Genomic DNA, 238096 nt, shown 5'->3' with positions numbered 1-238096 from the left:
AAAGTTGCTGTTGCTGATGCTGATGCTGTTGATGTTGCTGGCAGAGCTGTGCGACTGATGAATCGACAATCAAAAGAGTGAGCTTTTATAGTGCCTTGTCTTCCATCAGTACAGCGCTCCAAGCTCCAAGCAATGCTGATAACCCGCAGTCGGGGATTTTGTCTGGGGAAAAAGTTCAGGAGTGGGCCCGACTCAGATAAGAATCCCCTTAGACATCTGGAAGCTGGTAAGCTAAACTACTTTAGGTAAGCGGACATTCCATTTGTATTTCCATTGAGAATGGTTTAGGGGGAACAACATGTCTTCATGCATATTAATCATGTATATTAAGGTCTTTAAGCGTTTTATTTGACATACAAAACTCGTGGATTGAAAGGGTTTTATTATTTGGATGTAGAGTTAATTATTTTGATGTCCGAATATTCCAGGACGATCTCGTCCTTCTCGCATTTCTACAGCAGCTAAACACTGATTTTAAGTTAAGTACATCTACAAGCGGGCGATAATGTTTCTTTTTTAATATCGAAGACTAATATATGTACGTCTTTATGACGCCGAAAGGGACTGTCGTACGCATTGCAAGTGGTAGAAAGTTCAAAATAAGACGGATTTTTAAAATGTTCCATTGAGGAGTACCTAATGATTAGCCATATATGTTGTACCATGCGACTGGTACATAAATGTGTGCAGAATATTTTTTCATAACTATAATTAAAAACTATAGTTTAAATGGTTATGGGTTTACGCAATATGTTTATTAGTTTTAAGTAAATTTAATTCAAACCTCTGTCACACCGGGAAAAAAATTCCCTTTTTAATAACACTTCACTTGTATTTGTTTGATAGTTTAAATTGTTAGACGGACTTTGCGAAGGAACTTTTCTGATGAATCATCGCCCTTCTAGAATATGGAANGAGTACCTAATGATTAGCCATATATGTTGTACCATGCGACTGGTACATAAATGTGTGCAGAATATTTTTTCATAACTATAATTAAAAACTATAGTTTAAATGGTTATGGGTTTACGCAATATGTTTATTAGTTTTAACATTTAAATTAAGTTTGGAGACAGTGTGGCCCTTTTTTTAAGGGAAAAATTATTGTGAAGTGAACATAAACAAACTATCAAATTTAACAATCTGCCTGAAACGCTTCCTTGAAAAGACTACTTAGTAGCGGGAAGATCTTATACCTTTTGAATTGTCATTTGCTCTTCCCTGCACACTCTGCGAAGAATGAAAATATGGTGGCACTCAGTTATACATCTGCACCTTAGCGGTTACTTGTCAAATTTATATTTTTTCTTCATCTATCATCTACATCAACAACACTCACGCCAACACGCTCCTTTAGCTCGCCACCCTCCCTTAGAGCCACACACTGCAGAGTCAGGGCAGAGACGCGGCAGAGACAGAGACGTGTCTGCGCGAAGCAGAGTGTGAATGAGAGAATGTGCAAAAAACAAATATAAGCTGCGGGACGGGGTGGGTTTAGCCACTGCAAATTAATTTCTTCATTGTGGCTATAATATAGATCCCAATTTGGTGATCTGATAGATGTGGGCATTCCTTACGNCGCCAACACGCTCCTTTAGCTCGCCACCCTCCCTTAGAGCTACACACTGCAGAGTCAGGGCAGAGACGCGGCAGAGACAGAGACGTGTCTGCGCGAAGCAGAGTGTGAATGAGAGAATGTGCAAAAAACAAATATAAGCTGCGGGACGGGGTGGGTTTAGCCACTGCAAATTAATTTCTTCATTGTGGCTATAATATAGTTCCCAATTTGGTGATCTGATAGATGTGGGCATTCCTTACGAAATGGAGTTTTTAGTTTTCTTTTATCTTCAAAATTGTAGACGGGGCGAGGCGTGTGATCATATAACAGTCTGGATGCAACATTTGGTGGCTCCAGCTCCTATAGTCTCTGAGAACTAGCCGACAAACAAGACGGACAGACAGACATGGCTCTATCGACTCGTCTATTGATGCTGATTAAGAATATATATACTTTATGGGGTCGGAAACGTCTCCTTCTGTGCGTTACATACAACCGTTATTCCCCACAAATACAATATACCCTATTTACTCTTCGAGTACACCGGGTATAAAAACAAAGAGTACCATAAAACTTAAATTTTGCTGAATTGAGATGGCGTTCACTGCAAAGTTCATGAAACGATATGTCAAAAAAGTNAGACATGGCTCTATCGACTCGTCTATTGATGCTGATCAAGAATATATATACTTTATGGGGTCGGAAACGTCTCCTTCTGTGCGTTACATACAACCGTTATTCCCCACAAATACAATATACCCTATTTACTCTTCGAGTACACCGGGTATAAAAACAAAGAGTACCATAAAACTTAAATTTTGTTGAATTGAGATGGCGTTCACTGCAAAGTTCATGAAACGATATGTCAAAAAAGTACATTTTATGTTTACTTGTATTTTATTGAGTTTATTGACATTTAATTTAGTTTGTCTACGCCCATATGTTCATAGATGAATTAAATTTAAAATCGATCGAAATCATGCGAGTATGTATGTATACTTAGACGCTGCTTAGTGGCTATATACGTACATATGTATGTAAGTACATATACTAGATCAGTATCTGTAGTTGTGTCGATAGGCCATGTCTGTCTTTCTGTCCGCCCGTCTGCTTAAACCCCAATTAAGTAATTAATTAATTAGGCAAGATACTTCATTTAACGTTTTTTTAATTCTAGTAAATACAAAATTAAAATTAAAATAAATAAGTTTAAAAGTTAGGTGTCGGGTGTAAAATTAATATCATGTTCATCCTCTGGCTGTCGCTGCCACATTGGCGGCCTGTTGAGCAATTCCCACAACCTGAATTGTGGCATCTCTGGTGTGCTGGCCAACGCGTTCCTATAATAGAGAATTATATATTTTAGCTTCTATATNTTTTCATAACTCGCAGACGAAGCATTACTCGCTTAAGTGCCTGAAAATATTGAAATTTTTTAAGCAAAGCGACTTGAATAGTTATTTGTAACTAAAAACACTTACCTCAATGGTTCTATCTTCAATTGGCTTTATATCCGAATCCAAAGATTTCAGTGTGTCCACATTTAATTGCAACCGGAACCTAATCAAATGATCCACAATTTTTTTGGGATTGGGCACCTTTAAGTGGCCTAGTTAAGTATTACAAACAGGACTGGACAAAGGACTGGAAATACATATGTATTCCGGTACCTCGAGCTGGCTGCTAGCCACCCAATAGCAATAATCTTAAGTCTTATAATCACGTTCACATCCATCTCCGAAGTACGGTGAACCCAATACAATATAAGACATATTTTATTAATAATAAAGAAGACATCGACAATGTAATAGAGTATTATAATAATTATATAAACTATTACATTGTCTTTGTCTGTGTGTGTCTTGCCCGTAATAAATTCTGATCTCTCTTAGCTTACTCTCCAGCCACTCACATTCCTCACATACTCCCAAGTAGATGGAACGCTGATGACGCGTCGCGAATAAGTATGATGGATCATCCGGTCTGAATGGGGGGAACCTGCACTTCATGAAAGTGATTCCAGCTGTGGATTTCTTTATCAGCACGTTTCTTCTCTATCAATTTCAGTTCTGGTTGCCTGGACCTGCTCTGGTGATTCCCAGTCGAGAATTGGGAGCTGATTGAGGCAAAAAGTTCCCCTGGCTGCTATCAGTTAAGCAACGGCAAGATGTTCAAACATTGTCACAGCTACCCATTGTCTCCCGGTAGACTGACAAACATCTTTATGACGAATAAGTGGGGGATAAGGGCTTCTTCAACGACGTAGTTGTTAATGATATGCATAAGCTTGACCAATGATGTATATATCCTGCCGTAACTGTTTCAAAAGTCAAGTGGCACAAAATTTATAAAAAATTGTTTGATACATGATTTTTGATAGTTATTTTGGGAAAAATATTAGGCTAATAAATAAAAAAGAGTATATAACCCCAGACAAATATGTTACTCAAATATACTATATATATACAAATATATATATTACTATATATATAACCTATATATATATACCTATATAAGTAGGTTCAAATTAATCGACTGCAATTGAGATAACCTTGAATGAACTATTTTATATTAATAAGTGCTGCTGGTTTAATTCCTGAATACCAATAAATTCGGAATAAAAATCAAATTTATTATTATTTTATTATTATTATTTTATATATTATTTTTGATTCCCAATGCATCACTTAGGCTACCTACCGATAATTGTTTAAAATATATTTTATTGATATTTGATCAGCTGTGTACATTTATAAGGCAACATTTGCTTTCTTCGGCGCACAATACATTTTTCCGCTTTAACCGAATGGCTTGTCTTTTTGGTTTTAATTCACTTTAAGGAATTGGAAAATAGTGGGATAAGATTGCAACCGCACCTAAACCAGACTGAAACGATTTAAATCTACCTAAATTCCACTCCATTCGATTTATTTTTGCTAGTGAAGTTAACTGACTATGTAATATTACAGTTTAGACCACAACACCAGGGAACTTTTAACAATATACCGTTTTAGAAATTTAGTCCGAGATCAGAATAATTTGAAACATTTTTCTGAGTTTTTCCCATTTTACATTCGACTAAATTTTAATATTATTACTATAATCAAAGATTATTCAATGCATCAACATATGTACATATATCTGTTTCTTCTTAATGTATGTAAACGAAGAGAATAATTGGGATTCCAGCTCCTTCAACTAATTATTACTTTTAACTAAACATCACTTGACACTTCAATTTATTCTTGTTTTAATTTTTACCATCTATTGTCGGCACGTCTGCTGTTGTTCGCTGCTGAACTGAAACGCTTCAGACATTTAATAATTACTTCTACTTAAGAATAAACACTATGCATTTTCCCTCTTTCCCGCTATAATTTCGAATCTCTCTTAGCTTGCCACGGTACAGCCACCTAGGGGGATTCCGATCTGATCCAATTCCTCTCTTGTACGTTTTTGCCGGAAAAATCCCCGACTGCGGGTTATCAGCATTGCTTGGAGCTTGGAGCGCTGTACTGATGGAAGACAAGGCACTATAAAAGCTCACTCTTTTGATTGTCGATTCATCAGTCGCACAGCTCTGCCAGCAACATCAACAGCATCAGCATCAGCAACTTTTGCTTTAATAAAAGGAATACTCAAAGAATCTCATCATGAACTTCTACAAGATCTTCGTCTTTGTTGCTCTGATCCTGGCCATCAGTGTGGGACAGTCGGAGGCCGGTTGGCTGAGAAAGCTTGGAAAGAGACTTGTAAGTCTAAAACAAAGTCAATAATTAATATAGAAGCTAAAATATATAATTCTCTATTATAGGAACGCGTTGGCCAGCACACCAGAGATGCCACAATTCAGGTTGTGGGAATTGCTCAACAGGCCGCCAATGTGGCAGCGACAGCCAGAGGATGAAGAGAGACAACAGTCTAACCTTAACATATTTAATTTATTTTCGTAGACCTAATTCCTTGAACTAAGTAAATAAAAAACCTTTAACTGAAACTCACTAAAATGTTTAATGATACACCTACATCAAGTCAATGACAAGAGTTCCGTTTGACTAAGATCCTTTAAACAACTATAGAAATATTTCTTCTAGGCGCTTTTTGTCTGTTTGGTCAACCCAAAAGGGTTACACACTTAAATCCATGCTAACCGTTTCAGGTGCAGGTAAAGACAATATAATAGCACATTTAATTGCAAATATGCGAATTTGTTTGCCCCAAGCGGCTCCCAATTCACTGGGAACCACCAAAGCAAGACCAGGGAACCACAACTGAAATTGATAGGGGGAGACGCCCTGATAAAGAAATCCACAGCTGGAATCACCTTCATGAAGTGCAGGTTCCCCCCATTCAGATCGGATGATCCATCATACTTATTCGCGACGCGTCATCAGCGTTCCATCTACTTGGGAGTATGTGAGGAATGTAAGATCGACTCTTTGTGCTTTTTGTTGGAATAAGATTCCCCCGTGAGCAGTTTCATTCATTAATGGAATCATAGTACTATGATTCAATTACGTTGCCACTCATTATATTCCGATATAAATATGATAGGAATAAAGTAATTGAAATATAACTTATATAAAATTTGTAATATTCGTGTTAGAATTAGAGTTTCAGAACCTATTGACAAACGTTCTACTATAAAGAATGTTGGCCTCATTAACCTAACGCTAGTTCGGGGTATCGCTTATGCGTCAGTCAATCGTTCCTGCTTGCCTGCGCTCACACTCATTGAGAAATCCGCGCTTTTTGTTGTACTTTTCGCGGCCAGGGGCCAGAGGCCTGGCCAAACGTGTTTGCTGATTAATCCGTTTCGCTTGTTTCTCAAATGTTTGACGGTTTAACAGAACGCGTTATTTCCCGTACTTTTAATTTTCCTTCTTTGTCTCATTTGGTTGTGGTTTTTGGTTTGACCAAACATACAAAAAGCGGCTGGAAAAAAATGAATTAGATATTTGTAAAGAGCTTCTTTTTTAAGTCAACAGCCCCAGCCTATTTAGCTGGCTGCAAGAACTTGATTTTTTTTTACAAATTGTTGCAGTTTGGCCAAGGATGTCGAATAAGGAACCGTTTCTCGATCCATATACTGGAACTAGGCCAACTTATGATATTAAAGTTTTTTCCTACCGGAATCAAATTGTGGACCAGGGGTGATAGGCCGACACTCCGCAGTCTAAGAGCAGTGGGTTGAAACCCCAGCTGGAACTTTCATAAAATGTATTTTTCGTTTTTTTTTTCATTATTTCAAAACTATTTTTGTCACTATAAAAATCTTTATTTTACGCCCACTAACACATTGCTTTGCCACCCACTCACCAGATGCCCGTAAAACTTGCATTTTATATATCTAGACTTTATATGAACTTATTTTAAAACCAATTAAGGAAAGATTGCAGTCGATTTCCGTCGAAGGGACATCAACTTAACCTCCACGGTAGTTTGGAAGAGTTACAAAGAAACAAAATTATTTTACACATCTCCGTTCCTAAATATGCCAGTATTTCTATAGTTTTGAAAGGAATCTTAGTCAAACCGAACACTTTTCATAGTTTCAGTTAAAGGTTTTTTATTTACTTAGTTCAAGGAATTAGGTCTACGAAAATAAATTAAATATGTTAAGGTTAGACTGTTGTCTCTCTTCATCCTCTGGCTGTCGCTGCCACATTGGCGGCCTGTTGAGCAATTCCCACAACCTGAATTGTGGCATCTCTGGTGTGCTGGCCAACGCGTTCCTATAATAGAGAATTATATATTTTAGCTTCTATATTAATTATTGACTTTGTTTTAGACTTACAAGTCTCTTTCCAAGCTTTCTCAGCCAACCGGCCTCCGACTGTCCCACACTGATGGCCAGGATCAGAGCAACAAAGACGAAGATCTTGTAGAAGTTCATGATGAGATTCTTTGAGTATTCCTTTTATTAAAGCAAAACTTGCTGATGCTGATGCTGTTGATGTTGCTGGCAGAGCTGTGCGACTGATGAATCGACAATCAAAAGAGGGAGCTTTTATAGTGCCTTGTCTTCCATCAGTACAGCGCTCCAAGCTCCAAGCAATGCTGATAACGTGCAGTCGGGGATTTTGTCTGGGGAAAAAGTTCAGGAGTGGGCCCGACTCAGATAAGAATCCCCTTAGACATCTGGAAGCTGGTAAGCTAAACTAATTTAGGTAAGCGGACATTCCATTTGTATTTCCATTGAGAATGGTTTAGGGGGAACAACATGTCTTCATGCATATTAATCATGTATATTAAGGTCTTTAGGCATTTTATTTGACATACAAAACTCGTGGATTGAAAGGGTATTATTTTTTGGATATAGAGTTTATTATTTTGATGTCCGAATATTCCAGGACGATCTCGTCCTTCTCGCATTTCTACAGCAGCTAAACACTGATTTTAAGTTAAGTACATCTACAAGCGGGCGAAAGGGACTGTCGTACGCATTGCAAGTGGTAGAAAGTTCAAAATAAGACGGATTGTTGTACCATGCGAGTGGTACATAAATGTGTGTAGAATATTTTTTCATAACTATAATTAAAAACTATAGTTTAAATGGTTATGGGTTTACGCAATATGTTTATTAGTTTTAAGTAAATTGAATTCAAACCTCTGTCAAAAAATTCCCTTTTTAATAACACTTCACTTGTATTTGTTTGATAGTTTAAATTGTTAGACGGACTTTGCGAAGGAACTTTTCTGATGAATCATCGCCCTTCTAGAATATGGAAAACTTAACAGTAAACGAGAAGGGACGTGTGAGACGCTTCTTACTTTTATACCCGGCACTCAGTTATACATCTGCACCTTAGCGGTTATTTGTCAAATTTATATTTTTTCTTCATCTGTCATCTACATCAACAACACTCACGCCAACACGCTCCTTTAGCTCGCCACCCTCCCTTAGAGCTACACACTGCAGAGTCAGGGCAGAGACGCGGCAGAGACAGAGACGTGTCTGCGCGAAGCAGAGTGTGAATGAGAGAATGTGCAAAAAACAAATATAAGCTGCGGGACGGGGTGGGTTTAGCCACTGCAAATTAATTTCTTCATTGTGGCTATAATAATTAATGATCCCAATTTGGTGATCTGATAGATGTGGGCATTCCCTACGAAATGGAGTTTTTAGTTTTCTTTTATCTTCAAAATTGTAGACGGGGCGGTGCGTGTGCTCATATGGCAGTCTGGATGCAACATTTGGGTGCTCCAGCTCCTATAGGCGCTGAGAACTAGACGACAAACAAGACGGACAGACGGACGGACGGACGGACGGACAGACGGACAGACAGACATGGCTCTATCGACTCGTCTATTGATGCTGATCAAGAATATATATACTTTATGGGGTCGGAAACGTCTCCTTCTGTGCGTTACATACAACCGTTATTCCCCACAAATACAATATACCCTATTTACTTTTCGAGTACCGGGTATAAAAACAAAGAGTACCATAAAACTTAAATTTTGCTGAATTGAGATGGCGTTCACTGCAAAGTTCATGAAACGATATGTCAAAAAAGTACATTTTATGTTTACTTGTATTTTATTGAGTTTATTGACATTTAATTTAGTTTGTCTACGCCCATATGTTCATAGATGAATTAAATTTAAAATCGATCAAAATCATGCGAGTACGTATGTATACTTAGACGCTGCTTAGTGGCTATATACGTACATATGTATGTAAGTACATATACTAGATCAGTATCTGTAGTTGTGTCGATAGGCCATGTCTGTCTTTCTGTCCGCCCGTCTGCTTAAACCCCAATTAAGTAATTAATTAATTAGGCAAGATACTTCATTTAACGTTTTTTTAATTCTCGTAAATACAAAATTAAAATTAAAATAAATAAGTTTAAAAGTTAGGTGTCGGGTGTAAAATTAATATCATGTTCATCCTCTGGCTGTCGCTGCCACATTGGCGGCCTGTTGAGCAATTCCCACAACCTGAATTGTGGCATCTCTGGTGTGCTGGCCAACGCGTTCCTATAATAGAGAATTATATATTTTAGCTTCTATATTAATTATTGACTTTGTTTTAGACTTACAAGTCTCTTTCCAAGCTTTCTCAGCCAACCGGCCTCCGACTGTCCCACACTGATGGCCAGGATCAGAGCAACAAAGACGAAGATCTTGTAGAAGTTCATGATGAGATTCTTTGAGTATTCCTTTTATTAAAGCAAAAGTTGCTGATGCTGATGCTGTTGACGTTGCTGGCAGAGCTGTGCGACTGATGAATCGACAATCAAAAGAGGGAGCTTTTATAGTGCCTTGTCTTCCATCAGTACAGCGCTCCAAGCTCCAAGCAATGCTGATAACCCGCAGTCGGGGATTTTTCCGGCAAAAACGTACAAGAGAGGAATTGGATCAGATCGGAATCCCCCTAGGTGGCTGTACCGTGGCAAGCTAAGAGAGATTCGAAATTATAGCGGGCAAGAGGGAAAATGCATAGTGTTTATTCTTAAGTAGAAGTAATTATTAAATGTCTGAAGCGTTTCAGTTCAACAGCGAACAACAGCAGACGTGCCGACAATAGATGGTAAAAATTAAAACAAGAATAAATTGAAGTGTCAAGTGATGTTTAGTTAAAAGTAATAATTAGTTGAAGGAGCTGGAATCCCAATTATTCTCTTCGTTTACATACATTAAGAAGAAACAGATATATGTACATATGTTGATGCATAGAATAATCTTTGATTATAGTAATAATATTAAAATTTAGTCGAATGTAAAATGGGAAAAACTCAGAAAAATGTTTCAAATTATTCTGATCTCGGACTAAATTTCTAAAACGGTATATTGTTAAAAGTTCCCTGGTGTTGTGGTCTAAACTGTAATATTACATAGTCAGTTAACTTCACTAGCAAAAATAAATCGAATGGANCTATGTCTGTCTTTCTGTCCGCCCGTCTTCTTAAACCCCAATTAAGTAACTAATTAATTAGGCAAGATACTTCATTTAACGTTTTTTTAATTCTCGTAAATACAAAATTAAAATTAAAATAAATAAGTTTAAAAGTTAGGTGTCGGGTGTAAAATTAATATCATGTTCATCCTCTGGCTGTCGCTGCCACATTGGCGGCCTGTTGAGCAATTCCCACAACCTGAATTGTGGCATCTCTGGTGTGCTGGCCAACGCGTTCCTATAATAGAGAATTATATATTTTAGCTTCTATATTAATTATTGACTTTGTTTTAGACTTACAAGTCTCTTTCCAAGCTTTCTCAGCCAACCGGCCTCCGACTGTCCCACACTGATGGCCAGGATCAGAGCAACAAAGACGAAGATCTTGTAGAAGTTCATGATGAGATTCTTTGAGTATTCCTTTTATTAAAGCAAAAGTTGCTGTTGCTGATGCTGATGCTGTTGATGTTGCTGGCAGAGCTGTGCGACTGATGAATCGACAATCAAAAGAGGGAGCTTTTATAGTGCCTTGTCTTCCATCAGTACAGCGCTCCAAGCTCCAAGCGATGCTGATAACGTGCAGTCGGGGATTTTGTCTGGGGAAAAAGTTCAGGAGTGGGCCCGACTCAGATAAGAATCCCCTTAGACATCTGGAAGCTGGTAAGCTAAAAGATGTCATATGTATTTTCATTCAGTTGATAATAGTTTAGGCGGAATAACATGTCTACATTATATACAAATATTAACCCGTAAGGAATTTTATTTGAGGTCAAAGACGCGTTGATTGAATGAAGAGTTTATTATTTTTATGTCCATTCCAGTTCAGAAAGAAAATTTAATTTAAACCTCTGTCACACGAAAAAAAAGAATTTTTTAATGGCACTTCGCAAGTTTTTTCTTGTTATTAGACCTGGTACTTATTTATTCATATCATTGTATTTAATATTCTGCAATTAAATTTCAGAATCTAGCTTTTTCTGTCCACCCCGTGGACTAAACACCTCCACTAAAAATGTATGAACAAAATTAGGTCAATAAGTCAAAGAGTCCTGTACAAAATAAAGCCAAGGAAACAACACTATTTTTTCAATGCTTCCTCTACTGAAAACTTTTGAATGGTACTTAAGCGATTTTCAAAAACCTCAGCAAAAAATTGGGAGAAGATTTTAAGAGCCTAAAAATAGCACTACTCAACACTAGTTTGCCACTTCGAACCAAACAAACTTATTTGATAGCTAGAACAGCCATATCTTTGCAGCACTAGCTAGTAACTGAACACGTTTTAGTTGCATTCATTTCATTTTAAGCTTTCAATTTCCAAATTGATACTTGTTTAGGTATTTTTATCAATATGTACTCTTAAAAAACTAATGAAGTATCTTAAAATAAATCATTTTTGTCTTTATTTATTGTCTTTATCTATTTAAAAAAAGAGAAGCCACATTTTGGTATATATTTGAGTGACAGCCGGTATATTTTGTTGATAAATCCACGGTCACACTATATACAACACTCAATTTGTGCCCGTCATTTTCAACAATTTTTTTGCTTTCAAACAAATATTGTTATAAAAAACAAGTAAATTAAAATGTTGAACAACTACAACAGCATTGCCCAGCCTATGTGGCAGAATGGACCGACACCCGGCGCGTTCTACAACTTTACCGGTGGCCAGCAGCAGACCCAGAAGTTGCCAAAAGAGCTGACCACAGCAGGCCCTTTCGGAACAAAGCGCAGCACGTAAGGCGGCATTAGCTAAAGGAAATCCACTTAATATTTACCTATCTTATGCCAACTTCCCACTTGCTAGCTCTTCTATTACCACAGGCTCCTCTGTTCTGGGTATACGCTACGATGGCGGCGTCATGATTGCCGCCGACACACTGGTCTCGTACGGCTCTCTGGCACGCTACCAGAACATTAATCGTGTTTTTGCAATCAACGATAGCATCATTTTGGGTGGCGGTGGCGACTTTGCCGATATACAGTCGATCAAGCGCACCATTGACCAGAAGATGATCGAGGATCAGTGCTACGCGGATGGCATTTCCATGAAGCCCAAGGCTCTGTCCAGCTGGCTGACGCGTGTTCTCTACAACCGTCGCTCGCGCATGAACCCCTTGTACATTGATGTGGTTGTGGGTGGCATTGAGCAGGATGGCACCCCTTTCCTGTCTAATGTCGATTTGCGTGGACGTGCTCATGAGGACTATGTGGTGGCCACCGGATTCGCTCGCCATTTGGCTCTGCCCTTAGTGCGCGAGCGCAAGCCAAAGGACCGTGACTTTACAGCCGAAGAGGCCTTCGAATTGGTACGTCTAAGACTGTTATATTCTCGAGAACTGCATGATTGCAATGCTTTTGATTCTAGATACGCAAATGCATGGAGGTACTCTACTATCGTGATACCCGCAACATGGCCCAGTACACTGTCGGCGTCTGCAATGCCACCGGCACCACCATAGACGGGCCCTGCACAGTCAGCGAGAACTGGTCCTTTGCTGCCACCATTAAGGGATACTAGGAGTGAAACTCCTTCAGCCTATAGGATGTATAATTTAAGCTTGTGGCGGATTTTCGATGAATAAAAATTACTTTTCCAATCAACAGTTTGATTTGATTACTGTAATATATTTAAATAAATTGGGGCTAAATACATGATAATTTTGATCAAACTAATGAGTGGCCAATATGGTTTACTGCTTGGAATACATGTCTTAAGTCGCCTTCGCTGCTAATCCAAACACTTGCTAATTTGTTCAATTTAGCATGGTGTGCCTGTCGTAGATGTGTCGTCGTTGCTCTCGCACTTGTCGCTTCCATTTGTCCTGTTGGTGACCGACGCGATTCAGGACATTGGCTCTGGCGCTCAGCTCTTGGTTAGTGGCGGCGGGCAGGGGCGGTGTCGGCTCATCCTGGGGGACAGAAGAGGTTAAAGATTTTAGCATTAGTTGTGGATGGATTGGTGTGGAGTTAAGGAAACTCAATCTGTTGGTTAGTTGTGTCGCTAAGCAAAATGTCGCTAAGTAAAAATGAAACAAAAAAGGTTCGCAATTAAAATCTATTCAAATGTGTGGTGCTTCTTTATTGTCAACTAGCTCAGCCTCATCATCATCATCATCGATGATCTCAGGGGCTGTGACTAGTAGACTATACTGTATGCCTGCATATTTTTTAGAACGTTTGCTATGTACATCTTCATTGGTGTGCTCCTGGTAGTTGGCCTTTACGCGCTTATTCAGCAGTGGGTCCAGGCACATCAGGAAGAGCATATATATCACTAAAATGGATATAATCCAAATCACAATGATGACAACGACCTGTGGATGGGAAACGCAGTCAATTAGAGGGTTGTGGGTGTTGGTTGGTTGAGGGAGATGTTTCACCATGCTACCTTTATAAGTGTCGTGTTTCGCGCCACATGGGCGCACTTGCACTCGGCGCAGATGGGCATCTCCTTGCCATTGGCATCCAGACGGGGAAGCAAAGCCCCAGCACAGACACTTAATAAAAGAATTGAGATTAGAGATCAAAGCATATTGAGTCAAGAATGGTATTGCATTACCATTCTGCTGCTGGGGTCGCTGTGCTGCTGGCGTTGGAAGAACTATGGCCAGGAGCAGGCGTTATAAGAACTTTTGGTGGCGCCGAGGCCGTGGGAGCAGGAGTAACAACAATTTGTTTGGGTGATGGACCACTTGCTGCTCCTACTGCTCCAGCTATCGCTGCTGCGCCCGCTGGTGGCAGTGCACCTCCTTGGCCGGCGTTGGTGCTGCTGCTGCCACCACCCAATGGTAGGGTTTGTGATGCACTCTCAGCCTTTGTTGACGAAACATATAAGTGGAAAGTCATGTGATTCTCGCATTACAAACTGGTTTTAGACACTCACCCATGTCACGCCAACTAAATAACATATCGCCAGTAACACAGCGTAGATTAACAAGCGCTTGTGTGCCATTAATTTTTGTTTAAATTCAATTTTCAATTTTCGCTTTTATTCAGTTTTTTTGGTGAAAATTGCGTTTAGGGATGATTTGATTTTGTATAGCGATATCTATTTTTGTATATTATATTTGTAGTCTATCGATATTTTTGTGATAGATATTTGAATATGCCGCGCCACTAACCGATGCAGTGTACTGTATAATTGTGCAATTCAACCTTTCCCAAAAAAAGTATTAATGGCTTATTATGGACTCATCTAGAAAACAAAGTCTGAAGACTATTTCATATAGCGTTTTTGAATATATTTCCTTCAGGTATCGATTTAATCTATTCGATAGCAATGCTCGAGAAGCATCGGCAAAGATTTTAGCCAATACATGTGCACCATCTCTAAATGTTTCTAGTCGATATATTCACACATCGATAAATATCTTACATCCCTAACTTTGTTTGCGTGTTCAACGCAAAAAATTGAAAATTTGTACAAAACAATTGTTACTTTAGATATATATAACCTCAGAAAGAGAGGAAAGACAAGGAAGGAGGATGCTTCACACGTTATTGTTACCCGTACTGGCCCTGATTAGCTGCCTGAGCAGCAGCACCGGTAAGTTTTGAGAAGAAGCCGCAGAGTCGGCGTTTATGTGGTCTTCTGTGATTGGCCACGCCGCCCCTTTACAATGCAGAACTTATTGATCTATTATCTTTGCTTCATCTGCGACTATAGCTACTCAAAGCAATGTGGTGACGTGTGGCTCCATACTAAAGCTTCTTAACTCCGATTACTCCTTCCGGCTACACTCACACGACGTTAAATATGGCTCTGGATCTGGACAGCAGTCAGTGACGGGCGTGGAGCAAAAGGAGGATGTCAACAGCCATTGGATGATCAAAGCGCAGTCGAACGAACTGTGCGAACGGGGAGAGCCCATCGCCTGTGGGTACACCATTCGTTTAGAGCATTTGACCACAAAAAAGAACCTGCATTCGCATCACTTCTCGTCGCCACTCTCTGGCGAACAGGAGGTGTCCGCCTACGGCACGGACGGTGTGGGCGACACCGGCGATCACTGGGAGGTGGTCTGCACGAACGACAAGTGGATGCGCGATGCACATATCCGGCTGCGGCACATTGACACGGGCATGTACCTTGGCATGTCGGGACGTTCCTACGGGCGACCCATCTCCGGCCAAATGGAGATCGTAGGCCTGCACAGGCCGCAGCATGGCACGCGCTGGACCACGGCGGAGGGTCTGTTTATTGTGCCGAAGGATAAGGATCACGAGCACGAGGAATACGCTCACACCGAGCTGTAGTCTCATCCCATGACTGTGACTGCCCCATTGCCGCCGCATCCTACTATTAGTTCATTAATTTATAATTTAGTGGAATTTGTATGTGAAGCGAACGCGAACGAGAAAACGAAACGAGTTCAATTTGTATTAGACCATCAAATCAAGAAACAAAACCAACAAATTAAATTTACTTAAATGCTATCACGGGAATTTCATATTTAAATGTTTGAACATTTATTAAAGGAATAAATTAAGGGGCGTAAAATGGCTTGGAGTGCTTGTGGAATTGTGTTTGTTTTGGTGCAAGTGTAGACCGATTCGAAGTAGCCTTCACACTCAACACAAAATTCCATTGTGTCTTGGCCAAAGAATGCAAATGCACACCTAGTTAGCGGTAAGCTTTGAGTGTCCAACGAATGCCCTAAAACTGACACGAAACTCTGTCGCTGCACACCTCCGGAGACTACAATCTGAATGCGGAGCATCTCTGAATGTCTCGTTCCATCGTCCCTTCGTCTCGGCATTGTTTCTATTTGCATGCATAAAACAATGGAGCTTATTCCGACCATACATTGTGTAAGCTATGTAAATACATTTTACCATTGGTCTCCGTTCCGCCCCACTATCGCCACGTCCATTATCTGCTTGTCTGTTTTCTGTTTCTTTTGTTTGGGCCATTGTCAACGCTTTCTCTGCTCATCCTGCCACAGCGCTCTACCGCCAGCCCTCGCGCTAAGTGAGCTAAGTAAGGTCAAATGTTAAGAGAACCCAACCCAAAAGAACCCAACCCACACATTCATTTATAGATTCTCATAATCGGGTTGTCCTTGTAACCATTTTGGCATAAACAAGAAGCAGCAGCAAGGATACCTTCTGGAAAGCATGAGAAATCGAAAGAAATATTCCTGAATTTTGCCACGATTCCCTCATCAATTAAAGGGATATGTTTTACGGGTAAAGTTATACTGGGCATAGGTTAAGTACGCGCCAATATGTCGGCAATTTCCAGCTATTTCTCAGAATAACTCTTGGCAGAGTTTCATTAGAATTATCATTTTGACACACACGAGTAAGTATGTATAGATGTTCCATTCATTCAACTGTGTAACGCACTGTCAAAGACAGGTACTAGCGGCATCGAGTGGGTTTTGGTGAGGACGGGGGTATGCAAGGTTTGTGTTTTAATGGAATCATCATTATTGCCACATGCTGCGGCAACATATAATTTAATTTCGCGTCAATTATCTTTTACAGGTGTTGATAATTTCCGTTCTGTGCGTTTATTGATTTACGTTTACCGCGTTAAATGCTCATACACACGCGTGTTGTATAACACATATATTTATACATATATCTGTACATCCTGCCCTACCCATTGCTATCCTTTGTTGAGCCGGGAGACATCCTCCTCCTTCGCATTGTATCCCTTTTTGTATTGTATTTCCTATGTGCCCGTTGATAAGCAGAACTCAGCGTTGAAGGGGAACTGGGGCGGTAGGTGTGTACAACACGTACGCCCTCTTTATCGATTCCTGTTTATCAGCGGGCCCGACATTGGGCATTGTGGCTCCGAAAGGGAGGGGGTCTTTGAGTGAGTGAATGACTGACAGATTGACACAAAATGTTTGAATGTTTCCCTGTTTTTTGTTTGTTTGTTTGTTTTCTTGCATGCTTGCTTGATGGTGTGTGTAATGCTTGCTTCTTCTTGCCCCTTCCGCTCCTCCGCATCCTCCTCTTCCTATGGAGTGTACGTTGCGTATACGCACGAGTGGCTGGCAGAAGCAGGGTGAAATAAATGTGATGCATACTTTCAGGAAGGCGGTGGAAATTTGTTTCTTAAAGTACGTTTCGTACATATGTACATTAGTTTATTAAAAATTCACTTTAAAATACTCATGAAAATATAAATACAAAATGTATTCCACGAAATTTGAGCCATAAAATAGCATCTAATTTATTATTCATATCGTCAAAAATTCTAGGAAATGGCAGACGGCCATTGTCAGAAGCTTTTTTATATTTTCTAGTTAGTTTCTATTTGCTAAATGGTTGATTTAAATCTATGGACACTTTTAATACATTCGGCTAAGAGTTGAAAATCTTCTATTGATTGTGGTTTTAATTACTTTACATAAATTCTTGTATTAAAATATTCCTTGGAAACATGTTTTCCGTTCAATACATACATTTTAATACATAAAATGTCCTACCCCAATTAAAATCCGCTCGAAAAAAGGCATACTTCAATATCTTCGGAGGCCCTTATCCTTACCACAATATGGCAACAAGGCTATGCCCTTGCTTATGCTATGCTGCCTGAAGAGGCAAACAGGAACAACAGCAATAGAAATTTTCAATTAACGTGGCCGCAATGCTATGCCACGCGCCCCGCTAACAATGCGCAAGAAGGATGGCAGCCACAAAAATTAATGGCCAAAACGAAGCGAAAAATTCAATCATAAACAGTTACAGTTACATAACACACACGTACACACGCACTCCCCATCCGAACGTGTACAGGATTCAGTTCTGAATGTGAGTGTTGTATCAGGCAGCCTGCCTGTCAGACAGTCACTCAACCTGCGGCCCACGCAGTCGAGTGAAATCGAGAGGGTACGCACGGGTACTATGCCTGCGTAGTCGAAGGATGAGTGCAAAAGGGAAGGAGGGGGAAAGAGAGAGCAGCAACAAACAGCTGTTTGCAATTTACAAAGACTTCAACGAAGCCTAACGCAAATGGCAACAAGAAGAAGGGGCAGGAGAAGAACAACAGCCACAGCTGAAGCATGATAAGAAAAGTGAAAATATATTACAGCAATACGAGCATTAGATGCCCTATAATTGATTTGAAGCGAGTATGTACTTTATGAAACTGCATTATTAAATTGTGTATGATATTTCTTTGACAGAAGAAAGTAAATCGTTTTAATAATCTTTACAGAGTTGTAATTAAAATGTTCTGCACTCATGGTCCTTCGTTCCTGTCATTGACCTAACGTCCCAAAAAGTCACCACACCCCATAAATACGCTTTAAGAGTATCATTTAAACAGAAAGAAATATAAACTAAATTAATTGTATTGTGAGCGTTGTAAGGCGCAGTGCACAAAATCGTATGGTATAATTAATAAATAATTGCGTGGCGCTGATTGTCTTTGTATAAATATGTTCATGCTTATGTAGGTGTGACTGTGTGTCATTGCCTCTTGCTACAGCATAGCAGCATACTCGTGTGTGTCTGTGTGTGTGGGCGGAACCATGGAGAATTTTGCATTGCCAGCGCCCTACGCCAGGGGAATACTCCACGCGCATTTCATGACGCTCCCCTCTATCTCTTCTGTCTGTCTGTCTGTCTGTTCTTCTGTTGTCGCCTCCACTTGTCGTTATCGCTATCGTTGCGCTTTCTCACTCTCTATGGGTGTCTCCCTCTCTCTTTTGCATACAGTTTCTTCTACGCACTTAACATTGAAAACCGAAAACAAGCCCCCAAGTGGAAAAAGGCAACAACCAGCCAGCAACAACTACAACATCAGCTCTCTCTCTCTCTCGCGCGCTGAGAGCCTGCGCACTCTCCAACAACAACAGCAAGTTCACAGGGAGAAGGAGAGAGAGCAGGAGGACAGGGAGCATCGGACGGCAGGCATACCAAGGTGCCTTTTATTTAAGGTGATCCAACTAATTTCCAATAGTGTATTATTCATTTACAGCATATGTAAGTCTCAACTTAAAGGGGCTTGGAATGCAGAAGAAGCACGCAGGCAAATTATATTTCTTGGGTGCAATCGTTGACAAAGGCCTTACCTTATACGAATGCACCTTGAAGCAGGCATTCCAACTGTTAACAAGACAGAGAGCGTGATATGTCCCTACATATAGAATTGTGATAGTGAAAGTTTGATGCCAAATAGCAACAAAGAGCCAACAACAATAGAGTGAAATTTTTGAAGTTTACAGAACGCTGTTAGATAACAGCAACGCCGAACAGTAGGCAACGGTTCTGGTGGCAAGGAAGCTTAGAACCCAACAAAACTGTTAAAACAGCCACAAAACGGTCATTATAATGTCTAAGCAGCATTCTTAAACGATCCCGTTTAAAAAGAATATCCAGGAATATCCAAACAGATAAAGTTTTAGTGGGAAAACGGACGAAAATATAACGTTCAAAGCTAAATATTGCAGCCGCTTTATGCCTCTACATTAGCGCATACTGATAAAATCTAAGAATTTTGTCACTGTAAAAATGTAACATTACGATAAATGGATTCCGCTCTGCTAAACTGTTAAAATCAAAGCCACGGGCGTGACAGAGGCCGCAGGACAGCGAGAGAGAGAGAGAGAGAGATAGGGAGCGTGGCTACTCTCCATAAATGGTCTCCTTCAGTTTTACTCTCTTTGTTTGCTCACTCTGCTCTCTGGTATGGGACTGTGTGCGGACTTTTGGGTTCTCCGACGTAAATACCGTTAGCGCAGTACATCGTGGACCGTGGAGCGTGCAAGTTTGTGCAAGCAGAACAAAAGCCGTGCAATTCGAACCGAACAAGAGACCAACAAACATCTAGCAAAACAGAGAAAAATAGACAACAAAAAATAGAAGACAAAACAGCAACTAAACAAACAAAAGACCCATAAACCCCTTTATCCCCTTCGCCCGCCGCCACCCACCTCGAAAACCCGATAAAAACAAAATGGCTGCCTTAAGGGCATAAAAAAGTAGCAAAAACAAAACAAAAAAACCAAAACGTGAACAAGCAAACGGTCTTAATATTTTTGTTCAGGAAATTTGTAAAAGTTTTTCTTCGGCTCAGCTGTGTGTTACATAAATCTCGTTGAATGTGTGCGTGAGTGTGTGAGTGGTGCCCCTCCATGCGTGTGCGTGTACGTGTGTGTGCGCGACTAACGGTACAAAACAACAGCAGCAGCAAAAGCAACCAATTTTTAGAATAGCAACTCCCCGAACTTCTTGATTTGCGTGCAAAATCAGTACGGTTTAGTCCATTTTCGGTTCCATTACAAAAGGAAAATCAGTTTTGGGTGTCAATTAAGTAATAGTTTGTACTCAATATTATAACGCATACGCAGCGGTTGACAGAAAGCAGTACGATAATAAAGATAAACAGCAACAGATCGTACATCCACACTCGAAGCAATGTAAGTGTGTAAATCAAATAAAATGCCCAACAGTGTGTGCCTTCGATGTATCCATGATTCAGGCAGAAAAAGTTCAGTCACTGCTGTATCTGCATAGCAATGTATTATTTATTATTATTATTATAATCCATATTTAAGATGCCTGACCTCGCCCATTCAATTTCACGAGTAACTGACATTGAAAGCCGGTCAACACTTTTGCTTGTCTGGGGAGGCGAGTCTGCTCCATTTAAAGTTTCAGTTTCAGTTTTGGTTTCAATTTCATTTCATTTTGCCCCATTAGCTGGAACATGTGTAGCAATTTCCCACCGTGCTATATTTTCCACCACATTTATTGATTATTGGCGGGGGCTTGGTCTGGGCCAGGGCTGGACGGCACCCTACCCCCCCCCCCCCCCCCCCCCCCCCCCCCCCAGCCTTCTGGTCAAGTCAATTGCTTGCAAAATTTAATAACCGCACACTTGGCATTTTGTGTTTTGTTTTGTGCCTCACGTTTGTTAATTTCTCTTTCTTCGCTCTCTTTTTCCTTCCTTCTCTCTCTCTCTCTCTCTCTCTCTCTCTCTTCCTGTTCCTAATGTTCCATCTACTTCTCTCTGCCGTACTCCCTCTTTTGCTGTCTCTTTATTGCTCTTTCCTTTGAGCCGTCACCCACGCAGTTGACTCGTTATTTTATTTTTTGTCCTGTCTTTCCCACTTTTTTCTCCATACTTTTTAGGCTTTCTCCTTTCTTGCTCTACTGCTGTCTCCAATTTCCACCTTTTTTGTGCCCTGGCCTCTGACCCGAAATGGGCAATATCATGGTGAATCGTGAATAGAGGGGATCCGGCTTGAATATCTTATGTCTGAAAGGCAAGAAACTGTATCCCCAAAGAGTTTGATTGATTTGTGGCAGAGTCCAAGGGTCTCTCTGGCCTTGGGACAAATTTATGTGCGGCATGGTCCAGCAGTGCCCGCAGACATCTCTAATGATTATCATCTGTCACTGCAACGAATTGACTTTGGGATCAGGTTGGATGAATATTTCAAGAGATTGATTTGCGACAAAAATTAAATGGAATAACGAGTTTATACGGAGGTTAAGAGGGGGTGAAGTTAATAAGACTGGAAGACGATGAAATGCACAAATATATTCTAATCATGTATACTCTTTAGCTCGACCAAATCTTGACCTCTCCCATGGGTTTTCGATTAGAAAAGCAAATGGGTTTTATTTTTATTTATGCTACACTTCTTGGATGCTCCTTTGCTGCTGCTTTCCCCCTATTCTCAATTTCATTCTCCTTACTACTCTTTCTGTCTCCCCTTTATAAATTTTGCCACTTCTGTCACATTCCCCTGTTTATATTTCTGTTCGAAAACGCATGTACTTCTGGTCCGCTTTTCCTGCTGCACGCTTCCTTTTTGTCGGTTTCCATTGTTGTTACGTATACGTCCACGAGCATTGTATCCTGCTGATGCTTCCTCTCTGCATTTGTGTGTGTGTCTATCGGTGTGTCTAAGTGTTATTACTTGTATATTGGGTTGTGTGTGTCTGTGTCTGACCACCCACGAAGAAGACAAAGTCCCCGTCATTTCCAGGACACATTTTCGCTGCCTGAGTTTGCCCGCCATTTCATTTGTTTTCCTGTTTATTGCCTTTGGTTTTTGCTCCTCTTCCCATGGCTCCCCTCCACTGCACTGCAGTGCTTTCCCTTCAGCAGGATTTCTACTTGAAGTATTTTAGCCATTTGCTGGTCAGCCATCATCAGTCAGCAGCAGGGAATGAGAAATGAGCAGGGGTTTGTATGGCGATGCTGGAAGCAATTTCCTTCGAGTGTCGAGAGAGACTTGCATTGCCATCGCATTACTTTGTAGCTCTTTGTGGCACAAAACTGAGACTTATAGTTCGTAAAGATGCTGGGTTGATGCTCCCAAATATGTTGATAGCTTAGAGGAGGGATAGTTTAAGGGATCATTGGCTCACACCACAGAGATTTCCATTACAGAAACCAGTTTGGGATGTTATGTACTTACATATGTACATGTGTATGTATGTACATATATCTTATGCATGTGCATATGACTTTTGCAATTAAACTATCCGAAACACCTTCAACTGAAACTGTCCTCAGTTATCGATATAATATAAAAGTGATTATTATATTACTATTTTTTTAGACAATTTTCTGACAAGATATCTACAAGTTAAGTTATATGTATATGTCTGCACTTATATCATTGGACATTGACAGACATTTTCTATGCCAACAGATCTAAGACAAGATGTCTTGGAGACGTCAATTAAAATAAATAGTTGCAGCCTCCCATCATACTATACAAATCAGTTTAGGGACAATAGATTTGATGCTCATTCCTGGCCAAACTTTTAATGAAGAATTTGGCTTAAAGGCTCTGCATTTTGCATTTTTATGGCCAGTGAGCAAATAAAACAATAGTTGCCCCAAATGAGGACCCAGCCCAAGGCGCCGTTTGACTTGATTTGATTCGCTTTCCTGGGGCTGTTCTAACGCTGACATTCTGACATTCGCTTGAGGTTTGATACATCCTCGAATCCGTCGAACCCAAAAGTTGGCGGCACACACACACACACACACACACACTCGTAAAACGTGAAAACCCAGCAGCAAAAGTGCGAGTATACACAGAAAAATTTGCCTTGGCGTGTGCACCGGGGCCAGAGCCATGGCTAAGGATGGATGGTATGGCAGGATGAGGGTCAGGCGCTTGGCCATTAAACTTGGCCAAAATGTCAAAGCTAATAAAAAGTTTGTTGACATTATGTGTAGAGAAAATATGTTCCGGCTCTGTATAGGGATTCCTTTTTCATGGCAGTGCTTCCTCTAAACTTCAACTCAATTATAATGCGTAACTTTGTTTGCTTGGCGGAGAGAAAGTACAGCCAAAATAGGTTAAAAGAGATGAGTTGTTTTGTTTATTTTGGAGTAACTTAAAAAGGTTATAGGCAGGAAAAAACAATCCAAACAATCCTAAACTCTTTTATTTCAAAGAAAATAACCAGATAGCATGGAATTTTGCAAGTTTTATTGGATAAAAAAATATATTTTTAGATCTACAAGAATGCAGCGCCAATTCGCATGTGTTGCTTGATTCATAGCTCATAGCAGTCTGGAGATCTTAAACATCAGCTGTTCATTTATGTATTCAGAGGCTCCACTGTACTTATTTGGCAATGAGCGAGGCAATAATCAATGCTTCGGTTAACAGCAGCACCAGACACATTAACAGACTACCTAATGTTAACAGCTGCTAAGCTAACAGCATGCGCATTGCCTAACAGAGCGGCAGAGAGTGCTTGAGCGAGAGAGAGGCTCTCCATACGAGGCAACAACACAACAGCCGCACAGCTGTTTTCTGGCTGCGTTGCGTGCTTTTGTCCTTGACAAGGTTTTGTTTTTTCCAAACATGTTTCATATTCTACACAAAAGTGCAAAAGAGATGGAGAAAGAGAGCAAGTGGAGGGAGAACCATGGAGCTAAAGAGACAGCGAGAGAGACCGAAAGCGTGGGAGAGCACACAGCTTTACCGTTAGCTCTGCCTGCGTCCGTGTGTTCATTCACTAAAAAAGAAGAAGAACGAAGCAGAAAAAAACACACAAAAACTTTTTCCAAGGCGGAAACGCTTTGCGTGGGTGTGCTGTGCGGTCTGTCTGTCTGTGTGTGTGTGTGTTCTGTCTGAGTGTTTGAGAGTGTACATACGTGTGAGTGTGTGTGCTTTTGTATCTTCCATTTGCGTGCAAAATGCGCATAAGTTCTGTGAAATTCCAAAATTGCTTAATAGTTACGAAGAAGACAGTGAAGAAACCGCAAAACTTTCACTGCTTGGCCCATTCACCATTCTTCGGGGTCACTTTTCATACCCATTAGGTTTCTATAGGGTATATTATCAGGGTACAGGGTATCTAATTATGTACATACTATATCAAACTACATGAAATATAAATTTCGTTGTATCACCATCGGATCCATATCCATAAAGCCCTACTCGTATATGATTTGATTGCTGTACAAATATCGGACTGTATATCCTTTATCTACCCGTTCATACATTGCCCAGAATATATCTCTCTCTTTCCTAAAGTATCCCTTAGCCGTAATCCGCTCATACAGGATTATTCCTTGGATTTTGTTATGACTTTTGGGTGACTTTTGCCAAGACTCAAGTGTAATTGCGTTGACCCATTACTGAACCCATTCACAGATCGCGCTTTTAATTGTCATCATTTTCATTTTAATTGTATGGCACGTGCCGTGGCCTTGGCACCCACCCAACCCACTCCCCGCTGTCTCCTGGCTTTCACCCATTCAGACCCACTTTCGCAGACTTGCACCCATTGGATCTACATATCTGCCACCTTATGCCACCCACTTGTCGTAATATTTTATGGTCCCTGCAGGAAATTATTTTTATGCGTACGTTAATTAAAACGTTGATAAATTGGTGACTCCACGCAGACAGAGCCACGAACATGATATAGCACAGGGTGTGAGCCAGAGTGTAGGTAGAACGAATAATAAAAGCGAAATTGTGAGGCACTAATTGGGATTCGGATTCAACGATGATAAATATTCTTAGTGGTTTTCATCTACTATAAGATCTAAGATCTAAGATCTAAGAGAATATTTAAATAGTAGTACCTGCAACCTTATTTATTGGTTGATTTATTTCAAACACAATTCCTTTTATTATCTCTCCATTTTCTTCAAAGAATAACTTGTCAAATGGCTGAAACGCACTACTTGTGCTCGCATTTCAGCAGAATTTTATCATGAATAAGTTAGAAGTTTCCCCCTGGAACTCTTCACTGTGTCGTATCGTGTCGTACACTGTCCCTTGGCTTGACATCTCTTGGCAGCTTTTGCTAGCCATGGCTAATTTCTTGAACATTCAATGCATAACTAACTAACTAACGAACGAACCAACGAACCGAACCCATGCGCTGTCTAAGCAGATACTATGGTAAGCACTGCGTATGCCTGATGTGCAGGGGGCTGGAAGAGCTTCAGCCGTAAGCCTGCCATTAAAGCCACTTGTAATGCGCTTTTGTTATTGCCTAATACCTGTCCTCTCGCTTGTCTCTCCCTTTGGGGCGTACAAATTGCAATTACGGATGCAGCGGAATAATTGACAGAGAGAGCCCCCAAACATGCAGATGGCAGAAATGGAAATGCAAATGAAAATTGCGAAGCTCGTGGGGCGGGGATGAGAGCCATGTCAACATCGGGTCTAAGTCTCTCAATGTCAAAGCATTAGTTCTATTGTTCAGTTTTCTGAAGACACTCCGAGGACTGTCCTCTCATTAAGTGGTTGCCAAGAGAGAGGAGCAGGACAACCATTGTTGGTTGTCTCTTTGGCATTAGACGAGCTAGATCCCTAGGCATGGAGGTCCTTGTTGTAATGTTAAATAATGAGCCAAAGTGCTTGGCAGAACGAACAGAGGAAGGCTAAAGCCGTAGGGCAAGTAACACATACGCGACGGTGTACTGAAATTGCCTGCTCCCTGGCCTGCTAATCCCCTTAACATGACGGTATATCCTCTGGTTAGCTATTGACCCAGTTTACTGCCAAATATTTTGATCTCTCTCTCTCTCTCTCTCTCTCTCTCTCTCTGTTAGTCTAGTATTTTGACTTGCTCTTTCTATCGCGGTAACAACTTAATTGGTTTGATTTTGTTTCGTCGCTCTGTCTGCCGCCAGCCAATTGATTCTGTCATGAAAACCGAAAAAAACGAAACATTCCACGCTCGTGTCGATGTAATTTCTGCCATATCCCAGTCATAGACCGCACCTACACCTCCTCCTCTGTGGATTCTCTTTGCAAATAGTATCAGCCGGAAGCCGTACAAATATTTTGCTGCTTTCTGCAATGTTGTTCCTGTTCCACTTGAAATTTATGCGGATGCTTGTGCCGGATGGTAGTTATATTCGGGTGGCTAATGGGGGAAAGGGAGTGTGGAATCACCTCTTGGGGACTACTACATGTAGCCAACAAATTATTTTAAAATAGGCTCTTACAGTTAGTTTCGCATTAATAAAGTTTTTTCTTTATAGATCCCTTACTTCTACCACTCTGGCTCTAGAATAGCTTGAAAACCAATAGAAAATATACTGCCCATCCAAGTGGAATCCCCATTAAACTCTGAATTGAAAATGCAAACCCGACTACGCTGCGAGTAATCCCTAAAACGTATTCCGAATCCACTTTGGTCTGGGCTCATTCAAGCCAATCCCAGGGCATTAGCTGCTTGATCGCCCATATCCATGTGTCATTTCCATTCCCCTCTCTGCCCATAGAGGTCCTGCGAGAACAAAAGCCACATGACAGGAGAATGGGACTCGACTCTATTATAGGCATAAATTACATTTGCCTGAAACCAGAGCAGAGGAGAGAATAGTCCTGTCCTGTGCTGTCCTGCACATGGTTCAGTTTATGCAGCTGCTCGACCTCTCCCCTGCTCTCCTCTCCTCTCCGCTCCGCACCCATCACTCTTTTCATTTCTCTGCCTTTCCGGGCCGGGCTCTGTTTCTGGCTAGAATTTCCGATTTTCCGCGCTGTCAATTCCATTACGTATGCGCCCTGGTCGCCCCCGAAGGGCGTGTAAAATATGCGAATGCAATTTGCATTTGCTGGACACACACACACACACACACACACATCCTCCTCCACACGCAGAACAAAGAGCAACTAAATTTGTTTAAATGCCACGCCCCCCTCTCAACAATGGTGGGAACTCAATTAAGGCAAATAAGAGTTGAACATTTTTGTATGCGAGGGCAATGCCGTTAAAGCCAAAACGAGAAACGGAGAAAGGAAACCGCAGAAAAAAACTATGGAAACTAAGGCGAGGTGAATTGTTACGACTGTGGGATATGCAACTGATGTGTTTATTAAGTAAAACTACGTTTAAATAGGTACCATCTAGAGAGTCCATGATCACTTTCAGAGATCTAAGAGTTAAGGGACTGCAAGACGCTTCATTCTACCTGTTACTTAAGCGTAACAGTCGCCCGAAACACAATGAACCCTTAGACTCTGCGAGTACCCTGTATTTTAAAAGCGAACTGAGCAAAAGTCAAATATTTGTTCAGTGCCAACTCAAGGATATCCTTGATGTTTGCATAGCCACTGCGAAAGAGAATGAGAGAGCAGGAAAAAGGATGGTGGGAGGCGAAAAGGGTACAAAAGTCAGGCCAAAGGAGAGAGAGAGAGAAAAGAACTAAAACGAAATGCATCCTGCAATTATGAATGAATGCAGAAAGCCCGAACGAAAAGGAAGTCCAAACGGGGCGCCAAAGGATGCGTATGCGGAAGCTGTACGCGGTTCTCTATGCAAATGTCCTCTCCATGGGCACACGAGAGTGTGCATGTGTATGTGTGTGTTGGCCACAATTAAAGCCCACAAGGGGCTTTAAGTTTTACATAACATTTGAGTCGCATATTTATGACCTCGCCTAAGTGCATAGCCTTCAAAAACTGAAACGAAGCAGCGTAAGGACTGTCTGTGTAAGGACATTGGAACGCGTTTCCAATGCTCACGCCCTGTCGCCGTCTCTCCGCCTCTCTCTTCCTCTCTGTCTAAGTCTGAGGGCAGTCATTACTCAACCCACACCACCACACATACACCACATACAGTGGGCACGCATACAAGAAGAAGCGGGAACTTGTTATGCTCATGGCCGCTCTGGGCAGCATGGCAGGCACAGTGGTTCGAAAATACCGAAGAATACCAATTGTCAGAGCAGAAACTTCTGGAGGGAGAGGAGCGTATTCTGAAGCTTGAAGATCCATCTCAAGAAATCATTAATAAATAAATACATAAACGAAATAATTGTTTTCTTGCATCACAACCACTGTGCAGCCTTTACAGAGTGCGCTTCAAGTGCAAGTATTAAATGTGCCTCGTTGCTCATTTTATGCCATTGCTGGGCCCCTCCTCCCATCCCCTGCCCCAGCATCCAACAGAATGCACCAGCAGAAACAACAACATTGTGGGCACAAAGGCACACAGAGAGAACAGAAAAAGAAAGCTCAGTAAAGGGAAGAGTAGAAGAGCGGAGAGCAGAGTGAATGGTGGCCCATTACGTCGAAGGGTAAAGCAACAGACATTCCGCCGGCAGAAAGAAAACTACTCATAACGAAAAAGGAAGACAAAACATTCGTAGGATAAAGAGTCGCAGTATGTGATACCCTAACAGACATGGGGTTAGTTTAATAGAAGATCGATGGAATGCTCTTGGCAATTAATAAACTTGACCATAGGCTGATGAGCTTAGATGCTATGGCCTTTAAAATCATAAGTTTCATCCCATTTATATGGAAAATGTTAGTCCTATGACCTATGAAATCCATTGGACAGAAAGAGCGTGTGAGGGTCTGAGTGTGAGATTAAAGTGGAGACAGTTGAAATCCATTTATGTGCGGCTGCTCTTGCTGCTCAGCTCCGTACTTTCTTCATGTAAGCTCCTGCCCCGAAGCACTGCCATTCGATGCCGTAATTACATTGCAAAGGAGACACACATGGAGCAAGGGAGCCAAGGATCCAGTGATCCTTCACGCAGTAAATTAAATATTGAACGAGCACGCGAGTGCCGTATGCGAATGTAATTTGCAGTGACTGAGAGTAATTGCCGATAGGGTACGATACGATATGCGAGTAGTACGACGAGTGCTGTAATGGTTGTAATGGTCCCCCGACCATTAACTCATTGAACAGATTTCAAAATTTATGGCATACTTTCGCGCTGCCACTGGATATATGCACATCCAACCCATCAAAATGGGAAGGGGCTGATTGTGTGGGGTTAATGGTCGTATTATGGATGGACTGAAGGCTCATGCAAGAGATTGACTTTGAGAAAAGAATGTGTCGTTAAAGGGGTTAAAGATATTTAGTGGCTTTAGCAGGAAGATGGAATTTATTTTTCGAATACAAAGAGTGCTGTGCCTCTTACCTCACGATATGCACTCAAGAAGACACCATTTTTAGTGACTTTGAAAAACCAGAAACTATCATTATAACACCAAACTAAGCTCAAACTTTGCCCCTTCGAAATGTCAGCTATTTGGCCCGTGGCCCACTCCCATCGCCACCACCAGCAACATAATCAACATCATCATCACCATGAATCCGTTTAGCATTTGCCAATGCATAATTCGGATGGCATGCCCCCTTGAACCGTGCCACTATGTGGCATGCATAATTCATTTAGCGGCTTCTGAATATTTTGAGAGCCCAAACACTCTAATGCAACTTGACATTGAGCCTACTATGGGCCATGGCACACAGAGAGAGAGAAAGAGAGAGAGAGCGCTTCAAGGTTTCTTTCGCTTTCTTTTCGTTTTTGGCATTACATATCCTGTTACAATTCACTCGGAATGTAAGCGAAAAATGGGGGAAATCAACGGGCGGCTTTGGGTGCCTTTTGCATGAATATTTTCTGTATATTTCAATGGCATTGAGTGCGTTCAGTTTTGCAGAATTTGATGACTTCAAATGCATTCTGGCAATCGAGAAACAAGCTAACATTTAGTAGGACTAGGGTAATCCTTGTTGTTGATGGCTGTCATGTCCTTGGGCGGATTTGGATTTATTTTCATGCCGTTCTCTAGTCGCACGTGCGTCCATTTTGCAATCAACGCAGAGTGCCTGATGATGTAAAATTGTTTTGGCACAAAGTTCCTCACAAAGGGAATACCCTTTCGGAAGTCTAGACCAGGTCTAGAAATAGATAAAATGCCTAAAGAAAGGAGAGAAAATCTCATAACAAGCGGAATCCAACAATATCTCCACTTACTGAAACTATTTTTTCACCTTCGTTATTTGTTGCGTATCGAATGCCCTGCACTGGTAAACTGTTTATGGTAAGGGTAACATCTGCATTCATCTCTTGATTATTATAAATTCATGTCGCCCTACGGCAGTCCCCTGCCCCTCTTCGATCCCCTCTTCGTTCCACTGTACAGCAAGGACAAACGAAACCCGAAGTTTCATGCCATTTTGCACACTTTATAACAACAGCGACAACATGGCATAAATAGCATCCAAACATCCGAGGAAACAAGGAAAACGCCTGCAAATTGGCTTTGAATGTTGGCCAAAAAGTTGTTAAGGGACTTTTCCATTTTATTTTTTGACTAACTTCTTGTCATCCAGTTTATGCAGGCAGTTAAGTTCCCTGTCGAAAGTTTTTTAGTTGAGTTTCAGTTTGTTAATCCAATTGTTTTTCTTCTTGTTTTTCGCCCGAAATGTGAATTTTGGGACGATTAAATTTGGCATGAACTTTGGGCTTATGAGCTTTTGAAAGAGGTTTTGGTTGTGGATGGGTTTAAAAGGCTAAACTAATTTGAAATTCATCCCTAAAATAGTATCAGTATAAATCTTTAATCACCAATAATAATAAAGCTTTTCAAATATTTTTTCATTGCAGGTTCGTTGCCCACTAGATAACCAATATCTAATCCACTTATAAAACTAACGATAAAGCTAATAATACTACTATCTAGCGCACACAATAACAAAAATCAAACCCTAACCCAAAACTCGAACACTACAGACACCAGACACCAGACCCTCCCCCAAATCCCAGACACTGGGGTACCGCTGGAGGCCCCTGAGTCCCAAGTACTCGAAACAAACAACAAATTGCAGCACTCAAAAGATACAGACACAAATACAATTACAGATATAGATACACAGAACAAATATCAAATAGAAAGAATATGCATATTGCTAATTAAATTATGAATAGCCTAAAGCTAATTAAGCGAAACAATGCTCGTATAACAGACACATAACCAGAATCGTTTACTATATATATATATTACTTAATCGTATAATCGTCTGCCTATAGCCACATACACACATATGTAGATGTATGTCAAATATTTGCGCAACAGTTTAGCAGCCAAAGGAAAACAAACACTGAAACAAAAACAGAATTAACAAAACAAAAAACATTAAACAAATACTGAAATATACAATAGATTGCCTTGCTCTCCCTAATCTCCCTGCTCCACACGATATATATATATATATATATAGATGTCTGCCTAAATGTACACACACAATTTGCTGTTTAATCGCTGTCCAACCCGTAATGATACTCGTAATAATGAACACCCAATCGTACTCTGAATGTGGCTTCGTGTGTGCAACTGCAACTGCAAGTGTGGCAACTGCTACTGCGGCTGATCCTGCTCTGCCCTGCTATGCCACCTATAGCTAACCTAACTCGACTCTATATCGTGTCTATATCCAGTCTTAAGCAACTCCCCAACAGCATACATACATACATATATGTAAATACAGTCGTGAGGCTACTACTATGCTTCGTATTACTCAATTTTCTGTTTGCAATTGGATTCTCTAAGGATATACTCTTATGCACACACTGTGTCCGTGAACAGATCCAGATCCGCCACGCGACACGAACTGAAATGTGCGTTTTTCCTTTTCCAACCTCAAGTTCAGCCTAAAAACACACGAATTTGCATACAAATTTGAACGATTTTTCCACATATTTCTTACATTTTCGAAAATATTTTCCAAATTTCTGACAAAAAACAATCTTGTACAAACAAAATACTTGGCATGCTGCTGCTTGTGAACGCTTAAAATTTTCAAATTACTTTTATAAATCTCTTATACACCTCGTACACCTCCCTTTACCGATTTTCTACAATCTAAACAATACTCTCTCTATACACACAACATCTCTTATATGCTTTCTATGCTTGCGTCTTGTACAAATAGTATATATCTATGTCAGTATAATCGGAACTAGATATATAAATAAAAACTCTACATCTACAGCGCTACATCAACACTAATACACTTTTCATCCATTTCTAAAACCACTATTCTACGACATACACAACATTCTCTTATACCTTTTATCATTTCCATTTCCATAAAACAAAGACCCAATAAACCTGATGACAAATTTTTGCCTCTAAGTGTCGCGTATGCCATGTTTCCATAGATTCTTTCTATATTTAAACTCTACTACTACAGATCTTATACGTTTTTCCATAACCGTTTTTTTTTATTTTTCTTTCTTTTTGTGACATGCCTTACCCCTCCGAATAGCCAACTTTTACACACCGTTTGATATTTTTGGCTCCATGTGCAATTTAATATCTAAATAAACTCCACCACCTATAAGCAAGAAACTTTAAACAGAAACCAAAGAAAATCAATTATCAAAAGCAACTTCAAATCGCTCGCTCGTTTTATTCATCTTTAAAATCTAAGTAAACCAAAACTAAAGAAAAGAAACAAAACTGCAAATAATTGGCTCCAATTGAACTAATTGTTTTATGCTTCTAATTGTTTTATGCCAAATTTCTACCAATCTATCAATCAATTAACCACGAAATACATCATCAAAATATAACCACAATCACGAAATAATTGCTAACAAAATGTCACGCGAAAATTCGCCCCGTCATGGCTCGTTCCGCCGACATCTGAACAACAGAGACTCGCCGGCCGCCGGGTCACCGGGATCGCCACATCATCAGCAATCGAACCATCAATACCACCACCAACAGCCACCGATCATGGAGCATGCCGGCGCGCCCATCTCCACCTCCGCCACGAACATAGCTACGGTCCTGGAGGATGGCGAGAATACCATTCTGCCGCCCTTGACCGGTTCGGGACCCAGTCGACAGCGATCTCTGAGGGATCGCCTCAAAGATGGCATCACCGGCAGCTTCTCCTGGCAGTAAGTCCTGATGTTTGAACCCCTCTTTTTGTTCTGTCAATGCTTCTTGAAACACCTTACGTTCTGTAATTTTTATATCACATTCTTACCACCCAACAAATTTTGTTAACAATCTTTTTCAGTAGAGTTCCATTTGTCAGTAGTTCAAGTTACACCTGTATGAGATCTTGGTCGAGATCTTAAAGTGCATTTTGAAGCTTTTTCTTCTTTGACTTGAACTCGAATTTAGTTAGAATCCACACGAATACCCTCTAAATGCACCAAGTAGAGCCAGTTAACACTTAAAAACACCCAGAAATCCCTTTGAGAGTCTGGTAAAATATTAAAGCACTTTGGAGCACAGCACCCTTTATAAAAAGTACAAAACAAACTTCTATCTCAAATTAAGGTACAAAAAATGTTGGTAAGTGGTGATACACAGTACAAACAGACCTGTTTTAATTATTATATGTGTACATAAATGGAAGGGAATTATATTATAATGGAAAATATCCATGAAGTGGGGACCTCTCACTTAAGAGAGCTTTAATCAAGGGAGTGAGGGAGTTGCTTTCCCTTCTTTGTAAATTTGTAAGGGTCCTGAACTATCAAACAATGAAATGTATTACATTTTCCGACTAAACCTGAAAGTGTACTGTAGACGACTTAAGTTCTAACACATTGCCATAGCAAATCTGCTTGATTCCTCATACAATGTTGAAATACTAAAAATATATATGTACATACATATGTATAATAAAACAATATAATAAAATATTACTCAGCTCGCTTAGGGGTGATTGACGCCTGAGGATGTTGGCGTATTAACAGATTCCGGAAAACATAAAGAATTTAATATGGGCAAATCATCAGAGAAAAGCGCACAAAAACAAGATCTACGTAAAAACAAAGCAATTGTACAATTAAAATGGTAACAGACAAAACGAACCACCAGGCCATAAATCAATCCCCAAGCCCAAACCCCTCCTTGCAAAGGGAAAGGGAACACGAGCACCCAGTCGTCAGTCGCCAAATAAACATTCAACCAAAAAAAAAAAGAGTTTCGAAACATTGCATAATAAAAATAAATAATAAGAAAACGCGTTGAGGGAACAGGTGTCTCAAAAAGGGAGCGATATAATGTGCAGTCAATGCACTTTCCCTCAGATTAAGTTAAGGAGGAACGAAAGGAAAATGAAAAGCAATATTGAAAGGGCGATTTCCATGAATTTTGAATAGCAATTTGTATACTTCTGGAAAATGCTTTGGCCACTTTTCTACTGAAAAGAAACATTTCCAGGAATGGAATATAATCTGGTTTGCAGAAATGGCTGAAAGCAAAATTGGAATCTGAAAACGGTAGATGATTCCGGGAGTACACTTTCATCCAATTACTTTAAGGGACCATCGTACAGCGTATCGTATTTTCTCTTAAAACAGTCTTCAATAAATTACAATGTCCTCCTGCATCCTATTAAAAGGTTAGAAACTTAGTCGTAACCAAGAGTAGATTAAAGAGAGAAAAAGTCCACGTGCCACCAAAAAAAATGATTCTCTTCCAAGAAGCTAAAGTGAACAGCAAGAAAACTTTGCTATTTATTTGCAAAACAATTGAAGCACGTGCGACAAGCCTTAAGGTCATCAAACATGCCTGTTTGCCACCCACCAACCTCCCCTCACGTTACCCTCTTCTTCTATACAACGTTAACCACTTTGTCCCTCTACGTCTTCCCCGCTAAAAAGTCCTCTAAAGTCCGTTGCAACAACAGCAATTTTTTGGCAAATGCTTGGCCAACTTTTGGACATTTCATTTAGCAGGCAGAATCACTGAGAGAAAAGCGGCTTAAAAGGTTAAACGGGAGTCTGATTGGATGGTTAAGGCATATTCTTTTGACTTGTAAGGGCTTCTGTTTTTATCTAAAAAAAATCCCAAAATGGTTACTCTTAGTTGTCATCTCGAAATTCTCCTTTTCTCCTTTTCTCTCCTATTTTTAAATTTCAGATATACATTAAGCTACTGCTACTGTTTTCTCCGCCAGTGTAGGGGCACCCATTGAGGTAGCTATTTTCCCCCATCAATGCAAGTAAAAGTAAAAGTTCACTCGAGTTGAGATATTTGCCACACGACGTATGCGTAATATTTCTTGTTCTACAAAACTTTCACTTCATGGTTTGACCTCCCCATCCACGTCCCAGTCGCCGTCCCCTTCCAGTTCGTCAACACATCGTTGTGTCATTTTCATTATATAGAATTTTTATATAGCAGACTCTCCTAGTTGGTGGGGGCTCGGTGCTCGGTGCTCGGTGCTCGGGGCTCGGAGCTCCGGGTAGTTATCGTTGTTGACCTTCAAAGTTTTTTATGCCCAGAAAACAGAGAGGCCAGAGAATGGTAGAGCAGAGAGGTTTGGGAGGGAGTTGATTGCACTTCTACTCAGTCGGCACTTCCCTCCTTTCCTATTCTCACTTGTCTCTCACTCTTTTTCCGCAGCTCTTCCTCCTTTGCACTGTTTCTCTTCGCTCAATCTCCCTGCCTTTTTCTCTTTGTATCCTTTGTCTCTGTCTTTAAACTTGTTCTGCAGCTACACTCGAAGAAATCCATAGTATTTCTTTGAATCCCCATTAAGGCACACACTTTATTGCTAAGCCACAGTGGAAGAGAGAGCGTATTTTCCATTATTTGTAGAATCATTTACGCTGCATCTTCTTGTGTGTTTATATGACAGCTTTATATGCATACATCTATAATTTTTTATAGTGTACCTGCCTGCATCTGTGTGTTGGGGACACTTCCTTAAAAACACTTTATGACGCAACTGTCGCCCTGCGGCTGGTAATTTATAACCTTGAAACCCTTTTCGTTGGCCTTGATCGCAGACTTCGTTGTGGCCTTTTGTCTACCTGATGTTTTAAGCCTTCTCCCTTGCAGCACTGCCCCTCCTTTTGCCACTTTCTAGGCCTTCTCCTTGGCAGTTGTTGTACAGCTCTGTATCTCTGTTTCTACAGTTCCTCCTGCTTCTTCTGTTTCCTTAGTCTCCCTAGCCCTCTTCCGCCTAAAAGGCCTTTTCAAGTTGTTGTTTGGCCAGTTTTGGTTGTGGTTTCATACCGAGAGTCAGTCTCAATCCCATTCCCAGACACAAACAGAGACAATCCCCACTCGCAGACCAGACCCCATGCCAGACACTTGAGTTACGAAATTCGTGGTGCACTTTTCGCATTATGAGGGATAAACGTGTTACATAAATGGGAATTGATGTCTGATGCGAGTGCCCTCCTTGATATTCGCTTAGGCTGGAAGCTCTACAAGAGCCCTTCAGTAACCTGTTTTTTTCCCATCTTTTTTTGTCATTTTTTTTGTTGGTCGAACTGAGGAGAAAAATAAGGAATAAAGGGAAGCAAAAATTGCTGCCTAAAAGCAAGACTCAGGAAGAGTTCTTGAGGCAGTTTCTCACTTTCGATTATATTTACCGAGAGTACACATAAGACTCAAAATAAACAATCAATCTCCTCATCTCAACCCTAATGATCTGGTACAAAAACCTATAATCAGCTCACCATTTAACAATTGCAATGAGAACATGTCTACAAAATTTCGACAAGCAACCTTGACCCCATCATGAGCGAGATCTTCCAATCTGCCAACGATTCACATGGCAAGTTATCGACATTGAGTGACGCCCAAACACAAAATCAATCTTTAAGTCGGCTTCGGAATGCTAATTGAAATTTCAGGAGCGATGTTGATTTTGTGGCTTTTGTTTCGCACCGACAATAAATCATAATAAAATGATATCATAAATAAGAACCCCCAGACCAGACAGTGCGAAGAGTCCAGCCTCTAAAAGATGGTCCCACTCATCGGGCACGACACAAGCTCTATTAAATTATTGTATGGTGGGAAGTGTGACGGCTTTTGCGGTTTAGTGAGAATGAAGGCATGGTAATGGATGTGTGAGGGAATGTGTGGGATTATGATGATGATGGTAATGGATGCGTGGGGGTTGGGGACTTCCTCTTGTCGTCGGTCCTGGCCTGTATAACTTATACTGACAGTGACTGTAAATAGCAGTTGACCCTGAAATGAGGCACATTCCTACCTCAACCTCTGCCTCCCTCTCTCTCTCTTCTAAATATCTGTTAAATTGTGTGCTCATGTGTGATAATGGTGGTGTGTCTCTGTGTGTGTGGCTGTCTAAAAGCGTTTCATGTTTGACTTTCACTTGCAGCTGTGACGAGAGCTGCAACGCTGTCATCGCCAGCACCATGACAACAGCAGCAGCAGCAAAGCAGCAACATAAACCGAAACAACAAGTAACATACAACAAATAACGCTAACATTCCACTTCCATTGGTTGTGCTGCCTCTCTGGCATTGTTTTTGGCCATCATTTGCATCGATTGCATAGTGGGTTGCAACTCAATGTTGAAAGCATTCTATAAATAACACTGCCAGAAACGATTTAGCGAGTAATGGCGAGCCTTCAAAAATAGTCTAGAAAATAAAAAATTGTATTGTAATATGCTTTTTTTCAAGCAAACATGATCGCTTTTCAACGGAAGGCTTACGTTTATTTTTCGCACAGAATGAATATTCTGCACCACAGTGCCTTCCCGTGCTCATCCGAGAGGCGTTCTCGGCTGGTCCATGTTTTTGGGGCCTTTGCTGCGGTCGTGTCTGCAGCCGAGGCTTAAATGCAATGTCAATGTTGACCACTGCAACTCCTCCTCCAGGCCAACCTGCTCCTGCACTCCGTGGGTGCTCTGTGTCCTGCTCTTTTCACAAATTTTCATTAGTGTTATGTTGCCGATGTCGTTGTCGTTGTCGTTGTCATTGATGTCGTGGCCTGTCGTTGCCAGCTGGCGCCTGCCACCTACCTCCTGTCTACGGATCTCGATTGTCCTGGGGCGTGGCCATTGTGCGTTGTGTCTTGGCCCGCACCTCACTGCCCCCCCCCCCATACAATCGTTTGCATAACGATTATGAAACTGCGTTTAATCGAAAACAGAAGCCAAATCAAACAGAAGCCAAATCGTTACACGGCCAGCTCTGTGGCTGGGTGTCCCACGCGGCGAATGGGCAATTCCACTTTTTAATAGGAATTAATTGCCACAATTAATTGGAAATTATTAGGCATGCAAATGGCGTTGCGTAAACACTGCTCGAGTGAGGGGCATTGGGGGAGAATATTAATAATAAATAAAATATTAAAGCGACATCCATTTCCTTGGTTATTTACATAGATTCCAATCGGGTTTTCACCTAATAAATGGATGGATTCTGCTCTAGTAATATTTTTCTCTATCTCTGCCACTATCATTCCAAGGCTTTGTATTGTAAATCAATACCATTCCATGGCTCTATCTGCCATTTGTAGTGTGGCTCTCGTGGCGCTCTAATCACACTTACCAGTGTTAATCCTACATAAATTTACAACCTTTTATCTACTATTTTCATCATTATTTACGAGCAGTGAACAATTTCCAACAATTATCACAAAACACACACGAGGCAGCTTATTTTAGTTCCTTCATTTATACATATGCCTAAGATATATATTACTAATTATGCACATTTGTATATAAGTATGTATAAAACATACAACAAGTACCAAAAACTACAGCTACATGAAGTATTTCGCAATTTAATTTCTTTCGCTTTCAGTTTTCTTAATAAATCAATGACCTGTGCAGTAGAATAACTTTTGGCACTTGAAAAACACTGACATATGTACATATCTTTATAATATATATCCCGATGTATGGTTATGGTTATGTGTTCCCTTTTCCCCCAAACACACAATGCCATTGTTTTGGATGGACGGACACTATGTAAACAATTTTTGCTTATTTCTTTTCATAAATTGCGACGAATTATAATTCGTTATCTAAGCAAAAGATACACATACAGATAATATATTTGTACGTATATTATTCATGAAAATGTGGCAGTAAACTTTTCTGCTTGCAAGTGGCCAATTTTTCGGGGACTTTACTGCGCTGTAATATTAAATTTAAATGTTTATGGGAAACAAAATGGTTTGAAAAGAGAGAGAGAGAGAGAGAGAGAGAGAGCAAGAGAGATTCTTCCGTCTCCCGGAATATTCATATTCTCTTCACATTTAATCGATTTTCACACCCTTTCCATTTGCGTACTTCAATGCCAGCTTATGCGACCCGCCATGCCAATCAATTTTGGCATTCAATCGACTCGAGACTGAGAACATATATCAATATAATTATCTGTCATTATTGTACATTACGCGAACATTGTTCAGCGCGCTATCGATAGACTCGGATCTTGTTTTGCTCGTTGTCCTTGCAACATAAAGATTTGCTTTACAAATTTATTGCTTTGGAAATTGGCCTAAACAGATAAAATTAAGCTTCGAAATGGGACGGGCTGGGGATCGATTGCCAGATGCTAGACAAGGATGTGAGTCGACCCAGGGGAGTGTTGACACGTGAACCCCAGATCAGAGGCCACCATAAATGGCTAAACAGCTCAATTACTTTAAGGCTCTGCTCTGGAATGATTTATTGACAGGCAGCTAAATTTCATAAAATATGAATAATTTGGCATTCAAAAACGCGTATTCGTGTTATCATTGATTTTGTGAGGGCTTTTCCCTGGCACACACCTGATCAAATTTCAGTTCCACTAATCTCTTTCCCCATATAAGCATTGTACGTATTTGCCTTTGACTTTGGGTTTATTTAATTATAAATACAGAAGACATTGCTTATCGCCATCAGCTACCTGATATTTGTCAGCAATTATTGGCCCAGGCCCCCGCCTCGACTCAAAGGCAAAGAAAGCCGCTCCGATCCGATAAGAGCAAAAAGAACGCAGTAGAATTTACATTTTCGCTAAATGGAAATTTTCCCAAAAACCTCAATATTCGAATGTCATAAAGTTTCCCCGCACATCCAAGATTTCAGCTGTGTTTGATCTTTGTTCGAGGGCTGCTGTAGGTACTCGAGTGCGTAGATGGTAGGTACAAATGCTCGTAAATATTTATTAGCTAATGGAAAAATAACGATTCGAGGAGAGTCTGTTTGTCACTTGTTTTGCACTATGTTCGCCATCTGTTGAGCCTTTTGGATTGGAAAGATTCCAGAAAAAGTGCCTGCAGATAGGGGAAAATCGTATAAATAAAATCATCAATGGAAAGTTTTCAAGACATGGCAGGAATATTGCCCATATTTTTTCTCTTATGACAGCTACCTTTTCCAACCAAATTCCTTTTCCATGATTCCACGCCATTGGTTTTTCCACCAGCAACCATTTCTATGCCTTCTACTTTAATCAATGCTTCCAAAAACAACCGACCTTATCGCATAATAAAATAAGATAAACTTTAACCAAAACGTAGCTGAGTCTCCACCCAGTCCACGAGAATCACCAAAATATCCACTTTGTAATTGAGTTTTAAAGGTATATTTCGGACAGCCTTTTCAGTAGTGGGTGATGCATCATCATCTTTTAAGTCTTGTGATTCCATTGATGGGCCATTTATAATAATTCGATTGCGTGCTCGCTGGAATCCCATTTATAATTGATGTTAGGTTCCCCTTTCCATACAATATATATAAAAACAAATGCAATGTTTACCTTTGAAGACTGACATTGACCCCAATTAATGGCGCCCCCATGCGGTGAGCAGAATGTTGATAAAATAACACAAAAAACAATAAATGTAAATATATTATAAATCAACAGATGTTTGGGTTTGCTCTGAATGGAAAGAACAAATTGATTGAATACATAATTGGAATTGAAATCGAAATAGAACTCGCAAAAATTAAATGAATATTTAAATGTGCGAATGACAAATGTTTTGGCACGCACCTTAGGCCACGTCCCCGTCCCCCCGTGGACAACTGTCAATGCGTTTGTCACTACCTTTTGACGTTTTGAATTCTAAAAACTAAAATTTATCTATCGGGCTGCAACCTTTGACAGTATTTTTCAAATACAGCAAATCCATTAATAAATTGAAAAATTGAACAACAAATGGAGCCCATACAGACAAATATATTTATATTTTGATTTGAATAACGATCTTGCTGACAGCAGAAGCAGAATCGATTAAAATTATATATTCTAAAATTAGATTTAACTTGTAATCGAATTGTAATACTCTGTAGGATGCGGAAGGTGAGACGTTGGTGTAAAATTATTGTGTGCTTAATTTGGGAACTGCTTATCAGAAGAATATATGAAAAAGTCCATTTATTAAAATCCAGAAAGTTAAAAATAGATTTCTGACATGATATATGGAAGTATCTTACATGTTGTATCTTATCTGTCAGATCAATTTATTAAAAGGCTCTTTAAAAGCCACATCAATTCCATGCGGAACCTCCCAGAAGCCTGCCATCAATTCCCTCTTCCACTTCGCAATTTAAATCCCATTAAAAAAACTCTATCCGTATCGCATTTGGGTGCAACATTCATTTCGGATTTCGGATACAGAGAGCATTCGAGAGTCCCGCCCGAAATTGTTGCACGTTTTTGCTATTTCTGTGCAAAAATTGATGGCAAATTTATTTACATGACAATTCAAATGACGCACCAAAAGGCGAGACTTTTGATTGAGAAAATAAAAAATAAAGCACAACTCAAAGACAACAAACAGATAAAAATCACATTCAAACGCGGCTACAGAGGGTCATTTAGTGCAGTCATAGGAATTCATTCATTTTTATGCATCAATTCGATTAAATGGCGCAAAATGAAAAGTAAACAAAAACAACAATTATCCATACAGATGCGCCGGCCATCCGAATGTGCTGGGTGTCCGGAGATCAATACAATATGAGCTCTGTGCAGGATGGATTTTCCTACAAGGTCAATTTTGTTCTTAAATACTAAAATACCACGGAAAATGTGGGAAGGACGCTGTAAACCTCCTACTAAATCCCCCCGACTTAAAAATAACCAAATACCTCTAACAACTTCCCAGCCAGCCTCCACATCGAAATCGTTTGAATTTTTTCCTCATTTTAAACGAAAATTCGTATTTTCCTGTCAAGCCGGTTTTACTTTTTTTTCTTCATCTCCGTTTTCATTATTGGACCACACTCTGTGGCACTACCACGGTGTTTGTCGTCGTCATTTGCCAAACCAAACAACTTGCAATCAATGCTGTTTCTGGCGCTGCTGCTGCCGCTGGCTCTGCTTGCTGCAGCGACTTTTGCTATTTTTAGCAGCTGCAACAAAAAGTTGCACTGTCGAAACACTGTTGTGTTGTACCTTCCGTCATATGCCGCAGGAAAGACAACAAAAAGCAAGTGGGGGGAAAAACGAACAAAAAATGTGGAAAAACTGGCGAAAAAGAAAAATTAAAAAGTAAATCTTTGTTGCATATTCAACAGCTCCAAAATTGGAGAGGCAGAGGGAGTCTGCCGGTGGAGTCCGAGAACTCTTGACAGGTCCCATTCCCAGAAAATGGGGAAAATTGTTCAAGCTGCAATCGGCTTGGGGGAGTAAAGAAAAATTGAATTTATTATTTAAATGAAGCTGCTTGAAAGGGCAGTTTGCTTTTAGTTTGACGAGAAAGGATAATATACATTTTTTATGGTAATTATTGCCATGGAATACCAAACAATAAGTATCTCATGGTCCTTAACGAGGGAAGAGAATTTTATATGCCTTTATTTAAGCTACAGATGTCTTGATTCCTACGTTATGCCACCATTAAAAATTCATCAAAAAGATTTATAATGTGAATGCCATGGGCATTGTCTAATTCATCGTGTTTCAACAGATCGTAGAGAAAAGAGTATAATTATCTTTATGTGACCAAGCCCCAAAATCTATACCTTAATTGATTTATTATGGCTTTATTTATGGCTTATAAAAAACTCAATTAACATTTGAAGTTCAGATACAAGACGGAAGCAATGAAGCAGGTGTATTGAGAGGGTTGATTAACCTTTGTTAAGCTTTAGTAAACCTTTTGTGAGCAATCCACGTAAATCCAAGCATGAACATAGCTTGGGCGACACTAGAGGCGTTCCCCATGACAATGTCTGCACGAGAGCAGCCAATAGACATATTAATAATTGGAATATAAAAATATATCATTATCCTTCGATAAATAAGTGTTTCCAGACAGCATTCCATTTTTATTTATAATATTTATGTTGAGTATTTCCCATTGAAACCTGAATGAGACCCTGAGAGACGGGTATAGGCAGTGTTCAAACATATTTCACTGACCATTGGTCATAGTCGTAGTAGCACTGTTAGAAATAGTCATAGCTACAGCTATAGACATAGGAATGGCATAGCAATAACTACACATGCGATTTGCTCATTTTTTATAGCCCCCCAAGGCATATCGTATTCGAAAAACATTTACATTTTCGCTCAGACAATTTATGATTGTGTAATAATATTGAAGGCTATTGAAATTATTGAAAATGTTCGAGTCCGAAAAACTGAAAATACACAAAAGAGGGAGATAGCAAGAGATACAGAGAGTAAGAGCGAGATGGGGAACAGTCGGCCACAAAATGATGTTGCAGTTTTTCTGATTTTTGCACAAAAGTTCGTTTGTGAAATTTGCATAATTTGCAATTTGAGCCAAGTCATGCATTTTAAATGAGCTGAAAAGTGAGGCGAAGAAAGAAAGGAACCCCAATAAGAATGCTCTAGTCTATGTTTTGACGTTGAAGATACCCACTAAGCGGATATCGACTAGGACTGAAAAAGAAAAGAGAACAAAACTTTTAAACTTTTAAAGTTGGAAAAGAATTACCACCACGGAAAGTGTGATCTCTTGGATCAGCGGTAACGGTTCCAGTGATCGTCTCCCTCCTTGACAAGTGTGTACAATGTACATCCATCTTGACAAGTACAATATACCCGATTGCTCTGACACTAGCAGGTATAACAAAATCAACCGTTACCAGCTAAATGAAAGAGAATTCCCATGAGCTGTCAAGGTCGCATAGGAAATTCACTCCCTCCCTATGAATCTCTCTCTCCATCTCTGTCTTTCGTTTAAGATACAGTGCAGTTCACCTTACGGTAAATTCTCTGGGCAAAAGCTTTTTGACCTTGGAAATAATTTCCTTATTGAGAGACGGTAAACGGACCGGTCGGTCGGTAGGGTGAGGGGGGGGGGGGGGGACATCTTTAATTGCAGCACTTTCACCCCCTTAACAATGACCTACATTAAAGTTGAGGAAATGAATTCCAGCTTCTGTTGATGTTGCTGTCCGTTAAGCAGAGAGTGCCGCATATCTCAAAAGCAAATATAAAATAATTACAGAGCGGTGCAATACGGCAGCGTCACATGTCGTATGAGTAATTTAAATGAAATTACAAAGTCGCAGCAACTGAATAACCTCCAAAAACAGAAAAAAAAAAAAAAGCAGCATTTGGCACACGAAGCTTTTGATACCCCTTAATCGGTCATTTCAATAATTTCATTACTCATACAGCTAAATGATATATGTAGTAATCTGCTCTTTTGGGGTCCGAGATTCTTCTGCAAACTTTTCTTACCGATATGAAGGTTATTCAATAAACAGCAACAATTGTATCGCAATTGCAATTCGAAACAAGTTCATTGCACATGCGCGCCCCGTCAGCCACGCCACGTTAGAAGAGAGCTTTGATCAAAACTTTGTTGCCAGCAACATGTGTCCAAGCACACACATGCACACACACATCAATGATAAAGCGGCGACGGAAATAAAGCCAAAGCCCCAACTTGGTGAACTGGCCCCAACTGCAACAACACAAACATGTTTATTGCAGCACATGTCGCCAAAGAGATTCAACCGAGAGAGAGATCGGTAGCGAGAGAGAGAGAGAGAGAGAGAGAGAGAGAGAGAGGCCAGTCCAAGTTGTATTGATGTAAGGTAAGGTGTGTGGTGGCTTATTACATATTTTTGATCAAATTTGTAAGGCGATCTTCTATGCTATTCTCATAGAAGGCATAAGTAGAAGGTAGTATTTATTTAAAAACTTAAAGGTTTTTGATTTCTGTCACACTCCATTGTGCCAATTACCGTGAGAGGGCTGTATCTTAACGTCTCACCTGTATTTATGCCTCACTTGAGCAGGCAAGCCGAAAACAAAGACGAAGAGAGAGAGAGAGAGCAATTAATAGCATAATTTACACAAGTCTCTGCGTCGTTGTCGCAGTCATCGTCGGCAGCGATCGCTTAATTCGTTTCGTTGTTGCGTTGCTGCTTTTTTCGGCCGTCGTCGCAGTCGTCGTCGTCGTCGCTGTCGCCGTCGCCGCTCTGCCTGACTCGACTTTCTGAGACACTCCTCACCGTAGAAATTTTCGTTCGATCATTTTAAGTTTTTCATTTGCAACGAACGGAACACCGTAGCTCCCGATCTCCCCTCCCAAAATAAAAAGCAACAAAACCCCAATTGAGAGTCGGCGCCAAACGAAATCGAAAGAGTAAACGAAACAGAAGCAGAGTCTTTTAAAGCTCTTCCGCTCCACGAAACAGTTCAATTGGAGAAAAAGTAAAAGAAATAAAAGAAGCCAAGACGACGAGAGACAAAAAACGCGCGCGCGCATCTGTGCTAAATAATACAAAAATAAAATTTATGAAAAGTGCAGCCAGTCAAAGCAGAAGTCACGAAGAAAAATTGTAAAAATTATTTTATTGTTGAAAAATGTATTACCGTTGTGTGAGTGTCTTCTCGGTGTGTGGGTCTCATGAAAAATATGACAATTGCAGTTTATGCCTGTGCTCATTTTCTTGGTTGCTTATGTCCGTTTTCCGCTGCCCGTTTACCGCTGGATACTGACCGCAATTGTGGTATTTCACTCCATGCTTTAGCATTTAGACGAAGGAAATAAAAAAATTGCATTGCATACCAAAATTGCATTTGAGCTGCAATCTTTTTCAAAGTTCTTTAACCCAGAGGCACATAAAAGAAAATGTTACTCAGGTAAAATTCAATTAAGTTTCTCTTAAAAGTGCAGTAAAATAGAATGAAAAGGAACTCTAGCAAATCTGCAGTGTCAGAATTGTGTGAATGTTTGAATGCAACTCCCAAAAACATAAAAACGTAATACTAACCCAATGAAAACCAAAAATCCACAGAATCCAGCAACTTGTATACTCCTTGTCAAATGTCCAAAGAGTCAAAAGAAAGAGCTAAACTAAAGCATAAATAAATACATGAAAAAATAATTCAAATCATTATTTGTGTTGCGGTGTAAAAATCAAAGAAAGTGCAAAGAAAGTGCAATTAATCTCGATGAGAAATGTGACTAACAAAATCAAAGAAAATCATTTGATACATCCCGTATAAATAAGAGGAGAGCGAAGCAGAAATACCCAAAGACAACGATCAAGGTAAACCAACGGTTAAATAATTGTGTGTGTGTGTGTGATGCAAGAAGTAAAATGAAGCTAATTACTGCGCTTGCAATTTTGAGAGCAGGCGTAGGTTAAATTAAACCCAAGACGACGAGCCTCTCTCTCTCTCTCTGTGCATGTTTCTCTCTCCCTTTGTCTAGTCGCTCTCTCTCCATCTCCCTGTTTTGTGATAGTGTAAGGTGCGACTTGCGGTTTCTTTGGCTTGTCTCCCTTCTTCTATGCTTTGAGTTGGGGCAGTTTGCTTTACCGTTGAAATTGTCCTCTCCTACAGCTAAGTGTTCCTCCGATTCTCTTGTTCTTTGGTTTCTGCATTTGGCTTACATTCACTTTTATAGGAATAAAAGAATAGGCAGACTTACAGTCAAACTTCTCTAACATATACCCCCGAAAGCTCAAGCTTTCCCACTCGTTTCATTTTGTGCCAACAACGTTATTTTTCATAACAAATTCAACCCCTGTGAAGTTTTACTGTGTTCTTAAGCACTTTTGCCTGCAGGTCATGACATTCAAAGCCAATCCTCGTCCATTCTTATACTGCTATTTCTTCTTTTATGAGCTTGTAATATAGGTTTTTTCTGTGGTAATTTATTACAATGTGAGGCCAAACAACGAAGCTCTAATAATAAGAAACAAAAAACAGCTGACCAGCACAAAAAACTTGGCCAACAATGACGAATACGAATACGATAAAAAAATCAACGACCAAAGACCTACGCCTAATTTAAGGTCATCAGCACAATAAAACAACAGCAAAAACAATGGCAACAGAGGAAAAAGAAGAAGTAGCAAAAGGCAGTTACTGTTACTAGAGATGGGCAGGGTCAAAGATTTTCAGCGAAACTACATTTCGTGACTGTTGGTGCAATAAATACAACACAGTACCTATGAAAACGTCCGTTCTGACAAATATGTAGCGAATATGAATTCTCTGCTTTTATCAAAGTGTTCACTTGCGTGAACAACGCTGCCATCTCTAATAATTACTTACCCTCGAAAAAAAGTTCAGCCAGCACAAGTTTCACTGTCAGTCGCTGACGTCTTCGCCTGCTTCTTCTGTCTTTGTCATTTCTGATTTTCTGATTTCGTCTATGGCCCTACGATGTCATTTGTGTGGAGAATTAAAAGGCAACCAACGGTGTTCCAAAAACAAAAAAAGTAATGAGCGCCCTTATAAATACAGTTGGTTTTTCCCCCCTTCCGAAATCTCATGTGGCTTTTCGGCTTGACCTGCTAAAATTTGCGTGGCCATAAAAAATGAAAGGAAAACAAACAATTTGATGTGGTTGGAGGCAGAGGCGGATAGGCTGCCAAAAGTTTCAAAATTTATAATTTTTCGCATAAAGAAAATCTAATATGTGTCGGCATTCAATTCCACTGAGAAAGGGGGTATAATCGTAAGAGATTCACGATCTTGCAGACTGTTTGGCGGCTGTTGCTCAGCTTTTTCGAGAAGGAGATGTGAGATTATCTCTTTGTTTTAGATCTCTTTCCCATATCTTTCTCTCTGCTCTATTTTTCTCTTTCGAATTGTATCGGTTGTTGTTTATGATTTTTATAAATAGCCACATAACAAATGCGTAAAATGATCAGCAGAAAAAACAAATTAAAATTAGATTTGTTAAAGTTAAAATTTGACATACTTGGAAAAATACTTTAAAATCTTTTAAAAAAATTAAAAACAATGTTTTACATATTTATAAATTGGGGTTAAACTAATATTAACTATTTTCACCGAAATTTGTTTATCTTCCTTTTGAATTCTCAAAATAATAATAAATGTTTGTAGTTTGAGGCACTCCATCAACCATTCTGATAAGCATAATTAATCCTGGATTAAGTTTTCAGTTTTTTTTTTGGCGTCGAACCGCACAAAATGTTGATATAATTTCCATTTGACAAATCCGTTTATCATGACGCCCGGCATAAATAAATGTGCATAAATTTAACGTCTCTCGTGATAGTACAAATTATCAACCAAATTCTATAGATTTTATTTTTTTATTATTTTGTATTCCTGAAGTGTGGGCCAAGCAAAAGTGCGATCAATCGACTATGCAAATGAATAAAAAAATAAAAAATAAAGGAAATACGGAAATGCAAAAATGTTAACAGCGTATCTACGCATAGCTGTTGCATCTGGTTTTGTATCGTATTGATTGTACAGTCATTTCCATATCCCCCTGCCACGATCTGAGCAGATGAGGAAGTACGTGGCTGAGTCTCTGTCACTGAATCATTCAGCGGATTGCTTCCCAAAAGGAGGCTTGTCCCAGGACAGGAGAATATTAACATATTTCTTGCTCAATAATTAAATTATATACATATACATGTATGTATATGTATATATATATACTTTTTATGATGTTTTTTCGTCTTTTATGCGTATAATTTATGGGATATCTCGCAGTGTACTGAATTTTTGCTTGTGGCCCAAACAAAGAGGGCTTACTGCCCGTTTTGTTTGCTTGAGTCGGCGTGAAAAAAATGTCGTAATTACACAAATAAATACACTAGTCTATACATATGTACATATGTTTAAGTACATCAACAATAAACAATATACATATTTATATGCCGAAAAACATCACAACACAAAAGCCACTTGAGATGTCTGTCTGAGTGTCTGAGTGTTGGGCATTGCCTGTACCCAAAAGTGCGCTTTATTCTGCATTTATTTATAAACATATTTGATTTATTGTCGCTGATCACTCAGCAATCGATGAAGCTTGAAGAGCAGCCATAAAAATGTTTGTTAAAGTGTGCCAAAATGAGAAATAATTCCTAATGCAGCTGCCAGAATCCTCAATGCTCAATAAATGTTCTGTATATATATTTTTTGGGGCTTAGGGCTGAGGTTGAGTAATTTTCCACCAATTAATAATATACGCCTTGGATTTTCGAAATATTTACAGAATAAGGTAAATGCTACTCACAATTTCCTCTAGCAAAAAGATAGCTGAAAACAAATTTATGAAAAGGCAGAAAATTAATTAACATGAACAGTATTAATGGAATTTATTGTTGATTAAAATAAAATAATGTTTAATCCAAATTTTCAATATTATTGTGCAAATGCAAAAAAGGCATGCCTGTCGTTCAGCTATTTGAACACCTGGCCCTCAAAGAACGTGCTTTTGAGTAAATTTCTCTAAGGAAAGGAGACAATTTCCATTCAAAATAAAATTAGTGAACCCGGCTCCAAATGCTCTCAATAATAATATCAATCATTAATCAATAAACTATAACTATGACTGATTTACATATCCGTATTAATCCCTAGAGACTTCCTCCATGGCAAACAAATTCAATCATACATATATCTATGTATGATCATATGTATTTCACAACTTATATGATCTCTAAAGCAGGTTCTAAAAGTAGATCGGGTGGAATGTTTCCTCCTGTAACTGCTGTCATTAATCAACGTTCATAACCGATTCAAATCATCGAATGCTCGTAAATGTGGCTTATTGGAAGTTCCTGCTGTTTCCGTTTTGCATATTGATTGCCATCCCAGCCACTTGCCACTTGTCGCTCGAAAGCGCCAGCAGAGGAGCCTCCCCGAGAATTCTATAGAGCGGCCCACCCATGTGATTTGGTTCCGTCTTTGGCTTTTGCTTTTCGAGGCACTAGTAATTTATATTTCTTTATTGTTTTTTCTAAAGCTATTCTCATTCACACATTGCGGAACCACAAAGTTGACGATTGATTGGGTTTGATTGAACGACAGAGTCAGAGGCAGGCGGCACATGTCCGAGTAGTTATATGAGAGAGTGTAGCCGGTAGATCGGAGGCGGTACATTCCGAACTGGTTTTCGATGCCAAACAAAAAATCATGGCAAAAAACCAACCAACTTCCGCCATTCCGTAGTCGTACTCGTAAGAAATGTTTGTTTCTAATTACAAATATGAGTATCCTCCACAAAGACCAGAGATCTGTGAGAACCGTAGAAACCACAGAACAACTTTAATTGTTCATTCGAGTGAGCGGACGCGAGAAATAGATACAAAGAAAAACAGGCAAACAATCTTCAATACACCGACTATTGAATGCTTATATTTTGGGCTTTATTTTCATTTTGAAGAATCAGTTCCTTCTGCCCCTAAACGTAGTCCTGAAGAGGAACAGCCAGACAGATCTTTATACATACATATATGTTAATGTATCTAATATACCCTTAAACAGGGGGTAACCACAATAAACAAATAGATGTGATATCGATATCCATATCCAGTCCCGCCCCACACCAACCCGACAGCATTCTTTTGAGGTTCACAGAAAAACATAATTCGACTCAAGTGTCACGGTTATGGATTATGTCATTGCGCTGTCCGTCCGCTCCCCGTTCACGATCCGTCACTTTGTCAATCCCTCCTCTCGTTTGTCGTTCAATCTGTCGTCAGCGGCTTTTGAGTATCATGTGTGTTTGATTCTAAGGCGGGATTTCCAACGCCTCGCCATTTGTTCGCTCTTTTATTAATACCCACAACTGTGTGTTACAAAAGTGTACGAGCATGACCTTCATAGGCGGATATTTTGGATGAAATTTGGAGCCAAAAGAACGATAGCATTTTTATTTTCTGAAATTCATTTATCGATATTCTCCTTCGCAAACTGTAATGGAAAAATATCTCTTGAAATATATCTGGAATTTCTGGAACTTTTATATATTTTATACGCGATTACACGTTTGGCATTGTCAAGCGGAAGATGCCTTCTGGATGATAGCCCAATGGATTCACTAATTTGTTACCCAAAAACTTGTTAGGCTTGCTTCTTGTGGGATTCCACAAATGTTTTTATTATTTTTTTGGGTGCGGAATGTAGTGTATACTTTACCAGTATTTCTGGGAACTCCTATCTCTAGGGGTGGTCTCTCTTTCGTATCTTATAAATACAAATTCGTTGGTGAAAGATTATATCGAATGTAAAAGTTGGTGTACAATTTCTAGGGATTTATTGTTGTAACAGAATTTAAATGCAGAATTTGCTTACCAATTCCTTAAAATTAAAGATCTATTGATATTTCTGGCAGGAATAATACGCCCCTTATTTGTGGAGTATTTTCAGGGAACCCCTGAGAACCGCACCTTCTATTTTTCTCACTTCTGAACACTCCCACGACCTGAGACCCAAAGCCCCACCCAAGCCTCGTGTGCAGCAGGCGCTGTCCGTTGAGGTGTAAACAGGTTAGTTAATGATCGAATGGGCAAACACGACCTGAGCAATGCGAGCACTCTAGACACAAAGTATCTGTCGGGTCTATTAATAAAGCTAAAGCCGTCATGTGGAACTTGGCCTAAACAGGCGACCGACCAGGCGGTGCCAGTCTGTAAGCTGATGCAATTGTTGATGCGGATACCGAAAAGGGAAATGCGAGCAGCTAGCCTGAACAAAACAGAAGTATCTGGTATCTTGCAGATACTGAACAGCACCAGCAGCAACAACAACAACAGTAGAAAATGTCAATTGGTTGTTGTGTTTCTGCTGGTATCTGTCTGTCTGCTGTCGACCACTTGACACTTTGGCTAATGACAACGCCCGCTGCAAAACGGTAGCACTGTACGGCACACATGTATTTTACACTTGTATTTTTACAGTTCAACGACTCCAAAAACGACCAGTTTTTTCGGTTTTCATTGCGGTTTGCTTTTGCTGCTTTAGCCAAAAAAAACGGAGCATAAATCCAATTAATTATTGGGTTAATTTCATGTGACAGTGGACCCTAGAGAGTTTCTACCTAAAGAGTTGTGACAACCCACGGCGCTGTGTCAGAGTTTTTGAGGGATATCGAAAATGTATGATGGCTATTCATTAGCCAACTGTTAGTTCAACCGGTTTGTGGGAGAATCAAGAGATGCAAAAGTATAAATTTGTATGAGGAGATGCATATGTACATTTTGGGATAATTTTGGCTGACCATTTGTCTCATTTCATCTATATGTAGTTCTTGCCACTTAATGTTGCAAATATCTTCAGCACAGCGACAGACACAGATCGTTTACAAATGCAGTGCACACACGCGATGTTTCCGATCCGCCAGTTGTCGGGTATCATGTCCCTTGTGTGTGTAGATACATTTGTATCTTTTTGCTGTATCCATTGTTGAGGCTGGCAGTCTGTCTTGTCTGAGTGGCTCCTCGTTTATTTATATCCATGTTGTCTGTTGCATGTTTGTCTCGGCTTTTCCTTCTCCTCTGCTTGTTCGCATTTCATTTCATTTGGCCCCATAACGTGTGCACCTACTGCACGCCTCTGGGTGTATGTGTGTGCTCGTTTGTGTTTCTGTGAGATACATGTGTATACTTTTGTTACCTTCTTTCGGAAAACGAAAGTGCAATTTAATGGCTAATCTGCTGCCGCCACTCTGCACGAAAGTTGGCTTAAATTGCATTTATGATTTGGGTTTATAGTCCACTTAAAATGGTTTATATTCGAGCGTGGGCTTTTTTTTTTTGGTAGAATCACTAAAACCATTCCCTATTTCCGATGAGCTTACAATCGATTATTGTGCTCTTCAGTCGATTTTTGTGAACTAATATCGATTGTAAAAAGAAATCGGAAACATTATGGTGTTTTATAATTGATACAAAAATCGAAAAATGATTGATTCTAATGTTCTACAATCGACTTCGCGCTGATTCGAGTGATTATTTGGCCCGATCCGCTAGTCTTATCAGCTATATATATTCTGTTTATAGGATTTACCCCGATATAATAAACCTAAAGCTGAAAGATTAAGCACTTAGAGTGGGCTATAAATCAAAAACCAACCGACAGTTTAACTGTCGCTTGCTTGAAGGCCACACATTGTTTCCTTCATTGATTCTTCGGTTTCCTTTCTTTGACTCTATTTCTGCTCTGCCTTTCCTTTTGCTTGTTTTTAATCGGAATGTGGAAAATTTTTCACATTTAATGAACGATGACCATCGTTGCCCCGTCCACACAGTCTACCCAGTTTATCAGCGTATTGTTTCAATGGACCTTGCAATACATTGCAAATTGTAGCTGCTACTGCAACACAAGTCTGAGAGTCTGTGGCTCCAGAGCCTCCACTCGATCATCATAATGAAGTTTTGACACCCATTAATTTTTCCACATGATTTACTATTAAAAATATCTCTTTATTTATGGTACCTTTATTCTTCAAAGCTACATACATATATATGTACATTACATTTAACTTTCATTTCATTCCATCTTTTCCCTATATATTTCTAGAAAGGGGGTATCTTCAAGTCGAAAACCTACGACTTCCTCTATCATTTGTGCTCTCGCTAGCTTCTGCTGCCATTTTGAGAATTGGAAACACAACAGATACGAGAACCGTACCCCCTTCAAAGATGTATTTATATACCACACATAAATCTCCTCCTCTCAATCCTCCGCCTCCTACATCTCCATAGAAAGAACACATCGAACGACAGCTCTCGTGCGGACTGCCACTGCGATTGCGACCTTATCAGGCCGACAATTGCTTATCACGTGCTGTAGTTTTCCATTCTTGTGAGTTTTGCATTGGAAAATTTTCCATTTTCCACACATTTTCCATGGGAATGGAACCGATTCGAATCGAGTTAGAGAAAGATGAATAACCTCCTGAATGCGCAGAAGTGCGTGAATAGTGGGCCAAAGCGTAGATTTTTTGGTTTTATTAGCTTGAAATGCCATGACATTGACACAGTGAGGAGCGAGGCTCCCCCTAAATTGAGAGTTTTATTCATTTATGCGGCGGGACATTGCCCAATTGATCGACTGACGACCCCATAACTATGCGGAGTCTTTGAATTGTGAAGATGGCAAAAAGTTGGACCCAGAGACAGAGTCGCCTCTGGATAACGTGAAGCGTGATCTTTTATCATTTTTACTGCACTTCATCAGCGTCCGTCCATCGTTTCGTTCCGGCTTACAGTGTAAACACCTTGGAGCGACCGGATCACGACCGGTTGTGGTCGCTACCTTTTTTGTTGTATGAATTTTGAATTTCAAGGTTACCTTTTTTATGGGATATCATAGCTATATTCAAATTGCTTGCTTCCTATATGGATTTTATGGTAGAATCTAATCCAGGGCCCCTCCCTGGAAGTGATTTTGTTATGAGTTTTGTCAAGTGTTTTGTCGCTTCTCTAAAGATAGTACCAGGGACATGCACATGTAAGACATGGGACATGCACATGTAAGACCTCCCCACTTATGAGCTCTTAAGTGCGGATCTAATCATTGGAGCTACGGGCAATACTTGAGGCACAGACAAGCCCCACAAACAAGTCTCACAAAACTTGACACTCGATTCACAGCTGTCAGCTGTCGGTTTTCGTGTGGGGTCTAATGACCTAAGCCGACAATTAGCCGCCTTTCTCCTCCACCGAGTACCTCGATTCCCCCGATTCCTTGGCAGCATTAACTATAATTTAGATGCGCTCACTAAGATCTCTGGTAAACGTGGGACTTGGCAACCAATTTAGATAAACGGAAAGTGTTGGACTCTGAAATTGTTGTGTTGGATACCCTAAAAGATGGTTCCATGCTGAAAAAGATGGGATTTGTATGATTTTAATGAAATCGAAGCAGAGATAGCTGAAGCTAAAGACTCTTCTAGTAAGTGAATATCTAACAATAAAAATATTCTTAATAGATCCTTTCTTTCGAATCTGTAAAAAGGGTAGATAAAGAAAGTTATAGCACTATTTGAATGTATTTAAGAACATGAAAGAGTTTCCAACAATAAGAAAGTACTCGTGTCCATACAGTACCTTAAGACCCAAACCTGTTAGCAAAGCTCTCTGCAAAGCCTCTAACACCCTCCCTCTTCAAGGGTATAATTGGCTCGAATCGCAATCTCATAAGATCTCCTGAGCAAAACGTGGGAATTGAAAATTTATACACACGACTTTGGCGTGGCGTTTGATCTGGCGTTAAATTGTGGCACCTAACGACTGTTTATAGATGTATCTGTATCTTTCTGTAGGTATGTGTAGGAGTACAAACATCTGTAGAGACGCCCCTTAAATCACTTGTCGCTTTCGTATCTATTGTTCTCTACTTTTCGTGCGAGATACATTTGTAAGCCAAGTTCTAGGGCTGGAAACACTTTCAGTTTCGCAGCCAAGTCCGCTACTCTCAGTCAGTCAGCGTCATCGTATAATCATCAATTGTTGTTCATTGAATCTTTCGTGCTGGTTTCTGTAATAAGCCATGGCTCTAACACCCTGCCCTGCCCTTCCCTGACTGCCTCTCTGCCTAAAGGCCCTGTATGTCGCGTCGATTGTTGTCGTAGGTTGGGTTTTATATCTCTGTGTCTCCCATTGTTATAGACCCCGCAAAAGCGACGACTCATTCGAATACGAGTACGACTATATGATGTCATGAAGTTTTTCATTTAATTTGCATTATTAACTTTTTATCTTTTTTGCCGTGGCTGTGGCTCCCACTTACATTCCTCTGCTCCCCTGCTAATGGTGTGGCTAATATATCATTATTTTAAGCGTAATATTGTGCAATATTTAGTTGGGGGATAAAAGTGAGAGGATTATGGCAACAATGAGTATTGTTTTTCACAACGCTTTAACCCAAAGAACAAACAAATCTTGCGGAATTTGTCCAAATTGTTCTGTACACATATGTATGTACATACACACTTATGTTACTTTTGAAGAGCTCTTCAGAGTGTTTAGATTTCCCCACCTAACATTTTGCTTTCGCTTGTTGTTTCGTTTATGAGAGTTTCTCTATTTGGTTTCTTCTGAAGTTTTTGTTGTGCATAGGAAGATACGATCCCCTGATAAAGAAATTGTTTCCAAAGCATGTCTAAATATGCAAATTTTGATCCCAGAATGAACCCAAGGTTTGACGCCCGCCTTCTCCTATTCCCTCTTCTGTGGCCCGCCCTCTCTTTTGTGTGATGCCAGTAATAAGCCCGATTTGATGGATAGACTCTCGTGCGCCATCGTTGCACTTATGAGTAGATATTCCGAGGGAGATATAGCTTTTGTTGTCAACGCTCCGACAATGACAACAACAACGACAGTCGTTACAGTCGTTCCAGTCGTTCCAGTCGACCGACAACGGCCTGCTAATTACCACGCTAATGTTCGGTTCAATGGGGTTCATTGAAAGTAAAAGTTTTGCAATCACAGCAACAGAGAGAGAGAAACAGAAACACACAGAGAGAGTAAGAGACAACTATTGGAGCGCAGCAATTAGCAGAGAAATATATATCGATAATTATCGATAATTAATCGAAAATAAAATATTTGCAGCGCATAACGGTAAACTCTCACTCCCCCAAATTAAGCGAGTGAAACCAGAATCGATAGACGATACCCGATATCCGATAGCCACAACATGAGCATCATCGATAACGGAAAGTATCGCCTGCGCAAAGACTGGGCCAGCGCCTCTATACCATCGCTGGTGAACATCGACGAGCACGAAGGCGATGCCGCCGATGAGAGCAGCCTGAACATCACAGCCCCACTGCCGCCCCAAAAGCCGCCGCGACGCAGTTCCCTGGCGCTGGGCCTCTTCTCGGGCCTCAAATCGGACAAAAGCCAAAAGAGACGAAGCTCGATTGCAGTCTCTTTTCTACGTCGCGACAGCAGTAAGGTAAAAATCCTTAATCCAAAAATTTAAAATCTATAGTACCTATAGCACATGTATTTTCTTCTATCTTCGCCAGAACTCTACCAAAGACTCGTATGAATCGGCTGTACGCAGCGAAAAGAGCGATGGCAGTGGCACACCCACCAACAGTCCCGAGATCCCTGTCTACAGCTCGGAGGAGAATATACGCGCCAGTTCCCCTAATGACCCCGGCAAACAGACATATTTCGAGGATGGCAGCCAGACGCCCCGTCCTGTGCTCCAGGGTCTGAACTCCTCATATGATGCGGCTCCCCAGCGTCGTCGTCGCAGCTCCCTGCAGACAAAACTCGATCGCCATAGGCGCAAGAAGATGGAGTACATCAATCAGCGGAGTCTCGACTCTACGGCGGGCATGACCTACAGTGAGTCCAACAGCGACCTTACAAACGATAGTAGCGCTGCCCGGCATGCCGATGATGAGGACGAGAACGAGAATGAGGACGATGATATCATTGATCCCCGCGAGCATGGGGAGTACTTTCCGCGCGAGAAGCGTCACTCCTGGTGGAATATATTTGTGCCAGATAATTTCAAAAACAGGTTCGTCCGAGAATCTCTGAGAGAATCTCTCCCTCGTGTTTAACAAACGCCATTACTTGCCTTGCCACGTGACTAAACAATAATAAAAAGCTGCATCCGATTGAGGAGAAACCCTTCCCCTGCGAATTTCCCTTAAGAGTGCAAATGTTTAACTAACAAATGTCGAAACTTGTGATTAATTTGATGGCATGAAACACACCTTAAACACTCATTCCAAAGATGCATACCAATGAAATATTGATCAGATCCCCAAAAATGCGAACAGTTCCTGCTGTGAGGAGAATCGTTGAGGCTTATTTCTGGTTTATTCCCTTGCAAATGTCTTGGCATAAGTCCATTTATCTTATTAGGGCCGTTGAGGTTGGGTAGCCCAAGCGACGCCAAAGCTTATAACGGTTGAGGGGCGCTGCCGCACAACGCGCAATGTATGCTCGAATTATCAATCATTAATTTTTTTACGGTGGTCTTTAAATGTTCATTTTGGAAGGTTAACAATATAGAAATATGCAGATAAAAGTTTGATTGAATATAAGATTAAAAGTCTTTAGCTTAAGCTCTTTACATGTACCCTTTCTCTGGATGGTTTCAAAATGTATGTTTTGGAAATGAGTTTCGTTTAGGTTCATACCTTATCTACACACACTTTTCTATACTTTCGCTTAAGTTTGCTTTCATTGCAAATGAGTAATACATGAATTTCTTGTGATAAGAAAAGTCGGAAAGCAAAGAGGACAAATTTTAAACAAAAAAAAGCTTTTAAAACAAAGTTGATTTGAAAACAAGTTGGTTGATTTGTGTACTAAAAGAAAGGTGTTTCCTACGCAAATTGTTGGGGATTTTAGGGAGACAAATACAAAAAAAATCTACCGATTATAAGAATGAGCTTGCTTTCAGTAGCTAAAAAAACAAAAATCATGGCATTCCCAGTGCTAATTCCTCTCGTCTGCCAACGATTGACCTTCAGACGAGTATTGTACCTGACCCCGACCTCGACCTCCCGTTGCCAAGTCATTGGCTCAGACAACGCCCCCGACTCTGTGCTTCGATCTCTTTTTAGCCTTCGAGGGTACGCGGACGCCGCGGCGGCCATTAGCGGGGTGTCTATCATACGAGTATCGTACAAAATAAGCCTCATTAAACGAGTAGATATTATTAAAATAATAATTATACATAAATACCTAGCCCCCAGGGCCCCAAAAGTCAATTAACAAATCCCATCATAATATATAATATGAGACTCTCTCTCCTAACAATCTCAGATGTGATCATTCCCGCATCCTGCATGATATTTCTTTGTTTTGCCTTTGATTTATTTGTTTTTTTGTGTTTGATTGAGTTTTGTGCTTCCTTAAAAAACAAATACAACCTTTTATCTTACTTTTAATTACCATAATTTCTCCTTTTTTCGGAATACTCGTACATATCGTATTTCCATGTCACAGTTTGCTCTTGTCTCGATTTTTGATTTCAATTTCTCGATTAAGTATATCGTATTGTTTTGCATTTTTAATTATTTTCTTGTTTATTTGTTGATTGTTTTGTTTTCTGTGTGTTTCTGTTTTCTGGTCTCGCTTAATTAAAAACGAGAAACAATGGGGAAATTCTCTGCGCCTTTTTCCCCCCTCTCTGTGCCTCTCTCTCTCTCTCTCTCTCTCTCTCTCTGTCTCCCAGTGTGTCCTAACATCAAAGTGTGAGTTTCCTGAAAAGACGGAAAATATTTCATGAACTAATAATCAAAAGATTGGTTCTAATTGAAAACCCGCATTTCCCCAAAGGCAAATGGAAAATTGTTTCTTGAACTTTGGTCCATTTTTTAATTAAAAGAAACAGAAACGCAACGAAACCTCTGGCATTCCGACAGGCCCATGCAAATTAGTTATTGATGATAGTTCATTGATAAAGATTATCATCTGGACATCATACACACATACATATATCTCGATCAGGTTTCATTCCCTATCTTATGTAAAAGATCTGTGGACAACTCGTATGGTCGCATGCCGCACTTTACAATTTTCAATGTCAATTAAAGTTGTGGCAACGAATTAATGGATCGTTGTACACACAACTATCTGGGAATTGTCCAACGACAGCAATAACACTAATTGACGATACTATTTGATGATGCCCCCAAGTGTGCCCCAACCGCAGGTCTACGAGTACTAAGTACTGTATTGAATTGGAGACTCGTAGTTTGAGGTTTCTTTAACTGGGAAACCATCACGTTTTTCTGGCACGCGATATGGGAGTTACCAGTGGCAAGCATTTATGATGGTCAAAGCATCATTTCGCATTAGAAACGCAGGGAATAATAATATTGAACCAGGCCCTTTCCCAGTGTGGCTTAGTAGTAAACGGTTTAACCTACTCGCGAAATGTTTCTCCATAAAATATATAAAGATTTTTCCTTAACAAATTCACATCTCAAGGCTCTCTGTTTATTCTATTGATATAAACTTGGAAGCACCCCTAAATATTCATTGATGTCGAATTTGAAGCTTTAGAAAATAAATTCATATCATTCGATTCGATTGGATTAATAATAAAATACACACCAACCAATGCACTTGCAGCTGTTTTTGGTTCATTAATAGCTTGAATGCTAGGGTCGTGTTTAAATCGCCAGCACAAATAAAAACCCAAAATTAAGCTTTCATGGCCTCCAAACAAACGAGAGCCCCTCTCTGACCAAAGCCCCTGAGCATCGGCATCGGCTTCTCCATCGTCTGTGGATCTCACGTGAGTGTTTGCACAGCTTGGCGACGTCTCGTCTCCCCCGCATACGGCTTTGGGGGATACCAATTTACGAGTGGCTGTAGCTTCTGTTTCTGCCATTCGCCATTCGGAAGCACACTGTGCTTCTCTGGCGGTTCTATCTGTCTGTTCTCCTAATGAATGATGCTCAGTGACAGGGAAGGGGGCTGGGCTGGCTGCTTGCAGTGCTCGGTAGTTGCTTAAATACTAAAACAATTTGAGTAAATATTTAATCAGCTTATATGCAATGTGTGTGGTGCGTATGCAAATATCATAAATCGTCAGAGAAGTCAGAGTACTTTTAACTTTAATAGATACAGGTCTAGAACGTGGAGAGTACTTGGGTAAAACTCTTTAAGGCAATGCAATGAAAAGTGAGTGCCGTAGTACTTAGGAGAGACTGAAGGTCACAGATAGAAGATCAATGCAAGTCTTTGCACATTTCTTTTTGGTATTTAATATATATATACATTCACCAGCGAATGCTGACAAAATGTGAATATAAACTGGTGGCGTTAAGTGTAGCTGATACCCGTTTTCTCCCAAATGTACTTTTCCTTTGGGTAAATCTAAAAGAGCCTCTTCAGTGGAAAAAACATTTTGAAAGAACAAATCTTAAGTTTCCACACTCTCACACTTATTATGTTTGATAACAAAAAACAATTGAAAAGATAATATTGATAGGTTCAAGGCAAATCAAGTGTCTGGACAGAGAAATTATACTTGAGAGTATTAAGAAATCAATGAAGCAATCATGGCATAGATTATTATGAAAGATACAAGAGATTTAAACAATTAAAGAATGAGAGAGAATTAACCTATACGGGAATTGAAGACTGCAACATCTACGAGTATGATCGTTTTTGATTCATTCTACTGTAAAAATAACATTTCCTAATCTTTAAATCTCAGTTTCTGTGATTCACAGCCCCGTTTTAGGTACTTTAAATTTCAAGAATCCATGTGAAACATGACTAATTTCTTATAGAAGAAAATTATCTTTGGAAATCAAACAAATGTCATTTTCACACTTGAAGTTGCCTTAATATTAAACAAATTCCAAAAACACTTATACTTATCAAAAATTCGTACAAAAAAACACACCTACTATTTCTCTCTCTTTCTCTCTCTATCGCTCTTTTTTGGAACACAAAATTTGTGACAAGCACTTGGGAAATATTATGGCTGGAAAGTATTCTTTATTGTACGACGCCAATGGTCTATAATCGCAAGATTTATGAGGTGGGGTGACCAAAGAACTAGAGCTGGAGTTCATGGAAGCCCATGGAATACGAGTAGGTTCGCTTGCGTATCAGCATCTATCTCTCTTTATGGGCCATTCGAATCGAACAGCCAATCGAGCCGTAATTCACTTTTTAGAGCCACACACCTTTGGCCATATTTTAGGAATATTTATACCCAGTACTCAAAGAGTATAGAGTATATTAAAATGATTAAAATGATAGCAAGAACACTCTCCGACTGGATTTTCAATGTAACCAAAATGTAGACCGGCTCATTGTGCACCTGACTTTCAAACACTATACTCGTAAATGGTGGTTGTAACACAGATTTGATTACTGGGTACTTACATTTCGACTGATTTCCATATTTTATTTGTTTACAAATTTGAAAAATACAATGTGTTTGTTTTTCTGTGGTTAAATTTTCTAATGGGAATGGGAATTGGCAGGGGGAACAGGTTTTTCGGTTGATGTAATCCTATGGGTTCACTTGCCTGTGTTATTCAACGGTGTGCTTTTTTTTATTATGAACATATTGTATAGAAATGTATTATACTATAGAGAAATTGATTACCCCGCCAGTGCTTGACAAATTCTTCAACTTGGCAGCAGATCGATTAATATTCGCAACAATTATAATGGAATGTAATCCTACAGACAACTGACTGGTTCCCTGATTGGATGATTGATCATCAAATCATCGATTAGTTGTTGGCCATACAGATGTAAATATGTACATATATTTATGCAAATATATTTCGCAAGCTTTAGATGATATTATTATGGTGATCAAAAAAGAAAGTTTACAATCGAAATATAGTGATAAATTCAGGAAGGAGACCACATTCTTATGCAAATTAAATGCGAACTATAAAGAGTGCTGCATAGCCCTTGTTAAGGAATCAAATGGTTGAAATGATAGAAGTAGTTTGGCTTAGGCTAAGGCTATCCTTGAAATTAAAATTGGTGGAAAGCAAATCTTTACCAAATAAAAACAACTCAGTTTCCATCACAACTCCCGACCGTAATAAACCTTCCCAAATATTTCTACCCCCAATCCCATATCAAATCCTCTTTTATTTGCCCTTGTAAAACATTTTGCTACTGTTCTTTCACTCTTAAATTCATGCAAATATTTAAAGGAATATCTAAATGCGTCGCAGCACATAAGAAATCAGGAAAGAGTTAACCCAAAAACAGATATTATTGCAGTCTTTCGAAAGAGAATTAAAGAATATCAGGTTCCACAAGAAGACAAGAGCTTGGGTTCCAAATGGAAATTGAAGTGGAAATGGAAATGAAGTGAAGATCTGTGTGGATCGTTTGAGCTTCAGTCGCCGAGTCCGAATGATTACGTGCGTGTGTGCACAAAGTCCACAATGTCATTTTATTGCGCTTGGCTGATTTGATAAATAAATATATGTATAAATGTATAGTACGTACATACACAAACATGGGTCTGTATATAAGTTTATAAATTAATGTCACACGAACAGAACACTCTCTTTATAAGCAGAAGAGGCCGGAGCTCACACAAATACCACCATATCCAATATGATAACATCCCACATATGCCATTAACAAATGAACCCCAGCCCCAGAGAATTTCTGCTCCACAGAACCCATGGGATCATTTTAGTCAGTTGGAAATGGAACTGTCGCGTAGCGAGACATTTGATCTGTTCTCCGTTCTGTGATCCGTTCTCTCGTTCCCATTCGCTTACTCTCTGTCGATCGAAAAATTACAATTTTATGCAAATCGAAAGTGTTTTGAAACTGGATTCCATTCCAAAAAAAATAACGCTACTCCTGAGTGTGCCCATTTGTGTGTGTCTGTGTTAATTATAATTCATAATTTATTTAAAAAACAAATACAAATTGCTCAAATATTTATTACAAAATGTGGCAGGAGCCACTTAGAGCTTATTGAATTATATATTTATAATGTTTAAATGTTAAATGAAGTCTTTAAACAAATTAAATGATAATTTCTTGGATGAGGAAAAAGAAAGTGCGAGATTCGTGTTTTGGGAATCTAATACTATAATTATGAATTCCATTAAACTCTCTGAAATAAATAAGGTTGCTATTTCTATTTTGAAAATAAAAGATTTGGATTTAATAAGAACTTTCATATACATTTCCCTATTTATTCTCTTTCAAAGAACTCTATCAACTTCTATCATTATAAACCTTACTTATCTGCAATATACCTTCCAAATAATTCGATTTTCTAATGAAATTTGCATTCATTTCAATTAGTTTCTTCGCTGCTGTTGCTTTGTGTTCGGGTGCTTTCCACTGACTGATAAGGCGGACAGCCGGGCGCTTATCTTAATTTTACGTAAAGCAAGTTTCAATTTAAATGAAAGATAACACTCGTTGCCGCCTTTTCGCTGCCGCCCTCCTGTCCGTTTCAGTTTGTGTAAATATTTTGAAATTTAGGCAAAAAACGAACTGGTTTCCAAAATACGCAATGTTGTTTTTATTCCTTTTTCTGCTGGAATTTACAAACGTGAAGGTCAGAAGAGATACACAAAATCCAACACTTTGAAATGTTGAAAATCTTTTGTTCTATCGATGGAACCATCAAAGGGGCTCGTCTGTCGAGAAGATCTTCTAAATATCTCCTCTTTTGCCAGCAACAAGCTACTAAATTCTCAGATATCCCACAGATCGATCCCCCAAACACCATATTAGAGTCCATCTGCTAAATGCCATAGCAAACAGAGATATCCAAACTCAAACTCAAACTAGATTTTATGCAAATATCAGACACAAATGAAATATAAGTTGATCAAACAAGTTGTGGCATGCCGATGAGGAGAGGGCTGATGATATGTTCATTTGAGATCTCACGGCCTAAAGAGACATTACAAAAAGTCACATGAAAAATCGATTATTTGTTCCGAAAGATTGTTGTATTGTATTTATAATAAACGTGCGACAATTTCCATGACTAAGAGGACTGTTAGAGAGAATTTAAATATTTACCAAAGATATACACACGCACTTACGTGCATATGTATGCATGTATCAAGATAATATTAATGATAGCACCAGGTAGCAGCAGAGCAGGTAAAAGTAGTGCGAATGGATGGATGGGGGCTACCTCTTTCTTTCTCTAACCTTAACCCAAATTTGTGCTCCAAGCTGTTGATTTTTCTCGCTGCGGGTTTTGAGGTAGGATTAATTTCAAGTGTAGATTGAATAATGAATGACCTTGCCCCCGGGGGGGTTTAATGAATATTTTGAGTGAATGTTTGTTCAGTCAATGAGCATAAAAACAAAAGGAAGATGGAACGAACGATTAAAGACATTTCAAAAGAAGTTAAATTAATATGAAGGGAATGAATGAGTAATATGAAAATTATTTCAATAGATATAGGAATGGATGGGATGGTTAGGTAAATACGATAGATGGTCAAAGATATGTATGTACTTCAGATAGAATAACTCCTATGTGTAATGTGATCCACTAAAACATCACGTGCACTCCTCCGTTGACTGTGTGGCATGGCACACATTTCGCTCTCTAGCCAAAGCGTCCAAAAATCCAATTAACCTTTTTCTTTTGTCGTTAAGTTGGCAGCGGCAGCCAGAGTCACAGCGACGAGCAAATACAAACAACATTTTGCCCACATTTTGCCCAAGCGAAAGGCCACGCAAACAAAAGATAACACTGCGGTATAAAAATTCTAATTATGAGCTGGGAAAGAAGCACAGGAGAGAAGCGACCAAATTTAAATAATTTTATTATCAAAAAGCCAGGGAATCAAAGACGAAATGAATATCTTTACAGTACTAAAAGAAGACACGTGATGCCACGGGAGACAAGTGCTGCAGTCTTTATGTCTCTCTCTCTCTGTGTCTTTTGATAAGAAATTACTCTGAGGCTCGTTTTTTTTTTGTATTTCCCAGCTACTGGGGGAGGCGGCTCCTCCCGTGGGGCCTACTCTGACAAGTCAATTAATTTTGTCATCAATATTTCCCACACGAAAACTACCGCCAAATGACAGCCAAATTGAATCATTAAAAGTCAACAGAGTGTCGGCATCGAATGAGTTTATCTTTTTGCTTGTTTTACTTCGATTCCTCATCTGTCACCCCGTCCTCAGGGAAGGGGAGTGTGGGGGGGCTGATGATTGATCGGCCTAAACACGCATCAATTTCCTTCTCTTGGTGCTGTCTATAATAAGGATTTGTTATCCAAGAAATTGCATTTCATTTGAGTGTACCTTTCAGCGTGAAATGAGTCTAATAAAAGGTGTATCTTTCAGTTACAGTTTTGTGCAATGAAAGTAGCGAAAAAACAATTTATTTATTAAGATTTTGAACAAATACAACATGCAAAACGTTGTAATTACCTCGCAATATTATTGGTAAGCCAACTTCTGGAACAATTCACTTAAATTATAAACTCTCAAGACTTTATTTCGCATTGCTACACATACGTTCTGTTTTTTTATGGTCTTGGTAACACAAATTTTTGGCCATTTTCATTTGTATCTTTATGGGGGCGATCGTTAAAAATATACTCGAACAACGATTAGATGCTGAACGTTTTTGTCAGCCGACTTTTGGGAAATGTACTACAGTATGTACATACGTATATCGCGGACCTATAGAAACTTGGGTGCTTAGCTCTGGAATGGGGTCAAATGGGGTGTAAATTTAAGGTTTACTTCTGAACAATGGACGAATATAATAACTCTTTAAACTTTAAAGCTTAGTTCAAACATAAACCCAGAATAGAAGCTTAGCTTCCACATCTATAAAACACAATCATTTTGAGCATTACAGTCCATGAAGTATGATCACACCACGCATGATCCCACGCACGTAGGCAGCCGCGACCTCTGCTCCCTCTCCTTCCCTTCTCGTCTCTCCGTTTCTTTCTTCTTTTGTTTGTTCATTGACTTGCCGTTCCGGGCATTTTTGGGTCAATGTCAAACAAAAATCCAACAAAAATGCACAATAAAACTCAAAAGCAAAAGACAATAACTTTCACTGCAAGCAAAATACATAAAATCAAATAAATTATTGAAAATATTAATATTATAATAATATTAAATATTAAATTAAATTTATAACCAGCATAAAGGTGGAATGTCTATCATAAAAAATGCAGTTTTCTGACTGTTTACGAATTCTTTTTTTATTTAAAATATTTTCTATGCTGACAAGATAATTTTCACTATGTACATATGTATATTCGGTGGTTATTAACCAAAGTTATATTAACGAATACAAAAGAATGGAACTAACAAAATTAAATAATTAGAAAATATACTTCACGCATTGAAGCTCAGTTAAACCTCATAAAACTTATATATTTATGGGAAATATTTGAATACAATTTTGAGAAAAGTTTTTATTGAACTTTTAAAAGTTTTCCACTAATAATTCCACGAAATATTTTTCAATATCGGTCGCGCCATTCCCTTGACCCATATAGAGCGTCAAAACCTCTCCCATATATCATTCCATAAATTTCTTCGACAACTTCTACACATTCACACACTTCTCTACGAGTACGGTTATATGATAGTCTCGTGCGTGCGATATTCCGTAGATATTGGACGTATATATGACTCTTCCCGAAAATTGCCCCCAAATTAAGATAAACATATGGTTCTGGCTCCATGGATTGTATCTCAAATGTTTTGCTCTAGTACTATCCTGCGTTTTGCGTACACTTGAGGGGAATTTTTCTGTGCCACTTGAAACATATAAATGAGGGACCATAAAATGGCTTGGTGTTTGATAGGTTAAAGTATTTTGCAATCAAAATTGGTAAAGTGATTGCCAAATATGGTAGTTATCATTGGTTACAATTTGAATAAATATATCCTCCTAGTACACATTTAACAAACAAAACTATTTAAAGTGAAAGTGAGAGTTCCAGTAATGTTTTAGGTCTATATCGGATATTTTTAGATGCAAAATATTATTCCATTTGTTCCAAAGGCAGAAATAAATATTTTTAATTTATAGTTCCATTACGCTAATCTGCCATTTGCCTTCCGTTTTTCAAGGAACGTGACATTTCTATAGCAATTAGCACTCAAAGTCAGCATGACCCCATGTGCGAATACTAAATAGTAGTTATATCTTACACATATATAAAGAGATCCCCGATAGTGGATTTTCAGTGGGTTACGAAGGGATGGGTCCCGTCCCTCTACTACGTGTGCATTCCACAAATTGGCGTTTGTTAAACCCAGATAAACGATTATATTTCGATTTTTCCATTTCGTAATTAGCTTTTAATTTACTTTATGATTTTCTCCACCCCCCCGTTTTTCTTTTCTTATCTTTTCCATTATTTCCCGTATTGTTTTTTGGCACAATTTTCACATTTAATTGGCTCCTGATGTGCCAGGTCACGTAGGGCTAGTCAAGATGTTTCCAGTTTGTCACGCAGTGTTGACAATTTGGCGATACCCGTTCGCAGGTAAGTTCCAACTAACAATTCGACATGGAGACACACACATACACACCCACCCATACATATGCACACACATAAACCAATGCAAATGAGGCAGCGCCATAGAGGAAACCCCTTCAATTTTGAATGCAACTCTGCCTGACATATGTACAATAATTATAATTATCCTATATATATATATAATTAATATGTATCTCTGTTGATTGTTGCATGGCCTGACCTAATAGCACTCTTATTAATAGCATGCTCTCACACACATTTTATTCAATATACAAACATATATTTGATCAATAACTTTACAACATATTTTTGAAGCAAACTTTTCAGCCAATTGTGAGCCATAACCGTTGAACATTTAAACAACTTACGATCGAATGAATTACTACATACTAAATGCAGTATGCTCCAAATATTACCTTAATAAATAATCCAGTCGAAAGGAACGACAAATATTGATCATTTATAGAGTGGGAGAGTGAGGCTAGTGTTCAAATTACACTTGGACTCAGAGTCAGATAATTCATAGATAATCTTAATGTTCGCTGTCGTCTTATTAACGAATTTTGATAATTTACAATTCCCCGATGAAGGCGCCTATAAGTATAAATAAATTGCTGATATTTAATTGATGTTGAAAGATAGAACGGACACAGGTAGAACTTTGAAGTGTTTACGGGAGAAACGGTGATTCGATAAGGTATTTAATGATTTTGCAGGAAAAACCATTTCAATAGAAAGAAATTGAGAAGTGTTGCAAAGATTTATGGGGAAGCCACCAAGGGTTCAACGGACTCTTCAAGCAGAAGCGTGACGGAAGGGATATCCCTTATTCACTGAATGGACTTCATTTAAAAACCAGAAAGCACCAGCTTATATTTCAAACCTTTAACCTTTAATCCCACCAAAGAGATTATGCCATAATCTCTATAACAATTTCAGAAAGGTTCAGATATGATTAGAACACCAGTTTTGGACTGACCAGGCTTTGCTGGTCATTCCATTCGATCGAACATACTCGTACCCCACACTGGCGCTGACGCTGACTTTGAACCAAAGTCAATGCCAAATAAACAGATCAGAAACCTACCTCAAGGCGGAGGCGGCCAGAGTCTCGAGTCTCGAGTCTCGATTTGCCATGACTCATTTGGGTATTTATTACAAATCATTAACCGCAGCAGCTGTAAAAGAAGCACTTCCATTATCAATTTCACAATTGCACTCAGACTCAATAATTGATGTTTTTGTGCGTCTCGCATTGCGTACAAGTCCAAGTCCCACTGAGTCATGGGCTTAAGTTCAAACTCGAGCTGTCTATGAATCAATGAAAACAATAAATAAAGTTCGGAATTGGCTAGCAGAAGATACAGATACACTTGAAGAGCGACCGTTTCTAAAGAAGATTATTGTGAAAAAATGGCAGATAAATAAAATATGGAAGAATAATACGAACGGATACTTAATTATTGGAGTGGAATATTCAGGGTTCCCTCGCACTGTTGCAACCTTCTTCGCTTAATCGTAGTACCCTTCTTCAAGGGTATTCAACCATAACCGAAACAGCACCGAGTACTTGAGGCGAAGCCCTCATGGGTTGTTGACATTTGGCTCGGGGCGGAATGGTGTCAGTAAGGCAACAACTTTGGCGGCACGGCTCCTACTGTGGCTGCCACTGATCGCAGCCCAGGGCCAACTTATCGACAGCAAACACTACAGGAGTGATAAGATATATGTGTAACTAAAACTATGAGTGGTACAAGGGAGGGATCGTGCCCTGAATGACTTGTGCTTCTGCTTCATATCCGAAACTGTAGCTACTACCACTTACGATGCGGAACCCATTGGAGGGTAAAATACTATTGCACTCGGAGTGCTTTTTATGACTGAGATAGAGGTTCCCACAAGCGGGTTTTACATCTTTCAATCGAGTATATTTTGTAGTAAATATTTGGTGTGACCAACGGGTTTATGCGGAAGCGTGTCTAACTCGTAGTCGTTAGGAAAATAAGTTGTTTTGGGCTATCTACCGATTAGTTGTGGTTATTACTGCCGATAATTATTGCTGGGTGCATGAGTATTACAGTATAACATGAGGTCTAGGAAATGGCATTGGATGCCAAGATAATCCTCAAAAAAAGATGGCAAGATTAAGCGAGGTGGGAAAGCTTTTAGGAGCAACTAATTCCATCAAATATTCTCTGAATAAAATAGAATAGTGTCGCGACTTGTTGTTGACCTCCTCCTGCTGCTGCTTGTGCTCCCATGACAACCAAAGACAGAAATATGCGAAAAGTAAATACAACCTGCCACAGAAATAATATTTATGTCATATATCGTAGAATTATTCATGTTTACTTGAGGAACAACAGGCGAAATTCCATTCCATTTAAGCCAAAACCAACTGTGCAAACGAGATTCCGCTCCACTGCTGCCTGAACTCAATAAATTATAAATTAAATTCCATGAAAAGCAGAATAAATATTACTTGAGCTCCAGCAGGCATCGGCTCGTCTCGCGTTGCGTTGCGTCGTCAAATGTTGCCAACTTCAAAATCAAACACAGTTGTTTCTGCTAGACTTTGTTTTTGCCAAAGGTTCTTCACTGGAAATTTCACGGCAAGGTCCGATGGCCTGTCTCAGAGATGGGATGAATCAGGATTGGGTGTGTTGAAAGATCGTGAAAAAATATTCAAAACTGGACTGGGGTCAATTATGGACTCCATATACTCACCGCCACGATGGCCCCATGGAAAGTTATTTATGTTCTATCAAAGGATAAAACAAATACGAAAATTGTGCGGCAAATATTCGTTTAATAATTATTTATTATTTCCCCAATTATTTGTTGTTTATCTTTGAGACAAAAGAGCACTTTGCATGCGCCTCCTGATGCCAGTTGCCGTGGCATAAGCAATCCACGCACACATTCGTGTTTTTTATCTGTTTTTATCATTGATATTCAATAATGGTTATCGCAGTTTGCTCGCTAATTGGCAACGCACTGAACAGACACGCGCAAATATATCTGGTGGAAGAAAGCCGTCAAAGCATTTAAAGAAACACACAGGAATTTCTTTTAAATATTCCCACATGGTTGTCTGCCATTCAATGCTCCATCGTTGGAGCATCTGTCAATCAATTGATTCAATTTCTAGCAACCAACTTTGGCAGATGGAAAACTTGCACATGTGAGAGCATTTCCTTTGGGTGTGGCAACGGAAATTAGTTTTGTCAATCATCAAATGACACAAACGAACCAGAAAGTGTTGCAGAATATATTCCAGCAAAAGGAATCGAAGTACTTCCTTTGGCAGACATTTTTTTAAACATGGGCGATGCCAAAGCCCCACTGTACTTGCTTGAATCTCCGTCCAGGAATTGTATTAAAATAGCTGAGCAAATTGGCTTTGACTTTGGCTTTGGCTTTGGCTGTGCCATATACTCGTACACGTAAATCAAAGGCGGGCGGTAGTCAAATAATTCTCACTTTGCCAAGTTTGTAGATAACTGCTGTCGACGGGGGAGAGTCGGGGGGGTCGATCTAGGAAGGGGACTGGGGGAGTGTTCGGTTCGTTATGGAATTACAAGTATGGAAGCTAGGAAGCACACACGCGCCTCCGATATCGTCACTAGCCATCGTCTGTGGCCATATACATTTTTAGAGAAATATGTCTCTGAGCTGAGGCATGCGCGAAGCAAAAACAATACACAAACGAATAATATATTCAAGATTCTAAGACTTGCGATGCACGACAATTGAATTTTAATTGAAACTGAAACGAGCAATCAAAAGAATCTAAAACACAAATTTGTATGCAAGAATCGAACTATTGATCGAGGATCCGAGGGATCGACGGATGACGCAGAAGTGTATTTACATACATATTTTTAAACCGATGAAGGATTTCCCTGGAAGATAGTGGGAGGATATTATATAGAGATTATATTCAAGCGGAACCTACCTCTGTAAAACTAGTATACAAATCGGAAAAGGTTTTCTTCTGCTGCGGAATTTCATTTGTGCGATCCAGTGGCTTGGGCGTGGGCTGAAATTTGCCTGCCGAATGTTGACCCATAAGAATGTTAGTCCCCTCTATTAGACCCATGATAATGCCATAAACCAAAGCGCTGCCCATCATACCATTGAGACCTTGCGAAAAGGGGTATCAGAAAATTCCTAAAGCAGAAGAAGGGACAATCAAACCTTGTCTAGCCGCAAGTATCGCTCCAGTGGCCGCTCCACTAATGACCGAGTTCCAGGCATCCTCACGCTTACGGCAGTAGACCAGAGCGCAATCAATGCTACTAAAGGCGGCGGCATACAAAGCAAAGCGGCCACCCACCCGTCCGGAACGAGCGCGTACTGCGGCCATACTCCCTGCCAGACGATAGTCCAGGCCCGACGGGGCATCGCGAAAGCCCTTGATTGCCTGAAAGAACCCACTGGCCAAGGCTCCCATGGTGAAGGCACCGCCGCAGTCCTCCAGCAGGCGAAATGGGCACGGCTCACGTTCCATTTGAAGATTTACTCTCTCGTTTTTTGGCTGAGAGTGCGACAGATACTCGAATGATAGGTACTAGTATATTATGAATAACGAAAGATTGGAAGAGCATAACCTACTTTATGTGGGAGAAATAGTAGTAGAGTAGAGATTACCCTTAACTTTTGACTAAAGTTTGTAGCATCCAAGAGTTTATCAATGCAGCAATTATCCCATGGAAATCGTTTATCCCCCACCAACTCGTGTGTACCTTTCCATGAGAGATTCCTATCAACTAGCACACATTTAGAGAAACACTTTAAGGACAAACCACATCTCGTACTCGAATAGTTCTGTCGAGAGTCGTGACAGTCCCCGTCCCCAGGCATTTAAAGGCTGAATTTGAGTTGAAATCGTTTGTGGAAAAAACATTTAAAAATGCGTCGTTTGCCTTATTCGGGCACCTGGCTGATTGTCAAGATAAACTTTACAAAACGATAACAAAATACGTAATACGAACAGCGCAAAGCGCAAACAAACAAAAACAAGAGGGGGGAAAAAACTACAGCTAAAAACCAAACGAGAACCCAATAAATAAATTGTTATTAGCCGGTTATGGCCACAATTGCGAGCTGAAAAATTTGTAAGTGATAAAGATCGCAACAGATTGCCGCCAATCGGTTGCGATCGGACTATGATATGAATGTTCCCCAATTCATTCTACAACCATTATCTTCTTCCCCTCTCTCTCTCTCTATTCTCTCCGCACCTTGAACCTCGTGACGATTTACAGGAGCAAATCACGTAGCGTGGATCATGGCCTGGCGGCTCCATTTGACTTGGATTCGCTGCGCTCGAAGGTGGAGCAGCGTTTCGAGAGTGTGGACAAGCTATCAAGTGAGTATTTCCATATTTTAGCAATTTAATTTTGATTCTAAATAATTAGTTGAGCTGTTCTTATGTTGTTTATTTATTGTTGTGCATACTTATGTATATATGTACATATGTATATTGATATGACCAATTAGATTCCGATGGATCAAGGGTAGATACATTTGTGCATACTAGATAGATGGATATATAGTTGGCTGTAACAGGATAAGAAGTCAAGAATACGTATTCTTGTATATATATTTTTTAAAAGATTTTATTCCCATTTTGAAACAAATTAAATAAAAATAGAAAAAATGAAATGGTGTGTATGTCCAAGTGCAAACGTTATTGCTCCAAACAGGCTGCAAAGCACCCAGTTTCATGCCAGAAAGCTTTAGTCAGAATGACAATTTTACAGTTTTTTCGCACAGAGCTTTTGTCAGGCAGTATGTACAATGTTAATGTTAACTTGCCAGTTAATTCAATGTTAAAGATAGCGCGCAAAACTATAAATGTCTGCCAAACAACAAAACAATTTCAAAAGAAATAACTTGTAAAAGTTATAATTTATATTCAGAATAAATACATTCCTTCTGATTTTGAAATAAATATTTAAATTTTAAATATTCGCGAACAAGAAAATTAATTTTGCAACATTCCTTATCTGCTTATCAGCAAACGAAGTAGAGTTTGATATAAAAATACCACTTGGGAAATGGCAATACCATTGTTATCAAAATTATTGTTTGACAAATGCTTTCGGGGCAACAAAATCAATTGCTTCGCCTGTATGTGAGTCACTTGCAGGAAAATTTCATACGCATTGGACATGAGGGACATGGGGGAGTACCTACCCATAATTTTATAGCCTTATCAGCTTTGTTGTATCGCAGGGGAAAAGGTTTACGAAACTTGGTGGTAGTCCCTGGAAATGTGTTAGTTTTATTTTCGCACGGGTCGGGAAGGTCTGTTGTTTTTAATGGCCGATCACTAATAGTGCCCCAGAATCCGAGTTTCCGTCTTCCTCCGACAACTTCCAAGGATATAACTTTTCAAGTGAATTAAACACATCAAAAGAACAAAATTTCGTTTGAAAATGCCCAAAACGCAGCAACAGTTCGCGCAACTGTAGGTGTGACCAGTCAGGAACGTCAGAGATCCCATCACTAGCAAATTGATGCGCAAAAGTAGAAAAATAATTAACTGGCGATGCTGGAAATGGTTGAAATATATTGGCACCTGCCGAGCAATGAGTTTGTCGTTATCTACCTGTTCCGGCAACAAACGCCGCCCACCGGTGTCGTGTACTCGCACCTGCGTCCCGATAGCGCGGCATTTGAGGTGTTTGAGCAGCAGCCGAAGCCACCCATCGTCAGCATTCCACCAAGTAAACAACAACTGAAATTAAGCGCGAATGTGACTGTGCCTATTTGTATACAAGTTTTATTAATGATTTTCATTGTTTTTCTTTTTCGCAGGGCAAAAGTCTTCATTGCCCACCATACCCACCATTTCCTATACCGTGGGCAATCGCGATACATTGACCTCGGTGGCGGCCCGCTTTGATACGACCCCTTCGGAGCTGACGCACCTGAACCGATTGAACAGCTCCTTCATCTATCCGGGACAGCAGCTGCTGGTGCCCGACAAGAGTGCCAAAGATGATGCCTCCAGCAGCTCCACCAACGAGGGCGCCGACGGCGGTGGCAGCCTCTCGGGCAAGTCCAGTCCCATTGAGCGCAAGCTGTCCGGCGACGAGAGCCGGGAAAGAGGTAAGCGAGGTCGCGCTGGAAATGGTGCAATTGGTGCGATGAATAGTGAAGTCTGCATTTTGCCGCCTGCATTTTTAGTTTTGCTTTGCATGCATCAACAACAACACCAACATGTGTGTAACAAAATTTGAAAATAGCGACAAAGTGGCGCTGGCTGGGTAGCACTGTTCCGAGTCATATGTTCGGCAACGTGCGGTATTTTTTTTAAATAGGAAGGTATATTACGGTATATTTCCGAGGGGCAGATGATATTTTCTCGATAATACCGCGCTCAACGGACTTATTTTTTCGAATTTTTGCATTTTAGCATGAATTTTTATTGTAAACAATCCAGCAAAGGAAAGTCATGAAAACAGTCTATTGGAGATTTCAGTAAAGAATCGAATAAAATTATAGTTTTAGGGCTCAGAGGCTTAACCTGATGGTAATATTAAATGGAATAGAAAAATCTAGTAATATGATGGGACAAACGGTATATCTGATATCGAAACTTCCATACGATAGATAGCAGCATTATTCCCCAACATTTTTCATGGAATAAGCAACATTTAGTACCCTTGGAGGGAAGAATGTCCTCGAATAGAGAAAATGCTGGAAAACTTTGGCTCTAATCAATGAAAAAAACAATTAAATCTGCGTTGGAGAGATATCTCAACACATTTTGTATAATATAGAAACATTGAGACAATATTATGTGTAAGAGCAGCTTTGAAAAATAAATTTTAATATTAAATAATGGAAACAGGGTACACAAAGACTCATACTACACATACACAAAATATTCTAAAAACGTAACGTTTATTTATATCGTTTTTTTTCGAGACCTTTCAGCTAAATCGTTATTTTTGTAAACACTCCAATAAAAGAGTCAAGTAGAGTAAGCCAATCTTGTGGCGAATGTATTGTACAATCGTAGAAAATTGTAGTTCCACGGCTGAGAGTCTTAGTTTAATGGCAATATTAAACAGAATATTAAAACCGAGTAAATATGCCATGACCGAGACCGATTAACCTTCTGTTCACCAATGGGTGTTTAAGTGAAAACTAAGAACTGAATGAAACTTAAAGATTTTTAACGCAGTTTATCGGAATGAAACGGTTCCCATTCGAATTTATTCGTAAACAGGTCACAATAAACATTTACAAGCAGTTTTATTTCGCCAATTTGGACAAAGTGCTTAGCTATTTAAAAGGCGGGCGTTCAGCGGGTTAAATTTGAACAGTCACCTGGAAGCGTTTGAGCCATGAGCCATACAAAACAAAAAATTATATCTTATCAATAAACAATTGAACATCTGACCAACAAGGGCCACGCGAGGCGATCGGCAAAACAAACCACGTTGAAAAGTGCAACAGGACGGAGTAGCTAACCGAGCAAGCGGCGACAATCAGCATGCACACGGCTGTCTTCTGGCGGAATGGAGGTTCTTGTTGCTTTCATTGTTGATTTTTTTTATTGTTGTCATTTCAAATTGGTGGAAAAAGTGCTAATTATTGGTTTGACAATGGCCGCTGCTGCTGCGAAAGTGCATGTGAGCAGGCTCTTGCCCGGAGGTCACGTAACCCGGCGACCGACCGCTGGAACCTGGTCCCGCGTGGAATGCTAATTTTGTGGCGCAGTTCATCGAACATTTGGTGGTGTCGCAGTAGTAGAAATGGGCGTCACAAGGCGCTGGGGAGATTTACTTTAAACTAGGCAATATATCAACTGTTCGCCCCCCTGGCACAGGCACAACCAACAACCACAGGCCATCGCCCAACGCTATCTAATCGGACGACTGATAAAAATCACAGTAGTTGCGCTGCCACCGAAAATCACCTGTGCACCGAATCCCATCCAAGCAAGCAGCCCAACCTCTAACCACGAGTCTTTAATGTTCTTCCTTGCAGACATACTGGAGGGCCTGCGCCCCGGATCCCCCAAACCGGGACACATTGAGCGCGTGTCCGGCAACAGCCAGGCCGAGGAGGAGGCCAACAAGAGCGATGATCCAGTCATTACGCAACGCTTCCTCAAGATCAACGTTCGTCACATCACCGACGGCCAGGGCGTTGTGGGCGGCGTTCTTCTGGTCACCCCCAATGCCGTAATGTTCGATCCGAATGTCAGTGATCCGCTGGTGATCGAACACCAGGCGGAGAGCTACGGGGTGATTGCTCCCATGGATCTGGTGGTGAATGCGGCCATTTTCCATGACATTGCGCACATGCGTGTGGTGGGTGGTGCCGGGCCCAGTGTTGCTGCCGGCAGCTGCGAGGCGGAGAAGCCAGAGATCTATTATCCCAAACCAGTATTAGTCGAGGAGGACTCCAAGGAGTTGTCCGAGCAGCAGCCGCTGATAGGCGACGATGCCGATGCCAGCAAGGAGCGTCTAGAGGGTGAGTCTTGGCCGAAAGCCCCTTTCCTGTTGCTGTTTGCTAATTGGATGCACCTTCGATTTGTAGCTGAAATTGGTTCGTTGGAGATAACCGATGACCAGGAGTCACTATGCTCCAGCACTGGACGCGATGGCGATGCCTTCCCCAAGGCCTTCGAACGTGAACGTATTGAGGTGAGTCATTCTCCCCCGCCCTTATTCAAAATTCCTCTAAACAAGTCAAATTTCTAGGACTCGTCGTTGGAAGCCAAAGATAGCGCTAAGACTGACGCTGAGGATGAGGATAAGAAAACCGGCCTGGGCCTGACAGACACTCGCACCACCCTGGAGGAGAGACGCAAGAGTCTGTTGGATCATCATTGGGCTATTCCGAGCAAAGACCGGTTAGTGTTTACTCAGCTGTGGCTCTCCACCCACATCGTCCACTGTTCCACTCTCGCTGTGTGAACAACTGCACTGCACTGTGCACACAGCCTTTTTGTTATTTACATTAATATTTGTTATGCTTTCTGTGACTCCTCTTAGGCGTATCACATGCCCGAGATAGATTCATTGTTGCTGCAGATGTAATTTTCTTAGTCATTTGTCCGTTTAAATATTGTTTCGTGGCCTGAATTCGGTGGATATGATGTCCATAACAATTACACCATAACTTTTTCATTCTAAATGGGCCGCAGAAACTTTTACCACAATTGTAAAAAACATTTAAACTCAAAAGAAATGGCATTTATATATAGAGCGAATACGTTTGCAATTTACTGACAATAGTCCATCAGATATCTAAGCCTATCTCCCAAATATAATTTGCTTGCTATTATTTGATACCAAAACTCGATTAAATCAGTCAGTAATTAAATATTTAATCAAATGCCCCACATATTTTAGACTCCGCCTAATCTTTGGCCTGCCAAAGAAAACTTCTTCTTTTTGTTGCTGTTTTATATGCTTGTTAATAACTTTCTGTTTGTATTTTTGTGTTTTTATTTTCATATTATCGACCCACGCCACGCCTCAAACCTAATCATAAACGCAATTTTGTTATCAATTTAAATGCTTTACACAACAAATGAAAAACCGCACACATCACACACCCACATTTACACACGCGCAAACTCGAAACACACACAACACCAACCACATCTCTGTGTGTGTGTTTGCACGAACAAATTACTCAGCTATTGTTTGTCTAATTCCCGAAGATCATCGGAAGACGAGGCCGACAACGAGTCCAACATCACTGTGGATAGCGGTGCCCGCAGCCAGGATCCCCTCTCGGCCGCCAGCTCTGTAAGTGGTGTACCACACAGCAGAATAACCCTAGCGGGAGCTGCCCCTGGCACTGCTTCTGGAGCAGCAGCAGCAGCTATGTCTGGGGGACAGTTGCCGGGCACCGGCATGATGCCACCACCATCGGGCATTGATCTGGAGCACCTGGAGCAGCTGTCGAAGCAGTCATGCTATGACTCGGGCATCGACATTAGGGAGCCCGTGCCCAGCGTACAGCCGATACCAAAGAAAACCGTTTACAGCGACGCTGACATTGTCCTCAGCTCGGACTGGGTACCACCGAAAAATATTGTGCCGACGCACTTTAGCGAGTCGCCGCCACGCAGCACCATTCTGGGACAGAGCCTAGACGCTGGTGCCGGTGCTGGTGGGGCGCGCAAGAAGACCTCCAGCGTGAGCTTCAGTGTGGACGATGAGGCCGCACAGCAGGCCCAAGTGCAGGCACAGGTGGCGGCCACTCTAGCCAGTGACAAGCAGTCGGAGAAGAAGAACAAGGTAACGGTTGATCAGTCAATGGATCATTAATCCCTGATACTAATTCGAATTTATTACTTTATAGATGCTGAAACGCCTCTCGTACCCACTCACCTGGGTGGAGGGCCTCACCGGCGAAGGCGGAGCTGTGCCAGCCCCTGGCAGCGGCACCGGCAGCCTCAACAAGTCGGCGGACACTGATTCGGCGCCCAACACGGGTGACTCCAATCAGAGTGTCTTTTCGAAAGTATTCTCAAGGTGCGCATTCCCCAGCAAACATTTGCAAACCATCTATCGATCTCTTGACTATAATTGGTGCCAACAAATTTTGTTTATTTCGTTTCGAAAACTGAAAAAAAAAACTTTACATTCTCAAAAACCAAAATGCTTACCTTCGTTTTATGCGGATCGGCTGCTTTGCTATATAAACTGAAACACACAACATATCATAACATAACATAACCTGACACGCTCATGCAACACTGAACACGCAACAATTTTACACTTCCAATTCGACACACACCTGCACACGCTCACACACAACGTACAGCTCGCCCATAACTCTGGTCTCAGAGCTGGGCGGGAATCTGTTTTCGAAAACACCGTCCGAAGACTCTGGTGGCTCGCCAGTGCCGCCATTGACTCCGCATTCGACACATTCCGAGGGTCATATGACCTATGGGTAAGGAAGGATTTTGGATCCCCGATGTTGTCGTTGTCGTTGTTGCTGTTGCTATTGCTCTTGCTATTGTTGTTGAATCTTGATGTTGTAGTGGTTCACCTAAGAAAAAGAATAAGAAACCAAAGAAATTCTTCTTTGTTCCAATGAGCACATTCTCGTTTAATTTTTCTTTTTGTTGCTTTCGATTCATCATCCAAGAATCATCCAATGATGCATTTAATCAGTTCCAAGTGTACATTTGAATCATCTTATCATTACTCTCCGATTTTATGTACTTTATATTTAAACTAATGGTCATCTATCGCTACCGCCCGTAGACGTTCCTCAATTGGTACCTTTATACGTCCGCATTCGTCGGAGGGAACATCGTCCAGCACCAAACTGAAGGAGGCCAAGCAGGCGCCCAAGCTGGATTATCGTTCCATGGTCTCGATGGATGACAAACCCGAACTATTTATCAGTGTGGACAGTAAGCGAAATGCTTTTATCACAGTTGAATCTTCAACTTAAATTTGCTGTATTTTAACTTAGAACTTATCCCACGTCCGGCAAGAGCCTGTCTTGACCCACCTTTGTATTTGCGCCTGCGCATGGGCAAGCCCATTGGCAAGGCCATACCGCTGCCAACCTCTGTCATGTCCTACGGCAAGAACAAGTTGCGCGCCGAGTATTGGTTCAGTGTGCCCAAAAATCGGTATGTCAACAACAAATATAAAATGCACGCTCGATAATGTTTTAACATTTTATTTCATTGTATGTTTAGCGTTGATGAGCTCTATCGCTTCATAAACACCTGGGTGAAACACCTGTACGGTGAGCTGGACGAAGAGCAAATCAAGGCGCGTGGCTTTGAGCTGATCCAGGAGGACACCGAGTGGACAAAGAGCGGCACCACCAAGGCTGGCCAAGGCGGCGGCAGTCAGGATGGCGAGGAGATCAGCGACCTCACCCGCGAGTCCTGGGAGGTAAGTCCACCTTTTATCTATAGAAAATCCCCCAAGCCTCTGGCCAGGAACGACCCTCTCTTTCCTCTTGTATCTTACTCTATCGTTTAACTCTTTGCTCCTCTGAGTTCTTCCTCTCGAATCGTTCTATTTTTTCAAAGAGCTATCAAATCTCTGCTCCTTTAGGTTATGCCTCAGATCAAAATTAACGATTAATCATTGAAAATTTATGCAAAATATCTTCTAATATATAATATAATAGTATTTAAATCATACAATATAAATCTTGTAAATCTTGTTTACATTTTTTCCCCCACGTGCATTGTATGTACATGCGTTTTCTTCTACTTTTCTCTCATGTTTTTTTCTTCTTCCTTTTTCGTGTCTCTTTTTCCTTTATTGATTTGCCTTGCCTTTGATTTGATCGAAATGAAATCGAAACCATCGACCATGGGCTCCCAAAACTATAAAACTATAAACCAATATACTGCATTCTATTATTATGAAATGACAACTACTGTGATTTACTTTACATACATTTATATATATGACATGATATTATTTAACCTCTGTTGAACTACAAACAGCTTATAAAGGCACCGTTCGCCAAGACCTACAAGATCATTAAAACGGCTTCCCATGCCGCATCGCATGACTTGGAAATGTTGGGCGGCGAGGTTAGGAAAAATCAATCCTTTAATACGAACTCTTCACCTACAAAAAAAAACAAAAAACCTTACTGTGTTGTCCGCACCAAAAACTTAAACTTAAACTTAAAACCAAAACAAAAAAAAATACTACAAAAAATAACAAAAAGAAAAATCGTTTTTGGAACTTGTGTGAAAATGTTGAATTTTTGCATATTTTGCGATTTAGTTTATGTTTTTGTGTATATTTATATTTGTTGATTTTCCAATATGCTCGCTGGTCTTTTTAGTTTCTGTTAATTCGTAGTTTTCAAAGCACCATTTGCACTCGTATTTCTGGTTCTGTTTGTGTACCACCTACCCAACCCACCGAAAAACCACAGAAAACTAGAAAAGAAAAGGATTTACCCTTGGAGAAACGTTTTCTTTGGCACCACTCTTTTTTCCAGCACTTGTTTTGTGGCACTGTCGCACAAAAGTCTCAAATTTCCACACTCCCCAAGCATTGGTTCCATTATCCCACTCCAAGTATTATATATTATGTAAATCTGTATATCTTATAAGACATTGGCTCATCTATCCCTCTCTCAAGCGAGTATTTCAAATTCATTCTGTATCGATGCATTTGTTTTTTGTTTTATTTAAAAGATTGGCCTCGTACTTTATTCTCTTTGTTCTCGAAATTTCAAACATTTTCATTGCATTCAAAAATAGTATACAAATCAATTGATGAAAACGATTTAAGGACAACAATGTGTGGGTTTGAGAAAACATAAAATTAAGTTTGGGAGGAATAAAAGGACAGTTAGACTACGAGAAATGTTACTAATTGTTCAACTAGTTATTAGTCCAAGATCAATTAGTAAACTAGTTTGCAAACGCAACAGAATTTATTTAACAATTAAATTAAACAATTAGTTTAAACCCTTACCAGATAATAAAAGTGCTTAATTACCATCCTATTCACTGCGAATGAAATTCTCGTACCTCGTATCACTTGATACTGAAATTGAGTTCATGAACCTCCCCGACACTTTGATGGCTTCAAAACCCAGAGAGGTGTCACTTTGGTGCTTGATCATTACAGAAACAGAAACAGACACGCCGCATTACCTAACCTAGCCTAACAGCAAACGTAACCCATTTACATGCGTAATATATACGATACTATTGTGTCTATCTACAACCACAGGCAATAGTCCAACAGTCGTAGTGGAGCTCCAGTTCCAGTCGCCCTCCCCCCTGTTGATATTCTCTTAACCACATTCTTCGTTTAGCAATACAAAGACTCCAAATTGATATGCTAATTACGAGTAGATTTGGATTCAACTTCGATTCAAGTTCCATTTCGCAATGCTTTCGCACTTTAAGAGGCCAGGTCTCAAGCATTTATATTTATACACATTTTTACAACAATTAGCGCCTTTTGTGCATTATCATTCGTGGTAGGGGTCTGGCATGGCATTTATTTGCGCAATCTTTGTGGACACGTTTTCTCATCTCCATCCCATCCCATAAGCGTGCCATATCCAAACTGAAACATCACGATCAATGGATGAGTGAGTAATTTGTGTCTGGCAAAGCCATCAAAAGTTCAATAGAGATGGCAAAAGTAATAGATCGAAGCGATATTCCCTTGCGAGAGGGGAACCTTGAGTGCTGCCATTACTTTCCTGGTACTGATACGGTTTTCTGGTTTGTTCTTATCGGTTTGGGTTGAAGCTCAGGCTTTATTCTCCCACTCCTCTCCCCATTATCAGCTTCCCAGGCAATGTGGCGGCGCATCAGCAAATTGTTTCCTCATTAGCCGCCTGGCGCATCAAAACATCTATAATTATAACTATTAAAAAAAGAGGGATCAGTGTATTATATTATGGAAGCACAATGCTATCAATAGAATCTTGAAGGAGGTTATCTCTCTCGATAGTGGAATCTAACGAATCAACCATCAATAGACATCATTAGACGATGATTGCTTCCTTAGCCCCAAGCAGTGCAAAGATCTTCAAAATGGAGACCTCAAAGAGGCAACTCGAAAAGGCATAACGGAGCCAGCAATCGCTATTTAATTGATGTTCGACTAGGTGATCCGTAGATGACCAATAGCTCCGATAATGCACAGCAATTGCGTAATTTCTGGGCTTATCGTCGAAGAGTGCCGAAAATAAATGAGGTTTCTGGATTATCTATAGGTGAAACAATAAGTAATATGTAGCCAAAAAAAACACAGATTGGCGGCAATCTCAGCTGCATTTAAGCCCCACAAGTGTGCCAGATATTTATCTTATATTGATATGTTGGGCTTGATTTCATCATTAAATGTTATTCGATATTTGCATATCGCTTATTCATTTGACAAGCAAACTGTTGGCGGTTGATTAAACGAGCAGCTGCTAGATAATTGGTTTATTTATTTAGCTTTTAGTTAGATATGATGTATAGTCAGATCTTGTGTAGGTTCTCTGACGGCAAAAGGAATGCTGTATGCATAATAACTGTTGAGAATTCCCATAATTATACTTCCTAAACTAGTTCTTCACAAATCAGAACACGAAATGATTATTTGTCAGTCACTTAAGCGGACCATTGTTTGACTTAAATGAAATATGAATGAATAACTAAGGCAAAAGATGTTAAGAGATGTGCTCTCAACTTCATCGTCATTATAAAATTACACAAAACCTGTTTGGAATAGTTATTTTTACTGTGGACTACTTATGCCACAGAGAGAGCGCGTGCCGTGAGCATGAAATGTTTATATTTCTCGAGAGAGGCGAGTATTTTGTTTGTTTGTGCAGTTATTATTTGCATAGACTTAATTAACAAATTTAAGTACACTTTCCGTTCTAATTCAGTTCTAACTGAAATCGGATTGGGCTTTAATTAAGCCGCCCAGCTGCCTCTTTAGAGCCTAACTATATTCTAATTAAATACAAATTTAACTCCAGCTTATAGCGATTGTCATTTAGCCGGTTTCTGTTTTTTTGTTGCTGACTGCTCCGTTGATTGGGTAGCATCATCATCATCATAGCCTATCTTTCTTACTTTTAAGCAAAATCCGGTTTCGTTAGGTGTATAAAAATAGCAGAATAAACCGAAATAAAAGCAAAGTGATGCGCTTTATTTTAAAGCTTTGCCTCTATTTATTTTGTTCTGCTGTTGCCTAAATGCTCAATTAGCCGAGGAGGATCCAACGCCCCACTGTAGCCCCTGCCACAGCTGAGAAACGGTAGTCCCCAAGTCACACCCCCCACACCGATGAATCGGTTGATACTCAACTTTGCCTTCCAATTGTTCACATATGTATCTATATGTTTACTATATATAGAGCTGTATATTGTATTGGATATTGTACTTGTCCGATCAATTGGTTTCAATGAATTTTTGCAAACAAACAGAGACATCGATGCTGAGGAGACAGCCTTTTCAATTTGAATGCGAATATCACTCTCTATCTGACTCGAACGAGTGCTCTCTGCTCAATTTTAAATGCACTTCTTATATTAAATTGCGCATTTCGTTAATGGATCGCCCCATAAACACTTGTTTAGTGTCTCCATAATGTGGTAGGTACATACATTTGCGGAGACTTCAAGAAATGGGAGCGGTAAGAGCTTGTTTTTCATACTATAGCATTACTTGAAGACCCTCTCATATTCCTTACTCATGAGAAGTGGTGACGCCTGTTCGGGGTTGTGTGGGGTGCGGCCTTGTACGAGTATGCATAATTAACAGATGTTGAGGTGTTTTTCATAAGTTATTAGTCAAGGTATTTTCGGGGCAAGGGAATGTAAATTTAGTTGAATACTTAAAGAGTTACATACATGTTTCATATTATATTTAAATAATTTACTTATGGATACGAATTATATATAAATTATATACTCCTCAATGGCAGAGAATGATTCTTCAATCTAATTCAATCTGCTGTAGGGTTTTAATGACATTGATAAGGAGCTTTCTTCATTCATTTAGTACACCCACAGTTTTCTAAAAACTTGTTAAAATCCAATTCCCATTTCCTGGAATGCAAATATGTATACAAAAATGTGTACAGTATATACATATCTATATAAATTCGCTAAAAATGGTTCGTTTAAAAATGGACAAGATAAACAGTGGCGCTCATACACATAACGGCAATGAATATAGACGGTGTTTAATCAATTGATTACCATGGCATTTAATATGTTTGCATAGCTGTAAATCAAAACAGCAAAGACAAACAATCCACAAGCACTTACTAAAGAGAGAGCCGCACGTAAAGAAGTCCCTCTCATCAAGTGGAGTCACATTGAAGGGGCAGGGAAAGAGAGGGCCCAAACGCAGCCGCATATAAAATTCGTTTAAGACACACTGGTGGTCTGTAAAATAGTCAAAGTGCAGTGGAGTGCCGAAAGAGCAAAGAGCAGCGATAAAAAGACACTGGTGGTGGAAATATTAGCGGCATAGATCTACTCCTCCCCCATTATTGATCGAATTTCATGTCCATTCAACAGAATTATACTGTTACACTGGCAGCTAACATTTATTCTTGCAAAAAGCATGTGCATCAAACACAGACGTTCCAAAATATTAGCACACCCTTCCAATGGCACTGGTGGCAACAAAATTAAATTTTGGCTGCACAAGACAATGCATTGTTCGGACACTGTCAATCCAATTCTCCATGCACTGTGCTGGCACACCAATTGCCATTGCACCACACTGGCGGCATACAATATTCAATCAAGTCACGCAGCCTCTCCCACAGTCGTGTCGTCATAGACGAGCTATCAGACAGCAGCAGCAGCAGCAGCAGCAGCAGAGAAACAGCAACAACGTCGTACGCCGCAGTCGTAGCTGAGCCACGTTTTGCTGATGCTGATATGGTTTTTACTGTTGTTATTGGGACTGCTGTCGCTGCTGGTGGGGACGACGACGACGGCTCCAACGTATGTTTTGTGTTTTAGTTTTCGCAAAACGTTCAAGCCGCACAGTCACGTCTCACCCTCTCTGTTTCTCTCTGTCACTCTCTCCGCGTTAGATCCGCGATCTCCGCTTCAGATAGCGTTTTCCAAAAATGTGACTTTTGTGCCAATTATAGAAATTATTAGATCTGGCAGATCTTGCAGTTGTTCAAATATTATATTTTTGGGTTTTCCGACCCGTCTTCGGTCGTCGTTCTTCGGTCATCTGCATCAGTATTGCTCGAGAGCGAAAAGCGTGTCCAAAATTAGCAACGCCTGAGAGCAGAGGAGAAAAGAAAGGAAATAAACGAAGAGAAACTGAAAAATAAAAAACAAATCTTTGCGTCTGCAGTCGCTGCTGCCGCGGGCAGAGAACGTTGCCAAAATGAGCGCCAAAGCCATGAAAATCTCAAAAATAGCTAAATACATTAAGAAAAGGGTAAATATGAAAATGAGGAAAACATGTACAACCACAAACCACAAAACTATATTAGTCTCCTCCCTATTTCTGTTCGGGGTGAAAGTCTGATGAAAGTGCACAACAAAAATCAAGATTAAATATAATTTGAATTTCAAAATGCATCTCATTTCGTAAGCCGATCGTGTCTCAGACCGAATACCAAAATTATTCAATGCCTTGGCCATAAACAGTGGGACAGCGCGCACCTTATAAAGGGTCTCCACCCCACCAAGACAGAAATTGAAATTTTGGCAACTGCCCCAAAATGTCCAGCACGAATGATGATGATAATGATCGTGTAAATGTTTTTCAGATAAAAATGGTTTCCATAAAGATATATTTAGATTGCATTGTGATCCCTTTTGAAGAGGGTCTTTAAGATAAAGATCGAACTCTAATGTTTCATATAAAGATACTATATATAGAGATCCCATGCTGATCCTCTGCAGGGTGTTGATCCAACATTATGATAATAGACATTACCATTATCCATTATGATGAATGAAATGAAAATAATGAATAATGAAAAGTATTTAGTACTCATTATGATCCTTTCCCTTCTGTGCGTGCTTGTAATTTCCCTTATGAATAATATAATATATTGTAGTCCATTTAAATGCTTAGTAAAATTGCTTAAAATTGCTTTAAATGGCAAGTCGCCGAGCAATCATTTTAAGTACAAAACCTGGAAACGTTCTGTGACTCTTTTTGGCAAAGATTTCTTGGGCTCTGAATCATTTTCTTGAAGGGAACTCACGGGAGAAGAAACCCAAGGATATTGTAAGGAAAATACATAAAACTAAACACAAATCAAAGTAAAACTTTTTCGCTTTTTATATCTTATCGTTTGTGGCAAAAAATCTTGTAGAGAAAACATTCAACTGTTTTCTTTTGTTTGTTTTTCTCTGAAAGAGAGTTGTTCAAACTTCTGCCCTTGTGGAGAACATAACCCAGTTATCAGTCAGACCCTCTCTCAAATCTTTCCCATCAATTCAATCACTTATTTTGCGTCTCCTCTTATCTTTCACTCTCCATCAAGTCAAGTGTGTACCATCTTCTGGGAGAAATCTGATTGAAAATAAGAGAAATCATAGTCGCACAAGATACAAAAATTCCCTGGAAACCGTAATGACAGAAGTCATGGGTTTTATCAATAAAAATATACATTTTACTTTATTTGAAGATCTAGAAATTCCTTATTTTCCGTTCTATTAAATTTGCATTAACAATTCTTCCACTCTTAACCCTTTTTGGAGATCTTGAAAGCCCCACATTTGACATTTCGTTCACCTTTCGAGGGGCGGAGCGCCACCTCTCTTTAATTACTTTTGTTTTGACTGAAATTTAACTGTAATTAAATTGAAAATGCATTGCCCGGGCACAAAAGATCTAAAAAATAAAATAAAGTATATTCAATGGGATAATGAATGGGGGCGATTCGGGTTCGGGCAAGAAGTCAGCCAAATGTGAAGAGATTGTTGTGCTGTGTTGTATATGCGCTTTGTGGATCCGGCTTCATTTAGTATATCAAATGGTTGACTGCCATTATGTACATTTTGTACTATCTAGGTACTATATCGTATTTAATTTGTTCGAGGTGTGGCTTAAAAAGTGTGTTGCGAGAGATCAGGTGGAATCAATTAAAAAGGTGTTCTTTTAGATGAATACAAGTGTAATCAATAGAGGGCTATGCTAAATATGGCATGGTGTGAATAGGAACCTTTAAAATATAATATTCCTTAGCGAATATGAATTTGACATTTAAGCTCTAATCAAATTGTTCCACCAAGGCATACTGAAAGATAATGTTTTTCAGCCACTTACCTACTTTACTCACCCTACCCATTGCATTTCCAGCCAATTTTGACGCATTGCGAACATGTTTTCGGTAATACAATGCGCCCGTTTAATACTATACGTACGAGTACCTGGCGACTGTCCAGAGAAAAATACATAGATACATGTGTATGGTATTCATTTACAATTATGGACAAAAGACCGGCCACACATCGTGCACACATAAACAAAAACAAATGAAAAGTTAAACACACAATATCGTCGGTAGAACATATATGCGAATATGTACCTATAAAGACATCCCCAAGCCCAGACACGTGATCATTTCATCATTGGGAACGCCAAAAAAATAAAATTATAATTGTGTGCAGAGGCAATTGCATTGAATTATGTGCCTGCCTTCCGTTCGTTTGTGGAGGGGAGGTCCCAAGACCTGGCTTGGTGATTAAAGAGGTCAAACTAGAAGATGGAAGATGGAATACATATATAGCTTTCCAGTGAAGTTCTTGTATACAACGAATTCGAGATTGTAGATTCAGATTTCCTCCAACCCCATTAGCAATTCTTGTTGAGGTGATGTAACCCGCACTGATAGATGGGGTATTGGATTTGATTGAGATGATCTCGTATCTGGAGACAAAGAAACAAGTCAACTGACAGAGCTATCCGATTCATAACCGGTTCGCATTTGATTGATTTCTGAAATATACTCGTAAATGCATGCATTTAAAAGTAGAGCAGAGTTTTGAGGCCTGGTCTGATTCCGGTTCCAATTGCCACAAACAAGACTCATTTCTCAGATGTCATGTGTCCTACTCCAAATAATTCGATTTAGAGGCTTGTTTACTCGATGGAAAAAACATATTTTAACCAGTTTCAATGCGTATCTAATCGGAATACAAATTACAAGCGAAGTAGTTTTGTTTTTCTTACTTGTTGTTGTTTGGTCGCTGGAATTTAACACGCCCATAAGTGCGTCTCAGCTATGGTCATCGTCAGGTGGTGATGGTGGCGCCGTTATGTTAAATACTTGGGGTTTATTTTGGGTGCAGAAGAGCAGAGAAGCAGCAAAACCAGTTTTTGCGAAAATAACCCAAAAATGTCGGCGAAAACCTTGGCCCAACGCAGATGCAACCAAAAACAGACCCCGAAGTCTTCTTCTTTTTGTATGGCACGTGAGTGGTTTGTCGTTTGGGCTTCAATTGAAAATCAATTATCGCATAAAAATAGAAATTACGTATACGCAACATGCAGAACTTTTTAGCTGCTGCAACATTGTTGCGGTGCAACATGCTGCCAACAAACCTGTTGTCTGCAAAAAGGCGAAAGAAGTTGCCAGCTCGCTGGGGCTCCAAACCCAATCTTGATTCAAAGAGAGCGTCCAGTCCATTCCCACTAGAAAAGCTTAGCTGAGAGAGTGAGTGCCAAAGAGAGAGCGGGCGGCGACTCCCTCTCTCTCTCTCTCTCTCGGCAACTTCTTTTCGTGCTGTTCGGTTCTATGGTCTGTTTCGTCATGACAGTCGCTCGAGCGACTTGTTTGAAAATAGCAGCAGCAGTGGCATAAAGTTCGATAAACGTCAAAGCTTTTACAGCAAATATTTGAAAAGATTTGAAAGAAATAGAGAGTGTGACGGCTGCAGTGTAAACAATCGAAGTACTGTTTTCTGTTTACGTGTAACAAAGCGAAAGGAAAACCAATAGAAAAATCCATATAGTATTCGTATTGAAAAAGCGCACCAAAGCAGAGAGCGTGATAAAACGTGTGGCAACAACAGAAGCACAAAACGGCAAACACACACACAAAAGAACAGAGAAAAAAGCAAAGCACAAATCTCGTGGGTCACAAGACTGACCAGCTGTGGAGTGGAGCAGAGAGAGAGAGAGACAACGCCGAATAGTGCGAGGGCCAAAGCACACACAATGCCTTGAGCGGGAAAGCTCTCTCACTACACTGCTAGCCATAAAAGTTGGACAGTTCGAAGCTTTTGCTTAACCATCGTTGTTTGTTTCCTGTGTTGTTATCGCTTTTGGCTTTTGTATTTGTTTTTTTTTTGCTGCCTCTCAGCAACATGTGGTTTGTGGTCATACTTTTTGCTGTGGCCGCCGTTTGCGGCCTGGCCGGTCGAAAGTGGGGCCGCTACCTATACCTGCACTATGGGCGGCATCTGCTGCCTCGCTCTCTGCTGGCAAACAAGAACCGTTCGCCCACACCGCCCCTGTCGCCCACAAAAGATGATCAGAGTCTGGAGGCACTGCTCGATGAGAGCGGGGAAATGCATGAAACGGTGAGTGCGGAAAAGTTGAGATCTTCTCTGAGCATCTCTGCAACATGGGATATGAAAGTTCTTTTGTGTTAAATAGTGTACAAAAACTCGCCTGTTATTACTGCGGAGAACACGAGGCACTTCTAGAAATAGCAAGCATCGATTGTGGGGAATTATTATCGCACACGTTTCAACTATTACAAATGACTTGATTTTGCCTCTTCATTCACAAGTTAATTGCTTGAACTGATTTGCCACTACTCGTGGAACTAAACTCGTACCAGAAGGAGAATACCTCAGATCTGAGACCTGACACCTAAGGCCTGAGACGAACCCCATTCGTCTCAACGTGTCATCGTGTCTCGATCTCGAATTGCAGTGAGTGCCATGGGTCAATGCTCTGCCTGGGGTTAGTGGGTTTACACTCCAGTACTCGTATGATTCGTAAACCCCATTAGATAATTCTCTAGAAATATGGCCAAAGAAAACACTATTTAGCTCTGGCAAACAGTATGGCCTGACCTCCCCAACTAACCCAAGTTACCCTGGAGACGACAGACTTGCAACTAATTAAATATTTGCATAGACGTAGACAGATGAACAACAATAGAGGATACAAAGTGTGATGCAAGAAATATGTATGTACAATATGTACGAGTAAACAACAAATGTAAAGAAATTGCGCACCTCAACAAAAGGCGGCACGGCACTGCTTCACGCTCTCCATTCTCCTAATGCATTTGAACAACAATAGAAAGAAAAACAGCACTGGCAATCACAACAATAACTGATAAGTAAACTCAAACATGTAGAAAATATATAAATGAATATAAGATATGAAGTGATAAGAAATCGGTGAACAGAACAGGAAATATCTAAAGAACAGTAGCTCTACTTAGCGCCCAAATAGGTTCAACAACTTAACATTCAAAGAAGCTACTTAAGAGGTATTCTTGAACACTGTTAAGCCCATAAAATGATAAGATTGTAATATGAAAGACCTTTCTCAACAATTGTAAGCCCCACGATAACGCCTTACAAATAACGAGTTAGGGTCAGGCGCACTGGACTTTTAAAATATATATCATTATTCCAGGACAAGAATAGTTAGAACCCTGCCCAAGAAGAGTCTTTAAAGAATCACATTTAGCATACAAAAATGCTCTGTCTCGGAACTTTGCTTTGGCTTCACACCTTTCCCCATGCCTCCCATCCTCGTGCCCGTGCATAACTTAATTACGACTACCAAGCCCTCTTTCTGGCATCTTTTCTCATGGAAAAGTCGCCAAAGTAATGCTTAACCCGCATACAATGGAGCATTAATGTTTTCGCCTGACTCTTGTTTTTCTCCCTTCGTAGTCAACCCCAAAGAGGGAAGGGGTTTCGAGTTACAGCAAAAAGTTGCAGGTTTTAAGACTTGTTTTTGCGGGGCAAGCGGTTTAATCGCTTGCCGGTGCTTTGACTCTCTTTCGCTTCTTCTTTGGCTCTTTTTTGCCACTTCTCTGATTCTTCTTTGCCTGTCTGTATCCCATATTCGTGTAGAACTACAAAATGTTACAGAACAGACTTCTCGGATGCCCTGGTATCCATAGTTGTCAAAATAGTAGTTGATTAAAATTCGATTGAGCTGTGAATAGAGAACATAAATATCTACTTATTAACACAAAATTATTAAAATCTTATAAGTTTTACAACAATAATTATTTATTTAGCTGGGTATCCCACTGTCGGAATATCTTGAACCCTTTTTTTATAATTTTGTCGCTGCTCTTTCCAACGTATTGGGGCCGGTTCTTTCGGTTCGACTTGCTGCTGTTTACTTTAAAACTTTTTGGCCCGGAGCAGACCTCCGACACGATTTCGTTTGAGTCACAATCGGGAACCAGTTGATGCAGAACCGTTGCGGAACATGTTTACCGCGGCCGTGCCACAAACCACAAACAAAGTACGCGGCGCCCACTCAAGTGCAGCTTCAAAATAGTGTGTCTATCTATAGAGATATGAACACACAAATATCATCAATCAATCAAGGACAGTTCTCTCACCTTCGCAAGTTTCGATGGCCCCGTTTTAAATTCATTGCAAATCTCTCAATCAAAATCTATGATCTTCTGCCTGCCAGTCAATTATTAAGTGCTCTAAATTAATTATTAATTGATAAAGAGACGCAACTCGATTTCTACGGTATCTTATCAAAAGTTCGGTGAGAAGAAAAACAAATGCAGAATCTTGTGTGCAAAAATAATACCAATTCTATTCTTAAATTCAAATGGCATTTGTTTAATCGTGACGGAGTTGATTGGGAGGGGGGATTCCGTTTGAGATTTATGCATTTACCTTTTATCTTCTAATCGTACAAATCAAGACCCGAGCGAACACAGTTTATTGTTCTACGACTTCAAAATGTCGTAAAATATTTATTGGTTGCACTTAGTATATGGCCACCATATAGAACTTAACCGATTTTTGCTACCCTATCGGACAGAAATGAAGTAACTTCCATTTGAGTATACGAGTATGTGTGCTATCTAGGGAACATATATCTTCTGGCTAATAACGAGTAAAGATCTCTAGTTGATTTACATTTTAAATAAGTTTGATGGGCTCCTAATGTTAATTCCAATATATTCTGTCTTAATTTCTCCAATTATTATTTCTCTCTGTGCAACCGAACTCTATTACGATAAAATGATACAACAAAACATACATTTTCGATCAGTTCTATCCCAATCTATCTGTATTTTAACTCTATTTACATTGCTAGAAACTTTCACACACATCAAAACATAAATTTGAAAGGTTTCTCCCACCTTGAGCCCTTATATATCTCGCCCAATACATTTTGACACACTTTTTAGTTAATTTATCAGCTAGATAATTGTACACATGTATTAACAAAACGAGTAGGTAATAATGTATAGAAATGCACAATGGGGTTGCATTTTAGTTCAGAGAGAGACAGCGAATGGGGAATGGGAATTCTACATAAGCAATTTGTCACTTTTCAGCTTTATTATTACTTTATTTTATTCCACACAGAGACTAGAGCCCAGAGCCACTCCTCCTCTTGGCTTTGCTGTTCTCTCCATTGTCTTTCTCTCTCTTTGTCGCTGTGCTAACTCTCAACCTAGAGAGAAGTGAGTGGAAGCGAGTCGAGAGTGACGTTTTGAGTAGATTTTCGAGCGAGGAACGGGCCAATAAGAGCGACTGAAGTGATTCAACATTCATTTGGCATTTAAACGCGAAACGAGTTACTCCAGAGCGCGATTATTATCGGATCGAAAACGGTAGAGATCTCAGCCATCCACTCAAGATATCCCAGATTTGCATAGAAAAAAAGTTCAATAGACGATAAGCAGAGGATCTAGAACTGTGTCGAGCACGTGCTCGTATTCAGATATTGCTCATACGCCTCGTTTGCGTGTGTGAATCGAAAGGTTTCTGTGAAATATTCCGTTTTGACTGAAAGTGACAACAATCTCGAACAATCCCTACATGAAAATGTGCGAATTGATGGTCCCCGTCAATCATGGTCTCAGTCGTGAGGTAAAATATGGTTTAACACATGACTCATGTGATTTCCCAGCTGTGTTTTTTCAATAAATATAATATATCTGATGCTCATACAGTGGAAGCACAACTATTAACACAAACTCGAACACCAAATCGTGCTTTAAACATGCATATCATATGTGACACGACACTCGTACGATCTCTAAGCCAGACACCAGACCAACCAGATCTCTGGCCACAAAAAGCCAGAGGCCCCAACCAGACCAGACCAGACAAACAACTGTCATTGACGTTTGACTTTGGCTTTCATCGGATCTGTTCGGAATCCGAATCTGATTCTGTTTCAGATCTGATCTCGGGTTTTGTGGAGTGCGTTGAAATCTCGCTGATTATTTGTTGTTTACTTTTGTCCACTGATGAAATTGCGTTTTGTTTTTTAATTGTACTCCTCCCGACACACACTCCCTCCCTCCCACACTGCTCCGTCGAGTGGTTCGGTCACGCCTCAATTCTGTTAAGAATCTGCGCAATATTTGCACATATAAAGGGACATAATATATTCGTATAATTTGGAATGTCTGAATGATTTTCCAATGTTTTTGGAGTGACCTATTTTAGAAGGTCTTTCACTCTCTCTCTCTCTACCTGTCTGTCTGTCTGCCTAAAGAACTTTCGACCTTCTATAGAGCTTTACCAGAGCACGAAACGAATCATTCAGTATGTGACAGTATGTGATATTTGGCTAATTGCAACCGAGGTCACACGTTGCATGACTCTCATTTATGTATGCAACTCTGTGGCTCGTTCATAATTGATTTATGATGCCAAAAGCTGTACAATGGCACTGACTATAATCCTACCATAATCAAAGTCAAAGTCGAAACATTACCACTCAGGGCAGGGGTTCTTCAACTCGAGTGCCGCCTGCCCAATCAATCAATTTTGGGATCTTGGCTCTAATGAAACCATCCAAACTGCGATGCGCACTCCCATTCCCTCATAAATTTGTATATATAGTATTTGTGGGTTATATTAGGGATATGCTTTGTTTTTGGTGTGCTTTGAAGACTTGCTAATGCATAGATCACGTTTGGAGCATCGTAATTCCTACAAAAAATGACAAATAATTCCCAAATAAATCATTGCCGAGCGCCATATGGGGGCACACCGCAGATACAGGTGTTGTCTGCTCTTGGGATTAGTTTTTATTTAATCAAGTAACCTGTTTCTATGCCTTTTCTTTGATTAGCACTTGGATAATCTTATATTCATATCCATACCCATAGTGTGCGCAAAACCTATCCGAATCACAGTTTATTTTGGCAATTACAGCTCTGATCGTGCACAGGGAAGAAGTAAGGAATGACATTTTCGATTCATTGACGTCTCATGGCGAAATATTCACACGCTGTCAATGCCAGAATAAAACAACAACAATCAAATAAATACAATTAAATATATATGTATGTTGAAAGTGGGTGAACAGCGAACCCACTCGAATTAGTCAGAGAATTGAATTTCACAAATGCGAAGGAGCTTTTCCCTTGCTGATAGCCGATAGCTGTGATTGCGGGATAAGATTCGATTGAAATTGAAAGTTTTGAATGACACAAATAGCCAATGAAGAATGAAGATAATGTGCTTCGGGTTCAGTATATTACTGGACCCCCAATCGATTAGTTCTCACCTCCTCCACTATGGGATTACACGGAAAACTGCGTTCGCGTTGCCTCCACAGAGTGTTTAGGGTGAGAGATTTATTTGTTTTATGGGTGATAAAGCAAGACACGACTTTAATGTCAGAAAAATGGCTCGTATATTTCGCCAGTCAGTATTTTATTGCCTTCTGTTCAGAACATATCTCTCCCAAAATATTAGAAATTTCGTTTCAGTTTAGATTTATACGTTCTCATTCCGAATTTGTTCAACAACCAAATCCAAATCTATTCTAAAAGTACAAAATTTGTGTAAAAAAAAAGAACTCAGACTCACATTGCGATTGACTCAGTTTAAGAGCCATGAAGAGCCATCAGATCAATCTCTCGAGGCTGGCCATCCGAACGGTGAATGCCTCGAAGGCCACTGGCGGCATTGTTGCCACCATGCAGGGCATTTACAAGCGCAGCATGTCCACGGCTGCCCCCCCGCAAAACCGGATACGACCGTCTATGCCTATGCCTGGGTCTGTTCATGCCGAGATGAGGACGCCACATCTATCGGCAGCGCAGCGACAGAACCATGTCCAACCAATAAGCTACAGCGAGGGGCGGAGTGTGAGAATGGCCTTGGAGATCAGCAAGTCCATTTCGGATGAGCTGATGCCCATCAACGAGGCGGTACGTTCAAGGATCTGCGTCGTTCGTCGGGAAAACCAGAAGAGGGACCTGCTGCAGGGGTGGAAGCACCCGGCAAGGACCACAGCCACAGCCCAACAGTCGCCGAACATGGACCACACAGAGGATGTCTCGGAGGAAATTTTAGGGAGGAAGGTGAATCCGCTACGTCGCCAGATCAATATCGCGAAGCCGATGGAGCAGCTGCAAACCCATACGAACAGGGCGGTGTCCAAACCGTCCTCCAGTAGAAACAGCAGCAGCACCGACTTGAAGAGGCGCAAGGCCTTTGCCATGCAGCGCTACGTCTACACATCGACGCGTCGCAACTCCAGGGCCTTGCAACACGACCAACGCATGCGGTTGAGCGACTCACAGCCGAGTGCCTCCATTTCGCTGGAAGACTTCGAATTGATGGACGTGCCCATGGCCAGAGGAGCCCCCAAGCGACCCTCTGTTCGCCAAGCGACACAGGCACAGGAACCGTCGCTGCCTGTTTCAGCTCCAGCGCCTGCTGAGAAGCGCGAGGAACCCACACTGGTGACTTATCAGCGATACGACCAGCCCAAGAAGGAGCGCGACTTCCTGAGAAAACATTTCTTTGGAGGCATGGATCCGCCTCTGTTGCAGCTGAAGTCCAAGGCGGCCGTCTCGGCGAAGAAGCAGCCGCCTGTCAAGGCGGCACGCGACGGCGATGATTCCGAGTTGAAGGAGCCTGAAGATTCCTTCGTTTGGACGAACATGAAAAAAGGGTATGTCCAAGCGGAGGCAGACCGCGAGGCCTCCGAGCGGAACGTGCTGAGGGGCACCTTGAGCACAAGTCGCCATACCGTCCCGAAACGCCTCGATGACATCCACTATCCCTCCATGCTATTCGGGCGGCGTGACCAGTCCCAGCAGGTGGACTCTGACTCGACAGGGCACCCCAGCAACGACAACTCTAAGCGCAGTGTGTCCACGGGCAAGCCCAAGCCCTTGACAATTGGCCAGGGCAAAATGAGGCGGAAGCAGGTGCAGGACGAGAACCGACAAGTCTATGCCTCCTCCAGCGTTGTCCGCCTGAAGGTCCCCGAGGCGTCGCATATGTCAAGTGGTATATTCAGCCAGGACTCCTCTATCGTAAATTCATCATCAAAGTTTCCTAAAAATGAGGTGAAGCCATTCCCGAAGAAGGCCGACGACGACCAATACAAAGACGCCGAGTTGGACATCGCAATGCCTGAAAAATACGTAAAGGAGTCGGCATTTCAGCGCTTTGGTGGTCCCGTCATAAAGCTCCGTCACAGCCGTGTCAAAAAGTGGTAGAAACATAGCCAGAGGCAGTCTCTGAAGCAGTAACAGTACTCGTGCCAGTCGCAGTTCCAACAGAGTATTGTAGAAGAGCCGAAGCAGGAAAACGGCGTTACCTCAGCAACTGCCAACACAGTCGTAGCATTCGTTCAGTTTATATTTAGTAATTATCTGACAAAACTAATCCCCAAAATTTTGCAAGGATTTTTCATGGTGGATTAATTGAAATTAATGATAAAAAAAAACGCTTTCGAAGAAGTACTGTAGATATTTTGATCTCTTTTGGTATCTGTTTACTTGCCGCAGCGTTGCCAGATTATACAAAGCGAAGCTGTACTTTCAGAATTGATTTTTAGAATGGAAATGGATACTAATTATGGGAAATATTTTAGTTGAACTCTGTGCTATCTGCATTTGTCTCCATCAATGTCTTGGCCTTGTTGCCAGGCTTCACTACTCCGTTGCACCTTTGCCGTTTTTCACTACTGCATCCTTCTGCATTCAGCATTGTATTATAGACATCTTTCAGTCTCTCTAAGTGTACATTTTTCGTGTAATTTATGTTCACTCAGCTAGTGCCGATGCCGATGCCAAGCGAGCGATTTTCATTTGTAGTTGAATTCCAAACCAAAAACCCCCACCACAAGAGACACTCACAACACACACTACAGTACGCACTGCACACAGTGAACACGTTTAGCCACGAAACTCAACGAAATCCCCCTACCCAAAACAACAAGAGAAACTATATATTTTGTTGGATATGTATTTTGATTTAGATTTATGATTGATATATTTATCAATTAGCTTTTTTTATGATTAATTTTGCAATCTTGAAACATATTTTTTAATGCTAAACTCTTCTCCATCATCCATCGTTCCTCCAGGTGCTGTCCATGAGCACAGATGAATATCGCAAGACCTCACTGTTTGCGACTGGTTCCTTCGACCTGGACTTCCCCATTCCCGATCTAATTGGCAAGACAGAGATCCTCACAGAGGAGCATCGGTAAGTTGTTGATTAAAATATATTTACAAAGTATTTTAAGCATAAAGATGAAATATAAAAGTTCTTCAACTGCTGCGTTCCCCTTTTGACTGGAAAATGCGTTGACCTGCTCTGAGTGAACCCTATATTTATGTATTGCACCTTTACTTACAGCGAAAAGCTTTGCTCTCATCTGCCCGCTCGTGCCGAGGGCTACTCCTGGTCTTTGATCTTCAGCACATCGCAACATGGTTTCGCCCTCAACTCCCTGTACCGCAAGATGGCTCGCCTGGAGAGTCCCGTTTTAATTGTCATCGAGGACACAGATAATAATGTAAGCCAAGTTTAAACTAGATCTTAAATGAAGATTAACTATCACCTGTATATATTTATATAGGTATTTGGTGCCCTGACCTCCTGCTCGCTGCATGTGTCGGATCATTTCTATGGCACCGGTGAGTCCCTGCTCTACAAGTTCAATCCCAGCTTCAAGGTCTTCCATTGGACTGGCGAGAACATGTACTTTATCAAGGGCAACATGGAGAGCCTGTCGATTGGCGCTGGCGAGTAAGTACACCCCGTGCATGCCCATACCATTTGATATACTAACGCACTATCCATCCATTTTCAGTGGTCGCTTTGGTCTGTGGCTTGATGGAGATCTCAATCAGGGACGATCACAGCATTGCAGCACATACGGCAATGAGCCTCTGGCGCCACAAGAAGACTTTGTTATCAAAACACTCGAATGCTGGGCATTTGTTTAAGTGAATTTCTGTTGAGAGCAGCAACCAACAAACACACAACACACACACATATTTATGGCGCCATCCGCCTACCTACCTATTTAATTAATTATATGAACTAAACAAAAACGATAAAGATAAACCAACAACCTGAGAATGATGTCAAAAGCTAGTGTGCGTCTAAGAAAACCCTATGGAAAGTCCACACAGCCTCTCCTTCCCCCCCTCAAAACCCCAACCCACAAACTCCCTGGAAATGATCACAGGAAAAACATCTTGTGAGAATTTCTGTGAGTTTGGGCGGAAAGCGTTTTTCGTTGAGGAGATAGGTCTATGCGTTTGAACGTATTAATTATTTAGTTTTTATATTATATATATTATTAAACGAAAAGCAACTAAATTATGTGTTAGATTTAAACAAGGCATGAGAAAACCCAAAACCCCTTAGAAGGCAAAAAAACAAGCGACACGCAGCAGGAAAAAATTAGAAAAATTAAAGCAAAGTGAAATAAAAATGAAAAACAATTGAAAATCACATTCACTCCCCCACAATCATTCGTACACAGACACACCCTCCACACACAAAAACACATACACTCACATACACACACACTGATACATTTACGTTAAGTTCTTATTATGGAAAAAATTATTAACATTAAAACTTGTGAGAGGAAACACTACAGACCATAAGGCCGTGTCGTGTTTCTTCGGATTGATGTCATTTTGAATTTAATTTTATAATTCGTTTCGAGAAGAACATTTTGTGCAAAAAGAGAAGAGCTAAAGAAGAGAGTACGCGAGAGCAAGATAAATAAAAATAAAAAAAGAATGTCGATATAATTTTTAGTGCAAAATGCTGATTGCAAGTGAAAAAAATAAGAGAAGAGGTGAACAGAAATGAGGTTAACTTTTAAATGATTTGACTTTTATAATAAATGTAGAGAAGGGAGAAGAAACTGAATGCAGAGCGAAAATTTAATTTTTTAGTTTTATCCAATATACTATATATATTTAATTATGTTTATGTTTTAATGCTAATGATGTTGACTTTATGCAATTATATACTAAAAACAAACAAACAGAAACAACACCAGAATGAAATACACAATATTATACATAAAAAAAAACCAGAAACATGGCCAAAAGCGAGAAATTTTTAATTGTCAGTGCCCTACTCCCCCTCATCGTCAAAGATGTGTAATATCTTTTGTAAAGAGTGGCGTCCCACGCGTTGATTTTAAGCAGGATTTGTAGTTGTAAGTTTTTCTCCTCCCGCCTCCACAGGATATCGCAGAAGATCCTCCAACTCGTAGAATGACAAGGAGTAATTGTTGATGCCGTGCGGATATGGAATGGAAATGGTTTTTTGATGAAACAACTAAACAAACTTAAATGGCTTTATATCCCTTTTGAGATACAATTTCAGTATAGTTAAACAAAACAAACAAAAAAGGAAACAAGAATGAATATATATGTATACACAGCTGATAAAACATCCTGTATACATATATGTACATACATATGTATGTGTGTGTATAATGGTAGAAGCGAATCTAGACTAAATGTAAGTGTAATTTTTGTAGTGTTTTTGTCCCCCCCACTGTGTCCCCAGACACACCCTTATCGATGTGAATTGTAAATGTTGCAAGAACCCTTCTTACCCTGAACAAGAAAAATCTGAAAAAAAAAGAAAGAAAACATATTCTAAATATTCGAACACACGAAACGCTGCAAACACACATATTTGAGAGAAACAAAAAAAACGAAACAAAATTGCTGATATTTTACACTGAACAGAGTTCGAAAAACAAGCATGTATGAGATATACATAGAAAGAATATTTCATTTCATTAGAGTTGAAGTTTTTACTCACGAAACAACGCACACAACAAAGAGATGGAGAAACATTTGAGAAACGAGTAACTGTAAAGATAATCCCAGCAGAAAACCCTCTTTAGCATGCAAACAATTTAGAGAAATTTAGCTGAAACTTTTTGCACGCCCGCCCTACCCACAACCCACTAGTGCAGATATAGTACGATATGATATATGGTGAAACGAACTATGGAGACTCACGCCAAAGAAGATGTTTTTAGATGTTATATACTATTTAAACGATCTTGACAGATGGACAATTTTTATGTAACCTAACCGCAGATACGATAAACGTATGCTATATATGATACATGCATATATCCTCCTCAACACGCATGAGAATCCTGAAACCCCAATCAAGATGATGATGATGATGATGATATTCCTGTTGTATTGTGTAAACGGAAGACTTTTTTTTAGGACTACATATAGAGGACATTGGAAATTAGAGCAAATGCTTGTTTACAGAGCGTGTCAAAATAATAATGATAGTCCCATAAACACAACTGAGAGATTCAGAATTCACCCCGACTTTGCGCGAACTTCATTTGAGAAACACACAACAAAAATCTTGAGACCAAAATGCGTTTACTAACAGATATACTCGTATAAACTACAGATCCCAAAAAAATAAATGGAAGTGAGAGAGAGGCCTACCTACTATCATAAAATATTACTCGTATATGTATACCGAAGATTAGTTTCGTTGACCGAAAGTCAATTACATGTATTATATGTCTCTCTCACAAACACACAAACACACACCACACAGAGGCAGAAAGAATAGGGGATTACATAACTGAGAAATTTGCATATTCATATACTCGTATATAGGATTTCATTTTGGTAGCCTGCGGATAACTATGTTGTTGAATTCGTAGATATTTTTGTTGTGCGTTGAAAATTAAGCAAAATGTAAAACCAGAAAGCAAAAAGCAAAGCGTAAGAACAAAATATTTTTAAATTGTAACTTCTGTCAATTAAATTGTAGACTGGTGCATATACCAAATGAAAATGAAAGAGAAAACTGTAAAACCAAAAAACAAATTGTTAACATCATCGATGTGCAAGATGATAGATAGATGGAGGATAGGTTCTGTTCTGTCCCATTTGAGTTTTTCGTTGTGCGTTCCAATTAAGTGCTTAGTATTTGTGTAATATACTATACATATATCATAGCTAATTAGTGCGGCATTACCCCAGCCTAGTGTGCGAGTACTTTTCCCACTCAGTGTCCAGTGCTTGCCCCCCAACCAGTGTTGAGTAGATTGCAAAATAAAAAGAGTTTCTAGTTGTTGCGCACCGAACACAAAATTAAGGCAAAATGTAATTCGCACAATTCGATGAGGCAGATTATTCAGTACATATATTTGCCAGAGATGCCAGAGAGATATACATACTACATATAAACAGATACAAATATATATATATATATTTTGGGATCATTTGATTCCATTTTGCAATTGTTAGTTGGCTTGGCTGAAAGGAGCTGAAGGAAAGGACCTCCCATACTGATCTAGCCCCTCCGTTTCAGTATTCATTCTCAGCTTTATCGAATACAGAATATAGAACCGTACCCGAACTGTACCGAACCGAAATTGTATAAAAATCCACTTAGAGCAAAACTTTGTCAATGCCATGACGAACGGTACATAAAAAATAGCTATAGAAGGATTTGACAAGCAGAAAAGGGGCTATACACGAGTTAAGATGGAGATACAAAGAGTTGAGATGGTAGTGGTGTTTATTTTTCTACCAACAGATTTGCAGGCAAAGAAAATAGATGGAGTACTTACAGAGCAGACCAGTGACAAGAAGAGAAGCATCAGCAATTAGTAGATCAGTTAGTCGCCAGTCGTGTGTGTATATACGAGATACATATATATTATATCTACATACAACAATATATATATATATTTTTGGAGAGCAAATCAAGTATCTAGATGAATTTTGGCCACGGCCAAGTACTAAGCATATTCGCAGAAACGCAGATATTCATGGATGTAAAAGTTGAAAACAAAAAATGTGCTTTGGTTGTTTGTTTTTCGAATGGCATATGATACATTCGTCGTTGTTCTTCGGTTATTCTAAATATTATATAGACAACAAACAGATCAAATCATGTGTGCAACCTGTCTCGTATTATAATAATATGGGCATTCCAGCAAAAACCAAAAATTAAACACTCAAAACACATGAAGTGCAGTACGGCAGGAGAATATATATAAATATATATACTATACATATATGTAAATGTAAAGTCATTGCGAAAATGAACAACTTTTTCTGAAAAATAAAGTGTATATTCAAATATCAACAAAAATCGAATCATTTTTATGATTTGGGACATTTTAACACGCGAAAGAGCTTTTTATTATTTTGTCGCTCAGTTTGGCAGTATTTGAAACAGCTCTTCGAAGGGCCTACATACTTTATCAGGATCATGAGGATACTGATTTTCAAGTAACGCATCCTGATATTACCAACATCTTGACTTTATCTAAGTTGCTGCTGCCCCTTTCCCATCTTTACTCGCATTTGGGTACGTCTGAATCGCCTTACATAGCCCGAACATAGTCTTGAACTTTGTCTACCCATGTAAAAACCTCGAACCTTGCGCTATTTAAAGACTATGTAAACTAATCATAGCTCCTCTTATTAATTAAACATTTCGCAACAGCTTGTCAAGTTCACAGACGGTCGACCTATTTTAAGTAATCATAGAAAACACACAGTTCCCAAACATTTAATAGCCCAAACAACAAAAAATAACATACATTAATTAAGACACGTGTTGCATTTGCTCAGGCTTTCATTTAATAGAAAAATATACATACATATATGTACATACATACAAGTGTATGTAGATATGCCATAAATATGGATAATTAATCTTCTAGAATTTAACAAGAGAACAGATTTTGTTGTCGCCTAACGATATGAAAAAGATTTCTAACTACGAGTACTAGATGCATGAGAGTCGACAGATTGAGTGAGTGGGGTGTGGGATGCCAGAAGAAATCACATTTCATACAATCTACTGGCACAATTTTGAGATAGGATAGAATGAGCACGGCGATTGTTGTTATTGTTGATGCACTGCTCTTTAGATATAATACTTTGGCAGCAAGAAAACAATGAAATGAACCCAATTTCGCAATTGCGAAAGTTTGTAACGAATTAAAAAGATGCTAAAACAATCGACTCGATCACTGAAAAAGCAGTTAGCTAGGGGTTAATGTGTGAGACTAACTAAACGTACGACTTAGAGGCTACAACTAGAAGGCTTAACGACTAAAGGAGCTTTGATTCACGTTTACAAACTGGTCTTGACTCGATTGGGCCTGAGCCTGACCCGCTTCTAGACTTGTGTACATAAATAGTTTTTAACTAACTTTTTACAGAGTGTTTTGGAAATAATTTACACTTTTTGGTTGCCCTTTCTTTCTTCCGATTCCGCCACGATTATAGAGCTGTGTTACGTGCATATCTCGCTACTGGCTGCGCAGGAGTTGCTGGGAACATTCGCATTCAATGCCCCCGTCCCCGTGGACATGCTGGCGGGCAATACGGCTGCAGGTGCGGACAATGTGGGTGAGGATGCTCCTGTCGCTGTGGCTACTGTGGCGGGTGGCGGTAGTGTAGTTGTGGAATCGGGTTCGGCCTGCTGTGCTTGAGACTGTGCATGTCCCTGGGACGTACTGCTGATGATGGCATTATTTGTCCTGCTGTTCTCCAGTTTGGCCCGATTGAGCGCTTCCTCTCGCTCCTTGGCATCAAAGTACCAGACGGTGATGGCATAGCGGGTACGATGGGCTGGCTGCACTTCGTGGGGATTCCTTATGTCCGACCAGAAGAAGATCAGCCGATCGAACTTTGGCTCAATGTCCGCCACAGTGGTCCCAGGCGTGGGTCGAATCCTATAGCCAGTCAACGGATTACTAAATTGTCCGAATTTAATTGAGATTTCAGCTTACCGCAATATTCCACCACTTTCTCTCGCATCCCAGTTGATATTCAGGTAGTATATGGCTGTAATAACGCGACCGTCCTTGTTGGGATTATCTACATGCATGACGTAGTGTGTACCCGATCCGGGATAGCAGGCAACCATTGCCTAAGGAGAGGAAAAATTAATAGGATTAGCTAATCGCTTTTGAGGATTATCCATGGTATATGCTTACCCTCGTGCGCTCCCTGATGTGATAGTTGCCCAGGATGCCATTGTCCTTCATTGTATTCACGCGATATACCACAGAATCAATCTGTTGAATATAGATAAATATATTTATTAGTAACATATCCTTTGAAACCGGAGGAACACAAACTCTCACCTGATTGGTGAGATACCAAACGTTGCTGCAACCAGGCTCATTGCCGCCGACCCACTTGATCTTGTCTCCTCGAATCTTGTCACCTCGCACCGCCGAGGATGGAGCATCGGGCTTCTGGTTGTCCACCAGCTGTCCGTCGTGGAAAGCGCCCGCATTGTACATGCTCCGCACTTCGTTGAGGATCTTCAGGCCCGTCTCCATTCCCAGGAAGTCATCTACCACGGACAGGCCATACTGGTTCATGTCGTTGATGATGTTCCGGCACAAATCCTCATAGCGTCGTTCGCTATTTGGGGGAAAGAAAAAGAAAGAAAAATAACAAAGAATTTGGATGAGTATACAAAGTAAATTCAAAGATGCATATTTATTTAGCTGTATATGTATGGACAATTTCTTACAAAGGCACTCTTTCTATATATCGATAGATAGATCTATATATGCCTATCTGGGTGAGGTCACCTTGGGGGAAACCCCACCTTACGGCATTCTAAGTGTCCACTGTCTAGACCTGCCTCGGCTGCATTTCCAATCTATTTATAGACCAGATACTGGGAACGGTTCACGCTTCGATATGCAAAAGTTTGTTTGCATTTAAGCGTTATTTATTTGCTTTGGTACAACTATAATAATGATATGTGTACATTTATACACCATATTTTACGACTTTTTTACGACACCTCCATAAAACCAATGTTTGCTCTCTCTCTCTCTAAATCTCTCTGCCAGTCACCGTAGTCACGTAGGCCATCCCCACCATCCAGATCGCCCCCCAAAACGATTGCGAATTTCTGGATAAGCAAAACCTACATCACAAAACAACTCGAAAATATATAAAACAAAGATGAAACATTTTTCACAAGTTCAGAATGGCTATAAAAAGAAAATACAGTCTAAAACCCGAAATAAATTAAAATGACTGAAACGTGTTGCACCGATGATCGAGAGACGATCGCCCAATGCTACAAGCTTTTAAATATCAAGTTTTTTGATATAAATTCATAGATTAAGCAATGAGAGGAGAGAGATGCGGCATTGAAGATCTCAAACAGAAACCGTTAACCGGTTTCATTTTTGGCATTCATAATCGATTAAATCTGTTATTCAGTGCAAATACCTCAGGAAAGAAATCAGTAGGAGTGTGCATTGATTGTTACTATATTCTATCCACTTTTAACGAGGTTCGAGAACGTAAACTTCCTTATACTACTAAGAATCAACTAATTGCAGTTTTAGGTGTATTCATTCCATACTCAACTCTGATAATCTGCTAATCTATCACGAACCCTTCCTATCCTATGATCTTTACATCGTTTAACTTGGAGCCCGTAAAAAATGGTCATCACACATGATATCCATTATTATTACCGCTTATCCAAGAGTTCCCGAAAGAATTGTTCGGCATTGGCAGGATGCGCCGTGTGCTTGAAGAAGTTCTGATAGTCCGTTGTAGTGGAGGTTATCATTTTGCGTTTATCACTCAGCGTAGCGTAGCTTTCTTTTGATACTGTTCTAAATCACTTCTGTTAACACTACACCTATGAATATTTTCCAGTTCTTCACTAGGGTTCTTTGTACTTAGATCATTTATCTTGGCAGGAGTGAAGTTCTGTCTGAGCGACTGCTATAGCAACAATTTTCACGCACAAATGAAGAAAGTTTCAAACTGTTCGCGTGTTTTATGTGCTCCGAGAGAGTAGCGCGCGTGTGTGGTACAGAGAGAGGGAGAGCCGGTTTTATCGTATTGGTATAGGGCGACTAAGGCTAATGTTTTTTGTTGGCCTTGGGCTTGGTGTGAGTGCACAGGTATGAATAATTGCAGATTGCATTTGCTTCAGCCAGCTGTTGCGTTTATTGTTTTTGTGTTTCTGTATTTGCAGCTGTTTGTTTTCATTAACATTTGCTTCTGTCTTCCTTCCTTAGTCACGTTTGTGTATCGTTCTAGCTTCAGCATTCAATTAATGTACAAACGAGGCAGCTGCTCCGATAGCACGAACCGCTCTCGACGACGTTTGAACGAATACGGTGCGGCAGCGTTTACAGTTGCCCCCCGTTGGCTCACGCGTAGGCGAGAGTGAGACAGAGTTTATAGTGCAGGTTGCCAAAGTGTATTAATAGAGGGTAAGGCATTGGCAGAAGGATCTCTTGAGAGTGTTTCCTGAGTTTTGAAGGAAAGCCAAACTGGTGATCCGGCAATATACGGTATTCTCTTATATAATCTCCAAGACAATTGGCCATAAGTCTCTCCCAAACGTTGGATAAGTAAGACAGGAGACTTATTGGCTGATACGACTCCGGCTCTTCTTCAGATTTTCCAGGCTTGTGGATCATCAAGTATGCAGCCATCTTCCACTTATTCTCCATTTTGGGTCAGTTCTTACTATATGTTCAAAAAAACCAACCTTCAACAGAACTAAATTTGTTTGGCAAGCAAACAGTAGTGAGTGACTATGCCTCACCATACATTCATATACCTTGGCATGGGGGGAGAGTAAGAGAAGAATGAGAGAAGGAGTGCTTTCGGGGTATGGGAAACGCCACAAGAGTAAATTGATAAGCACGTCGGGTGTGAGTAAATAATTGAAAAATGAAAACGGCGACCGTAGCGGCAGCAGATAACAAACTTTGCGACTTGCACAGACAGACATGTATTTGGCAAAACGGGGAAAATTGCTGATGCAAAATATGACAGTTGCCGGTCACTGCGCCTCAGTTTTGTTTCGCTATCAAATCAGAATATCAAATACATATGTGATTGCTATGACTGGGGCTTCCTTCCGTTTGCCCTTCAAGCGCTTGCAACGCCCACACAGCAGAGACAGCAAACACACTCGAAGCAAATGCAAACAAACTCACACGGCAAAGCAAACGCAAAAGGCAAAGGCAAAGGCAGAAAAAGACAAGCGCAACAATCGTCACGTAGCCCAGCGCACACCAACACATGCACAATGGCACGCAAGCGGTCGCACACAGCACGAAAACGTACACGCACACGCGTTAGTTACCCGGCCGTTAGAGTGAGACGCCAAGCGAGCAAAAGGGAGTGCAAGAGCAACAGCAAGAAGGGGGAAGGAACGAGGGAGAGGTAGATATTTAAATACATGTTTCCCAAGCAAGTAAAACGAATCTGCCAAAAAATAATGCCTCGAGAATTGTACAACAAACAAATGGAGAATAGGAAGAGGATGGGGAAACATCATAAAACATGAGAAAAAATGCTCTCAGCTAAATTAGGTCAACGTCCCAGTTCAAAGTCAGAGAGAAGAGAGCGGACAGCGGAATGAGTATACACCCTCTCTATCTCGCTCTCTGGGTAAATAGTGGAATGATCGATTGTGAGCCCTTCGAACCCTTCATTCTCGCCTTTTAGATGTATTACGTGCGACAACTGGCGCGGTGGCACGTGTACCACACGCAGGTACACCTCCCACCACCCCCCAACCGGTTTCAGCTGGTGGCGGTGGGAAGAACAGCCGCCAGGGGTCGGGGTGCGGGCGGCGCACACGCACTGAGGAGGCGACCTTGATGACGTGCGTCTGGCTACGTTGTACACTACTATTTTTGTACCGTCTGGCTTTTGATTTGTTGTGGGAATGGAGATGATGGTTCGAGGTCCATGGAAACTGATCAATTCGTGTATCTACGGTCGGAATTAACGCCCGAGGCTTTTAAGAAGGGATAAGATGACACGTAAGGTGCATTCACATGGCAGAATATCATGGAAATCAACGAATCCATCTCAAGGCCTGGAATGGTATAATCTTTTAGGTTTAACATGAAGTTTTCCAACTTAAAACCTCTGTAATTCAAAAAGTGTTCTTAAGTTTGTTGGACAATTCCGATAATGATACATATAACCCGAAGTCAAATTTCGTGGAAATTAAATAACATGTTCTCTTATTTCGATTCCAAGTATAAAATGTACATCCAATACAATATGTAGATAAGTGTTCGAATTCCCGTATGTCATAATTTCAATTGAAAAAGCTTTTATATGGGATATATTTTATAATCAATAAGTAATTTGTATAAATTACGCATATTATGATTACGGCTTAGTTTGAGTAGTTCCATCTGTGCAGCGAGTTTCGAAAGCTGTTCAATAAGTAAATGAAAAGTCAGCTAAGCATTTCATGTATCTGTCAAAAGCATTGCTAAACCATAATCAATTAAAGAAAATCATGTGTTTACGATGGTTTTTTAAAGATTTTTTATTAATTTAAATCCTTAATCAATGACCGATGGTGATGGGAAATTGCAAAACAAAACTTTTTAAGAGAGGCCCTAATTAACTTTTCAAAATTAGAATTCTCCGCTCAACCGTCTATAATCTCCTTAAAATTATCAAACAGGCAAAAGGTGAAAGCCCTTAATACTAGATTCGACTTTGCGCTGGATATTGACCTTTCTTATCCGACCATCCGACAGAGACATTGATGCGGTTTTAGTAGATCGCTGTTTAGCACGTTTTGCGCAATGCTTTGTTTATCTTGGCCCCACCCCAATAAACACCGGCGAACCCGTTCCCGATCCCGGACCGGAATGTACCAGACACCGGCCGCTTGACAGGCGAACAGACGTGAGCAAAAGGCCCCCAGTCTCAGCTTTTTGTTAACACATTTATAAACAATGTAGAATTTTGTGCAAACCCCCAATGAGATCATGCCACTGCTAATTGTTTGATAAAGAACAACATAAGTTGCTCGTCCCGATCCCGATCTCGTTCCCGATACCGCCATCAGCTGTGGGGAGCAGCAGCAGCAGAAAGTCAACAAAAATAAAAGCAAATGAGTCGGAAATAGTACTACGATAAATGATAACAACATTTGAACGAAAGACTTGCGTATGCCCGGCACGTACGCAAAATCGGAGGCGACCACCCAAGTGAATGGGCGGACAGTACGAAACGGAGCGGACCACCCACTCGGTAAGCCCCGAACGATGGGAACAAAAGGAACAAACGCGCAATTGTGTCGATGATTCAGCAACAAGAAACGTTTGCTAAAGAATCTCCCACCTATGAATGTATAGACAGTGTGTGCAGAAACCATATTTATTGTGTCTCTTAATGCCGGTTGTATTCTGGTGTGTAAAATGAAAACAAATACACGCATGTATTCATTCATACATACATACATAAGTGTGTGAAGAGAAACAACAGAAAAAGTAGGGGACTACGGAGACCGCGCTGTAGATACCCTTAGAAAGAACCATCTATATAAACTGCATGGAGGTTAGATATATTTTTATGCAAAACATCTTAGGGATATTCTTCAAGCAGTAAATTATTCATCTCAAATATCGTGGGGGTATACTTTGGTGATGGTGTCTCTTCTCTTATGGGAAATTTGTGCAGCAAGCTAGCGTCATTTAATGATAGAACAGATAGAAGAGAAATATTACAGTCAGTCGTTGAGGATTTGGTAATATAATTCAGACTGTTCCGATGGCTCTTTCGCAGTTTTTCCATTCCAACTTAACCAAAAAGATAATGGCTCGACCAATGAGGGTATTTAAAAGTGATTATAAACAATATTTGGTACTGAAAAACTGCGCAACAGAATAATTACAATGAAAGCGCTGTCCGGGTGTTGGTGTCCGTGGAAATCCGACTGCAGTCAGCAGTCCGACCGCCATATGCATTCGATTCCCGGGCACGTACAGCCAAAGGTAAACACTCTCTCCGCATTCCTTTCCCAGGAGCCTCCCCTCTCTATCACTCTTAACACTGCAGCCCGGAGACAATCTAATCTCCCTCGAAGGGGCAAAAACACACTTGTACGGGGGCATGAGATTCATAAATTTCGAGTTCAAATAAAGAATTTTAAGTGGGGGAATGGAAATAAGGGGGAATGGGGTTGCAGGGCAGAACCACCCGTCAACAGTCATCGCACGTAACGCTTATCGATAATTGTCTTGATATGCAAGTGGGGAAAGGAATGCACATGCTAGGGTGCGAGGCACGGCGGCTACTAATCTGCTTTCGCCACACACTTTAGCTTGCGAAAAAGTATTTTAAACGGAACAATAGCTCGTTCCATCAGATGTTTCAGCTGATATTATAACAGATCGTACGTATAGCTGTACAAAAGATAAGTAGTGCAAAATAAAGTTTGGAAAAGAGATTCCGTTTCAAGGTCACAATAAACATTTATTTCCCCACTCTACTAAAAACTCTCAGTTCGATCCCATCCGATTTGAAACAAAAGTCACAAGCAGCAACACGAGCTTAAAATTCATGTAATCCCCAAAAGTCATTCGAAAAATACACGTTAGACGGTTAGGAACCAAAACAAAATACAATACAGACATCCTCGCAAAGGGATCGACAATAAAAAGACATCACGATAGTGAGAGATTTCGATTTGGGGGCAGCCCAGAGAGAGGATGGAGTATACTCGTCAGCCCTGTCCCATACGGATTGTGGAGGATTGCGGCTGTGCCTTCATGATGGGCACCTTTGGCGGTGCCTTGTTCCAGTCACTGAAGGGATTCAGGGATGCCCCGTCCGGACTACGTCGCGGGCTCTACGGCGCATTGGATTCCGTGAAATTGAAGACCCCTGGGATTGCCGGCAGCTTTGCCGTTTGGGGTGCCACCTTCAGCACGGTGGACTGTGTGCTAGTCCACTACAGACAGCGGGAGGACTCGTGGAACTCGATTGTGAGCGGCGCTGCCACGGGAGGCATTCTCGCTGCCCGTCAGGGTGTCCGCCAAATGGCAAACAGTGCAGTCATCGGGTGTCTGGTGCTGGCGCTGATCGAGGGAGCCAGCTCAGCAATGGCCACAATCTATGCAGCCGAAGATCAGTCCATCGCTCCAGCAGCGGCCCATGGCAAGCCGCTGCGTCCCCAGTGGGAAGTAGCCCAGGATCAGGACGGGTCCAAACAGGGCTTGCAGTTTGAACGAGTGATGGCCGGCCACATGGGTACTGCCCCCCAGTCGTTGTTGGATCTGGTCAAGATGGCCAACGTTGTCTAGTTATCAAGTGACTCAAGTATCTATAGAATCTCGTATCCCATTTCTGGCCCAGTTCCAAATTATGTTCATGTATTGGCGTTAGCCCTGTGCCGGATTCTCATTCTCTGTTGAATGTTTTTGGAGTGCATTAAATGGAGGTGTCATTTACATGTACTTCGTGACACAGTCACACACTCACCTGCCCGATCCCATGAAGCTGGCGTCTGCCAGTCCGATCTGATAGCTGGAGCTCTTCTCCCCACTGTGGTTGTGGTGGTGGTGATGACTCTGCCGCTGGCTGCCATCCCCTGATGGCTGTGTACCCCCCTGTCCCGGTTGCCCGAGGAGATTCAACAGATTGTCCACCTCTGCCGGCCAGCTCTGGGCCTGATGGGCCGGCGTCATCATCTGGGCCGTGGAGCAATTGGCGCCAGCGCCGCTGCCCTCCAGTGTGGTGGCTGCCACGGCCTGCTGCAGCTGTTGCATCTGCTGCATCTTGTTGTTGTTGTTCTTCTGGCGGGCCAACAAGCGGCAGTCCTGCCGATGATTGGGCCAGTCCATGTGCTGGTGAGCCGGCGAGCAGTAGTAGATGGCCTTGCACTTGGCGCAACGCAACAGCTGCTGGGTGGTGCCGCAGATGGAGCAGCGAGGCGTCTCCATGTCGCGGTCGCGATTGCGGTTCCTGTTCCCTGTGTCCTTGGCTCGTCCCCTGCTCATCATCACAGCATTGCGGCAGCAGCAAAGGGCGCCGACGACCGATTTTAACCTTGAGAGTGGTCTGGTAGTGCGGCTGTTCTTTGTTGGGTGGGTGTGTTTGTACCTTCGCCCCCCGACACACACACACTCAAACAAACACGCGCGGAGAAGCAAAAACACAGAGAAACACACACCCACACACTGAAACGGGGCTGCGTCTCAGATTATTGGCGATTTCAGCTGTTTCCGACGAACGCTATCAATTATTTTGCAAAAATACGGCCGCGGCTCTTGTTAGCCAACTGTGCCCTGCCCCATTTCACTCTTAGCCCTCTTTTCATGTGTATTTTAATCACGTAGGCCACCCGAATATATGCCAAATAAACTACAACAAAAAAACGCACACACAATGCAGCTGATGCTTTATTCTGCTTGCTATCGGAATTTATCTATACATTTGCGCTTTGCACCACTTCAACTTTAAGCGCCACGCTCTGGAAGGGTTAACCTTGACTTGTTTTGTTGGTTTTTAGAGCAGATTATGGTAGAAATAGCGCAAATTAACTATTTTTTTTTTTTCTAAAATCTTATTTTTATGAGCTAGTGATGAGAGAGGAGCGATCTCTTACGATAGTTAGTATATTCATCGAGGCCACGATACACGGGCACTTTGCAACACCATTAGCCGGCAACTAATCGATAACTATTGCATGAACAAACAAAACAGTATTCAAACTTTTAATTGCAAATCGCAATATAGACTTAATAGTTATTAACTTAAATATTTACTATGGCTTTTGTCTCTTCGGACCGCGAGTCACTGTCACACGCAATGAACAATCGCGGTCTTCCCAATCTCGAGTACTTGCTGCAAGGATCCATCTTGGAATCGGCCGCCGAACATCTAATGCACAGATTAAAAGGTCTTTGCGATAATGTGGACACATCACCGGAGGCATTCCATGACATGGAGGTGTGCATGAGTCTGCATCAACCGAACTCCAATCAGCCACTTTTGCTTCGTGTGCGTCGTGCCTTGGGCCGGGATGCCCCTTTTCAGATTCGTTATCTCGGCCAGCCAGAGGTGGACCAGCGTCGACCCACACTGGTGCGCAGTTGCATAGACTGTGCCTGCACGGACAGCATTATGGAGTTTCTCACCGAAATGGGATTTCGCATAGAATTCGAATACATTGCCAAGGGATATATGTTTCGCAAGGGACGCATGAAGATTACAGTGTCAAAACTCATCAAAATCGTACCCGGCAAGCAGCAGGACATGGCCAATGAGCCAATTTCCCAGAGCTACATTGTGGAACTGTCTGTGGTGGCGCCCACGGGGCAGGAGAATGTCGGCGAAGAGATGCGCCTATTTGCCGAACAATTAAAGCCGCTCGTGCAGCTCGAGAAGATCGACTACAAGCGTCTGGGTTCCATGCCCTAGGCTGGGCCCTAGGATTAGGATTAGTCCATAGAAAATACAACAATTGCATTTCTGATTCATACTTATCTCTGTACAAATTGTCATCACTAATAAATTATCGTTAACATCGTTAATGTTTAAAAGGAGCTGGTAAATGTCATTTTTAAATTGGTTTTAACAAATGGGGTACTCAAGTGGCCAAATAAATATATTAATATTGGAATATGGAAAATATATAGTATATATCATTTAATTATTTATGTATTTTCAATTAAGAATTAACTGCTTATTATGGAGTATGAAAGAGTAATAAATATAAATTAAATATCAGTACAGGAGAGGAAGGAAAGATAAAACTTACAAATTTGCTAAAGTAAGGTTTAAATAATTATAATTTATAATTTATATGATAAAATCTGGATATGCAAGTATATATCGGTATTCGGTAGTACCAGTACAGATTTCTTAGTATTACAAATTATTTTGGTTTGTTTTTGTAATTTGTGTCGCTGCTTGTATGGAGACTCCACACACAAGAACAATACTGCAAAATACAGTGTTTTATTTATGGAGGGGTTGATAAAGTAAAAGCTGGACGAACATATTTCAATGCATGAGCTTTTGCCGGTCAGATCCTACGCCTTCAGGTCGTGGCGTCCTGTCTTGACCTACAAAGGCCTTTGACTGCGTAGGAGTGGCACGCTAGAGCAGAAGATGAATGTCATGCAGTTCGACCCAAATCACACTGCCTGGATTGCCAGCCTCCTAAGCAGGCGTCTACTCATCAAGGGCAAGAGAGAGATTGAGGTGAACAGGGGAGTTAGTCAGGGCAGCTGCCTCAGTCCAACTCTGTCCAACTTGTACACCGCAGAGCTGCACGAGATAAACGATGGCAACTGTTTACTGTTTCAGTATGCGGACGATTTTTTTATTATTTGCTTCCATAAAGAGATTCCCATTGCTAAACGTATGCTCGTAGGAAAAATAGACAGCTTTGAGGCAAGATGCAACAGGCTTAACCTTGCTTTCAACCCAGCCAAACCCATGTGATTCCCGTCAGCATTCGAAGAACAGAGCTGAACATTGATCAAGGCTTAATCATTTGCACCCCAGTCCCGAATACAGAATACAGAATGAGATTCCTAGCGGCAAAAGAGTTAGCCAAGGCCTTTGCATACAGCCTCCTAAACAGGGAGTTCGGCGATATTCTGGAGAGAATCGAGGTCTTTGAGTGTACAACTTCGCATTGCACCAAAATTAGGTCAGACTTCGACTTTTTTAAGGGGGCTGCTGCATATTAGTTCTCCATAGGGAAAAAAGGGCACTCCTGACAAGGGGAGGCTTCGAGACCTACTACACTGATGGATCAGCAGCTAACAGACACTCTAGCGCAGCTTTCCTACACGACAGCACAGGTTTCATAGTTAGCTTTTATACGCACAAAACCTTGTCATTTCCGTCCGCCGAGTTGCTTGCAATTGATAAGGCCTTGGACAATGCTATTTCGCCATCCTAACGGACAGCAGAAACGAGGCTCTAAACCATGGTTCCTAAATACACTAAAAGCTTAGCGGCAGTGCTTTGATAGGCACACACGTAGTCGCAAGTAACATTTGTGATACTTCGACTGCGATACCATCGACCATCGAGATAACGCATCGCATATAAACTTTAATAGAAATAACAACACACCCACTACCCATCGCTAAATAAATATAATAACAAAAAGAACAAATTAGCTCGTGCCAAACATGAATCGAGCTGTAACATAAAACCTAAAATTTAAATTCTTGAAGATTCAATTAAAATTCATAACAAATAACAATTTTAGAATGCCGTCGACAGATCGTGTTGCCAATGTGGTGCTGGTGGATATTGAAGGCACCACCACATCCATCAGCTTTGTGCACGACGTTCTGTTTCCCTACGCAAAGAATAATGTTAAAAAGTTCCTCGCAGACGGATGGGAAAGCAGCTCCGAGATCAAACAGATTGTCCAAGAGCTGCAACAGGTGCCACAGTATGCGGAATACACCAGCACGTTGCGTGTTCCTCCAACGGAAGTGGATGTGCAGATCATCACAGGCTTTGTGCGTTATCTGATTGACAAAGATCTGAAGGTGACGCCACTGAAAACGCTCCAGGGCCTTATCTGGCAGCAGGGCTACGAAACCGGCGAACTCAGGGGCCAGTAAGTCTCATCTCTGATAAGCAGATGCCCAATAAACCAATTATGATTGTACCCCCTTCGCAGTGTCTTTGATGATGTGCCTGGTGCCTTTGCCGCTTGGCGGGGGGCTGGCCTTCGGATTGCCGTCTACTCCAGCGGCAGTGTGGCCGCCCAGAAGCTCATTTTCAAGTATAGCATTGCCGGAGACCTGCTGACCCATCTCAGTGCACACTTTGACACCCACGTGGGCCACAAACAGGAGACGCAATCGTACGTAAACATCGCCAAGTCCTTGGGCGAAGATCCACGCAACATTCTCTTCCTTACGGATATTCCTGGAGGTAAGTGGTAAGATGACTGATGGAAATATATTGATCTGATTGTGTTCTGTCCGTTGCAGAAGCTGCCGCTGCACGAGCCGCTGGTCTACAGGCAATTATGCTGCAGCGTCCAGGCAACGCTCCCCTCACCGATGACCAGAAGAGCGGACAAGAGCTGATTGCAGACTTCTCCTCGCTCCACAGCTTGCAACTGCCCGAATAAAGAGCTGACGTTGGGTTCATCCAAAAAATGTTTACATGTATTGTGACTAGGTGCTTCGGAATTAAGTGAGAGTCTCTAGAGGAAGGCGCGATCCACGCTGCACAAATCATCGCCGCTGTCGTGGCTGGGTGTCTCCTGGTTCCTGGGCCGACGGGCGGAGCGCTTGCTGCGCTGCGACTGGCGCGAGCACGACTTCTCAGATCCATAGATCTTTCGCAGCTGCTGCAACTTGGTGTCTGCCTCCCCAGCCGCTGGGCAGCTGGACTTCTTTCGCAGCTGCTTGCTGCTCTCGCACGCGTGTCGCCGACCCTCGCTGCGGCACGTGTGGCTCAGCTTGCCCACCTCCGGGCCCCAGAACGTGGGTCCCTCCAGCAGCAGCGGTGCCGACTTGACCCGCTGCCGCATCATGGTCATGTGCAGATCGTACTGGCGCTCCTGCAGCGCCTGCTCCGCCTTCCGCGTGGCCAATCGGATGGACAGCAAGGCTTTGTGTGATTCACTAAAGGACAAAGAAGGGAGTTTGATGAGTCTTCGGCTCCTCGAGGGACACAACACTCACTTGAGCGACAAGGACTTCCAGGCAGGCGTCTTGCGTACCTCCCAATCGAACTGGGGCCTGGGGTCGTGGTAGGTGCAGTTGTTCTTCAGCTCCTTCACCTTCTTCCGCGACACTTCGGCACGCAGAGTGGCTGCCAGATTGGGGCGCGCCACCGGATGTAGGGGCGAGACGCTGCTCGTTCGCTTTGGCAGATCCTCCACCAACTCAAAGATTCTCAAAGGCGGCCGGCACTTGTCCTCCGGATCGGATTGCATCGCTGTAATCTTTGGCTTGCGTCCCCTGCCACGACGGCTGCGCCCTCGCCCAGAGACGGAGGCACTGCTGCTGCGCTTGGAAGACACGGATGGCGACTCTATTTGAATCTTCGGCACCTCCTCCTCCACCTCCTGCTCATCCTTCTGTAGAAAGTAATTGCTCAGCTTTGGCTGGCCATACTTGGCAGACGGGAGACTCGCGTTCTGTGGAATCCCAGCCAAATCGTTGACGCTGAAACATCGCCGCAGCATCTCCCGGCGGCACTTGGCTCGCTCCGCCGTGTGCCCCCCAGGCGGACCCGTTGGATGGGGCTTGTGTGCCGTCTGTGTGAAACTGCTGCTGGTGGTTTTCGGGCGCTTGAATTCCTCCTCGAAGCTCTTTAGGGAACGCTTGAAGTCGGCCACCTCCACGGCATAGTCCTCCTTGAAGCTCTTCAAACGACTCAGATCCCTCAGGCACTTGTCGTACTCCTCGCTCAGGCAACTGGAGCTGGGAGTGAGGGCTATTGCGGGCGTGGAGCAGCGATTGGCATGGCCGCCTCTCAGTGCTGGCACTGCACCCGGAGCTGGATCCAGCACCTGCGGAGGTCTCTTCTTTTTCGCCTTTCCCGCGCGCTTCTTGGACTTTCCCACGGAACTGCTGCTGGCACTGGCACAACGCTCCGCCGGCGCCTGCACCGCTGTGGGTTGGGCTCTCAGCTCGCGGCTGGTGCTGCGCAGGCTCTCCAGCGTAGAGTAGAACTCCTCCTGGTGCATGTGCTTCACATCACAGTAGTCTGGAAGGGAACTCGCACAAGTCACTATAAATGGAATCATGTTGGGACCTTCACTCACCAGGTATACTGTCGTAGAACTTGGCCAGCGATCGGATACCCGTTTGGGTGGTCCATCCAGGTGTGTCCGCCTCCATGGAGGCAGTGCTTTTGGCGCGACCCGTCCTGCCCACCTGCTTCTTGCCCAGACAGAGCTTCGGACGATTGTAGACCGGAGCCGGACAGTTGTTGCATGGATCTATGGGCACTTTGAGGCAGGAATTCAGATACGCGCGACCCGAGTGCGTACTCATGCTGGAGGACGGAATGTGTGAAAAATAGCGAAAAAGGCGCTTTATCAATATTGTGGGACGACTGTTTGATGGCATTGTTGCCAGCGGTTACCTCCATGGTGTTTGTTTTTGTGCATTTCCGTTTTGGGCGATCCATTCGCCAGGTCACGCACAGTCTACGCAGTCGCCGGATTGGCTTCAAGTGTTCCACATAATGTTAAAGCTATATTTTAGATTAGTTTACTATTCTGCAGTTTTTAGTCACTGATTTAAATATTTAAAATTCCCATCCATAGTTGCTTTATGGGTTCTTCGGTACTATCGATAAATGAGGAACACTTCTGCAGCATTGGCACGAAGTGGGTTTGTTGGCTAAAAAAGGTTACAGGAATTCGAAGGATTTATGGAAAACCCAATAGTGGGGAGTGCTTAAAATTAGCCAAACTTGTAAAAAACTAAATCATCAATTGTATAAAATTAAAGTTTTAGCGCTGAGATCCCTAACTAGCTGCTAATATTAAGCAGAATATCAAAATCCAAGAAAAACGCGCCGTATACATTTTTGGAATTGAAAGCAAGGTGTATGTCAAGCAGGTGGGCGATCGTTTTTTAAGGCCCTCACACCAATTTCGTATACAAAAATGCATCCATATCGATATGTTATAAATTATAATTTCCCTGAAATTAACCTCTTGAAAGCTTTTTTTTGATGGCAAGGCATGTCAAGAAATCAAAAAGCTCGAAAGAAAGCTCGCTGGCATAAAAAATTGCATCCATACCTTATCATATAAACCATCCATGTTTTCAGCAAAGTTTCCCCACTGTTTCTCCAATTCGTTCGTTTGTTTAGACGCGTTGCTCCGTCGCTCGCGGAAAAAAAGAAACACAATTTGAAGCGGCGTATTTCCGCCAAGATACGTTTTTACCTGCGTTACGTGTGAAAGTTTTACGCAAACGTCAACGGTGCCAAGACGAATAAATCACAATTTTTCCATAAACAACAGTAAAAGCAGCACCAAGATGAGGCTGTACGCCGCAGCAACAGTTGCGCTCTTTTTGCTTTTGGGCCAAGCAGCTGGTGTGGAGCTTATGGAAGAGCAGGAGGCGGGGAATGCTGAGGTGAGTGTGTGTGCGTGTGTTTTGTTATGATTCAGCAGCGCGAAAATTGCGACATTAACGCTTTTCGTGAAGGCCAATAACGATTTAAGTCAATAACGAATTCCCGAGTGACTAAAGCTTCTAACGGGGAACACATTGGCGGGCATTACGGTTTAATATTAAGAAAAAATAGCTAATTTACAGTTAATATTCACTTTGCTTGCTTTGTTACCACACACACACACACATAAATGCAATACATACCCCCCACACAAAGACACGAACATGCATGTGCAAGGTGTACGAATATAAGGTGAAGCGTTCTACAAACCAGTTCTCACAATTGGTGACTGTCTTGTTCAAGTGCATGGAAAGAGTGGCGGAAGACAAAACAGATAACTAGACTGCTCACCTTGTAGACAGCATACCTTGTACATATATGCGCCATATTTACTTGCCTATTGTTTGCTGTAGTTTTTATTACTGTTGATTAGCGAGCACGACTCGCCTCTTTCTTTCTTGCATTTCAAGCCGGGAAGGGGCTCTCGAGCGTCTGCTTTTGACTCTGTTTACTGCATGTACGTTAAAATGGATCCATGGCAGTCAGCTGTTTGCTTATCAGTTTGACCGATAGAACCCATTTGATTCCCCCTCTGACGCTATTTTCGTATTTTTTTGTATTCCTGATCGGCGGGGTTCTTAATTACACTTTCGAGACTGATTAGAATTCCTTTGTGTGCGCTGAATTTGTCGATTCCGGGCAACTTGCGATTCTCAGAGGCCAAATTGCGACTTAATTTTTGCCTTGTCCCAAGGGAACTTTTGTTATTTTTATCAGAACTCAGATCTGGATGCATCTTGGAAACTATTTCTCTGACTGATTCAAATGCAACTGGGTATATTTTTGCACATTTATTCAGCAAGAGGCGTATAAAAGTGAATCTCAAGAGATTTCTGTAAGACCAACCCCGGAAAGAATAAATTTTTCTAAAGCGAGTATTCACCATAACTTGACATGAGCTTAGCTGTTTTATATTGTCTTTTGTTTAACATAAAACGTTCTATGTTTTATGTTTTATTAGCTCTCCAAGTCTATAATTCCCTCAGAGATAGCATTCTCCGATGTGACACAATAACTCAAAATGCTTGCCATAATTGATGATGTCAACTAAAACAAATATTTCCAAATTTAATTCTCAGAAATCGTTAGATACAATGCAATATACATACATATGTATATAGACAAACAAAAGCGGCTGAACGTGAACAGATTTTCAAACGATGATTAACTCCCCCATGAATCAGAGAAGGGAACAGATTTCAATTGAAATAAATTAAATTTCTGATCCGATACCCCCAAAGTAATGTCCTAGATTAATGACTAGGGGAATACGGTTGGATGGGCCTCCACTCTTACCCCGACTCCTGCTCCGGCTTCGCACTGGTGGTGCCGGCTGGACATCGGGCTCAGGCTGAGAGCAACGTCATCAATATCAATTAAATTTCCGGATGGCGGTAGCAGGGCAAAAAGCGGCTATTAAAAAAAATCTCACAGCATTCATCATGCGAAAATATTTGTATATGCAAATAATTAAATACAGCGCAAAAAGGGTTCAGCGTGCGGTTGATGCCACAAGGGGGTTGGCACCATCACTGGGGAGGTGGATATTGAGCATTTCCCGAGAACTTCGCATTATTTACCACGCGGATTCCAAATGTAGAATTTAAATTTGATGCAAGCCTCAATGGAAATTAAAATAAGTTTAAATAAATCTAGTTAAAATGCAGTAATGGATGGTTACGACTTGAAAGATATCCATTACCTCATTATCGTTTTTAAGAATATTAAAAGAAGCATCAAATGAATGAATTATTTATTTATCGGTGCTATTTAAACCAATTCAAATATCCTTATGCTAATGGGAATATTATTGTATTTTAAAACCCTTTATTTTGAGTTTAATGATAGTGATATAAATTAATGATAAACCAGTTACAAGCGGATAGTACCCACACACATATATTTCCCTCGAAAATGTAGAAAAATTGATTGATTTACATTTATGTTTTGTAGTAAAAATGTTGTACATAAATCCAGAAACACTTTATGCTTATCCAACCAACAAAGAAAATGATATGCCTAACCCTTTTTGGATTAAAGAGTACAAAAAGAAACGTTTGGAACGCACACTAAAAGCCCCCCAGAGACTAGGAAGAATGCATGGCAAAAAAAATTTGCATAAATGAATATTATTGCGGAACTACCACGAACAACGATGGCTACATAGTCAACATTTATTCATATGTATGTGTACGGGATACTTATACATAATATAATATTATATATGTACATATGTACGTATAAATATTCATTCAGTCAAGTCAGCGGCAAAGATTCGCACACAACTGGCTGCCAAATTACGAGCCACTATTGTCTCACAAATATCTCAAAGGAATGGATGGAAATGGTCATGGGAGTGGAGTGGCGTGGCGTGGCGTGGCGTGTGGAGATGAAGTCTTGGGGCGGTTTATGACTATCATTTAGGAAATCAAATGGGATGATTCAGAAAACCAACGAAAAGAAAACAAAGGAAAGAATCGATGGAGAAGCGGGAATCCATCGATATCTTTGCCAGCAAATTGTCGGCAATTGTCAAATGCCTCTTTCGGTCTCTTTTTGGATTTATGCAAATCAGTGACACGATTTTGCTGACTTCAACAGTCTATGTGGGAGTCCATCGTCCAGACGTATTCATCTTTACGTATCCGTGTAGATATCCTCATCCCATTTGACTGGCGGCCATATCCTTTGTATAATTTTGTGCATGATTTGCCGCCTAATAGAAATGCTAAAGGAAATTACGGCATTGCGTTTCCCACTAAATGGTCCAGTCAACCCAAGACACCCGGGTCCAATCAACCCCCAGCCCACCCCACGCAGTTCGAACCCCCCATAGAGCACAAATTAGCACCCAGGGGAGCAGTGGAGGTAAAGTTTATAATGAGCTTGGCCCGGACAATCGACAGAGAACAGAGAACAGACAGCCGAGAGGAGGAGACCTCATCTGGTTGTGAGTGCGTGTGTCTCCATGCTCTGATTGGAAATTTAAGCAGGCAGATGGGTAGAAACTAGTGTGGTGCGAGGACGAGGCTCTTTGGCTAATGCATAAGGTTAAAACTATGGAGAGGAGGTTATATGTACATATAGAGTACGAGTACAAGTGGTTTTTGGGGGTAAGGTTGTCATGGTAGCAGCAGGGTTTCCCGCAGCTGCAGGTACACATTACGATAACATCGAACGAGCGGGGAACAATGCCAATATCTATTCCAAAGATGTGGTCTTTGAGCGTGCGAGGAATTTCCAAGTTTAAACTCTGCAAAAGTATGGATACGAAATGCCATAAAACTGCAAATAAACTACAATTTGTCAATGAATCTGAAAGTGGGTGGGAAAAGATGCGTAAGGTGTGAGTTTTAATGGAATGAAGACCCAAAAAGTTATGAAATTTCTATGCAAATCAAATTGAGAACATGCCTGAGAGCTCCACCAAAACTTGGCCAGTTTCAGAAGAACCTAGAGAATGGAAATGAAGTTTAACTGAAATGGATGCTTTTGATAAGAGAGTCTTAAGCTGTTTTTTATGAAGAAATTCACATGATAAACCATAAGACCTGAAGCAAAACCCTTCTCAAAAAAAGTCACTTTAAAATGTGAACCCACCTGCACAGCAGGTGTCCAAAGAAAGCGGTCTGCCGCTGCCAGAGACCAAGGTTAATGTCTTTATTAACACAAAAAACACGCCCTAAACGTGCGCACCTCATCAAAGGCAAGGCCCAAGTAGGGAACCATCTTGACCTTGGAGGCCCCAAGCCTCGAGTGTGTGTGTGTGTGATGCAACAACAACTTAGCTCAGATTCAGATTGAGATTGAGACTCTGATGTGGAGATAGGCAGACACTAAAACTATCTCTGACAGAAATGATACCGGTTTTCCACTAATGAATAAATTTATATCTGAGGCCTGCGGCTGTGACTGTTGCTGTTGCTGGAGATGCGACTGGGTGCTGGGGGGGCAGGTCATGCGTAAGTGGATTTCAAAATGTTAATTAAGAGCTGCGTTAAAACGAAAAAAAAAAAAACATTAAGTCACCAAAGAGAGAATATTACCGCAGTCTCTTGATGATGCTGGTTGCAGAATGGTGTTGCATTTATTTGCACTATGAGGATGTCTGCCCTGACTGCCTGTCTGACTGCCTGCCTGCCAATCGCTTTAATTAAACTTTAATTAAAAACAACAGAAGCCAAATTGCCAATTTCGCAGTTTGGGGCCAGAGCAGCGGCAGAGGTGCAACGGCGACGCGACGCGACGCGACGCCTGCTCGTTGATGTTTGTGTTGATTCAATTAAAGTTTTCCAACACTGCAAGCTGCACAGCTTAATGCGCTCACTCACTCACACTAAAGTATTTTTTCGGGGTTTGGCGCATTTTTACCAGTGGCTGTGTGTGGGAAAAACAGCTCTTGGTGTTTACACTGCACATCTGAATGGGAGAGTGGATATATCCATTGTCCCATATGCATGCATGTACAAGTATGTAAGCGGGGATTATGGATATCAGGGGGATTACACTGTCGATTGGCGGGGAATAAGTGTTGAAAAGCGGCATAAACAAGGGGATTCACAAAGTAGACATGGGATGATGGGAAAAGCTCTCTGCTAGAGCACATGTCAAACCAGAAGAGCAGATTCTATCTGTCTAAAGGGAGTGGTCCCCGTATTTACAGATCTCTTAAAGTATTTATATGCCCCAAATTGAGTCAACTCAAACCCCCATTCATGGGGCTTCACCATTATTAAAATTTTTGTTGGCTTTCTTTCATTTAAACTTCCCTCAAATGCAAACAAGCGAGATCCCATATTACCCACAAAATTTAATAAATATTTTTGCAAACATTTTCGTTGTCTGGGCTGAAAATTGCAGAAATGTTTGACTAAGAGCTCAATCAACCAAGTGAACATGAAATATTATGATTAAAAACCAACAAAATTAAATTAAAATATTAACAATATGAAGAAGATTGGTTGAATTTAATTGGCTATTGTAATATGATAAATACATTTGGAATTCCTGTGCGCTAAGCATTCGATAACTCTCCTTGAACTGCAAAGAATCTCCGGAAATAAGCTGCTTAAATGATTACCACAGACAGGGCATGGCAAATTTTCCATTAAGAAGTTGGAATATAATCAACACGTTTCAGCCGCCGCAACGCAAACTCAAGTTACGGACTTAATAACCCGAAGGTTCTCAGAAGGAGTATCAATTTCTAATGGCGTGCTGCATGCCCTTCCCTGGCAGCAGCCTGAAAATGAAGGAATGGGGGTGGCATAGGATGGTTATTGCATCAAATTGGTTGCGCTTTTGCATTAAAGTTGCCAGGACAACAGAACGTGCGGTGGGGGGTGGGAAATGCACATCAACATGAGCAACATAAATGGATAACAGAGTGGAGCCTTAACCCGAACAGACTTTAGCCCAAGCCGAAGTGAAGCGAACAGACGGAAAGCAATCGAGTCTTGAAAGAACTTCAAATCCCATCATGGGCATGTCATGAGTTTGTGCAGTTGTTGCTGTTGCTGTTGCTTAAAATGCCATAAAGTTTAATTGAAAAATAAGGCAACGGCCTTACCGAACAGCCAAACAAACTTAATACCGAAACTCCGAATATGTACCACCCACCCACTAGACATAATCAGCTGCAGAGCATCAAGCAGAAGCATTCAACATCATCCAGTGGCAGCAACCATCAGCCATCAACGTCGACTGCAGGCAGTGACGCAACAACCGCTGTCAAAAAGTTTTTATGCATTTTTCGGCTTTTTGTCATCGCGTCAACGACAATGAGGATGAACGACCGAAACGTCAACAAGACGTTAAGGCCAGGCCCTCAACACTGCAGAGAATGACGCTGTCCCCACTGACTACTGTCTGATGTTGATGCTGATGCTGCTTCTACTTCAATTTGCCATATACCTAGTAAATGCGCTGTGAAGGGGTATATGGACGAGGTGTGGCTGTGTGTGATAGAACAGAAGGTTCCCTGTGTAAACCCACGCTGAACCCCACAGCTTATGAAAGCATTTGAAAATGCACAAAGTACTGTTCTATCTATAACATACAAGAAATCGAGCAATAAATATAAAACCAATACATACACATGTTGCCCATAGATAAACAATTCTGAATGGAAGAATTACCACAAGAAACTTGTAAATGTAAAAGTACTCATGGCAGTACTTCAGGAAGTACTTCTTTCTCATGGCATGTATATCCTTTTAGCGGGTATCCCTTCAGTCGAATATATCACATGTATATTCCCCCAACTAGCTGTTGCTGTCAGAGCTGGCAATGCATCAGAATTACCAGAAACACAAGCAGAAACAGCAGCACTGGCAGTTGCATCAGTGGCATCCACATCATCTCATCAGTTGCTGCAGCTGAAGTTGGTAGCCTGAAATCGAAGTCAGTTGGCAGCCTTTTTCTGATTTCGATATTTAAATTATTCAGCAAAATCTGTCTGCGGTCGCCCGCCCCATGTCAATCAATCTATCTGCGAGTATTTCTGTCAGTCATCGGCTTTTTGCATCATGTGCCCTCATCATTTATCGATGAATTTCTGGTTTGACATCATCCAGAAAGCCCAGAGAATCCCTTCGACTCGATTCGGTCTCTGCTATTGCTTCTGTTTCGGATTTGGTAGCGGCGGTTAATTAGTTTTTGTGGCTTAACCGAAGACCCATTGAAGCGTTGGGCCAGTGATTGAGTTGATTGGTCGCCGTCGCCAGATGTCGTCCCCCATTCCGTTGCCACAGCTTTGACCGCAATTGCAGCTGCAATTATGCCGAGTTCATTAGGCTTTAGGCCTCCGGGCACTTTAGCCTCTGGGCCACAGAAACAGAGCCCACAAACCAAAGAGAGAGAGAGAGAGATGGGGAAAGAGGTGGAGAACAGGTGTGTGGGGGACAGGCGATTAACAATGTTTCTGCAGTGCAGTCATTTATAATTAACCTTAAATCTGTCTACAATTGGGCGGGTGAGGGGGCTCTCCTTTGTGTGTGCTTTTCTGAATTTTAAATCAGTGAAGGAATGGGTTTATGGTGATGGCAATTACAGGGCTTTAGCAGGTTAAATGCGATTATTTAAAGATGGTTTTATAGGATTAAAATTGTGTGTTTTATGCGTATAAAGAATTATGCGTTGGTTTGGCAGCTTATAAATGGAACGAAATTGAATGAAAGTTGTTTCGCTGTATAATTTTCCCATAAGTGAAGGGATACTAAATCTTATTTTAGAGCCTTTCTGCACATACCATCACGCGGCTTGCCTCACCTTCACCCACATCCCCAAACACATCCAAACACACACATTTTAACCCACGAATGATCCATGCTTCTTGCCAAAAAGATCTCTCTTTCTCTCTCTCTCTCTGTTTTCTGTCTGTATCCTTATATGTGTTTTGCTTTCTGTTTTGTCTTTCCCTCCCCCACAAACCACCAAACATTCCACAAAAATTCCAAAACTCAGAACCAGAGTGCCGCCTCAGCAGAAGGAACAACCACAGAGGAGGCGGAGGGCGTGAGTGAGCCGCCGATCAAATTGGTGCATGTCCTGAATCCCGGAGAGCGGGAGTATCTGTCGCCCAATCTAATTGGCGTGCAGAATATTGCCATGAGCTTTCTGCCGCTCTCGATGAACTTTGTCAACATTGTCGATGCATTTCGGGAGATCACCAGCGGCGTGCGGTACGAGATTCTGCTGAATGCTGTGGACACAAAGGCGGAGAATGCGGACACCATCTGCCGATTGGTTATCCTCGAGAAGCCCTGGCTGCGCACCCAGTGGGGGGACAAGCATCGGGAGCTGGTCAACTCGAATTGCACGGATTCGGCAGAGAACTCGCTGTCCTCGGATCCGGCGGAGAAGGCGCGGCTGCTGAATGAGAAATATGTGAGTAACAGCATCTTCAATGGCGGGCAGAGGAACGAGCTGAGTGACTCCGAAATGGCCCATCTGGAGGCCCAAATACTCACCGGCATGGGGCCAATGAAGCGGAAAGTCAGCCTGAATAAATCTGGTGCCGCCCCTCCAGCTGCGGCTCCCACCTCTGCCTCTCCTCTGGCCGGTGATCCTGCACCTGCTGCTCCTGCTCTTTTGGTCACCATAACAGTCTCCGATTGGAAACCAACGCCACCTGGTCCTGAGTCTGGGCCCACTAATGAGGCCACAACGGCAATTAGCATTGATGAGGCAGCAGCAGCCACCGAGCAGACTCCTCCTGAGAGTGTGGCAAATGATGGAGTGGAGGCGCAGGAGGAGGAGCAGCAGCAGCAGCAAGTGGATGGCACAACGACGCCGCCTGCCACCAGCGAGCTCAACGATAATGAGAAACGTTGGCTCGACGATTTCCTATCGGTGGGTGCGTATAATTTTGAAAAGACCATTCAGAAGAAGCAGAACGAGGACAGCCAGCAGCAGGAACAGCAGGAGGAGGCGGCGGAGGAGGAGACCATTCAGGAGGAGGCTACCACTATTATACCATCTTCAGCATCATGAATATTATATTACCATCAACACAGACACACAGACACACTCATGCACCCTACCATCACACCCCCCTAAGCATCTAAACATCCCTCTGTCTGCCCCACACATAAATACTCTTTATACAAAACACTCAACCTAAATACGAACAATAAAAAAAGAAAATGTTATTTAATTGAATTTATTTAAGCTTTGCCTTTTGCTCACACCTGCCACACCTGTCCATGTTTATGTCCGTGTTGGGGGGGTGTGTGCGGGAATGCGTTGGGAGGATAGGGTAGGGTTGAGCAACCCCCCAGAACCCCCACACAACACTTATTTCACCTTAATAATCAAATGAGTTTCCGCTCTCAAATTACGGCCGCAATCTGTTTAAACCCGGCAGGGAGAGAGCCCCCCAGGGGGAGAGCGGGGAGAGAGCATCTTCCATTCACCTGTCTATATTTTGCTCGTGGCGGAAAGGGTGCGAGAGAGTGAGAAGCTTAGCAGAGGCAGGCCCTTGGCAAGTACCGTTATATATGAGAGGTTTACTGTATCTGTGTGTGTGTATGTGTTTGTGAGTGCAAGTGTTTGCCCCTGTGGTGTCGTGAGAAAGAGGGAGAGAAGAAGAACACACACAACACACACACATTCTGAGAATGTGAGTGCGAAGCAAGTGTTCTCATTATCCCTGTGCTCTACTTTTTACAGCGGTTGACTCTCAGCCGCAGAAGAATGCACAGTGGTATGAAGATCGTTGCAGAGTGGAGAGTGCAGAGAAAATACATGTATATAAATACTCCCAAGAGATCGAAGAAAAAGGGGTTGATCGTAGGATGTATGATGATGCGGTGTCACTCTTTGTAGCTATAGTTATTTAGTGACTTTTAAGTAATTGTTTTCGTTTAGAATATGTCTCAACAAAAAAGATCTCACCAATGAGATCATGAGAATAAAGAATATTATTAAGTAAGTCTTCAATATTTATCTATAAAAAATATGTTTCCCTTTCAGAACAGACTTCTAACAGAATGATGTCCATCTATTGCAATAATATTCATGATCGCAACGAATATAACCCGATTTAATAAATGAGTTTTCTAATAATTCTCACAAATTCCCACAAAAACCGTTGCACATATAAAAAAAATCAGCATAGTGAGGTGCCGCCACAGCCATACGAGTGGGGGAGATCTAAATACGATACCAAAATACCATAAAATAGAATAAATAAATGGAAAACGAAAACAATTCCCCCGTTGATTTTACTGATTTGCGGCAACTGTCGGAAACTGTATAATCGTTTCCACACTTGACAGTCGATATTTGTCCATATATGTATGTATGTTGTATATGTACATATTTATATGTATGTTTGCATGTATGCGTACGTACCAGAGTACTTTCAACGGAATGGATTTTACGGGTCATTGCACACACTCCCTATCTGTACACCCATATGGCCCCACTGTTCCTCCACCCTCGGGGCTCGTTGAAACATCATTTACGTTATAATTCTTATTGAAATACACATTTGAATTAACAGCTCAGCGCGCTGGGGTTGAGGCAGGAACTGCGACTGCTGGAGGGGGGAATGGGGACAGTTGTGGTAGGATCTATAGATGGGTTGGGGAGTGGAGTGGAGCGATGCTTAATGAATTCATGTTCGGACAGGCTGTACAGCCTCGTGCAGGCAATCCCATCGAAACATTGCTCCGCCGTTGCTCTTTCGCTTGCTTCCTCCCCCCAATTCTCCTGTATTTTTAATTATACACACGTCGGAGCCATTACATTTCACTCCCCGGCATTGTTGTCGCTAGCCCCAACTGCTTCCCATCTGTCCCCCCGCCACCCATTTGGGTCTGCATGGGTGGTGACCTGTCCTGGTCCAACGACTCCTCTGCTCAAGCCCTGCCATCGGTCCAACGACTATTGCCTGCCGCCTCCTCCTGCTCTGTCAGTTACCTGCCAACGGCAGCAGAGGCTGAGCAGTATCATCAGACATTTTTGGGGCTCCTCCTCGGCACAATGAGAATCAGCAGCAGCAGAAGTGAAACCCAAAATTCCTCACTCCAAACCCATCATCAGGCATCAGGGGCATCAGGAACATCAAAAGCAGGAGAGCGGTATCAGGAGCAGAAGCAGAACAGCATCGCCATCATCGATGCCAAGAGGCAAACGAATTTCCAGCCAAAATGTTTGGTTTAATTGGTTTTGTGTTCGTCATTGAATGGTTTATGTGTCGTGCCGCATGTGTCTTTCGCTGTGTTATTGTTGGGAACAGATCTGCCTTTAGGGTGGCGGTGCTCATGGAGGTTACCTCGTCAAAGGGTTTGCTTTGGTGCAAGTTTTTCGGCATGCGTGTGTGCCGTGTGTTTTGTGTGTGTCTTTCTGTCAATTTTGGTAATGTAGATTCCGACTTGTCTTTGTTTCATTTGCATTTATATGTAATTTATGTGCCAGGAGCAGGTTCCGCACCCACATTCCATCTTCATTCTCCATCATGTCATCTCCATCGCTCACCGGATTGATGTAGCGACAGCTGTGTGTCCTGTGTGTCTGGTCTGTCTCTTTGTAATGGATAAGTGTATCTATTTCGGTTAATTAGCCGGAGGATTAACGAGTACTGTGCCGAGCAAAGAGGGGGCATGTAGGCTGACTTGTGCCCCTGTGCTATTTAGCGACTTATACTTGTGTATCTGTTGGATACTTTTATATGTTTGGCCAGCCAATTCCGAATGATGGATGCCCCAGTGGGCAGCATAAAGCTATGCCTCATAGTCCTAAGATTGTTAACCACACTGGTTGCTTGTGCTTTAATTCTTAAGTGGTGCGTAGGCCGGGCAACGATAAGCTTTTTCGGTCATTGAGCTACTGATACCATGGAACAAGAGGCTAAATTACAGCAGAAACTGTTTCACGTCACGTCTTTAGGCCATCAGTCAAAAAGCTATGCCAAGTATAACAATCGTTCATTTCAGACATTAGATCTAGTAACAAAGTAAATCAAAATAATGCAAACAAGAGGAAAGAATCCGTTTAAGAATTTTAAGGAGAATCTCTAAGATTCAGTGATTCAATCGATGATGTTCAAAGAATCATAATTTATGCTGACTTTATGCTCTATAACCGATAAGAGTAAATTCTCCAAGCATACTCTTCACTTTCTATAACAAACTTCCCCGTAAAATCTGGTTCTAAAAACGAAAAAAACATCATTGTCAATGAAAAATCACTCCTCGCTCTACTCTATTCAAAATTCATTCACATTGATACGTTAGACACGGTTGGTAGTCTAGAAACAAGTAAATACTTTACACGAAAATATATCAACGGTGCGTATAGAAATTCCCCCACAGTAATAAAATAACCCCCTAGATAAAGATACTTAATCCATAACCAAGTAGAAACAAACAAAAAACTCAGAATGAAGCCTTCACCTTTGATGACACGCATTCGACAGATTTGGATTATGACCGGATGGTTGCGGCACGAGGCAGCGGCAGCCGCTGGCATGATGGTGGTGCGTCGCCAGGAGGGATTATCGCAGGAGGACAGTCAAGGCGATGAGCCTGAAGCTGCAGCTGAGGCAATGGTGGGCCAAGTGGGTGTCGATACGGAGGGAAAGCTGCGCAAAGTGCGCATTCTGGACGACTACATTGTGCCCTTTGAGTGCGGTTTGTGATCTAAAATATCTGGAGATCAGCACAGAACCAAGCCAATGTCCCTCCAAACCAAGATCTGATCTTCTTGTATTTGTTATAATTGAATGAAAATGTTTGCAAAAATTAATTGTTATTAAAAGACAGTTTTAAAATGGGATTTGGGCTGCGATTTGTGATACTTTGTCCACTGATTCATCCACTTTCCTGCAACGGCTTCTACTTTCAGTTCGTGCGCAGCAAACGCGGCCTTAATGATGTACCCTTAGGTCACAGCAAACCCTTCGACGCGAAGCAGGCCGAGGCGCAGCTTCAGCGCACCCTGGACAAGCTAACAGCCGGCGAGGGACCGCATTACAAGTAAGAGAAAGAGCAACCCAAGCCAAAGGAGCAACTAAATCAACTTTCGACTCTGTTACAGAATCGTCAAAGTTTACACGGCCTCGCGTCAGGTGGTGTCGGGCACTTTGACTCGCATTGATGCTGACCTCATTGATGGCAACACGGATGTGCAGCACCGCTGCATCGTTGAAATCTGGGCACAGCCGTGGCTGGAGCAGGGACACGACATTACATTCAAGTGCCGCAACCAGAAGGTGGTGCAGGCCCGTCACAGTCGCTCCGTGGAGTGGGCCGAGAAGAAGACGCACAAGAAGCACAGCCACAGCCACAGCCATCATGCGCTGGACAAGGTGGACCATTTGTTCCACAAGTTCCAGATCCGGTTCGAGCGCCGCTACGACACAACGGCAGAGCGACAGATGAGGATGCGCATCTTCAGGCAGAACCTGAAGACCATCGAGGAGCTGAACGCCAACGAGATGGGCAGCGCCAAGTACGGCATCACGGAGTTTGCGGACATGACCAGCACGGAGTACAAGGAGCGCACCGGTCTGTGGCAGCGGGACGAGCTGAAGCCCACTGGCGGTGCCCCAGCCGTTGTGCCGAAATACGAGGGAGAGTTTCCCAAGGAGTTCGACTGGAGGCAGAAGAATGCCGTCACACAGGTGAAAAATCAAGGCTCCTGCGGCTCTTGCTGGGCCTTCAGTGTGACCGGCAACATCGAGGGTCTGTATGCCGTGAAAACGGGCGAGCTGAAGGAGTTCTCCGAGCAGGAGCTCCTCGACTGTGATACCACAGACAGTGCCTGCAATGGCGGACTCATGGACAATGCCTACAAGTAAGTCAACACCAAGGAAGTGCAGATTGAGGCTCACTCTTTCATTCATTTTGATTCCTTTAGAGCGATTAAGGACATTGGTGGCTTGGAGTACGAGGCTGAGTACCCGTATGAGGCCAAGAAGAAGCAGTGCCACTTCAACAGGACACTCTCCCATGTCCAGGTCTCTGGATTTGTGGATCTGCCCAAGGGCAACGAAACGGCCATGCAGGAATGGCTGCTCACCCACGGACCCATCTCGATTGGTAAGACTGATGGAGATTTTCATGAAATAAAAGGCATTCTCATCGCTTTGCGTATCCTTTCTTACAGGCCTCAATGCCAATGCCATGCAGTTCTATCGCGGCGGCGTCTCTCATCCCTGGAAGACTTTGTGCTCCAAGAAGAACCTCGACCATGGCGTACTGATTGTGGGCTATGGCGTCTCTGACTATCCCAACTTCCACAAGACCCTGCCCTATTGGATCGTTAAGAACTCGTGGGGTCCGCGCTGGGGCGAGCAGGGCTACTACCGCGTCTATCGCGGCGACAACACCTGCGGCGTCAGCGAAATGGCCACCTCCGCCGTGTTGGCCTAAGCCAAAAGCCAACCTATCACCCCATCATATATGAAATATACACATGTATATCTAGGTTAATATTCGAGCCATTTCCAGCAAAGACATCAAGATAAATATCTTGAAGCTTCTTTCCTACTTTTTGTGTACTTTCCGTTTCAATCGATGCTCTGCGACAGACGCGACGAGCAGTTCGTTTAGTTTTTCTACGTTCATCTCGCAAGATATGTGTAAACATTATAATCATTTTTGAACATCTGTAATCTCACAAGAAAATTCAGCATCCGCCACACATAAATGCAGCTTATTAATTGAAATAAATTTAAACAACAAATTGTACGAGAAATCAGAGTCAGTTCTCAGTTCTTGGCTGGATAAATGGTATGATGATGGGCATAGCCCCCTTAATCGATGTCAGCCTTGGTGCATGCAACAGTTGGCTGTGGCACAGTGGTGCAAGCAGTGATGGAAAGTCGATGAAAAATCTGCTTGCAATTGTGCTCTCTAAAATGTCTTCACTTAATCAAAGTAAAGTAAGTTTTCGTTTGTGATCCTGCTCAATGGAGTTTCTGCTCTTTAAGTGCAGGTTGCTGCACGACTTCGTATCGTGCAGATCTATCGAGAATCTATCTTTTTATCAACCAAGGAGAAAAAGTAACACTGAAACAACAGTGGAGCAAGCGAAAGTTCTCATCCTGGCGAAGAAACAGCTCCAGAAATTACAACTGATAAAGATAAGACAGCTGAGGATTTTGTAATGTGGGCTATAAAATCTAACAGCAACTGTTTAAAGATTCAAATTATCATAGCAAAGAAGACTTCGTGCACTCAGCTACAGCTCCACAGATTATTTCGTGGGGTACTTTTCGGGCAGTAGCAAAAATTTCTCTCCTTGAATTAATTCTTAAATCGGTAGAGCACACCTTTTGTGCAAACTGCCATCCCACTGTGCAGCCGTGCAATATGCTAATTAGATTTAGAACACCAGGGCCAGCGCCCCAATGGAAGCCACACAAGGCTCTGGTTTCTGGTGCGGAACAAGCAAAGCTCAGTAGCAGCTTGGAGAGCATCACGAACAGTGGATAGTGGACAGTGGTAGAAGCAATGGCCATGGACGACTACGACGATGACAGTAAGTGAACGAAGGAAGCGACGTCTGCCACTGTGAATCAATCCCATTCGCCCTTCTAGTGAGCAGCGTGGGCGTGACCACGGCACGCATAGAGAACCAGCATCATCAGGGCCAGCACGGACACGGACATGGACATGGCCAGGGTCAGAGTCAATACAGTGCGGGCGCCGTAAAGGTGGGCGGCTGGCGGTACGAGGATGCCAGTCGATACATTGGGGAGTGGAATCAGCTTGGCCAGAAGCACGGCATTGGCCATCTGCAGTTTGCCGACGGCACACGCTACGATGGACAGTTCCAGGAGGGCCTCAGCCAGGGTGTGGGCTGCCTCTGGTTTCCCGATGGAGCCAAGTGAGTGCCGCAATCAAATCAGTTATCCAGTAATCCCAACGAGGCAGAACCTTAATCCTTGTGCACAGATATGAGGGCGAGTTCCATCAGGGCTGGTTCCATGGCAGTGGCATCTTCTGGCGCGCCGATGGAATGAAGTACGAGGGTGAGTTTCGTGGCGGCAAGATCTGGGGACTGGGACTGCTGACATTTCAGGACTTTACGCACGGATTTCCGCGTAACGAGGGCTTCTTCCAGGACTGCCGCTTCATGCGGCGACGACGCTGCCCCGAGGTGGTGCAGCGGGCCCAGAAATGCGCTCTCCTCGCCCGATCCCAGTGCGAGCATCCGTATTGAGCTTGACAGTTGGCAAATAAACTCGTGTAGATCCTATGGATTGTGCGTTCTCTTATTTCTGATTTCGTTTAAAATGTTAACAATAATTTGTTCGTTCCTTGGCTAATCTTCGTTGGCGGCTCCCACCAGGTACCACGCATTCCTGGCCTGCACCGCCGTGTTCCGCACCAGACGCTTCGGATCGTCCAGGGCTGCGGCGAGGGCCAGCGTCACGTCCACCTTGTGGGGCAGCAGAGCGAACGTTGGATACTTCGTTATGTCGTAGAGCAGCTGCAGAGCCGCAATTCGCACTTGCTGTTTGGTAAACAAATGAATCAGTCCCCGCCACAGTCTAGTCTCCAGAATCACTCACCATCGTGTGCTGCGCCTTGTATTTGGATAGCTCCAGGCAACTGGGTATGAGATGGCCCAAATGCGCCTGGAAATACGCATCCTGCTGCTGCACAAAGCTCTCGCAGATGCCCAGGGCAATGCACAAGGACTGCGCCTCATTGTGCTCCTCCAGACTGCGAAAGAGCAGCGGTCCCAGCTGCTCGATATTCAGCTTGATCACCGCCTGCGGCGTGGCCTTCAGCACGTAGACAAACGCCTTCAGATGATGCACACAATAGTCGGCCAGCTTGTTGCCCATCTTGCCCATGATGGTGTGGAAGAACTTTTGCTTGTACAGGAACTTGACGACCGGCAAATCCAGCTCGGGATATTCAGCCGCTATAATGTCAAAGCCCAAGGCAGCGGCAGTGCTCAGAGTCGGATGCTTGAGCAGATCCGATAGCTAGACAGCAAAGATTGGAAGAGATTTGATTACAATTTGTTGGCTGATTAAAGGTTTCTTTGGCACTCACATCTCCCACAATATCGGCGGCCTCGTCGAAACCTGCTACCACCAGACCCTTGCCCACCCAGGCAAGAATCTCCACAGCACGCACATCGCCCGCTTTGATGGCCTTCTTCAGTTGCTCGGTGATCTGCTTCACTTTACCTCGATTCTCCGTGGAGTTTTGCATTTTGTTTACCAAACTACAGAGCAAATGGTGGGCAATGACGCGCAGCTGCTCGTTTTCTGTGCTCAGGGAGAGCTGGGTGAGATCGCTTAGCAGCCGCTCGAAGTGATCGTCCAGACTGATGTCCTTGTGCAGGTAGCCCAGCAGACCCTTGGCAATGTACAGATCCGCCGACTTTTGTAGCTGCAAACCCGGCAGATACTCGCTGATGATGGCACTCTGCTCGGAGAGCGGCAGTTGCTGGATGATGCGGCTCAGGGCGCCGGCAATCTGCTCCAGAGACTGCAGCGTCAGATCCTCCGTCTGTTGCGCCAGCTCGATGAGCTTGTGCAGCAAGTTGGACTGCTGCTGGAGGTCCACAATGAATCGCTGATCCTCCTGTGTGAGTAGCGTGTTGAGCGCCTCCAGAGCCAGCAGGCGCACGGGCTCTGGGTTGCCTTCCTTAAACATCTGTGTCATGACCAGGTCCAAAATGCGTTGGGTAAATGCCATTTGGGGTAGCAGCGGCAGCAGGTTGCTGTAAATCTTTCGCTTGATAAAGTTTGAGAAGATCTCAAAGTTCCGAATGCTAATGTCTATGAAGTTCGCCTGCAGCTCCACCGGCTGCAGGGCGCCCAGGCCCACCGTGAGCACTGTGAAGTCCAGATCTATGGTGGGATGGCTGATCAGCTGCACCAGCGCCTTGTACACCAGCGCACGCTGTGCCTCACTCAGCACCGGGGCGCACTCGTTAAGTACAGACAGGGCCGCCTTCTGCAGCTCCAAGTCCTCCTGCTTGGCATCGAAATCCTCCCGCTCGCACAGTCGAAGCGCTGCTATAACATCGTCCTGCAGGGCAACACTTATCGTGGTGTCCAGTTTCTGGAGCGAGTCACGCAGGGCGGTCAATTTGTAAACCTGGGCGACAATCTGGTATATCTTGATGCGCTGGTCGGGTGGCGACGTCCCGAGATCCGTGGCCTGCAGCTTGAGCAGGAAGCTGTTCAGGATCTTGTCAGCGGCAAACGGCGCGTCTCCGGCGACACACACCAGCGCAATGGCCGTCGCCGGATGGAAGAGCCGCTGATTCACGTCGCTCAGTTGGGGCAACACCACGCCCAGTACAGACGTCTGATAGCTGTGGCTAATGCTGGGCACATGGGCCGCTCGCTCCAGCAGCGCGCCCAAAGCCTTGAGCGAGGCTTTAAGAATGTCTTCGTTGTCGGCGCCAGGAAAAGTTTCGGCCTTGAGCGCCTGCCAGATTTGGTCAAAGTGCGGCTCCAGCACTGAGGGAGGGAACTTGACGGCCGCTTGATGCTGGAATACAAATGAAAGCGAAAATTAGTGGCTGTGAAGGTTGCAGGAAGGTCGTTTGGTTTGCTTGCCAGCAGCTCAATGGAGTCCAACTTGGCCACCAGCAGCTCGCTCTCCAGCTTCTCCACGGCCAGGACGACCGTCCACTCGGCAAACTCATTGTTGGCCACCAGACAGTTGGTCAGCTTGGCGGCCAACTGGTCACGCGTGATGGCCGTGGGGTCCTGCTTGCTGGGGTTGAAGTCGATGGGGAAGTAGCAGGCGAAGATCTCAAACATCTCCTCGGCCAAGTGCAGCAGCGGATAGTTGGCCATGAAGTCGGGCATGAAGCTGAAGATGATCTCAAGATTGCGGGGATCGCGCTCCCCGTCAATGGAGTTAATCAAGCCGTACACAAAGTCACCGGCCATCGTCGTGAGCTCTATCAAAGAAGGGGATAAAAAGGGAATGTAAAAGGAGGGAATATTGATTGTAAATCAAATCTGTCACATACCCTCCTTGAAGGTGAGCGTCAGGTACTTGAAGATGTTGAACAACTTGGTGCGGTCTCCGCGCGTCTGCGACTGGCAGGTTGTGTGCTGGAAGAATGCCTGTAGGATCAGTGGAACATTACCGGCTGGCAGAGCCTTCATGTGAACCATTGCATCAATACCATCGATGATCGCTGGCATCACGTTGTGGTGATCCCGCAGTCGGTCCGTGTAGAACGTGGTGAGGAACTCCAGCTGCTCCGCACTGAGCAAATCCGTTGGCAGGGCACACAGGACCGCGGACAACAAATTGGTGCCGGCCACGCGCTGCTCCATGTCTGGCGAGGACAGGGCAAAGCCCAACTCCTCCGCCAGCAGCGATATGTCATATACGCCAGCGGTCAAATCTAAAAAAACAAAGAAACTCTCCAATGAGAACAGAAGCGTCCGGAGACCTCAATGCCATGCCCACTTGCCCTTGGCGACTTGTGTGGCTTCCTTCTGAAGTTTTGCATCGCTTTTCAGTGCCTTCTCGAGGGTGGCGCGCGTGGGCGTTGTCATTTTGGGCGCCGTCGCTTGCGTGATGGGCTAAATTTAATAAATGTCTAAGCACGTTAAGCCGAATTGTTAAGAACCGATAACCGATGAAGACCTTATCTATAGACGCAGGGTTGCCAGACCACACGCTGCTGTTGTTTTGATTTGGTAGGTGCATATAGATATAGTAGAATATTTTCTTATATTTGACATTTTTAACCTGAACCTGAATCCACACAAGCTATTATTGATTGGAGGAGCAAAGATACAAGCAGCTTTTTTCTTATGGTGATATTGGACATTAAGCCATTAAAAAGGTGTGCTCATTAGCACTGGCAGGTGTCAGTGGGTTAAATCCGTTTCATTCTTGAGTATATTTACGAAATATTTCAAAATGAAAGAGTATATTTCAGATGTTCAGCGGGTATAACCTCGAATTGTGGAAATGTTGGAAATCTCTGGCTCCAATCTATGCAAAAACAAGTCTGTCTGCATTGGTGAGCCATCCCAACGAAATTTTCATGATTATAGAATTGTAATATTAATTATAGCAAATAGGGTACACAGGTGCCCATACTTTACTATACTATCGTTTGGCGACTTTTAATCCTATTTTTTTGGTTGACCTTTTAAGTTTTAATTAAGATAATTCATGAAAATTAAACAATCTTGTGCAGAATTGAATGATAATTTGAGTAAAACTACATTTTTAAAGCTAAGACTCCTAACTAGCTGATAAAATAAAACAGAAGTTAAAATTCGGGGAAAATTATTAAGATTTACGGTATTTATACATTAATTTTGAAAATTTAAGAGTATATTTCGGTATGTTTCTGAGGGTCTGTCGGTATATTTGACCAATAAGTCCGCGGTCACACCTGCCTATAGTATTAACAAACACAAGCAGCACTTTTTTTAAATCGCCTTTTAATTATTAACTAAATAAGTTTCGTTTTAACTTTAAGCTTTCAACTCCGTGTAACAAATCCAGTTTACTAATGTCCATAACCGTAAGTTCATCGAGTGGCCGCCAAAATGTCGGTGTTGTGTGGAAGTTAAAGCCAGCGGCTGCCGAGAAATGTCAACGTCAGACGCCCGCCCCCACGTAGCTGGGAGCATAAATAGAGAATTGTATTCAAAAGCGCAGAAATGCAATCTTCAAAGCCCTGCAATTGACTTGAAATCTATTTAAATCGTATTTATTTACACATGTGTGTGTGTGGGAGCGCGCCGCTGAAACTTGAGCTTCGCTCTGGTTTTTTTCCTTCTTTTTTCGCTGCTTTGTGCATGTGTGTGTGCGAGCGTTGAATTTTTCTTGTGTTATTTTTTTTTGCATACGAAACGACATTTTGAACGTCGTTGAGTTGAAAGAATCATTCAAATGCGAGAGCCAACAAGGTCGAGCGCCTTATTCGGGCGCTGCTGCGGCCATGGCTATGGCTGCTTCCAATGCGGGTTTATAATTTTATTACATTTTTCCAATCGGCATTTCGGCAGGGGCCCACGTCCCGCCTTGGAAGTGGAAGTGGAAGAATGGGAATGTGAATTGAGAGCGTCTTTAAATATATTTACACATACGATACTTGCCCGTTGACAATTGCAGATTATGTGTGTTTGTGTGCTTTATAATTAGCAACGCACTTCGGTCGTTGGCATTGCCACTCGTGCCGAGTATCTTCCTTTTTATTTAGTTTGATTGTATTCTTTGGCTGCGCGGCTCACTTTCCATTTTTACCTGCATGGCAAAGGCGGCGGCGGGCGTTGGGGCGGACTCTCTCCATGTTTGATTGTGTGATTGTCAGGGCATTGGTGTGTGTGTGTGTGTGTGTGAGTGTGAGTGACGCAGTGCCGCCAAAGTCGCTTCCGTTCTATTGTTCGCACTCACTGACACCAGTTCCCCTTCCCGCACACTCCGAAGCAAGCAACATTAGAAGCAGAGAAACTCTTGCTACGCACTCGAATGCTTTAATTGGAACTAATCTTTATTTCGTTTTTGGTTACAACGACAACAACCTGTTCCGTACCGTACCGATCCGTTCCGTTCCGTTTGAATCTGAGCAGCTGCTGCGAGGTGGCAAGCAAAAGACAAGCAACTGTGTAGGAATGACCGTAATGGCCAAAACTACGTTTGAAGAAATATGCGATAATGCCAAATTAGCCAGGGACATGGCGCTGACGGGCAACTATGACTCGGCCTGCATCTACTATGAGGGATTGCAGGGCATGCTGGCACGCCAGCTCAAGGCCACAGCGGATCCCATGCGGAAGGGCAAGTGGAGCATGGTAAGCGGATAGAAGAATCCCCCAATTGCCACAGTCACATAACTCTTTTGTGCTTTCAGATCAATCAGCAGATCAGCCAGGAGCATGCTAAAGTCAAGGCCATACAACGCACACTGCAGGACATATCGCTGGATTTGCAGAGCACTAAATTTGCCCACAAGCTGCGACAACAGTTGAGCGAAGAGAGCAATGTGAGCCAAGATCCCTCCGCCTGGTTTAAGCCTGATCCAGATATTTGGACACCACCGCCCAAGGATCCAGATGTCTGGGGTCCGCCCAAGCCGCCACCCTCGACCTCGGCCAGCAGCACCACACAGGTTGTGGGCCGGCGAGCAGCAACCAACAATCGACGCAACGGCACCAACGCTACGCAGAGCAACCGCCCCAGCACAATCCCACAGATCACGAACCGAAACGGTCCGAAACGCAACTCGTCCTCCGCCGCCACCGCCTCCACCTCGAACAGTGCACGTGCCACTAATGGCCGGGCAGGGGGACGTAAACTTTCCACCTCAAACAACGATCGCAATGCCAACAACAACGACAGCAAGGATGAGGACGGCGTGGCAGGCAGCAATGGCGGAGGGGGCGACGGGGAAGCCGGTGACTCCCAGGCGGGCGAAGAGGAGCGCAAGTTCCAGCCAAATAATCACATCGAAGCCGAGCTGGTCGACATTCTGGGTTAGTTAAACTTCCCTACATAGCCCTTACCTTTCCTAACCATTGTCACTTGTCGGTTTCAGAGCGTGATATTCTGCAAAAGGATCCCAAGGTGCGGTGGAGCGACATTGCTGATCTGCAGGATGCCAAGCGGCTGCTGGAAGAGGCTGTGGTATTGCCCATGCTCATGCCGGACTACTTCAAGGTGCGTCATCACTTTTGCCTGTTTACTCTGAACTCTGAATCACTTCAGAGCAAGTTGATCTTATCTACGCTGCGGTGTTGGGTCAATAAACGCCAGCAGTGCTCCACAATATTTGTGTACAACGGATGAGACACAAACGTTTACGAGCTGATGGAGCATTTGATTTGAGTTCTGAAAGTTTTTAGCTCTCCCAGGGCTTATCTAGGGCAGTGTTAAACCCAAGGTTATTTTCAAGATTGATTTTGAAGAGGAATCCCCGACACTTGCTGTGAAAGTTGTATTTACTACGAATTCATTTCCTTGTTGGCACAATCTTATCTACAAATTGTGATACGCGTTGTCTGATATCTACAGACACATGTATCCAGTGGCACGAACAAGTAGTTTTTATTGATGTTTTTTTATTGATTATATTCATTTCATTTCTCTTCTTATAGGGCATTCGAAGGCCATGGAAGGGTGTGCTCATGGTCGGACCACCGGGCACGGGCAAAACTATGCTGGCCAAGGCCGTGGCCACCGAATGCGGCACAACCTTCTTCAATGTCAGCTCGGCCACGCTCACCTCCAAGTATCGTGGCGAATCGGAGAAGATGGTGCGGCTGCTGTTCGAAATGGCGCGCTTCTATGCGCCCAGCACGATCTTCATCGATGAGATTGACTCGCTGTGCTCGCGCAGAGGGTCGGAGTCGGAGCACGAGGCCTCGCGACGCGTCAAATCGGAGCTGCTGGTGCAGATGGATGGCGTGGGCGGTGGCGAGGAGCAGGCAAAAGTTGTTATGGTGCTGGCAGCCACCAATTTTCCCTGGGACATTGATGAGGCGCTACGCCGGCGGCTGGAGAAGCGCATTTACATACCACTGCCGTCGGATGAGGGTCGCGAGGCGCTGCTCAAGATCAACCTGCGTGAGGTCAAAGTGGACGACACTGTGGATCTCACCTACGTGGCCAATGAGCTGAAGGGCTACTCCGGAGCGGACATAACCAATGTTTGCAGGTGGGTTGACTGGGTTGATTGCTGCCTCAAGTCTTGGCTCTAACCTTTTGTTTCTTTTTGTTCTCGTAGAGAGGCGAGCATGATGTCCATGCGGCGAAAGATAGCTGGCCTTACGCCCGAGCAGATCAGGCAACTGGCCACCGAGGAGGTGGACCTGCCCGTGTCCAACAAGGACTTCAACGAGGCCATGAGTCGCTGCAACAAGAGCGTGTCCAGGGCGGATCTGGACAAGTACGAGAAATGGATGAAGGAATTTGGCTCGTCATGATGGCGTTACCGTCACCCACTACATTACCCTCCCTTGTTGCAATTTGTAGCAATTGTAGGAATATATTTTTGAATACCCTAACAATAGGCGCTTAAGTTATTAAGCTTTTAAAGTGAGATCCGAACCGATCCAAAGCGAACCGAACCGCCCGGATGAATAGTTGAACATATTTTATATAAAACATTTTACACACGATATGGAAACGGAAGCCGTTGGAATTATGAAAAAAAAAAACAAAAGACTAATCGTTCTCTAAGAGGAAACCCAATGAAGCGAAAATGCAAATCTGAAATTGAAACGACATTGAAATCGAAAGAAAGATAGGCAATAATATACACCCACAAAAACACACACACATATAATAGGTAGAGAGATCCAACCCACACACAAAATGCACCACACAATCCTTACTTCCTATACTAATAGTTAATCCAAACAGCAGCACTCTTCCACTCTATATATACACGTTAAGAAATCGCTTTAAACGCCGCCTAGCCTTGGGCACCCATCCATCACCTTGCTCCACCATGTATTGTTTTTATCCAAAATGTTGTATTTTTTAACAGGCAAAGCAAAGCAACGCAAACGTCTAACATTTAACATTAACTTTCGCTTAATTTATAAATTATACACTACATTACATACTATAAATATATATCATAGTTTTTAATGTTAATTTAAACAAAACGAAAATCCGTTCCCATTGTCCATTTGATTCGTCAGCGGAGGAGGAACCTGAAGCAATATGTACTTAAAGTGAAGATTGATTCTATTCAGAAAATTTTAAACAATAAACACAAGTTTTTAACTCGATGAGATGTGGTCGTTTATTAAATATTTCACACAATTTTATACTGTCGGTTGTTCAAAATTCCCCTACAATTGGATGTGTCATGCGTTGCCCCCCGCCTAACACTTCGTCTCCTCTTCTACTACTACTACTACTATGGCAGTAACCAGTATACGGGTGTAGCCCCCGTAGCCCCCTTCTAGTACGGTCTCGACGGCGGCGGCATGGGCATTAGTGGACCCATCATGGGATATGGCGCCGAGCCACCAGCCGACGGGTATGGCATACCACCGGTCGGGGGATAGGGCATCGCTGATCCACCGGCCGAGGGATAGAAGCCGCTGGCTGGCACATTACCGTACGATGGCAAGTGGCCGGGGCCTGTGCTGCGGCGCTGTTTGCGTATGAGATCCTGCATCTTCTCGGCCTTGAGGCGGCGCAGGTGCATGGTGCGGCGGCTGGCAAGAAACTCCTCCAGGAAGGCCTCCACATTGAGCTCGTTGTCGTTGAACTTCTTGACCATATCCTCGGTCTGCTCCTCGCTCTCCGAGGCGGCCGTCTGCAGCAGCGCCAGGGCCGTCTCCTGGCCTACGCCACCCGTCTTTTTGTTGAGCTCTGTGAGCTTCTCCTGCACGGCACTGCAGCAGTTGCGACCTTCTTCGGATAGCTCTGACAGCTTTCCGCGCAGTTCTATGATCTGTGGCTCCTTCTCGATGTTCTCCTCCGCTCGGCTGCGATTGTCTTCGAATATTTTGTTCTTTTGTTCCTTCAGCGCCAGCAGAACCTCGTCCACCTTCTCGTCCAGCTTGTCGTCATTGTTCAGCAGCTCCTTGAGCTGGTCCGAGCTGAGCGGCGCTATGGAGGTCTGCAGTTGGTTCATATATTCCTGGTACATGGCTTCAGTTTACGTGGTACAATTAAATTAAAATTTTTATTTTGCGACTCTATTTTGAACAGTGTGACCGTGAACCTATGAATTAAACATACCAGAAACATGCCAGTCTTAACCCACTGAACTAGTTCATTGAACGAACTTGTATTTCAACCAGCTGATGTTAAATGGATAAATAAATATATTTTGAATATGATTGAAATTAAGGCCAAATTGGTGCGTGCCGACTCGGCCATCTATGCCACAGGCGAACGCGTCGAGTGTTTGATTGAATTCACCCACAAAGTCTTTGCCGACGAGCAGCCGCCGTCCAATAGGAATGCCAACGATGCAGGGTACGGTTTTCAGCCAAAACATAAATTAACTAAATAAATAAAAGCAAATTCTATATTGAACAGGCTGGAGAACCTTGCCTGGGCCTCGGCACAGCTCCACTGTTACCGAAAGACCAGCTACTCCACACCCACAGCGGACAAGACGCAAGAGCTGACCGAGCTCATAGGAAGAACCGCCTTGGATGCAGTGACCCAGGCGCCCGGAGAGGTAATTGTGGCCACCAAACCGAAGATACTGTTCTGCGACCTAAAGCTGCAGCCCGGCGAGACCAAGATATGTGAGTACTTCACCGCCAGAACAGATTAAAACTCGCGAAGATTCCAACCCAATCGACAGATTTCTTCAATGAATTTGTGCCACGCGATGGTCCTCCCACATATCGTGGCCACGACATCAGATACTTCTACAAGATCACCATAGCCACGCAGCGGGTCAAGTCCAAGGTGCAGACACTTGCCGTGCCCATCCGTGTGCTACCCATTCCCATTATTGCCCGCCCGGATGAGCTCCCCGTGACGGTCGAAACCAACGAGGAGCTGGCGCCCACCAATCCCTTCCTGGAGAAGCGTGAGATCAGCGAATTGGAGATATCCTGGCATCATCTAAAGGTGCGTAAGGCACCCTTCCTGTAACCATTAGTGATGTCATATGCTTCCCCTTGCAGAATGTGACTGCCCGTCGTGCTCCAAAGTTCTATCGCATTTCGAACAAACGAGGATTCGTGGGCCGCTTTTGCCTTTTCAAGCCCGCCTACAAGTTGGGCGAGGACATAGTGGGGAGCCTGGACTTTGATGGCTGCCAGGTGCGCTGCGTTCAGTTCTCCGTGAAGCTGCAGCAGCAGGAGCTGCCCATCCGGCCACAGCCGCCACAGGCGCTGCAGTCGCAGTCGTCTGTCGGGGACGATGCCTCCTCCATCCAATCCTTCGACATGGCCAGCATAGCCAGCGGCGTGGCGGTGGACAGTTTGCACAGATCGGCCACTTCGGGCAGTGCCCGGGAAAAGGACACGCCCGAGCCCACAGGCAAGCTCTCGACCATCTCCAACACGCATCAGGTGTGCTACGCCACACAACAGTCGCAGGTGGTGGTGCCCATTCCCCTGCACGTGACGCCCACATTCAGCACGGATCTCGTCGATGTCAAGTGGCGTCTGCACTTCGAATTTGTGACCAGCACGATGATGGACTTCGGTGGCCCCAATCCAGAGTCCGGGGAGCTGAAGGCGCCCGCCGAAATGCCCGTGGAGACGATGGTGTGGAATCTGCCGGTGACGATCTATGCGGCCAACCCGCTGCAGATCTACAACCCAAATCAGACATTCAATCTATTAATTAAGTAAAGGCCAAGCCATCTGTGGCAATGCAATATCCATCATTGTTAAACTCTAAAACCGAAATATTAAAGTAATTTTTTTTATATTTTAAATGTTTTAACCCGCAACGAAATTAGGGTTGTCAAATAGATATCAATATATCGATATTTAAAAAAATATATATATATTTATATCGTGATTTTTTTTTGCTCAAAATATATATATAAGCGTAAGAGGCTTCTCACACGTCTCTTCTCATTTTGGAAACTAGCCAACCTACTGGAGAATTCATTAATGAATCGGATAAAAGTATAGTTTTTGCGCCAAGACCCCTAAATAGTTGGTAATATTAAACAGAAGATACAAATTAAAGGAAAAGTGCTTTGTATATTATTTTTGGTATATTTCTGTGGGATTCTGTGCTCATACTGCTCCGCAAAAATGAGGAGAGAGAAGAGAGGATCTTGCTGACCTAATCCTCTCTCTTGCTGACCTAATCCTCTCTTTTCTGGTAAAATAGGAAGAACGTTTTTAGTCCCCACCTTTATGGCACCTTTTGAAAGGATCCCTTATAGAGCCTGAGAGAGCGTCTGGCGGGAGAGGATTTCGCTGACCGGTTAGACACAGGAGAGAACTTTTAACCCCTATTTTACAAGGGAAATTTTACTTCGAAATCGTATATAGAAAAAAAAGTTTTAATACTTTTCCCGACTTTTTACGCGTTTTCAACTTACAACTGTGAGAAAATTAGAAAATTTTCGAGGTCCTTTAAAATATCGAGAAAATGATCGATATCGATATATATCGAAATCGATCACGGAGGATTAAATCGCAGGTGTCATATACCCTGCGTACTTGGAATTTTTGTGACGTATTTTCCCGTTGTCGACACCTTACAATTTCGCACCGAAGTGGCAGCGCAGTGGCAGCGCAGTCAAAATAAATTGTTTCACCGTGTCGGTCTGTGCGTCGGACGATATAAAAACAATCCAACTTCGAGCTAAAATTCACAATTTTCGCCGCGAACCATGCAATTTTTTCTGAATTCAGAAAATAAACAATAATATCAACTATTATTTTCGTCAAGAAGACGCAAGCGTCGTTCACCGATTGCTGTGAAAATTACGAGCGAGTTTTCCAGGAAATTGCATCAAACGTCGGCAACAAGTGAAAAAGTGATTCTATATAAATGCACAAGCTTTGCTTTGCATTTGTTAACATAAATTAAAAGGCAGTGCGGTGCGCGCCTGCCATTTATCGTTTGAATTTTTTGCGCAATTTCCATTTTACTTTTTTCGCATTCCTTTGCGCGTAGCGCTTGTTTGACGCCGTCGGACGTCTTGGTGGCCCGCTGTCGACGTAGACGCATATTGCGGACTGCGCAGCCGTCGATGCCGTTGCGTCGCGAAATGTGCAACAACAAAAATACCAATGCAAATACAAATACAACGAAAAAAGTGAACAAATCTTCAATTGTGGCCTTAATTTAATTAGGCGAGAAAAGTGTAGTGAAAAAAGTGCTCTTTTTACACCCCGTACTTCACTGGAATATTGGAATATAATACAATCAAGCGGCTAGACGCCAAAAAAAGGTATTGCCATTGAGTTAATTATGAGCTTTTGCTCTTAATTGCTTGCAAAATAAGTGCCCTCCCCCAACTCAATCCTCCCCCTCTCCGTCAACCAACAATTGCCATGTCCGGCTTAGCAACAAAAACAACAAAGGCAGCAGCAGCGACATTCCAACGGCGCGCCGTCTGCAGTTCTACACACACACACATACACGCGTGCTCCACCCGCGCTTCTTTCGTTTTTGTACTTTCTGCTTTTGAAGTTATTTTTCCCTCCCCGCAACAGAAGCGCCTTCCCTCTACACATTGAACACGTAACAGGATACGTGATTCTCTACGCTAATCTCCCCCGCTCCAATACGTAACCAGTGGCTTCTCTACGCGGGATGGTGGCTTAGAGAGCACATCTTCTGTTTAAGCCCTCGAAAAGGGTGCGACCAACAGTGTTACCGGACTCCCCACCTCCTTCATTGTCTTCTTCTTGCCTTTCGGTTATTTTTTATTTTGCTGCTCACCTTCATTTGTTATCAGAGTTTTACCTTTGTTTTTTGATCGTTTCTTTCGTAAAGATGTTGCTTCGCATCACAAGAAAAGTCTCCACTCTACTCCACACTCACTCAAGCGCGTTCTCTCTGCCTCTCACTCACTCACGCAGAAACAGCGCCATACAGTTATACCTGTTTTAGTGGAGGAGAACAGCTCTGCTTCACAGCGATGGTGTGTGTGAGAGAGAGAGAAATCGTGATGGATGGAGGAGAACAGAGCCTCTGCTTGCGAGAGCACTGGAAACCAGTGGATAAAAAGCAACAACATCATTGGAGAGCAGACTGGAAGATTGGAATTTTTAGTGCTGCTTGGCTGTTGCTGTTCCTCTTTGACCAACAGGTTTTTAGTAGCTGCAGCGCAGCAGAGGCGCTCTTTACATGATTATTTTTCTACTACGCTTTGTTTTTGCCGGAGTTCTGGCTTTAGCTTACCTCCCTCCCTCTTCTACTTCTATTTCTCCTCCTTCTTCTTTTACTTCTTTTGCATGGCAAAAGTTTCGGTCATTGTACTGTTGTCTTGCCTACCACAAAGCAACAACAAAACCAGCAACAACTACAATTACAAGCCTGTTTTGCGGTTCTTGCCAATTCTCAATTATCTTTTTTTTCGAGCTCTATTTTGGCGCTCCCTCCCCCCACACCCATTCTCTGTTTTGTCTCTCTCTTTTGTATGTTGCTACTGCATGGCTATGCATTTTTCATAGCTGAACTTTGTACTTTTGTTGCATGACTCATGAGATTGTTACAGGGCATTCGACGGCGAAGGAGGAAGAGAAACGGTATTATAATTCGGAGACAAAGTTTGGCCATGAATTGAAGCTGTTTTGATCATATTAAATGTGATAGAAATGTCTTCGTATGGAATCTCCGTCTGGTGTATTATTTTGGCAAATGTAACATAAAGATTCTCAAAAATCAAAGAAGATTCTTAAAAACTTCTCTCTTATAGTTCTCGTAAAAGTGAATGAGTAAAAGCAGTATGGTGTGGGGGGAGTACCAGGAGAGGGAGTGAGTACATATTACCTTTTGCCCCGTTATCAATGAGCACGTTCCACATTCCGTTCCATTTACCTTATCAATGTGTGTCCCAAAAAAAAGAAGGTCCGAGATAAACCAAAAACTAGCAATAAACACACAATGCACTTGCATTGACAGTAACAGCAGCAGAAGGAGGAGGAGGAGCAGGTGATAAGAAAATAGGGAAAGGGAAGGGGAGACAAACAAATCGAAAAACAAATATCAAAAGTTCAACAAATAAGGTGGAAAAATGAGCCAACGAGAAGACGAGAGCAACAGCAAGAGACGGACGGACGGACGGACGGACGGGCAAGTGCAGAGGCAAATGTAGGCCGAATCTGATCGGATCAGACGCCCATGTGCAGAGAGAAAGAGAGAAACTGGGACACACACTCAGCGACAGAGAAAGAGACAGAGACAGAAAGAGAGAGAGAGAGAGAGAGAGAGAGACACCACTTACACGTGTGTACAGGTGTGCGAGTGGGCCTACCACACAGGCAGGTGCCAGATAATCCAATTACGACACGATAGAGCTCATATTAGATTCCATTCAAACAATGGCCCAGGGGGGTCTATGGCTATGGAAAATCAAATATTTGCCCATTGATAAAAGACTAAACAAATTAAGGAACGGCATGGAGTGTAAACAATAGATTATGCATTGTCTTTTAAGGAGTGTCTTGAGGAAAACGGACTCCAAGGAAATTCGTCTTAAATCAGTTCCCAAACTAATTAATGTTTCAAAGTAAATATTAGTACAAGATTTCCAGACCCCAGACTATGGCTGTCAGGTTGCTTTGGTAACGCCTTTTAACTAAAACGCTACAAAGCGAATGATTGTCCACTTCCTCCTCAGCAAACTTGTTGAGCAATCGTAATGCCCAGCGATAGAATTGCTGAAACATCAGACGGGTTGTATGTAGTAGTATTCGTATGACTGGTGAATGGTGCTGGAGGGGGCAATGATGACATCCACCCAACTGGTTGACCAACTTATCGTCGCCTTTCCAGCTTATCAACAGTTCCCAATAGTTCCGACTTTTAACTAAAGGAATATTACGTAGTATTCGATTATGTTTTATGTGATTTCTGTTGAGTTCTGTTGGAGTAGTAGTGTACTAATTATCTACTGATAATACCTGATACTATATCAGCGTTGCTTTAAACTAAATATAAAAGTGAAGACAGGCGACCTTATTTTTGATTAAAGTTTCGTAAGGAAATTGAGCAAAGCTATTTACGATTCCATAATTTAAGTCTAACTTAAATAATAATAGTAGTGTGAACATTTTAAATCTAAGAGAAATCTTGCTCTAAATTTCTTGTTGGATTTTGAAAATCGTCTATTTTAATAAAACTTCAAGTCATCATTAATCAAATATCTGCAGATCTCTGGAACAACTCTTAGGCTCCTTAAACTCTTTGGAATTTTGAAAATCTTTTTCGCCTCGTAAGAAGTTCTTCTGGTCTCACAATCCATTCTCTTGCTGCGGCTCTTGTGGCACAGCTGCAATTTAACGCCACTGCAGAATGGAGCATTGGCACCCCTTCCACTTGTGGCAACGACTTTGGTGATTGCGCCTCTCTCTTCTGGATTTTTTCGCCTATTTTGCAATTCCCTTTTTCCCCCGAGTTTGGCGAGTAATTAGAGTCGCTTTCAGATTTTCAGATTCAAAGAGCTCAAGCTCCAGCACTCTCTTCTTTGGGTCTGTTCTGTTCTTGTGTTCTCAAATGAAAAATATGTTTATTTTGGGGTTTTGTTGTTTGTTCTGCCACTCCTCCGTCTGACTGCCCGCAGTTGCATGCCCCTTTCTCTCCACCACCTTTTGTTTACATTACTTTTGCTTTCGAACGATCCCGCAATAATCCCAATATCTGTGTGTGTTTCGCCTCTGCGTTTGCTTCGGTTTCCGATCTTGTTTTTTTTTTTTGCACAAATTATAGTTTATTATTCCACAGATTTTTCGGTAGAGAGGAATGGAGAGAGGAGAGTTTTATCTGGAAATCGGAGCTTTTGTTCGTGCAGCTGTTTGTCTCTGTCTCTGTCTGTCTGTCTGTCCATAAGGTGGGTGCTCTCATGAACAAAAGATCGTATGGATGCCGACGCGCGCATATCATAATTCACGGGAATCGTAAAAATCCTCTATAAAAAGCTAAAAATTAGCTTGAAACAAATGAAAAAATGTGTAAATAGTCGCACATGAGTTATGGATATCCGTTTTTATTGTTTTCAATTTGTTTCAAGTTGTATATTGTATTGTATTTCGTTGAAGATTAGATGATTTTTGCTAAATTAAATTTAAGTAACGGAAATTTATTTCTCAAAATATCAGAAATAATTTTAAAGCCACCGATATATTTCATATATTCCATTCTCCATGGAGAGATTCGTCTGGTTTTATGGTATATAGAAACCTTTTCCCATAAATAAACTCTCAAAAATTGCTGAAAATTCATTGCACATTCAGTGTGGATCGATCGGAGTGTGTGCGGTCAGTGCCACGCCCATCTGGCAGTGTGCAAAAGAGAGGTTGCCCCTTCAGACAGTGGAGTGTGGTGTTGTGTGTGTGTGGAGGAAACCCGTTTCGCAAATCCATTCGCTTGAAGAAATCAAACCCGTTTCCAACCGTCTCTCCAACGAGGCCTGACCGTGATTTTTCTGCTGTTGCTGCTGCTGTTGTTGTTTTTTATTTTGTTTGTTTTTTTGCGAGTGAGTGAGTGAGTTATTGTCGTAAACCGATGATCAGACTTGACTGAGGAGTGGAGGATATATCTAAGCATGTACTGTATACATATATATACATGTATATCCCATGGGTTATTGTGTGTCTTGCTTTTTGATCCACATTATTTGCATTTTTCAATAAATACGCTTCGTACTCCTCGTACTCTGTGTGTGAGAAAGTTGTAGATCTGTTGAGAGAGTTTCCCCTCCTATGAGCAAATGCCACGCCCTGGCTTACCCACAAGAGACTTCCCAAAGCCCTACATTCCCGAGATTCCTTACCGCACATTCCGCACACGGATCGCATTACATCGCAAGAGAATTAATCCATCGGTTAACCGACAGAATGAGAACAGGAATCAGGGGAACTCCGCTCGAGAAGGGACACTCGGAATCGTCTTTCATTGTTAGAAATTGTAAATAAACGTGTGTAGACTCAGATGTGTTGGAATGTGACACAGAAAAAGGGTAGGAATTCCACTGAAATTCATTGATTGATTGATTGAGTAAGTTATTAAAAAACAATTAAACGCTTAAATGTCATTTGACTAAAACTTTTAGCTAATTTTATGCTCATTCTCCATAATTCTATTACAAGTTGCGTATTTTGGTTTCAAAAATTGAATTCAAAGAATGTCTGACGAATTAGACATGGAACACATCCCATTCCAAATTGATTTGAGTATCAAATGGAGATCTGTCAGCGAGACAAATCGCTTTTTCTTAACAAAATTGTCTATAAACAAGAGGAAAAGGGTACACCCTTCACTTTAACCTAATCTCATGTTGATCGTCATAGGAATAGGGCCATCCTTCAGCGATGATCAATAAAATGGTGTAAAACATTTCCCTCCTCTATCCACCCATTACAAATCCATCGACAGTTCGATCTAATGGATATGTCTGCCACACAAAATCCGAAAGGGGTGACGGAATCTCTTTTACAATAAGGAAGATCTTTTGCCAGCAACAGACGCTCTTGACTCGAACAAAAAGATACAAAAACTTTGTTGACTTTTTCATCTATGGCCTGGAAATCGGGATTTTGAAATGAAAATGGGGCGGAACCCTGTCTGAGGAGGGTTTTCCTGATTGACATGCAGAGTAGCGGCCGTTGATGCACAATTGATGGACACTCAGGATGGAGAAAAGTGCGACAAGAATGAAGGTAAAAGGTGCCACAAAAGGAGCGAGTCTCTTCTACACAAAATGAATGAGAGGCACAGGCGCAAGGTCTAGGACGATGACTGTACCTTTTTTTTCTGAGAATCGAGAACCCCTCTCTGTAAAGAGATTGTGCCCTGGAATTGTCAATTGCTGGTATCATTTATAAGGGGGGGAAGGAAAAACTCGTGTGTGTGTTATTCCAACCACGTTATGCGCCAGTGCACACTACTGCTCTCCCTCTCTCACTCTCTATAGAGAGTCGCTCCCTCTTTCTCTGTGTCGTTGCATACCTTTACGATCCTTACTCTCTTCGTAACTTCGTATCGTGCCCTCTGCTAGCTACCTGCTTTGCATGCTCTTGATTTTAGGTTTTATTTTGGCCGCCGTTTATACCTGGGAACACAGGAGAACCCTCAGATCTGTGGATCTGTGGTCCTAAGCCCCGTACTTTTGTCTGCGGCTTCTATGGGAATGTGTCTGCCCGTTCGTGTTGCGTTCGTGTTTTCTGTTTTCTCTGGTTGTACTTTTTTCCACCCCTAACATAAACACTGGAATGCCAACCGAATCATAAAAGCGCGCTTGACAACAAGTTGGGATTTTGAATTGCATAGATACTTCATTTTTTATTTTTCAGAGGGTACTTGTGGTGCCATATGGTTTTTGGAAAGAGAAAAAAAAAAAAAAAAAATGGGTTGGAAAATTGACGATAATTGCTTTTAATGCGTTTCCTTGGCGATTGAAAATTACATACACAAATAAGTCTGAAAAATATGAATTTTTAATTCATATCAAGCCATATTTTAGAGGATTTTTCTAGACTGGAGGCAGTCCAGCGAAGATTGAATCAGAGCTGTTTAGCTAAACTTTGGTTTTGGTTAAAGAATTGAACATCTAGAATGGAGCTTGAAGGAATCAGAAGCGGCTTGAAGAGATTTTATTCTATAAAAATCGTTATCTAAAACTTTCCTAAAATAATTTTCTAGTGTACCATATTATGTCTTAATTTGCAGTTGACTTTTCCTTCCATTCTGACATTGTCTTTAAAACAAAAATTTTGTCATTATCAATGTCATGGGTATACCCTTGTCTAGACACTCGCCGTGCATATTTCTGGTTATTGTTCTTTTGTCTGCTGAAATTTCGTTGATGTTTCGCCTTTTGTTTTCATGGATTTGTCCAAGAAATCCTTCCGAGCAGACATCATTCAAATTCCACTCCGAAGACGGCGACTCAGTGAATGGTGCCTCATTGCGGCACACAAATGAATGCATAATAGATACTTAATGTCCTCCAGAGTCTCTATCTCTCTCTGTCGGGATCTGTCTGGACTGCCTGCCGCCTGCAATTTTATCTTCGTATTTTTTTGGTGGTTTCTTCAAGTGTTGCCGACTCGTTGAAACTAATTATTATGTACGAGTACATCAGATGTCCATGCTTACATACAAATGTATGTATCGGTGTGTCTCTTTCTGTCAGTTGAGTCTTCTATTTTTCTGTTGGTTTGTCTGTCGGATGATTACCTTTTTGGCTGTTTGTTTTGCTTGGTGTGTTAGTTTTGCACCTAACGCTCGGGGCGCAATCTTTTGGCCTTGTTTCTGGGTCTCGGGTCTCGTCTTGGCCCTGTTTTAACAGCTGCAAATTTAACGCTTTGGTGCGCCTCCAACTGCTGCTGTTGCTACCGCTGCTGCTCCTAAGAGTAATCTGCAGACACGTAATTACAGAAGATGTTAGATCTTATCCAGCAGCTGTTCAATTTATGCGGGCAGTTTCCCTTCCCTCACCCTCTTCCATGATAGTTAGAAAATTGCATCATTTCGGGGATAATGTTCGAAAGTTGACATGAATTTCAATGTTTTTCGGGGGCATTCCACTGGAACATTATGTGTGTATTCGTGTCTTAATAGATCACTAGATGATGCACCAGATTTGATCTACAATTGTGGAACGAGCTAAAGGTGCTTCAATTTACAACAACAAAAAATGCAAATTGTAAGATAATTTCACAAAGATATTCCAAGATACGTTGCTTCAAAATATAACTTAAATGTGTGTCGATTGTTGAAATTTATTTAAAAAATAACCATTAAATCTACTCTGAGTTGTGTGTTCAATAGATTCTTCCAATTGATTTCCTATTTATATTAAGTCGCATCATATAAGTAGATATATTTCCATTTCCCAATGCTTAAAATATCTTAAAATCCAATCGATGCCCCGTCAAAAACAAACATTTATCGGTGACTTAAGATGAAGATTATTTTTAGTTTTTTTGGACAACCATGGAACCAGCCAATCATGGCCGCATAGCGAAAGTATCTAAAAGTTTTGTGGCAAGAGAAGGTCAGCGAGGAGCCTGCCAGAGTGAAGGGGAGACGAAGACTCTATTAAAACTGAATTTAAATTGAAAGAAACCTTGAACCAGAGGCATGGGCAGAGTCGGGCATTAAATCAAATTGAAATGTTAATTGCTGTGCAACATTTTTGGGGAAACCCAAAGAAATCTTGCAACAAATCGAATGTCGAAAGGTCAAAGAAACTTTCATGAACTGCTTGAAACTCCCAAATAAACTTTATCATAATTGAATTTCAATTAAACGTTGGGGCATTGGAGACACACAAATGGGGAGGCAGCTCTATGCAACATTCCACAAGACACACAAACAGACATATCCAACCGGTTCCGTTTTGGAATCCAATCTATTGACTCTCCTTCCATCTTAAGTCGTGTATCTTCCGCCTTATGATGCGAGTGACATGACACGCCGCCGTGGTCTGTCTCCGTTTTTTGTTGTTGTGATTTGCCAAGAAACAAATTGCATGTGGCATGCAGCATGCGGCATTTCATTAACTTCATCAGACTGTTGGGAAATTTCCATATATCGTTGGATCGAGTAATCATAATTGCAGCTGCAACTGCAACGATTGCAACCTGCCACTGCAACAATCTGAGTGTCTCATAAAGTGTGTGGAGAAATGAATAATTGTATATATTCCCAACAAATTTGACACTTACTTCTGCACGAAAATCTATGAGGAATTTGTTAAAAATAAATTCGGGTGACTTTTAAGCGACCCTCTCAGGCAGCCTTTTCTGTAAGTTCTCTAAGAGAACCCCTTTATAACGAATTTCTCCTAACGAAAACTATTCAGAAATCAATCACCTATTCAGCAATCAATAAACAAAAGACCCTCCTCTCTAAAAACAGCGCTTTCTTTCATTTCAAATGCAATTCGATTATTTGCCATTCATATATATTCATAGCGGAATGCCAAGAAATTCGATTCGGAATCAGGAAATCTCTATGTGAAATAAGAACCGGCTTTTAGGTAGATCGCCAGCAAGTAATTTGAGATGGGTATTTCTTTGTATATTGATTAGAAGCAAATTTTAGACCAAGGAACGCACTTGCATAGCAATAAATGCTCTTTGCCAGCTCAAGTAACTTGACTTCTATCAAATTGCAATGAAATTGGAAAGCAATTGAGATTCAAACAGCAAGATCGAAATCTGACGAAATTCGAGTCACTAAAACATGATATTTATGGATACAAAACTTTTTCAAGGAATCTTTTAAAGAGTTTATAAAGAGTCGAATGCCACCGAAGACACATTCCATAATGCAGTTTCTCTTGGCTTTCCATTACCATTTCCACAACCACTTTTATGATTTCGAGTCGTTTTTTTTCACGTTAATTGAAACTTTATTGCCAATTGTCAATTGTGTCGTCGTGTTGCTTGTTTCTTTATCGTTTTGTACTCTCTTAATGTGTCTGCTGTCTCCCCTTTCGCCTCCCCATTCTCTTTGGCTCTCTATGTCTGTTTGTATCTTTTATGGGCGTTGTTTTCGGGCGCGCGAGTGAAAGTTTTTCGCATTTCCAAGAAGCACGCCCTGAGATCTGTTTCTCTGTTTTTGTATCTGTCAGATACATTAGAAGTAAGTACATGGCCATTTAGCAATTGCTGATGGCACTGCCACTGCCAACGGTGGGCATCCGCCTGCTTCTGCTGGTGGCAACATCAAAAGCCAGCAACAAGTTCCGCCTTGGCCATAATTTTTCCCACATTAAATATGCACCAAATGTTGGAATTCTTTTCTTGACATGGGGCTGGGTTTGTCTTTACAAATACAGTGCGTTTCGGTATGCTATGAAATGGCGAATATGTGGAAGAAATTTACGTTTAGTTGCAATGGTAAAGAGAATCACTTAGGGAAATACTACTAAGATCTTTCGGCATTATGTGTCCCGATCTACTCCTGTGATACTCCTGAGTGAGACTTGACTTTAAAAGTTTAGGATTTTGGGAGTGGGAATTTGTTTTAGGAGTCTTTTTTTATCGTTTCGCATAAAATTGATCTTTAATTGTGATCTAAGTCTTAAGGTGTTTATTGAATATACAAATAGAAGGACATGCAAATATTCATGTAATCAATGAATAATATGTAGTGTAGTGACATGTTCGGCTCCAGCTGTTGTTATAGTTTTGTAACGCACTGTATGTGTTTATCAAATGCATTAAGCAAAACGCAGGCAGAGGCAGACAGGCAGTTAGGTATATTAACCGGTTAATTGCTTCCTGGCCTAATTAGGGAGCAGCAGCCGCAGTACCAGCATCGTTTTAGCCACAACAATCTCTTGGAAATGGCTCAACAACATATGCAAAATCCACTCAACACAACAACCAACAACGCTTTGTTTAAGCCACGTTAACATTTAGTAACTGTTTCTGTTTGTCGCTGCCTGTTGTGTGCCTCTTGTTGCAATTATATTACGTCCCCTACTGCGGGTCTCTTTGTTCCTCATTAGAGTGGCCAGACTACACTGGAAAAACAGCCACACCGATCACGTTTGTATATGTGTGAATAGCGCTTCCCTAAGCTCTACCAACAATTTCACACTTTGCGTAATTAAACAGAAAACTCTGAGATTTCTCTTTGTTTTGCTTAAACAATTTTTGAATAATCATAAAATCTATATTACTGCACATTTATTTGGTTTTGTTGTATGTTTTGTTTGTTTTGGTTTGTGGCCAAAAGTTGCGTAAGCGATTTATGCCGAGAGAAAGCCACATTTATGGTGGGGCCTAATTATGTCATGAAAAGTCGCGGGAAATTCGTTGAAATTAAAAACATAATTTAATAACTTTTCGAGCACTAGAGATTAGAGATTAGAAGGAGAACTGGAGGGGTTCAAGAGGGAAAAACATATTTAGGGTTTTCAGTTAAAGAAATTTGATATGTATATAATCAATTTAATATACTTTCTTTCGCTTTACGGTTACAAAACGATGGATTTGAAAGATTTGATAAGGTTAAATTATATATGCATCCATCGAATACGGTTAAACGGTTAAAGTTAAATGTTATCATCACGATAGTTTATATCGACAAATACGACAGCAGAAAAAGAAGTTAAGGAACCGTAAAAGCTTTCATAGACTGCTGTGGACGTAACCACTTCATTTAATACGAATTTTATGAGACGATCACGAAAAAGTCTTAAAAATAAATCCAGAAAGAAACAGGCAGAGTAAGAAAAAGAGAGAGAGATAAGGCGACAGTCGAGATATGTACAAAGATATATCACTTAAATCTGAGCCATTGCCTTTGCGTTTGTTATTTTCTTCAATTAGAATATATTGAATCATAATTATGCATGCCTGAGCATCCCATGCCCCATGCCGCACCCCACACACGACGATGATCCATGCATACTTGATTAGCTAATTTGCCCATAAATCTAGAAGAAACCCTGCACCCCTGATGTCTGGTGCTGCTCTCTGCTACTCCCTGGGTGTGCCTCAGTCGTAGACTGTGAGAAAATGCACTCGACAGCAGCAGCACAAAACTACTACTTCAGTGTTTCGACTTGCAGATACCGAATATTTGTACAGAACATGTACGGATTTATTCTTGGAACACCTTTAACTGCAAAATATATTTATATATTGCTCCACCCATGACCTATATTTAGCGAAAATTAATGTACCCTGCCCTGTTCATGAGTACAGGGTATATGGATAAAAAAAAAAGTACTCATACAAATACGATTAAGAGTATATTCATGAATATTAAACAATGAATAATTTAATTATGCGCGCATGCAAAAATGCACAAATATGGCCCCCTTCTTCACCAAATATTTGCCATTTGCATGCATTACTCATACGATTCATAGGTTTTTCTTTCTTTTCTTTTTTATTGGGTTTTTTTTATTGTTGGGAGAGGTTTTGGGTTGCGTGCTAATTACGAGATGTGTAGATAATTGCCCAAGCTATTTGTATTTGGGGAGACAGAAAACAGAAAATGTAAAGAAACAGAAGCAGAAAAAAACGTTTGAAAGAAATCACTCGGCACCATAAACGGAAACTATTAATTAACTTTCACTTATTGGAGGTTTTTGTCCGTCCCATCTCGACTCTATTGATTATACGAGTATTGTATTTGTTGTATCTATTAGCTTTGGAATTGTGGCATTTTGTTAATTAAAGAGATGTTGGACATACACATACACACTCGTTTGTGCTGCTGTCCTACGCTTTTCTACGGCTGGCCAACTGAATGGCTTCCTCTTTTATCAGGCAACAGGTTATTGACTGATTATACATATTTATGGCTTTATCTGGCCATTTCCTTATCTGTATCTGTGTATGTATTTGTTTTCATTTTTAATTTTTCATTTGTATGCTCCAAGTCTTTGTCGTGCGTGATTATCTTAAACGATCTATAGGAATCCTCGATCTAATCTTTAAGATTGCGTTGCGTATTGCCATTTTAGTGGTGTTCTGTATGTTTGTGTGTGGTCGATCGTTGTTTGGATATTTATTATTGGAACTTTTTGCAGAAGTCGTAAATGTGAAATTCGAATGTTTAAGGGAATCGGCTAATAGAGTGACTTTGTGCTCGCCAGAGTACAGTGAAAATTCGAAAACCCTGTTAAAGCCTCAAAATTCTCCCTTAACCTGAGCTTTTCCTTTTCACTAGAAAACGGCCAGCGGCTAAGCTGCTCTGTGAGAGACTAACCGAGTGATGGGCTAAGGAAATACTGAAAAGCGTATCTTATTGAGAGATTTCTTATACATTTTTCCTTGTTCTTTTAATGATCTTTTCTTAACCTTTGAAAAGTTTTCCAAATAAGATTTTAACCGGATATTAAAGTATGGCTCGGCTGTAATTTCCTTTGAAGTTTTACTAGAAATTGTTCCGCAAATTAATTTCACAACATCCCAAAAATTAGTCACAGCTCCCCCATCAGCGAACTTCTAATTCCATCCGGAACTTCCTCCTCTTTAAATTTCTGTCTTCTGCTCTTTAATTTCACACACCTCGCTCTGACTCAGCTGGTCTCTGCATCCCCCACTCTTTCCTCGTCGCTGTTTACTCTTCCAGCCACCCACCTGCCTGCCTCTATGAACCTCCTATTCAGGGCTCATTAAAAATTACTCTCTCAACCCAATTCCAGTAACCAATTAAGCATGCCCGCCCGGCAGTGCCACAGCAGAAAATAGAAAACGGCAAAAATGACAAAAAACTTGACTCACTGTGCTCTGAGTAAACATTAACGGATATGTACAGTGTCCTCTATGAAAAGAGAACCATCTTATATTTCTTAGAAAATTCTTCCTAATGAGAGCTTATTTTTTCTACAATAAGAACAGACGTTTTTTATCTCTGAAAGTAGCAACAAAAGTTGTGATGCATTTTCGATTTCCGGGAAAATATAATTAAAGAGTTGTCCTTGCAGAGGTACCACTGTACATATGTATTTGTATATGTATTTCCCACTCCGTTGTTGTCTGTGGGACTGAAACTTCTTTGAGCTCTTCCTCGTCCGTTCATCTTGCCTCGCCTCCCTTATCGGCCATCCGTTGGCGGTCAACAAGCCCAAAGGCGAACGCAAAAAAAAGTGTTAAACAAATAATACTCGTAACAACAACAACAACAACAACAGAAACGGCAAAAGCAAAAAAGAGTCAACAACCACAGTGGTATGCCGCCGCCTTTTGCCGGTTTATTGTTTTTGGTTTTTGGTTTACGTTTTACCTCAAAGGGAAAATTGTTTTCATATATATTTTGCGAGCGACGGAAACAAAAACAACACCGCAAAAGCTCAGCAAAAGTGTTAACAATAAAACGCCAACAACAGTTACATGACTGAATAAGAGAAAAACAGCAACAAATAATAAAAAGAGAGAAATATCAAAGCACTTTTCATCCGAAGCGCTGAGAAATGTCGCCAGAAATAAAATACTGTAAAATTGGATTATGGTAGAAAAGAAATAAAGAAAAACTAAATGAGTGAAGGGATGAAAGGGTGCTAGGTAAATGTAAGGTATGTAAGTTAAGGCGTGGGGATGGAGAATCATATAATGAATTTAAGAATTTGGAAAGCATTTACATATTTTCTATGATAAATACATGAGCCTGCGATCGCCAATTCCCTTTTAGATGATATAAATAGTAGTCTAAGGCGTTTGCATATGTAAAACCTCATTAACTAAAAGGTATTTAAACTTTGTGTTGTCCATTAAAATATTTTAAAGTTCTTTCTTGTGATTTTGTGGGATTTGTTTTTGCATTTGGCTGACTGTGCATGAAAAGTGTCACAGGCTTGAAGACTAAGAAGAAGCCACAGAAGAGCAGATCAAAGCAGAAGAGAGGAGAAGCAGTGAACAAAGCAAACAGAAGAAAGACAAAAGAATGGGTATAGTGGCAAAGGGTGAAACGGAGAGAGACAGAGTGACAGTAAGGAGGGAGAGAACAATTCAATTAAGCAAAACCAAAGGTTCGTGTCATGGCTAAAGCTGGTCCCCAGTCTTTTCCAATAAGTATTTATTTTCGAACTCGTCATTTATTGAGGTCTTTGCTTTGCTGATCCGCTAATTTACCGTTGCTTCTCTCGAGACACTTGACTTACTGTCTTACCCACTGTCTATCTGTTTTTCCATTGACTTTCAATTAGGCGTGGCCCATGGATGGCAGTTCCCATTCAGGTAGTCGCTTCCTCCCTGGACTGGATGCTACTCGTAAAGAGGAACTGCAGATTAGTCATTTCCCCCCTTTTGAACACTATTTTGCCAGCCTCTGGCCGTTTCCGTTTGTTTTAAAAACCCACTGACCCCGAAACAAAATTCAAATAAGAGGAAAATAAGCACTTAAACACAGCAGCAACACCAGCAAACAAAAACAAAAACTGCAAGCAGCAACAAGTTTTGCCTGGTGTAGAGGGGAGGTGCTCAAGCGATGTAAGGTGAAGTCTATTGCCGCGTTGCAGGTGCCAAGCCGACAGCTGCTCACACACTCACACACAGACAGTGGAAGACGAAGTGGGGAGAGGGTGTGAGTTATGCCTAGGCCAGCAACAATTTTACATGTCCCAGACCCCATTGAGAGGTGAAGCTTCTGAGAAGCCACGCTGCTGCTGCTGCGACGACGCCCAATTGATGCAAAATGCAAGTTGTATCTAGACAAGGTGGGGCATAAACAGAGATATTTAGCTCTCACGTTGTTGACTGATTTGTTTCTTCAACTGTGCGTGTGACAAAAGCAGAAGAGACAACGAATGGGAGTGCCTTACCTTAAATAAATAAACCTTTCTTATAAGCTTTGCTGTGACTGCGCTGCTGCGACGCCCAATTGATGCGAAATGCTTGCTCTCCATCTCCATCTCCCTCGCCCTCTCCCTCTCTGTTGTCGTCTTCGTACATTCACCTCTCTTCCTCCTCAATAGACAGGGCATTGTTGTTGCTGCTTATGCACGCTGGCTTGCGGTACTTCTGTTACAGTCGCTCTCGTGATCACCCTGTGTCTTCCCCCTCCGCACTCCTCCCTAAAACAAGCGACATTTTTCTTTTGTTGCGGTTTTCCGGCTCGTTTTATTTCGTTTCATTATCTCTGCCTGCGATCTTTTGGGGGCACTGGCTGCCTGCAGACTGTGCGCAGTCGCAGACGCAGCAGCAGAGCAACACTTTTGTTGGTGTAAATGTCACCTTTATGTCTTTTTAACAATGTTGTCCGCAATTACAATCACAGGGGTTGTGCCTCTTTCTGTCACTGCTACTGTCATCCCCATCCCTGTTATTTTTTGGAAGTATAATTTACATAATTCTGTTTACTCCTCTCACGGAACTGAACCGGGGATTATTTGTCCATCATTTTGTATAATTTGTCACATTTTGGAGGCTCTGATTGCTCCTAATGACTATGGGAAAATACGATTTGGAATGGGATGACAAATGGTATATTTCGGGGAATCTAGATAAGGGATTAGATCTGGGAAGAAAGTAACTACGGTGAAACAGCTACTGCTATAAGTATTTCCACGCAACATTTCGACAACTTTTTTATCAACCCCTAATAAAGGAATACACCTGTCACCGTAGCAACCCATTAAAAATGGATTGTTGGAAACCCAAAAATACCCAAACATCAATATAAAAACTCCTTTTTGATGGTTACGCCTGAATGCAGCAAGGACTTAACCCTTGAACCATGAAAGAGAGAGAAAGCTAATATCAAAAGTTTATAATGCAATTTCCACTGGCAACAGAAATTCCCTCGCCATCGCATCGCCCTCGTCTCCTCGGACTCAATAAAGAGGAAATTGTGAAAATAGCTTTACTTAAATGGTTCTCCTCATCAACTATTGTACTCCCCCAACCTCAGGGCAGCGACGCGACTCTGCTGAACCCTCGAGAACGCACGAGCCCCTCCCTTCCTATATAGAGACGGCGACGGGTTCCCCCAAGCGGAACCGTTGACGGTTATTAAACTACATAAGAAACGAAACAAAAACATTACAGAAGAAACAACAAGAAGAGAACTGAGAAGAGGAAGAGGGAATACCAACACAGATAGAAGACCAAAAGTTTATAGAACTCAAAAGAGACAGACTGAGAGACGGACTCAGAGGAGAGGGTTGGAATAGTTTTCAGTTCAGGCATAGTTCCGCTTCTTGACAACACTTTTTTTTTTGCTGTGCTCTGAACTCTGTTACGAATAGGGGGACAGGGGAATACACGCCCCAAATAACATCTTGTGATGTTATTTGTACAAATGGAATGAAATTTTCTGCTTTGATGAAGTTATTTGTCGAGGGTCGCTGGGTTCCAAAGGGGTTTCCATACAGATATGATCATGTAATGGAACTTTTAATTGGTTTAGAGACATTCATGAAGCAATCATAAATTATATCTGAACTCGTGACATTTCCCTAGAAAGTTGAAGGCAGGAACAGAGTTACAATGTGCAAAAAATGCGCTTAAAAGCTATAAAAAGTAGAGGTATTTCTTATAAATACTCTAACTCTTCCTCATTCATAAAAAACGAGTCCCAAAAGTTCATTCATACTTTCTCCAGAGCCACAAGAACCTCCCCCCTTACGATCCATGCAGGTTCTGCATTTTCTGTTTACATTTTCCTATGGAAACTCAAATGTTTGCAACATCTGCGCCAACTTTTTCCATTTCCATTCCTGTTTACGATGCTCTTTTCCTTGGAAGAGTTGTAAACCTACAAAACGATCTAAATTTATCCGAATGTATGCTTTATTGTTTACAGATAGACGTCGGAGCTGGCACACAAAATCAAGAAACACAAGAACGGAGTCACACTGGAGTCACAATACAGTAAACGCTCCCAAAGCACTGAGACTAGGAGGAGAGGCCCACTCTTGTAATATCTGGAATCCCCGGAAAACACCTCACGACAGTCTTTGTACAGTATGTCACATGACAAGAAGATGTTGGATCGCGAGGCAGTTCGTTCAGTTATACAGCAATGGAATGCGAATCGATTGGATCTGTTTGCGCTCTCCGAGCCAGATGAGGTATGATATGGCATAATCATAAACCCCCCCCAGAACCATGAGATTATATCTTCTTTTTAGAACCTGCTCTTCCATGGCGTCATGCGGTTTTATTTCCAAGATGCCGGCCAGAAGGTGGCCACCAAATGCATACGCGTGGCATCCGATGCCACCGTCACAGATGTCATAGGTAAGAAATGGCTTACATATCCTCTTACTATCCTTTATTTAATGTTGAATATCTTTGTGATCCACAGACACTCTCATTGAGAAATTCCGTCCAGATATGCGAATGCTATCCGTGCCCAATTATGCCTTGTACGAGGTGCATGCCAATGGCGAAGAGAGGCGACTCAACGCAGATGAGAAGCCACTTTTGGTGCAACTTAATTGGCACATCGATGACCGGGAGGGTCGATTCCTGCTCAAGAACATTGACCAGAAGACCACAGTGAGTATTGTATGCCCAACTGCCTCAAGAAGAGCCCATTTTAATCGTCTGCATTCGTCCTTCTCCACAGCCCATCGAGCAAACAGATCTGAACTTCAAGAGGAAGCTCTCCAAACGGGAAAAGAAGGAGCAGAAAAAGAAAGAAAAGATGGCCAAACTCAGCTCCGATCCACCCACCGCAAATGGCAGTCAGTTGGGGTTGGGCAACGGCATTGGATCGGGTTCCAACTCCTCCCACATGAATGGCAATGCGGGTGGCAGTGGGCCCGATGGCAGCGATGCTGTCGCCGGAAAACTCTACACGGAACTGCCGGAAACCTCGTTCACGCGATCGATCTCAAATCCGGAGGCCGTAATGCGTCGAAGGCGACAGCAAAAGCTGGAAAAGAAACTCCAGCAATTCCGATCCAGAGACGGAGGTCCCGACACGGGCGGCACACTGAAAATCTATGGCGAGAGCCTGTGCCAGGATGTGCCCTACAAGACGCTGCTGCTGTCCATTCGGGACTGCGCCCAGGCAGTGGTCAGGGAAATGCTCACCAAATACGGACTGGAGAAGGCGGATCCACTGCATTATTGTTTGGTTCAGGTGGGGATTTGACATTAAGAAAAGTAGAGAGTGCATCTGCGTTATAGATGGGTAGTTTTGAGTGGCTGTGATATTGTTTATCGAATTTTCTAAAATGTTAAATGAGGAAATATGGAAGCCCATAAACATTTTAAGACAATGCTCAAGGCTGCCTTTTCGCTATCAGAATTCCCGCAGACCCACACGAAATTATATTAATATTATTATTAAATTATTTATTTGGATAAATTGTGTGTTGGCAGTTGAATTAGATTGGTTTTAGCCATTGAATATTAGCATTACTTTTTATAAACATTGCAATCGATGATTGTGGGTAAAGACAATTGACACTTGTTGTTATATTTTTGTATTTAATTTAAAATATTTCGAAAGTTACCCCAAAAATCTTTACAAAAGTATTTCCCATTCCAAACAAGTAATTTAGTGGTATGCGAACTTGATAATATTTGGAAATCCTTTTAATCTGAAAGATATACAAATGTACAACATGAGAGATGGCATTGTAGCATAATTTTATTTTTCAAGCAGAAATTCATAGAATATAAGTAATTATAGGAGTAGGTTAGCTTCGAGCATGTTCTACTTATCCAAAAGGCTCTGCAACTTTTCCTCTTTATAATCTTTGACGCATATTATAACATTCCCCTTTTCCATTTTACAGGTCAACAGCGATGGAACAGAGTACATACTCGACGATGATGAGTGCCCCCTATCGATACTGATGAACCATCCAACGTCACGTGGTAAGTGCACTAATTTTTGCCTGATTCGAAGCCATTTAAAATCAATTTTCTTCCACTTCATTCATAAATATCTTTCGAATATCCTTTGGCGTGTAATTAGAAACTTGTTTTATCAATAATTATGCTCCACTAAAGGCGGCGGCCACATGCCTATCAACAGGAACAGCCAAACCGACTGTTGCTATTTTGTTATTTCATATTTTTCCGAGTAGGAAGTTTTTCTAGGGTGAGGTTCAGACTGGGCGAAAGTCCTTTAGTTGCTTGCTGGCATTACAAAGCGGTGTATCGTGATTTTGGGTTTCGTTGAAGTGAAGAAGGAAAAGTGTTTCAGTGCATATTAAAGCAATTAAAGCGAATAAAAGGATTATTTTTACAATAATACTAATAATATTACCATAAAAATACTCATTCTAAATAAGGAAGGAAAGAAATTATTTCATTAGAATCAACCATGAAAGATGAGTTTTGTGATAAATTGCGTGAGTTCTAAATCAATTTAAAAGCAGTCCGCCTAATGCCAATCATCTTTAAATAGTTCAAGGTTTTCCATTGATTTAATTTACCCGCATTTTTGCACTCATATTATTTGACCTTTTCTTGAAAAAAAAGGCATTTAAAAGATATATAAAATGTTTTAACCATCTTAAGCATTAAGAGCTACAAAGATATACGAATTGTTCATACGAATTTACTCATTTTGAATCCACATATTCGACCTTTTTGTACTGCTTTCGGTATCGGAGACAGCAACCAATAGTTTTTAGAACTTCCGTCTTAGCACGTACAAAACCCTTGTTAGCCAGGACATAAATCTGCTTCTGCAAGGACTAAATTTCATATCAGTTAGCTTTCATTGCTGAACTGAAATTCTGATAAATTAAAGTACCATTTGTTTTGACTTTGCTTGATTTGATTTACATATGAATATGACGTATGAAGTAAATCTACAAATAAAAAAAATAATACTACAATTTTTGGTTCTAAGGTCCAAAAAAGTGTTATTTCAATATTTTGCTGAGCTAGGGGGTTCTTTTATATTTCTTATATATCTCTAAATATTTAATAGCTAGAAAGAAAATTTAAATTAATTTAAATAATTTGAAGCGCAAGCGCAGCAATAAAAGGTAATGTTTAGGAAATTGCGTATACAAAATATGGGCACAGATGTCTAGGGTTATGCATCAACAGGAAAAGGCAACCGAAATACCACGACAATGGCAGCCACAATGATTTCCGGGCCGAAAAGTCCCGGGAAAACACACAAAGACACAGGCACCGGCACACCAACAAGCACCTGGCGCACAGACATGAAATGAATTTGCCAAAATGACATACTTTACATATAAAAGTTCCATTGGGAATTGGAGAGAAGCGAAGAGAGGAGAGGAGAGAGAGAGTGAGAGAGAATAGGTGCCACAAAAACACCCACAAAACTCAAAGAAACAAGAAAGAAACAGAAATTGGAATGCTCTTATTCGCAAAGAAATATCATTTCAGATAGACCGCGATATACGATTTAAAATTAAGAAGACAAATCAACTTTAAATTCCCTCTTTCCCTACTTGTCACCCTCTCTCCCTGCTTTGGCAATCTCCTCTGTATCATCAAGATACACTCACTTTTATGGCCTGCTTTGCACCTTTACAGTAATAAACTAAAGCGATGATCATGAAGGACATTTAAATAAAGGAATAAAACACACACACACAAAAATATACCACACATATTTTATATGTAAGCTAAAGTTTGGGCGGAAATGTTGGGGTGCCATCTGACTCACAGGAAACCGCCCCGCTGCGTCGGACCACCCTCGAGCCGCTCATAATAATGACATTGGGGAAAGGTCCTTTTTTTCGTTTGTTTGGTTAAGAGGGTGATATGATGGCGAGGGTCTCCTCATTCACAACCACTTAGCAGCCACATGTTGCCTCTCTGTGTGGCTCTCTCGTTTGGAGCGCCTCTCCACAATCCCATCCCCTGACTTTACCATTCCCTTCTCATCGCGCTCCCCTGTCGGTGCCATCTCCCTGTGGCGCCCAAAGGGCATTCCAAAGGTGTAAAATGTAGATTACGGCCGTTTTCGGTTGTTGCTTCTTTGCACATAAACATAAGTACATACATACATATGTACTTGCAAAAGGTGTTATGTTTTTAGCATTATTTTGCCACAATAAAGTAAATATTTTCCTAATCTGAATCAACACTCGATCGACACTTTTTGTTATTCTCTTTTTCTGCCAAATACTGTTTTGGCAGAAACTTTACGTACAGCTTTCTTAATATCAGAACACTATCTTCTAAAGTTATCAAATAAGTAAATAAACATATCAGATCACCATCTTCTATACTTCCCATAGAAAACATCAATTCAACAACAAACTTTGTAGATAATCGTATAAAATATTTGCTTTCCTTTATCATATAACTTTTATATAAAAAGTAAATATTAAAGGGTATCGGAATGCTTCCTTACTCTAATGTTGGTTTTCCTTTGTTGTTGTCTGCAACGCTGGCGTTCTTCTGCTGCTAATTGCTTGACGTTTTTGTGTTGCCTACTTTTGTGTGTCTTTCGCTGGCACTCTCTTTCGGGGGATACAAAATGTTTACTTAAAAAATGATGATGTTGGTTTTTTACGCGTTTTATTAAGACATATTTTTGAGGGGGAACAAACACAGACAATCAATGTGGGTCAACATTTTTTTGAGGGTTCCATCTAAATGTGGGTCATATCTCAGTCATTTCTCTTATCGCAAGGAAGTTGTGTGTAATCTTTTAAAGAAATGGTGTTTCAGGTGTAGTGTTCCCAAGCTTAAGCTGTACATGACAATTAGGTATAGTGCGGGGCTTCATTCTGCGGAACATGAAATTCCTTCATAGAGTCCTAATTCAATTATAGTAAAAGCTTTGCCTTGAGCGGACTCCCTACATTGTCGGAGTTCATTGTCCACAATTTGGATGATACAGGGTTAATATGTCATAGAACTACAAACACGGCAATTACGTTTATACATAAATACAAAAAATCATCTCTATTTAATAATTAAGAAAGGTGGAAGCGGTACATCCACCTATGTTTGTATGTACATTCTCTACCACGTACTCATATCGCTCTTGCCTCCTCCTCTGTGGGAGACAAACCCCTCAGCCCTATAAACACTCTTGGCACACTTAAATTCTACGAAACACCTGCGAATGATTGCCAAACACAAAATACTCTTCGTGTGCGTCCCCCCGCAGTATCTATAAGCTGGTTACAGGGGGGTGGGATACCCTACAATGTTTGTTTATTTTTGTTCTCGTTTGTTCCCGTTTGATAATGTTGTTGCTGTCGCTCTCTTTCGGCGGCAAAGTCAGGCATTAGGTTGATTCTCTTAACATATTTTCAATATTTATTGCCTTGACTAAGAGAAAATGAGAGAGAGAGAGTCCATGCTCTCTCTCCGCGGACAGGCAGCGCTGTCTCGCTCTTTCTTTTGTGTTTCGGTAGCGTCGCTTTGGGCTTCGGTTTCGGTTTTATTTCATTTTGTTTTGGGTTTTTTAGTCGAGTTTCTATGCGGGAACAGTGGGACAGACCCCAATTTATTTGGATGGATGCAAATGGATATGTAAAATGGAAAATTCGTATGTTTTATACATATTTCTAGACAAATTATAGCGTATTAATCACCGAATGTTACATAAGATCAGACCTCTTTTAGATCATCTCTAGAAACGGATGTTAAGGATAAGCGCACCTTTACTGCCTTCTTTTAAGCTGTTAGCCATCAATAAGACATTTCGCTTAAGAGCTTCTCAAATGTTTAGTGCTGGCATGTCTTTATCTAAGAAGAAAATGCCTTGCTGAGTGCTCCTTCTCTCACCTCCCCACCCCACACCCCTTGTCACTATCTTTCTTGTGTCTTTCCTTGGGCACCCACTTCTGGGCTTTGCCATCTCTTTCGTTGTTGCTGTTGCTCTGTGCCTTTCGCCACTTGCTCTTACGTCGCCTGTTCGTACATGTGCGTCTTGGCGTGGGCTAATGGGCATTCTTTCGAATGCCTCACCTGGGTGGCAACTCCCACACGTTTATTTGGTCACTTGAACGTTTGAGCAATATCAAACAATTGTTTGCTGCATCCTTAGATGTTGATGTGCCCTGCCCGGCTCGAGTTTTCCAATGGAGGAGCAGCGGCAGGGCCACCAACGCCGTGCACTTCGTTGCCGTCACAGTCACACGCACACGAAGCGAAGCCTCGACACAAAGCTCCCGAAGCAGCAGCAGCACTGCCAGCAGACATGTCCAGACATGTTCAGTCATGAAGTAATGCTGCTCGGGAAAGCACCGACAGCGCGCATGTCGTCGTGGCCGTAGAGTAGCGGTAAAACACGAACATCGGGCACCGTGAGCATAACGAAACACTACGTTTACCGTTAACCGGCAGCGACGACGGCAGCGGCGGCTGCGACGGCAACAGTTTTATTTTACTTTTTGGAGGCACCTTTGCTGAACCTTTGCGGATGGATGTCTGTCGAGGGCTCCAGCTCCGTTACTCCTACTCATCTACCGCTAGGTGCTGCTCCGAGGGGACTCCCGGCGCTTGATGCATACACAAAATTGACAAAATTAGAAGTCGTTCCAATTCAATTCAATTTGTGACGTGCCGAGCCGTGCCACACCAGGCGTTTATCTCAAAGTGATTCTCGTCCGCGGGGTCATGTAGGGTGCGACGTCTCGACATCTGCATTTCGGAGGACGAGAGGAGGACGCGGAGCACCCAACATCAGGGAGCTCTCCAGCCGACTCGGCCGAGGGTCGGTCACAAATTGGTCCCTAATATCTCCCACCAGCAACAACATCCAGGAGGAAGGGCTGCAAAATGATGGATTGGGGCATAAGACGTAAGTGCCTATAAAGTGGGGGATGCCATAACCAGGGAACATTCCCTGGTGCTAATGAGTTATGGATCAAGAACTGCCATCCGCTTAAATACGAGAAATTCAATATTCTCTTGCATTCCCCGAAGTGCATCAACAAACTCTCTTTATCTGTGCAATAAGAGCTTAAACATTTAAAGTTGTTACCAAAAGATATTCCTAATAGAAACATCCCATTCAAAGTAAATATCTATGCATATCCCAGACATCACTGTACCCCGTCCATCGCTCTCCATTGACCACGAAAGTTCCATCGCATCCCAAAAAAGTATGCTATCGAAAAAAGTTAGCTGCTTGAAGTTTTTTTGTGTGTGTGTGGTGTTAAATTTTCGAAATATTTGTGTTTAAACTTTTACTGATTGTCATTGAAAGATATTAAGCGGCTGAGGTCACAGGTCAGTGGATGAAATATTTTGTCTAAATTGAGTTGGAAATCGGTTTTAATGCTTAGGGATAATAAATGTTGATAGTCGGATGGATTAATTGTGTGTGTGTTGGGACATTAACAGTAATTTATAGGTGGAAATACAAAGTCAAGATTGTTGTGTTGATATTCTTGGGGAAAGTGGTTAGTCTTTGTAGGGGAAGTGGTTCCATTGTGAGACCTAAGTGGTGTAATTATTTACTGAATAGCTACTATCTTATCTATACTTTAAGATGGCGTGTTAGAGGAGTAACTTATTTATGGGTTGATTGTTTTCTTTGTGGAGGGCTGGAAAGACGGGGTAATCTAATTAAAGAAGATATTAATATTGTATTATAGGGATATTAAAATAAATATGGAGAAGGTACTTAGAAAGTATAAGGACCTACAATGGAAACATAAGTATTATCTACCATCTTGTATGTAACATTGATTTCCACCTAAAAAATATATCTTTCCTTAAAATGTCCATATGTAAAAGTTTTCCATTTTCGGTATCGTTCAACCGTCTTTAATCTCTTAGTTTCCTTATTCTTAAATCAACCTTTATAGCTTTTAGTCGCATACAATCGAACATGCCCTGTAATTACATTACTAATCACATTTCGACAAGAACAACACACACACATTTGACCCCGAAACCAAAAAAGTCAACAATTATCGAACATCTGTTTGACATCTGAACCGCTTCCCAAATGACAAAAGCAAAAGAATAAAGGGAATAATCATGTGTAACCTGTCATTAGCGTGGGTTATACGATTTGTGTTCATTTGGAGACCATCAAATGGTTCGAATGGATCTAGGGACTGAATGTAATATTCAGAGAGGGACATCGGATACCCCCTAGGGCTGATGGCATTTCCTTCTCTTCGTTTTTTGTGCGGAACAAGCGAAAATTAACGCTACATTTGTTTTACCAATAAAAAGAATACGGAAAATAAAGAAATAAAAGGGAAAAAGAAATGCCAGGGAAGGACTTTCACTCCGCTGCCTCTCTCTCTCTCTCTCTCTCTCTCTTTCTCTTTTTCTCTGTAGAAAAGGTCAAGCCTAATGAAGCTCAAAAGGCTTCAGCGTAGACTTTGGCCCGGGGCACAGAACGTGGCAGCTCATAAATAATGTTGCCACGCCACGCCTCCCTGTCATCCCACGTTCCACGTCTACCAGCGACGACTGCTGCTGCCTCATAAACTTTTGTAAAATGCAGCGCATAATTTTCTGACTGTATTTTCTCTGCGAAAACTCTCGGAAAACTTGTAACTCTCGAGACTTGTCCATGTCACTCTCTGTCTCTCGATGGGAAGCTCGAGAAGTGCAGTTTATTTTGAACGCCTGAAGGCCATTCTTCGTCCTGGCCGTTGGCCTCCTCCATCCCCCTGATGGCAGCTGAAAATGCGCTCAGACTGGGCCAAAAGCGTCACACGAAATTGGGTTAAAAATTTGTTCGCTTATTCGTTCTTTGTTTTTATTTTATTGCTGCTTTTGAGCACAGTATTTTTCGGTGGAGTTTAAGTGGAAAATGTCATTTGAGTGAAATAATCTTTAAAGAATATTGCTGGAAGGTTCAATTAATTTACTCGCTAGTCTAAAGATTTGCAGTTTAGTTTGAAAATGATCATTTTGCACACCGAAATATTTTACTTAGCCTTCTCTTCCATTGATATTTATTGCATTTAAAAATCAAAATCGAAAAGAAATACCAAATCCGATTCCAAATCAACAGAATAAATCATTGACAGGCAATGAGACGGGCGCCCCTCCAGTAATCATCATCATTTACATGATGTGGCCCTGCCCCGAACCCCTTTAGACATTGAATACACTTGCCCCTCCAGACGTCGACGATGACGGCGACGACGACACACGCAAGTTGGCAGGTCCCAAAAGATGACGAAAACGAAACGAAATTGTTGGCCGAAATGTAAGCCATTTCCCAGAGAGATGCCAGAGACAAAGGCAGTCAGCAACCGACAGAGACACATGTCACATCACACACAGCAAACAACACATCAGCACACAGCAAACGAATGTGAGAAGTGAGAGGAGTTGAGAGAGAAACTATGTATGTCCTTGCAGAAGCATTTGATGAATAAATTTCCGTATTCCATATTCCACATTTCTATCCGAAATTGAATTATATTAGTTTCTCGCATTCTCGTCCTCCTCTTCTCCCAAGAAAATTGCCTATTTATTTATGAGTTGAAGCGGATTAGGATCCCTAAACCGAAGCCTAAACGGAAATTACAGGGATATTAATTTAAATGTGGCTCCCGGCCCGGTCTTTGGGTTTCTATCAATCACAATGTAGGCAGAGGTAGACAGAGGGTAGCCAGAGGTCAGCCACAGGGAACTTGCATGCATAAATGAATTGTTGCATATAAATCTCCTAAGAGATATGATATGATAGGGGTTGCAGCAGAACTCCCAACAGGTTTAGGAACGGAAAGCTCACGCCCAACCCCCGTTCCGTGCACTTCTCCGCTCGCTGAGGATCGGCAATGAGTTTTGCAAACTTCACGCACTTGGAATTCCCAATTGGTTCGCGCTGCAAACTCTTCAGGTTCCGCGAGCATTCCAACAATCGGTACTTCCTTGTCTTGGGGAGCAGAAATGTCCAATGAACGTATAGTGAGGGCATTGCTGCTGACACCAATTACTATATTCCCGTCTGCCACACCACTCGCTGTGGTTGGTTTTCGGAATTTTTGGCCAAAGGCTCCCTTACTTTATAGGGAGCCGCATATTGAATACATTTGAGAGTGGAAATACGAGTACTCGTGTGGTGGGGTTCTCTTCAAGTCTTAAGAGATGATTGAAGTTCATCTTAAATGTCCTTGGGGATAGTGCGCATCGCATTTAGCTTTTGATAGCTTTTCCCCCTTAAAACACTCACACACACATCCTGGTATCCTTCCCCCATGCCAGATGCCAGATGGCAGACAAACCGAAGCACATCCAGAGAAAAAACCCCAAATGTGTGGCAGGAGGAAAAAGAAAATGCAAGTTGGCTAACAATAAAGACGTTGTCTGTGCGATGCTCGTTAGCCGAAAAGTAGCTTCAAGTATATCTCATGTTTTTATGTGCTCTCCCCCACACACAAACAGATACACACAGAGACACATTTCACTTTTGTTTCTCCTCGGGTATGGGTAGGTCGGGCATATTGATTGCCTCAATAAGAAGAGAGCCAGATCCAAACACAACTAAGAGATGGAATGGGTTGGGATGAGATGATAGAGTGGATTTGTGGCATGAGAATGATTGACAGGCATTTGTGGTTTACCAGCTCATGGCTCATTATTACCATTTTGCATGAGTAATTCGATATATGTCGATCATCTATAGGTACTCGATAGGCTGTTTTTTATTTTATAAGTTCATTTTGGTGTTTTAACATTAATTTTGATTTCCATTGAAATATGTTTTGGGCACAAAATACTCATAAATAATTATTCATTTTGCCATAAAATGTAATACGTATTTTTCGATAAATTAAGTGCCTCCCTTAATGGCACTTGTACAACAAATAGCAGCTATACTCGTATCCTTTTAGTCCTGTGTGGCATGCAGAGCCTTTTGAAATAAAATTAAATTTCAATTACATTTGCAATTTACATTTTCCACGACTCAGTGCACTCGAATCGCATCGCCCCATTCCCGCCCACAAGCTTTTAAGCTCCAGCCATTCGAAGCGAAGCTTATCGCACGCAAAAACCGAAATGAAATCCAAACCAAAACCGAAACCCAAATGTAACCCTTCTGGCCCCCCCCTTGCCGCTTCTCAGCAGCGTACTCAATGGGTCGCCATGGCCGTCTCTTTATATTTTTTCGGTGAATATTTGAATGTGTGTGTGTGTGTCCCGGTTCCGACGGATGTCTGTGTGTCCCGTATCCTCTCTCTCTCTCTCTCTCTCTCTCGCAGCAAAAGTTACTGCTGCTGCTGCTGTTATGTGTCATGCAAAAGGGCCAAAAGCAAACGCACTTAAGCACACACACAGAGACCAATACTAGCACCCTATACACAAACACACACCCATGCACGGGTAGTGTAGGGCAGAGTGTATGGCGCACACCCATTGAAAACATTGTAAACTAAATGTTGTTTCATACACTACTCACCCACACACAGTCATAATTTACTCAGCTTGCTTTATGTGCAGAGCGCTCTGTATGGCATTCTGCTGGTCTGTCCCATACCCTGTACTTGTAGGACATGCTCAGTTATGTGGAGATTCAACAGAAGAGTAGAGAAAGCTCTCTAGAAAAAGAGAGTGTAACCAAATTGATCAAAATATCACCCTCAGAATATGGACAAGAAGTTCCTTCTTTGGGATCCCACATCCTTTATAATTCCCATTGGATCACTTTTCCCTGTGTGTGTTTTAGTGCCCTACAAATATATCTAATTTCCCGTGGTATCCTCCAGTCGAATTATATTACTCTCGTGATATTCATTTATTCTTTTTTTTTTTGTTCTATTCATTCATTCATTCACGCACTCAGTCTCAGTCGAAGAGCCAGCTAGTCGGCGAAGGACCCTGTCGCTGTCGCTGCCGCTTGGTGTTGCCTTTGCTGCTTATTGCTCATACGCTCCGCTGTGCGCTCCTCAGTCATCCTCGCGCGCTGTCAACGCATTGTTGTGGGCACTCGGCGCCCGGCGCCCAGGCAGAGCAACTGCCAGCCCCCGCACCCGCCAAAAGCACCCTCTCCGCGTGTCCCGTCCATACGGTTTGTTTGTTAGTTGGTTAAAAAATTATTATCAAAAATATATCCTCAATTCCCCGCCTCGATTTCCCCACCCCCCGGTTCTTGTGGCTTTTGCGTCGCGTTTGTGGTGGCTGAAAGTGTCGAAAAGTTTCTACAGCTCCCTGAAGTGAATTTCCCCTTTTTCGCATGGACAGCGAGTTATCGTTTTTCCGTTTTTACTTGCCACGGATAGTCAGCTTTTGCTTTTGTCACCAACCCAGCCCAGACCCGCAATTGATTGGAGTTCATTTTCCCATTTAATTTCAGTTTTTACGTTGTCTCTGCCATGTGCTGGGATTTCAATTTATTCGCGAACTTTGTTGCCGCATTCTCGGAGCGTAAATTGAATTTTCACACGTTACTGGCTTTCACCTCTTGCCCCATAATGCGGCAGATTCCGGTTGCAGAGTAGAGTACAGCTCCCAGGCTCGGAGCGATGATGGGCCATTAATTTACCAAGAAGAACTCATATAAAAAATGTAATTTTTTTAGAATCTCTCCACACGTCACACCACGCAACCGTCTGAGGGCTGCTCAATTCCTGTTTCGAAGGGTCTCCAGCGGCACAGAGCCCGTCCAAAACAAACAGACAAAAAATCGATAAATTTCAGGAGTTATTTACCAAAGCTAAATGGTATTTTTTGTTGTTTGTGAAGAGAGTGGCTGTGTGTGTGTTGTCCGTGTGTCTGTTGTGGCATTTGAATGGTTAGGACATGGACAAGGACATGCCTGCCTCGGACACAGTGTCCTGCTTTTGTATGGGCGTCATCAATGGCTGCACATGACAGCCAAGGCAACAAATCGTTGCGAACCAAAGCGCATAAACCCGAAAAATCAGCTAAAATTATTCAAACGCATGAGGAAGACTCTCTCCATTCAACAATTGAATGTGGAATGTGTCAGGAGATGGACAGGAGATGAGTTTTAGGTTTACGCAGGTTTGGAACTAATATCCGAAGAGGATTATAATCGGTTTCATTGATTTCACCTATCGAGAAGTACTCGTTTTCAATCATTTTTCTTTGATTTCAGTGTCTACGTAAATCAAAACAGAAATAAAAAAGCCCAGGGAAGCTTTATCTTTTTGCCAAATATTATCTAAATAAAGCCTCTCGTTCCACTTCAGCTCTCTTTATCTAACCTTTACGATCCTCTGTGTGATATGTTGAACAATATACACGAAATAAGACAAGACCTGGCTGTCAGTAGAAAAAATACTTTGCGAAAAATCTTAAGAGCCGAAATATTTAACACTTAAACACTTTAAACTTTATTGTCACACTTTACTTCCAAGTAAAGTTATAGGAGAAACCTTGTCAAACGAGTCAGTTTTCTTTAATAAAATCTTTTAATTGGATAAGTATTTCCTGGAATACCCCTTTTCTACAATAAGGGCATACCATCAACGGCAGCAAACATACATACAAGAGGCCGCTCACTCACTCACTCACAAAAGAAAATCCAATCATGCCAGGCCGCTCAAGGCTTTCCTCCACCCCCCAAATTTCCTTTATTCCACTTTAGCGATGTGATTTCATCCTTGTTCCTTTATCGTTTTGTTCTTGCTGGTATTTTATTTTGCTTCGGTTTTTGGTTCTAGCATCCAGCAGCCAGCAGCCAGCCTTCCATCTCGAGTTGAGTGTGGCAATTATATTTTTATTGTTCCTGTTGCCAAATTGTCTAGCAAAAACGTTGATGGCCGCCTCGGGGCAGCAGCACTTGACTTGAATGTTGGCTACCCAGGCTATCCTGCTGCTGTCCAGCTGTAGAAACGGATCCTTTGGTGCATAGGAGAGAGAGAGGGGGGGAAACGGTGCAAGGGATGGGGCAGCAGGCGCTGGTTAATTCGATTGATTGCGATTTATACGCTTCAGGGTTTAGGGCTAAGGGAATGGGGAGCAAAAGTTTAAACCTGAAAAGAGAGATGAAGGGAGTTTTTGTAGGAAATAATTTTCATCGGAATTGCAAAGAATTAGTTTTTAGAAGATTATTTTATAAGAATGGTAACAGATGCAACAGCAGTTAAAGGCCTCTGATGATGAGTACACAACCGCAAGACGGAGCATTCCATTTCAATTATCCATGATATAATGATATAAGCAGAAACCACTTAAGAGTGCATTAATAATTTTCATATTAATGACAATTTCCATCCACACAGATTCACACTTGTATTTAATTAATTTTGTGGTCAAATTTGGCAGTTGATTGAATATTCAATCTGCGCAATCGAACGACGACGAAAACTAAATCAAATTTCCTTCATGCCGGAATCCTTAATGGAGCAACCAAAGGGAAGTCAGGCAGGCAGGAATTTCCACAATTATATTTATCACTAAATGTGCAACGCTTGAGTGAAATTTACTCGTTTATATTAGCTATAATTTAATGTAATGTTTGCTGAGGCTTGCACGAGGATTCAACTTTTGCCTGTCCACGTCCCACGTCCAGTCCTTTGGGTCAAACGAAGAAAGGAAGCAAAACTTCTTCTGTGTGTGTGTGTGTGTGTGGGAAAAGGGAAAACTTGGCTCATTAAATTTTCATTGTTTTAATTTGCGCCACGTGAAAAGCTCACTTGCCAGCGAAAGCAGGAAAAGGAGTCTGTGTGTGTTGCCAAGAGTGTGGCTTCTGTGGCTAGAGGAGTTCCCTGCTTGGTGGCTAGATGTGGGGGTGCTGCAGAGTGGCAGCGGGCTTCAAGTCAAAGTGAAGCCCAGCCACGTTTTTACGACTAATTTGACTAATTTGAGAGCACAGGCTGCTATCGAGCTCCTGCTGCTGCTCGACTTTCCTCTGATGAAGCAAGCTGCTAAAATCAATCTCAGTCAATTATGCGTGCCTCGAACATTAGTTTTTTCGCAGCGAACTTTTCTAAAGTTTGTGATTCGCTTTTTATATATTTTTCATTTTGTTTGCTTTTGCCAACAAATTAAAATTACTTTTAATTAAATTCGTGGGTGGAGAGCAGCTCTCCTTTGGCATGCGCGGCTGCTGCGTCCCAAAGTTCCCTACGCTGCCAGTCCATCCGGTAATTAAAAGCAGGATAATGAAATTACACTCTCTGGATGGATGAATGGATGATGGGCTCCACATTGAATACTCTCGCCCTCTCTCACTCTCTCTGTGTCGAGAGATTCGAGAGGCATTAGCATGTAGATTGGAAGAGTCAGGCGCAGATGGACGGCTGGAATACAAAGCATATTTAGTACGGGCTCTGGAGGAGCCAAAGATGAGATCTTAACCTTTCCCAACCTTTGCTTTTTCGCATTCCCCGATCCCAATCTAAGACCGCTTCCGATTTATCTTTAACCTCCCCTCGCCCAGCCAAAAAGTTGTCATTGTGCTTGACCTTTCGTTGGTGTATGAGGACCGTTACCTTTTTCTGATTTATGTCATTGCAAATGCGATTCTAGCCAACATCCGGAGACTGGCCAAACTCTCGTCCTCCCCCCCACTCGTTTACTCTTTTGGCCCTCCTTTCAAATGGGTCTGCACATTAGAGCACAAGCAGCTCTAATAAAAATTAATGTGCCCAACGCTTGGTGGCCATTTCCACAATCCCACAAACACACACACACACACACTTACAGAACTTAATGGTGGGAATGTCCGCAGGATCCCTGGCCACATGACTATGTGGCATAGCCCTGGCGGGTGCAGGCCCTGCACCTGGATTGACCCTCCCAGTCACTCAACTCGTTATGCAATTTTCTCGCTCATGGCTGCATTGTTGCTTCGTACTCAGTAATCAGAGAGCAGAAGGGCGCAGGGGCTCAACAGGCAGAAGGATGGAGATTCAAACCCAAAGGGATTTATATGGATTTTAATGGCTGCAAGAAGAATATATTTTTGGTACATATATTTCCATAACCATTCCAAGTGCACTCTTTTGGGACCTCTTTCCTCTAAGATTCCCCGTAAAATACGAATATCTGTGGGTATCCTCAGTCCTATAGTACGAATATGGGATTATCATTTGCTTGTTTTTGGGTATGTTTTGCCCCCGCTTTTACTTTCGCTATATGTACCCACCTCCTTCTGTCTCCCTCTGGCTTTTCGCTGTTGCCAATTTATTCGCACTTATGCACGTGTCCATACAATGGGCCGCACCGGCAGACAGACCGGACCGAAAACCACAGAAACATAGACAAAAGGCCTGTGAAGAGAGGAGGGGTGAGGGCCTGCTCCATCACATACACAAGATCCTCCGGCACGTTGTTGGTGGAATCAATTTCATGCTCATGGCTCGTTCATGGCCCACCCCGCTTCAGACCCGCCCTGTCCAATATTTTCTTTTCGGTTGCTCTCCATACGTTTTCGTTCTTGTGTCCTCTTAGCCGCATCTGTCTCTCTCTCTCTCTCTCTCTGTCCCTCTTTCTCGTTTGATGCCTTTTGCAATTTGTTCGTTTTCTTGTGTCAACAGCCACAAAAGGGGGCTGGCTGTGCTGAGGAGTGCTGTTGAATGGATGATGCCAAGGTATATTTCACGCTGCAGCAAGAGCTGCAGACTCGAAACAAACGAGAGAGAGTCGATTAACCTTACCCTCCATTAAATATACCTTGGAACGGTGACACCTTTTCTCTGTCTCTCTGTCTCTGGCTTTGGCTGGGTCTTTGCTTCTCTGCTTCTGACCAAGCTCTTGACCAAGTTGGAACAATTAAAACGATTTTTCTTCTTTCCTTCCGTTTCGCAGTGCACTCTATCAATGTCCCCATGTCTCCCCCGCGCCTTCCTTCGTTGCCCCTCACCCCACATGCCGTTCGCCAAATGTCAGCTGCCAAGGACACAAAATGTTTACTTGAATTCGTGTGTGGTGGAGTCCTGTGTCCGGTGTGTGGCACCTGCGTGTGTCTTCTGTGTTCCTGCATGCCAAATGAGGGGCACTCCAATTGCTCCGTCGAGCACTCTGTCAAAGTTGTCCATTCCTTGATTGATTTACAATTGAATGCCGGTCATGTTATGGCCATAAATTGCCATTCAGTTAGACTCCTAGATTATAGAGCAAGAGAAGAGTACGGGAAGTAGGTGAAAGGGGTGAAATTTCTTGGGGTGGAAAAGGTCGAACTTCAAACTGTTCTTGGAGCAAAGGTTAGCAAAGTAAAAGAAAAACCAAAAGGCTAGAAAATAACTTTGGACTTTAAGGCAACAAAAGCGAAAAATGTAAGAAAATTAAAAGAATTTCTTGACATTTTACAAGCATTAGAGTCTGTTTCAATTAGTTAATATTTAAGCTACGGCAACGGCAACGGCAACCCTTTAAACGATTTCCATGTTATAAATTAATCGAAAACCTTTTTCCAATCCCTTGGAAATAATCCCCTTGTTGTGCTGAATCCCTAATCAACTTTGCCACTTCATCTGCTTCCTGCCACAAGTTTCGATGGTTTCCAACAACAAGTTGCATTTCAGCAAGCAAGGGGATTATTCATTTAAACATCATACTCGTACCCCGATATCCATCAAGTATACCCACCGTGCTCTCAGTCGCAACGTTTTTGGCTACTTTTGATAAGCGTTTTTGGGTGGCTTTTTGCTGTTTGCTTTTTGTTAGTTTTCTAGCTTTTTGTTGGTTGTGTTGGCTGGTTGCTATTTTGCCTGATTTTGACGTTGAGTTTTTCCAACTTTTGCTAACTTTTTTTCATCCTAAATCTTTTGTTGCTGTTTTCCATAAGTTTTGACTGGTTTTTGTTTTTTGTTCTGTTTTCTGCTTGCTTTCGCTCTGGTTTTAAGTTTGATTATACTGTGGCGCGCTTGGAGAAAGTTCTCTCGGAACCCTGTCGGCCATGTGTGTAAGCCCTGCCCACCGCATATATTAATAATAATACACACAGAAACACACACAAAACCCACAGAGAAGTACTCGTACCGTAGCCTCTGCAAATGTGGTTCCTTAGGTTTCGCAAAAAAGGTATTATACTCGCACCCTGCTACTGTTTATACAATGGAAATAGAATTTGTTGTTAAGTTTTGAAGCTTTTGGAAATTGAAAGCGTTGCCAGATTTCCCCAGAGGTGTGAGGCAGCAACCTCCGGCATCTTGTTTAATAAGTTGCACATGCCACCACGCTCCACAGCAACACACACACACACCCCCTCTGGCACGCCCATGTCATGGCTTATTTAGCTTGTACGAGGAAATGCCCAAAAGCATTTGGCAGATTCCAACTTTGGAGGTCTTGGAGTCTACGGGTATGCTGGTGGTGGTGCTGCTGTCGCAACTGCAGCCCCAAACTATGGAAACGTCTGTGGACAGAAGCTGTGAGGAGGTGATGGTAGTGCTGCTGTAACTGCCACCACATTTTGTATGCTTCGTTAAGCATTCTGTACAATGCACAACAGAAGCGGTGGAAGCAGCGACAACAGCAGCAACACCCACAGAGGTGGCAGCACAACTTGGAGGGAGGATGTACGATGTACAGTTCGTTTCATGGAAGATGTTTCCAAAGTTTCAAGCTCTGAAGGTGAATGATAAATTGAAATCCATTATGAAGTACATAGGGCTACCTACTGCAATGAATATTGGAGGATATTTAGCAGCTTAAACCTCTCTGAAATATGAATAATTTTAATAATAAATAATCTACTGTTCACCAGAACAATTGTCAGCGATCACAGATCAATTTTCTGATAGTTTTGGTGAGCGCAATTCATGCATCAGATTTTGAGAAGTGGATGGGTACATAGGTAAAATGTACATGATTTATTGCTATTTTAGGCGACACAATTTTGTGGCGAGTTGCGAAGATTCGAAGCCAATCGGACTCGTTGCATGATTGATCGCTGGCGAAGTTATCCTGGCGAACGCGCCCAACGTCTCTAACTTGTATTCAGAAAATTATAAATGTTTTCCGTTCGGAATACAACGCAACGCTATAGCTATCACGTGGACTGTAACAATCCAAAAAAATCTATATGCTCCAGGGTGGAGTACAATGAGCGGAGCAGTGGTGGGGTGTGTCAAATGTTGTTTGCTTGTTGTTGCAGCTGTCGGTGGGACCAAAAAACTGCAAATGTTTTTCATATATTTTGATATCAGACAACTAGCGAAAACCGAATGTTTTGCCACTGAACTGTCTGTCCGTCACTCAGTCTGTTCGCCAGATAATTCTGTCATTCAGGGTGCCAGTCTCCACATTCCCCTCTCTCTTCTGAGCTCTTTCTACACCATACAGTCGATTGTTTTTATTTTGCTTTGCTTTGCTGGCAAAATGAACATCTAATATCGAATTTGAAATTGATGATGCAGCCAGAATTTGATTTCATTTTGGGAATTTCTATTTTGCCCTTTGTCTCCAATTGAAGCGGGCGGGGGAATGAAATGGCATCGAATACGATGCGATGCCAAGCGATGCGATGAGATTGCCAGAGAGAGAGATAAGAGATGGGGGGGGGAGTTAAAAGCGAGAGAGCGATAGACAGGGCTACACCGGCGGTAGGTAACAGTGTGCACGGTGTGCGGGCTTACAGAGGGAATATTTATACACATGAAATTATTTATTGTACGAACTTGCCGGTGAGGGTTTTCTGAGAAGAAATTCTAAAAAGTTTACGCAAAATATCACGGCATGAAAGGCATGAAGTAAAATATGAGCCTCGTTAACGCTTTACTCAATATCTCCTACCGCCACTGTACCCCCAATCAGGCATCCATCCGTTCATCCATTTGTGGGGCTGAGATTTTCATTTTCGCATAAGCTGCACTTCACAGCGAGACACAAAAGGCAAAAGGCCACTGGAAAAAGCGTGTGGCAGCATTTTTCTATATATATATTTTTTTTTTTAATATTTTTGAGCCTGACAACATGAATCTAACAACGAGTATTATAATAATCCACCACCATATATAACATTCATTGCACTGCTAATCATATATTTACCTCTGTTTTGTTGCAGGTTCCATCATGTTCCATGTGCGACGGCGACCGGCAGACTCCCAGCCGCGAAGGCGCAAGAAAAAGCCGCTAGGTGCGGCCAATGGAGCCTCGCATATGTCCGGGGATCGCGAGGGACCCGTCCTGGTGGAGGTGACGCACAGCGGCGATGGCGGGCGGCGCATTAAGCTGGGCAGTGATCCCGTGGAGGTGGGCTCAGCGAACACCAATTGCCTGCAGCTCTTCGGTCCCTCCATACAGCCCAGGCACTGCCTCATCTCGCTGCATGAGGGCGTCTGCACGGTCACTCCGCTGCACACGGATGCCCTGACCTTCGTGAATGGCCACCACATCAGTCAGCCGACTATTTTGCATGTAAGTGGCGACCTTTTGCCCCCTGCCATGCCTACCGTGTACCCACCTTCTCCTCCATTATGTGTCTTCCATTAACTAATTGCGAATAATTCGCTTTAATTAGTTGAAATTTTGGCACGTCGCAGTTCGGGCCACGGGGAACGGGACACCATGGCGAATGCTTAATTTGACTGATGAAATTTATTGCCCGTCAGCAGGCGACGCTCCCATACACACACCCCACCCACCAACATGACCTTGACCCGCTTTAAGTTTAAACTGCCTGAAATTTCGAAGAATCTGTACACTTCCCTTTCAGTTTGTGGCAATTTTCGGCGACTCTTGGTGGCATGGGAAAACGGTGCCATAACCGCTGAGGCTTAAACACTTTTGAGTGTGAAATGAACTGGAAAAACTGGCACTTACATAGATGCGATGAAAGTAGGAATGTTACATTTCGTGGGCTTTAAATCGAATTAAAATTGGGTGTACATAATTTTATTGGAATTATTTCTTGGAGAAAAGAAAGCACACAATTTCGATTTTAGAGGATTTTGTTCAAATGGTATTTGGCTCGCCTTCGATGAGGCGTAAGACAAGAGCGATAGCACTGAATACTGAATGAGTTGTGACTATTTTATTCATAACTATTACCTACCATTTGACTCCTTGATTACCTGGCTTTCAAAAGCTATTAACACTCTTTTGAAGTACGCATCAAGTTACTATGTATGGAAACTGAGCATAGAGAATGTGCCGGAAAATTCAATTGGCTTTCCCCCAAACCAATTCAATTTTCAGCCCGCATTCGGTGATTCCATTTCCACTTCAAGTTCATTATCAGCTTTAAGTTTCGACCAGAAAAAGCCATAAAATACCCCACTACTTCCTACTTTTTGTGCACATCCACATCTTTTATGTAAACGTACGAGCATGGGGGCCCATAGACAGCCCCATCCCCGTCCCCCGAATAGGCTTTGAGTTGCCGCCGCTGATTTATCTTTTGTTTTGACAACTTTTCGACAAATAAACAAACACACAACCGAAACACAAACACAAAGAAAACAACCAATCGAATCGACAAGCAAAAACAACAGAAATTCAAGGGGGAAAACTGAATGAAATATATTTGGCTCTCTGCTTTCGATGTTCTCACGCATTAGCAAAAAGTAAAAAGAACGGCAGAGAAAAGTCAAACGAGAAGCAACACAAATTTGCCAGCGTTATATAAAGTTTTGTTATTCCTTTTGTTTTTGTTGGTTTTATTTCGAGTTAAGTTTCCGCTTGATAAATTTCAAACCAAATAAACAGAGAGAGAGAGAGAGGGAGAAAGAGTCAAGGGAGAATCCAGAATTCAGAATCCGAGCAGAGATAAGCTTCAAGCTCTCGACATTAGCCACAAATTGTCTGCAGAGACTGAGAGAGACTGAGAGCGACAGAGAGAAAAATTGGATAAATATTTTGCGTAACTCACTGAGCAATCTTTTATTTTTGTTGAACTTTTATTCCGTTATTCTGGCTTTGTTTGCTCCCCTATTCTGCTCCTCCCCTTCCGCTTTCTTCTGCTTTGCTTTGCTCTGATTTTGGTTTGTCAATTGGCGAAATTGGGGTTTATGCTGCGGTTCGATGAACCTGAACCAAACCAAAAAGCATGCAAATGAGTATAATGCAAATGGAAAGCATTCTGCCCTTTCCCCATGCAACAGATCGAGAGAGTGCGTGTGGCAGAGATTTAACAAAACACCTATTCAGCATTAACCTGACGCACAGACATACAAAAAGAGATGAAGATTCGACCAGAGGATACATCTGAAATACTTCAAAAACAATCTTAATATGTGAAGAGTGTAGTCATTTTCAGCATAAATAATTTTTTGGTTGATGATTGGAAGATAGTGGTACAAATTTGTGACTACTTTGACTTTTATCTCAGTATAGTTATGCAATGATAAACGAATACAGCATACCCCACGGCATTTACCCTTTGGAATACCCTGTATTCATCACGCTCACACACACACAAAGATAAATCTGGGACCCCCATAAAGAGGGGCGTCTCTGTGTATGTGAGTGACTGTGAGTCGTCGTCATCAATGACAGTTCTGCAACGCCCCAAAATGTTTCCAATCGAATCCGTTGCCCCGCCACAGTGCCCCAGAATCCGTCAGCCGCTTCAGTGCTCCACTCTGATCTGCGCTCCTCTCCTGTCTCCTGTCCCGTCTATCGTGTCGCGTCTCCCTCTGCTCCATCGGCTGTGTAAATATTTAAATAATTGGTTAAATTAATTACAATTATTAAATCACTTAATGGTTTGGTTTGTCAACACTTTAACCCTCATCATCATCATCACTCTGATGGACACTGCACTGCAGTGGATTCCTGCTTCTAGCGATACAGTCCTATAATTAATTAACTCACGTGTGTGTCTGTGTGTCGCATATCATCCACAGAACGGTTCGGTTGTGATGTTTGGACGCGTGGCCTCGTACCGCTTCCTCGACTCCCCCACGGATGGACGCTACAACCTGGCCCTCTCCCAGTCCCAGTTGGATTCGGCCTGTCTCTACGAAAGGTGAGTGCCACCGGACTGACTATTCTGGTTAATATTTTAAGAAAACGAATCCGCCACGCTACGCTTTATCTCCCCCATAAGCTTGTGTCCACAGAAGAGCCACTGTGCAATTTATATTTTTGTGTGTTTGTTGAAGATAGATAAGAGATCGCAGAAAGAACAATTTCAATGCTGTAGAGTCAGATATGGCAATGCGCAATGAAGATTTAAAGTTGCCTTCATAGAAACCACCTTCAATCCCCAGTTTTAGCTAAAGTTTAAAGGAAATAAGTCAGTTTCACTACATAAATGTTTCCAAAAATAGTATCTCTAAAAACTCAACAGAAATATGCATTCCATGCCATATACTCCGATATAAGCAACACACTTGAAACGTGCAAGAGCGCCTCTCATATGCGTCTCACCCTCTCTCGCTCCCTCGTTCGCTGTGTAAAGGGAATTTTAAATTTCTCTATCCACATTGGCCATTCTCAAGGGCCACTCCTCACCTCAGTCGCGCTTATGCAGCACTTGCAGACCCACCTGGTCTGGGTGTGGGCTAAAAACACTCTTGTATTCAACGAGTGCTATTCAGCATATACGGACGTGTGTATTCCCTTTATGAATAGACCAAAGAGAGAGGAAATCAAAGCAACCCAATCATTCGTACGCGTAGCAATCGCATTTTCATATTTTGGTATAGAATTTAATTTAGCTCTAGGCATAATATATGTATGAATGGATTGGATGTATGTATTTCCGTATGCAATTGTTGTCTTCATTTTGCTTATTTATTTATTTCTTATTCGTGTATTTTTTTATGTTTATTTACACGCCTTTTTGTGCTCTGTTCTCTGTTTCTGTTTCGTTACGTGTTGTTTGTGTAAAACATTAATCTCATGCACATACCATACAAAAACAAAACAAACGAACAAACAAATACAACTCACAACAAATATGCAAACACAATTTGCACAAACACCCACAAAAAACACTCAAAACAAAACACCATACCCACAAAACGATTCAAAACACACAACGACAGTCGGTCGCCCACTTCGCCAGGATCTTGGAATGATGAGGACGGTGCCTTGAGTTCGGTGAGTGTTTCTACCCGTAAGCCCCAAAGATAGAATCCATACAATAATAATCCTCTTTTGATAGACTCACAAAAGCGAATACGATCAGCATCAGCAGTCGAATCAATCGAGTGGATATCATCACAGCAATAACAATAACAATAATAACAACTCCAGTGAGCATCCTTTGAGCAGTACCCTGCGAGGAGATGTGGTAGACAGCAAGGGCACAGGTCAGGATCAGGCGGTAAATGCCACTGGCCTGTTGGGTGGCAACAACTACGATGGCCAGAGCCTCGAAGGTAATCTGGAGAATGAAACCAAATCCATTTCAAGCATGAAATCTGGTGGTTCCAACAGTCAGGACAGGTGAGAGCTCATTCACTTTTTGGTTTTTGTACGAATGATAAATGATAAATCTTTCTCTAAATGTGTAAGAAAATTTTCTACAGGAAAAGTGCTATGCACACACAACCAACCACACACCCACACACCCACATACAAAACACACATACATATATAACCAACCATTATATATTTATTATTCATTCACTGTCTGATTGAATTTTAAGTTGTTTTTTTTTTGTGCGCTTTCAATGGCAATTTAATTATTTATATTTTATTGCACTCAGCAATCATTTTACACTCAAAGTTTTAACTGCTTTCTCTAGCTGTATCTGTATCTGCATCTGTATATGTATATGTATTGGTGTGCTCTGTACTAATTGCTTAACAATTGCTTTCCCTGAACAGATCCCCCAAAATGCCAGGCTCTGGTTTGTTGGCCGGCGGCGGTGGCAGTGGCTCCGGCGATACCCAAGGACAGGAGCCCATCCTTCCAGCCGTTTTGGAGTTTCCCGAAACGCATCAGGAGCTTTTTTTGCGTCACATCATCAGCGAATTGGATGTGAATGTGCCGCACTTTAAGCTGGCGCCTGTCTATTCGCTGTACCTGTGTGCCAGGTGTGTAACGAGAAAGTTCTGCAACAATCCTGGAGCGATTCGATAGACAGATGAAACTGCGCTTTGGCTGGCTTTAAATGTTGTCTTGATGTACTAAAAAATGGAAATGGGAAATATTTGCAATGTTTTAGGGTTATATAGGACTATGAAATGCTCAACACGCACAAGCGACTGCTGCAAAAGAGAATGCTGGAGAATAATAATTGCTTTAATCCTAGTTTTTGTTGTTGTGCAACGACAATGTCTACCCGACTGACATTTTTTAATTTACTCCAATTGAAGCGACCATTTGGATAAATCAATATAAATTATGGGAATTTATCTTTAATGTAGCCAAAAATATTTTTATAAATTATGCGGAAAAGAGAGCAGCATGCAAATTCACAACTGATAAAGGTTCATCATTAATTTATACAAATTTATCTTGACATACTCCCACATGGATGTGCAAAATACAGATGGCTAGATAGATAGATAGATGGTTGGCTGGCTGCAACCTTCAACCTACTCTTTTGGGGGTCGCACAGCCATCCGAACGTTCAATGAATCCATTTATATTTCAATTTCAAAATCAAAGCTTCATTTAACAAGACCCCAAAGGCGCACAGACAGGCAGACAGACAGACAGACAGACAAATAGACAGACTGGCAACACCATCTGACAAATGTATGGGCATAAAGTGGATAGACTTGCCAGGCCGCACACATGGGGATGCCATGGGGCCAAGAGTAGTGTGTGCCAGCAGATCCTTTGAAGCAGTGGAAGCAGGACTATCAGGAGCAACAATTCATTATCAATTATGATGATTTATCTTGGCCATTGTGCCGACCCAATTTGTGAGCTATTAATATTAATGCGTCCTGACAGCAGTGGGAGGTCACACAGCACAGCGCGGCCAGAGTTCAAGGGAAATTTGGACATTTGACAGGCGCAAAAATCAATAGAAACAAACGCTGAACGGCCCGAACATTACTCATACAATTTGGGGCATTTTTAATGAATGCTAATTGGCGATGACATTTCTCACCCTCTCGCTCGCTCTCTCTCGCAGATACCGCGCCTCCACCCACTATCGTCCAGAGCTGCAGCCCACGGAGCGGGCCCACAAGCTGACGATGTTCCTGCACCATGTGGCCAATCTGGTGTACAGCGTTGTCCAGGAGCAGTACACAGATCCGCGGATACTGGCCTTTTGGATGGCCAATAGCTCGGAGTTTCTACACTTTCTGAAATCGGATCGGCACATCAGTGCGTTCAGTGTCCAGGCTCAGGAGGTGCTCGCGGAGGCAGTGCAGACGGCGTTCCGCAATCTGGTTAATTGCTTCCGCCTGGAACTCTCGCAGACCCTGAATCAGTTCGTCTCGGAAAACATCGATCACGACTCGGCGGCGGGCCTGGTGCTCACGGTCCTCGGATCCGCCATGGCGCTGCTGCGTCGCTGCCGCGTGAACGCAGCCCTGACCATTCAGCTGTTCTCTCAGCTGTTCCACTACATCAATGTCATATGTTTCAATACGGTGAGCGGTTGCCACTCCAACAGAGTGGGACTTGTAATCATTTCAGTTTTACTAATTGTTTCTTGCCTTCTCTTTGGTAGATTGTGGCCAACTCGCACATGTGCACCTCCGACTGGGGCAAGGTGATGACGGAGCGACTGCAACTGCTGGAGCTGTGGGCGGAGCGTCAGGGCCTGGAGCTGGCTGCCGACTGCCACCTGGCGAAGATCAACCAGTGCGCGCAGTTCCTGCAGGCGCCCAAGTCCTCGGTGGAGGAGATCCAGCAGTTGGCCTGCTCCTGCTTCCGGCTGAACTCGCTGCAGATGGGCGCCCTGCTGCAGCAGGAGAAGATTCCGCGCAATCTGGTGGACACGGCCATACGCATGGCCGAGTCCGTGGCCGATGAGCTGACCCGCGCCGATGGACGGGAGGTGCGCCTCGAGGAGTCACCCGAACTGCACCTGGCCCTCCTCTTGCCCGACGATGGCTTCAGCTGTGATGTAGTCCGAGGCATACCCACGGGCCTGGTCGACTTTCTCAATCCCCTACAGCAGCAGGGCATGTGCCGACTGGCCGCCCAGCCCACATCCATTGGTCTCTGGACTGTCTACATGCATCAGTTTAATGTAAGTCAGGCAGCAGTCTTTGAAATCATTTTCTAACGAGAAAAATCACATTGCAGGCTCGCAGCTCCAGTGCCATGTCCAACAAGCTGCCGCAGCCCGAGCTGCAGCTCATCAAACTGCACAAGAACAGCAACGGCATGGGCCTGTCCATTGTGGCGGCCAAGGGCGCTGGCCAGGAGCGTCTGGGGATCTACATCAAGAGCGTGGTGCCCGGCGGAGCAGCGGATGCCGATGGACGCCTGCAGGCGGGCGATCAGTTGCTGCGCGTAGATGGCCAGAGTCTGATTGGAATTACCCAAGAGAGGTAGGGATCTCTCTGAACGTTGCATGTTGAATCTGTTTATTGAATGTCGATTGTTGCAGGGCTGCCGATTATCTGGTGAGGACCGGTCCGGTGGTCAGTTTGGAGGTGGCCAAGCAGGGTGCCATCTACCATGGACTGGCGACGCTGCTGCAACAGCCCAGCCCCGTCATTCAGCGTGGTGAGTAGCCTCCACTTGAGGAGCAGCCACATACATAGATACAAACTCACACACACTCACACACACATTAGACAGCTACTCCAGGTGTTGGGTAGAACGCTAAGAAGAACACACTCGAAACATTCAAACAATGATACTCAGACTCGAAACACTCAAACACTCACCACTCAAACGATACATTCCACACTCTCCAGTCGTTGTATAAGCTAACAAAAGTAACAAAAGGTCCTTCCACCCACTCCCAAACTGCAATCTGCAATTTGCAATCTCCAATCCATGCTGCTCCTTCACTCTGATCTGATTAGAAGCTTCGTCGAGCAACTTCCTCCAGCAACTTCAGCCGAACCAGCAGCGGCGCCATTCCTCGTACCAGCAGCAGGCTCGCTACTACAGCAACTCCATCTCGGACGACAGCCTGAATCGGAGTCGGCGCGAGTCCTTTGCCTGCATGCGCGCCGCCTCGCCGCCGGTGCGCCGACTGAGCGCCTCCTGCCTGCAGGAGGAGCTGTGCGCCCAGGGGCATCAGCTGCACATCGATCCACGGTACAGGGACACCCGACCGATTGCCCGATCCGCCAGCAGCTTGTATCTGGCCAACGATCAGGGCTACTTCCATCCGATACCCTCGGCAGCGGCTGCTGCTGCACACTTTAGCCCCATGCGTCCGTTGCGCAGGACACCGCCTCCCTCGATATTTATAGAGGAGTATCTGGATGAGCCGCCGCAGGAGGTGCCACCACCAGTGGAGCCTTGCCAGGTGTCGTGCACCTCCCAGGAGTCATTTGGGCACTTTGCCGCCTACAGCGATACCCATCAGCCGCTCAACGAGGATGGAATCGCCTCCATGGCTCACTCGGATGATATACCATTTATTGACGATGAAGAGGAGCAGCAGCAAATGCCTCCCATCTGCATCCCAGCAGTCGCCCCCTGTCCCTCCTTCACGGTGAAGCGGACTCCTGTGGCCGGCTATCGAAAGACAGTCAGCTTCGATCTGGAGCAGCCACCAACGACAGGACAAGCAGCAGGAGCTGGAGCAGGAGTAGCTGCAGCTGCAGCCCTAGGAATCGACAGGAAGTATCACACGCACGATGCCATCAGCCACTTTGCGGCCAGCACATCCTCCACCGAATCCCTGATGGCAGAGCAGGCGGAGCGCATGCCGCTGATCCAGAAGATCCGTCGCGAACTCAACAGCAAGCGAGCCACCAACTGCACGGCGGATGGCTTCAGTTCGGGCGGATCGGGCTCAAATAGTCAGCGTTCCTCCAGCGAGTCCATCGAACGGATGCCGCTGCTGCGACAGCAGTCGCCACTTCATCGACAGTTGAATACCCAGCGATCGCACAAAAGGTCAGGATTGTGTCCCAGTACCAGTTCGAGCTCCGTCACCGTCTCCGTCCCGGTCTCTGCTGTCGCTGCTGCTCCTCCGCCTCCTATTATCAGCATCAAAGTTCCTAATCTGTGTGAAACTGAAAGTTCCTGCACCCGTTCTCGTTCTCGTTCTCCTCCTGTAAATACAAGCAATCGATATTGTGCCAGCACCATCCGTACCAGCACCACCTCTGCCTCTGCCTCAGCCTCAGCCAAAGCAAACCTCCCACCACCTCCACCCATCATCCGCAGGCGTCGCGCCAGCAGCCAGATAAATCTTAGCCCCAACTTCCAGCTGCCCCTGGGGCAGGGCAAAGTTCGGGAAATGGCCGCCTACTTCAATGCCAATCAGAACTTTCCCCCGAGCATGGCCAGATCCAAGTCCAAGTCCACCTCCGCTCTGGCTGCCCCCAGCAGCCCAAGCTCCAGCACCAGCGCCAAGCTGTCGCACTGCGAACAGGGCCAGATACTCAAGCAGCTCAAGGAGTGGAGTCTGTATGGCAGTGCCGGCAAGGATTACGATGTCCCAGTACCAGAGCCAGTGCCAGTGCCAGCCGTGGAGCCAGTCAAAACATCCTGCGATTGTCCCTGCTGTGGCCATTGTCGTGATGGGATACAGCCCCAAGAAGAGCAGAAAGAGAAACAACTCTCTGGCAATGCAGGTTCCACTTTCAAATGCTACGATAGCTGTCGGGACGAGGATGTGGAGGCCAGCAGTCGGAAACAGGCATCGGAATTGTCCCGGCTTGCGTCCTGCCGTCGGAGTGTCATGTGCAGCAATCGTCAGGTTCACAGTTTGCGCCAGCTGAAGCGCAACAAACAGCAGCGGCAGGAACATAAGCAGGAGCATCTGAAGCACAAAGCCAAACAGGACTCAGCATCACATCGCCATCGCCATCGCCATCACAATCACCATTGCCACCACCAACAGACACGGCTAAAGGCTCCTGTCTCGCCTCCCTCCACAGCCAAATTGCTGCTGTCTCTGGCTAGCAGCAGTGGCAGCAGCAAGAGTGCTTCTAACCAGGTCAACAAGTCCTGGCCAAATTGCGAGAATGCATCTGATGATTACCCAAATTCCTGCTCCTGCTCCTGCAGTGAGGCAGAGTCCTGCTGCTCGGCAGCTGATTCAACCTCTGGCTGCTGTCCGCACTGCAATGTGCGAGAAATGCATGTTAATGTCAATGTCAATGCTGCTCCTCTGGATGATAATGATGATGAAGATGAAGATGATGACGAGGATGGCTATGTGGATGGGCATGATGATGAGGAGGGGGCACTATCTGCCAGTGCCAGTGGGCATTGTGTAGGACTACGACTGGGACCAAGCACAGCAGCCACAGCCGTCTCCATATGCTCCACCCACAGATGACAACCTAAATATGCTGCACCGAGGTTCATGTTGTTCTCCTCGTCGTTGTTCTTGCTTCATGTTGTTGCTTAAATATTGAGTTTTAGCTTTAGATATTAGCTGGAATGTCACTCGTGTTAGCTTTGATTTTCACACATTTTCTGTTGAATTATTGTGGATTTTTGTATGTTAAATCTTTTGTTGATTCTCGTGTAGGTTGTGCATACATTTAATTTGTAGAATTTAAAATGCTTCACAATTTATTGGTAAATCCACAACACATTTTGTTTTAAAATGTAATCCACTTGGTTTTTATTTCCAATAGAATTTCTATGGCGTAATTATTTCATTTTCTGCATTGGATTTTTAATCGGATATCTATGGCTTGTAGGCGTTTTTGCAGTGTAATTTTTCGCTCTCACTTTGACTTAAATATTCAATTTAATTATGAGAATGAGAACTTTAATCCAGCTTTATTCTATACCTGACATGTGGCTTTCGTTTGTTAGATTTGTACATATATATTTATTCTGAATACAATAGAATTTTATCTGTTTCATCTCTCTCTCTCTTCCCACCTTTTGCACTGATTGATTTATTGTAGAATATTTTTAATTATATTTTGAATGCATTAAATGATTAAAATATTTATCACATAATCAAACGAAACTGACTTGAAATAACAAACTAAATATTCATCTATCTATCTATCTATCTATCTCTCCCCCAATCCATGCACAAATCCATATCCAAAAACAAAACCAACAAAAACCACCAACGCAACTCGCAATTCCCCAAACCAATGCACTCTTGTTGATGATGATGATGTTGCTGGGATATCACAGGTAATCGACGGATGTCCGAAAGAGATCTAACGCGAATGGGCGCCGCCGAATCATCGAAATCCCTGGGCGGCATCGGTGGCCCACTGATTGCCACCGGGCATGCCAATCACAGCCTCAGCCTCAGCCAGCACCTGAACAACAGCCACAACATGAATAGCAACAGCAACAGCAACAGCAATACCAATAGCCACAACAGCAACAGTAGCATCATCAATCCGTTAACTGCACACCTTCCAAATAGCAAATCAGTGCCGGCCCTGCATCATCACACGGGATCTGGTACCATATGTAAGTGGATTGCAATCTGCACCTCCATTCTCCATTCTCCATCCTCCACCATCCTCATCCCAATCACACTCACAGAGAAATCTTCAGCGAAATCAAATCGTTATGCATGCCAGAGATTAATCCCATACTTCATCTCCATCTTTCCTTTCCTCTTAGCTCTGGCCAATTCCAAGTCACGCAGCACGCACAGTTTGCATAACAATACATCCGCAGCCATGGGTGGAATCGTAGGAGGACCGGTGGGACCAGGAGTGGGAGCTGGAATGCTGGGTCAACCAAATGGCAGCCACAACAATGCAAATGGAAATGGCAATGGAAATGGAAATGGCAACGAGCAAGGTTTCTATCAGAATCTGAGCGTATATCGGGCACAAAACCAAAGCCAGCCGATACTGAATGAAAGGTAAAATATACGATACACATAGAAATAATACGATAGTGTATATAGGGGTTATGTGCAGCAAAGGTCAAGAGATATTTCGAACTCTACCGAAAAATTGATGGTTGCACCTACCTTCAACGAGTAACCTTAACAATTTTGTCATTTCAAATGCGGTTGTGTTACGCTGACCACTAAAATAGTTTTTGCTCGTTTCGGTTCGGTTCAGTTTATGCTTTTGATGGGTTAGTAGAGCAAGGCAATCAGTTAACTGCTGTGATTTGTGCTAAATTACCAAAACTAGGCGGAATATCGGTTGCATTTGTGGGGATATAATTATGTGTATGAAACGATTATGATGCTAGACTTCAAACACAGTTTTAGTTTGCGAAAAGTGAATAAATATTTAATTAAATAGTTCATTCTTTAATTAATTATCTAATTCCCCTAATTATATCACTCGCATTAATGTTCTTAGTACATATAGTTGCTCAAAGTGAAATTTAAGAATGTTTTTAACTCAGAAAGCACACAACATCTGACATGAATTAATATTTAGTGGGTCCGGTCCCTTTATGATTTTTGTTCGTTGCCGTTTCAAAATGTAAAAGGAATCATGTTAAGTTTTGTTTGAGAAATATAGAAAGATTTCTTGGAAATACAATTCCAACCACATATTGACACGAATACCCAAACCGGTAACAAACCGAAGCGAACCGAACCGTACCCATAGGCACTTTCACCGAAGAGGAAAAATAAAAGCAAACCACAGAGGGCCGGAGCAATTAATAATTTACAACAAATTGTTGGTTTTGCTGGGTGTCCTCGAGTTTCTGTTGGTGTTGTTGATGAGGCAGGTGGCAGTAACAGCAGTAGCATCAGCAGCAGGGAGAGTGCCAGGTGGTGGCATGTGGAATGTGGTCACAGAAATTTTGCACTTTGCCAGGAGCTCAAATTGTGTGTTACCTCTCTCGTGTGTGTGTGTAATTCTAGGGTGACATTACGTTTAAAGAAATTGCTTTACGGCTTCATACCCATTAAGAGCGATTACCAGATGGTAGAAACGATTCAAGTACGTGAGTAATTAGTGGCTCGTCCGCTCGAGTTGTGTTTCCCCAATGTTTCGTGTTTCGTGTTTCGTGTTTGCTGCTGCTGTACATAGGCACACGCACCTTGGCACTTGTTTTGGGATGTGAGAAGGACACACATATCCACACACGTTGTGTAATTAGAGCAAATGATGACACACACACACACCCAACCACCAGCAACACTTGAACACCTTTTTGGCCATTATTGTGATGGTAATACAATTTCATTTATGTCTTTTCAGACCGCCGATGTCCACACATGCCACCATGAGCGCCTTCAATGGCAATTCCCCGCTTGCACAGCAACAGCAGCAGCCACAGCAGCCACAACCATCACCATACCAGCAGCAGCAGCAGCAGCAGCAGCAGCTCCTTCAAAGTAATGCGAATCTGCCACCCACTCGACCCGTCTCCGCCTACTACCACAGCCAGCAAACGGCGCAGCAGCAACTCCAACAGCAGCAGCAACAGCAACAGCAGCAGCAACACTCGTTGCAACAGCAACAATTTGCACACAGCAGCAGCAATCTCAACGGCCAGCAGCAGCAGCAACACCAGCATCAGCTCACCCTCAACAATCGCACCAAGAGCCAGCAGAATTTCCAACATACCCTACGCATGCAGCAGATGATGGCTCCATCGATGCCGAATATCAGCAACATGTACCACCAGCAGCAGCAACAGCAACAGCAGCAGCAGCAACAGATGCCACTGCAACAGCAGCAGCAGCACTTGCAGCAGCAACCCCCCATGAGCAGCAGCCAGAGCATGCAGAATGTCAACGATTTCCAGGGTGGCTTCCAGAATGGAGGCGGCCTGGAGTATCAGCATGCCCGACGCAGTCAGATCCATGAGCCTTCCACACTCTACGAACTCCAGCAGCAACAATTGCAACAGCAGCAGCAGCAACAGCCTTCGCCCAACTTTATTGCGTTGCCACCCAAGCCTCTGGGCAGCCTCCAGTCTCCCAACAAGCCGGCTGCTCCGCCCAGCACCGCCCCAAAGCCGCAACAACAACAGCGAATGTCGCAGACGGGGTACATGCCCGGCCATGGCCCTGCCGGCGTGTTGGGCGAGGATAAGCCACCGCTACCGCCAACCGCCACGCATCCGCTGTTCAAGGCCACGGCGCAGCTGGCGCCCGGCATGAACTACGTGGCTAGCACCTTGGACCCGCCGAAGGGCAGCTATTTGCCGACCAATCAGCAGTCGGCCAACAGACCACCACTCCACACGGGTACCAATCCATGGGAGCGTGAGGAGCGGGAGAAGGATCTGGAGATGAGACGCGAACACATTCGTCAATGGCGAGAGCAGCAGATATCCGATCTGTCGCAGACAATCTCCCGTTCCGGGCAGCAGGAGGAGCAGCTGAAAACGCTCATCCTCGAGCGTGACTTTGAGCGGCGAGCGCTGGAGGAGCAGGAGGATCAGGACCAGGATCAGCAGTACGACAAGGAGAACATCCAGGAGCTGTTCAGACTGGCGGCCAGCGGGCAGGTCAGTGCCATAAAAACACCCATCACCAGCTACCGCCAGACGGAGATCAAAATGGCGGAGATTACCGACAGCAGCAGCAGCCCCGTGGAACAACCGCCTGCGATGGCTCCGATGACCAGCCACCAGCAACAACAGCAGCAGCAACATCAGCAGCCCAAGAGCATACTCAAGCATAACCGCTACTCCGAGGGTGGAGCAGGCAGCAGTGGAGCCCCCTCGTCGCCATCCAAGTCGCAAAAGTCGGCCAGCTTCGCGGACGATCGGCACCTGCAGACGGAGCATCCCATCTCCAGTCTTGCCAAGGAGCTGACGCAGCTCACGATGCTGGACAAGGACAACAATAACGAGACCCTGGATGCTGCAGTGCCTCCGCCGCCGCCGCCAGAGCGCAACAGCTCTTACCTGATCATGTCCCAGCAGAAGCTCAGAGGCAGCACCAGCTCCTCCATGGGTTTGCTGAAGACAGCGACCAACAATCAGGCAGCGGCCGCCGTCGAGATCAAGAAGGCTTCCCTCCTCAGCACCCAACCCAACAACAACAACAACAACAATAGCTTGAGCGGAAACCTGAACAACAACAGCAGCAGCAGCATGCAGGCATCGCCCCTCAGTGCCATGGAACTGAATGCCGCGTATGTGTCTGCCACGGGGACGGGAATGGTGGGAGGTTTGGGCTCACCGCCCCCACCACCACCACTTATGCAGCGGGACAACAAGCGTGTGAGCTTCCACGACGAGGAGAACAATTTCGTGAGCGGGAACAGCCAGCAGCAACAGCAGCAGCAATACATCATAGACAATTATGGCATGGAGCATCAGGATTTGGACACAATCAGAGAAGATGCAAGTGTAAGTGGGAGACAGAAAGAATGTCAGACAGAAGGCTTCCCTTACTAATAAACTTTTATAGTATCTGCAGCATAATCTGGATGCCTCCATGCTGCCCTCCATGCCGGCCACGCCAGATGCGGCTCTGTGGAACACCTCAGTGCAATCAACGCCCGGCGTTATAGGCGCCCAAGAGGTGTACAGGTGCGTCGACTATCAAGTTAACAAAATACAGATCTCTGATAGAATAGTTTTTGCTTTGCAGAGATCCGCGCACACGTCGCTTGGCCGAGAAGCAACAGCAGCAGCAGCAACAACGCGCTGGCGATGCCGTTCCCGAGAAGCTCTCCTTCAAGGAGAAGATGAAGATGTTTGCTCTGGAGTCGGGGGAGGATAATACGCCCAAGGACAAGCTGAAGATATCCCGAGCACAGCGAGACATCGATGCAGTGCACTAAGCAGCAGCAGAACTAGGAGCAAGAGGACGAACAGATCGAATACAGATCATGTACATACATACACACACTCAGAAACCCGAACCCACAAAGCTTCTTATCTTCAATTAATAGGGGGCCAACAAACATAGAAATATATATATATATAAATATTTAGATGGAGTTATATGACAGATAACGAGAAAACAGAAACAAACCTAACGAATTTGCTAAGCAAGGCAATAAACAAACCATAGTTATCGCGTTCCAGAGTTGATTGCATACCACAAAATGTTAACTGGATTCAATTAGTGAGAATTATCAGTGTATATCATTGCATATATAGTACTATATATACACATGTTTATATATATAAAACTATTATGTAGAAACTGTTACGAGCCGAAGGAAAGGGCAACGAAAGCGAGGCGAGGCGCGGAGAGCCACATTTGTAAAGCGTTTTAAACATTAACATTAACCTTAAAGAAACCTACAATTAACAGATTGTTACATCGGATTACAGAATACAATTAATGATTAGACAGTGTAGATGATGGGAGTTACGATAGTTTAGATATACGATGCAAATATGTATTTACCTGGAAATCGTGCGGAACAAGAAACGTTTATATATAAACTAAATCTATTCGAGAATTTTAAGCCACATCAACGTTTAAACAAATGGTCCAATTATTCAATTATTACAGCTACAATATACATACCTATATTATATATATATATATATATATTTACAAAAAACAAAAAGAAAACTTGAAGAAAAAACACCACGAGCGAACGATTAAAGATTAAATAACTAAAGAACTAATGAAATGTTTAAATATCCACAGACACGAATATATTTTTAATTGAAAAAGCATTTCTTACACGTTTTAAATGCATCAAAAGTACCAATTTTAATCGAATAGGATTTCACTACACAAGAACCTAATGGCTTTAAAAAACGAAAAACGAATTAAAAAATGAATAATCCTGCACCCCTATATGTCGTACAGATAGGATTGAAATCGGATTCTTTGTTACTCGTAGTGTTCTAACACTTCTAGTGTTACTAGCTTACAAATTAATTCGAAAACAAGAGACCACAAAGGCAACAAATTATTTTTGGGCATTCCAAGTATTTCAAATATATAGAACCAAGCAAAAACTACAGTTATACACATTATATATATTTAAATATATCAAAAGCAAAAGCAAAACCTAAATTGTAACATATAAGATGCGATTTATTTTTTAATAAGCGAAACTATTTTTTAAAGAAATATTAAAAGAAAATAACAAAAAAAAATAACAAAAAATCTACAATTTATGTACGAGTATAATGTATAATTCTGTAAAAAGATATACGAAGATTGTCGTTTAGTTTCACCATTAAGCGCGTTTAGTTTTACATATTACAATTATATATATTATATATCAAAATGCAAACAGTTAAGCAACATATTGTGCATATTTATGCAAAATAAAAAGTTAATTATATGAAAAACAATATGATATATTTTCAGTCGAATTGAATGTTCTTTTAGGAAATACAGAAACTATATTATTATTTACATGCTTCTTCTTTTGAATCAGCTGTTCGATGGGAACAGTCGGGGACTTGGCGCCCCAACCAAATTCAAATAAATGAGAACAGTCATGCGCATGCGATCGAACTGTTCCCGGACATCAACAGGTTAGGCAATTGACCTACCTAAATACATTTTTCATGAGGCTGGCAAGTGGCAACTCAACCGGCCGACAAGTTATTGGCCCCGCCACTTCCCTACCGCTTCCGCTACCCTACCCGCGTACCTTAAAAATTTAAATCAAAGTTTGGGCAGGGCAAATAATTTCGCACAAAAACTTCAAGTATGCCTTCAGTGATTTATGTTTGCACTGAAACAAAATGGTTGAAACTGAGACCCGGCGGCTGCCGGCAAAAGTTTTCGCTTTGAATTCGCAAATATTTGGGCAAATTATATGCCAATTTCCGGCACCCCGGGAAAACTTATTACATTGCTTCAATTGCTGCTTTGACAAGAGTATCCACCGACAATTGCCAGCCTCACCCACATGCTCCGTCAGCCACTTAAAACGTTGCCCTGGCTTCAAGCTATTCCTTCTCCCTCCGGTTCGGGGGGACACCTTACTTAGCACGCACTTTCCTTCAGGGGAGGAGGCTCGAAAGTTGCAGGCACAAGTTTCATTGCCACCCCAGAAGCAGTGGAGTACATCCACAATGTAATTTAAAAGTCAACCGACAAACTTTAACCGGCACCGGCAACAAAAAAGCGTAACCAGTAGCCAGGAATCGGGAAGCAGCAAGCAGCAAGCAGCAACGAGGACCTCTTTATGGCCTGGAGACAAGCGTGGGTCGCCTTAAAGCGCTGCTGCGTGGAATGTCTTTCGAGTCGAATGTATTTTTCAGCAGTTTGCCATGTGAATTATTAAAATGCGCCAATTTCTTTGATATCCCTCATCCGCCACAAGCTGCAGGAGCGGCTTCGACCCATAATCAGGTGGCAGGGGACGAAAACTTTATCAAATTGTTGACAGTGGCCTGAAGGAAGGCATTCAGATTGCAAGTCTCGGAATTTTTCAATATTCCAGGGAGATAATCCCGTCAATATTATCCAGCTGGTGCTCCAGCTGCTGCTGCTGCTGCTGCTGTTGCTGGCCGCAAAAGCAACAGGGAAAACTGCGAGAAAGCTGAGGACAAACCGCAAGCAAAGCCAAAAGAAAAATATGAACTGTGGGGAAAACTTTCATAACGCGACTATACCAAATAAATCAAAAAGTGATTAGGCCAGTGCCCAAGCGGCAGCTTCCTCTGGCTGGGTCTCTCTCGGGTAGCGGGTAGCGGGTAGCTGTCTCCTCTCTCTTTCACTTGCCATCTGTTCAGCTGTAAATTGTCTGTTGAGTGGCTGCTGGAGAATAAGAAGAAAGAATAGGCCAAGGTGTGTTTGTCGGTATAAGCACGAAGGGAGAGATGAAAATGTGGGCCAACTTCTGCTGAAAGGAAATTCAAAGTTGGCCATAAAACTTCTGCCACATCTTTGGTTCACGGCTGCGGTTACGGCTGTCTGTGGCTATGGCTATGGCTATGGCTATGGCTACAACGGCTGCGGCTTTGGTCAGTGCCGGGTTGATAAATGAGCAGCGTAAAGTGCGCGGGCAATCAGAAGAATCGTGCAAAATTATAGTTGGCCAGGCCATAAAACAAAAGCCCCCCTGCAGCCACAGAGCCACAAAAAGAAAACAAAAACTGGACAAAGACTTTAGCAATAGTAGTTTTCCCTCATTTCCCCTGCATTTTGCTCGGCTTTGGTGCAGCTTAGAGATTTCTTTAGCCTGCCCTTACTCGCTTCCACCCGTCAAGAGATTTCTGACAGGTTTCTTTATTTGCATTTAAAAATATGCAGATAATTTGCTCAAGAGAAATGAAGAGCACTTGGGCAGGGATTGTGGGTGGATGGGTGGATGGGTGGATGGGGATCGGGTTGTGGATGTTGATGGACAACATTTTAATGAGTACGCCGTAACGGAGATGATGGGGGTAACGGAATTAGGAACAAACTTGAAGATTGCATAAGCTGCAGCTGTTAATTGGAGAGAGCTTAAGGTGAGATGGAAAAGTCAGCAGCAGACAAAACTCCAGATGATGACAACCATTAAGAGTCAGCTCTGGTATGGCAATGTGTGCAAAGTTGTTGAATTAACATGAATTAAGATGATAATTACTATTGAGAATGCTCATTCAAGTCCATTCTGTTCTATTGTGGAGGTGAAACAGCCATTTAGATAGACATATCCTTACTTAAGGCGCCTTAGGCTTTATTTATTTACGCAAATATTCGATTTTGTTACTCAGAATTATGCATGTAGATGCTTAGTATAATGCTTAGCCAGACCTAGACCTATCAGCTATAGCAAAGGAAAACAGTATTATGCCTAGAATTTGTATAAAAAACTTGTTTCGTATCGGCCAAAATTTCAGCTTAGACGGTACGGGAAGAAGTGTCCGCGGAACAAACAATGTAATCGTGTGTGTGTGTGTGTGTGGTTGTGTGGGTAGTGTGAAATTGATCTAAAAGTAAACTAATGTCTTAGACAAGCACCTTGACTAGAGGTGGCTAGAGACTCATGTCTTATTCAGAGCCACCAGGAGGAAAATTAGCCACTGGTGCAGACTGCTGTAGCCATGGCCCAGTCTATGGAGCCCTGCGGCCGCTGACTTGATGGCCGAAGCGGAGTATTCCCCTGAAATGGTACATTATTGGCGTGTATTATGCACAATGCGAATGGCTCGATGTAATCCCACTTACCGCTAAGCACGTGCAACTGCATGGACACCGCAGCACTGTTCTCCGGCTCACACGTATAGTTGCCGGAGTGGATTTTGCGCACCAGCGGAATGACCAGCGAGCCAATCTGCAAAACCGTTTATTCCTCATCATTGAAATGCTCTTTGGATAGCTGGGAAAGCCCTCTGGCAAAGCCCTTACCGTATTCCGATTGTGCTCGGTGCTGCCAAAGATATTCCTATCGATTTGCGTGTACCAGCCGCTCTGGGCGCCGCTGGCCTCGTTCTCGGCCGTCACTTGCTGCTCCCCGCGATACCAGAATATGTATTTAGGGGCCTCCAGTGTGCCCCGAACAATGCAGTGAAGCTCCACCTTGCTGCCAGCCTTCACGAAGCGCTGCCGATCGCCAATTAGCTCGGTTCGAGGTGCTGTGGTACAGATAAATTCGCGTTAGTTTAGCTAGTTCGAAGGTTTACAGCCTGTGCACTTACTTATCACAAACAGCTGCACCTTGGCGCTCATTTTGGGCTCGGTGGCCAGCTGGCACTCGTACCAGCCGGCATCCTCCAGCCGCACGTATTTGATTTGCAGGGTCCAGCTCAAGCTGCTCTCATTGCCCCTATCCTCCGGGCTGGAGGCATTCGCCGGAATGACCATAATGCCAGTGGGAGTGGTTGCCGTGGAAGGGGACTGTGTCGTTGACTGGAGCAGCGATGCGAAGCGGGCATCGTTGATGAAGGTTGTGTGATCCACCGCAATGATATGTTCGTCTCGCAAGCGCACCCAGGAGAGGGGCTTGTTTGAGTGCTGGTTGAGCTGCAATGCAGACACAGAGACAGAGACAGAGACAGAAGAGGGATACAGAAGGTGCTTAGCGACTCGGGCTCTATTCAGTGGATGCTTTCAATTACGCCACTCAACTTGCAGCTTCCCATTTCCCACACTTCCCGCACTTACCTTACAGGGCAGATAGGCATGCTGGCCGGCCTGCACGGTGGCATTAATCGGAGGCAGACTGAGCTGTCGACGTGGCAGCTGCTCCCGCTCCTTGGCCAGCTCCTTTTCACGCCTCAGCTGCAGCTCCTTTTGTTCGCTGTCGTAGGCATGGAGTCGTGGCTGGGACTGGGACTGGGACTGGGACTGTCCCTGTCCCTGAGTCGGGGATTGCAACTGCGGTGGATGCTCATTAGATGTCATCAGTCTGCCATCCGTCGGCTTTCTCGCCCACGCACTGGTGTTCCTTTGTATCTGCGGCAAATCGGCAGGAATGAAGTCCGGAAAGGGCGGCAGATACGTGGGTATTGAAAAGCCTTTTGTCAGCGTTGCTGTATCGGGCCTCTCGCTCCAGATGTCCACCGTTTGCTGCTGCTGCTGCTGTTGATCCTGTTGCAGTTGCTCCACTGTGGTTGCCTCCATGGCAGCCGCCTGATTGACGCCGCCTCGCAGCCGCATGACAGCTCCAGCTCCAGCTCCTTCCACTCCTGTCACTCCCACCACGGCTGCGGCCATTGTGATGGTTGGGGAGAAAGTTGTTGGTGCAATTAGCGATGCGTTCTCCCCCATGGGCGCCGCACTCGCTGTCAGCGCTGCAAAATAGGTCAAGAATGAAACAGGCATCAGTGTGGCAATCTTATCGAAGTTTCTCCTTTCCGAATAATGGTTTTAGGCCTGCCAACTGACGGCAAAAGCGCACAGCTGTCAAACTAGGGCTGGGTAAAAGTTGTTTCAGATAGAGTGGGGGGTATTCTCGTTGGGATCGTTTAGATGTAACCTAAAAGACACATAATTCTTGTAACTATCTTAAATATAATTCAATAATTATTTCCCTGCAGTACCCCATGGTCGGATATTCCCAACAGCACTCTAAGTAATTGCATTTCGCATTTGTCTATAAACAGAGCTTACAATTGAGCGCATTAGCCAAAGCCTTTTGTCTATTAATTGACAAATTGTGAAATATATTTTTTGGAAAATTGATATACATTTTCCGGCAGCAAATTGCAGTTCATCATGGCAAAAATGCAAATTTGTTTGCTCAGGGCTTTCGATTCGATTGCGTTTCGGGTCAAGTGATTCCGTTTTTTTTTCGGTGGCAGAACAATCTCGCAATTGATGGGACATAATTTCGTGTGAATTTATATTTTGTCACAGCAGCTGCTACTCGCAACGGTGGGCCCCTGCCGCCGACGCGTAATTACCGATGGGAAAAATGTGAACATTTCAAACTATGCGAAGCAGGAAATAATTTTTCATCCCGAAATTAGGAGAGGGAATTGTGCGCGAAATGCTTTTTAGGTCAAAAGGAAACAAGTAGTTTTTGTTTTGATTTTAAATTAATCAGTGTGACACTGGACGAAAATAATATTTGCTAGTTTTTGTGTCCCTGGCAGCGAGAAGAGCGACGGAAGAGAGAAAACAGTTTGCATGTAAGTGGAGTTGGACACCCAGTGGCAGCCACATCCGCATCCGCATCCGCTATCCTTCTCTGCGCAGCTCCGACATGGATATGTGGACAGACTGGCTGACGCGAGCGGAGGATCTTGGCGACGAGGTCGTTCGTCGGAGTCGCCTCGTGCTGCCCACTGTGGCGCGTCTCTGCCTGGTGGCCACCTTCTTCGAGGACGCTCTGCGCATGTGGTGCCAGTGGGGCGACCAGATATACTTCCTCCAGCTGCACCTGAACTTCTCATGGGGCGTGGCCTTCCTGAGCTGTCAGGTCAACCTTTTGGGCCAGCTTGTGGGCTGCGGTCTGGTTCTGTTTCGTGTGTGGACCAATGTGGCGGTAACACTGCTGGTTGGCCTGGTCCTCTTTCAGTTGCACGTCTATTCTGTGCCCCTGCAGCTGGAACAGCTGTTGCGGAACTTCTCCCTGCTTGGAGGACTGCTCCTGCTCCTTGTGGAGGCCAATGAAGCGGCCTCCTGCTGTCGTATCTATGGAGCGCGCGCAGGTCTTCCGCTGCTGAAGGAGCCCAGACGATCGCAGCACCTGATGCAGTTCACGGGCAGGATCCTGCTGTCCCTCATGTATCTGACAGTGCTTCAGCAGTACTTCGGCCTCGCAGCTGTGGTTCTCAATAGCTTCGGCCTGCTCCTGATGACCCTCATCCTGTTGGGCTATCGCACGAGGCCAGCGGCCCTGCTCCTGGCCATTATCCTGAGCATTTGGAACATGAGCGTCAATGCCTGGTGGTTCGCCGAGGGACTGGAGCGGGACTATCTGAAGTACAACTGCTTCCACACCCTGTCCGTGGTGGGGGGTCTGCTGATGGTCGTGGTCCTGGGTCCCGGCGAGGTTTCCCTCGAGCAGTACAAGAAGAACTGGTAAACTGGACAGGGCACCCAGGTGGGAATTGCCCAACGAACTCCAAATTGTGTGTGTTGTATGTGTCTATCTGTGAGCAGTGCGCTTCAAAATTTGAAACACAATTTGTTCAATTAGAGCTTTTGAGTTGGACGAGATTAAAGAGTCCTCTTCTCTTTCTCTCTCTCTCTCTCTCTCTCTCTGTAAGTGCTGTCCGTGGTCCTTATCCTGATCCAATCAGTCCGCCGGCTCGCGGCCACATTGCAATTTTATTAGAGCATAAAATCTCGCAGATGGGCCTCAAATTACTGTCCCTACCAACGCCTACCACATTATATATTCTGCGGTGGCTTACGACGCTCTCCATGGAACCTCCCTCCTCCACCCCGCAGCTGTAGCCATGCCATGGGTTTACCCCTAAAACTCCTACCCCCAAAGCTACAGCTAGAACTAGGCTCTGCCTGCCCGCCTTTTGGTGTGTGGTGTGTTGGGGGGCTGTCGGGGCTTTGTTTCTCTGGTTTCCCGTTCTGGTGTCTCGCCTCCGGCTGCAAATTTACGCGCAGCATAACAAATAACAACTAAGTATTTATTATGTAAATAATATTATGCCAAATGCTGGCACACACACACACACACACAGAATGAAGAGGGGGGAAAAGATTCAGCTGAGTTCCCTCTCAGGCTTACATTTTTATTAAATGTTTCGCTTGAGAACAATTCGCTGGAATAGTTTTCCATTTTGCACTTTCAGCACGAACAGAAAGTGGTGCTCTTGAGCTGCTCTTTCTGCTCTCACTGCTGTTGGTCCAGCTGCCCCACTGCCCCAGTGCCCGCAGGCGAATGTCCTAACTAAGTAGCCGATGTTGTGGGCTTTAAATAAGTTCCACTTTAATGCAAAGTTCCAGCACTCATTGTGGCCAGATGGGAAAACCATGCTCCACTGCGTAAATGAGATTCGAGCAAAGTTTGAAGTTGGATTGTTGGGCCATGGGCAGAGGCAGAGGCATTTCCAGGCAGAGGTCCATCAACGACTGGCTCTAGTTTGTGGCTTAATTGTTCACTAGCTTCACTTATTGGCACTCCTCTTTCATTGGCTCAAACAATTCCTAACAATAGGGTTAACCACATAGGCTAGGCGCTTTATGCTCATCCGACTAACTAAATTGCAATTTTGAATTAAAGTGCATAGAGGGAGGGTGATTCTAGGATTCTAGCATTCTGATTCTGATCTCAAAAGTAATACAATTCTCAATTTGTGTTGCATAGCTTGAACATTTTACAAATATTTATGGACTTACATCCCTTACAGGGCATTGCCCGTTGGGGCATCCTCAGTTCGTTTCAACTTTAGTTTCTCGTTAGATGTGCCATTGTTTTTTTCACTTGCTGCCTGCATATCTATGTAATTAAAAACTATTTGCACACAAAGTTTATACCAAACAACAACAGCCGACAACTAAAACAATTACAACAACAGGAAAAAATACATCTGAAACGGACAAACAAATGAGAGCAGCAACAATTGTTGTTGTGCGGTAATTAGTGTAAATGTACACTTGACCACATAAACTGATTTTGGTTTTTAGGGTTTCCTGCGCCTGCCCCTGGATCTGCCTCTGCTGCTGCCCCTCGTCATTCACTTTGGGCACATAGTAATTGAAATCATTTAAAGGTCTCTGAAATATTACTTTGTTAATGCCATTGTCGGAGCAATAAATTTAAAATTTCTACTCTAATGGTTGAGCAATGATTGGTGGAAACTTTTTGGGTCGAGTTAGCTCTCCCCGTCCAATCCAATCCAATCCAGTCCAGTCCCCATGCTCCATCTCGCCCATCGTGCAAACAAAACAGCGGCAGCAACAATAACATAATAATTCAAATTGGGGGATTTTTGGGCTGTTATGGCAGTGGTAGGGGGCAACTTTATCGTTGTGTCGCTGTCGTGGCGGGTACTGTCAGGGAATTTCGCGTGAATTTCGTATTCATTCGAGTGCAAAGTTGAAAAAGGCCAAACCCGGTTCAGGGCTTCGGCTGGGAGAAGGCTTCGTGCCTAATCGGACTGGTGGCATGAGAGATGATACATGGATTATATCGTTTGGAAACTGGTCGGAATTAAAACCAAATGTTGCGACGCTTAACGTTTCACTGGGATTATGCTGCAGAATATAGCAAGTATCTACGAATTTGATTAGAGAATATAAATATTTTTTCCATTTATAGGAGTATTTGGACAACGGTTTTAAATATATTTCAAAATGATTTACATAATATTTGGATATAATATTAATACAACGATTATCCTTTTCCATGTTCCATCTTGAATGGTCTCATATATTCTCTGGCACAACATATGTATTCTTGTTCGAGCCAACCATTGATGCCCAGGCAGACAGGGCTAATGGAATTTACGATCTAGTGCTTTTGCTTCTGCCTTCCATATGGAGGTAACGCCCAATTACAACTGTTTAACATTGCTTTTGGGATTGGTTAACCGGATTAACTCGAGCAGTCGAGCTGGCGGGCTCCCCATTAGGTTTGCTCAAACATAAAGTTACAGGAAAATGACCAGGCAGCGGCAATGGCAGGACGGAGTTTGCGACGTGGGAGCTGAGTTGGCCTAATTAAGCGCCATTCTGGACAGGCTAACAGCCCAGTTACACACACTCACAGGCAGATTAATTTAATTTGCTTTGCGCGATTTCTTTTATTATTAATTACATGCGGTACAAACATTAATTTCAATTCTGCCCTTGTTTTTGATAACCTTTGATAACACAAAAAACACAAAAAAAGAGGCAAAGCTCCCCAAAGAACCAACGAACTGAATAAACAGAGATTCTAAAACAAATACGACAGAGGACACATGTGCCAGAAGCCTTTTGAGGTTGGATTTTGATATGTAGATGGAGGTTATGCTGGATGCCACGCGGCTCAAATGGGGGAACATTTGTCAACTTTGAGGGGATTACCCGTTCAGTACAGAAATTAATGTGGCACACAAAAGGGTTTTCATCATTTTTATTTTATTTCTAAAATTAAGGCACGTTCTCTCAAGCTCTCTGAGATACAGTCTCACAATACATTTGGTAATCTAGAGAGGTAAGAGGGGAAATATTTAATTGGAACTTTCTGCAGGTTTAGCACTCGGCAGATCAGCTGCCAATTCCAATGCCTCCAATTCCTTCTTTAGATCCGCGCTGCCTGGATAGCTGGGATCAAACATGAAGGCGGGCAGTCTGTTTTTGGCTTGGACAAATCGAAAGACTATTGTTCCCAGGGGCATATCCTCCAAGAAGGGAACATGACCTTTCTTGAGCACTTCTATGTCTAACCAATGCTTGGCTGCCAGCTGCTCTTCCGGACTCCACTTCTTGTACTCCAACTCAAGTTTCTGCGACTCGGAAACTTTAATATACACGGGACGCATAATGGGCTGCGTCTTCCGCTTGGCGAGGGCCTGCGAGAGGACTTTCGACTTCTGGAAGAACTTGCAGTTGAAGACATCGATCTGTTGCAGCACGGGACAGCTCTCTAGGAATAGGTTGAACGTGCCGAGTGTGCAGTGGCGCAACCGCAGGCGCTGGCAGCTGAAGGGCAGCGGCAGCGGCTGATTGCTGTCCTCCACGAGCTTGCAGTGGCTCACATGAACCTCGGTAAGGGCTGTGCAGCGGGCCAGCAGGAGCGAGGAGAGGTTCAGCGGGAAGCGGAGATAGGTGCCGTCGAAGCAGATGCCCCCCAATTCGAGCTGCTTGGCATTGATGATCTGCTGGACAGTCACCAGCCAGTCGTTGCGCTGCCAGTGAACCTCGCTATGCAGCGAGAGGTACTTCAGGCTGCTGAGCTTGCACAGGGCAATCGGGTTCTTCAGCAGAAGAGGCAGCCTTGCCACCTGCAGGTGCGAGCACTGCATGATGCTCTGGATGTCCAGGTTGTTCGGCGGACTGCTGTCATCCTTCAGCTCAAAGTTGCGCAGTGACGGACAGTTGCGAAAGAGTTCCTCCAGTGTTTTCTGGGCCACAGGTCCAATGAGGTGTACGAGGCACACCTTCTTTAGTTTCGGAAATGGCCCATCGATGCTGCAGCACACCTTCAAAACCTCGATGGCAGGCGTCAGCGACCCAAGCAGCTCCAGCTGACTGCCATTCTCGCCTGCCAGAACCATAAGAGCCCGGACTGCGGTGAGCTCAGGCGCCCCAATGCGCCGGCACAGATCTAGTAGCCTAGGAATGTCCGCCAGTTGCAGCCGCATGCACTTCAGGCGCTGGGCCAACACGTGGAAAATATTGCGCAGTTTATCATCCTCAATGCCGCTTTCGATCAGCAGTGCCGCAATGTTAACCTGCCCCATGGCGACCACGACCTTGTCGCAGATGTCGCTCCGATTGGGCCCATTGATCAGATAGTTGCGAACACGCTCATTGAAATTCTCGGGAGCTTGAAGCTTCTTATGGACGACTTGGCTTCTGGTTTTCATCTTGTTGAGGTATTCTTGGGAAGACATCGTGGGTCAGGAGGATCGTGGAGGGCTTAAATCAGATCTCACTTACTTCCCGCGCACTTTAAGCTGTTCCAAAATGTAGTCACAAAGGAAATTGGTACTAAAATTGCCAAACTACCAAAGCAGCAAAAAAAAAACCACATTGTGTTTCTCGTGCGCTTTCCAGGGTTGTCATAATGTGGCAAAAGTCAAAATAAAAAGAAAACTTTTAAATAAATTGACGCTGAACTGAATCTTGGCCACGAGTATTTCTATTTGATAGAACAATACAACAATTTGTATTTACTTTTTGTTTTCTGGTTGCTTATAGTTATAAGTTTTTGCGGGAATATTGAAAAGGCAACTGTTTGAGGCAAACATCGATAGACGAGCGATAGGGGCCTGGAAAATTCGATATGTAAACAAATTAAACTTCTGCCATCACTGACAACTGACAATGGCAAGAAGTTGAATCAAAACTGTTGAACACCTCAGGATAAATGTTGTACAACTATAATTTTGACAGCTGATTGTCCTGTGCCACGTCAGATTCGAATCTAAAGAGTGTGTTATTTATTATAAAGCTTAAATGCTACTCAATTGTGCCCCGAAGGCCAGGCCAGTGTCCGTCCGTTCGAGATAAAATGTGATTTTCATACCCAATTTCTTTGAAAGAAAAAAGAAATAAGAGAAGCAAAAGGAAGCCATGGCTTGACTTTTTACGCTCCTCTGACCTAATGTCATTTTAATTTCTCTGCATGTAGGAGTATTCACGCCCGAGGCGCCACCAGATAACCCCATCCCGGGTCAAAACTGACACTGCCAGTGTGGGTAGTTGTCTGACAGTTGAAAAATGAAATGCCAGACCGGCCGGCCATGATGTGTGGCCACAAAAAGTGACTTCATGTGGAGCCTCCTCCTTTGGGGATTGTGGGCTTCACAGAATTCATGTACAAACATTTACATATGTGTACATGTATGTATGTGTGTTCCCAAATTAAGGAGGGGGAATGGAATCCCTTCCAAAGGATCTCGCCCCATTAGGAAAAGCCAAAAGCATTCAACTAGCGTCACATATGCTTGTCGCATGTTTAGGCGCATTAATTAGAGGGCATAACTTGTCATTTATTGGTTCATAACATTCAGCAAATATCGGCAAACGCACGCACAGCGCACAGCGCACCCCGTGCTCCACTCCACACACGGCACATGCGACAACCCCCTCTTGGCGGCACACATGCATAATCGAACAGCTCAAATGGTTGTTGAACACACACAAATCGAGCCGAACTGAGCCGCACAGGGGCGTAGATCCGACGGGGTTGGGCCAATGATGCTCAGTCATACTCATGGGTGGCGGGGGCCACGTTCAAACATTTCTCATTGTTGCGACGGAAGCTCAAGAGTCGCAGCAGAGCCATTTGCATGGCTCCAGTCCCCAAAGACACACTTCGCTTCTCCTCTGCCTCTTCAGCCACACACGCCCGGAGGCTGTTTGGCAGAGAAAAGCCGAAGAAGGAAAAAAGCAAAAATGGAATCATAAATTCCTGCTCTGCTCCCCTGCCACAATCCCATTCCGTAAGCGACGACCCACATCAGCACCCGTCGCCCCATTTTATCAATGGTTGGACGTTTTTGTTGCGGTTACCCTTTGAATTGCGGGGCAACTAGGATTCAACTCTCATTGTGGTTGCCTCAATGGATGTTGATGGTGCGATGAGAGATGCTCCGATAGATTCTGCATGCATAGATCTATGATTGATGTTGCTATCTCTCCCCAGGATATTCCACCGTTTATGCCACAATAGGTTTCAATTTTTGTCAGAAAAAACGATTTTAAATAAATTTAAATCGATTCTTCAGGGCATTCATTGGTCGCCTATCGATTCCTTATGGGCTTCTTTGCTTTACTTTATTTCTTCTTGTTGTTTCTCGTGTTGTTTTGAGGCAAAAGGCGACGCGTTGTTTCGCTCACTTCAACGGCTATGACGACGACTTCTCAGAGTCGACTTTTTGTGGCATATACTCAAATACTCGTACTCGTACGTACTCCTCTCAGAACATCAGCGTGCGACACACAACACGCCGCACAGCAATTACACGTGGGTGTGGCAGATTGAGGACGATGAACGAGGGACGGACGCGCCCATTTAGCACTCGACTGCCTTCGATTGCTTTAAAGCATTTATGCCCCAGACTCCACCTCTGCCTCCACGTCTCGAATCCCTATTTCGCAGCTCTAGGGTTGGGTTGTCTTTTCTGCTGATTGACAATTGTTGTCTTTTCTTTGGCAGCGATGTTGTCGTTGTTTTCGGCCATAATTTACACACATGACTAAACAAATACACAACATCCACCAACAATCCACCCGAGAGGTCGAAGAGGCTTGGCCTAATATCGCTGGCTCCTGCTGCTCATTACCAGAGGACAGGCATCCGCGTGTGTGTCCATTATAAGGCCTAAATTACAGACCTCTCTGGCTGGTCGCCCCATTTATTTACTGAATACATGATTTATGTACTTGATCCACATATTTAGAGAGTGTTTGGCATCCGTTACAGGATGACATGTTGAGAGACCATTGATATTGAATTAATTCCTAATCAGGAGAGGTAACACAACACACAAGTTACATGGAAAATGTCGAGGATGGTACAGGATTAAATACTAAATGTTGGCACAAAAGATGCTCCCTCCATAAATAGCAGAGGCAATAATATTAATCAGTTAAAATTAAGGCTTAAAGTAGGGTTTGAGGGTCAGTTACATTCCAATCCAAACAATTAAAAAATACGAATAAACCAAAAATTAATTCGGAGCATTATTTGCGTTGATCTTAGGATGAAAGCTGTTGGTTGGGAGTAAATATATATACAATACATACATATGTATATAAAAACTGAAATTCCAGGAACAAAATGAATTTAATTAAGTATCGTCTGACACTGCTCGAAAAGTATTCAAAGGGAACACAAAGTGCGGGAATTGTTTGGCGATTCGTGTCCGGGAGCGGCTGCGCCAACGTGCAAATGTATGGCCTCTCAACGAATGAGGCTAATGGCTGTATTAGCGACGCCAAAGAGTTGGCTCCACTTAGCGCAGTTATTTAATTAAAGCCTTGGCGCCCATTGCCCAGTGCCTTGGGGCTACTCCCACCCGTACGCATCACTCCACTCCCCGTGCTGCATTTGTTGTGTGTCTTTGGGCCATAAATAAATTAAACGTGACATTTGACCGCCATTTGTCTTGGGAGGCCCTGCTATGGTAAATACTTGTATCTCTTATATAACACACTATACATAGTTGGAGGGCCTCGAATGGTTTTGTATGCGGCTCATTGTCCTAACATAATTAACAGAGTCCCCTGCAGATGGACATGGGCGTGGCCTTGGCTGCCAGCAGCCCCGTGCTGCGACCTTGGCCATGGGCACTGATTGATGGCTTAAGTGTTATTTGAGTGTCTGCTGATTTTTTGTTTTGCCAAATTATCTCCGAGTCTGTTTTTGCTGGTCCCCGATTTAATTACATCACATATGAGTGTCCACTGGGGGCTATACCCCGACGTATGTGTGTTGTTGATGATATTGCTTTGGCCAGAGCAGCAGCAGCAGTTCAACTGAGATTGATTAGAGAAGAGCAAAAAGATTAACAGCCCAACAAGATGATAAATGCATACTCGAATTGTTGGAAAGGAACTTTAAGCTGTTCGAAAATCACTTACGGCAGGGCATTCTCTGTAAATATTTGTTTATATGTTGTCACAGCTCAAATATGTAAATAATAATAATAAATATGAGTGTGTGTTAACAAATACAAATAACACAAGTGCATGTCCAACGAGTTGACATACTCGTACTTTGATGTTAATTTATTCATTTTAGTTTGAGTTTCGGCAGTGCAATTGGCACCCAAACTATCAATTAGAGAACTTCATTTGGGCAATGTAGAGTAGAGTTGCCACTTGGATTGATGGTAATTTACCAGATGGGAAACAATCACATTACGATTGCGACCTGTTGAACAGGCACCCACCACACACACAACCTGACGCAGAAAATTTAATCAACTCGAGATTGGGATTCAAAGGTCTGAGGGTGGTACTTGCCATGGCTTGAGGCTGGTACTGTATCTGAGGCTGTTGCCAGGGGCCATGTTCCAATTAGACGAGCCTAGAAAATATGCCTGGCATTTTCATAAACTACTCGAAAGCCCCAAAAACGAAAGCAAATACCACACCGAGCGTCAGCGTCAAGCCAAGTCAAACTGGGGACTTGACACGATGCGTATGCGTAATGAGTTTGTGTCGCCTCTTCCCCCACTGTAAGGGAGCATTTCCATGTGCTGTGACAGGTGCCCAACAATCGTCGTGTGTGCGTGCGTGTGTGTCTCAGTCTTAGGGCGTGTGTGTGGCATTTGGCTAAACGAAAATTCGCACTGTACGATTAAATTAAGTCGACAAGCTTATAAAAATCGTGCCAACGAGTTGCCAACGACAACCAGAACGAAAACGACAATGCAGCCAGGCAAATCTCATCATGTAAATTAAATTTGGCAAACGCTTCTCGACACTTGCACAAAAATGTGCGAAATTGAATTAACTATGCATGCAAAAACAAAAGCCCAGCCCCGAGCAGATCAGAACAGGGCAGGGCAGGGCAGGGCAGAGCGTTACGGTACGGAGTGGAGCGTAACACGTAGCCAAAAAGTTGGACAGGGGTGCACCGAGAAGCAGGGAATATGCTAAAACACAAGGTCGGTCTCTGGGGGCGTTCCGTGCTGTGGATTCGCCTGTGAGGGGATCAAGGGATTGCCCGGAAATTGTTATGCGGTTGAAAGAGTTACTGCGGCAAGTGGTTCAGTTAGCGCTTTGACTAACTGCAATTGGGATTTGTCAAAGGGCCAACATACTCGTGGTTGAGTAAAAAGTTACATGCAAAGCGATTCGGGATTATCCCACTTAAATATTCAGTTCGTCTCTACACCATACGAGTATATCCTAAATATCTTACGACTATTCAACCAAAGTAAATGCACATCAATGTAGGATTACTTAACAAATGTCTGACCTAAATTACAGTGTTAATGTTTAGGTAAATCAAAGAAAAGTATCGCTAATTGGACAGGGTGCGTACTGTAAGCTTAGCGTCAATGTTGATACGTCTAAAAACAATCAAGGTTCGCCAAGAATATTTGGCATTTTCAGCCAAAACTTTGGTGAATTTTGGAAGAAATTTACGCTGAGAAATGTCGGTTGGGACGGCGGGAGGCATATCCAACCCACACCCAAGCCCAGACTCAGACAAAGTAAAAGAAGTTTACACTTACGCGCACGCATGCCACGAAAGCTGACAGCTGCCAGAAATGCCAGCAGTATGCTGGCAGTGCCCGCCTTCCCGGCCAACAAGGGGACGCCGACGAGGGAGCAGACTCCTCTGCCCAATGCTCCTCTTCCTCCTAGTCCCGGCCTTGCTTGGCGCGTACTCCGACAGGGCATTTTATTGGGTGCGCGGCGACGAAGGATTTCTGTCGGATGTCGCACCTTGTCGTGGATCCTGCTCCTGCTCCTCCTTGCCGGGATTGGGTTCAGTGTTTGGTTCGGGGTTTTAGGTTTTGGTTTTCGGGTTTGGGTTTGGGTTTGGGGTTTTATTGTGTTATTTTTCGGTGCTATATTTATTTCTCTGGGAGCTAGTTAATCCAAGTTTCGCCAGCTCAAGTAGCACGTCATTTGGCACGGTTCCCCCGTGCTGCCGCTGTATGTTTCGTGTTCTGGTTTTTGTTCTCTGTGCTCTGGGTTTTCCCTTCTCCGTTCTGTTATTTAATTATTTGCATTGCTTTTATGAAGTCTTCTTGGTCGGATTTGCATACCGAAATGCCTTTACCCCAATACGGGGGGGGGGGGGGGGGGGGGGAGACCCAGTCAGGACGTGACTGTATATCTCCGACTTCACGTTTTTTTGTTGATATTTCTTTGGAGTACTTAGAACCGCAGGCCGAAAACGTATGCTTTAGCTTATTTCGTGCTTTATTTGGTAAAGCCAACCGCAGCAGCCAGGCGAGAGAAAGGCAAAAAGACCTACAGATAACTTTCCCAGTGGGTCCCAGCAAACATGGCAGCAGCCACCAGGAGGCAAGCCACCAGGAGCCCAGGAGTCAGCCACAACCGCAGAGGAGTGCCTCGAGCTTTGCTTTTTGGCCTCCGGGCGGCTGCTGCTAGTGTTCTATTTATGTGATAAATGTATATTTATCTTGTTCTTGCTCTGCCTCTGCCTCTGGGCATAAGTTTTTAGATGCCTTGATTATAAGTCAATAAATTAATGAATTGCATTGGTTCTCCCTCTCCGTCTCGGCACAGTCTCACCCTCTCTGATGCTTCTGTTTCTGCTTTCGCAGGCGAATCCTTGCTGAGTTTGGCAAATTTGTAATGGCTGCTGAATCGGGAGATTTTTTTATTTTGTTGTTCTTGCTGTCGATTGGCCTGAAAAGCTGTGCTGAATCCTCCAAGCTAATGCCCGGATGCAGCATTTATGTGGCTCACAGCCGGCAAATCGAAGTCGGGTCCCCAAAACCGACATCCAAATGCATTATTCCTATCCCTAAACTAGAGGAAATAGATGGGGTCACGATGTGGCTCTGTGGATGAGTGTTTAATTGGGTGAGCTAACAAACAAATTGATATTTATTTCCAGGAAAATATCCCACTGTGGGGCACAGACTACGAGAAAGACTACTTTCCCCGCTTACCGGGCTTTCCGCGGACGTTGGGCTTGGTCCTGCCGAAATGATATCCTAATCTAATTTCGAGCTAATTTATACGAAGACGATAAATTCTTTTTTTCCCAGGAATTCCATTTAACTTGAGGCAAGATTGACGAATGCCTATCTCAGTGTCCAAGTATTTCCCAACAAAAGAGCCCTAGATTGATGGTCCCTGATTATGTACTCGGACTAGTCTGTACATATGTCCATGCATAGTACGTATGTACGAGTATTCCTGAGAAAAATCTTTTGGATATGCCTCCATTTTATCTACCTAGTTATCTTTGTGTTATTTCGAAAGTCCCTCCATATATTGAACAATTATTTTTAAGCTATTTCTACATATTTGTTTGTGCCATTTAAATTCCTTAATCATCTCGAATGTGAAACTCTTCAGCTGTGTAAATGTAATCCGTTTTGCTTTCCTAATCATCTAAACTGTTTCCACTCAGCTATTTAAAGAACTTTATCCCAGTTATCCAAGTTGCAAGTTCCCTCCGAGCTTCCGTCAATTAATCAACGATTTATTTCGGTTTGATCGGGAGATATAATATTTATTTTTGCCATTTGCTTTTGCGCTGTCAAGCGTGAAATCCTTTCCCTTTTGTATTTATTTTATACTTCCTTTCTTTCTCCTTTTGAACTGCTATCAAATGTCTTGGCCCAGTTGCGGCACCTGTTTCCACACCTTTATTGATTTGCCAGTATCATTGTCAGCTCTTCTTCTCGTCCCCTTCCGCTCCCTGGGTCCCAGAGTTTTGCTCACCTGTCTAATGACACCTACAACGAAGGGCAGAGACTTGGGAAATTGGCGTCTTTGCACATTAATGAGTTTTAAAATCTATTGCAGAGCACGACCCGCAAACAACAAGGAAAGAGCCAGATGGTACGAGTACGACGCATGCTTTAGGCGGAGGAGAGCTCAGTCTCAAGTGCCTCTAAGCCACCTGCCTCTGCCTCTGCCTCTGCCTCTAATCAGATTATATCTCCATATATTACATCATATGCTCATCAATATAATCAAATTGAAATACATGTGGGCTAAACAATGGCCGCCTACGTGGGGCGGTGCACGTGCCCCTCTTCGGAATGGGGTTATCCCTATCCAAGCACTCGCGCAGGAGTCACATCTTTCACTTCATTCACATCAGTCAAATCCTCCGCGTTTCCTTTTTATTTTATTCTACGGCTATATATTTGTAAGTGTATATTTTTCTGGTTTATTTTCCCTTTTGTGGATAGGCGACGTCGCAATCAGCGTTTGACGGCGTTTGACTTTCGATCTGGCCTGCCTTTCATTGCTTTCTCTGTCCTTTCTCTGCTTGCCTGCTGGCTGGCTTGGCTTTTGTATCCGTTCTAATGCGCAGCAATTTAAAATGTGATTTTCCTTGATTTATAAAAGACACATTGCACTCACAATCATGGCTCACATCTGGCAGACTGTTGTCTCCACCCCACCACTGATGGATGATGGAGCAGGCGAAGATGGCACCATGTACTTGTGTGTATATATATATGTACCTCACTCCACTTCACTTCACTTCACTTCACATCACTTCTCCTCACTTAATGCAGCAACTTGAATGGGCGTGTCCACGCCCTCATCCTATTTGGCACACATTCCGTAAAACCCGCGTAAACAAAAGGCCCACGAACGCGCGCACTGATGAATCTCCGAAGTGCATTCAACGTTGCCTTTGCCCAAAACCGTTTGAAACTTTTGCCTTAGCGCGCTCTCGCTTGGATCGGACTCTGACTCTGGCTCTGTTTCTGTTTCTGGCTTCTTGTGGGTTCCGAGCGACTCGATTTTCCCGCTCGACGTCCGACGCACAGCCATGCAAATTCCAAATAAATCGCGCCCAAAGGAAGCAGTCACCACTCGGCACTTGCACAGATGCCAATGCTGCCAATTTGTAGCTCGTGTGATGTCGTGTGGTGTTTCATATCGCAGCATCCTTTCGGCTTCTAAATTCCATGTTCCGTGGCTTTCTCCTTCGGTTTCAGTATCGTTTTACCCCTCTGTTCCATGCGCAGTTCCTTTGAATCGCTCTACCCCTGCGACACTTCGTGTTCCATTTCGTTCCATGTCATTTCGTTTCCGTGTGTTTCCTTGTTAGGGGTAGAACATTCTGGCAGCGCATGACTATTCCCAGTGCGCTGTCAAAGAACTCTGTTAACCGTTTCGGCTGAACAGGCCGTTAAAGCCAGTATTCAGAGAATGGATAGCCTGAAGGCTAGCATTGAGTTTGTTTCGTAAATAATAAAAATGGTAAATGTAAAGATCTGGCTTCTTAAACGGATCTTAGAATTCATTCAAGTCAGCATTTATCTTGGGCCAAATAATAATCCCCCAAACAATATATTTATTTTTATTTATAGGCCAATTGCAAAAATGAACAATACCATGTCCATGGGTTTTCGTAAGATTTTCTTCTGTTTTATGTGTGTTTTTTGGGGTAGAAAAAGGAAATATTTACGCACTTCTGTGAAGGTGAAAAATGTCCTAAGTAAATGTAGTAAAATTTAAATCAAAATAAAATCAAAGAAACAAATACAGCGTCTGTGTGTGTAACACTTTTAATTGAATATAGTATTTATTGAATACATTGTATTCGACTTTCATAAAGCTTGTCGGTCACACATTTGAGCTTCCAGGTGCAATTGCTTTTATTCATAACATCCGGATTTTTGGGTACCTAATTTTGAAATTTATTTTGCTAGTGAGCAGTTTATTCAATCTGGGATTAAGTTACCACTTAATTGGTTCTACGGATCCATTGTTTGTCCATATGTAAGTATTTAAACACATAAGTATGTGCAAACAGACATATATTACGGTGAAGCGAAACAATTTTTTAATTTTTTTGTTCCCTATTTTTAATTTTAAACCAAATTGTAAAAGATTGCAGCTTTAAAAATATATATCCATATAATGCCAGCATTATACTCTAGTTTGAAAAAACAATTCAGTACGAGACTTGCCCATATTATTGAATTTTCTTTACTTTTGATGATGATTTTATATATTAAACGTGCAATTGAATATTAAATGATATTTAACTATATTTAATTGAGATTGTAAAATTGACATTTTGTCTCAAACAGTGTCTCTCAAAATATATTTATTTCCTTGCTCTTGTTCGGGTACGAATCCTGACTTCTTCTCCACATATATATGTCCTCTGTCACAAGCTTGACACTTGTTTCTACAGCTGGAAAATAGTACATGATGAAATCCTGTTTTCAATTTATTACTTTATATATGTGCTTTATATATGTGCAACCCGCACAGATAATTTTGATGGTTGCTTAACCAATCGTTACTGAAATTCGGCAAATCTATTGGTATGGTCTGGGCATGTTCAGGTCCTGTCCTAGTACCGTACAGAGTAATGAACAAGTTTTGAAACCCACTGCATTAGCTGTGTTCGGAGCAGCAGCATTAACATAATAATCATTGTACATTGTCCCCTTTAAACTGTATTTAATCTTCGAATAATAAACGAAAATAATAAAAACTAAATACTGAGAATAATTATTGTAAATGTGGAGTCAGAGTTGCCGAAAAAGCTCGGCAGCTTCCAACAGGCTGTTTCTTTGATTTTACTACATTTATTTGCGAGTTTTTTTACTTTCACAGAAAGGAGTAAATATTTCCTTTTAGTACCCCAACATACACACATAAAACATAAGAGAATCCTACGAAATCCAATAGATGTGGAATTTCTACTTGTTATATTGAATTTTGATAGACTCAAATATATTTTCAGGTACTATTATTTTGCTAAAAAGAAATCCTTTGAAATAAGCGGCACATTATTGGCACAGGTGAAGACTGATAAGAGAATCATAAAATAAAACATAAACTCGTCCATATGTATTCCCATTGTATCTGAATATCCCGACCCAACTGAAATAGGAATTATTTCCTCTGATCCCGACTCAAAAACTAATTCTTCAGTGATAGTTTTAAATTCAAATGTAGCTGTAGCCTTGGCTCAAATATCGTCTGTAGATTGCTGATTTCAGAGCTGCTGCTCGGTTGGGTGAGGGTAATCTCTCCCCTGATATCATTTCCGTGTCTTAAATGTAAGCTCAGCTTTCCTTTGAGCAATTTTGGCCACGACTGCCGTTCCCCTTCCCATATTAAATTCGCATTTATTCTCGCCAGTCCGCAAACCCAATTGTATTGCCAGGAAAAACAGAACCCACTCACTTTCGCGGCAGCAGTTATTATGTACTTACGTTGCCTTACTCGTACCTTGCCCCATGGACACGGATGGCTGCCTGCCTGCCGCCTGCCGCCTGCCGCCTGCCTACCGCACTTCGAGTGCGTGCTGCGAGTGTCGGTGGGCAAAAGGTAATAAGAAACAAGTAACGACCAAATAATTGAGTGCACACGGCACTGCACAAAGGATCTTTCATCTCCTCCCATAGGGCTGTCGATGGCGTTTTGTGATACTCTACTCTCCATTCCATCCAGCTACCAGCCCCATCCTCCGCCAATATTTCTTTTCCCCATTGTTTTCCCAGTGTTGTGTTGAAAGTGAAATGCATGTTTTATTGGCAGCAAAAACAGAAACAGAAACCGAAACAGAAACAGAAGCACCGAAATTGAGTAAGAAACTTGAAACAACCAAGAGATTTCGCATACTCTCTCAGTCTCCCCCAGGGGTTACATCAATCTATGGAGCAGTCGGAGGTCGCAGCTCGCAGATGGTCTTAAATAAACTATAGTTTTTAAGCTTAACTTAAAGTATGAGAATATGGGAACACATTTTTGAATATCTGTATTTTGTAGACAATTATTGTTTATCTCCCAAAGGGAAAGTGCATCAACTGTGTGCAACAATCAAGTGTTATTCCATACAACAAGGTATGGTGGCTTGATGGCTGCTTAAGAGTCGAGCAAAAAAAAACACGAGCCATTAAAAATAAAGTCCTCAAAGAGGTTGCAAATTGAAAAGGGCAATACGGTAGCTTCAATTGACATCTGGTTTGCATACTGTTCCGAGAAGAAATTGCTACTATACTCTTATGATTGCCAGCTCCTTACTCCTCCAGACAGTCAGTCAAAGCCCGTACCCGTACAGTAGAGAGCTCATATGACCCGCGACGTCATTAAAAACTGTTTAAATAGGAAGCGTTTCGCGTTGCGTGCACGCAATGTTCTGGGCCATTGCCTTTTATGTTCAGCCTCATGTGTCCGTCTCCGTGTCTGGTTGCCAGGTAAGCTGTCCAAATGGCTCTGGCAGTGCAGCGCAGTGCATTCTCATTTAATTTGCAACAATCGGAGTCGTGCAACTGGCCATAACTTTTGATGTTCTGCTGCACAAATTTTGTATGCAAATTTAATTAAAACCCCTGACTTCAGTTTATCATATTTGACGCTCTCCAAAGCTCTCAGCAATTGGGTTGAATTTTATATTTACCTGCCAGCATGTGTACAATATATGCCATTGATTGCATGACACAACAAAGGATGCCCATTCAATTCCATTTTCTGTGCTCGATCCCAAAGGACCTTGCCCGGCCCGGCCCGGCCCGGCCCAGGCCAAGCAATTATCCAAAATAAATGTATGTGGAAATGGCAACTTTTTGAGAAATACTCGTAGAGAAATCTGCGTCCATCTGCGGCCTGCAACAAAGCATCTCTTCTTTCCATATTCTCTGGACATATGTACCTATACAGCAGGTCGCTTCTCACACTCTCTGAAAGTGCATTCTGCAAACAAACACCTCTCAAGTGTTGGCAAGTATTATTTTTGGTCTTCACTTTTTTTTTGTCAGGGTGTTGCAGTTGATGAAAAGTTATTCGTCCAAGATACGCAGATATAGTTGTATGTATTTGTTGGTTTGTTTGCTTCTTGCTGTCTTTGATTTTATATGCATTTTTGTTTATTTGATTTACTGGCAGAGCACGAGCTCTGATTGAACTTTGTTTCCATTTTTTGGCCAGACAAACGTGCAGTAAAATATGTACATAGTCTGCTGGATACAGTGCGTGTTGCAACAACAGTGTTGACTAAGCATCTAAGAACAGGGAGTGTGTGTTAGACAGTTCTTGGAGCACTGTACATTTCGGGCTTTAATGGTGTACGGGTGTACGGGTTAAAGTAAAATCGGACCAGTTGTTTGTCAAATTTCGTCAGCTTAAATCATTTCAAATGCTGACCATTCCTTCAGTTTCGTAACGCGCTGTCTGTACTAAGCATATATATGCAGTGGAGACGCCACAAAATGTCTGTTTGGAGCAACGCCTTTGCATTTCAAATTTTGGGCATAGAATTTGTTGTTCGTTGTTGCTTTTCGTGGTTTACGGGCTGCAGCTCGGAATGCCGCGAAGCGCGCTCAAATGTTGTGCAAACACAATCAAGTGGTAAAATGAGTAGACAATGGCTCGGAAAAGGGATGTCGGCGACAGGAGTGAGTGGGAGGTGGCCAGGGACCGACTACTTCGGAGCTGTCGATGCGGCTAAGGCTCTTGAAACCGTATCCTGCAGCCAGCATCCTTTCTTGAGTCTCTCTTGCTCCCTTTTGGATGTGGGAGTAGCTGGCTGTTGTGCCTGGTTATGTTGCCCGTGCTGCTGCTGGTGCTTCGGGCATATAAATTGAATTGTGTGAAAATTTATATTTGTTTTGGCATTTTATGACACACTCCAGAGTTGTGCGGGTGGCCAGATTCCGCTATTTATCCAGCCCTGAACCTCTTGACGCCCTCTCCCGTTCCTGCCGGTGAGTGTATCTGATTTCGAGTGTGCTTCGCTCTCAGGTGGGGTTTCTTCTCCAAAGTATGGCCCCAAAAACTGATTTAAGGTGCTATGCTTGATCTGGAATTTAAAATAGCTTCTCTGTCTCTCTCTCTCTCTCTTTATTTTTCCCTGATGCCAATCAAATGTTGCGGAAATTGTGGTAGACTCTTAAAGCTGTGGGCCTGTCTGCTGATTGGGTTGGCTTTGTGTCAGGTTTGTTTCAACACAAAAGCCAGGCCTGTCCGTGCTTGGGATTGCCATAAATTCGGTTGGCTCCCAGCACCTCCCACTCTCCTTCCCGCCTGCTCAGGCTTGAATACTTTGGCCATTTGTGGCAGGGCCCTGCTCTAAGTGAGTTGTGGCCAAGTGCCGAGCGTTCAGCTGCTAAATCACACACACCACCACAGATGAACCGACAGCACACTATACCTCCAACATATGTACGTACATGTGCTCGTATTGTGTGTGGTAATATCACATACAATATGCATTATGCACAGCTCCTGTCTTCTGGGCTACCCGCTGCCTGCCTGGCAGAAGCACTCCTTTTGCAGAGGCTTTAAATTTAATGAGCTGATTATCTATTTGTTTTGCTAAATGATAACCGAATGATAGGCAAACAAAATTCTGACGGCCCTTTATTGTTGGTGGCTTTGAAAGCTCTGCTCCGAATGAGTGAATGGATGGATCTCTCCATTCACTCGTGTTCATGGGAAATGGTCCATTCAAATTAATTTTGTGGCAGCCTTTCAATGAGCCAATGTTTTGTCTGTTTCCCAAACGGTAGTTCGCCCGGTACTTTCCCCTATTCACAAGTACATTCCAATTAATGAAGGCCATGGGGGGGCAAGGGCAAATCCTCTCTGTGCCTCCATCCAAACACTTAATTGCCGTTTCGGTTGCACACGGCCCAGCAATTAGAGAGAAATTCCCAAAACTGGCATTTAAATGGCAAACTTTTGCATGTGTAAATTAATATAAATTCAATTTTTATTCGCTCCCCCATGAACAGCCATGGATTAAACAAATAAATAACAAATCGGGTCAATTGCAATTAATTATTTTTGGAAATAGCTTTAGTTTTGATTTTGGCCAAAGCCATAACAACAAATTTACACTCTCCTGCTCCGCTTCGGCTCGGGTCGCACTGCAGTGGCTTGTCGGACAGCAAATTTGCATAAATAAATTATAGACAACAGCATGAGAACAGTCGGTTATAAATAACGCGAATTGTCCCAAACGAGTGCGACCAAAGCCAAACCAAAAGGCGAGCACAATGACAATTTCCATATATGTGTTGTATGTTTGTCCTATATTTATCTGTATGTTAAACATATATGTACATGCGTATGCGTATCGCTGGCTGTGTGTTAAATATGTTTACCTACTTTCTGGCCAAAAAGGTTTGTGGCCTCTGTCCGAGGGTCTCCACTGTTTACTGGCCGCATAAACAGCGAGCAAATTTGTCGTTGTGTCAGTTCTTTTTTTCTGTCCTGTTTGGTGGCTCCCCAAATGATTTATGGGCGTGGAGGTCAAAGAGGGAGCATCAGCAACAGCGCTTTTCAAATAAAATATTACACTGCCCAACATACGAGTGCAGCCAGATGGGAGTGCGTGATGTGGCTGTGTGGCACAAGTGGAACTCGAGGGGAAGTCAGGTCAAGTCTGCACTTAACTTTGAACTATATTTCTGTAATTGATTTAGACCATACTTTATGGCCTGTAGTGAGTTGCTACACAAACTGCATTTGGGGACTTTAATTTTATGTTATGAGTAAAGTTTATTCTGTTTATTAAACTCTCGTCAGCTCTCTCTCCGATCTGCATTTCGATTGGAATTCGCCATTCAAGAAAAACATCTTCAGAAGGGTTCACCCAATAATTCTGCGTAAATATTTGTATTTTCGCATATAATTAAATTTCCAATGGTTTTTCCAGAATGTTTTCCCACTGAATGAAGAAGGTAAGACAGCCCAAGTCTCCATCGATGGGATTATATGTATGTTTCGTGTTGGTACCAATACATTCTCAAAGTATCTTTAATTCCAACTAAAGAAATCGATTCCATTGGATGTGCTGAAAAAAAATGTTGAACAAATTGCAATTAAAATCAAGCGGGTCAACAGGAGACCGACAAGCAATCGGGTTAAAATCCGACTGGACAACCACTTTCTCCAACCAGAGGACCAGCAAGGAAGACCCGAAACTACAGCAGAAACTCTTTGATTTTTTTCATTTTGTCTTAAGTATTAACAATATGGAACGGTTATAGACTGCACTCACCTGCGCGAAGGTATCCATTTCAATTAGCAGTTCCCGCAATTACTGCAAATGCCGTTGGGTTAATAACGGTCCCGATAAGTCGCTCTCCGTGCCGACCCCAATTTTCTCTTATTTTTTTATGGCCACCCGAGAGAGATCCCTCGCTGGGTAAATATGAGCCCGTGGCCGATGCGATTTCAGGCGAATGACACGCAATTTCTGAGCTCGTATCGCTCTCATTTCTGTAATTTTGGGTCAACAAGGGGAGCAGACAGAAATAAAAAGAAAAATTATACAATTAAATAAAGAATGCAGAGAAATCTGTATAATTGAAGGCCGAACTGTCGAGCGGTGGAGCGCGCTGGAAATTGCTGATTAAATATTTCATGGCAAAAGGATTGAAATTGGGGAGTGCAAGGAGCAGCAAAAAGCGGAGATATTGCATTAATGTGCATCGCAATTTATTGATTCCGTAATGTATCTCATTAAAGAGCACCGAAAAGCAAAGCAGTCGAAGGAGAGCAGAGAAAAGGCAGCGGACTAACAAATGGCAGATACCAGTCACCAGTCGTCATTATTGTTGGAAAACGCGTTTAAAATAAGTTTAAAATTGCTTTAAAATGCTCCACATATGTACGTTGGTGCACCTCCACCCCATAGCAGTGAAAACTTGATATTTGTAAGGATACTTCCCTAAAGAATGCATAACCGTACCTGGCATCAATTCAATGAGGTTGTTTCCTATTTTCCGTGCTTTAGTTCTACCTTTTTCCTTCTTTCCTTGCCGCTCCTGGTGGAACTCATTATCATTCTCATCAGTCCCAGCCAGCTCATTGTTTATGCCCAACCAATTTTCTTCGCCCATTAAGAATTTTCCCATTACTCATACGCATCATGTGCGACGCTCCTTTCTTCGCCTTGCTTTTGCGCTTCTCTCGACCACGCTTCCGGGTGAAAATCAATGGGACTCGTTAATGCAGAAGCTCCGCCGTGCTTGCAGTTCGTCTTCTCCTGTCTCCTATTTGCTCTCTGTGTTCTGCGTTCTGCGTTCTGCCTGACAGCCGCATGTCAGCGCCACCGTCAACAAGCTCTCGGATTGCAGATATGTTTTTAATGCGCTTATTGACAGCCGCTGATAATGGCGAACAATTTTAAACACTTCAAACTAACGACCCAGGCGAAGACGTGTCCTTGAAATACATCCTGGCACGAATATACGAGCAGGTACGCATATCAATGGCAGTTTTCTTCGCCGAATGGAAGGAAGATGCATGCACCTGTCAGCTCTTGGTGCTCGGATATTTCATCATGCCATCCTCCTGAGAAGTTTCTCTTATCCAGCTTGTTATGTGGCGTCTCCATTGAAATTGTGTCACTGGGTGGACAGATTTAAATTGATGATTTTTCAGGCAAGCAGACATTTAATAGTGTTCCTTTGGTGTGAATTCAATGAATACTCAAGATAGTTTACTTATCACTCATGTACCATTTATTTATTATAAATGCATTCGAATAATGATCTAACAATTTTCTACAACATTTAATTCGATTATTAAATCAAGGTGTAATTTCTCTGGTTGTTTCTCATTTCTAAGCTTCAACAAAGTTGCCTTTTACGTTTGAATGTTAGTCTCTGAAGGAACAAATCCAATAAGTCGTAAGGAAACAATGTGCAACATATTAGTGGCAACAATAACCATGCTCAAGCACTCTATAATAATTGCTGTGAGTCCGGCAGACACTTAGACTTTAAGGTGCGTCTCTCTGCCACAATTGTATTACTTTAACGACCAAAAATAATTATTATTCTGGAATAAGAGCAACTCCTGTGGCAAAGTTCTTTTAAATCGATTCACTGGAATCACTGGATCGAGAAGTCAAAGGATTTCGAGGATGTATTTTGGAATGCCAAGCCAAAGAGTATTTATGGGTCGAGATCCTACAGTCAGCTTGCTGCTTGGCTTATTTGCCGTGTATTGTTCTGGTTTGCAGGTCCCACCCGTGTCGCATTTCCCATTCTCCGTGACATTACCAGAAGCCGAATGCGTCATGTTGGTGGCTGCCATGATGGTTTCCACGATGCGGTGTATCTTTATTCTATTTAGTTGTACGAGACGGGTACTTGTTCCCGCTGTGCGAGATGTTGCAATACGAACTGGATACGGGCTACAGGCTACGGGCTACGGGCTACGGGATTACGGTTTCCGTCGCTCCTTGACCCACTAAAGCCAGATTACGTGATTTGTCTGTCGCCGGAAGCGGAGACGTCGGCAACAGAAGCAGAACGAAAACGAAAGAGAGAGAGAGAGAGATGGAGACACATATGGTGAGGCAAAGGCACAAATGGAGACACAGACGAATAGAGAATGAGAGAGAGAGAGAGAGACGGAGGCAGAGATGGCAACGTCAACGTCTGCCGTGGCGATAAGCAACTGGCGACTAACGGCAAAAATTTCAAAGAGCATAAAAATTTAAATCACGTCACTTAGGGAGAAAGATAGGGGAAAGATAGAGTGTAGGATAGAGAAAGAGTCCCCGCAATGAGTGAGAGACAGCACAAACGACGCAACTACAGTCCCGGACATAATGGGCTGCCATGTAAATAGTTGACCCCAGACAGAGGAGAGAGGACAGAGGAGAGTTGGTAGGGCTAAGCATCCCATTCGAGGCTTGGGTCCGTGTCGCCGTGTGCCCGTGGCTGCCTGTCGCCGTGTCCGGGTCGAGCCTCTGCATTCTGTGTCTTTGTATGGGTGTGATTGTGTGTGTGTGTGTGTTTGTTAAGCTGCTTTTGAGGCAGCCACTCAGGCTCCGCTCACGTGTGCCGCTCCCTGTATCTCCTGTACTTTTGGGAGTGACTAAAAGTGCGAGTGCGAGCTGCGAGCTGCGAGTGCGAATGTGTGTGCCATGCCGTGCCGCCTGTCACGTTGCTGAGGCGCGGCAAAATGCTTGTTACGCTTTTGAGCCACCGCCTGCGGTTGACAGAGCACGTTGAACCGCCCAACCATTAAACCCCAGCCACAGCCACAGTCCCAGCCCCAGCTCGGTCACCTATGTATGCACTCAGTCATCCTACCACCCATACACCCATACACCCATACCACCCCCACACATACTGCCACCAAGCATCCAAACAGCCAACCGCTCTGCGGCCTGATGCACATTAAAACGCAATTAAAGTTGCAGGCGTTAATTGTGGCGCCTTCGTTAGCCTGTTCCTGTTTCTGTTTCTGTTTCCATTTCTGTTGCTGTTTCATTTTTCTCCTTTTTCTGACTCGTCGTTTGCCTTTTAGTTGAGTTAGTTGCCAAAAATTAATTACTTTTGCCCCTGTCAAAGTTGTCAGAATCATTGAAAAAAAAGTGAGTAAAGATATGGCACATAGAAAAAGAAATGCCAAAAGTATACTCGCTGAAAACTCAACCAAACAACTGTTCTGGAAATCAACTTCCACGGAACTTCTAATGAGGTAAATGGATTGGAAACGGATGATGGAACTGCACAGAAAACTACAGAAAAGCTTGCATATTTGTGCAACTTAAACCACCCTTTGGATGGATGAAGTTTATCTTGTTAACCTTTTATGCAAAGTAATTTGCCATTTGCCATATTTGCTATTTGCTTTAAGAAACCCGAGAGCTGTTTGTTTAAACATTTTCAAACGAAAATGTTGAAGTTTTTTTGTGGAATTTTGTTTGCCGGAATGCTCATGTGTGAGACCTCTACTAATGAATCATGTCCATGAATAAAGCCTCAAGCGGAGGGTGCTGCTTTTTTGTGTGTCCTGCCCCGGGGCTATAATACTGGCAGTGAGTGACTTGGGGGGGGGGGGGGGGGGGGGGGGGGGGGGGGGGCAAGTAGGTGGGTGTGGCTGCGTCTGGTGGTAATGGGGTCACAGACACACACACACAAACAGACAGACATAGTGGCAACTCCTGCTCATCGCTTACTTACGGCTCCAACTGTTTCTTTCGCTCTTTTTGCAGTTAAATCCGTTTGCCAGCCAACTTTATCTTTCAGCACAGATTCTCAATAGCAGCTGCTGCTGCTCTTGCTGCTCTTGCTGCTTGCAGCTGATTTCGCTGCTTTCCTTTTTGCTGGTTTCTGTTGCTGCCACTGACGTTGCACGCCGCTGCAGGCGTTGTTTATTTAAGTTGCAATTTCTTGCCCCATGCCTCACTCTTTTTATTTACACATTCGCAGCTGTCGGGAGGCTTGGCTTAAGCGCCAGTCGCTGGCGACGTGCCGCTGAAATAATTAAGTTGCCAATTCCGGCAAGGAGAATCAACAGAGACGGGCAGAGGAACCGACTGGAGCGAGTCATTGGAGCGGGCTCTCACATTTGGTGGCATAGATTTTCAATTAGGCTGTCAGTCGGCACAGCTGGCTTTCCTTTCCGTGTTTTTCTTCAGTGTATTAAGTTTGCTGAAAAACAAGCACAAGTCAGAAGAAACTTGTCTTTATCTTTTTCGCGTTGCAATCCTCGTCGAGTTTGGGCGGTTCAAAAATTCGGCTCCATTTTGTGGCCTGGCATCTTGCAGTGGCATGCAGAATAGCCTCAAGTGTGGGGGTCACAAATATAAAGCAAACACAAGCACCCAAGCACACCCATGCACACAGGCAGCATTCCGTTAAAGGACACATGAGACAAATTCCACAAATATTACGCATACGCACGGATGGCCACCCAAGCCACAACTTTTCGATGCGGCTGCACTTTGCTGTCGCTGTTGCTGTGGTTTGTTTCCTGTAGCAGCAGAACAGTGAAAAGTTTTCCCCATACCCCGTACCATTCCCCATCCCATTCCCCCAATGCCATCTTTTGTCAAAGCTTTTTGGCATTGTTCACAAATGAGGTGGGATTGATTCGAAGCGCGTCTAGCAAATTAGCATCACAACAAAATGGAAATTGGTTTTTCCTACAAGCAACACATCCCACAATTCGCAACCTGCACCCTTCCCCGTAGCAGAGTGCAGTCATTGCGGCGTGGGGCTAAGAGAAAAGAAGCTGATAAAATGCATTCGGGCCTGACGTTGCGAAGCAATTTGAACAAAGAAAACACAAAGTTGCATCGACATGTTAGTGGAGCCTGCCATTTGAACTTGTCTTCCAGTATACGAGTATGTGGGTGTACTCGTAAAACCAATTCGAAAGCGAATGAATACAAAATCAATCGATAGTTGAAAATCGAACATCCGTGGCAGCAGCAGCAACAGCAGCAGCCACAGCAGCAGCAGCCGGGCAGACATTTTTCAGCATGGCTGACCCCAAGAGCGGAAAAGCAATTTCGGTGTATGCCACCTCAAGTAGCTGCACGAACCGTAATGCTTCCCCTTCCAATTCCCCTTTTCGTAGAAGAGCCCAAACGATTTGCAAATTTTGCCAACGCATCACTGAATATTGCTCACAACCCGGCGATGGCATTACGTAGAATGGTTAAGAAATCGGAGAGGAGAAACGCCTTAGCCAAACACTGCGAAAATGTTCAATTTTTAAGTCAATCAGCTAGAAAAAGAAAAGAACGACTCCCGTTGCGTATACGTGAGGCTCCGTCGAAAGTTTTTACAACACGGAATTAAGCGATTAGACGGAACTTTTGCCCCAACTTCTCTTTGCATAAATTATACCAAGTTTTTTGCCCCTGTCCCCAGCAGGTTTTGTCCGGATCCGGAGCTGAAGCCACTGCTGTCCCTGCTGTTGCACAATGAATGCTCATTCAACAGCCGTTTCCATGGAGAAGGATGCGAGTCTCGAACCCCCGTCGAGGATGTGCGTTGCGTTTGTGCGATGCAGGGGCATCATTTGTGGCTGTGCCACCAGCTGATGCCATTCCAGAGACAAATGCTGACAGAACGCATGGCTGCCCTCCACCAGATGCAGGTGCATCAAAAGCACATTGGGGGTTAGTCCCAAAACCGAATGTTAATCTTCCAACTCATCAAAGAAGTGTCACCGCAACGACTAACTTATTTAATATGAAAATTAAATATTAATTCAATTAAAACTCCACCTGCTGCTGTCATAGGTGTTGAGCAAACTATTTAACTATTTTGTGTGGCAAGCAAATAGACATGAAACACCTCGGTAAAGTCATATGATTATGGCACGCCACATGACATGAAACCAACTAACATGACCTTACCCCCACACATCACGTAACTCAATTAATCAGACACCAGCCGAGGTCGAGCGTCACTTAACTCGAGATTAACCCTTCCCCATGGCCCACATGGAGGCCATAGTCACGCACTTGCCCCCCCAATGCTGTTTAGCAACTATTTATGGAGGAGCCAAGTGCTCGTAGTTGCCACTTGCAACCATGGCCCCTACACGTTGTCATTGTAATGATATGTGGGCTCTGCCCTGCCCTCAAGTGTCCTTGTCTGTGGATGACACCTAGCGTGTTATCATTGAATAGAAGGAGAACAGGAGAAGAAGGAGCAGGAGGAGGCCCGACAACACTTAAGTGGACTATAAACGGTAACAAATGCAAATGCAAATGAAATTATTGTCAGTCAACGCAGGGCAGGGCTCCATTCCGCTCAACGGACAACGAGAGAAGCGCCGCTGGTAAAGGTGTTTGCATATGCAGGAGCACATTGCGGCCATAAACCGTGGTTCGACCACGCCCAAGCCACAGCCACTGACCGGCCGGCCGGTCGGGGAGAGAGCGAGAGCGAGAGCGAGCGCGAGAGCGAGAGCTACGACCCCATAAAGCCACTGGCAGCCGACTGCATTTCAGCGATATAAATATTTATATAAGTTAATCGGTTTATGGTGCACGAGTAATTGAATTTCGCGACGGCACCAGGTAAATGCTACCAGGTAACATGTTCCAGGGCACACTCCTCAATGGTGGTATCTGCCAGCGTCCATCCTACTGCGTCCCAGCCTCCATCCTCCGATTCATTCGGATCCATGTTTAAACTTGATTTCTTACTTTTTACATCCGTTGGTGAGTTGGCTGCAGCATGTGCACCACGGGTTTATGGTTACCACTTTTGAAGGTACATACGACTGTGACCCATATTAAGAGCAGGCTGAACCATCAGCTTCTATTCTTCAAACAAGAAGCCTTGACAATATTTGGAGGTCTTTTAAATTGGATTGATTCCAGCCAAAGCAGAAGCAGCCCTCTAGCTGACACTACAAACAGAGCCAGAGTAGCGGGCTGCCACTGCAACTCCCCGCATCCGACAAGCTCCAACATGGCGCCAACCGGAAGTGCCAGCCCGTTCAGCAATGGCCAACACTGAGCTCCGTTTCTATGGCACTTCCGCTTTACTGCACATTAATTGCAATTAAATTTGGAATTACAACCATCACCCACTCCACCCTCTCCTCTCTCTCTCTCTCCCTCTCCCTCTGCATCTTGTAACCTCTGCTTTCCCCTCTCTTTCGTGTAACCACTCTCCGTTGATCGTTGCTCTCTTTCCACGCAAAATTTAATGATGGCTGCAATTTTTGTTCGTTGCACTTTCCTCTTTTTTGCATAATTTAAAAATGTTTGCTTTGGCTGCCGTTGCCGCTTCCTCTGTTGCTGTTGCTGTTGCTCTTTCAGTGGATGCTGCCCGGGCATGGTGTAACTGTGGTGGGGGAGGAGGGTTGCATGGCAATGGCCCTATTTGACGTCGACTCTGTTGCTACCACAACCGCTTCTGTTCTGTTGCTGCCACTCTGGCACAGCCTCGGATATTGTTGTTTTCAATTAACTGTGCGTCTAACTAAATGGCAAGTAAATTAATGTTTATAGTGCATAAATATGCAATTTATATGCACTTTCCCACCACACACAC

At 42.6% G+C, this 238096-nt stretch overlaps 26 protein-coding genes, 1 long non-coding RNA gene and 1 other non-coding gene across 62 annotated transcripts; 16 read left to right on the top strand and 12 right to left on the bottom strand.

The window, feature by feature from the left end:
* Nucleotides 1-2774: 2774 nt before the first annotated feature.
* LOC117586370 (cecropin-C) lies at nt 2775-7529 on the bottom strand. 2 transcript variants are annotated; one of them, XM_034276397.1, is made up of 3 exons: nt 7356-7529; nt 7206-7293; nt 2775-2810 (listed from the first exon to the last, which is right to left on the bottom strand). In XM_034276397.1, exons 1-3 carry the CDS (start codon nt 7452-7454, stop codon nt 2806-2808), a joined length of 192 nt encoding a protein of 63 aa, XP_034132288.1. In that variant the 5' UTR covers nt 7455-7529; the 3' UTR covers nt 2775-2805. The 2 variants fall into 2 exon arrangements, with proteins under 2 accessions (XP_034132288.1, XP_034132287.1); XM_034276396.1 differs by lacking the exon at nt 2775-2810 and having other exon boundaries at nt 7109-7293.
* LOC117586372 (cecropin-C) lies at nt 5112-5555 on the top strand. Its single transcript, XM_034276399.1, has 2 exons — nt 5112-5310; nt 5373-5555. Exons 1-2 carry the CDS (start codon nt 5212-5214, stop codon nt 5463-5465), a joined length of 192 nt encoding a protein of 63 aa, XP_034132290.1. The 5' UTR covers nt 5112-5211; the 3' UTR covers nt 5466-5555.
* Nucleotides 7530-9366: 1837 nt separating the features above from the next.
* Nucleotides 9367-9780, bottom strand: LOC117586371 (cecropin-C). Its single transcript, XM_034276398.1, has 2 exons — nt 9607-9780; nt 9367-9544 (listed from the first exon to the last, which is right to left on the bottom strand). Exons 1-2 carry the CDS (start codon nt 9703-9705, stop codon nt 9452-9454), a joined length of 192 nt encoding a protein of 63 aa, XP_034132289.1. The 5' UTR covers nt 9706-9780; the 3' UTR covers nt 9367-9451.
* Nucleotides 9781-10523: 743 nt separating this feature from the next.
* On the bottom strand, nt 10524-10958 carry LOC117586558 (cecropin-C). Its single transcript, XM_034276721.1, has 2 exons — nt 10764-10958; nt 10524-10701 (listed from the first exon to the last, which is right to left on the bottom strand). Exons 1-2 carry the CDS (start codon nt 10860-10862, stop codon nt 10609-10611), a joined length of 192 nt encoding a protein of 63 aa, XP_034132612.1. The 5' UTR covers nt 10863-10958; the 3' UTR covers nt 10524-10608.
* Nucleotides 10959-11982: 1024 nt separating this feature from the next.
* LOC117586547 (proteasome subunit beta type-4) lies at nt 11983-13070 on the top strand. The gene is made up of 3 exons (XM_034276709.1): nt 11983-12203; nt 12274-12775; nt 12835-13070. The coding sequence occupies exons 1-3, from the start codon at nt 12052-12054 to the stop codon at nt 12985-12987; spliced, it is 807 nt and encodes a 268-aa protein (XP_034132600.1). The 5' UTR covers nt 11983-12051; the 3' UTR covers nt 12988-13070.
* Nucleotides 13067-14508, bottom strand: LOC117586550 (uncharacterized protein CG1161). The gene is made up of 5 exons (XM_034276712.1): nt 14353-14508; nt 14029-14282; nt 13858-13966; nt 13658-13783; nt 13067-13378 (listed from the first exon to the last, which is right to left on the bottom strand). Exons 1-5 carry the CDS (start codon nt 14419-14421, stop codon nt 13223-13225), a joined length of 714 nt encoding a protein of 237 aa, XP_034132603.1. The 5' UTR covers nt 14422-14508; the 3' UTR covers nt 13067-13222.
* Nucleotides 14509-14827: 319 nt separating this feature from the next.
* On the top strand, nt 14828-15921 carry LOC117586553 (stromal cell-derived factor 2). The gene is made up of 2 exons (XM_034276716.1): nt 14828-15015; nt 15136-15921. Exons 1-2 carry the CDS (start codon nt 14955-14957, stop codon nt 15723-15725), a joined length of 651 nt encoding a protein of 216 aa, XP_034132607.1. The 5' UTR covers nt 14828-14954; the 3' UTR covers nt 15726-15921.
* A 17093-nt stretch (nt 15922-33014) lies between these two features.
* LOC117586537 (TLD domain-containing protein 2) lies at nt 33015-100905 on the top strand. 25 transcript variants are annotated; one of them, XM_034276671.1, is made up of 21 exons: nt 45898-46199; nt 46659-46913; nt 57198-57543; nt 57617-58122; nt 68506-68577; nt 73842-73945; nt 75400-75693; nt 77584-78072; nt 78139-78245; nt 78303-78454; nt 79271-79853; nt 79918-80090; nt 80383-80514; nt 80832-80983; nt 81046-81208; nt 81278-81479; nt 82046-82135; nt 99599-99720; nt 99874-100033; nt 100097-100266; nt 100331-100905. In XM_034276671.1, the coding sequence occupies exons 3-21, from the start codon at nt 57283-57285 to the stop codon at nt 100464-100466; spliced, it is 4068 nt and encodes a 1355-aa protein (XP_034132562.1). In that variant the 5' UTR covers nt 45898-46199; nt 46659-46913; nt 57198-57282; the 3' UTR covers nt 100467-100905. The 25 variants fall into 25 exon arrangements, with proteins under 25 accessions (XP_034132572.1, XP_034132573.1, XP_034132577.1 ...); XM_034276670.1 differs by having other exon boundaries at nt 79247-79853; XM_034276679.1 differs by lacking the exon at nt 75400-75693 and having other exon boundaries at nt 45897-46199; nt 79247-79853.
* LOC117586561 lies at nt 69948-70447 on the bottom strand. The gene is made up of 3 exons (XR_004573999.1): nt 70397-70447; nt 70022-70278; nt 69948-69961 (listed from the first exon to the last, which is right to left on the bottom strand). It is a non-coding gene; the product is annotated as an uncharacterized LOC117586561 (long non-coding RNA).
* Nucleotides 72308-73126, bottom strand: LOC117586556 (probable mitochondrial import inner membrane translocase subunit Tim17 1). Its single transcript, XM_034276719.1, has 3 exons — nt 72772-73126; nt 72530-72717; nt 72308-72476 (listed from the first exon to the last, which is right to left on the bottom strand). Exons 1-3 carry the CDS (start codon nt 73082-73084, stop codon nt 72456-72458), a joined length of 522 nt encoding a protein of 173 aa, XP_034132610.1. The 5' UTR covers nt 73085-73126; the 3' UTR covers nt 72308-72455.
* On the top strand, nt 96902-98969 carry LOC117586544. The gene has a single exon (XM_034276705.1). It carries the CDS (start codon nt 97107-97109, stop codon nt 98724-98726), a length of 1620 nt encoding a protein of 539 aa, XP_034132596.1. The 5' UTR covers nt 96902-97106; the 3' UTR covers nt 98727-98969.
* A 4212-nt stretch (nt 100906-105117) lies between the features above and the next one.
* LOC117586545 (egl nine homolog 1) lies at nt 105118-114905 on the bottom strand. Of its 2 annotated transcripts, none has more exons than XM_034276706.1 (5): nt 113814-114905; nt 106658-106943; nt 106508-106588; nt 106301-106440; nt 105118-106243 (listed from the first exon to the last, which is right to left on the bottom strand). In XM_034276706.1, the coding sequence occupies exons 1-5, from the start codon at nt 114332-114334 to the stop codon at nt 105802-105804; spliced, it is 1470 nt and encodes a 489-aa protein (XP_034132597.1). In that variant the 5' UTR covers nt 114335-114905; the 3' UTR covers nt 105118-105801. The 2 variants fall into 2 exon arrangements, with proteins under 2 accessions (XP_034132597.1, XP_034132598.1); XM_034276707.1 differs by lacking the exon at nt 113814-114905 and adding an exon at nt 108023-108680.
* On the top strand, nt 112882-113782 carry LOC117586554 (probable mitochondrial import inner membrane translocase subunit Tim17 4). The gene has a single exon (XM_034276717.1). The coding sequence runs from the start codon at nt 113042-113044 to the stop codon at nt 113633-113635; it is 594 nt and encodes a 197-aa protein (XP_034132608.1). The 5' UTR covers nt 112882-113041; the 3' UTR covers nt 113636-113782.
* Nucleotides 114906-115066: 161 nt separating the features above from the next.
* LOC117586552 (mediator of RNA polymerase II transcription subunit 18-like) lies at nt 115067-115862 on the top strand. Its single transcript, XM_034276715.1, has one exon. It carries the CDS (start codon nt 115101-115103, stop codon nt 115752-115754), a length of 654 nt encoding a protein of 217 aa, XP_034132606.1. The 5' UTR covers nt 115067-115100; the 3' UTR covers nt 115755-115862.
* A 1586-nt stretch (nt 115863-117448) lies between these two features.
* On the top strand, nt 117449-118474 carry LOC117586548 (enolase-phosphatase E1). Of its 2 annotated transcripts, XM_034276711.1 has the most exons (4): nt 117449-117732; nt 117772-117924; nt 117988-118244; nt 118304-118474. In XM_034276711.1, the coding sequence occupies exons 1-4, from the start codon at nt 117566-117568 to the stop codon at nt 118444-118446; spliced, it is 720 nt and encodes a 239-aa protein (XP_034132602.1). In that variant the 5' UTR covers nt 117449-117565; the 3' UTR covers nt 118447-118474. The 2 variants fall into 2 exon arrangements, with proteins under 2 accessions (XP_034132602.1, XP_034132601.1); XM_034276710.1 differs by having other exon boundaries at nt 117450-117924.
* Nucleotides 118388-120560, bottom strand: LOC117586542. 2 transcript variants are annotated; one of them, XM_034276702.1, is made up of 4 exons: nt 120417-120560; nt 120094-120326; nt 119006-120035; nt 118388-118945 (listed from the first exon to the last, which is right to left on the bottom strand). In XM_034276702.1, the coding sequence occupies exons 2-4, from the start codon at nt 120323-120325 to the stop codon at nt 118522-118524; spliced, it is 1686 nt and encodes a 561-aa protein (XP_034132593.1). In that variant the 5' UTR covers nt 120326; nt 120417-120560; the 3' UTR covers nt 118388-118521. The 2 variants fall into 2 exon arrangements, with proteins under 2 accessions (XP_034132593.1, XP_034132592.1); XM_034276701.1 differs by having other exon boundaries at nt 120094-120560.
* A 566-nt stretch (nt 120561-121126) lies between these two features.
* On the top strand, nt 121127-135728 carry LOC117586541 (putative cysteine proteinase CG12163). 2 transcript variants are annotated; one of them, XM_034276699.1, is made up of 6 exons: nt 121127-121423; nt 128988-129410; nt 133875-134005; nt 134067-134825; nt 134889-135070; nt 135138-135728. In XM_034276699.1, the coding sequence occupies exons 1-6, from the start codon at nt 121325-121327 to the stop codon at nt 135401-135403; spliced, it is 1860 nt and encodes a 619-aa protein (XP_034132590.1). In that variant the 5' UTR covers nt 121127-121324; the 3' UTR covers nt 135404-135728. The 2 variants fall into 2 exon arrangements, with proteins under 2 accessions (XP_034132590.1, XP_034132591.1); XM_034276700.1 differs by lacking the exon at nt 128988-129410 and having other exon boundaries at nt 121129-121423.
* LOC117586557 lies at nt 133224-133719 on the top strand. Its single transcript, XM_034276720.1, has 2 exons — nt 133224-133318; nt 133391-133719. The coding sequence occupies exon 2, from the start codon at nt 133411-133413 to the stop codon at nt 133666-133668; it is 258 nt and encodes an 85-aa protein (XP_034132611.1). The 5' UTR covers nt 133224-133318; nt 133391-133410; the 3' UTR covers nt 133669-133719.
* Nucleotides 135729-136400: 672 nt separating the features above from the next.
* LOC117586555 (MORN repeat-containing protein 4 homolog) lies at nt 136401-137243 on the top strand. The gene is made up of 3 exons (XM_034276718.1): nt 136401-136514; nt 136574-136862; nt 136931-137243. The coding sequence occupies exons 1-3, from the start codon at nt 136487-136489 to the stop codon at nt 137196-137198; spliced, it is 585 nt and encodes a 194-aa protein (XP_034132609.1). The 5' UTR covers nt 136401-136486; the 3' UTR covers nt 137199-137243.
* Nucleotides 137230-140634, bottom strand: LOC117586540 (MMS19 nucleotide excision repair protein homolog). 2 transcript variants are annotated; one of them, XM_034276697.1, is made up of 6 exons: nt 140442-140634; nt 139989-140372; nt 139567-139916; nt 138044-139498; nt 137551-137973; nt 137230-137492 (listed from the first exon to the last, which is right to left on the bottom strand). In XM_034276697.1, the coding sequence occupies exons 1-6, from the start codon at nt 140524-140526 to the stop codon at nt 137301-137303; spliced, it is 2889 nt and encodes a 962-aa protein (XP_034132588.1). In that variant the 5' UTR covers nt 140527-140634; the 3' UTR covers nt 137230-137300. The 2 variants fall into 2 exon arrangements, with proteins under 2 accessions (XP_034132588.1, XP_034132589.1); XM_034276698.1 differs by lacking the exon at nt 140442-140634 and having other exon boundaries at nt 139989-140085; nt 140148-140262.
* Nucleotides 140635-141391: 757 nt separating this feature from the next.
* Nucleotides 141392-145728, top strand: LOC117586543 (katanin p60 ATPase-containing subunit A-like 1). The gene is made up of 6 exons (XM_034276704.1): nt 141392-141512; nt 142564-142785; nt 142845-143466; nt 143529-143650; nt 144088-144647; nt 144717-145728. The coding sequence occupies exons 1-6, from the start codon at nt 141501-141503 to the stop codon at nt 144913-144915; spliced, it is 1737 nt and encodes a 578-aa protein (XP_034132595.1). The 5' UTR covers nt 141392-141500; the 3' UTR covers nt 144916-145728.
* On the bottom strand, nt 145717-146681 carry LOC117586551 (vacuolar protein sorting-associated protein 37B). Its single transcript, XM_034276713.1, has one exon. The coding sequence runs from the start codon at nt 146598-146600 to the stop codon at nt 145905-145907; it is 696 nt and encodes a 231-aa protein (XP_034132604.1). The 5' UTR covers nt 146601-146681; the 3' UTR covers nt 145717-145904.
* Nucleotides 146682-146752: 71 nt separating this feature from the next.
* Nucleotides 146753-148289, top strand: LOC117586546 (RAB6A-GEF complex partner protein 2). The gene is made up of 4 exons (XM_034276708.1): nt 146753-146932; nt 146996-147210; nt 147270-147541; nt 147598-148289. Exons 1-4 carry the CDS (start codon nt 146790-146792, stop codon nt 148270-148272), a joined length of 1305 nt encoding a protein of 434 aa, XP_034132599.1. The 5' UTR covers nt 146753-146789; the 3' UTR covers nt 148273-148289.
* An 881-nt stretch (nt 148290-149170) lies between these two features.
* Nucleotides 149171-203603, top strand: LOC117586740 (afadin). Of its 5 annotated transcripts, XM_034277037.1 has the most exons (20): nt 149189-149837; nt 166829-167096; nt 167157-167265; nt 167333-167526; nt 167597-168115; nt 168777-168858; nt 186833-187185; nt 189615-189736; nt 190761-190815; nt 190880-191163; nt 191548-191757; nt 192810-193275; nt 193356-193880; nt 193937-194184; nt 194244-194362; nt 197933-198220; nt 198377-198623; nt 199933-202039; nt 202101-202222; nt 202284-203603. In XM_034277037.1, the coding sequence occupies exons 2-20, from the start codon at nt 166992-166994 to the stop codon at nt 202474-202476; spliced, it is 6348 nt and encodes a 2115-aa protein (XP_034132928.1). In that variant the 5' UTR covers nt 149189-149837; nt 166829-166991; the 3' UTR covers nt 202477-203603. The 5 variants fall into 5 exon arrangements, with proteins under 5 accessions (XP_034132932.1, XP_034132929.1, XP_034132931.1 ...); XM_034277038.1 differs by lacking the exon at nt 197933-198220 and having other exon boundaries at nt 149188-149837; XM_034277040.1 differs by lacking the exons at nt 190761-190815; nt 190880-191163 and having other exon boundaries at nt 149188-149837.
* On the top strand, nt 176781-176908 carry LOC117586762. The gene has a single exon (XR_004574017.1). It is a non-coding gene; the product is annotated as a U4atac minor spliceosomal RNA (small nuclear RNA).
* A 2662-nt stretch (nt 203604-206265) lies between the features above and the next one.
* Nucleotides 206266-220418, bottom strand: LOC117586353. The gene is made up of 6 exons (XM_034276370.1): nt 219860-220418; nt 207714-208342; nt 207248-207572; nt 206958-207184; nt 206778-206883; nt 206266-206712 (listed from the first exon to the last, which is right to left on the bottom strand). Exons 1-6 carry the CDS (start codon nt 220026-220028, stop codon nt 206594-206596), a joined length of 1575 nt encoding a protein of 524 aa, XP_034132261.1. The 5' UTR covers nt 220029-220418; the 3' UTR covers nt 206266-206593.
* Nucleotides 209059-210237, top strand: LOC117586355 (surfeit locus protein 4 homolog). The gene is made up of 2 exons (XM_034276373.1): nt 209059-209182; nt 209250-210237. Exon 2 carries the CDS (start codon nt 209257-209259, stop codon nt 210079-210081), a length of 825 nt encoding a protein of 274 aa, XP_034132264.1. The 5' UTR covers nt 209059-209182; nt 209250-209256; the 3' UTR covers nt 210082-210237.
* LOC117586354 lies at nt 213104-214849 on the bottom strand. Its single transcript, XM_034276372.1, has 2 exons — nt 214605-214849; nt 213104-214545 (listed from the first exon to the last, which is right to left on the bottom strand). The coding sequence occupies exons 1-2, from the start codon at nt 214696-214698 to the stop codon at nt 213173-213175; spliced, it is 1467 nt and encodes a 488-aa protein (XP_034132263.1). The 5' UTR covers nt 214699-214849; the 3' UTR covers nt 213104-213172.
* Nucleotides 220419-238096: the final 17678 nt, after the last annotated feature.

Source organism: Drosophila guanche, unplaced genomic scaffold, assembly GCF_900245975.1.
Source record: "Drosophila guanche unplaced genomic scaffold, DGUA_6, whole genome shotgun sequence".
Classification (NCBI taxonomy): domain Eukaryota; kingdom Metazoa; phylum Arthropoda; class Insecta; order Diptera; family Drosophilidae; genus Drosophila; species Drosophila guanche.
The sequence above is the reverse complement of the archived record's forward strand: the minus strand, read 5'-3'. Positions and strand labels throughout refer to the sequence as shown.

What these genes read in the sequence shown, in the direction of transcription:
- LOC117586355 (XM_034276373.1), top strand. Translation starts at nt 209,257, where the DNA reads ATGGATATGTGGACAGACTGGCTGACGCGAGCGGAGGATCTTGGCGAC.
- LOC117586557 (XM_034276720.1), top strand. Translation starts at nt 133,411, where the DNA reads ATGAAGCCTTCACCTTTGATGACACGCATTCGACAGATTTGGATTATG.
- LOC117586548 (XM_034276710.1), top strand. Translation starts at nt 117,566, where the DNA reads ATGCCGTCGACAGATCGTGTTGCCAATGTGGTGCTGGTGGATATTGAA. An exon ending in ACCGGCGAACTCAGGGGCCA is followed by an intron (nt 117,925 to 117,987) that starts GTAAGTCTCATC and finishes CCCCCTTCGCAG; the next exon opens with TGTCTTTGATGATGTGCCTG. An exon ending in CCTTACGGATATTCCTGGAG is followed by an intron (nt 118,245 to 118,303) that starts GTAAGTGGTAAG and finishes TGTCCGTTGCAG; the next exon opens with AAGCTGCCGCTGCACGAGCC.
- LOC117586544 (XM_034276705.1), top strand. Translation starts at nt 97,107, where the DNA reads ATGAAGAGCCATCAGATCAATCTCTCGAGGCTGGCCATCCGAACGGTG.
- LOC117586372 (XM_034276399.1), top strand. Translation starts at nt 5,212, where the DNA reads ATGAACTTCTACAAGATCTTCGTCTTTGTTGCTCTGATCCTGGCCATC. An exon ending in GAAAGCTTGGAAAGAGACTT is followed by an intron (nt 5,311 to 5,372) that starts GTAAGTCTAAAA and finishes TCTCTATTATAG; the next exon opens with GAACGCGTTGGCCAGCACAC.
- LOC117586550 (XM_034276712.1), bottom strand. Translation starts at nt 14,421, where the DNA reads ATGGCACACAAGCGCTTGTTAATCTACGCTGTGTTACTGGCGATATGT. An exon ending in GCGACCCCAGCAGCAGAATG is followed by an intron (nt 13,967 to 14,028) that starts GTAATGCAATAC and finishes TCTTTTATTAAG; the next exon opens with TGTCTGTGCTGGGGCTTTGC. An exon ending in AGGAGCACACCAATGAAGAT is followed by an intron (nt 13,379 to 13,657) that starts GTACATAGCAAA and finishes TCTGTCCCCCAG; the next exon opens with GATGAGCCGACACCGCCCCT.
- LOC117586552 (XM_034276715.1), top strand. Translation starts at nt 115,101, where the DNA reads ATGGCTTTTGTCTCTTCGGACCGCGAGTCACTGTCACACGCAATGAAC.
- LOC117586543 (XM_034276704.1), top strand. An exon ending in GGAAGGGCAAGTGGAGCATG is followed by an intron (nt 142,786 to 142,844) that starts GTAAGCGGATAG and finishes TTGTGCTTTCAG; the next exon opens with ATCAATCAGCAGATCAGCCA. An exon ending in GACATAACCAATGTTTGCAG is followed by an intron (nt 144,648 to 144,716) that starts GTGGGTTGACTG and finishes TTGTTCTCGTAG; the next exon opens with AGAGGCGAGCATGATGTCCA.
- LOC117586545 (XM_034276706.1), bottom strand. Translation starts at nt 114,334, where the DNA reads ATGATGAGCAGGGGACGAGCCAAGGACACAGGGAACAGGAACCGCAAT. An exon ending in AGCTTCATGGGATCGGGCAG is followed by an intron (nt 106,944 to 113,813) that starts GTGAGTGTGTGA and finishes TCCCCCAAATAG; the next exon opens with CGAACGACGCTATGAGGATT. An exon ending in TTTGGTATCTCACCAATCAG is followed by an intron (nt 106,589 to 106,657) that starts GTGAGAGTTTGT and finishes TATATTCAACAG; the next exon opens with ATTGATTCTGTGGTATATCG.
- LOC117586740 (XM_034277037.1), top strand. Translation starts at nt 166,992, where the DNA reads ATGTCACATGACAAGAAGATGTTGGATCGCGAGGCAGTTCGTTCAGTT. An exon ending in CGCTCTCCGAGCCAGATGAG is followed by an intron (nt 167,097 to 167,156) that starts GTATGATATGGC and finishes TCTTCTTTTTAG; the next exon opens with AACCTGCTCTTCCATGGCGT. An exon ending in ACATTGACCAGAAGACCACA is followed by an intron (nt 167,527 to 167,596) that starts GTGAGTATTGTA and finishes CCTTCTCCACAG; the next exon opens with CCCATCGAGCAAACAGATCT.
- LOC117586540 (XM_034276697.1), bottom strand. Translation starts at nt 140,526, where the DNA reads ATGACAACGCCCACGCGCGCCACCCTCGAGAAGGCACTGAAAAGCGAT. An exon ending in GACGCTCACCTTCAAGGAGG is followed by an intron (nt 139,917 to 139,988) that starts GTATGTGACAGA and finishes CTTCTTTGATAG; the next exon opens with AGCTCACGACGATGGCCGGT. An exon ending in TGGACTCCATTGAGCTGCTG is followed by an intron (nt 139,499 to 139,566) that starts GCAAGCAAACCA and finishes TTTGTATTCCAG; the next exon opens with CATCAAGCGGCCGTCAAGTT.
- LOC117586551 (XM_034276713.1), bottom strand. Translation starts at nt 146,600, where the DNA reads ATGTACCAGGAATATATGAACCAACTGCAGACCTCCATAGCGCCGCTC.
- LOC117586541 (XM_034276699.1), top strand. Translation starts at nt 121,325, where the DNA reads ATGAGGCTGTACGCCGCAGCAACAGTTGCGCTCTTTTTGCTTTTGGGC. An exon ending in AGGAGGCGGGGAATGCTGAG is followed by an intron (nt 121,424 to 128,987) that starts GTGAGTGTGTGT and finishes TCCAAAACTCAG; the next exon opens with AACCAGAGTGCCGCCTCAGC. An exon ending in GGCGAGGGACCGCATTACAA is followed by an intron (nt 134,006 to 134,066) that starts GTAAGAGAAAGA and finishes ACTCTGTTACAG; the next exon opens with AATCGTCAAAGTTTACACGG.
- LOC117586371 (XM_034276398.1), bottom strand. Translation starts at nt 9,705, where the DNA reads ATGAACTTCTACAAGATCTTCGTCTTTGTTGCTCTGATCCTGGCCATC. An exon ending in GAAAGCTTGGAAAGAGACTT is followed by an intron (nt 9,545 to 9,606) that starts GTAAGTCTAAAA and finishes TCTCTATTATAG; the next exon opens with GAACGCGTTGGCCAGCACAC.
- LOC117586553 (XM_034276716.1), top strand. Translation starts at nt 14,955, where the DNA reads ATGCTTCACACGTTATTGTTACCCGTACTGGCCCTGATTAGCTGCCTG. An exon ending in CTGCCTGAGCAGCAGCACCG is followed by an intron (nt 15,016 to 15,135) that starts GTAAGTTTTGAG and finishes CTGCGACTATAG; the next exon opens with CTACTCAAAGCAATGTGGTG.
- LOC117586554 (XM_034276717.1), top strand. Translation starts at nt 113,042, where the DNA reads ATGGAGTATACTCGTCAGCCCTGTCCCATACGGATTGTGGAGGATTGC.
- LOC117586547 (XM_034276709.1), top strand. Translation starts at nt 12,052, where the DNA reads ATGTTGAACAACTACAACAGCATTGCCCAGCCTATGTGGCAGAATGGA. An exon ending in TTCGGAACAAAGCGCAGCAC is followed by an intron (nt 12,204 to 12,273) that starts GTAAGGCGGCAT and finishes CCCACTTGCTAG; the next exon opens with CTCTTCTATTACCACAGGCT. An exon ending in CCGAAGAGGCCTTCGAATTG is followed by an intron (nt 12,776 to 12,834) that starts GTACGTCTAAGA and finishes TTTTGATTCTAG; the next exon opens with ATACGCAAATGCATGGAGGT.
- LOC117586370 (XM_034276397.1), bottom strand. Translation starts at nt 7,454, where the DNA reads ATGAACTTCTACAAGATCTTCGTCTTTGTTGCTCTGATCCTGGCCATC. An exon ending in GAAAGCTTGGAAAGAGACTT is followed by an intron (nt 7,294 to 7,355) that starts GTAAGTCTAAAA and finishes TCTCTATTATAG; the next exon opens with GAACGCGTTGGCCAGCACAC.
- LOC117586546 (XM_034276708.1), top strand. Translation starts at nt 146,790, where the DNA reads ATGATTGAAATTAAGGCCAAATTGGTGCGTGCCGACTCGGCCATCTAT. An exon ending in GCCCGGCGAGACCAAGATAT is followed by an intron (nt 147,211 to 147,269) that starts GTGAGTACTTCA and finishes CCCAATCGACAG; the next exon opens with ATTTCTTCAATGAATTTGTG. An exon ending in TATCCTGGCATCATCTAAAG is followed by an intron (nt 147,542 to 147,597) that starts GTGCGTAAGGCA and finishes TTCCCCTTGCAG; the next exon opens with AATGTGACTGCCCGTCGTGC.
- LOC117586354 (XM_034276372.1), bottom strand. Translation starts at nt 214,698, where the DNA reads ATGTGGTTTTTTTTTTGCTGCTTTGGTAGTTTGGCAATTTTAGTACCA. An exon ending in CAGCTTAAAGTGCGCGGGAA is followed by an intron (nt 214,546 to 214,604) that starts GTAAGTGAGATC and finishes TGTCTTCCCAAG; the next exon opens with AATACCTCAACAAGATGAAA.
- LOC117586542 (XM_034276701.1), bottom strand. Translation starts at nt 120,400, where the DNA reads ATGCCATCAAACAGTCGTCCCACAATATTGATAAAGCGCCTTTTTCGC. An exon ending in GTTCTACGACAGTATACCTG is followed by an intron (nt 120,036 to 120,093) that starts GTGAGTGAAGGT and finishes GTTCCCTTCCAG; the next exon opens with ACTACTGTGATGTGAAGCAC. An exon ending in TGGAAGTCCTTGTCGCTCAA is followed by an intron (nt 118,946 to 119,005) that starts GTGAGTGTTGTG and finishes TTTGTCCTTTAG; the next exon opens with TGAATCACACAAAGCCTTGC.
- LOC117586558 (XM_034276721.1), bottom strand. Translation starts at nt 10,862, where the DNA reads ATGAACTTCTACAAGATCTTCGTCTTTGTTGCTCTGATCCTGGCCATC. An exon ending in GAAAGCTTGGAAAGAGACTT is followed by an intron (nt 10,702 to 10,763) that starts GTAAGTCTAAAA and finishes TCTCTATTATAG; the next exon opens with GAACGCGTTGGCCAGCACAC.
- LOC117586537 (XM_034276670.1), top strand. Translation starts at nt 57,283, where the DNA reads ATGAGCATCATCGATAACGGAAAGTATCGCCTGCGCAAAGACTGGGCC. An exon ending in TTCAGTGTGCCCAAAAATCG is followed by an intron (nt 81,209 to 81,277) that starts GTATGTCAACAA and finishes TTGTATGTTTAG; the next exon opens with CGTTGATGAGCTCTATCGCT. An exon ending in TCGAGGACACAGATAATAAT is followed by an intron (nt 100,034 to 100,096) that starts GTAAGCCAAGTT and finishes ATATTTATATAG; the next exon opens with GTATTTGGTGCCCTGACCTC.
- LOC117586555 (XM_034276718.1), top strand. Translation starts at nt 136,487, where the DNA reads ATGGCCATGGACGACTACGACGATGACA. An exon ending in GGACGACTACGACGATGACA is followed by an intron (nt 136,515 to 136,573) that starts GTAAGTGAACGA and finishes TCGCCCTTCTAG; the next exon opens with TGAGCAGCGTGGGCGTGACC. An exon ending in TGGTTTCCCGATGGAGCCAA is followed by an intron (nt 136,863 to 136,930) that starts GTGAGTGCCGCA and finishes CCTTGTGCACAG; the next exon opens with ATATGAGGGCGAGTTCCATC.
- LOC117586353 (XM_034276370.1), bottom strand. Translation starts at nt 220,028, where the DNA reads ATGCCCTGTCGGAGTACGCGCCAAGCAAGGCCGGGACTAGGAGGAAGA. An exon ending in CTTTCGTGGCATGCGTGCGC is followed by an intron (nt 208,343 to 219,859) that starts GTAAGTGTAAAC and finishes CCTATTTTGCAG; the next exon opens with CGCTGACAGCGAGTGCGGCG. An exon ending in ATGCCTATCTGCCCTGTAAG is followed by an intron (nt 207,573 to 207,713) that starts GTAAGTGCGGGA and finishes TCTGCATTGCAG; the next exon opens with CTCAACCAGCACTCAAACAA.
- LOC117586556 (XM_034276719.1), bottom strand. Translation starts at nt 73,084, where the DNA reads ATGGAACGTGAGCCGTGCCCATTTCGCCTGCTGGAGGACTGCGGCGGT. An exon ending in GATACTTGCGGCTAGACAAG is followed by an intron (nt 72,718 to 72,771) that starts GTTTGATTGTCC and finishes CCTTTTCGCAAG; the next exon opens with GTCTCAATGGTATGATGGGC. An exon ending in TGTATACTAGTTTTACAGAG is followed by an intron (nt 72,477 to 72,529) that starts GTAGGTTCCGCT and finishes ACTATCTTCCAG; the next exon opens with GGAAATCCTTCATCGGTTTA.